General features: G+C 35.7%; 3 protein-coding genes, 1 non-coding gene and 1 pseudogene across 20 annotated transcripts; 2 read left to right on the top strand and 3 right to left on the bottom strand.

Annotated features, from left to right (window-relative positions):
* The first annotated feature begins 61,572 nt into the window (after positions 1–61,572).
* Positions 61,573–222,860, top strand: LCORL (ligand dependent nuclear receptor corepressor like). Of its 17 annotated transcripts, none has more exons than XM_032333945.1 (9): positions 61,573–62,014; positions 102,558–102,623; positions 113,890–113,969; positions 114,841–114,970; positions 162,677–162,928; positions 184,191–184,284; positions 192,297–197,116; positions 204,391–204,417; positions 218,918–219,003. In XM_032333945.1, exons 3-8 carry the CDS (start codon positions 113,922–113,924, stop codon positions 204,414–204,416), a joined length of 5,370 nt encoding a protein of 1,789 aa, XP_032189836.1. In that variant the 5' UTR covers positions 61,573–62,014; positions 102,558–102,623; positions 113,890–113,921; the 3' UTR covers position 204,417; positions 218,918–219,003. The 17 variants fall into 17 exon arrangements, with proteins under 17 accessions (XP_032189836.1, XP_032189831.1, XP_032189832.1 ...); XM_032333940.1 differs by lacking the exon at positions 61,573–62,014 and adding an exon at positions 62,061–62,455; XM_032333941.1 differs by lacking the exons at positions 61,573–62,014; positions 204,391–204,417 and adding exons at positions 62,061–62,455; positions 197,537–197,589 and having other exon boundaries at positions 218,918–218,950.
* LOC116584924 lies at positions 136,903–137,213 on the bottom strand (annotated as a pseudogene).
* LOC116585453 lies at positions 137,265–137,397 on the bottom strand. The gene has a single exon (XR_004283640.1). It is a non-coding gene; the product is annotated as a small nucleolar RNA SNORA70 (small nucleolar RNA).
* On the bottom strand, positions 221,562–272,395 carry NCAPG (non-SMC condensin I complex subunit G). Its single transcript, XM_032333961.1, has 21 exons — positions 272,133–272,395; positions 271,030–271,233; positions 270,131–270,359; positions 267,394–267,539; positions 267,031–267,115; positions 265,119–265,311; positions 264,548–264,697; positions 259,706–259,846; positions 258,020–258,143; positions 256,773–256,859; positions 256,272–256,451; positions 253,714–253,824; positions 250,953–251,072; positions 243,980–244,204; positions 227,578–227,759; positions 227,127–227,301; positions 225,047–225,208; positions 224,627–224,765; positions 224,155–224,241; positions 222,630–222,699; positions 221,562–221,706 (listed from the first exon to the last, which is right to left on the bottom strand). Exons 1-21 carry the CDS (start codon positions 272,241–272,243, stop codon positions 221,583–221,585), a joined length of 3,045 nt encoding a protein of 1,014 aa, XP_032189852.1. The 5' UTR covers positions 272,244–272,395; the 3' UTR covers positions 221,562–221,582.
* Positions 272,396–281,769: 9,374 nt separating this feature from the next.
* On the top strand, positions 281,770–285,542 carry DCAF16 (DDB1 and CUL4 associated factor 16). Its single transcript, XM_032333962.1, has one exon. The coding sequence runs from the start codon at positions 282,032–282,034 to the stop codon at positions 282,680–282,682; it is 651 nt and encodes a 216-aa protein (XP_032189853.1). The 5' UTR covers positions 281,770–282,031; the 3' UTR covers positions 282,683–285,542.
* Positions 285,543–288,358: the final 2,816 nt, after the last annotated feature.

The raw sequence follows: 288,358 nt of genomic DNA, 5'->3' as shown, positions 1-288,358 counted from the left end.
AACTATCATAGCCTCCTAATGATTTCCCTGCATCCACTCTGCACACTTTCTACACATTTCCCCCATGGTGCCTTCCACAATCAAATAAAAATCTCCTATACTGCAAATCTATTGAAAATGTTCAGATGGTCTCTATAACCCTTGAAGTAGATTCAAAGTTCTTCTGGTTGTCCATGTTTATTGAAATACAACCTAAGTGTCCATTGATGGATGAATGGATAAAGAAAATGTGGTATATAATACAATGGAATATTTTTCAGCCATAAAAAAGGAAGGGAATTGTGTCATTTGCCATAACATAGATGAACCCTGAAGACACTATGCTAAATGAAATAAGTAAAAATTCTCTACCATAGCCTACAAAGCACTGAATCATCAGCTCTCTAATGATCCCCCTCATCCCTCCCACTCTTGCTCACTGACAGGCACCAAATTCCCTTCACGGAGGTTATATCCTCTTCCTGAAATGTTTTTCCCTGAGTCTCCCTACCTCTCAGTATTACTCATCCTCAGGTCTTAGCTTACATGTCTCTTTCCCAAGGAAATCTTCCTTCCCAGACTCCACATTCCTGGTCAGGTTTCCTAAACTACATACGCCATTATAGCACCATGCCCCCCCCCCCATTTTTTACTTTGTAGCACTCATAACAACTGTAACTAAATAGCAATGTGTATTATTTTACATTATTTCCTTCCCTAGACTGTAATCTCCATGAAGGCAGGGGCAATGTCAGATTTACTTCATGGCTATACCCTTAGGAGCTGGCTCAGTGCCTGACATGTAGGAGGCACTCAGTAAATACCTATCCAAAGACTGCATGGTTTCATTTAGTCCTCAATGAAATCCTGAAAGGTAATAAAGAACATTCGCACTGCACTGGGAAAGAAACTAGGATTTAGAGAAGGTAGGCAACTCGCCCAAGATCAATTACAAAGGATTTTAGAAGCATAAATAGAATGTGTTGAGCAATTTAGAATACTTGCTTAATCAAAATGAGTAATGATTAATGATACTCATTTTCATTAATATTGTTCAGCTTTTAAACAAATGTCCCAGCCATAGAACAAAAGGAGTTAGTCAGCCTTAGGAAACAGAGTTATAACTACGTTTCTAATTTCTCTCAAAAAATGCTTGTGAGTTAAAAGTTAACGTATATTAAATCACTCCCTCCCAGGAAGGCCTAACCAATGGCTGGACTGTTATTTGTACACACCATATAAAGAATACTGATAAAAGGAATTCACAGCTTCTCGCATTTCTATACTCAACCACCACATACTGAATAAACTGCTACCAATCAAGGACTCACTGGATGCTGGATAGTACTAGATAGTATGGTAGACAGTACCTCACCTGTTAAGCACTTTATAAATATTTGTGGACTGGATATAGGAGTGAACTAAAACTTGAATCCCCAAATTTCTAATTCAAATCTTATGTGTAACTTATACCTCAATTTAAAAACAAAAACAAAAACAAAAAAAAACACCTTACACATAATTTCTTGAGCCTCCCTATGCGTGGGGCTTAAGTGAACTAGCTTTTAAATGGTATGCCACCACCAGTATCCAGCACATTAACACTGTCAGAAAGAACTCTGGAGAGAAAAGACAACACTTTGAAATAAGATATGAAAGTATAAGATTCAAGAAACTTTTCTAATAAAACAACCGACAAACCAGTAAAATCTAAGCAATAAAAGCAGTGGATATTATTCAACAAATACCTATTGAGTACCTGCTATGTGCCACACAATATCAATTATAATGCTAACCACATCTGTGCAATGTGTTTACAAATGTGTTTACAGAATCTTATTTACCCACCTTTCCTGGTACCTCTCAGCAATGAGCTCTAACACAAAAACTTGTGGTCTAATAGCCACTTAGTTTTTGAGCCAACCCCTCTAAGACCCAACAGCCACCACAGACAATAGATTAGTCCTTCAAGTGTAGGGTCCAGTATGCTAAAATAAGCTCTGGTCTCTCAAAAGGCCACCAAACCATGACATTCTCTTCACACGTCTGGAAGTAAGCCACAGGACTGGATAGGACTTCTTTCACTCGACTTGAAGTCTCATCCTGAATCCAATCCAAATAAAGCCTTGCTGATCACACTAAAACTCGCTGGTCCATTGTCAATGAGGCTGAGACCATATCTGTGAAATTTCCCCTTATAGCAGACCAGAGCAGGCCCAATCAACTCAACAGGCCAGCAGGTCAACTGCAGAAGTTGATGTCAGGCCCAGACAAGGCTTGACCAAGGCTCTGTTGACACCAACATCATCAGAAGCAAGAGACAGAAAAGCCAAGCGTCAACTCACAGAAGCCATATCTTAAACCTAGACTGAGGCTTTTACTTATAACCAACAACAGTAGATGACAGAGTAAGATCAGGAATACAGTAAATTAAGGAAAACAGTTTGAGTCAAGAATCACAGTATGTAAGAAGCAATTCCAAGGATTTAATTTTGAGACTCCATTCCTTTTCATACTGAGGTTAGGGAATGGCTGGGTTAAAGGCACAGGAATAAGGGGACACTGGAACTTGCAACCATAAGAAAACTAGGACAGGTCCTCATAACAGGATAAAGCATATTATCCCCATTTTACAGATAGGCAACAGAGGCTTGAAAGCTCAAGTGAGTCAAGGAGTAAGGTGCACCTAGCACCAAGCATCCTAATAAACACTGTAAATGTTTGTTGACTGGATATAGGAATGAACCAAAACTTGAACCTCTAATTTTATGATTCATATTTTACATTTCTGATTGAGTCTCACTATAGAGAGAGTTTTACATAAACTATCTCTTTAATGGTGTTTCCCACCACCACCCTGCCTCCATGAGTGCTAAAGGAAAGCCAAATAAAGCATGATTAGAGACAGGTGGGTCTAATGTGAGTCACTTTTTCAGAGGCAAGGTTTAAAAAAGAAACATGAATCTGCAGAAAGACCTGCCCTACAGTGGCAGTAAGTGAAAATATAAAAATGGAAGGCATCTATTTGCACGTCCCTGAGAGAAACCAAATTTGTCTGGCTGGAGAAGAATTACAGTTTATTTCTGCACCCCATAGGCAAAATCACAGTGGACACAACAGTGCTAACTTAAATGACATCCCTGAAATGACAACCTCTCCAGAAAATATTCTTCTCTCAACCTTCCTTCTATATGTTCTTATCAAAGCCAGGGTACCTGTATGTTAATGCACTGAATAGATTAATAATAAACATTTGTTTTGAATTCTATCTTAAATTAGTAATGAGACTTTCAGACAGAGAGCTCAGTGGAAGCCTGCATTTCTGAATAATGTTGGTTAATCATTGAACCACCCTGTGAACTCACCAGGCACTATATAGAATAAACATATGACTACCGTTTGTCCTTTATGCCCCCATGTTACTTAGCTAATAGCATAGGTCTGAGAGCACATTTTTGTAAATGATAGAATAAAATGTACAAAATAACAATGAGACAAGCCAAAAATCTCAACAGATGGAGACATGAAAGGTTAAGGCTGACATTCCCTCTTTAAAGTCACTGTGATAGGACGAGGGTAGAGAAATGTCAAACAGAAGGGAAGTAAAACAAATGAAACTCACCACAGTAGCTAGCTTATGTCAAAATCTCAAAGGTGACTAGAAAGGCCTTTCAAGTCTAAATAAAGATGGGAAAATACCAATAATTATGCCTTCTATTTATCACCTGTCAGTAGCAGGATACATTTTACAAACTTTAACTCATTAATCCTCACAACATAACTGTGAGTCAAGTGGTTGACAACTGGTCTACCTTGTTTCACAGAAAAAAGAGACCCAGGAAGTGGAATGAGTGGCAGAGTTTCTGCACATGCTTGTGGCGCAACCAAAGAAAAACTTTTTTAAATTCTAGCAATCCTAAAAATCTAGACACTAAACACACAGAAACTGGGTTCCTTCCCCCAAAGAAATTGACAATAATAGCACAATTTAAAGTCCTAAATTGGAAAGCTATTCTCTTCTAATTAGCTGCCAGGACTATAATTCTCTGATCTCTTCCTTCTAGGTGTTAATGAGAATTTTTCATTTTTGAAGAGAATCTTGATACTGTCTGTAATAATAAACATGGAACCGGAGCTTTAAGGTCATATGTCATTAGATGCTAAAGATGAGATCCATGTATTACCCTCTATCTATATTACTCTGTAGCTGTATATATTTGCTGTCACTCTCTGAAGAACCCTGTAATCAAGCTTGGTCTTGGGATCTGTGACGCCCCTCTTTCTGAGAAGATGGAAAAACACTACTGTGTTGATGTCAGGCTTGACCACGTATCTGCCTTTGGCCAATGAAATGTAGGCAAAGTCACTTCTCTCACTTTTGAAAAGAAGCTTTCAGAATTAACACATAGTTAGCCATGTGCATTTCCCCTCTGCTGTGAGACCTTAAAGTTGCAGAGAGAGATGGTGCCATCTATTCAGCCAAAGTCACACTAGAAATGGACAGAGCAGTGATTTGAACCCAGGCAACTGAGCTCCAAGACATGTCCTCCAAACCATTATTCTACACTTTCATCATGGTAACAGTGTCACCTCAAAGAGGTGTTCAGTAGAAACTTTGTAATCAGCAATTTCTTTGGGCATTGGTGAGAATCTGACTGAGGCTTAGAAAAGCAATGATCAAATGTTTTTATTTTTTGTAAGTATGTTTGAGATACTTATATTAAGGAGTATATTTTAATGTTAGGTGGAAACCTGCTTATACTTTAAAAAGGGATTGATTCTTTGTCTAATAGGCTAACACCTGCCCTCAAGGGTTTCGATCCCAAGTCTACACTTCCAACAAAAGCTGGCCAATCGACAAGAGTATTCTTAGTTCCACCCTCCTCTTTGTAAGATCTTTCAACAATGGTTACTCTTCCCAATCATGAATTCCTCTTTGTTTCTGTTTTTTCTACTCTGGAAACAGAGATCCACACTACAACTTTCAAAAATAAGTTCCTCCCCCAATCTGACACTTCCAGATCTTCCCCATGACAGTAATCAACACCTCCATTAAAACAGTTACTCAGAATCCAAATCTGGAGACACTCTTCAATTCCTCTCTTTCATTCACATTCTTCATTTAATTCTTCAGCATACACTATCACTCTATCTCCAAAATACATTCTACATCCCACTATTTCATGCATACCCTACCACTACTCCTAAACTCTGAGCATCAACACTCCCAGAACTAAAGCAATGGACTCCTAACTTGCTTTCACTCTTGATCTATAAACTGCTCTCCACAGAACAACCAGAGTGACCCTTCTAAAAGATAAATGGGACTGTGCCCCTTTGCTCCCCCTAACTCTCCAAGAGCTTCCCACATAGTGGTAAGCTGGTCAATGTTTAATAACCTGTGTAAAATCACGGAGCCCAGGTTGGGAAGAGATGTTAACAGTCTGATCTTAAGTAGTATAAAGGACTGCAAGATTTCATAGTCCCCCCCGACAAAGCTCAGAATCCATACTATGACTTCAAAGCCCTACATAGCCTGCCCCTGCCACCCCTCAGATCTCACTATTCTTGGATCACTGTCTTCCAGTCATCCTGGCCTCTCTGTTATATCTCCAACATCCCAAGCATATGCCCATCTCAGTGAACATTCCTCCCACAGATATTTACTGCCATTCTCACTTCATCCAAGTCTCTGCTGCAATGCTGCTTCCTCAATGCACTAAATTAGGACCCCTCCTTCTCCAAATCCATACCTCCAATAGTTTTAACACTGAGTAACATTCTACTAGAATTTTATTTATCTGTCTTTAAATCCACTGGGGATGTAAGCTCCTGCACCAAAGGATACTGCCTCGTTCACTGTCATCTCCCCAGCATCTAGAAAATTTCCTAGAACATCACAGATGCTCATTAAGTAATGATTCAATGACTATTCAAATGAATGAAGCAACTAATGAATGAATCAACTAATAATATTTCTCAAAATAAAAAGTATAGAAGTATGACTACTGGAAAGAAGTATGAGGCAAGATTAAGCATCTGTCCTGAGTCCCTGAACAGCAGTAAGATCCCAGTTGACTGCCTTGGTCTGTCAAGTGGGAAGAAAAACAAATGACGGAAATGAAGACCGAATGCAAAATAATGTGCTGAAGAAAATAGGCGAGGTTCAGTTACAAGGAACTGGAAACAGAGCTGTTTCCAAGAAAAAATAGAATAAGGGCAAATTAAGCATGATCCTGATCTAGTAAAGAAGGTCCATGAGTTGTGGTCAGGATAATCAGGCACTAATCCAAATACTGCCACTTACATGCTAAGTGATCTCAGCCAAGGGATTTCACCGAGTTTTCTAATCTATATATAAAAAAAAAAATCTATAAAAAGAGGGAATGCAATGTCATGGTTCCTCAGACCACTTGTTACTACTTGAGATTATATGGTTGCAAACAAGAGAAACCACCTCTGGTTACCTTAGGCAGTAAAGAACTTTAGAAAAAGGGTTATTGGGTAGCTCTCAGAATCAAAGGTAAGGTTGGAGAACCAGATCAGGGAATGACCACAACTAAGGCGGGACTTGGTATCTCGAGGTGAGAACAGCGTGATAGCATTACCCATAGGAGCTTCTGCAGTCATGCCCTTATGTTACTTCACCAGGATTCAAAAATCCCAGGAGAGAGAGCACAATTAAAATGGCTTGAGTCTCATACCCAGCCCTTGGCTAAAGCAGGACACATCAGTTTTACGATCTACTCCTGAGATGGGACAGAAAAGAGCAAGAACTCTCTTAAAGGGAATTTTGGGTGGCACCACCTAAAGCAAAGGGAATAGATCTTGTCCAGACAATACAAAAGTCTCTTGCACACCATTTCATTTAATTTTGTAATTCAGGTTTCTAAGATTTCCAAGATCCCTCTCACCCCACTAGGTGACTGATTTTCACAAAATCTCTTAGAGTCAAGCAGAAATGGGCAAGAAGAAACCAGCACAAGACACTAATGTACTTTACAGAAGGAAAAAAAAAGAGAAAGAAAGAATATTGAGGACTATTTCCTGACCTTTTAATGTGTATCAGAGTACTATGCTAACAGCTTTACATATAACCTCATTTCACTCTCTCAGTGTTATGAGATAGGTATTTCACATGAAGACACTGAAGGTTAGAAAGATCTAATGATTTGCCCACGGTCACACAGACAGTAGAAATGAGACTTAAACCCCAATTTGTCAGATTAGAATTTTAATTTACTTAATTTATAAGATATCAAGATATGCTAGGCTGTACAAAAATTCAAGTGTTCTTTTAGGTGATGGGAAAACAATCCTAAGCATACATAACATGCAAACTATTTTATAATAAAAGCCTGAGAAGATTAAATTAAACCATAAATGTGAAAATAGCTTTAAAGCTGAAAGCACTAATTAGACTGAATATATTACGTTATAATTAGTATTGGGATATTAAAGTCACATATTGATTATTGACCCAGTAAAGTAACAAAAAGGAATTTCTTTTACAACAAAAGCATCACAACCTTGAACTTTCCACATAATCAGGGATACTATGTGTTGACATCTCTGTTAGCTCTAGCCGGGGAAAGGAGAAAGGAGGGGAAAATGGAGAAAAGAATTGAGAAGGGAAAAAGGTTGACTGCTGATGATGCCTTTCAGTCAGCTTCAAATCAAGTGAATTAGCCATTCACTTCAACCTTCCATTTCCCCTGAAAGGAAAAAAATCAGTTTACTTGTAGAGAAATTTTTGCAGGCAATAACAGTTTACTGTTATTTCAAATAATTTTTTTAGTTGAGAGGAGAACAATGCAGGAAAATTTCTTTTCTTCTCAAAATATAGAGAGCAAACACCAAAAAAGATAAATGCAAATAAACAAATTAACAATTAGTCTTACAGGTCCACACATTTATCTATTTGTGAATAACTGGGGATGGGGGAGTGGCTCTATCTATATATACAGTATCTATACAACACAGAATAGAAATAAACATGCTAGAACTTTCAGCCACAGATAGAAACCACAGATAATGCAGGTTAAGTTATTAACCAATTACATGACTCTGGGCAAGTCACTTGATTTCCCTTTGCCCTTTGGTCCACCCCCCAGTTGGGCACTACACAGAAACTCCCTGAAAACCAGATGTTACATCAAAGCCAATATTTCCTGGAGGCCAGCCTTGCTGACTTCTTTGAAAAGCACTAAATTTAGAAGTAGCATGCAAATAACACTGCTCAGATTAAACTCGCTTATTAGTGGTCCAGATGATAATCAAAGGCAAACAGATGGTCGCTTAATGAATGTTATTGGAAGGAAGGCATCTTTAAATATAGGATTTGTGTGAAAAGTTTGCTTTTTCTTACAAGTTATTTTGATGATTATGTTAGAATATTGGCATCTCTTTTTAGAATATAACCTTGTGGAGCCTCACAGACATGTTGAGCAAGATCAAAGCTTTGGAGAGCTAACGAAAGGTTTCTCCAAGTCTAATAACCAAAATTATGCAGCTAAAATGGAGATCAAAAGCTTCAGAAGAAAGCATATAGTTACTGAAAGCCAGAGTGTATATATTAAGGAATCAGAGATATCAAGTATACCTAGCTTTTTAGAAACCTGACACGTGAAACCAAATCTATACCATTGTCAGAATAGGGAATGCTTATTTCTTTTACAAAAGATTATAATAGGATGCCTTATGACCCAGAGAACCCTCATGTGTTTAAAACAGGATTTGTTTCGGTTTTTTTTTTTTCCCCCAATAAATATGCCATCCTCCTTGCTCAGCAAAAATTCAGTGAGTGGCCATATCTCAATTCCTTCTATACAGAGGAAAGAATTACAAACTACATCCTAGAACAGGCAAGATAGCTTCCCATATTACATCTGGAGACATTAAACCAGCATCAATTTATGCTATTGATATAAAAAGTGTCAGGCACTTTTGCAAAAGAAATTAGTCAAAAAACAGAACAAAAAACTACACACTCACCAGTTTCCATGGGTACAACTGGGGTTGATAGAGGCACAACTCTACAGGTTACGTATCATTCACAGTCCATTCAGGATACAGAAACCACACTACCTGAATAAAGAAAATATTCAACTAATTGAACACTGAATATAAAGTATTAGGTAAATGTAAAGTTATTAACTAGCTAACCGAAGGAGTAAAAAGAACTCTAAGTAACAGTGGGCTTCTAAATGTCTACAACTAGCTCTCTCTTTGGGGAAACCTGGTTTGTAGCATTTGCCAATTTCTATGGTGTAAATACTCCCACTGTGGCTGACTGGCAGATTTCCAGTTACCAACGGTTTAACAACTGAGTCACAAAATTCCTGAAAATTTAACAGTGGGCTTTCACAAGCCAATATGGGCTGATTCCAGCACACAGGAAACAGCTAACACCCTTAGGGATGAAGAACAAAAAGAGGCTGGAGTTACTAAAATTTAGAAGCTTGCAGGGCCCTGCAGGGCTGAAATCGAGATCTAAGGAAGGAGAGCTGCACAGCAGGCACTGGTCAGAGAGCTGCTGGGAGGCCCAGGGACTTGAGAGCCTGAAAAGAAGAGGTTTCTAAAAAAGAGGTGTGGGGCAGCCTGCCTGAGACTTGTCATCCACCAGGAGACCGTTTCCACGTGCCAGCTCCTGCTCCATGGTAACCACAGTAACTACGTGCGACCAAAAGGCCAGGATCAAAAATAGGGATAGGGTGGAGATGCAACAGGAGGACTCTGTGGAGTGTGCTACTCAGAAACTAAAGAAATGTAACAGAGAAGGACTCCATTAAGATGTTGGACAAAAGGTACAATCCTGCATGACTCCGAATTGTAGATGAAACCAAACGCATCTATCTACTCCTTCTTGGGCCAAGTGGCACTCTTCCGTTCAAATCTGATTGAAAGCACGGACTATGCCACGCGCCCGGAGCTCCTCGGAAATACGAGGGCTGCAGCCTAAATTCCAAATACCAAAGATGGAGATCTTCAGCCTTGCCCAAGGGAACACTTCGATCTCTGAATCTTTATTGCGCTGTTTTGTGGAGGGCATTCTCTGTATTAATTTGTGGTGCTTGCCTGAAAATTAGCAAAGCAGGGGTGCCTTCGTGACTCAGGCGGCTGCGCATAGGACTCTTGATCTCCGCTCAGGTCATGATCTCAGCGTGGCTGTGTGTTCAGGAGGGAGGGAGTCAGCTGGAGATTCTCTCCCTCTCCCTACCCCCACCCCCCCAGGAACGCGCTCTCTCTGAATAAATAAATCTTTAAAAAAAAAAATGAGAATAAAACTTTAAAAATCAGCAAAACAGCTTACATGTGTGTTTATTTTCTATATCTGTCCGGCCCATGTTTTTTTCTCAAAGTCTCTTTCAAAAAAAAAAAAAAAAAAAAAAAATACACCAATAAAAGGAGGTACATCTGAAGCTGCTGACTCCCAAGTGAAGCGCAACGTTTGGAAGCATCGGAAAAACACACAAACTGGGTTCAACTTTGATTCGGGAAAGGCTGTGCGGCTGGACACAGAAGCGCATACCCAGAGCCCAGCTCACAGGAACAGGAAGCCGGGAGGAAGGGGACGCCCCTTCTGCCTCCCGCCACGCAGTCTCCCTCTAGCGCCCCCTAATGGAAGAGTAGCAGAGCCGCTCCAAAGAGAATTGTGGTTTGCGGAGCTCCAGAACCAATATTGCTGAGCTGAATGTAGAAAGGAGGGTTTGGAGTTGAAAGGCAATAGCTTTATAACTGGAACACTTATAATCGGAAAAATGATGTCTTGTACTTGTATAACTCTTTACAGTTTGAAAAGCTTTTTAAAAAAACTTACTTGAGGGGTGCCTGGGTGGCTCAGTCGTAAAGTGTCTGCCTTTTGTAGGTCATGATCCCAGGGTCCTCAGATGGAGCCCCACATGGGGCTCCCTGCTTGTCGCAAAGCCGGCTTCTCCCTCTCCCACTCCCCCTGCTTGTGTTCCCTCTCTCGCTGTGTCTCTCTGTCAAATATATATATGACTTACTTGAAATAATAACCACCATTTACTAGTGAGTATTTACAATGTGCCAGGAGCCAAGCTAAAGCTATACACGACATATCTCATTCCTATTTCACAATAACCTTATAAGATATCATTAACCTCATTTTGTGTACGAAGAAACAGTAGTACACAAAGATTAAGAGAGTGCCATACATTACACAGGTTGATGGCAATTAAATGGATCTCAAACAAAAGTCCTCTGACTTCATTTCATCAGGCTGCCTCTCAGTCACAGAGTATCATTTTCAGTTAGGAAAGAAACCAAAATGTCAGCACCAACTCCATTTAAGGTATATTCAGGAAGATTTATATTCAAAGATTTATATTCTTAATAGGGTAGAGCAGAGATCGCATTAGTCATAACAGTGCTTGCTCTCAGCCACTGCTTGGAAAGAATTTTATGGGATGCAACAAATACTCCAATTAAGAGGTCTATCTATTAAAGTTGGAGGTCCCCCTGGAAGTAACAGAAACCATAACAATAGTGACCTAAACAATTCAGAGTTTTCATTTTTCTTATGTAAAATGAGTCCAGAGTCCAGCAGTCCAAGAATGATACAGTAATACCATGATGCCTTCAAGGATCTGGGTCCTTTCTAATATTCTACTCCATCATTCTTCTGTGCAGGTGTCTTCCATTCGGTTGCATCACTGTGAGAAAACCATTCCTTCATATCTAATGTTGAGTCTGTGTCCGAGTTAAAAAGAGGGTAAAGACAAAGGGCAGCTAATTCTGTTCCTTTACAAGAGTTTTCTGAGCAGCCCCTCCCAGGAGCTTCTGCTAATATTTCATTGTCCAGAACCATGTCCCATGGCTGCTAACAACTGAAAGGGAGGTTGAGAATTGCCTTTTGTATCTAGGCATATTTCCACACAATAAAATAAGGGTTCATTGAGTTTGGAAAAAAAAGAAAAAAAGAAAAGAAAGAAAGGCTGGATATTGGTTTGGTCATTATGTACGTGAATCATGAAAGGTAAAGAGGACTGCTAGGATCAACAGCTTATCTCCCCTTTACCTATTTGTCCCTCTTCTTTTCTCCTAACCTCTTCACTTTTCATTGATTCTGTTAACCAGATTTCACAGAGCAGCCTCAGTTGAAGCTGTTCATCCCTTTGTCCCCATAAATTCCCTCATACTTGCCAGCCCTGTGTCCTGACTTTGGGTTGGAAAATGTGTCAATACAAACTACTTACGTTTTTCTGTTATATTCTTTTTTTCTTTCTTTCTTTCTTTTTTTTTTTTTTTTTTTAGTTTAAATTCAACTTAGTTAACAAAGTGTATTATTAGTTTCTGGAGTAGAATTTAGTGATTCATCAGTCAAATATAACACCCAGTTGTGCTCATAACATCATCAAGTGCCCTCTTTAATGCCCATCACCTGGGTCCCCATACCCATACCCACCTCCCCTCCAGCAACGCTCATTTTGTTTCCTAAAGTCTCTTATGATTTGCCTCACTCTTTGTTTTCATCTTGTTTTGTTTTTCCTTCCTTCCTCTTTGTTCCTCTGTTTTGTTTCTTAAATTCCACATATGGGTGAAATCAAATGGTGTTTGTCTTTTTCTGGATGACTTATTTTGCTTAGCATAATACCCTCTAACTCTATCCACATCATTGCAAATAGCAAGATTTCATTCTTTTTGATGGCTGAGTAATATTCTAATATATATATATATATATATATATATATATATATACCACTTCTTCTTTACCCATTCATCTGTCAATGGACATGTGGGCTCTTTCCATATATATATATACCACTTCTTCTTTACCCATTCATCTGTCAATGGACATGTGGGCTCTTTCCATATTTTGGCTATTGTGGACATTGCTGCTATGAACATTAGGGTGCATGTGCCCATTCCAATCACTATGTTTATATACTTGGATAAATACTAAATGGTGCAATGGTGGCAACTGTTTTTAACTTTTTGGGGGAACTTCCAAACTGTTTTTCCAGAGTGGTTGCACCAGTCTGCATTCCCACAAATAGTGTAAGATATTTGCCCTTTCTCCCATCCTTACAAACACCTTTATTTTTTTTTTTTTAAGATTTTATTTATTTATTTGACACAGAGAGAGAGAGATCACAAGTAGGCAGAGAGGCAGGCAGAGAGAGAGGAGGAAGCAGGATCCCTGCTGAGCAAAGAGCCTGATGTGGGGCTCTATCCCAGGACCCTGAGATATGACCTGAGCTGAAGGCAGAGGCCTTAACCCACTGAGCCACCTAGGCACCCCACCAAAACCTTTCCTGAGTTGTTAATTTTAGCCATTCTGACTGGTCTGAGATGGTATCTCTTTGTGGTTTTGATTTGTATTTCTCTGATGCAAAGTGATTTTGCTCCATTTTTTAGAAACCCTTCAGATTTTCTTATCTCTCAATTTAGGCACAACTGACCCTGAACATAAAGTCCCCAGTAGTCTTTCTTCATGTCTTTTCTTTCTTTTGTTCTTTTTTTGTTTTGTTCTGTTTTCGTTTACCATTTTGCCAACGTTTGTCCTTTTTAGTAATTCAGTTTAACATTCTTGAGGGTTTGGGACCATTGCTGAACCATACTGATACAACAAGAGGGCATATTACACATATCATACAGAATGCTATTTTCCTTCAACAGAGTATATGCTCTCCTTTCCATTTAAGAAAATCGTGAATTCAAAGAGTGATGGTTAGGGATCCTACGAGTTTGGCCTATAAGCTACTTACTCTCTCCCTCAGCTCTGTTCATAATACCCTGACCATAATAAACAAAACCTTAAACAATAGGTATTTTCAAGAAGATGAGAAGTATTCCAAATAGGCATGGCACCCAGCAGATCTTTTCCTTCTCTCCCTCTCTATCCAAGAAATCATGATCATGAGAACCAATGATGGCCAAAGACTTGCTGGGAAAAGATGTGAGGTAAAAGGCAGATGATACACTATAATTTCTTTGCAGTATCTTAGCCTTCATTTTACCAGATTGTCATAAGGTGTTGATCTCTGTGTGCATGTATGTGTATGTGTGTGTACACACACTTAATTCTACACACCTATACCACCACAGCAGACCCTTATGCCCCTTTTCCTCTTTTTCTCCTCTGTTTTTAATAGATTTTTTAGAACAATTTTAGATTTACAGGGAAATTGAGCGAATAGTAGAACATATATTAGTTACATATATATAATAGTACATAGTTATATATAATATATATAGTTATATATATAATAGTACAACATATATATTAGATATATTAGAATATATATATTCCTTAGTTTTTACTAAGTTTTGACTTCTGCTGTTACAGGATCCCATCCAGGCTACTGTACTCAATATATTTATTTGTCACGTCCCTTTAGCCTCTTCTTGGCTGTGACAGTTTCTCAGACTTGTTTTTATGACCTAGACAGTTTTGAGTAGTACGGGTTGGGTGTATTATAGGATGCCCCAAACATTTGTCTGATATTTCTCACATGTTTAGACTGGGGTTATGTGTTTGAGGGAGGAAGATTACAGAGGTGAAGTGTCCTTTTCACCACATCATACCATCAACATAACTAATTATTGTTGACGTCAACACTGATAAGCTGGCTGAAGTAGTGTTTGTCAGGTTTATCCTCTACAAAGTTATTTCCCACATTTCTATACTGTCTATATTTTGTAAAGAAGCTAATGCATGCAAGCCACACTTAAAGAGTGAAAAGTCATACTCCCTTTCTTTAGGGTGGAGTGTCTACACAACTTATTTGGATGTTTTCTGCATTGGAAATGTCTCTTATCCCTCATTTATTTATTTATTTGATCATTTTTCTGTGTCAGTTTAGACTCATGGATATTTATTGCATACTTTGGGTTATAATCCAATACAACTTTTATTTTTTATTAAATTATTTAATATTAAATTATTTTAAATTATTAAAAGACATTTTTTGATTTAAATTGTTCCAGCTTTGACTATTGGCATCTCTCTCCATTGTCTCTTGTGCCCCAATGACCTACATCTTTCACTGTGGGTTTTTTCTGGAGCGGGAGGTAGCTCTTCCTTACTTTTGGACACTAAAAGAGGCACCAGGCTCATCTTGTATTATTTCCTGCCTCAGTCCTAGAATTAGAAATTTCTTCTACTATATTTTCATTTTTACTGTCAATTCTGGTTCTTTCAACAATTGGGAGAAATGGCTTCTTACCAGCAATTAGCAGCTCTGGCGGACAACCCCAACGCAGCATGGGCAGTAGAAGGAATGATGAGAAGCAATCCTGTCCCCATCCTCATCCCTTGCCATAGAGTGGAGCCCTGGGCAACTATTCCAGAGGACTAGCTGTGAAGAAATAACCTTCAGCCCACAAAAACAGCCTGGCAAGGAAGATGACCTGTTGGGGGGGGGGGGCTCCCATATACCCAGAACCTGGCACAGGACACTGGATGTTATCATCAGCTCCCAGCCTGCTGGTTGAAGTTGAGTATTTATAATAGGAGTGAATATTTGAGTGACATATAAATGTACTAGCTCATCAGAAATTGGATATGTGGCAGCATTGCTATATTGAAAGAGCTGGACATGTCCTGGGCCAGAGGGTAAAGGGTGGGGAATTCTTTGTTCAATGAAGGAGCATGAGGTGGCTGTTTCCTTTTGCTTCCAACAAAGAGATGTGAAGCAGACAACAAAATAAGTTCAAAGAATTCAGATCCCTGAAGAATAGAAAAAAGAGGGGGTTTCACATCTCTTTTCCATGTAGTTCCCAGGAATTGAGTCATATTTTCAGACTGCCAAAGAGGAAATTCTGCAGGCAGAAGTCATTGCCTGGATTCTCTCAGAGCATCCCTAAAGTGGATGTTTCCTTCTAGAAGAACCTCTGTTCTCTTTCCTGCAGGGAAAAGCCTTTGCCTTTCACCTTGCAAAGAGAGAACACAAATGCAGCACATTTGTATCCTTTCAAGATGGTTCAAACACTGGTGCCAAAAAAGAAAAGGATGAAAGGAGCCCAGGAAAAATGTCTGGTGAAGATAGAAACACCCATAGGGTCCTCAAGATATCTAAATACCCTGTGATAGTTACCAGGGTGTTGCAAAATGGCTAGTGGGTCTTTCAGTGTAGGAGTACCCAGTAGGAAATACTGACTGCTGTTTCCCGGAGGTGCTAGGGACCATCTTGCAGAGAAAGGGACCCAACAAATTGTGTGCTCAATAAATGGATGAAAGGAAAAAGATCCAGAACAAATGGCTGGAGCTTCCCTTCTGATGGTTCTCAGAGGCTGCTTTTTCCAGAAGCTCTCCTTGGTCCATGGGCTGGCCTGGGCTGGGCATCTCTGAACCCCTAATGCTGTGAACTCTCTCGTTCACTTATCAACAAATGTGTACTCAGCTCCTAATATGACTCAAACACAGAGATATGTACTAGAGATAAAGCTAAGAATTACACTTTGAGTCTCAAAGTCATACCAGGGTATGGGAACGCAGGGTGGAGCATCACAGCATATCAGGATATAATTACAATGCCTTTGCCGTGATAGATGACAACAGGCAAGGTAAAATAAGACTAATTTCTCAGGTTAGGAGGCAAGGGAGGGCAGTGTGGATAATGAAGAACCTAAGCAGAATCTTAAGGGATGACAATTAATCCTCCAGTTCCACTCTTTGATCTTTTTTCATATTATTAATTATAATATTATCATATTCTTCTTTCCTTTACTCAGTTATTTTTCCTATTTAACTTAGCTTATAGTCACTCTTTTGACTTGCTCACTATATCAGTCAGGGTTCCACCAGAAAAACAGAACCAATAGACTATATAAAGAGAAATGGATATATAGAGACATAGAGAGAAAAAGGATAAAGGGAGACTTCTTGTGGGAAGTTGGCTTTCACAGTTGTAGGGCTGTCTAGGCAAGTCCAAAATCCTTGAGGCAAGCTATGAGCAAGGCCATGCTAGAAACTCTCCTCTAAGATCTGACACTGTAGCCCACAGGTGGAATTTCTTCTTCCTCCAGGAAACCTCGTGCTGTTCCTGGAGACTTTCAATGAGTTAGATCAGGCCCACCCAGATTTTTCAGGATAATCTCTTACTTAGAGTCAACTGATTATAGATGTTAACCATCTACAAAATACCTTCACAGCAACACTCAGAAGAGTATTTGATTGACTAAGTGGGGATCACAGCCTACCCAAGTTGACATACATACAACTGATCATCTACTCACCTCTCGCTTTCTATCATCTGCCCTGAGGGCACCATTCACAGAAGAACACAATGAGATGTATTCCTTTGGACTTCCACAATGTGGTAGACCTGCCTCTTCAATGATTTCCCAGCTCTCCTGCCCCACCACTCCTGTCTACCTGAGACTTTGCCTGGACACAGGTCTGGCCACAGCTGCCTGGCTAGGCCTACCTAGGGCAGAGATCCCTACTGAACATTTCCTGGATAAACAAACGGGACTATTATAATACATGGGAAAAGGGATGGGACACCTGGGTGGCTCAGTCGGTTGAGCCACTGCCTTCAGCTCAGGTCATGGTCCCAGGGTCCTGGGATCGAGTCCCACATCGGGATCCTTGCTTAGCGGGGAGCCTGCTTCTCTCTCTGCCTCTGTTTGCCACTTTGCCTACTTGTGTGCTCTCTCTCTCCCTCTCTCTCTCTCTCTCTCTCTCTCTGACTAAATAAATAAATAAGTAAATAAATCTTGGGGTGCCTGGGTGTCTCAGTGCATTAAAACCTCTGCTTTCAGCTCAGGTCATGATCCCGGGGTCCTGGGATCAAACCCCACATCGGGTTATCTGCTCGGCGGGGAGCCTGATTCCTCCTCTCTCTCTGTCTGCCTCTTGGCCTACTTGTAATCTCTATCTGTCAAATAAATAAATAAATAAAATCTTTAAAAAAAATAAATCTTTAAAAAAAAGACACACAGATTTAAAAAGAAAAATACATGTGAAAGGGGAAAGAATGCCACATAATCATCTAGAAAGATAATAAATGCAAGGCACATTGGTTTAGAAATTAAAGAAAGTTGAAAATATGGGAGCTTTGGACACCCCAAAAACAAAAAAGAACTTTCACTCCTAACTCTTCTTTCCTTTCTCCTTTATCAAAATGTGTAGAACAGAAATTAAGTGCTCAGTCCCTACAGTAGAGAGATTTGAAATCTAGGTTATGTAAACTTTGGCGATTTCATAACCTCTGTGAATCTCAGTTTCTTCACCTATAGCATGAGAAAATAATTGATCTTACCTCAGAGAGTTGTTGTGAGGATAATATGACAAAGTACATGCAAAAGCACTAATCACAAAGATAGGCATATCATAAAGGTTTTTTTTTTAAAGCTAGCTATCATTATTATTATTAAGTTCCTACTATGTGCCAGATAGCATAGGGAATACTGATATTAGTAAGATCCTTGACTGTGGAGACCATAAAATCCAGTGAGAAATGTCAGACATATAAACAATTCAATACACTATGAATATTCCATAGATAAGTAAGCAGAGAAAGAAATAAATACTCCAGCCTGGGAATCAGAAAGACTTCACAGTAGAAATTTCAAATGAGCTGATCTTCCAAGGACTTGTAACACCTCCCTGAACAGAAAAAGAGGGAAGGACATTGCAACCATAAGGCACAGTATGTGTGAAATGCAGCGCAGTGGGAAAGCACAGTGTGCCTAGAAAAAAGAATGAAATCTAATGTGAATGGAGCATGGGGTTATGTGGTAGGGCAAGGAGAAAAGGGGTAGGTAGAGGAGGTGGAAAAGAGGGAGGATGGCAAAAAATGAAGCCAGCTGATGAAGACTGATATGGTGTGCTGAAGAGTTTGGCCTCTCTCCTGGAGGCAGTTGGAGGCAGACTTCCAACTCTGCTTTTGGCCACGGAGCAATTGTACTGTAAATTGATAAAGCAGCATTTTTATGTCCTCGTCTACAAGCCAGACATAGCAAATGCACAGATCCCCATGGATATATTCCTCGCCAGGATCTTTAGTAATCAGGCCAGAGAAGGGACGGTGGGATTACACATACCAAAAACAAGTCAACTATGGCACTCAACCCAGCCCATCACCTTACATCACCACATGGCTGAACTTACAGAAGATTTGAGGAGGAAGAAAATTCTCTTAGCTGAAGCAAAGGGACACATATCCAAATATTTCTTTCTCTCTCTTCTTTCTTCCACATACACCAGTTCTGGGCCATTTTACTCAGTTGACATTTGCTCCTCTTTTCAGCACTTGCTCCTCTTGGCTTCTAGGACACCTCATTCTCCTGGTTATCTTCCTGCCTCCGGAGATGCTCCTTCTCAGTCTTTTTTGCTATTTCTTAATGTTGGAACCCCAGGTTTCAATCTTTGGACCTTTTCTCTTCTTCACTCATTCCCTAGGTGCTCTCATGCAATCTTATTACTTTAAATACCATCAATATGCTGACAATTTCTGAATTTATACCTCTAGCTCAGACCTCTCCCTTGGATTCCAGACTCTGTGTTTGCCTGAGCAATATTTCTACTTGAGATGTCAGGCATCTCAAACTTAAGATGGATAAAATCTAAACTTTTGGTCTTCCAAGCCACATCTGTTCAGTAAACGTAAATCACACTAATCCTTTCAACATATAAATCTTTTCACCTCATTCTTCTGCTCAAACCTGTCCAAAAGATCATCTGTTTATTCACACAGTAAATGCTAAAGTCCTTAAGTTCCCCTACAAAGTCTTTAACTATTTAATTCCCTCTTCTTAACCTGCCTCACATTGAGCTCCTACTACTCTCCACTTTAATTCTTCCACTCCAGCCACACTGGCTTCCTTGTTTTTTCTCAAATACATCAAACACAAGGTAGCTTCAAAGCCTTTACACTTGCTCTCCCCTCTGCTCAGGATGCTCTTTCCCCAGATGATCAAAGTTCAGATGTCATTTTCTCAGTTAAGGCTTTCCCAACCACATTATTTAAAACACTAACTCAGGGTACCTGGGTGGCTCAGTCAGTTAAGCATTCAACTCTTGATTTCAGCTCAAGTCATGATCTCAGGGTTGTGAGATCAAGCCCCACATCAGACTCAGTTCTGGGTATGAAGCCTGCTTGGGTTCTCTCTCTCCACTCAGTTCTGGGTATGAAGCCTGCTTGGGTTCTCTCTCTCCTCTCTAAAAAGTAAATAAATAAGTAAAATAAAATGCTGACTCCATCACCATCAATACAGGGCAACTAGAGACCACACCTAAAGCCCAAAGTATACCAGAATTATTCAAACTGGCCAATTCTAAACTGTTTATTCTGCTTTGCTTTGCCTTTCCTTCAGAAACTTCAATAAATGTTCCAGCGGAGGCCTTCCCCTTATTCCTACTTCTACCTAATCAACCCCGGTAGTTCCCCTATGGCTCTACATGGTGTGGTGGGTCCCCTTCTATCAAGAAACATAAGTAAAAACTTCTTCTTTCAGTGGCATTAGCCTCTGCATATTATCATTCAGTCATACCGCTATGAATTAAATCCCAGTTATAATCTTAAAACAGCTAGAAATCCCCACTCATAGGATTTATCTTCACTTGACCTGACTCAGGAGCTCAATCAATGTGAACAGTCTTTTCTACAGAGCATTTGCTGAAAAAAAAAATCTGTGGCAATTATTTAATATTACAGCTGCCTTAATTAGGATTAACAGCTGCAGCAAACAAGAAACTAACTAAAAAACTTCAAAAAAAAATTTTTTTAAGCTAAGTAATGAGATGTCCATAGGAGGCTTTGAAAGCCCTAACATATTCTTGGGAATCTAGAACGCAAAGTGCACGCACAGTACTCTGTACATGCTCAGGAACAACCTGAGAAGGCCCTTATCTCTGACCTTTGACTGAGCTTGAAACTCTGAGAAGTAGGAAGTGAAAGTCGAGGCAGAGCTGTAACTACCAGAATGTGGAAAATGTGCCAAATGTGCACCCAGTACTCTTTGGCAAAGGCAGGGAGAATTGTCATTTCAAATCGTTCACGGAAATGCCTAGTCTTTAGTTGACCACTAAGCTAACTGAGAAGAACTTCAGTGACCACACGTGACCAAAAAACAGTGACTTCAGAGAATTAGTTCCGAAAAATTACTACAACAGCAAACTTCAACAACAACAAAGATAAACAACATAAGCCACAGGGAAGGGGGAAATCTGGTTTTCAGAATTGCCACAATTTATTATTTTAAATGTCCAATTTTCAACAAAACATTGTGAGACATCAAAAGAAACAGGAAAGTATGTCCATACACACACACACACACAGTAGAAACCATTTCTGAGGAAGTCTGAACTGTGGACTTACCCAACAAAGATTTTAAAGCAGCTGTGTTGAAAGTCTCCAAGACCACTCTCTGGCTCATGATTCACTAGAGGGACTCAGAGAACTCAGATAAGCTGTTATACTCATGGTTACATCTTATTACAGAGAAAAGGAAACAGATTAAAATCAGGAATGGAGGGTGCCCGGGTGGCTCAGTTGTTTAAGTGACTGCCTTCAGCTCAGGTCATGATCCTGGAGTCTTGGGATCAAGTCCCGCATCTGGCTCCCTGCTCCGCAGGGAGTCTTCTTCTCCCTTCAACCCTCCCCCTTCTCATGCTCGCTCTCTCTCTCTCTCTCTCTCTCTCTTTCTCAAATAAATAAATTTAAAAATCTTAAAATCACGAGTGGAAAAAAACACATAGGACAGGTGCAGGAGAGACAAGCTTCTAATTGTCTTTCCCCAGTGGAATTACATGGACAATGCTTAGTTCTCCCAATAATGATTGTAACAACGTGTGCTGACTATTGTCCATCAGTGAAGCTCTCCCAAATTTTGGAATCCAAGGCTTTTATTGGGAGTCATTCATGTCATCTCAAAAGATATAGAAAGGACACTTGACAAAATTGGATCTCCAGTTAGGATAAAATACTCAACAAACCAGGAATAGAGAGGAACTCTTCAGTCTGATCATAGAACTCTGGGGGAAAAAAAAAAAAACAGAACTAGCATCATACTTAATAGTGAAAGACTGAATGTTTTCCCCCTAATGATCAGGAATAAGGCAAAGATGTCCACTCTCACCATTTATATTCAATATTGCATAGAGGTTCTAGCTAGGGACATTAGGCAAGAAAAACAAAAGGCATCAGATTGAAAAGAAAGAAGTAAAATGATCTTATTCACAGATGACATGGCCATGTATACAGAAAGTCCTAAGTAATACACACACACATACACACACACACACACACACACACACTGTTAGATCTAATAAATGGATTCCACAGGTTGCAGAATATAAGATCAGTTTATGAAAATCACTTATATTCCTGTATACTAGCAATGAACAATACAAATATAAAGTCAAGACTTACAATAGCATCTAAACAAACAAAATGCTTAGAAAAAATTTAGCAAAAGAGGTGCAAGACTTACACACTGAAAACTGCAAAACATTGTTCAAAGCAAATAAAGAAAATCTAACCAAATGGAAAGTCATGTTTATAAATTTGGAAGTCTTGCTATTATTTACATTTGTAATACTCCTCACATTGGTCCACACATTCAATGCAATCCCTATGAAAATCTCAGCAACTATTTTTGCAGAAATTAACAAGTTAATCTAAAATTCATATAGCAACACAAGGGACCTAGAAAAGCCAAATCAATCTTGACATAAAATAAAGTTGGAAACCTTACTGATTTCCAAACTTAATACAAAGCTACAGTAATCAAAATGGTGTGATACTGACATAAGAACAGACATATAGCAATGGAATAGAATTTAGAATCTAGAAAGAAACCCTTGCATTTATGGTCAACTGATTTTCAACAAGGGTGTCAAGAAAATTCAATGGGGAAAGAATAATCATTTTAACTAATAGTGCTAGAACAATTGGGTATCTATATGTGAAAGAATGAAGTTGTACCTTATCCCTCATATCATCTATAAAAATTAATGTAAAATGAATATATATGTGCAATTCTTTTAAAACTCAACACATGTACTGAGTAGTATAATGAACATAACTGAAGATAAATATGGGCCAAGTGGTGCTCCCAGAACACAGTATGAAAGGACAACATGTTAAATGTATAAAAGAAACTTCAAGAAATATGTCGACAGGATTCAGAAGTTTAGAACTCATTTAACAGGATTTCTAGAAATAATAGCAGAGAGTAATAGCAGACAGAATGTAGGAGAAAAAATAACCAGTGAAATAAAAGAAGAAAATTTCTCAGAAAAGAAAGATATCAATTTTCCCATCCAAAGACTCTAAATAAATATGAATTTTCAGAATTCCAAAGAAAAAAAAAATTCTAAAAGCTTCCAAAGGAGGGTGATGTAAGAAGAGGGGAAGATTAAAAGATCCGCTACAAAGGACTGAGAATTAGAATTTTATCAGAATTGTCAACAGTTTTAGATTCTAGAGATAAGGGAGCAGCATCTTCCCAGTTCTAAGGGGATGATTAAATAAGCAAGTACTCTTATTATTCTAAAATGTTCACTTTTACAAGCTTGGTATAACACAAACTTAAGTATAAAATAATACAATTAGGATTCATTGAAAAATTAAGGGACACTGTTCCATTTGTTCAACATATATGTGTTGATTCCCTACTATATGGCAGGCAACACTGCAGTTACCAGCAATGCAAAGGTGAACATGATACAATCCATTCTCATTTTTCTTGGGTTCTGTATTTGTAAATTTGACTCCTTGCTAAAATTTATTTGTAACCCTATTTATTTGATACTTATTCTCAGTTGCAGGCATGCACAGATTGAGATGACTTATATGAACATTTCCAGTGAGGGCAAACAAGAAGACACTTTTTTTTTTTTTAAGATTTTTTTATTTATTCATTTGAGAGACAGAGAGAGCAAGCAAAAGCATGAGCAGGGAAGAAGGTCAGAGGGAGAGGGGGGAAACAGACTCCCTGCTGTGCAGGGAGTCCAACATGGGGCTGGATCCCAGGATGGCAGGATCATGACCTGAGCCAAAGTCAGATGGCTAACTGAGTCACCGAGGCACCCCAAGACACTGCCTTCTCATTTTGTCTTCCGTACTGTAAACTAGAGTCTGTTTCATGGTTTATTTAGCAAGATATTTTTCTCATTCTTGTGCTTTTTTTTTAGGGGGTGGTGTTTAAAATGGCCACCAAGCATAACACTCTAGTGTTATTTAGTATTCCTCAGCACATGAAGGCTATGATGTGCCCTTATGGAGAAATTACAGCTGTTAGCTAAGTTTCATTCAGGCCTGACTTGTAGTGCTGTTGACTATGAGTTTAATGCTAATAAGTAATCAATATATATTATATAAGGTGTATTGAAACAGAAACAGAGCAAAAACAAGGTTATGGATTGATCAGTTGCTGAAAATATTGTGACCAGAGACTTACAGGAACTTGATCCTGTATTTCCCCTAGGAGCAAAGCTTTAGTATTCACTAATTCAGTGTTCACATGACCTTATAGAAATAATGACTATAAATTATGACAGTAGACTAAATATTGTTTGCCCTCAAGTACAGCACAAACTTCTAAAAATTTACATAATTTTGCATAAATAAGAAAACTACTTAAATCATCTAAAAGCCTGAAAAAAATTCCAACTACATTCTTTTTTTTTTTAATTTATTTATTTGACAGATGGAGATCACAAGTAGTCAGAGAGGCAGGCAGAGAGAGAGAGGAGGAAGCAGGCTCCCTGCCAAGCAGAGAGCCTGATGTGGGACTTGATCTCAGGACCCTGGGATCATGATCTGAGCTGAAGGCAGAGGCTTTAACCCACTGAGCCACCCAGGTGCCCCCCAACTATATTCTTGAAACTATCTCAGCTGCTTTGTCTCTTCTTTCAATATAAAAAATTGTTCAAAACACAATCTACCAGTTCTGGACTTTTTAAATTCCTAAAAAGATGCTAAGGTTTATGTATGAGATTGCATTAGTCATCTTTTAAAGCCCATTGTATTTCTTCTTTATTTAAAAATCATCAAATAAATAAATAATCATTACAAATTATTGTTTTGGATGTTTTTAGACTTTCTGTAGGAGTCTCACATCATCCATTTTATGAGGGAGGAAATTTCTATTTTTTTAATCTTTGATATAGTCAACCATTTTCATCTTTTTAAATAAATTAGCCAATAATTAACTAGTAAGAAGTGGCAACACACAAACAAATAAATTAATAGAACAAAAAGTGGAGGATAAGAAATGGTGGGTTTAATGAAGACAAACTGGGAAACTTTATCTTCATATTAATTTTTACAAAAAAATATTTTAATTAAATTTGGTTTTTACTCTCAAGAAATAGAACTGAATCATCAAGAAATAACCTTTTCTTGTAATTATTCTCCCTCATTTGCATATTTGAAAAGACTTGCTTTTGTCAACCACTGATCTGTACTACTAAGATTTATGAGAGAGCTAAAACACAAGGTTTAATGAGAATATCATTCTAACCTATTTTGAAGTCATCACTATTCTTACACTCTTTGAACAGTAAAACAACTAAGGGTGCAGACCATTTTGTTAATATAGGGAGTCAAGTTTTGTTAATATAGGGAGTCAAGTGTGAGAGAGTGAAAAAGGAATTCTAAAATACTTCAGCTGTCTTTAAATGTACCTAACTGTTGTGAGAAATAAGAGGATCATCATTCCCAGTTTGCTAGGGGCAATTGACCAGTATATATCAGCATAGTTCTTTTTTTTTTTTTTTAAGACTTTTATTTATTGGGCGCCTGGGTAGCTCAGTGTGTTAAGGCCTCTGCCTCCGATTCAATCCCAATCCTGGGATTGAGGCCCGCACCGGGCTCTCTGCTCAGCGGGGAGCCTGCTTCCCCCTCTCTCTGCCTGTCTCTCTGCCTACTTGTGATCTCTGACTATCAAATAAATAAATAAATAATCTTTAAAAAAATACTTTTATTTATTTATTTGACAGACAGAGAACACAAGTAGGCAGAGAGGCAGGCAGAGAAGGGGCAGGGGAAGCAGGCTCCCCGCTGAGCAGAGAGCCCGATGCGGGGCTCGATTCCAGGACCCTGGGATCATGACCTAACCCAAAGGCAGAGGCCTTAACCCACTGAGCCGCCCAGGCACCCTACCAGCACAGTTCTTAACATCACTTCCTTTCACTGGAAAAAGTGTCCTGGTAATGAGGGATATGCGGAGAAAAGGATGGAAAGAAGGGGGCGAATATGATTCTCTTTTGGGGGGGTTGGGCATTGAGAGAGGAAGAGAGAGCACCTGAGGCAGACTCCCCACTGAGTGCAGAGCCCAACATGGAGCTCAATCCTATGACCTGGAGATCCTGATCTGAGCGAAAATCAGGAGTCAGATGCTTAAATAACTGAGCCACCCAGGTGCTTCCATGATTCTCTTTTTTATTTCATCATTCTGTCATGTGATATTCCCAGTGGTTTACTGTTGTTCTGCTCTGGCCCAAGATAACAGATTTTTTAAAACCCAATTCAAAAGCTGCTTCTTTTTATTGAAGAGTTAAATGGAAAGATTTTTATCATCTCATGTAACAGTACCAGAACCAGTTTTTTTAATCTGATATAAAATTATAAAATAAATCTTTTGGTGGTTGGATCACCCAGTCATAAATATTATGATACCTCATAAGAGTAATTGCAAAAACAAGGGTAGAAACACACTTCTGTATCCGATCTCATCAACAGCTCAGTCAAAAGGAAAATTTGGTCCTCTGAGTCAATAGGAGAATTCCAGGCCTTATTCATTTCATGCTTTTCTTTTTTCTTTAAGTTTTATTCAAGTACTTACTACATACTGTGTGGGGCTCAAACACATGACCCTCCCATCAAGAGTTTCATGCTCTTCCGACTAAGTTGGGCAGATGCCCCCATTTTCTACTTTATATCATGAGTAAAAGTACGTATCTTATATCCCATTCGAATCATAAACTCTTTGAGTACCGAGTTCCTATTGGATTCTCCTTCATAACTTTTGCAGAGCCTTTGCACATAGCTGAAAATAGTAACTGTAAGTCATAGGCACCCCAAAGAAAATAAAGCAGTTTAGTTTCAAATCCAGGTCTAGACAGAGAACATCAAAAACTTTGTCCTTTTCTGATACCATCATAGAACCATAAACTAGTCACTCATTTTGTACAACCATATTGAGGGCTCTATGAGCAGGTCTTACACATGTAAGATTAAAGTTAATACTTGGCTTTAGGTTAGAAGTAAATTCAGCTCCCCAAGTTGTGTTCCTGCCTCATGTTTTTCTCCCACCCCATCCCATTCCATTGCTCTCACCATCTCAAACTTTTACCTTCTTGGTTCTTCTCCACAAAGAAAAATTACCCAGAGCCTTTTAATCATATGATATCAGAGTAGTCTCCTAGTGGTATCTCCCCACCTCCAGGAAGGAAAAAGATACTATACCCACAGAATCTCTCTGATTAGAATTCAAACTGATAATTTGTTTTTTTTTAATTAAATGTTTTCCATCAACATCCCTGTTGACATTAAACTACTGAAAATCTTCAATACTTCAAAGTACCTGTGTGACAGCTTGTCACTGTCTTCCTAGTGCTGATCTCACCATGGCCAGGTGCACTCAGACAACACTGGTATGTAAAGACATCTACTGGGTCATCCTGGCCTTGTTCTCCAGTATCTGGACCTCTTAGAGTAAAAGTAATATCCAAAGAATAAAAAAGTAATATCCAGAAAATTTATTAATAATTTATTATTAATAAATGTTGTCCCAATAAATGTATTCCCAAAGAATGTTCCTCAGAAAAATGGTCCCCACAGATGTTCCACAAAGAAGAAGAAGAAGAAGCAGAAGAAGAAGAAGAAGAAGAAGAAAAAGGAAGAGGCAGAGGAGGAGGAGAAGTAGAAGAAGAAAAAGAGGAAGAAGAAGGAGGAGGAGGAGAGGGGGGAGGAGGACGGGGAGGAGCATGAAGATGTGAAGAAGGTGAAGGGGAAGAAGAAGAAAGGGGGGAGAGAAGGAAGTAAAAAAGAAGAAAAGAAGGAGGAGGAGAAGGAAGGAAGGAAGAAGGGAGGGAAGGAAAAAGAAAGAAAGAAGAAAGATTCTTGGAGTAAAAAAAAAAAAAAAGTAAGAAAAATGGCATACCTTATATTAGTTTGCAGATTGACAAGAGATTTTCCCAGCCCTTATATTCCAAAGGGCAGGAATGAGGACTCTGTGATGCCCCAAGGGTTAGTACAGTGTCTGGCCCATGGAAAGTGCTTAACAAATATTTGTTGATAAAAAAAATTAAATGCATGTTCAATACTAAATAATCAGAAGAACTATAGTTTGAAACACATTTTTTTTTCAGCTTTGCTTCACTCAAGAGTTACCCAAATGTATCTGAACACAGAATCCTTTTTTTTTTTTTTTTTGAAGAAGAAGAAGAAGAAGAAAAATTAGTGTTTTGTGAATCATGTTCTGAGAAATGTTGATAGGCACAGTAAGTCAAACAAATGCAAATCTATTTTGCTCTAAATGTTAGGAAATATTTTGTTTGAATTCTCTGGAAATTTGACTAGCCCTGAAGGCACTTGTACTTTATCCAGTGGTCTGAGTAATTCCAGTTAGAGAGGGATGTTCAAGAGGGAAGTAGAAACCTTAAAATCTTTTAAATTTTGTTCAGTTTCCTGACATTATGGGAAAATTAATGAGCTCAATTATAGGAGATAGTTTCGCTCTGAGTTCTCTAATAGTCTATTTTCCTCAAACTGTGTAAGTACCAATTTGCCATTTTTAACAGATTTTTTTTAGATAAAAATACAACTCTTTATCCCAATGTCAATATAATTTCTTAAAGGTTAAGAACAACAACAACAAAATCTTGAACATTACTCAGTGACCTAGTTCTATAAGCATAGAAAGAACTAAGAATCTCCCCCAAAATTTTACAATTCAAAAATCTGAGTTTTCTATTTTTAAAAGCCTTTTGAAACCAAATGTTAAAAGAAATGGATTGCATTCTTTAAAAAATGTTGACAGTGATCTTGTGCATTTATCAGGATTTTTTTTTAATTTACCCAAAGTTTGCTTACCTCCAGTTCCTCAAAGGATCCTTAAATGCCATCAGTTTTCAAGTAGATGTATCATCAAGACTATTGGCCCTACTTGGGACAAGAATTATATTTTTTTTAAATATACAAATAAACAAAAAAAAAAGAGCATCAGTCTATATTCCAAGAAGTTCATCATCTTCCAGAATCCTTATAGATAGGAAAGTATGAATGCAAAGGTTGAACAGACCTGACTCAGCTGAAGCAAGTTGGTTATTAGTCTGAGCCTCAGTTGTCCCTTTGTGAAACAGGCATAATTATAAAGCTTACTTCATAGGTTATTGTAAAACTGATAGGAAAGGGCTTGGCATATAAAAATCACCCCTTAGATTTTATTCTTAGCCCAAGCCCCTACTTTTCGGAAGTTGAAAATAAGATCCAGACAAAATAAAGAATGTGTCAAAAGCCGCATAGCTAGTTAGTATCAGAGCAGGAATTGTAACTTACATTTCCCAACACTGATCCAGTTATCTCTCCACCATATCATAAAAACAAAAGATAGCAGTGGGAAAAATAACTTGCAAACACATAAAACTTGATGTACAAAGGAACTATAAATCGATACAACTGTGAGAAACAGTTGATTTAAGAGTAAAGGAAACACTTGAATGAGTGAAATGGTCATATCCTAAGATTGGTCAGGATGGCCACACAGGAATACTTCTAAGTCATATTTGGAGAAGGGGCGCTTGGTTAGCTCAATTGGTTAAACGACTGCCTTCGGCTCAGGTCATGATCCCAGGGTCCTGGGTTCGAGCCCGCTTCTCCCTCTCCTTCTGCCTGCTTCTCCCCCTGCTTTGGCTCACTCTCTCTCTCTGTGTGTGTCAAATAAATAAATAAAATATTTTTTAAAAAATTAAAAAAATAAATCATACTTTGATGAAAAGTGGGAAACACAGGGAAAGCCTAGGGGGCTCAGTTGGTTAAGTAGCTCGCTCCGGAATTCTGGTGAGATCATGATGTCAGGGTGGTGCAATTGAGCCCTGCATCAGGTTCTGCACTCAGTGGGGAGCTGGAGTGGCTTGAGATTCTGTCCCTCTTCTTCTGCCCCTGCCCCTGCTTGCATGCTCTCTCTCTCTCACTCTCTCTCTCTAAAATAAACAAATCCTTTTTTAAAAGTGGGAAATGTGGAAAGATGGAGTAATGGGTAGAAAGAAGAGATGTAACAGATATTTGAAAGCTGTAAATAATCTACATGCTAAGACCAGCAAACAAGTCCTCTAAATTGAGGCTAAGGCAACTTGGAGTAACGATGACCAATATTTAATGAAGACTCACCACGTGTCAGGCACTATTCTTACCTCCACCCAAACACAGGAAGCAAATAAAGTACATACTAGTATGATTTTCACTTCCAAGTAAAGAAATGGAGTTTGACTATCTCACCTACAGCCAAATATTTAATAAGTGTCACAGCCAAAACTTAACCCCTAGCAGTCTAACATTAGGCCCCAACCCAATTATTATACTAGAATGGAAAGGAGGGAGAGGAAAAAAGCAAGGAAAATGACGACTTCTAAATGTTTTTTTCTTTACTTTGAAGACAAAGTTAAAATGTATTGAAGATAGAGATGTATTTTTGCAAACATGTATTTATGTGTACATCCATGTAAATAATTGAATACACAATTTTTATCAATTTTCCAATATACTTTAGGGAAACTAAACACACACACACACACACACACACACATACACACACACACACAAACTTGCACATTACTTTCAAGTAAAAACAACCAAATTATGAAAGCAGAGCTTTCCATGTTTTACAAAAGTTGAATAAACTATCTGGTACAAGGAATCACGTGAATCCAAAGATTCCAAACATAATCACAATTGATTTTTAAAACTCAGCCCTACCTGATTGCATTTGTAAGTGGTAAAAATCCAATAGCACGAAATTATAAAATGGTGAAAGGTGCAAATGAATCAACAGCAAAGGGAACAAGAGTCTGCCTTCGGCTCAGGTCATGATCCCAGCATGCTAGGATCAAATCCCACATAGGGCTCCCTGCTCTACAGGGAGTCGTCTTCTCCCTCTGCCCCTCTTCTCACTCATTCTCTCAATCTCTCTCCTTCTCTCTCTAATAAATAAATAAAATCTTAAAAAAAAAAAAAACGGCAAATTCAGCTTGAAGGTGTTAAAGGTGTTAAAATATGGTCAACCTGCCATGTCGATTAACTAGAGTGGAGTAGTGAAGAAGACAGCCTCTGGGATCGTACAAACCCGTTTCTATTCCAGATCCGTAATTCACTGGCCACATGAGCACAGGCATATTACTTCATCTCACTAAGTCTCATTTTCTTTATATGCAGAGAGCAAAAATAATATCTATTTCACATACAATAATACACACAGAGTGCTTATCACAGGGAATGCCACACAGGAAGCATTCAAATTAATTTTAGCACTACATAGATTATATTTTGCTTTGATATTTAGAATTTTTCAAATACTACAACTGACAAATTGAATAAATTATATTTAGTTCTCATTCTCTTTGAACACTTCATGACCCATTTGACCCTTTGACTTCTCCTGGATCTTCCCCCTCCTTCCTTAACTCAACTTCTGTATTATGAGCTATATTGTCTTCTTCCCCATCGCTGTGGTTCCAGTTATTCATTTCTTTCTTCTCCTATTTTCTCAGATTAGCCCTTGGCATTCTTTTCTCTCTTCATATCCTCTCCCCCTACACAAACCCATCCACTGTCATAGTTGCCTTAATCACATCCAGGTAGATAACAACCAGCCCTGCCTCCATACTGACTCCTCACATGCACTCCTCGCATATATCCAGCTGACTCGAGACCTTTCTGTGTGATTGTCATGCTATATGCTTTCACTTGTCATGACTGAAATGTCACTCACAGCCAACCCCACTGTGGCCTCTATATATCATCATCCATCTTTCCAAACAAAAGGAACAAACTCTCACCTTAAGTAGGAAATGAATTGACTAGGAGGCTGTATGGGCTAGCTCACAGCATCTCTGGGAAGGTTGGAGAACCAGCCTCAGAAAATAGGCAGAAACCAAAGGGAGCAAATAAACACAGACACAACCCTACCACAGACCCAGGCTGCTGACAATGCTGCCCAACCACTCACTCCCATGCTACTGGGCTCACAAATCTGCTTCCCCACAAAATTGTCTCTAACCACTCATTGGCCCCTTCCATCACTTCCTCAAGAACCAAAGCTCCAGATGAGAGCATCCGATGTGCCCAGCCTAGATCACAAAGTCATGCTTCAGCTACTCAGTGTCGAAGCTTAGAGAGAGAATATCTGTTCCCACATAAAGTCTTCTGGCTCCCATGTCAAGGTAGGACCCTACCTTCCTAGTTAGGATCCTTTCAAAACTCAAAGAGCATTTGGGCACTGGACAGCCAAAAATAACATATATTTCTATAACTTTCTATAAAACTAGCTTTCCTATCTGACCACATTACTTTCGTTTTTGTCCCATGATGTGGGGACATGTGTATCCTCCCCCCATCATCAATCTCTTTTGGGGCTCTATAAAACTTCATGCTGTGCCTACCCTTGTCCACTATCGCATCACCTAATATGGTGCTTCTGAATGATCTTCTCCCTGGCCCCTGACTCTGGGTTCTTTTCTTGTATTGGCCATTTGCTCTTTCAGTAAGAGTGCTCTGATTATCTTCAGATAATTGCCTCTCCTTTGTCACATCTGAGAGTGTTAATCAAGGTAACCTGACCTCCAACCCAATAGCAATTCCATGCCCCAAGATATACTAGCACATGTTTCCCCTTGGAATATAGATAATGACCAGATATAATACAAAGACTGATATGGTCATATATCATTTACTTCAGGTAAAACATTATAACAGTTCTGTACCTTAATTCCTTTTACCTGGAGTGGGCAATAGTTTAAGCCACCCAAGTCTGTGGTACTTTATTTATATAGCCCTAGCAAATTATTTTTCTGGATTTAGCCTCCACATTCCCTTACAAAAATAATTTTCTCCAATAGAAATGGATAATTACACCACTATTTTTATTTTTATGTACACTTGAAATTTTTTGTAATAAGAAATTTTTCTCAATCCCAACAGATTTCTTCTAGGAACTTAAAAAGCAGATTCTAAATTTTGCATGGCCAAAGGCAAAAACAATCTGGAGAAGAAGAACAAAGTGTGGGAAATTGCCCTATCAAATATCAAGATTTATTTTGAAGTTATTTTAATTAAACAATGTCTTATGAACACAAAGATGAACAAATCTTTTTTTGTGTATGATCAATGGAACAGAATTAAAGTGCCAAAAACAGAACCATGCATGTATGGAATCTCAATATCTGGCAGAGACAACTCTCAGGTAACTGAAGGAACAATTTTTCACAAAAATGATACTGGGGTACCTGAGTGGTTCAGCCAGCTAAGCCTCTAACTCTAGTTTTGGCTCAGGTCATTATCTCAGGTTTGGGAGATGGAACCTGAATTAGACTCTGCACTCAGGGAGGAGTTGGGTTCAGACCCTCTCCTTCCCCTTCTGCTTCTCCCCCATTCTCTCTCTCTCTCACATACATCAGTTAATCCATCTATCTTCAAAATATCATGTTGAGACAGCTGGTATTCCACACGGAAAAAATAAAAGTAAAATCAAATCCCTACCTTATACCATATATAAAAATCAAATTCTAGTGGATTAAGAACATGTATGTGATGTAAAACTTTAAAAGCTTTTAGAGTAAAATATAGGAGACTATCATCTGATCTTGGGGATAGCAAGAGATTGCTTAAAAGAGATTAAGACTGTTAAGGAAAATACTTATAAATTCTACTATAAGATTAAGAACTTTCATCAAAAGACACCATAAAAAGTGTAACAAGAAAACCCACAAACTTTCGAGGTAACTGCAACACAAATAACTGACAGAGGATTAGTTACCAGAATACATCAAGAACGTCTCTGAATTGGTAAGAAAAAGTCAAAACAACTCAATAGAAATATTTCCAAAATATATGGGACAATCATTGCACTACAAAGGAAAGCTAACAGTCCAATAAATATGAAAATGCCTTCAACTCCAATAATAACAGAAAAATAAACTAAGACCATGATGAAGCATATGACATGCCCATTAGATTAAGAGAAATTATGGAAGATAATAATAAATATTGACAAGAATTCTGCTATGCGAGATTACAATTTGGTGCAATTACTTTAGAAAAGAATTTGGCATTATCTTGTAAAGTTGGTCATTCACATCCCTACAATCAAGCAATTTAACTCCTAGGTATACATGCTAGAGAAACCAAGAAACATGTTTAAAAATATTCATGGAAGTGTTGTTCCCTAGAGCAAAAATATTAGATCTAACAAAAAATATCCAATAACAAAAGGTTGGATAAATTGTAATATGTTGACACATTGGATTTTTATGTAGCAATAAAATAGAATGAACCACAGCTACATATAACCAATAGGAGTAAAATGTTAAAAACAATCTTGGGTGGGGAAAAAGGCAGACCACAGAAGGCTACATTGAGTATGATATTTTACAAAGGTCATAAGCAAGCAAAATTGAACAATATGTTGTCTAAGGAAACATACATATATGGAATTTATTGCTAATACAAATACAAGCAAAGGAAGGATAAACATAAACTTCAGGATAGAATTTATCTGGCTGGGATAGAGAAGGGGAGGCCCAGAATAAGAAGGAAAGTGTCCTAAAAGAATACAGTTTAAATGGCATTGTAATATTCCATTTCTTAAGTTATAGTGGTAGGTGCAATAGTGTTCATTCTATGGTTGTGCATTACACAGATAATGCATGAATCCTTTCTTTTGTACCTAATATTACATAACAAAAAAATTAAGGAAAATGTGTCCACATTCTGAGATGAGATAGGTTAGTTTTATGGTTACATTCTTTGTATTTAAGGCTCTAATACTTACAGAAACTTATCTGAGGTATTACAAGGAGGTGATTCTTTATATTCATTTTTTTTTTCAAGAAGCTACTACATTCGTTTGCTATTGCTGCATAACACATTACCACAAACATAGCAGCCTAAAGCAACATCCATTTGTTAGCTCATAGTTCTGGAGGTCCAAAATCTAATCGTGATGTGATAAATTTCTTTGTTCAGGATCTCTGGGAATGAACTAAAATCAAGGTGTTGGCTGAGCTAACTTTCATTCTGGTGGTTCTGGGGAAGAATCTGCTGCTAAATTTTTTCAGATTGTTGGCTAAATTCTGGTCATTTTTGTTGTAAGACTGAGGTTCACAATTACTGTCAGGTGGGGGCCACTCTTAGCTCTAGGAGGCTTCCCATGTATGTAGTCAGCAAAGAGAACCTAGCTCACATGGAATCCCTTTCACACTTCAAATCTTCCAGAAAGAGCTTATCCTTTTAAAGGGCTCATCTGATTAGATCAGGCCCACCTGGATCATTTCCCTATTTTTAAAGCCAACTGATTTGAGAACTTAATTACATCTGTCAAATTCCTTCACAGCACCTAGATTCATGCTCATTGAATAACTGGGAGAAGGTGTGTTCACACCAGGAGCAATGAATCTTGAAGATCATCTTTGGATTCTACTTACCACTATGTCTAATTATCAAGCTTAATTTATTTAATAATTCCTCTCATTGCCCCTTAGTTTTTTATGCCTTCATCATATTGCGTATGTTTGGATATACATCAATATCTTGTTTCTAGGCTGCCTATACTTTAATACTGATCAGCTTATCTAGTCTTGTAGTATTTCCATGCAATAATTTTAATTACAATATTTATAATGTATTTAGTATCTGATTGACAGGTTTTCCCCAGAACATTTTTTTCCATATTTTTTACTAATTTTATATTTTTTGTTCCCACAAAATTAAAAAATGAATTAATCCTTTTGGAATTTTTATTACACTTACTTTTTTTTAGACTTTGGAAATTAAATTTGACAAAACTTGAAATTTGATTGGAAGTGAATCTGGGAACGATTGATCTTTGTATTAATCTGAACTCTCTCTAATGCTGGTGAAAGAAATCCCATGCAAAATTATTGTTAATATTTGTAGATCATATTAAACAATATCTGACATATGGTCAAGATATATAATACATAAATAAATATTTTGGGGTTTGGCTTAAATATTTTCCTCATCAGAGAGGCCTCTGCTGACATTCCACACTTTCCATCCTATCACCTCTTTTAATATTAACCGCAGCCTTTATCTCTAGGAAATACCTAGTATTTCCTTATTTATTTACTTGTTTATAATCTTTCACCACCCATTAGAATGAATGTAAGTTCTATGAGCATAAGGAGACTTGTTGTGTATGTGCTAGATATTTAATAAGTGTTGCAAAAAAATTAAAACAAAGATGTGGATTTACTGGAAAGATACTGAACTAGGCACAGAATGAAAAAAATAGTAATAAAACAAGGAGTAAAATATCTCTGTAGAGTTCAGCAACTGGAACTGGGGACTTGACATCTCCAGGACATTGCTGACCTTAAGGCTTGTCACTGCTTTTCTCTCTCTCTCTCTCTCTCTCTCTCTCTCTCTCTCTCGACTCCATTTTCTGCTATCACACATGATTTTTCTCCAAGTGGTAGGAAACATGGCTGTCAGTAGTCCCAGATTTATTCCCTCAGCTTTAAGTCTTGAAAGTCAGTAGAATAACTCTACTAGATTCAACTTTTTAAATCCTAAGATAGTTTCTGGCCATCCCAGTTTGGTTTGAGCACTCAAGTTTTGGACCAGCTACCCTAACAAGGGAAATGAAGTATTATATTCAGCTCAGTCTTAATGAATCACTCATCTCTGCATGCCTCACAAAATTGTGTCTACTGCAGTCATCTCATCTATGAATACGGTATATCTCACTATGTCTTCCTTTTATTATCTCTCAACATTGTTCTGTAGCTTTCTAGATATTATACTTTTTTTAAAAGATTTTTATTTATTTGAGAAAGAGTAAGAGAGATTACAGAGTGAAAGGGAGAGGGAGAAACAAATTCGCTGTTGAGTAGAGAGCCCAATGAGGGACTTGAACCCAGGACATTCAGATCATGACATGAGCCAAAGACAGACATTTAACCAACCAAGCCACCCAGATGTCCCTCAAACTTCCTTGTTAACATTACTGTTATGTCTATTTTCTATGGCTTTGTGAAATGCATTTTTTTTCTTTTTCTCAATAACTATTTCTGGCAATATGGAAAAAACATTGATTAATTTTGTATCTTTTTAAATTGGTTACCTGGTTGAGCTTTCTTATTTGGAATGCCATCATAAAAATTCTCCTGTTTTTAATATTATAAAATAACAAATCTGCATTCAAGAAGTTATACTTTTCCATAGTGGCCATCTCCCCCAAGGTTGTCCTCTTGAAAGTTGTATAATTCTAAATCATATGCTCAGTTCCTGCCCCCTAATTCTCTGAGGACTTCTCCCAAGCCCATACCATTTCATCTAAAGTATTGAGCCTTTGTTCTGGGTCAACTCTGTTATCCAATCACAGTCAGTGAGACCAGGGTTGACACTGAAACAAGGTAGATTTCTGAGCTCTCCCTGTTCAGAATTTGTGATTGACAACTGGAGATAAGGAGCCCAATCAGTTATCCGCGGGTACTGAGCTTGCATACTGAAGGCAGGACTCCGGTTTTTAACCAGCCATCTTTCCCATTCCTCCCCATGTGCACAGAAAAGTAGAAAAACTAAAAAGGGAGTGGGAATGAGAATTAATAATGCAGGTATGGCAAATTATAATTGTGGCTATACAGAAAGAAAGAGAAAGAGCAAATTTTAATTATTTGTCAAATTCCACTTTGGGATTTACAAAACACAGTTCTACTTTGTGCATTTGGATTTCTTCACGATATTCTTGTTTATTTCAAATAAATTGCCCCTTATGTTAAGCTATTTTTGTGTGGGTTTCTGCTACTTGCAAATAAAGAAACTCTAAGAAAAGAAACCATATCCCATTCTAATCATTCTTTCATTGTGCAAGACATTTTTGAAATAATTACTCTAGAATTGTCTTCCAAGATTTGGTCATGATTTTACATTTAATGGCATAGCTTAATCCTTAAAAAAAATTTTAACAACAGAAGACTTTCAAAGATGTGTAACTTACACACATGAGATTTGAAGAACACTCACTAAATATTCATTGTGTTTTGAATAATTGGCTTAATTGTTTTATAGTAATGACTTGTTTCTCGAGCATATATACTTGGAATTAGTGTATAAATGAGGTTATGAATATAATTCCAGGAATTAGATTTTCTAGGTTCCAATTCTGGCTCTGTTGCTTATAAACGGAGTAACTGTGGACAAGTTATAGGGTTGTTGTGTGATATATATATATATATAAGATAATCTATTAACACACTTAAAACAGTGTCTTTCATGCAGTAAGTGCTCAATACTAGCTATACCAGTATTATTACTAATAACATTATTATTCTTGCTGTGTGCAATGTGCAAAGCAATGTGATCCACTACAAGGGAATGCCTACTGAATATTAGAAGGAATTTCTGTCTTCATGGATGCACAATCTGCAAATGATCATTTGGACTTGAGAGGAATGGAGAATCATGGTCTCCTTAATGGTATAATTATGTGAAATTATACACAGTAATATTTTAAATGAGTTAAATGTAAGTGGCTTGCATAACACAATAATTTTCTCAGAATAACCATTTAATATAGAAAACATTTGGCCACCTTTGAGTAAATACCCTTTTAGTGCTTGTCAGGAAGTGTATTTTATTCCCAAATTCCATTCTGTAGTATTTATTGAGCAGTTATTACATGCCACGTTCTAAGTGCTGTGGATACAGCTATAAAGACAAAAAAGGTTCTATCTGCATGTAGCTTGACTTATACTATATGAAATCAGGCAGTAAACAAATAAATAATGTAATTCCTCATTTTGTAATTGCTGATACTTCAAATCCATTTTTTGCTAGTATTTGAGCACAGAAAAAAAAAAATCTGAATGTAAAGCTTGTGGGCAGTTCATACTATTTTTTACAAAGTCTATTTTCCTTGCTAAATTTTAGACTGAACGAAATGTAACAAAACTAGGAGGAGATTCAGTAAATACAAATTTCATTTTAACTCTTTTTATATACAATACCCTGCCCAGGAATGACTGAGACCAGTTCTGGAGTATGAGGTATGGGGAAATTTGTGTAAGCACAAATCCATCCTTTTTTTTTTTTTTTAAATCCAAGTACAATTGACATATTATATTAGTTTCAGGTGTACAACATAACAATTCTACATTTTTATGCACTGTGAAATGATCACCACAATAAGCCTCCTTAACGTCCTTAGCAACTTTTAAATATGCAATCTAGTATTACTAACTATAGTGACCATGCTGTACCTACATCCTGATGACTTATTTTATAACTGGAGGTTTTTACCTTTAGACTCCTTTCACCCATTTCACCCACCCTTCACCATCCCCACCTCCTCCCCAACCTCCAGAAACCACTGATCTGTGTTCTATATCTTTGTGTGGGAGGTTTTTGTTTGCTTGTTTTCAGATTCCACATATGAGATGGTATAGTATTTGTCTTACTCCATCAGATTTATCTCATTTTGCATAATGCCTTCAAGACCCATCTGTGTTGTCCCAAATGGCAAGGTTTTCTTCTTTTTTTCATGATGAATAATGTTTCATTGCATACAACTTCAGTTTCTCATCAGAGATTTTGGCAACTGATTGTAGTTCTAGGAGAATCATTGGGCTTCAAAGGAAACCAGCTTGCTTTCTTTTATATATATATGATTTATTTATTTGAGAGAGACAGTGAGCTAGAGCACAAGCCAGGGGAGAGGCAGAGGGCAAGGTAGAAGGAGACTCCCCTCTGAGCAGGAAGCGCTATGTGGGACTTGATCACAGGAACCTGGGATCATGCCCTAAGCTGAGGGCACATGCTTAACTGACTGAGCCACCCAGGCACCCCAAGGCTCCAGCTTTCTGAGGAAATAAAATCTTTATGTGATAATGGGTATATTTCACAATTGCTACAGATTTTGAACAATTGGTAACCCTAAACTGGGCTATATTTATGAACTTATTTCCAATGAGTCTATTAAAAACTCTTAGCAAAACAATGAATTCTATGACTTATAGGAAATAAAAGTAATATAAAAAGGTTAAATTGAAAAAGATACAGGGAAATATAAAATCATTGAGCTCAGGAATTTTTTAGGTTAGGTATCTTACATCCCACCCCATCTAATCCAACTTTAACCAATGTCATCTCTAAGTCTTAGCCTTTAGGTGTCTATTTAAATGTCACTGAGGTATTATTCTGGCCACTCTCTCAAAAAAAAAAAAATCTAATCTATCCTCCTATTTTTTGCTCTCATTACATCCCCTTTGTTTCTTTGGAATGCTTTCCACAATTCGCAGTAAAGTGCTTGCTGTCTTCTCTCTACACTAGACCGTAATTCCTAAGGGTAGGAAAATGTCTATTCCCTTATTTTCTGGGTTGTATATCAGGTACCATCAGAGCAACTAATATGTAGCAGATATTCACCAAATATTGGTGGAATGAGTCAATGTATACCATCAACTCCTACTCAGCTCCATCTCCACAGATATTCCATTTCCATCAATTTGCCCTTGCCAACATTCTCATCTCCAGCACCTCGCCATCAGCATCTACTTCCAGTCTGTGAGTTTGGTCTCATTGTGCTCTACAGAAAGACACTCTGCGAACCGTTAAGGGGAGCTGAAATCCAGCTCTGTCTCCAGCTGTGAGTTCTGTCATGTACCGTGCCCACTCTAGAGGGAGGACCTTTCCCAGTTCTCAGTCTCCATATAGGCTAATGGAGGTCCCTTCCTGACAAGTCTCACTTCTGTGCTCAAGTCCATCCTCTGCTTCATGTTCTATTATGGATCGAATTGTTCACCCATCCTTCTCCTGCCACAAAAAGGACATGATGAAGCCCTAGCCACCAGCACTTTAGAATGTGACCTTATTTTTAAAAAGGGTCATTGCAGATGTAAATAGTTAAGATAGAGTCATATTAGATCAGCGTGAGCCTCTAATCCGAAATGACTGGTGTCTTTATAAGAAGGCAACCCCATGAAGACAGAGACACACAGGGACAATATAGGCTGAGATCAGAGTAACGCAGCTGCCGGTAAGGATATCCAAAGATTGCCAGCAAGTCACCGGAAGCTAGAAGAGGTGAGGAAGTATGCTCTTACAGATTTCAGAGAGAAAGACCTGCCTAAGACTTGCTTTTTGACTTCTGACCTCCAGATCTGCAAAGATAATATCCTTGTATTGTTTTAAGCCAGCCAGTTTTTGATACTTTGTTATAGCAGCCCTAGGAATCTAATACGCTTGTCTATAGCTTCTTGCTTTGTCAGGTAAGGTTAATAAACAGAGACAAAACAAAAACCAAAAAACCCAAAAGCAAAGGGGAAAAAAATGAGCAAAAAAACAAAAAACCCTGTCTACTGTCAACTTAGCAGATACCTTCCCCCTGCTTCATCATCCTCTCCATCCCCACCTCTGTTGGATAGAAGTCTTATTCCAAGGCAGAAGCTGTAGTGAATTCAAGGAAGTCCTCTTTATACAACCAGTGATATAGTTGACTTGGCACCTGAGTTTGCACAAAAAGCATATTGTGGAATCATTTCTTTATGCTTAGAAATTTGACTTTATGCAAAGTTTCCTTGCTGCCTACGACATAGAACTGCCTTTGCAAAATAAATACGGTGATTAGATACCGACTGTCACAAATACATTTTGCCAATGATTAACAAGCTTAATCCTGTGATCTAAACTCTCAAGAATAGACGTTTTCTTAACCTGAAACATTCTGTGACAACGAAAATTTTTTTCACCCCCCAAAATTTTGAAAATTAAAATATTAAAATTTTCTTTACCCAACTACGATCTTTCCAAGTCTCTATCATAGGCACTGTGGGAGAAAAAAATTAACTGGTTGAAGAGACAATGAGGTATATTCAGAACAAGAAATGAATATAGAACTTATTGGTCGTATAACATTAGTCTCCATCTGCAGATGGAACAGAGTATTTAAATAAAATAAGCAAGATAGTAAAGGCAAACTATGCATTTTAGAGTGGGTACTCTACAACTGCATTATAAACTCGCATTTCATTAACATCACAGAGATAACTGAAATACCAAATTCATCATTTTATCATAAGAACACTTTCAGAAAGAAATCAAACCAAGGTTATTAAAGCAGCCATTCAGTTGGCTTCATTACATGAAAGAAATCCATAGTGCCAGCCCAAGTGACTTTTTTGTTTTTCATCTTTGCTAAAAAGATTAATCAGGTAAGTTAGTTTTAATACAATTTACTAGTTACTAATTGTTTTTTAACTTTTTAGAAAACAAAATCATTATGCAAGTACATTCTCATTCTCGAATGTTTGCAAATCCAGGCTTAAAATTGAATCTTGTAAATGTAATCCTACAAAAAGATTAGGAGAGGATCCTGGGTGACTCAGTTGGTTAAGTGTTCAGCTCTTGGTTTCAGCTCAAGTCATGATCTGAGGGTTTTGAGAGGGAGTCCCATGTTGGAGCTCCATGCTCAGTGGGGAGTCTGCTAGAGATTCTCTCCCTCTCTCTTTGCCTCTACCCCTGCTTGGGCACATGCACCATCTCTCTCCATCTGTCCCTCCCTCTTAAATAAATAAATAAATCTAAAAAAAAGATTAGGAAAAGTCACCTTTTTTGCTTATTTTTTCCCATATATTTCAGGTCAGTCCTTTTTCATTTAAAATGAGATGGCTGATAAAAATTTATTTTTTGTGACTTTGACAATGTGAAATATTTCTCACTTGAATTCAAATGCTATACCATGAAATCCTAAATTTTTCAAACAAATTATCCTGTATGATAGTATATTTTTAGCGAAGTGAACAATTTTAAGCCAGTCTTCCATGTATTTTAAAAATAAAAATGAAACATTCACTGAACAGCTTCAGTTATTAGAAGAGTGAATACATTTAAGGCACATTTTCATGGATGACTCTGAAACTGTCTCAATTATCTGGGAGAGAAAAAGATAAATATTTTTTAAACTTCCCTATCTTTCCAAGTGCTCCTTTTTAAAATAAAGAAACTAGTTTCTTTTTGCTCACTCATTCATTCATTTACTTGTTCAAATATTTATTGAGGGCTTGCTTTATGTAAGGCACTATTAGATGTTATTACTTTATAATTCTACATGTGTGAACTTTTTTTTAATGTATATTATCTTTAACAAAAGCAGGGATTTACCTGGAAAAACAAAAACAGTATTGCTCCTTTCTAAAGGAATTAAGCAAATATTTTGGGGTAAACTATGGCAGTTGACCACAGCCATTGGTTCCTGTGGTATATTATATGATCGGCTCAAAATTCTTCCTTCCCTCCCACAATCTTGCCAAGGGTCACTGTTGGCAGAATATTCATCCCATCCCACTGACTTTGGACTTGATGGTATGACTTGATTTGACCAATGGCATGTTAGCCAATGTGGTATAAGGAGAGGATTTAAGTACTGTTTTCTCGTCTGCTATCATGCACTTCTGCCATCTTCATGATGAGACCATCCCCAAGCAGCCGCAGATCCCAGAATGAGACACGCAGAGTGCGTATAAACCTGACCTGCAATTCTACCTCATCTAAGGAAACCCATAGGTCTGTCAGTTTGAAAGAGACAGAGAGAGGGAAGCAGGGAAGGAGGCAGAGGAAGAGATAAGTAAAATTAGGAATATAAAAAAATAAACTTCTAGGCTATTAAGAGAATATAGTCATAACACGTAGACAAGTTTCTCTGATTATCGATTTTTAAGATCAACCTGTAAAGCACAGAAAATTTCAATATGGTCACCATGTAGACTGTAAATTTTATCAAACTTGATGTAAAAATACAAATGATGGAAAGTAGAAACTGAAAGGGACAGAAAGAGAAAATACAAAGGTAAGGGTGTTAAAAGCCTTCATCCTGAGAAATGGAGAATCAAACATACTATCTATAATGATGAAATAGCAATAAAATATATATATATGTACAAAATATATATATATATAAAATAAAAAACATATTTTAAAGTTTAATCATTATATGAATTTGCTAGGGCTACCATAACAAAATAGTACAGACTGAGTAATTTAAATAACAGATACTTATTTTCTCATATTTTCAGAGCTGGCAGTCTGAGATCAAGACATGGGCAAAATTGATTTCATTGTGAGTCATATCTCCTTGGTTTGCAGATGGCCACCTTCTTGCTATGTTCTCACATGGACTTTTCTTTTTGCACACATTGCCAGTGTCTCTTTGTGTCCAAATTTCCTCTTCTTCTAAGCACACCAGGCCCTGTCATTTTGACTTAGTCACCTCTTGAAGGACCCTGTCTGCAAATACAGTCACATTACACGTAAGGGAGGTTAGACTTCAACATATAAATTTTGGGAGAACACATTTCCACCCATAATAATCACAAATGTATTTAAAAACATATATTAAAATAGTGGTATAACTATAATGAAATATAGGAGGTGGGGGAAATGGGTAGTTTGATAATATCTAAAATTGAAATCAAGAAATAGTGGTAGATACATAGTACTTAGAGATGCTAGAGGTAATTGAGGGATGCCACATGGAGTCATGCAAATTCTACAAGATACAACTGTATCGCAGCCCTAACTGACTCCAAGAACAAATATTAACAGTTAAAAATTAAAAGTAGTTTGCTCTGGGAAACAGAACTGGGATTGAGGAAGGGCAAGGCAGACTATTGTGGGGGGTTTTTTCCCATTAAAAAAAATAGCACTAGTTTACTCTGAAATCATGTGTATATATTACTTGCACACACACACACACAATTCCAATTGAATAAAATAAATAAATAAGAATTTAATTTCCTCTTTGCCTTCTCCCTATCGTTGTCTATTTCCAAAACTTATTAGCTCCTGAATAGATTGTGGTGAAGTTTTCCAAATGTTTTCCTTGCCTGTAGTACCCTCCAATACATCCTGCAATGCCTCTACAGTGTTCTGTCCCAAATAAAAATATGACCATGTCAATGATCCTTGCACCCCCGTGCAATGTTCCTTAACATGGGAGCTAAGATGACTCTCTCTCCAGTGTCTTCTCTGATAACTCTCTTATTGTCACTTTATCTTTTCCGCAGACTAATTGTTTAATGTTTTCCCTATTCATCGTGCTCTGTCTGCCTTTAGTCTTACATTATCTGGCTGAAATGCTCTTTCCTTTTCTAAACTCCAACCTGCTCCCACCCTTCCCCAACTCCTTGCCTCCATTTGCATTACTCTTTTCTCATCCTTGTTGTCCCAGGCAATTGGCTTTAGACAGAGCTCATTACAGGACTCGGCTTCCCTCTCACCTTTTATGAACTTGTTCTTTTGTGTTGGCTTCACTCTTGAACCCAGAATAGTTGATTGCACATTTAGTGGAAAAGAGCAAGGGCCTTCCCAAACTTCACTGTGTCTCATTGGCCCTGCGCAGGTAATGTACCTATACTTAAGTCAATCACTATGCCAGGGGAATGCCATGTTCTGGTTGACCAGTCCTGGGTCTCCTACTCCCAGGAGATAAAGTCAACGCGATAGAAGGCAGATAAATTGAGAATAGGAGAGGGAATGGTCTTAAAGGGAAATTAAGATGTAACTTCTAAAAGGAAAGTGTGCAAATACTGCCATAATCCCAAGAGCACATTCTGTTGACTTATCACTGAAAACCCAGCACCTACTATGTTAGTATTTGACAAATGTTAAGTGCCCAAAATGTCTGTGGAGGGGCGCCTGGGTGGCTCAGTGAGTTAAGCCTTTGCCTTTGTCTCCGGTCATGAGACCAGGCTCCTGGGATAGAGCCTTGCATTGGGCTCTCTGCTCGGCGGGGAGCCTGCTTCCCTTCCTCTCTCTCCGCCTGCCTCTCTGCCTACTTGTGATCTCTCTCTCTCTCTCCCTCTGTCAAATAAATAAATAAAATCTTTTTTAAAAAAGTCTGTGGAATTTTAATGTGTGAGGTATTGCTTTCTGATGAAAAGATATATTTTATGATTAGGTGTGTATCAAATACTGACATTTGAAAATCAAATCACCCAGTTTGTATAAATGCAAGTTATTCAAGATAGTTCTGCAAAAAAATAAACAGTATTTTTGTAGCTGTATACATATTCCAATCACACTAAAAAAGCAAAGTTGAATTCTGTCACATTTTTTTGAGGTGAGGGCCATGGGAGATGGGCAGAGGGAGAGGGAGAGAGAGAATCCCAAGCAGGCTCCATTCCCAGCTTAAAGCCCAATGCCAGGCAGATCCCATGACCCTGCAACCATGACCTTAGCCAAAATCAAGAGTCAAACACTTAACTGAATGAGATATCCAGGTGCCCCTGTAATATATACATAGATATGGATATATATCTCTCTATATATAAATATAGATATAGATAGATAGATATGGATAGATATATCTATACATAGATCTATATAGATATATATCTATACATAGATCTATGTATAGATATATCTATCCATATCTATCTATCTATCTATATATTTTTTTGGATCCTTGAACAGCATGGGTCTAAACTGCATAGGTCTACTTAAACACGAATTTTAAAAATAAATACAGTACAGTACTTTGGATATAGTTTCTCTTCCTTATGGTTTTCTCTTTTTTCTTTTAACACACATTTTTTTAATTTTTTTTTTATTTCTTTTCAGTGTAACAGTATTCATTGTTTTTGCACCACACCCAGTGCTCCATGCAATCCATGCCCTCTATAATACCCACCACCTGGCTCCCCCAACCTCCCACACCCCACCCACCCAAAACCCTCAGATTGTTTTTCAGAGTCCATAGTCTCTCATGGTTCACCTCCCCTTCCAATTTCCCTCAACTCCCTTCTCCTCTCCATCTCCCCTTGTCCTCCATGCTATTTGTTATGCTCCACAAATAAGTGAAACCATATGATAATTGACTCTCTCTGCTTGACTTATTTTACTCAGCATAATCTCTTCCAGTCCTGTCCATGTTGCTACAAAAGTTGGGTATTCATCCTTTCTGGTGGAGGCATAATACTCCATAGTATATATGGACCACATCTTCCTTATCCATTCATCCGTTGAAGGGCATCTTGGTTCTTTCCACAGTTTGGTGACCGTGGCCATTGCTGCTATAAACATTGGGGTACAGATGGCCCTTTTTTCACTACATCTGTATCTTTGGGGTAAATACCCAGTAGTGCAATTGCAGGATCATAGAGAAGCTCTATTTTTAATTTCTTGAGGAATCTCTACACTGTTTTCCAAAGTGGCTGCACCAACTTGCATTCCCACCAACAGTGTCACAGGGTTCCCCTTTCCCCACATCCTCTCTAACACATGTTGTTTCCTGTCTTGCTAATTTTGGCCATTCTAACTGGTGGAAGGTGGTATCTCAATGTAGTTTTAATTTGAATCTCCCTGATGGCTAGTGATGATGAACATTTTTTCATGTGTCTGATAGCCATTTGTATGTCTTCATTGGAGAAGTGTCTGTTCATATCTTCTGCCCATTTTTTGATATGATTGTCTGCTTTGTGTGTGTTGAGTTTGAGAAGTTCTTTATAGATCCTGGATATCAACCTTTTGTCTGTACTGTCATTTGCAAATATCTTCTCCCATTCCGTGAGTTGCCTCTTTGTTTTGTTGACTGTTTCCTTTGCTGTGCAGAAGCTTTTGATCTTGATGAAGTCCCAAAAGTTCATCTTTGCTTTTGTTTCCTTTGCCTTTGGAGACATATCTTGAAAGAAGTTGCTGTGGCTGATTTCAAAGAGGTTACTGCCTATGTTCTCCTCTAGGATTCTGATGGATTCCTGTCTCACATTGAGGTCTTTTATCCATTTTGAGTTTATCTTTGTGTACAGTGTAAGAGAATGGTCGAGTTTCATTCTACTACATATAGTTGTCCAGTTTTCCCAGCACCATTTATTGAAGAGATTGTCTTTTTTCCACTGTATATTTTTTTCTGCTTTGTCGAAGATTATTTGACCATAGAGTTGAGGGTCCCTATCTGGGCTCTCTACTCTGTTCCACTGGTCTATGTGTCTGTTTTTATGCCAGTACCATGCTGTCTTGGTGAACACAGCTTTGTAGTAAAGCTTGAAATCAGGCAAAGTGATGCCCCCAGTTTTACTTTTGTTTTTCAACATTTCCTTAGCAATTCAGGGTCTCTTCTGATTCCATACAAATTTTTGGATTATTTGCTCCAGCTATTTGAAAAATACCAGTGGAATTTTGATCAGAATGGCATTAAAAGTATAGATTGCTCTAGGCAGTATAGACATTTTAACAATGTTTATTCTTCCGATCCAAGAGCATGGAATGGTCTTCCACCTTTTTGTGTCTTCTTCAATTTCTCTTATGAGTGTTCTGTAGTTCCTCGAGTACAGTTCCTTTACCTCTTTGGTTAGGTTTATTCCCAGGTGTCTTATGGTTCTTGGTGCTATAGTAATTGGAATTGATTCTCTAATTTCCCTTTCTGTATTTTCATTGTTAGTGTATAAAAAAGTCACTGATTTCTGTACATTGACTTTGTAACCTGCAACGTTGCTGAATTGCTGTATGAGTTCTAGTAGTTTGGGGGTGGAGTCTTTGGGGTTTTCCATATAAAGAATCATGTCATCTGTGAAGAGAGAGAGTTTGACTCCTTATGGTTTTCTTAACACGTTATTTTCTCTAGATTTCTTCATTGTAAAAATGCAATGTATTTTACATATATATATTCTTATGTGTATATATAAATATATATATATATATCATACAAAATACACATTCATCAACTGTTTGTGTTATCTATAAGGTTTCTGGTCAATAGTAGGCTATTAGTTAAGTTTTTGGGTAGCCAAATTTCCACTTGGGTTTTCAACTATGCAGGGGGTTGACATTCCTAACACCTGCATTGTTCAAGAGTAAACTGTATTATGGTTTTGTTTGAACTGAGAAAGTCATGAGAGATACATCCCAAAGAAGTTGACATTTTGGAGGGTTTTTTATTTTATTTCACTTTTTTAAATCTATCTTAACTTAGAGTGCTTTACAACCATAGCCTTAAAAGAAAATGCTGCTTCGGCATTACATTTTACATAATCTTTTAAGTGTCATAGAGAGCACATCCGAAGATTTATTCTCAAAAGTGAGTACGTACAAACCAGACCCCTTTGAGTCATAGAAGTGTGTAAACTGGCATTCTATCTTAGCAACTGAGCTTCCCCCAACACCATGATGCAACTGTTTCATTAGTTGCATGTGGGGCAACTTGATTCTTCTCTCTCCTTATTTCTTGTAGAACCTATCTGGGCAGCTACTTAATGCTACCAGGCCAAATTCTTTCTTCACTTCTTCCTGCCAAATGGAACCATAATCGTCATCAAGATGTGATCATCTTTTTCATATTGCTTTAACTCATGCTGAATGAAAGCACCAGTGTGATTTTCCATGTCATTTCAGCTCTTCTTCTTGAAAAATAAAAAACTATATGAACACTTGTCTTTATTCCCTTTTCCAAATCATAAGACTGTGAATTAATTAACATTGTCCTATTTGGGCATTGCACTATTTGATTAGAGAAAGAAAGATGGCTAGAGTGGAAAGAGGAAATTTTTAAGGGAGGAAATTTGCTGGGGGAGGGAGAGCATAAACTCTACTTAATAGAATATAAAAGTTTTCAAGGACCAGAAATGTCCTGCCCAGTATGGTAGCTTCTATCCACATGTAACTATGAAATGTGGCTAATCTGAATTGAAACATGCCATAAGTGTGAAACACATATAGGATTTCAAAAAATTAAGACAGAAAAAGAATGTAAAATACCACATTAATAACTTTTATGTTGATTATATGTTGAAATGATGATCTTTTAGATGTACTGGACTAAATAAAATATACCCTTAAAATTAATTTCATTATTACTTTTTCAATGTGGCTACTAGAAAATTTAAAGTTGTGCATGTAGCTTGCATTGTGTCTCACATCATATTTCCATTCAACAGAGCTGGCCCACAATTTACATGTCAAGAAATAAGAATGGTCACATGAGGTATAAGGAAAAATAAAGTCACATTTAACAAACATTCTCAAACACTATTTCTGTTCCAAAAGGCATATTTGGAGGCATATTTGCCTTTCCTATAGAGGTCAGGGTAAAGCAGGTAAATTTTTTTCAGTAAATGAGCTATTTGTTTTTGCCTGTCTGGATGTTTATATTCCCTTCTTCTGGTAATAGTGCCTTGGTATTCCCTTGAGGAGCCATCTCTCCCTCATTTTGAGTCCATGCGGTTTGGGTGAAGTTGATTCATGATGCTAGAATTCATCATGTGACCCAGTCCTAACCAATCAGGTTCATTACCTTGATCATAACAATTGGCTCAGGAAATTGATAAAAGTTGGTCAACTGTGAATCGGCTCTAGATTTTGGAGTAACTACTAAAAAAAGAGGTATTTGGTAATCTGGAGGATTAAGTCTATCACTGCTCATGGCCACCTTAGCCAGGGAAGAGCTGATCTAAAAATGAAAACATCCCAAAGGAAAGCAGTGGTAAGAGACAGAAGCAGATTATTTTTGAGTACATGGATCCATTCTATGACTAAAGCTATCATCTTGTATTTTTCAGAATTTTAATAAATTCCCTTCCTTCATTAAACAAATTTAAATTTAATTTCTCTCCTTCAAAACAAAGAAATCTGACTAATGCAAAGACCTTGTCTAATAAATAAACAATTTGCATTCATACAATTCAATGAATACTCATAAAGGTTTATCTATGTTCAAGCAACTATGCTGAGTGCTGATGGAGGAATGCACAAAGTTGTTTATTATTAGCAACCATCCATCCATCCATCTGTCCATCTATCGAGTAAGCACTCATTGAGATCCTCTTCCTTGCTGGGCACTATTTTAGACACTGGAGAAACAGAAATAAAAATTCAAAGTGACAGACACTGAGTATCTTTCTATTTTCTAAGTTATCTATGGGCCTATTATTACTTCTTTTTGCTCCCTCCAGTAGCACTCCAATTTCTAGTTTTCCATAAATCAAACCTGTTATAAAATTTCTGTTTCATTTTGTCCCAGGAAATTCCTCCTTGGATCCTTCCATCATTCTAAACACATCTGGACTTGCTTTCAGGGTCTGCTGCCAGCTGCCCTTCCTGTAACAGCCATTCTTCATCTTATGTTGGATTCCCTGTTTATTTGTTATGAAGAAGTACATTCCCCAGTAGCATCCTGAAAAGGAGTATATGAGAGGTAAATGTTTTGAGACCTTGTAAGCCTGAAAAATACCTAACTTATTCCCCTAATTGACTGAATTTAGAATTGTAAGTTGGAGGTCATTTTTAATTTTAATTTTGAAGACATTACTCCATCGTCTTCTATTGAAAAGTCCAAGAGTACTCTGTTCCTTCCATTATACATGGTCTACTTTTATTCTCTAGAAGTTTTTTAAAATTTTCTCATTATTCTTGGGATCCTAAAATCTCATGATTATGTGTTTTGGAGTGACACCTCTTAATCTAGAGGTTCCCTTTTATTATCTCTTTGATAATACCTTTCTTTGGTTTGGTTTGCTCTGTTCTCTCTTCTTAGAAGTCATATTAGTCAGATATTAGACTTCATGGATTGATCTTGAAATTTTCTTATCTCTTCTTCTCCATCTCCATATCTTTTTTTAATGTTACTTTGAAGAAATACTCTATTTCAACACTTCCTTTAAATTTCATCTAATTGCCTCTGGCATATTTTTAATTTCCAAGAGCTCTTTCTTGATTTCTCATTGTGCTTGGTCTCCATGGCATCTTGTTTCAAAGTAATTCTTGTTTTAATGATGAAATATCTCTCTTATCTCTTTGAGGATGTTAATTATAGTTAATTGGAAGTTTTCTTCTATTCCCAAATATTCTGCTTTTCTCTGAATTGCTTTTATCTGCTTATTTTGGTCTCTTTCACATTGGGTATTTTCCTCAAACGTCTAAGGGCTATTAGCAGCCAATGCATAAAACCCTTAAACATTTATTGGAGGCTCTGTGTACCTGGGTGGGCTGTATGGCTGGCGGACTTAACTCTGAGTTAAATGTGTTCATGCACGAGGCCAGTTTTTCACTGGGGACATTTTCAGATGTCAGCATCTGTAAGTCTTTCCTATGATACTTTTGAACTTCTCTTGAGAAGGATCTCCAGTTGCCTGCTAAAAGTACAAATCTGATTATGTGTATTGTAGGAGCAAACTAGGAGGAATTAGCAAATCTTTACTTAATAATCTGTGTTCAGTTTGCAACTTTAGCCCAACTCCTACTATACTTGGTGCCCTGAAATCCATAATCTCTCCAGTCCAATTTTTCCACAGAACAGGTTGCCTGTCTCTTGCAGGAGTTGGGATAAAGCCTAGCTGTACCTGGTGGGAGAGAGTCGTAGAGGAAGAAGTAGTTCTCACAGCTCTTTACACTATCTTTCAACCAATCCCAGGCTTTTAGCCCTATTTCCCATTTCAAACTTCTGCGATGTTAGTCTCTATTTCCTGGGAACAATGGAGAAGGAAATCACGGAGACCAGCAATATTCAAAATAGTTGCTGAGTTTTATATTTAGATTTCTTTTTCTTTCAAGTTTCTGATTTAGAGCTTAATGACTTTAGTGCATAAGAATAAGATCAGGCGACTTTGCCTATTAAATCTGAAAGCCTGTAACAGGATAATATTAGACTGTTCTTTACCTTCCATGGTTGCATAAGTGATTATTAATTACCATTTAAATCTTACATTATAATTTAAATCTTCAAATATGATATAATTTCAACATACTTACTACTAAGTTAAAAGGTGCTAAAGCTATACCAATTTCACATTTTTATTCCCATCTCTTCTTTATGAAGGTGAATTATAGTTTAATTTAATTGCTTCTTTCTTTTCTACTTTTATTTCACCTCTATTCTCTAGGTGGATATTGATATGGGCCACTATCATATTCACTGTGTTATAATATTTCAAAATAAACATCTTCAATCCATTGGAATTCACTTTGAAGGTTTACTGTTAGACCTCTTCATAATATACTGGTATTTTGTACTATTTTCATATCAAAATAAGTATATTCCGTATGTCAAAACTGAGAACCAAATTTTAGCTATTATTAACAGCATGGAAAAACAATTCCAAATTTGCAAATTGTTCATGTTTCTGTTTGTTATATCCTTTTAGGAAGTAAAGAATGAGATTTATTCATATAAGATATTATGCTTTATTCTGTACCAGGAGTTTAAACATGCAGAAATGCAAAATGGTGTTAATTTCTTGGTTTCAAATCTAACTTGTAAAATGCAACCATGCCATCTCCTTTTGTTACTGTCTTGATATTAAGGATGAAAAAGAAATTTGGATTTATGAGTAGGGCTTGAGTATGTTGGTGGGGTAGGGGTGAAAGAAGTCTTATCTTACTTATATTCTTCTAAAAATCCTGATTTCCTACCATTTCATTTCAACTCAACAAAAGTCTCTTTGGTACCAAGTAAGTGTAGAATGGGATACAGAATTGATGAAAACCCAGGCCTTGACTTCACAATCTGCAAGGTGATAGAGTGGAGCAATAAGATACATCCACAAATAATTATAATATGTGGAAGAATGTGATAACACCATGGGAAAAAGTATAAATAAAATGTTTCAAGAACATAGGAGGGAGTCATTATGATTTTGTTTGGAGGTATTGAACTAGCTTCTTGAGAGTAGAACAGCATGGAAGTGTGAGATAGGGGCCAGCAGAAAGCCTAGTTTGGCTGAATGATACTTTAAATACTGGGAGACCATACTTCTGTGTTTGTGTTACTATCCTCCTCCAAATCAACAGTAGTTTCTCATGAAAATCAGATAAAGTCTATGTTTCTCAACTTCTGATTCCTTACAAGACAGCTTTATCACCTTCTTCTCTGCTTTGCCAATGTAAAGTAATGGTTAAATTTGGAAAGGCAGAGATGGAAATTCCAGTTCCACCACTAACTAGCTAAGTGACACTAGACAAGTTAACTTCATTGGGCCAATTTATAATTCCTTCTCTTAGATATGGGAATAATAATAACAATACTTACTGCATAGGGTTATGGTAAAGGTTAAATGAATTAATAATGCAAAGAAGTGTTCAAAAGTGGTGGCTATCATTATAGTAAAAAGGGTCAAGATTAGGAAATAGGAAATCTGATCTTTAGTTTAAGTATTACTAGTTATAAACTGTATGACCTACACAAATTGCTTATCCTCTCTGGGCCTCAATGTCCTTATCTGCAAAAATAGAGAATTGACCTATAAGATCTGCACTCTCTCTGAACTATAATAGTCTAGGTGATATAGATGACATTTTTATTTGATTTTGATACTAAACCATTCAATTGGATTAAATTGGATCAAATTACCATCAATAAGCACATAATACATTGAAATTATTAAAGGGCTGAAAATGAAAGTGATAGTAATGAGTTAGGCTGGGGAGTTGTTTCAAGAGGACACAAAAAGAATAATGATAGATCAGCTCCTATTATCATCTGGTTGGATATAAGAGAAAATAGAGGGTAAATAGTATTAAATTCAGATGCCAAGCTCAAAGGTATATGATTTTGTTAAAAAAAATTAGAAAACATGTTTACTCTAATTTTATATTGGTTATCCTGTCAGTTTAGGGCCAAAATCTTTTTAATACAGTGAAAATGTGTCCAACAAGATGGTAACAGGGTACAATAGTAATGCTTAAAAAATTCCTAGTGGTATAACTAAACAAAGAACACCAAGAAAAAAATCTGAGATACCACACTGAGATGAGTGACAATATTGGATCAACTATCATGTTCATTTTTATGTATATTAAGAATAGTCTTAGGATAGGAAATAAGTAGACATTATAATGTAAAAATGAGGTGCATCACTATTTCTCCTTTCTCAATTTTTATTCCCTGCTGTGAAATTTTCTTTGTTCCCTATAAAATGTGCAAAAGAGATGTTGATGATATCTGGAAATGCATCAAGAAGACGAAATCATTCATCTATTTTAGATATCTCTAATTATTTAACCGAAGTATTGAAATTAAATGCACAGCATGTATATCTGAGATGATGGTGTCCTTGGAGTCCATTCTCTTATAAGAAAAAGAATGCTGAGAAATCTTTGGCTCATAAACCCGGATGAATCTAAGATGTTTGCATAAAATTTTGCATAATATGATTATGTGGTTGATTAGAAATTTTCTGGATGGGGACTATGTTTCATGCCTTAAATAATTGGTTGATCAAATTTGTCTTTGATTTTTAGATTTCTGATCAGTGCAGTGCATTATAGTTCAGAACTAAAGGAAATATAGGAAATTGTGATATTTTTAAAGCAGCTAATAAAACTTACTGAAAAATGAATTTTCAGGATTATGAATCATTTTATAGTTAATTAAGGCATTGAATATTTATGCCTTGTAATTATAAATATCAAATTCATACAAATATGTTTCAATTTTATTAAACTAGAAATGTACATTATGTTTATATATTACATGTTGGTAATTCTAGTTGAGTAGGTATTTTGCAATCCTACGAGTATATTGGGGGGTTTTGTGCCTAAGTAAAAGAACAGCTTTCATTTTTGTTTACGGTCTCAAAAAACATGACCCTAGTCATACCTTCTATAAATTTTATATTTTTCTACTATGAAAACATGAATATTTCAAACTACTCCAATTTATTTATATGTTTACATCATATTCTATTAAAGTATACTCCAGATTAAGAATTAACTGCCCATCAAGGACTTCATCAAGATAAAACGTGTTATCTTCATCAAGATAAAAACCTTTTGCACAGCAAAGGAAACAGTCAACAAAGCCAAAAGACAACAGACAGAATGGGAGAAGATATTCACAAATGACATATCAGATAAAGGGCTAGTATCCAAAAATCTATAAAGAACTTATCAAACACAACACCCAAAGAACAAATAATCCAATCAAGAAATGGGTAGAAGAGGGGCACCTGGGTGGCTCAGTGGGTTAAAGCCTCTGCCTTCGGCTCAGGTCATGATCCCAGGGTCCTAGGATCCAGCCCCTCATCGGGCTCTCTGTTCAGCAGAGAGCCTGATTCCTCCTCTTTCTCCACCTGCCTCTCTGACTACTTGTGATCTCTATCAAAAAAATAAATAAAATCTTAAAAAAAAAAAAAAAGAAATGGGCAGGAGACGTGAACAGACATTTCTGTAAAGAAGACATCAAAATGGCCAGCAGACACATGAAAAAATGCTCAAAATCTCTCAGCATCAGGGAAATACAAATCAAAACCACAGTGAGATATCATCTCATATCAGTCAGAATGGCTAGAATTAACCAGTCAGGAAATGATAGATGTTGGTAAGGATGCGGAGAAAGGGGAACCCTCCTACACAGCTGGTGGGAACGAAAGCAGATGCAGCCACTCTGGGAAACAGTATGAAGGTTCCTCAAAAAGTTGAAAATAGAGTTACCCTATGACCCAGCAATCACACTCCTGGGTATTTACCCTAAAGATACAAATGTAGTGATCCAAAGGGGCATGTACACCCGAATGTTTATAGCAGCAATGTCCACAATAGCCAAACTATGGAAAGAGCCTAGATGTCCATCAACAGATGAATGGATAAAGAAGATGTGGTATATATACACAATGGAATACTATGCAGCCATCAAAAAACCCCCAACATCTTGCCATTTACAACAATGTGGCTGGAACTAGAGACTATTATGCTGAGCAAAATAAGTCAATCAGAGAAAGACAATTATCATATGATCTCTCTGATATGAGGAATTTGAGAGGCAGGGCAGAGGGTTCATGGGGGAAAGGTAGGGAAAAATGAAACAAGATGGGGCCGAGGAGGGAGAGAAACCATAAGAAATTCTTAACCTTAGGAAACAAACTGAGGGCTGCTGGAGGGGTGGGACAGGGGGAGGAATAGGGTGGCTGGATGATGGACACTGGGGAGGGTATGTGCTATGGTGAGTGTTGTGAATCGTGTAAAACTCATGATTCACAGACCTGTATCCCTGAAACAAATAATACATTATATGCTAATTTTAAAAAAAGAATTAACTGCCCAGTGATCACATAAATCAAGAAACTATTAATTTTGCCAGTGGTTTATATCTACACTATAAAAACTATTGATGTGCTAGGGATCCTGGGTGGCTCAGTTAGTTAAGCACCCAGGTCTTGATTTTGATTCAGGTCACCATCTGGGGACCACAAGTTTGAGCCTGGCTCAGCCCTGTTGAGTGTGGAGACTGCTTAAGATTCTCTCTCTCTCACTCTCCCTCTGCCCCTTCCCCATATGCACCTCTGTCTCTAAAAACAACAAACAAAAAACAAAATTTATCAGTTTTGGATATTCATGGTGGTTTGATTATAGTATTGACCATAATTTGCTCACACGTTTCTATATCCATGCCATTTGTTAGTGTCCTCTTACTCACGTTTGGGGCTTGGGCAAGTGGTTTGCCCTGGCCAATGGAACAGTGGCAAGCAAACAATGCAAAGTCTTGAAAAGCACTTGCATATTACTTTTTTTTTTTTTTAAAGATTTTAAAAATGTATTTGAGAGAGAGAGAGAGCGCTGAGTGAGTGAGAGAGAGCACACGAGTCAGAGGGAAAAACAGAGGGAGAGGGAGAAGCAGATTCCCCATTGAGCAGGCAGCTCAACTTGGGGCATGATCCCAGGATTCTGGACCATGACCCAGACTGAAGGCAGACACTTAATTGACTGAGCCATCCAGCCACCCTGCATATTACTTTCTTGTTATACTTCACATGTTGCCACTATATAAATAAACTATAGTCAGCCTCTGGATGATAGGACATATGGTTCAGTAATTCTCTTTATCCCAGCAAACAGGGAGCCAAACTCCAGACCAGAGTGAGGCCACCTTGGATTCTGCAGCCCAGCCAAGATCAGAAGAGCCTCCTGAGATTAGCAGAACTGGCAATCTGACTTGTAGACTTTTGAACAATAACACACAGGTGCTCTCTTAAGCAGCTAAATTATGGATTGTTTTGTTACACAGCAATAAATAATTGATATATTATACGTAGGATCTACCAGAAAAAAAATCTTTCCAAAGAACATTGACATTTTCATATCATATATCTGTTGTTATAGGAAAATTCCTTTGTAAGTAACTAGATTTTCAGTGTAGGGGATCATCTTGGATATGACTCTTTTTCTATCGTTGGCTTTATAGATACCCTAAATATTTGTCAAATCAATAAAAAAAAATACTGGGAACCAATTAAATGCCTGGATCAGCACTAGCTGTTGAGAATACAGGAGTGAATCACCTAGACTCCTATCTCTATGTTTATTGAGCTTACACTAAAGTCAAGTTATTGGATTATTATAATATACTTTGTGGTACTTGCCATGGAAAATTCTTTGCTTCTTCTAAGTCAAGCTGAGTTCCAAAGTTGGCTCCATTTATGTATTTCATTATATATGGCCATGATCTTTCCCTTCTCAAGAAATTCTTCAGCAATAATACTCATTAGTTCTGTTCATTGATATTTCTATTTCTCATTCTTCAGGAGAACATGGTAGAATTGCACTTTCTCATATGCAGTAGACTGCAAAAGTGACCACAAATTATTTCTTTCCCCCATCTGTATCCATGCAATTCGTCTTCTTGCTCATTGTGTTAAGAGATATAATCTATTTGATCATCCTGATGTTGGGCTTGACTGTATGATTTGCTTTAGTCATTGGAACTGCAGTGAATGTAACTCAAGCTGAAACTTATAAAGTGCTTGCATACTGCAGTTTGCTCTCTTGCTGCTCTTAAAACACTGTGAATGCAACCCTGTGAACAAACCAGGGCTAGCCTCTTGATGATGAGGGACACCTGGCCTGATTGCTCTGTTGTTACAGCTGATAGTTCACTCTCAGAAACAGAGCTGCCTTGCTGACAGGCAGCTAATCACAGACACCTAAGTAAGCGCAGCCTAGGCCCAGCAGAAGTGTCTGGTTGAGCCTAATACAAATTGCCATTCCATAGACTCATGAGCTCAATGAATAGTTGATGTTTTAAGCTATTAAGTTTTTGGAATGGTTTGTTATGCCCTTAAAGCTATTTGATATATCACTCCTTTGAAGTTAGGCATGGCCACATGATTGCTTCACCCACTGAACTATGTCACTTCTGGCAAAAGCCTTTAAGAGCTGGACTGTGATTCAGCATCTTATTTTTCTTGTCATGGTGACTAGGGTGCTTCCAAATGGTGGGGCTTCGTAAACCTGGGTCCCTTAATGGACATGGGCATTCCTCCCCATCCTCCCTGACACTGATTTTCAAAGAATATGCAGTTTAAGTAAGAAATAAACCCTTGTTATTAGGAGCACTGGGTGTTATACGTGAGTGATAAATCACTAAATGCTACATTTGAAACCAAGTTTACCATATATGTTCACCAACTAGAATTTACATAAAAACTTAAAATAAAAAGAAATCTTCGTATAAAACTTCTGAGATTTGGGGTTGCTCTTAGTAAAGTATAACCTAGTCCATTTTGACTAAGGTAGAAATTGGTACTGAGGAAGTATGGTTGTGACAGAAAACCTAAAATATGTAGCTGTGGCTTAGAAACTCAGTGGGTGGTAGCAAGGAAACTATTGTTAGAGGCTGGAAAGTTGACAATCCATGCTTAGCTGTGGTAAAATATTTGCTAAAACCATTCATGTGTGTCTCCCATTCTTTCCCTTTCTAAATAGGAATGTTCACCACAGTTATTCTGTTCCTACTCAAGCACTTTACGTTGAGTGTACATATGTGTATATAAACAGGGAGGATAGATATTTTCTCTTTAACAAGAGCTTTATCCTATTCTAACATAGGGACCACCAAGCATCACCCAGAGATGCAGAACTTTGAAATTAGTGCCGTTACTAAACAAAATTTTTAGATTGTCTCATTTGTCAAGAGTGAAAGTATTTTTGTAGTATAAGTTGAATGAACTGTAAATTGATGACCAGAAGGAATAGCAGTACGCACTGGTGCAATTCACCTGTAAATTTGGGTTATCTTCCTTCTAGGTAAATAGAATTATATTTCCCTGACCCTTTGAAATTAGCAAACCCATATGATTTGCTTTTGTCAAAGAAATCTGAGTGAAATTGACTTGTGTAACTTTCAGAAGAACCAGTTTTGCCCTTCATGTTCCTTTTCTATATCATACAAGTGGGGAAATTCTAGAGATTGGAACCTTCTCAAGCCTTCTGGTTGCTGGGTGAGAACCATCTGTAGTGAAACTCAGCCTTCCCCCCTTCCCCAAGCTCCTCATGAACAAGCATATAAGCAGGATATACCATGTTTTGTTGTTTTAAGCCCCTAACATTTTTAGATTTTTTGTTAGTACACTATAACCTAGCTCATCCTACCTAATGCAGATACTGTAAAAGTGATCATGAAAACTATAAGGCTGATCAGCTTGGCAATTGAGTGGAATATGTAACTGAAATCATCCACTGATAATTCCAAAAGCACTTTCACTAGTGATTTCACTTGCTTCTTCAATTGTAACATTCTGGAAAAGGTAACTGTGACATTCAAATTTCATTCCTTTTTCTTTGTTAAAATGTAAAACCACATCTTCACTATTGAGAGGTAATGATGAACAATGAAATACTTTCTCATAGAAAAGTAAGTAAGCAAGCAAGCAGGCCAGTAAGGATAAGCGACAAAATAGGAAGGGTGGAACTGAATGCATAGGAGTTTCCAAGAAGAGTAAAGCATATTTTTGCATAAATTTCCAATAATACACAGTACTTCTCAGCAAACTTTGGGTGTCTTAGCTTTGGTTTTACCCCTGCACATATACAGAAAGCCACACACTTTGGTGCCAAAGCAAATAAATAAATTAAATATATATATATATATATATATATATATATATATATATATATAATTGGAGTTTATATCCAATCAAAAGTTTTGGAAGGAAGGGATGGAGGAAGGGTGAGGAGAGAGCGAGGAAGAGAAAGTTAGTTTTCCCTCTCTCTGAAGAAGCATTTTCTCTAGCATAGCGCAGAATTTATTCCGTAACATTTGTAAAGTGCCAAATCCCGTGTCACCCACTGTACGAAGGTCATGAAAGTGAGAGAAGCCAAGGTACAGAATTTCCATGAGTCGCTGACCTACAGGAGTTTACATTTTGCGGAGCATAACAGTTTCTCTTTTTGGAGTTCTCACCCAGCCACACCCCATCCCTCCGTAAAAAATTTTCAATGAGAAGCCCCTCATCTTTTCCCTAATCCTTTGCAAATATTCTTGCCTTTCGAGATCTCGTCGTCCTGAAAACTGAAATCACTGTGGGATCTCTGAATATATGGCAGTTATTTCTGATGCAGCCGAATGGCCGGCTTGATTTTCCCCGCGGTGGCGGGATGACAGTGACCAACCCCCCCCCCCCCACCCCGCGCCACGCTCCCCCCGCCCCTTCCCCTCCGCCAAAAGTTTCCAGAACTTAAAGCACAAAACGCCGCCTGAAACGTAAAGGGGCAGACAACTCCAGCGGTTTCCACCGCTCTTTACCAAGGAACCCAGGGAAGCTAAGACAACTGGGTCAGACTCGGCGACGCTGGCAGCGCAGTCCGGTGCTCAGCGAGTTGGAAATTAAGCCCACAAGCTGCAACAGCGCAAAGAAGTCAAGGACAGCCTGCAAGCCCACTGCGAGAGAACTGGTCAGCACCCATCACTGCTGGACTACAAGGACCGGCATGCATCGCGTAGCGGCGGCAAGCTCCGCTCCGGGACCCCGGCGCAACGGAGCCTGGGAAGTGAAGTCTCCAGGCGGCCCCAGTCGCGTCGCAAAGTCAGAAGGGAGGCGTTGCTAGTCCGCTCCATCAGCACGCCTGTTTCTGGACGAGCTCCGAGCCTCTTGCTCCCGCTCAGGATTTCGCGGGCGGCGGCGGGAGCAGTATGGCTTGCTTGAGTAAACTCCGGGGGGAGGAGGGAGATGGGAGTGGATGGGGAGGCGGGGTCAGCGGAAGCGGCAGGTTGCTTCCTTCTCCTCAAGCTTCCTCCCCGCCTCTCCCTGAGGGAGCGGTGGGAGGGGGAGGGAAGGGCAAAGGGAAGGTAGTGACACGTGTCAATCAACCCCCCCTCCGGGGGGCGCGCGCTCCGGGGCTCGCGCCGAGGGCTCGCGCCCCTGCCTCGTGCCTGCGCCGCTCGTATGTAAATGAGGGCGCGTGACGCGGGACGCAGATGGACAAGGGAAGAGAGAGAATGGCCGCTGCCGCCGCCGCTGCTGCCGCCGCCGCCGCCGCCGCTCAGTGCCGGAGCCCTAGGTGCGCGGCGGAGAGGAGAGGATTCCGGCGGGAACTCGACTCTTGGCGCCACCGCCTCATGCACTGTGTAGGTAAGAGAGACACGGGCCGGGGCCCCTGCTCCGCGCGGCGACGGCTGCCGCAGCCCGAGGAGTTTGTGGCTGAGGGGGTTAGTTGAATCTCCCGTTCGGGTCAGTTCAATGGGGGAGCGCGATGGGAGCGGCGGCGGCGCGGCGGCTCCGGCGCTCGCCTTTTGTCTGGGGGCTTCTCGCCCGGCGCGGTTCGCGCTCCTTTCCTTCATCAGCTCTTGCGCTCCTCAGGAACTGTTAGTTCGGACCCGCTCGCCGAGACCCCGAGGAAACCGCTCGCTCGCGCTTTCCCCGAAACTCCGCGGCGCCCCTCGCAGCCTGCCGTCCACCCTGTCGGGGGGCAGGCAGCGGCCCGGCGGGTCGGCCTCCGGGTGGAGGGGAGCCGACGGGCAGGGCCGGAGGGAGGAAGGCGGGCTGGTCCGCGCCCCCACCGGGCGCACACACACCCCCTTCTCACCGCGGGCGGCCGGGCCGGTCGATGCAGCCGAGTTCCCGGGGACTGGGACCGGGGCGACCCCCGGGCGCTCGCGGGGCGGGGGTCGCGGGTGGGCAGGCGGGGGGCTAGGGGCGGCGGGGGCGTCGCCCGAGGGGCGGGGGCACCCAACTCTGCCCTCTCGCGCTCGGCGGCGGCGGCGCTGTGTGTACCCCTTTAAGAAGGAGCTCCTCGAGCACTGACGGTTGGGATTTGAAGTTCTTCCTCCCTCTTTGGAAGTCTGGACGGATGGGGGGTGTTGCCATGGTGACAGCACCCTTTCCCCCTCCCCACCTTGCCCCCCCCCCTCCTTTTCCCCTCGCGGACGCCGGGACGGCTCGGGTCCTCTTGTACTGTCATGTGGTGGACCCTTCCCTGCACATTCACGCACATCGCCCTCCCCACCTCCCATCCCCGTTCTCTTGCAGTTCCATCTTCCCTTTCGGTGGGGTCGGAATCGTTTTGCTACAAACTTCTGGGCTCGGGGCTGTCATTCTGCGGGTTGCTCGGGGTGGCAGGAGATTATGGGAACTCCCCACCGTGCCGCGGTCGCTTTTTTGTCTGAGTGAGTGTGCGAGGAGCTGTTACCCAGCAAGCTGGTTTAGTGAGCATAAAAGGGACTATGAGGGGTATGGGATGGGGTGTGTTGTGCTTGTTTGTGTTGGAAGGGGGTGTGGGTTGGAGAGTGGGAGAAGAGTATAAAGGAAGGTTGCATTGTTTTAAGGAGTGGATGGGTAGTGATAGCAGCTTGCTCGACTGGCGATTAAATCTTGGCATTTGGAGTTGAGGAGTAGTAACCTTAGTGCCTTAAGAAAACAACTCTCTTACCTTATTTCCATCTGTTCTTGCGCCACCTCGCGCCCCTTTTCTTCCACCCCCACTCAGATTTGTTTGGTTAGTACCTGAAGATCTTTCTTGTTTTTCCCTAGTGAAAAGAAGACCGTGGTAGAATAAACTAGTGCAGCTTCAGCTTAGAAATGTGCCTGCAGAATACAGTGGATATGGGAAGATGTGCAAGAAGGAAGCTTACTCCGACTAGGAACATTTAAGTTCACTTTAAGCAATAAACTGTTTTATCCTTATAAAATATATTTTGGTCTCACTTTAGGAAACATTCTGGGAAATAGCTTTATCAAGTATTTATAAGTGATTTTAGTTCTTAGAAAAAGTTAAAAAAAAATTTTTTTAAACCCTCACGGTATTCTTTTATAAAAATGTTAAGCCAAATGTTGCTAGTGCTTCCTGAATACAAAACGGACCCATTTTTATAATTGCTTATGTAAAGATCTCTTCCAGTGACAACCTGTTTAGAAATTGTTGAGTTCATTCGGTGAGAATAAGGCAGGATGACAGCACTGAAGCACTGATTCAGGATAAAATTGTGTTAAGTTTTACCGAGGCACGCAGTGATCTGTAGATGTTTTCTGTCAGTTTTTATGTTTTGGAATACTTTGAGGTTTTCTCTTTTCTTCTTGTTGGATACATTATGTATGGCTCTGTATCACAAAAATATGTGTAGTTTTGAAAAATAGTCAAATTTTAAACATGACATTGGATTTGATGGAAAAGGGATTTATTTAGAATATCTTTCTGCCTTATCAACACACAAGTAGAACTCAATTGAAAATTGAGTTGATGTGGTATGTGTAACATGCAATCTCTATATTATATTTTTAATGTATAACTGTACTGTATTTGAAAAGACATTTTTTCCTGGGCTCTAACTATATTTGAGAATTGTTTCTCATAGTCAGTCAAGAGACCTAGTAAAACCCATCTCATCTTTTTTTTTCATTATTTTTCATAAACAATAAAACTTTTAAAATAGGATATACACTTGTTGATTGGTTTTTTCCAGTATCCTATATGTGAAGCACTTATTCATAGCGAGAATTAGGATTAAATATAGTTTGTGTCATTATTTTAAATTACCTTTTGCTATTAACGTGCTTATATTCAATACTTTGTAAATCTATTTACAAAAAAGCTCAAATCTTTTTCCTTTTTGCATGTGTGTGAATATTTATATGTATATATCTGTATTGAATATATTCAGTGCTCTTATTGCGTGAAATAATTTTCAGAAATTATACTTTCTATAATTTGGGAAAGAAAATTATCCCCAAATCCTATTTTTATGAGACAGAAATTGTAAGCAATATCCTGGGGTTATACAGCGAATTAGTATTGAGCCAGTAGTGAAGTTTTAAATCTCAATTCTTAGCCCAAGTTTTTAAACTAATCTGATTTTTTTAATAACTCATATAATATTCTAATTTCATAAGGGAAAAAGTTCATTTTAGTTGTCATGACTATTGGAAGTTAGCTAAGATGCTTAACTCTTGATATGGAAATTGATGTTTGCTTTTCTCTTTTTGTGGAACTAATGTCTTTAGGTTAGATTTGTAACTACTCTGAGATTTATTCCTGGTTTTTTTTTTTTACAATTTAATTGAAAAGTTCTACGAACTCTTATGTCCTAATTAATAGCTCTACTTACAATGTGGTGCTTTTTATAATTTTCCTATAATCCTATACAGTGCTATAATTTTGAGTATACTCAGCTAACAAATGTTTGAGTGCTTATTGGATATAGTAAATAGTATCCTAGTACTCAGTATGACATTGAGTGATAATGGTTAAAGTTTCGGGTCTTATGAAATATATAATACAATTAGTATCTGATTAGTCATTAAATTTAAAACAAAGTCAAGCATAAAAGAAATGTATTAGCATATTTTTAAATATTACCAGGTCTTATATAGTCTATTAGGATATTCAGTCTGGGAGATAGGCCTAGTTCTTTGTTTTTCTACTTTGGGCTAACTTTTAATTTTGATAAAATTTCAAATTTATAAGAAAAGTTGGAAGGCTAGTACAAGAAAAAGTAGGAAGGTAGCTATGTGTGCTTATTCACATTCACCAGTTGTATTACATTATGTTGCATTTATCATTCTTGCCTTATAGCTATTTTTTTCTGAACCATTTGAGGATAATCTAGTGATATCATTCCTCTATTCTTAAATTCTTTAGTGTGTATTTCCTAAAACCAAGGATATTATCTTATGTAACCACAGTGTAAATTATTAAAACCAGGAGATTTAAAAATGACGTAATACTATTTTCTATTTCATAATCCATGCTCAATTTTTATCTCGTTTATCTATAAGCTCCCCCTACCTCCCAGTCTTGGATCATGTATTGTATTTCCTTGAACTATCTGTTTTGTCTCTCTTGATCTGGGACACTTCCTCAGCCTTTCTTGTTTTTCTTGACCTTGACATTTTTTAAAAGTACAGGATGGTTATTTTGTGGAATGTCCCTAATATGAATTTGTCTGTTGCTTTCTCATGACTAGATTGCTTATACATATTTGGCAGGAATACCTCTCAAGAGATGTTCTTTCTTTATCAGTACATCATATCTTGAGGTTCATAATGTTGGTTTGTCCCAATGTTGGTGATGTTAGTTTTGAAAATTTGAGTAAGGTGGTATCTCCATATTTCTTCTTCAAAGTTATTATTTATCCTTTTACAATTAATAATGTAATTTGTAGGGAAGATATTTTGAGGAACAGAATATTAACATAGTCTCATCAGTATTTCACCCACAAGTTTTAACATCCATTCATGATTTTCTAACTTTGTCATTCCTTCTATAATTAGTACTTGGTAGTCTGTCATAAAGCAATCTTTCCTGTCTCCTCTATTATTTATTTATTTATCCAGTTATTTTTATCAACATGAACTCATAGATTTGGATGTTATTTAATGGTTAAATCCATTATAATCATTACTTTGATTCCCCGATTGTCTTGGATTGGTCTTTGGGAGCCTCATCAAGCTGGTTCCAGTGTTTTTTGGCAAGTCACACCTCTCACCCTCATCTCTCAAATGACTTTTTGAGCACTTCCTTCCTGCCCAAACAAGATATTCCAGGTTCATCTTGTACTTAACCTGTCCCAGCCCTGACATAAATTATTTCTCCAAAGAACCCTCCATTCTTTTTAGTGGAGAATAAATTTAGACACCAAAATCTGAACACTAGGTTTCAGGACTGTTTTTAAACCCTATTTTTTTCTCATCCAGAAGCTAATACTCTGTGTAACTGATTTGCCTAAGCTTGCAACAACAAAATAAAATGGCAAAGATCTGATTAGAATCATTCTTTAAACTCCAGTTCCTTTTGTACATACCATTGTTGTCCAGTAGAAATATAATGGGAGCCAAATATTTAATTTAAAATTTTCTAGTAACCACATTTGAAAAGCACATTTTTAAGTCACTAACCTCAAAATATTGTAACATTAATCCATACCAAATTATTAATGAGTTAGTTTACATTTTTTAATATTAAATTTTTGAAGTTAGGATTTTATACATCTAACACATCTTAATTTTGAACTAGCCACATTTCAAGTTAATAGCCACATGTGGCCAAGTGGCTACCTCATTGGACAGCACAGTTTTATAGTATAATAGCTCCAGCCAACACTTGATACTATGGTACCACTTATTTCAAATGTGTTAATATTAACCAAACCCACAACTTAATTTCTCTTTCTTCAGATCTTTTATTTGTATAGAAAATACAGCAAATAAATAGGCTCTGGAGCTAGAGTACCTGTGTTTGAAACATAGTGTTACCACTTAACAATGTGGACAAGTTACTTAACCGCTCTGTACTTTGGTTTCTTATCTGTAAATTGGAGATAATAAAGTGGTTTGAGAATTAATTATGTTGATATATGTTAATATGTGTCTACCATATAAAAACATTCCATAAATGTTAGGTATTATTATTAGTGATTTACAAGGTTATTAGCTTTGAGCTTTATGTTTTTGTCAATAGATTTTTTTTTCTGGTGGGAATGCTGATAAACTAATAAAAGGATCATGAGGCATATTAGAGGAAAAGATAGTGAGGGCTTGCATGATCTATATTCTAGGGTTATTTTGGAGTCACAGAGTCAGAGTTTTAGAATCACAGTATATCATGTGGCATAATACTGTCTTTTCATATATGGAGAGATCAAAAGAATGATGCCTTCCTACATTCTAAGGAATCTTTTGGCTTTGGAGTACCTGAATACAAGAAATTAGTTTAAATTCATTTTAATATATTTTTTAAGATTTTATTTATTTATTTGAGAGAGAGAATGAGAAGGGGGAGGGTCAGAGGGAGAAGCAGACTCCCTGCCAAGCAGGGAGCCTGATGTGGGACTAGATCCCTGGACTCCAGGATCATGACCTGAGCCGAAGGCAGTCACTTAGCCAACTGAGCCACACAGGTGCCCAGTTTAAATTCATTTAAAAAATTTGTATCATACTAGATCATCTTGAAGCTACTATGTGTCAGTACCTTCTCTTTTTTACTCTTCCTGTTAAACATATCACTGTCTTAGAGCTTTGCATACTGCATGTGTTTGTAGAGTGGACTTTCTTCCAAAATACCTGTGCCATTTATAATAGCGGTAGGGGTATCAGAGGCTAGTCTCTTCCTCTATTTTTAGCCCGTGAAGAAGTTATGGGAGCACTTTATGGAGCTGTGACTCTTTAAAGATAGGGACAGTCCAGGTAAATAAAATTCTATATAATCAACTTGACACTTCTTTCTTCTGGCTTCTTGCATTCTGCTCTTTTTTCTGTCCACTGACTTCTGCTTCATCTGTTCGTTATTGCCATGTAACTTCCAGAAGAGTAAATCTCCTTAGAAATCTGAATTTGATGGGGACTGGTATGGATGGGTCCACACAAAAACCTTGGCACTTGGCTGTACAACTATTTTTTCAAGCACTTGCTGTTGTTTTACCAGTTTAAAAAGGTGTAAATTATGGCACAAATTACATGCACAAGGCAGATGGGATCTATGATGATAATGAATAGTTGGGTGGTTAAGATGTGTATCCACATTTGTCTTTACATTTGGTCTATCAGTGGATTTCGCTTGTAAAATTTGAAATTCTGTGTACTCCTGGATTATTTTATACTTGGAAAATTAAAATTATGCCATCCTTAGAACGAAGCAGTCTATGAAACTTGTATTTTTGCAGATGTTAGATATAGACTACAAGCTGGTCTAAACATATCATAGCCTCCTGCATGGTGCTGTCTCTTCATGTCCATGCTGTTTCCTTTGGCTGGCTATCTGAGTGCATCCCTCGCTGCTTGGCTGTGCACCCTGATATGTTGTTATTATGTGTTCTCCATGTTCCCCTGACTTGTCTGACTTTCAGTTCTGGTCTTTAATTCTACCACAGTGCAGTCCTGGGAGGAGGAACAAAGGCATGTAGATTTTTGGATATGTAATTTTTTTTCTTTATTAGTAAATCCAGCCTTTCAATTATAATATTCTACATTTTTTTATGTGTGGATTTCCTATCTTTTTCTTTTTTCAATAGTATTCCTTCATATATATATATGTATATATGTATATATGTACACATGCATACATACATATATATGTGTATATATATATATCTCCAGCATTCATGTGTGATAGATAACAATTGGTTAGAGCACTAAATTCATACATTCAAAATTTGGAGGACCCATTTAACTTCATTAGACTCCATACTTAGGGCTGAATCTATCATTAAGCAATTCTTTCAGAAGTTTTTACTCCCCGCAGAAAGTAAAAGAATTTGAAACTTAATGAAGAATCACTTTTCTATATCTCATTTTATACAGTTTTCTAATGGTCGACAACAAACCTAACATGCTTATTTCATTCACTTCTTGTTTTTCTTTTTTCTTTATTTTTATTTGTTGCCAAGTTATTATTACTTTCTTTATGGTTTCTCACAGATTCAGTTTTTATAATGAAGTAAGCACGTTGGGCAGACAGATAAGATTTTAGTTTATATCTATGTGCATTGCTGGTTTTATTGTCTTTCAGTCTAGCTTATAATCTTTATTAAGTTATTATTTGGAATACCTGCTTTGGTTTTATAGTTTACAAAGCAGTAGCATCTTCCATTTGTTTTTCTTCATAAAAGTAAAACCTCATAATCATATTCAGTAGTTGATCATAGTTTACCAGACTGCTTTTTCCCCATTTGTTTGTCTAGCTTCTTCTTTACAGCCCATAGATTTTCATCTGCTTTTAATTCTCTTTTGTACACATTGCCCCAGATTCCCACTTGTTTTTTTAGTTGTATTTTCTACCATACATCCTCGGTCACTTTTAAAAATCAATTGCAACCTAGAGTCTATTCTAAGGTATTTATTGAAAAACAAATTTGAGACCTTTCTTCATTCGAATAGGCCAGTTCTTTTTACTCTTTATCATGCCTTAAGAAATCTTAACATTCCTTGGGCAGAAGAAGGGGACCCTCAAAATAATCCACTGAACTTTTATACTAAAAAGTAAGGCAGTTGGCTTTAAGTGGGAAAACGAGAAGACTGTAGTATCACCAAATCTAATGAGAGGACTGTTACAACAAGAAAGGATCCTTACATATTATTGAGATGTTAAGTACCTTCAAACAGGAAAGTATACATTGTTTTTGACACCATTTAGGTTCTAGGTGACATAACTGGTAATTTCAGCAGTGTGGTGGGGAGGGAAGCCATATTGTAATAAGCTAGAAAATAATTAAGATGTATATAAGAGGAGATAACATTTGTAGTAGACTACTAATTTGAGAAGCTGCATTTGAGGAAAAACAGATAAATGAAGCAGTAATTGGATGAACCTGGGGTCTAGGGATATTTAGGTGGGAGATAACCATTATGATGGGGATTGCTTTTTTGAATCAGTAATAATTGACAATTACTTGGTATATTATTTAATTTGACACTTGAATGCAACAAGATATTGAGACATATAAATAGAATGGGCTTGGTTTGACTCACTGAATGTGAACTATAAAAGTATCTCTTGGGGCGCCTGGATGACTCAGTTGGTTAAGCATACTTCTGCTTTTGGCTCAGGTCATGATCCCAGGGTCCTGGGATTGAGTCCCACATTGGGCTCTTTGCTCAGTGGGCAGCCTGCTTCTCCCCCTCCCTCTGCCTGCTACTCCCCCTGCTTGTGCGCACACACACACACACACTCTCTCTCTCTGGTGTGTGTATGTATCAAATAAATAAATAAAATCTTTTTAAAAAAATCAGGATTTTTTTTCTTCAAAAAATACTTTCCTAATTAAGTTCATCACTAAAATACATGCAGAATTAGTGTGTTACACAATTTAAAGGAATCATTTTTTTCTCCAATTAATTTACTTCTGTCAGTTAATCCTCAAATAACATGAGTCCTGCTGTGTGTGCCAGTTAATGGGGTGTAATTCTATGTTTCTTCCTTACTGGGTTCTGAACTGAAAATAGATTTAGGAATCAGAGATTAAAATATTAACTTTTTAAATGGTAGGTTATACAGAAGAACGTGGCTTGGAATTGAGGCCAAATCTCAGATTTTTTTTACTCCCTGTCCCCCTTAATTGAATTTACCACCTTATCAAAGATAGAGCAGCCAGCAGGAGGCTCTGTGCCTGATAGAGCTTGGTGAATTTACCATGTGATTTGCTTATTGGTAGGTATGACCATGTAGGCAGAGTGAGACTTAGGCTTGGCCATGCATGAAAATGACCTTTAAAACATTAATTCATCCCATTAGGAACAACTATCAGGATGTTGCCAATATTAGTCATTCCTCTTTCCTTTGGGAGGACTGAATAAAGGGTAGAGAAAAGGGCAGAAGCCTCTTTCAAAATACTTCCCCTAAGAATGTGAAAATTGTTGGGAGAGGTGGGGACTGTGGGTGGGTAAAAAGCTTATTGTATATACTAGGAATAAGGCTTAGATTTTGCTTTTATTAAAGCACTCACAGTTATCAGGGATATTAAGTATTAAAGTTTGTGTAATGTAATGGAAAGAGAGAAGCAGAAACAATTTTGATTCAAAGTGATGAGGCTTCCAAAGATTGAGTGAAAGCAGAAGTTGGCAAACTTTTTTTTTTTTTAAATATTCCTTATGCTGTACTTTTCATCTCCTGACTTACTTGTCTTATAACTAGAAGTTTATACTTCTTAATCCCCTTTATCTATTTTGCCCATCCTTGCACCCACCTCCCCTCTGGCAATAACCAGTTCCCTGTATTGAAGGGTCTGGGTGTTGTTTTGTTTTTTAGATACCTCATATAAGTGAAATCATGTGGTACTTGTCTTTCTCTGTCTGACTTATTTCATCTAGCATAATACCCTCTCGCTCATCACTGTTGCTGCAAATGGCAAGATCTCATTTTTGTTTTATGACAGAGTAATATTCTTTTGTGTGTGTGTGTGTGTGTGTCTGTGTGTGTGTGTGTGTATGTATCATGTCTTTATCCATCCATCAATGGATGTATTGATTGGCTGTAGTAAATAATGCTGCAATAAAAATATGGGTGCATATATCTTTTTGAATTAGTGTTTTTGTTTTCTTTGGGTAAATACCCAGTAGTAGAATTACTGGATCATATGGTGTTTCTATTTTTAGTTTTTTGAGGAACCTCCATATCGTTTTCCACAGTGGCTGGACTTTGTTACATTTCTACCAGTAGTGCATAAGCATTCCCTTACTCCACATCCTTTCCAGCACTTGTTATTTCTTGTCATTTTGATGTTAGCCATTCTTACTGGTGCGAGGTAATAACTCATTGTGGTTTGATTTGCATTCCCCTGATGATTAGTGATGTTAAACATATTTTCTTGTGTCTGTTGGCCATCTGTATGTCTTCTTTGGAAAAATGTTTATTCAGCCCATTTTTTGAATTGTTTTTGTGTGTGTGTGTGTGTGTGTGTGTTGAGTTGTATATGTTCTTTATATATTTTGGATTTTAACCCTTTATCAGATATATCATTTGCAAATATCTTCTCCCATTCAGTAGGTTGGCTTTTTGTTTTGTTGATGTGGTTTTCTGTGCTGTACAAAAGCTTTTTTGTAAAGTGCTGGATAGTAAATTTGGTCTCTGTTGCAGCTATTCAACTTTACTGTTAAAGTGCAAAAGCAATATATAAATGAATGGCCATGGCTGTATTCCAGTAAAAAGTTATTTACAAAAATAGCCAGATGTGGCCTACAGATTATAGTTCGCTGATCCCTATGTTAAATGATCTAGTGGGAGAGTAGGTCAGAGGCAACAGGCAGAAGGATAGTGTAAACAAAAGTATAGAAGTCTAAATAATGATATATTCTGAAAATATTCAGCATTCTAGTGTCATTGGAGTATAAGGTGGGAGTAGGGGGGAGGACTGGAAGTATAAATTACGTCCTCTATAAGGAAGAAATTATTAGTCTTAAAGTTTTGTTTTTTTTTTAACGGGTAATAAGCATGATCAGATAAGTTGGCTTATGTTCATTTTAAACATCTGCTGTTGGTTCAGGTTTGAGGGGGTTTTTTTTGGTCTGTAATAGTTTTAAGAAGCTCAAATTGAAGCTGCCCTTTTAAATCAAAACTGGAAAAACGGGCAATCTCCACATCAATATATTAATGAAGATGTTGGATTGCTGAAGTATTTGCAAATGGCACCCTTCTTTTCTGCCTGGGCTCTGAAGAACTTGAAAAATAAGGAAAAGGTTGGGAGCCAAAAAATCACTTCTTCTACTGATCAGACAAGGTTAAAGGAACAGCTTGGTGGGAGAGTCACATCATCTGCCACTGGCCAACTTACCCAACCAATCCTAGGCATACTAGGGAAGCAGAGCAAAATATGAGTTCTCTGCAGGTATGTTTTCCCAATAGCTCACTCCCAAGGGGAAAGGAAGCAGAACTGAACTCTGTCTACTCAGTTGTTCTTTACAAAATCACCAATCAGATCATGCAGTTGGTTCACTTCCCTAGGGGTGAAGAGATGCTCATATTGTGCTTGTGAAGCACCTTTCCTCATAGAAATGGGGAGCAAGGAAAAGTTGTTATTCCTCACCAGGCTACTTTTTTGCAGAGTTGTATCTGTAGATAAGTTCAGCTGTTATTATACTGAAAAGTCAAACTTACATATTCTGGATATTTAAAAAAATATTTAATTCTAGTGTTTGAAATAACCATATTTCTTAAACTCTTCTTTAATGAACTAGATTTTCTACAGACCTGTGCAAAATAATTGAATAAAGTCCATGTTTGGTGAGAAAAGAAAGATAATACTAACTTCTTTATCAAGTGACTTTTTAAATTTAGAAAGAATAGAGCACTATTTTTTTAGGTGAGAAAAGCAGATACTTTGATAAATTATGCTTTTAATCAGCTCTGATTATGGGTGCTTATGCAGTTTATTCACTGGTATCTCTTTCTTTAAAATGTTGTCAATTCTTCCTTATCCTCTTTCTCTTCTCTTTCTGAACAAGTCAGTACCAAAACCATCAGGTGGAACAAAGCAAGGGTAAGTGTCTACACTGAATGGTGTATGTGGGGGGAGAGAGCCACCTCTTCTCAGAGGAGTGGAATGTCAGAGCCTGATGGGGATAAGGAGGGTCCCCATGTAGGTTGATGGAGTTTCAAGAGGTGAAGAGTATTCTGCCTATAAGGGCATGCTGGTGCAAGTTGTCAGAGTCCCAGCAGGGTATCTGTGAAGCATAGTAGACCTGATATGAGGGAGGATTGGCTGTTCTAGTAAGGAGTGTTCAGACCTGAACAGGGTAGGAAGATAAAGAGGGCATCTGCTTGGAGAAAGGGTAGGAAAGAAAAGCATCCATGTAGGGGGTAACCTGGTGTCGATGTATTGAGGCTCAGTTGGATGAGGAGGAAGTTGATGCGTGGAAACATCCCAGTGTAAGATGTCAGAGTCTGAGGGTGGGGAGAGGAAGGCATCCCATGGAGGGTCACCTCAGCATAGGTAGGATGTTAGAGCCTGAGCAGCAGGAGGAGGATATTCTTGTAGGAGGGGTGCCAGGCATGAGAAATAGGGGCCTGAACAAAGTGAGTAAGTTGTATACATGAGGGAGGTGTGGGGGTATTAGTGCAGAGAAGGGTGAGGAAAGTATCCCTGTAGGGAAGGGGAGACAGCCACACATCGGTTAAATACAGGGAGACTGGTCAAAAAAATAAATATTAAAGGTAATCGGAGCCAGGCCTCTCACTGTTGAGAGGGGAGTTTCAAATGTGGAATTGGGGAAAACTAGAATGCTCTCTGTAGTGTTGGACTGGAAATGAGATATTGGTGTGAATTCATGGTTTTCATTATGTATAGATTAGAAATATAGAAGTTAATGTGTGTGTATGTATACATACTTATGCCCTATACTGTTCACTGAGGAGGGGCCCTAGTAGCAGTGACAGTCCAGTAACATTGTACATAATGTGTCATTATTAATTTCCTGATTTTAATAGTTGTATTACTAAAAGAATGCTTTGTAGGAATTACTTGTTAAAAGGATTCAAGGGTGGAGGAACATGATATAGGCCATTTACTCTCAAATAGCTGGAAAAATGATAATTTGTATCATACTTAAAACATTTTATATAAACTTAAAAATTGTTACAGGAGCACCTACATGGCTCAGTCAGTTAAGTGTCTGACTTTTCCATCTCTTTTGAACTTTTCCAAAGAATGGTGAATGATCAGATAGAAGAGTTCTGGGATCAAGCCCTGCATCAGGCTCCCCGTTCAGTGGGGAGTCTGCTTATCCCTTTGCCTCTCCCTCTGTTCTCTCTCTCTCTCTCTCTCAAATAAATAAATAAATTTTTAAAAATAAATACATATGTTATAAAGTAAAAATATTTAAAAGCAGTGTTGAGTCAAAATATTGCATTCTCTTGAATTAATCATTTTCAGGCCTTAAAAACACACAGTAGTATATAAATTGTAGGTTTTTCAACACTTTTGAAATAATGATAGCTAATATCTTTGAGTGCTTACCATGTATCGTACACTATGTGTATGTGTATTAATCACATTCAGTTTTCAGATGTGAAATAATACATTTTTTGTTTTCATTTTACTGATTAGAAAACTGAGGCTTAGAGAAACTGCCCAAGACTTTCCATAGAGGAAGGTCTTGTGAAGGTAGAATTCACATCCAGGTCTTTACTACTCTCTTGGTCAAACCTGGTTAAAAAATTAACAAGTCTGATCCTTCCTAATCAGATAGTTATGTCTAAAGCTTTAATAAAATAGTACTGTTCTCTGTTTCATTTCAGAACCCTGAGTTTGAAGAGTACGTAAAAGAGTTTTAGATTTAGACCACCTCAGTGCTTGGTTCTTGGTAAGAAATAAGAGAGAATAGGGTCTTCTGTTATTTAAAAATGCATATCTGAGTTAAGGATTCTATTTAGGTAGATTAATCAGAAATAATATACCCAGATTTCTTTCTTGGTCACTATTAGAAATAGTGGGTGGTAAGAGCATGGAGTTAGTGGGGCAAGGATTTTTGCCAGCACAGATTGTCAGTATTTTTAGTCTGAATATAAAGTTGCTCTCTATCCCAATTCCAAGAATGATGGCCATCTTCTGTCCATCTCTTCTGAATTTTTCCAAAGAATGGTAAATGATCAAATAGAGGGTAGCTAATGACAATTTATTATTTCATTTTAACTCCCTGTTTCTTCTGTTTCCCGATACCCATCTAGAGTCTAGGAAAATAGTGCCTGGTAAAATTTTTTTTAACACACCAGCATTAATGATCAGCCTAATCATACCTATCTTTTCTCCTTTGCCTTATTATTTGACCTTTTAATATTTCCATTCTGGCATCAGTATAACTTATAAATGGCTTAGAATATCCCTGTGAGTATACATTAGCTTACTTATCTAACTGATCCTACTACGTTATCTTCACTCTTCTCATCAGTCTGAACCCACAGATCCTTTCATCCTTGTTACAGAGTTTTTGCTGACCTCTCATTCTTTAGACCCATTCCAAAATTGCCCCTTTATTTTAAATCAGAAATAATAGGATTTTCAGTGTTGAAGGAAGCGCAGTTATCTGCTCTGATTTGTTGTGCATCTCTTCCTCATAGTTTTTTTCACTAAGTATTTACAGGGTCAGGCATTGTGTTAGGGAACTTAAATGCATTAGATTATTTTCCTGAAGCATGGTCTTGTAGATTACACAAGGTTTTCTTACTATAGTAAGTGCTGTAAAAGAAGCATATACAGTTATGATACAAAGGAGGATAGTGATCAGGTTTCCTTGTATAGGTCCAACCTTGTATGGTCGGTCATAGGATGATTGTGGGATATGGAAAAGAGAGAAAATGAGTCACAAAGAAACCTTTAAGTGGAATATAATAGTAATTATTGTTATTTTTAATTCTCTTACTTTGGATTAGGCATTAAATGCTTACACTTGTGTTCATTTGATTTTCACAATAGTTATATAAGTAGGAACTATTTTTATCATCCCCATTAAATAACTCACAGGTAATAGAAAACCATTGATGGGTTTGTTTGGGTTTTTTTAAGACTTTATTTATTTATTTGTCAGAGATCACAAGTAGGCAGAGAGTGGGGGCGGAGGTGGGGGGCAGGGAAGCAGGCTCTCAGCAGGGAGAGCAGAGAGCCCAATGGATGCGGGGCTGGATCCCAGGACCCTGAGATCATGACCTGAGCCAAAGTGAGGCTTAACCCACTGAACCACTCAGCTCCCCCCACCCTCTGCGCATTGATGGATTTTAAGCACAGGAGTGACATAGTTTCGTTTGTGGTTTTATAATGTTATTCTGCCAGTAGAGTAATAGGGGAATATGACATGCAAATCAACCAGGGGGGTGTCAAGATAGCGCAACTAAGAAATTACGAGGATCTGAAATAAGAGTAGTAGTAATGGAAAAGAAAGAAAAACTCAAAAGATATGATGCATTAGAATTAACAGATTTTAAGGGGTTTTTTTGTTTGTCTGTTTTAAAGATTTTATTTATTTGACAGAGATCACAAGTAGGAAGAGAGGCAGGCAAAGAGAGAGGGGGAAGCAGGCTCCCTGCTGAGCAGAGAGCCCGATGTGGGGTTCGATCCCATGACCTGAGCCGAAAGCAGAAGCTTTAACCCACTGAGCCACCCAGGCGCCCCCAGATTTTAGGTATTGACGAACTATGGGCACACAGAAAAAGGGGGAAGAATAGAGAAAATTATTTTTAGGCTTCTTTTAGAAGGCCTAGTTGGGTTGTGAGACAGTTATCCAGAATAGGATATAGAGCAGCATATTTTTCATATTTCATAGTTCAAATGTTCCTACTTCTGCAGGAATGATGTGGTGCCTGTGCATTTGTGTTTTCTTAACGTTTGAAGGCCGAGGGGTGACTTTAGAACTTGATTATTATTGTGTGTGTGGTTTGTTTTTTCCCTCCCAGATTTGATTCCTCATTATCTGTCAGGAAAATTTAGCCTAGATAGACTGAGTAATTTTATGTTGTAATTGTATGTTGTTATAATAATTTTATAATAATACAAAAATAATTTAATAATAAACATAAGTAATTTGGAAAGACTGTCTCAGCTCAGTTTTCCCTAATTTTGTTGAAGTTGCTAGAGAGTAACATGGTTCATTGTAGGTTTTAGAACTGCATAGCTTTGACATACAGTGATTCCATCTTTTAAACAAAATCCTAAACACTTCCTTTACCTTCATTTTGTCCATGTCCTCACAGTTACTAACCTATCTCATTTTTTATTTTTTTGAGCTTTCTTCACTTACTTGTATGTCTTTAAGATATCCTAAATATAGCATATCTAAAACTGAACTCTTTCTTTTCAGGATTTATTTATGAGGGCAAGAGAGAGAAAGAGAAAGAGAGAGCTCGAGCAAACATGCAGAAGCAGAGGGAAAGGAAGAGAGAACCTTAAGCAGACTCCCTGCCTAGTGCAGTTTCCAGTGCAGGGCTGGATCCCACAACCCTGAGATCATGATCTGAGCCAAAATCAACAGTCAGACACTCAACAGACTAAGCCACCCAGGCGCCCATAAAACTGAGCTCTTGATTTCCCTCTCTTTTTGTTTTTTTCTCCAAAAATAATTTTAGTATCCGTGAGAGTTGTAAGGTGGCAGAAACCATGGGAGTACAAAAATTGGCTTGAGAGCCAAATTGGGAATAGTTTTTTTTTTTTTTTAAGTAATTGTTCTAAAGAATTAGCCCTTATTCTGATATTTGAGATTCAATTGACATTATTTTTGGAAGGTCATAGGAATGCCACTTTTCTACATTCCATTCAATGAATATACTGTTACAGTTCTCTGTTTTAGACCAACCCTATGCAAACCATGATTACTCTTTGGAGAAACCAAAAGTAGCCTTCCCAGGAGAATATTTGAAAATTTGGGCATTTTATAAAATTTTTATAAATTTTTTAATATTTTATAAAAATCATTCTGGGAAATTTTAAGTATGTACAAAAGTAGAAGAGAGCATGATGAATTTCCATATTCCTGTGATCTAGCTTTAACAATATTACAAATTCTGGCCCAATTTTTAATATTGCAGACTCCACGTTGAATGCAGAGCCCTACATGGAGCTTGTTCCTACAAGCATGAGATCGCACCCGAGTTGAAAGAAGAGTCAGATGCTTAACCAACTGTGCCACCCAGGCGCCCCTAATATTAAAATTTTTAATCAGAACAAAGCATTTTATACATTGGTTGATGGATGCTGTAATCCTTTTTTTTTTTTTTTTTTTAAAGATTTTATTTATTTGAAAGAGAGAGAGAGAATGAGGTGGGGGGGGGGGGAGAGGGAGAAGCAGACTCCCACTGGAGCAGGGACCCGAGACGGGGCTTGATCCCAGGACCCTGGGATCATGACCTGAGCTGAAGGCAGATGCTTAAAGAACAGAGCCATCCAGGTGCCACCATTTCTTATTCTAATATGAATAAACCGGGCTTACACTTTTTGTTGCAAGTAATTGTGGATTTATGTAAGAGTTGTGGAAAATACGATGTATGTAACATCTTATTTGCTTTTAGGCTTAATAATAAACTATATTTGGTTGTATATGCCTTAGTTATGAGCCAAAAAAAATTGAGTTTAGAACCCAGAAGATTACTTTTTCCCTTTTTCTTGATTTTTCTTTCTCTCATACTTTTTCTCTCTTACCCTTTTTCTCTCTTCCTCCAATCTTTATCCTCTGTGTTTTGAATAACTCTAAGACCAGTAAGAAACCATTGCTGCTTATGTCTTGGATCTGTCTGACATTTTCTATTCCTCAAACATAACAAAGAAGGTACTGCTTATTAATAGACTCATTGAATATGCTGAAGAGCAGTTCATTGTTTTTTAATCTTGTAGAGCCACTGAATTGACAGTGATGTAACTAATGTGTCAGAATCCCTCAGAGCACTCATCTTACTTGGTTGTTGTTGAAATAACAATAACTTAATAAATTGCTTTCACATTAGTGTTAATAATATATGTCAGCACTTGTGATAATTTGGTACTTATGTCTTGAGTGTTTGTTAAAAGAACCACAGCAAATTAATTTATGGCTTAGAAAATCTGGACTTTATGAGATATAGATGGAGATAAAGATGAGCTTTATATGTAGCTTTATATAGATATATAGAGATACTCACCTTTGTGTATAATTTGTCGTTAGTAGTAATAATTGTGATGATTACAGGAGACTTAAAAAATGTGTTTTTAGTTTAATTTTAATGAACAGGATGTTCTGTTGCTATTTGTGTAAGTTACAATTTTATAAAAGATATTAAATGGAGATTTTTTTAGTAAATTGTAAATTTAGAGTACCTTTTATTCTAGATGTCACTTAACTGTGCTGTACAAATTGTTACATACTGTTTCTCAAATCAGTGATTTTTTTTTTCCTTCTTCCTTTCTGCGTAGTGGACCTCTCTGATATTTGTTGACAGTCTCTTTCTTCTTGATGTCTTTTTTTTTTTTTTAAGTTTCATATCTTCTTTCTATGCATAATTTTCTTAAACTCAAATGTGATCGCATGATTCTCTGTGTAAAAAGCTTCATTGGTTTCCTGCCAACCTTAGGATAAAGTCTAAATTCATAACACGGTTTGGGGAAGTCCAGCGTAACCTGCTGCCTCTATACCACCTTACCCTTTTTGTCATTCTACCTTGGGCACTACCATCAATCAGCTGCATTAGTAGCTCAGTAATAGTAGTATAGAAATAATGTCAGCTAACATTTATTGAACACCTATTAATACTTATACCAGATATGTGCTTTATATGTATTCTATCCCTTAATCCTTGTAATAACTTTGAGTATAGGTATGGTAGTTAGCATTTTACAGAGGAGTCACACTGAACTACTTTGGGGTTCTCAGACACTGTACCTCTGGGCTTTTGCATATTTATTTTCTCCTTTTGAATTACCAATAGCTGCTATTCACTGCTTTTTACAAACTTTTTAAAAAGGGTAACTGCAGGGGTGCCTGGGTGCTCGGTGGGTTAGGGCCTCTGCTTTCTGCTCGGGTTATGATCCCAGGGTCCTGGAATTGAGCCCCCCCCCCAATCAGCCTCAGCAGGGAGTCTGCTTCCTTCTCTTTATCTCTCTCTGCCTGCCTCTCTGCCTACTTGTGATCTCTGTCTGTCAAATAAATAAATAAAATCTTTTTAAAAAAAGAATTATAACTGCATAGAAAAAAGTATTTGTACTTTAAACTTCAGTGGACAAACTGAACATATTCGTGCATCCACCACCAGATCAAGAAATAGAACCCCTCCCGAAGAAGTCTCCTCATATCTTCTCCCTATCACTAATCTCACCTTCCTTCTAAAATGTCGATAATTTTCTGACAACACCATGGATTATTTTTGGCTGTTACTGGGGAACTGTGTAAATGGAATTGTATAGCACTTATTCTTGTGTGTAGCTTCTTAAACTCAACATTATATCTGTAAGATTCATTCATGTAGTTGCCTTCAGATACAGTTCATTCCTTTTCATTGCTCTGTAATATCTTGATACATAAGTATGTATGTATGTATCACCTTTTTTCTATATTGAAGGATAATTTAGTTATTTCCAGTTTACATTATTGCCAACCATACAGTTAACATTCTTATAATTATACATTTTTTAAAAAAAAGATTTCACTTATTTATTTGAGAGACAGTGATAGAGCATGAGCAGGGAGGAGGGTCAGAGGGTGACGGAGAAGCAGACTCCCTGCTGAGCAGGGAGCCTGATGCAGGGCTCAATCCCTGGACCCCAGGATTATGACCTGAGCCAAAGGCAGTCACTCAACCAACTGAGCCACCTAAGTGTTCCACATTACACATTTTTAATTTTGGTTCAACTCTTGGATTATTTTTCTACCACATTTTAGCTGACTAGATTTCACTTTCCCTAAGAAGGCTTTCTTAGCCTCTCCAAGTTCGGATTTGGTACCCTTTTCTGTGCACTAATAACACTCTCACCTTCCTCTATCATAAACATTTATATATGTTCCACCATATTCAAAGTATGTGTGTGTGTGCACTCAAAGTGTGTGTGTGTTTCATGCAAAAGAAAAACCGTGTTTTCTCTTTCCTTGTCTTTTTGTCACTCACTGAGTACGTAAATAATAATTGAGTGAATGAGTTTTTTCAGTATATTCACCCTTCCATTGCTTAAAAAAAATAAATAAATAAACATAAATCTAATGGAAATTGAATAATTTAGTTAACACTTTCTGCCATTTATTCTCTTTAGATATGTAGTTACTTTAAAATAATAAAGTTATGTTAAAATTTGTAATTTGTCAGGCATCGGTGCTGTCCCTTTTGTACTTTTTTCCTACCATACAGCAATTCGTATAAAGTATTTTTGGAAAATGTTTTGTTTTGTTTTTTTACCACTCATTGCATATTTAATAACCCCATTCGTAGCAAGTGATGTTATTTGTCCTTTGAGAGTGGTCTTGAGTTTTGTAAATAGCCGGAAGACATTGGAGCCCAGATGAGTCTTTTATGAATGATAACCTGGATCAAAAGTGAGTTAAGATTTCAAGGAATATAATATTGACTCTTTTCTCCTGTCTCCTTCCCCTTATGGGCTTAAAAACCTATCTCTTTTTACAGAATTAAGTCACTAAATTCAAGTAGAGTTAAGCCGCTGAGATAAGCTGGAGTTTATAGTATATTTTGCTTTTGAGTTTCTTGTCACTTAACTGGTTTCTTTTGCACATTACTTATGTTATACTTGAGTATCATTTATTTGTAAGAGTTTTTGCTTTTCATCTTGAATTTATCTTCGCTGATATTAAAATGGATGTTTTTGCTTTAACCACCATGCTCATTACTAACACTCATTTCTCCCCTCCCCTAATTAAATAATAATAGTATACCTTTAACTATTTTATTTCTCCCATTTCTGTTAGACTTCAGTTCTCTAGCTTGTTTATCGCACACATTTTATGTAATATTTATTGATCTTGTTTGTTGTTTTGCCTTTCTTCCCCACTAAACTCTGACTTTAAGTCAAGTGTTTATTAAGGGTTTAACAAAAATGTTTTTGGAAAAAATGAAGACTGTCACCTGTTTCAGTCTTCTCTAACATACTGTCATTTGCCACAAGTTTGTTTTTATATTAGTCACTTTATTATTTTAAACTTCTTCTTTTTATTGAAATACTATTAAGTATAGATGGTCTTTATCTCCCTGACAGCTCTCCTCTGTCACCCATGAAATTCAGCTACCTTATTATTATTTTTTTAAATGGGGCTTGAACTCATGACCCTGAGCTCAAGATCTGAGCTGAGATTAAAAGCCAGATGCTTAACCATTTGAGCCACCCAAGTGCCCCCCAACTAGACTTTCTTCTACTCCTCCTCCTCCTCCTCCTCCTCCTTCTTCTTCTTCTTCTTCTTCTCCTTCCTTCCTTCCTTCCTTCCTTTCTTATTAAATATTTTATTTACTTATTTGATAGAGGGAGAGAGAGCATAAGCAGGGAGAACATCAGAGGGAAAGGGAGAAGCAGACTGCCTGCTGAGCAGAGAGCCCAGTGCAGGATTCAACCAGGACTCTGGGATCATAACCTGAGTCGAAAGCAGATGCTTAACCAACTAAGTCATCCAGGTGCCCCTCAACTACATTTTATTAGACAAATCACTGTGACAGATCTCGGGGATAATACAACAAAGGCAATAATGTTGTTCCTATTGTCAAGGAGCTAAACATGAAATGTCTCAAATTGGGTTGTGAACATATTTGGAGAAGGTGGTGCTGATAACAATAAATTCTGACAAATAAGATTGGAAAAGACTTTGTGATATCATTTAGACAGTGCTTATATACCAACTCTATGTATTTTACACATGAACAAGCTGCTGCTTAATATGGATACTCAGCTAGCTGTAAAGCTGAAAGAAAGTATTTTAGGTTAGTTTGGAAGACAGGATACTTGACAGGTGAACAAAAATTATGGGGGGATGGGGATTTCAGATGTGTAAGCATAGTAAGTTGTTTCATGTAGGTGACATGTAATTTAATTATGATACATAAAATGAGGTAGACGAATATGCAGAGGTTAGTTCAGAGAAGGCCATGTATGCTATTTTAGAACATCTATAATTCATCCTGTAAGGAATAGGGACCAAAGAGTTTTAAGTAGAGTTAATAAAGCCTTTTACTCATTTAAATGGTGGAAGTTGATTAGAATAATGACCCTGATATCTGTTATAGGAGCCTTAGTAACAGAGAGTTACTCCAGCAGACTTCACATTTTCTGTGTTGGTGAGAATAATGTTTAATAGAGGTGCATCTTTAAGATAACAAAGTTTCACTCTTTGGAATTATAAAATTTTTTTTCAATTTGTGAACTCTCTCGGGCTTCCAGAAAATTTATGGAGTATACTATTATGTATATCCAAGTACCCTCCATCTTAAATAAAACATGACAGATGAAATTGAAATTCTCATCTATCATTTGCCTGTCCCATTCCTTTTCCCTCATCCTGGATGTATGTATTTTTCTCTTGCTGCTTTTTTAAAGCATTCATAGTCTGCCTTCTATAAAAGATTTCAAAGTGAGAGTCATATATACTTTATGTACTAAGGTATCTTTTGTAAAAGTTGTACATTGAATTTTTCTGTTCTGGATTATTTTAAATGTTCCACAAACCTTCTTATTTAAATTATTATAAATTTCTTCCTAGAGCACATTATTACACCATATTTTATGTTTTCATTTGTAAATAAATCTAGTTTCACCTATTAGTCTTGTTTAAAATCAGACATCGGTGCTATAAATTATGAATATTCTAGCATTTGAACTCTATAAAAATAATTTACAAACTTAGTAAAAGATAAGGGGAAATAACGTGGACACAGAATGGTCAGAATGTATTTCCTGGGTTTGTCCATATATACTAAAGTAAGGGTAAAGTCTATTTCAGATACCTGTGTGTTTTTCTAGTTTGTCAATAGTGTTTAGCTTTTGTTTATTGCTTTACATTTCACTAAAAATTCTGTACGGATTGACTCTGTACTTGGAATAAATGAATTTTATTAAATGTTTGATTACAATAAGTAAATCTTCAGCATATGAAGTGTTGATAATATTCCAAGTCTTACAGAAGAAAGATTACTGATTTGGGTAAGTTAGGTCATTTTTGCAAGTTCATTTAGCTGATACGATGGGAAATCTGGGACTCCAACCTGGATCTCGACTCCATATCCATTATCATCCTATATGTATGAGAGGGCAAAACAGACTCAGGTATAAAAGTCAGGGAATGCCAGTAGTTTCAATGAGAGGATGAGATCAGTTTCCCCAGCAATGACTAAAAAGCATTTAAATTCAGTGAAATAATTATTGTAGTATCAGATCAAATGTGTTTAAGCCTTGTACAGTGTAACCATTTATTTTGTACATGTGCTTATTGCTTGGTAATTCTTTATGACTAGTTTGATTTACACGTGTGTAAATGTAAATCAGAGAAAGAGGTGGATAATTAAGATAGTCTTTGGGTTTTTCTCTTTTAGTGTATATTCAGACGTAATTGACCCAGTTTTCCTAACCCTGAGTTTTGAACCAGCCCTGGCACTATTGACATTTTGGGCTGGACAATTCCTGTTCTGGAGTTTTGTCCTGTGCATTATAGGATATTTAGCATATTTATTGTAGGATATGTGATTTTAGTAGATACCAGTAGTTCCAATTATATGCTCATGTTTGGAAATTGGAGAAGACTTCAAGACCTTGTAATAGAGGCATGTTTATTAATAGAGGCACCACAATCCTTAAGTTATAGTAGAAAATATACTTGACATATGCTTGTAGAAAGAACAGAACAGTTAGACACAGGTTAAGAAAGAGGCAGTGGTGGGGCGCCTGGGTGGCTCAGTTGGTTAAAGCTTCTGCCTTCGGCTCAGGTCATGCATGATCTCAGGGTCCTGGGATTGAGCCCCGCGTCAGTCTCTCTGCTCAGCAGGGAGCCTGCTTCCTCCTCTCTCTCTCTCTGCCTGCCTCTCTACCTACTTATGATCTGTCTGTCAAATAAATAAATAATTTTTAAAAAGGCAGTGGTTACATTGAAACTAGTGTCTTAGGTTCTAAGAAATAGAAAAAACTAAGCAAGACATAAATATGAGTATTCTTAGAACAAGATAGGATATAAATAAATAAATGGCTGAATTTCAGAAAGAAACAATATGAAGAAAGGTAATGATTAAGAACAGGTATTTTTTTTTAAAGATTTTATTTATTTATTTGACAGAGATCACAAGTAGGCAGAGGCAGGCAGAGAGAGAGAGGAAGGGAAGTAGGCTCCCTGCCGAGCAGAGAGCCCGACTCAGGGCTCCATCCCAGGACCCCAGGATCATGACCTAAGCAGAAGGCAGAGGTTTTAACCCACTGAGCCACCCAGGTGCCCCAAGAACAGGTAGTTTTTAACTTACAGTTGGGCTGTGTTCTAAAAGTTCTTTTGAAAATAAATGTCTTTGGTCTCAGGGTTCAATTTTTTCCTCAAGCATTTATTCAACAAGTATTTAAGTGCCTTATGTGGGCCAGGTATTAGGGCTAAGCAAAACAAGCAAGATGACATGGTACAGTACTTCTTGGAGCTTCTAAAATTTCACGGCATTTACAAGTAAAAATATCAAAGATTTGTTTATGCGAATGTTTTCTGCTTTCTCTCCTTCTTCCAGTTTGAGTTGACGGCGAAATATTTGTCTTTTCTTACTTACCTATGTATCCCCAGCTTCTAGAACACCTGGTTCATTTGTAAATATTTGGTAAATGAATATTGATTACTTGGAAGGAGACATTTTAAAAATTATACATGGTTAATTAGAATTGTGAAAAGTACTCCAAAGCGAATAATACAGGTATATAACACAAATCATGAAACAATGCATCTAGTGTAGTCTAAAGCTAGATTAGATTAGACAGAACTTTAAATTGAGGCACTATTTTCCCCCAGCTTTACTGAGATATAATTGGCAAATAAAATTATATATTTTAAAGTACACAGTGTGATAATTTGACAAACGTATACTTTGAGTAGTGATTACCATAATGGAGTTAACACATTGTTACCTCACACAGTTCCCTTTTTGTGTGTGTATATGATGAAAAAGCTTAAAATCTACTCTTAGCAAATTTCCAGTATACAACATGGTATTACTAACTATGCTCTTGATTAGATCCCCAGAGCTTAATCAGACCTTTTAACTGAAGGCTTGTTCTCCTTGACCAGATCATCTCCATCTCCCCCACTTCACCCCCTATCCCAGCCCCTGGTAACCACCATTGTACTCTGTTTCTAGGAGTTTGATCTTTTTTTTGATGGTGATGTTCTTTTTTTGGTAAAGATTCCAAATAAAGGGGGGATGAAATCATACAGATTTGTCTTTCTCTGTTTGGCTAATTTTATTTAGTATGATGTCCTCTAGATTCATCCATGTTGTTGCAAATGGCAAAGTTTCTTTCTCATAGCTGAATGATACTGTTATCTATATATACCATATCTTCTTTATTTATTCATTCCTTGAGGGACACTTAGGTTTTTTCTATGTTTTAGCTATTGTAAATAATACTGCAGTGAAGTGGGGAGGGGCAGATGCCTCTTCAGCCTAGGGATTTTGTTTCCTTCATTTATATACCCAGAAGTGAAATTGCTGGATCATATGATAATTCCATTTTTAATGTTTTGAGGAACCTTTATACTGTTTTCTATAGTGGCTGCACCAATTCACATTTCTAGCAATAATACACAAGGGTTCACTTTTCTCTGCTTCCTCACCAGCACTTATCTCTAATCTTTTTGATTATAGCAGTCCGAACAGGTGTGAGGTGATAGCTCATTGTGGTTTTGATAGGCATATCCCTTATTAGTGATGTTGAGTACCTATTCATGTACCTATTGGCCATTCGTATGTCTTCTTTGGAAAAATGTTTATTCAGTTCCTCTGCCCATTTTTAATTGGATTGTTTCTTGCTGTTCAGTTTTGTGAGTTCTTTATATATTTTGGATGTTAACCCCTTATCATGTAAAACTAGACCACTTGGTTTGCAAATATTTTCTGTAGTTCACCTTTTCATTTTGTTTGTCATTTCTTTTGCTGTGCAGAAGCTTTTTAGTTTAAACTAATCCCACATGTTTACTTTTACTTTTATTGCCAGTGCTTTTGATATCATATAAAAAAAAATCATTACCGAGGCTAATGTCAAGGAGTATTTCCCTGTGTTTTCTTCTAGGAGTTTTATAGTTCTAGTTAGTGATCCTTTTTTTTTTTTTTTTTTAAGATTTTATTTATTTATTCGACAGAGTTCACAAGTAGGCAGAGAGGCAGGTGGGGCTGGGGGGTGGTGGGGGGGAGCAGGCTCCCTGCTGAGTAGAGAGCCCCGATGCGGAGGCTTGATCCCAGGACTCTGGGATCATGATCTGAGCAGAAGGCAGAGGCTTTAACCCACTGAGCCTCCCAGGCACGCCCCCCTTTTTGTTTTTTTTGTTTTTTTTGTTTTTTTTTTTTTGAGATTGTATTTATTTATTTGACAGACAGACACAGTGAGAGAGGGAACACAAGCAGAGGGAGTGGGAGAGGGAGAAGCAGTCTTTCCTCCAAGCGGGGAGCCTGATACGGAGGTCATTCCCCGGACCCTGGGATCATGACCTGAGCTGAAGGCAGACGTTTAACTGACTGAGCCTCCCAGTTTTAGGTTTCTTTCTTTCTTTCCTTTTTTTTTTTTTTTTTTTTTTTTAAGATTTATTTATTTGAGAGAGAGAGAATGAGAGAGAGAGCATGAGAGGGGACAGGTCAGAGGGGAGAAAAACAGACTTCCCGCCAGGAAGGGAGCCCGATGTGGAACTCGATCCCAAGACACCAGGATCATGACCTGAGACCAAGGCAGTAGCTTAACCCACTGAGCCACCCAGGTGCCCTTAGTGATTTTTAATACCAAGACTTTTTTAAGAATTAGTAGAAGTTATCCAGACATGTTTTGGTGATAAGATGGGGGCTTGGAATATATTGTAGGTTGACGAGCAACTGTGTGTGAATGCTGGAGGAGGAATATAATAGAGCATTTTTTAGGGCTTGAGAGTTGGCAGGGGTGGCTGGGAGAGGCCAGGGGTCTAGCCTGGTACCAGATGATAACATTGATTTTTCGTTTATGTGTACTGAAATACTGAACATTTGTAGTAAAAAACAGTAATAACATTACAGTATTAACAATTAAATAGAAAAAAGCTTTTAAGTGGTAATTTAAATGTTCTTTTATTTTGGTACTTGAAGAAAATCTGTTTTAATTAATTAGAAAATGGGACTCCCATCTTCTATCTGTGTACTGATGACCTCTAAGTCTATGTTTCTGCCTCTGGATGTTTTCGTTTGATTTATGCTCACATATCCAAAAGTGAACTCTTTTCATATCTACCATGTACATAAAACAAAACCAAAACAAAACTACTTCATGGATTTTCTGTCTCAGTGAATGTTCACTCAATTTCTTAAGCCAGAAATTTTAATTCCACTCAGCCTCACCTTAAAATAATGAAGCTATGTTCCCATTTAATTATTATTTCCACTTAATTGTATTATATCACTCAGAGCTATCTTCTTTCTCTTAAATAAAACTTCTGCCTAAACCTAGGTTTTTGGTTTTTTTTCTCTGTTGTATTGCTGCAAGTTTTCTAGCCATCTGTCTTTATTCTTTTCCCATTTAGTGTGTATGCCACTTGCAGCCTTAGTGATCTTTTCTGAATGTAAAGCTAATCCTATCTCTTGACGACCTAAAAACCTAGCATGGCTCATTCTGACTTTCAAGGTAAAAATTAACTACATGGCAAAATGTGCTAAAGCCTTTCAGGGTCTGTGTTATGCTCATCTCTCCAGCCTTTTGTATTTTCCTTTTCTTCACATCACATTCTTTATTTTTGCGATTATTTTTCAATTTCTAGGCATAGCTGTTTAAATTTAAATTAATTAAAACTAAATAAAAATTTTAAATCTGTTCCTCAACTCCTGTATTGGACAGCACAGATATAGAACATCTCTATCATTATATAACAGTTCTGTTGAATAGTGCTGTTCTTGAGTACATTCAGCTCTCTATTGCCCATGTCTTTATATATGCTAATCTTTTTTATATGTGTAATATGCCCTTCCTTGTTTTACCAGATAATTCTTTTTCCATGAAGACTCTTGGGTGTCATCCATTTCTGGAGAACTTAACCTGACACCGTCTTTTTCTATTTCCTCCAATGCTGAAGTCTGAATTCTTGCTTTTTGCCTGAATGCCTATTATATTTAAATCCATGAGTCTTTGTTTAGTAGCAAGATTGAGGAGATAGAATGTATTGAAATTTTGTGTAAACTATAATATTACTCAATATAGCTTTATGTTGAGAGTCGTGCATGGATTTACCACCATGGAAGTAAAGATACACTTAAATGGATTTTTCATCTGACTACTGACTAAAGAAGCATTTCATTAAATAATTGTGACCTTAGGAAAAGACAGCTATATAGGTCAGAGTTACTAGACTTGCTACATTTAATAAGATTTAAAACATAGAATAGAATCTAGCAACTCAAGAATCTGTCTAAAGTTTATTTACAGATAGAAAGCATTATAATCAGGTGTGTTTTCATTACAAAAATACAGTATTAGATTTGTAGCCCTTAGGTCAACTTTAATAATAGCATTATGATAAACAGAGTGTGGAATGAAGAAAGCATCAGTGTAGTACCTACCCTCAAATTTATAACATGGTTACTTATCATCAGCAAGTTTTATCTCTGTTCTATTTTAGTTACCCATTAATTCCTGTATCTCATCATCTCCTGGTATATTTCACTTCCATAATTTTAGGTTTTTTTTTTTTTAAGTAGTTTCTCTGAGTGTACTTTATTATGCTTTTGCTTCCAAATCATTATTCTACCCCATAGAGAAGGCTCTTTATTATTGAGGATCATGGGATTTTTGGTATGTCATGAACATGTGGGAAGATAAGTTACTTTTCCACATCACTGATGACTTTGACATCTAATTTTTAGTCTGCCATCTGTACTTTAAACCCTGACATCATTTGTGGTTGACTTTATTGTTCTTAAGGATAACGCATTAAACCATCTAACCTCACAGTTCATTTAATTCTCAGTAATGACCTTCACCTTTCTCTGCTTTAAATCTCTTAAGCTTTTTAAAAATTTAGCAAGGTTTATTATATATAATTTATAGAGAACAATTTTATGAATTCTGAAACACAAGCAGTTGAATAACCAATTCTTCTACTATCAAGATACAGAGCAATTCTGTCAACCCCAGAAGATCTTTTGTTTTAAAGATTTATTTATTTATTTTATAAAGAGAACACAAGCAGGAAGGGTAGAGGAAGAGAGAGAAAATCTTAAGCAGACTCTGCTCTCTGCTGAGTGAGGAGCCTGATATGGGGCTTGATCTAATGACCCTGACTATGCCACACACGTGCCCCATTCCCGGAAGTTGTTTTGTGCTCCTTGGTAGTCATCTCCTTACCTGAACTCTGACACTGGAAACCACTGGTCTGCTTTTTGACCTTACAGTTTTGCTTTTTTTCTGGAGTGTTATATAAATGGAATCACATAGTACGTACTTCTGAGTCTGGCGTCCTTCATTTAACAATATGCATTTGAGATATAGCCATATTGCTGCATGTATCAGTAGTTGTTCCTTTTGCTGAGCAGTAGTATTCCGTTGTACAATGGTTTATCCATTCAGCAGTTGAAGAACATTGTTTTTTTTTTTTTCAGGGTTAGGTAATTGTGAATGAAAGCCCATGAACATTTGCATACAGGTTTTTGTGTAAATGTTGTTTTCATTTCTCTTGGGTAAATGTCTAGGAGTGGGATTTGTGGATCATGTGGTAGTATATGTTTAACTTACTAGAAATTGTCAAACTATTTTCTAAAGTTGTGCCATTTTGCATTCCTACCAGTAATTTAGGAGAAATCTAGTTGCTGCACATCTTATCAGCATGTGGTATTAGCAGATTCTTTGTAACCATTCTAATAGATATCTTTTATTGGCATTTTGATTTGTGTGTCGGTGATAAATGATGTTGGACAATTTTTCATGTGCTTATTTGCCATCTATATGTCTTCTTTGGTGATCCTGTTTGAGTCTTCTATCCATTTTTTAAAAATGAGTGTTTTCTTGTGTTTGAGAGTTCTTTAGTCTAGATACAAGTCTCTTATCAGTTACATGATTTGCAAAAATTTTATATATGCTATTAACAAATGTCACTACTATTTTTAGATAGTTGATTATCTTTTAGTTATTGAAAATGGGAAAATTATCTTATATTTACCTTTATCTTAACAGTTTTGGGGGAACCTTTTTTTTTAAATAGATCCACGGATCTGTATTCTTCTGCTTGAATAATTTCATTTAATATTTCTTGTATTGGGGGTCTTCTAATGATTAATCTTTTTTTGAGGGGGCAGTCTAAAATGTCCTTATTTCACCTTCATTTTTTTTTTAATTTTTTATTTTTTATAAACATATATTTTTATCCCCAGGGGTACAGGTCTGTGAATCACCAGGTTTACACACTTCACAGCACTCACCAAAGCACATACCCTCCCCAATGTCCATAATCCCACCCCCTTCTCCCAATTCACCTTCATTTTTGAAAGGTACTTTTATTGAGTATAGAATTCTGGGTTGGTAGTTTCTTTTAGTACTTAAAAATGTCACTCCATTGTCTTCTGGCTTGCACAGTTTTGGATGGGAAATATGCTATAATTCTTAACCTTTGTTCTTGTGTATGTAATTTAGAGTATTACCAGTCCTGTTGAACATTAACTAGAGGCCTTAAGTGAAGCAATAGAATTAGGAGTAAAGAAAAGCACAGTGATTTGAAAGAGGAAATACATTTGTGGCTTTCCTCATGTATCTGTATGGAAAAATATAAGAGAGTCAGTAGATATATTATTAAAATGGGTAGAGGAGTTTAGCAAGTTTAGTGGTTATACATTGGCCATATACATTGGGCACACCAAAAAGAATTTTTTTTTTAAGTTGAAAATTTTTTTGTCCATGAAAACCATAAGGTAAGCAAGAATAATCTCAACAAATTATATGTTACACTTAAAAAAAAAAAACTGTCATGAAGAATACTTTTTAAAACCCTTGTGATGCTTAACACGTTGTGGTATTTGCTTATGAGTAGACAAACAGATTAATGGAGAGACTAAAAACAGATCCACAAAAAAAAGTTGATAAACTGGACTTAGTCAAAGTTACAAGCCTTTGTACTTAAAGACATCATCAAAAAAGTGAGAAGAGCCCACAGACTGGAGAAAATATTTGCAGATAAATTATGTGTCTGATAAGTGACCATACCCATAAGAACTTTTTTTCTTTAAAAGATTTTATTTATTTGACAGAGAGAGATCACAAGTAGCCAGAGGCAAGCAGAGAGAGAGAGGAAGAAGCAGGCTCCCTGCCAAGCAGAGAGCCTGATGCAGGACTTGATCCCAGGACCCTGAGATCATGACCTGAACCAAAGAGAGGCATAATCCACTGAGCCACCCAGGTGCCCCTAAGCTTGAGAATTTTTTTTTATTAATTTATTTATTTTCAGCATAACAGTATTCATTATTTTTTCACCACACCCAGTGCTCCATGCAATCCGTGCCCTCTATAATACCCACCACCAGGTACCCCAACCTCCTACCCCCCCATAAGAACTTTTATAACTCAGTGATGAAAAGACAAATAACCCAGTTACAATGTAAGCAAAGGATTTGAGATTTTTTTTTTTTTAATCTGAAGACTATACAAATTACCTGAAAATCTGGAGAATATACAAATTACCAGTAAGCACATAAAAAGATGTTCAACATTATTAGTCACTAGGAAAATGAGATATCACTTTATTCTTACTAGAGTAGCTATATTAAAAAAGACAAGTATGGGTAAGAATGTAGAGAAATCATGGGTGAGAGTATAAAATGGTCCAGCTACTTTGGAAGACAGTTTGGTAATTTCTTTCTTTTTTCTTTTTTCATTTTGGTAATTTCTTAAAATGTTAAACATAAAATTATCATATGATCTAGCAATTCCAATTCTATTTCTATGTACCAACCCAGAAATGAAAATGTATGTCTACACTTTGGACACAAATATTCATAGCAGCATTATAGACAGTGGCCAAAAAGTGGAAAAAACCCAAAGTTCTATCAACTGATAAATGGATATACAGTTGGAGTGATGTACTAATATATGCTACAACGTGGATGAATCTGAAAGACCTTATGCTCAATGAAAGAAGCCAGACACAAAAAATTTGGACAGATTACATGACTTTATTTATATGAAGTACCCAGAAGAGGCAAATCTGTAGAGACGAAAAGTTGATTAATAGGTACTTAAGGCTGGAGTAGGAAAGAGGTATCTCTTAAATGGGTATAATATTTCTTTTGGAAGTGATGGAATGTTTTAAAATTAGATTATGGTGATGATTATACAATGTCTATATTAAAATCACCAAATTGGGGACGCCTGGGTGGCTTCCCTTGGTTAAGTTGGTTAAGTGGCTACCTTCAGCTCAGGTCATGATCCCAGCATCCTAGGATTGAGTCCCACATCAGGCTCCTTGCTTGGCAGGGAGCCTGCTTATCCCTCTGCCTCTGCCTACCACTCTCTTTCCCTGTGCTCATGCTCTCTCTCTCTCTAACAAATAAATAAATAAAATCTTAAAAAAAAAATCACCAAATTATATATTTGTAATGAATAAATTTTATGATGGTAAATTATATCTCAATAAAGCTATTAATTAAAAACATACAGACTTACGTTTTGGGACTTTAGGGACATGAAGGTAGCCTTACTATTTGAGGTAATATTTTTAAAAATTTATTTGTTCTTAAATTTTATTTAAAAAAAATTTTTTTAGAGAGAAAGCCCAAGTAGAAGGAGGAGCAGAGGGAGAGGGAGAGAGAGAGAATCTTAAGCAGACTCCATGCTGAGCATGGAGCCTGATGTGGGGCTTGATCCTAGGACCCTGAGATCATGATCTGAGCTGAAATCAAGAGTGAGGCACTTAACTGACTGAGCCAGTTAGGTGCCTCTCATTTGAGGTAGTATAATGCTTAGCATACAGTTGGGTTCTATATTAGACTGTTGCTAAAAAATGAATTCTGATGGATTTAAGAACTATATATATAAAGCAAAACTATAGAATTTTATACACACACATATATATGTAAAATAATTATCTTTGTCAAAAAACTTTCTTACCCAAGAAAAAATTTATGTTATAAAACGAGATACAAAAAAAAAGTATTTGTGCTATATTAAAATAAAACAAACTTCTGTGTGAGAGAACAAAATGAAAAATCAAGCCATAGTTGGAGTATGGATGTGGTTCATGAAATTGGCAGTTGTCATTGTCAGTGCATCAAGAATGCATAAAACTGTGACTGAAGTTTGTTTTTTTTTTTTTTTTAAGATTTTATTTATTTATTTATTTATTTGTCAGAGAGAGAGAGAAGGAATAAAGCATGGAGAGTGTGAGAGGGAGAAACAGGCTTCTGACTGAGCAGGGAGCTCGATGTGGGTGGGGCTCAATCCCAGGACTCTGGGGTCATGACCTGAGCAAAGGCAGACGCTTAATGACTGAGCCACCCAGGTGCCCCGTGACTGAATTTTTTTTTAATATTCTTTTTTTTTTTTTTTAATTTTCAGCATAACAGTAGTCATTATTTTTTCACCACACCCAGTGTTCCATGCAATCCGTGCTCTCTATAATACCCACCACCTGGTACCCTAACCTTCCACCTCCCCCCCCCCCCGCCACTTCAAACCCCTCAGATTGTTTTTCAGAGTCCATAGTCTCTCATGGTTTCACCTCCCCTTCCAATTTCCCCCAACTCCCTTCTCCTCTCTAACTCCCCATGCCCTCCATACTATTTGTTATGCTCCACAAATAAGTGAAACCATTTGATAATTGACTCTCTCTGCTTGACTTCTTTCACTCAACATGATATCTTCCAGTCCCATCCATGTTGCTACAAAAGTTGGGTATTCATCCTTTCTGATGGAGGCATAATACTCCATAGTGTATATGGACCACATCTTCCTTATCCATTCGTCTGTTGAAGGGCATCTTGGTTCTTTCCACAGTTTGGCGACCATGGCCATTGCTGCTATAAACATTGGGGTACAGATGGCTCTTCTTTTCACAACATCTGTATCTTTGGGGTAAATACCCAGGAGTGCAATTGCAGGGTCATAGGGAAGCTCTATTTTTAATTTCTTGAGGAATCTCCACACTGTTCTCCAAAGAGGCTGCACCAACTTGCATTCCCACCAACAGTGTAAGAGGGTTCCCCTTTCTCCACATCCCCTCCAACACATGTTGTTTGCTGTCTTGTTGATTTTGGCCATTCTAACTGGTGTAAGGTGATATCTCAATGTGGTATTAATTTGAATCTCCCTGAGGGCTAGTGATGATGAACATTTTTTCATGTGCCTGATAGCCATTTGTATGTCTTCATTGGAGAAGTGTCTGTTCATATCTTCTGCCCATTTTTTGATATGATTGTCTGTTTTGTGTGTGTTGAGTTTGAGGAGTTCATTATAGATCCTGGATATCAACCTTTTGTCTGTACTGTCATTTGCAAATATCCTCTCCCATTCCGTGGGTTGCCTCTTTGTTTTTTTTGACTGTTTCCTTTGCTGTGCAGAAGCTTTTGATGACTGAATTTTTAAAAGGCAAACAGTCAGTTGAAAAGTGGCAAAAGGACAATGGGAATGGAGAATGTTTCAAAATATGCTAAAGCTCAGTAATAACTAAGAAACTGCAAATTAAAATAAATGATTTTATTTTAATGTGTTTGACAACTATAAAGTCTGATAATACCAAGTTTTGGTTATTTGGGGGACAATAGGAACTCTTAAGCATTGCTGATAGAGTTGCAAAATGATTTAATCATATAATGCATTATCTGGTAAAGTTGAAAATGTGCATACCTTGGGACCATGTAATTCCACTTACGGATTTCTGTCAGGAAGAAACTAACACTTGGACAGGATGACACATTTAACAAGATTTTTAATTCACTATTTTTCATAATAACAAAAAAGTGAAAAGTCATATAGCTCTCAATAGAGAACTGGATAAACTGCATGTATTTATATAAATAAACTCTGTGCTATAGTCAGACTGAATGCATAGGAATTTTGGCCTTTTGGTAGAATTGATCTCAGTTATATAGGTAAGTCTCTCTGCTGAAAGCAATGAAAAAAATGTTAGATTAAAAAAAAAAATAGAGCTGAAAAGACAGTTGGGAATCCCTAGGCTAATTTTAGAGGTAAGTAGAAAATAAGTGGCAAAGCTGCTTAAGCTTGAAGTCCCTTGTTAATATTGTTTATTTGTATTTTCCTGGCTAACTAGGCAAAGGATCAAAATTCAAGCCTTAGGGCCTGTCCAAGGTAGATATTCTTATAGGAGATCTTCAGCAAATTAAGCTAGACTTCAAAAGGCCATGCCTTCAGGGTAAAAGCACCCAGATCTAAAGTCATCCTTCCTCTCTGCAGTTCCAGAATGTTACCTGATGAGCAGAGCAGGAAAAGGAAGAAGTAAAAGGGGAAAAATGTCTGAGATTGAATTTGTCACAGGGTGGCCTTCTAGCAGATCTGTATCCTAACAATCAAGGAACCTCAGGCTGTAATACTGGATTGAAGTGTTGCTGTGGTCTGAATTTTTGTGTTGCCCCAAAATTTGTTTGTTGAAACCTTGATGCCCAGAGTAGTGTTACTAGGAGGGTGGGTCCTTCTGGAGGTGATTAGATCATGAGGATGGAGCTTTTACAGGATGGGAATTAGTGGGTTAGTACCCTTTTAAAGGTGATCCCAGAGAACTAGCTCACCCTTTCTACTATGTGAGGACACAGAGAAGTTGGCATTCTGTAACCCAGGTGAGAGCTTCACCTGAATCAGACCATGCTGGCACTCTGATCTTGAGTTTATAGCCTCTAGAACTGTGAGAAATAAATGTTTGTTGTTTCTAAGATACCCAGTTTCTGTTATTTTGTTATAACCACCTGAATGGACTAAGAAATGTATATAGTTTCCTACTGTTGTAACAAATTAACTCAGATTTAGTGGCTTAAGATAACACTAACTTACTATTATCTTACAATTCTTAGGGTCAGAAGTCTGAAGTGGGCCTCGGAGGACTAAAATCAAGTTGTTGGCAGTGCTGTGTTCCTTTATGAAAGCTTTGGGGCAGAGTTTATTTTTTTGTGTCTTCCAGCTTTTAAAAATTGCCAGCACTCTATGGCTTATGGCTTCTTTCTGTCTTCACAGCAAGCAATGACCTGTGTGAGTCTTTCTAATGATGCCATCTCATTCTGACTCTTTTTTGTCTCTGTCTTCCCATTTTAAAGATTTTTGTGATTATAGTGGGTCCATTAGTATGATCTTATTATAAGATCAACTAATTAGCAACCTTAATCCCATTTGTAACTTTAATGCCCTCTTGCCATGTAACATAATTTATTCATGGATAGTGGGTATTGGAACATGAATGTATCTGGGAGGCCATTCATTCTGACTACCACAAGATGGTTTCTAACTGATGGTGCCTTTAGCTGCCTTCTGGAAGCAAACAGTAAGCATCTTTGGAGGAGGGTACATCTGTCTTAGGCCTTGGAATTTTTAATCTTTTGAAAGCAGAAGCCAGTAAGTGCTGAATTAATAAGTGCACAAAGAAACAGGTAAGAGGAGCAAGAAACGATGAGACAGCAGAACACACTCATGCACAATAAGTTATTGGGATGATCAGATGCTGATTTTTAAAATTGTCATGCTTCCCATATTTAAAACAGACCTAAATATTTGTAAGGAATGGGGAGCTGTAAAAAAAGATGTTAAATATTTGAAAAAGAACATAATTGAGCTTATATAAATAAAATTATTAAACTAACAAGTCAGCAGATAAGCTTCCTGAAATAAGAGGGTTTGGATTTATCCTCTGGTGAAGACAGCTCAGAAACCGGAGTATATATTTAAAAGAAATTTGTTTCAGCATGGAAACAGGGTAGCATAAGACTGTGGTCCCAGAGAAAAATTAAATCAATGATGGAGGCTCTATGATCACTCCCACCATTTTTGCTTGGAGGTCATTTCCAGACTGTAGCACAGGCAAGATGATTCCAAAAAGAGCCCAGTGGTCTACAGACTTTGAGAAGACAAAGATCAGCATTCAGAGTATTTAAGTGGCTAGAATTTGTGGGGGCATAGTACCAGAAAAGCGGGAGCTATGTAGAAAAAGAGCTCAAGAAACCAGCACATGTTACCCTTGAATCTTTGGAAACCAGTTAATGCATATGTAGGACGGACATCCACAGAGCTGATAAATAACACTTTAAGGAAAGAATGATTACCAGTGAACCGTGATCTGAACAATTGCTAGAACCTGACGTAGGGCTGGGGAGTCATTCAGGTTCCCACCAACCAGAGTAAGAACAATAATGGAATATAAGAGTGACTCAGTGGAGATCCACAAAAGCTAAACATAGTAGTGGGAAGACTTTTGTGCTTTTATTCTAGAAACCTTTTTTAAAAAGCCCCCAAATGATCTTCAAGTATTTTAATGTTTTGAATAAACAAAGTATGATACTTGTTAAGAGAAAAAAAAATCCAGCGCTCACAATGTAAAATTCATAATGTCTGGCATCCACATAAAATTACCAAAGATGCAAAAACAGGAAATGTATCTCAACATCAGGAGAAATTAATGGATAAGAAAACATAAATATGAAACAGAAGATTAAGGAATCAAAAGAAGCATTTTTTAAAAGATTTTATTTATTTATTTGACAGAGATCACAAGTAGGCAGAGAGGCAGGCAGAGACAGAGAGAGAGGAGGAAGCAGGCTCCCTGCTGAGCAGAAAGTCCAATGCGGGACTCGATCCCAGGACCCTGGGTTCATGACCCAAGCCGAAGGCAAAATAACCCACTGAGCCACTCAGGCGCCCCAGAAGCCTTCTTTTTAAATTAAAAAAAAATGAGGAACTTTGAATGAACTTTACTGAGAAAAAAGAGAAAGCATAAATAACCAAAGTAAGGAATGAAAAGCAAAAGGGACATGACTGCTGATGTTGTTGATATTAGATAAATAAAAGCATACGGTGAAACATTTTATGCAAATAAATTGGGAAATGCAGTTGAAATGGATGGCTAACATGAGAAATAGAATATCTGAGTAGACCTATGACAGTTAAATAAATTTGATTGGTAATAAGCCTGTTCAGAAAGAGTTTATTTCCAGGTGGCATCCCTGGCATATTCTACCAGATAGTCAAGCAAGACATCCTACATTTTTTCATTTTTCCCAGGTGGCAAAAGAAAAGAACTTTACCATTCATTTTATGAGGGTAGCATAATATTAACATCAGAACTTGATAAGTACAAAAGAAATTTACAGACCAGTTTCTTTGGTGGCCATAGATCAGTAGCACCAATACTATATACTGTGAATAAATCTTAACACGATATGTGTAAGACCTTGGTCTTATGTAGGGAAGAGCTGAGAAGCCCAGTAGAACAAAGTAAGTCCTTGTTTATCATCTTTTCATACTTAAATGTAGGAAATGTGCAGCCTTTAACTTCAGTAGGCTTATATGCGGGGGGGGGGGGGCGGAGGGGGAAGGACGTGATATTTTGTCCAGTATAACACAGAATAACATCTTAAAATAGTTGTTTACAATATTTTTGGAGCACATTGATAAATAGAATATCTTAGTAATAGAGATTTGGGGCTCTTTGAGTCTGAATCGTTACCTAATATGAAAGTCTTATATAGCCTTCTTGAAAGCTCTGTCTGATGATGATTTATTCACTTTTCTGCCTGAAATTTCCATTCATAGGAACTAGTACTGAATCATTTCACAAAGCTTTTATTAACTACATATTTATTAAGTACCATGATAACTACATTATTTTATTAAATCTAAGACATCATTAATTTTAAGTTGCATCATTTCTTCCACATTCTAAATGAAAAAGTGTTTGCCTACTCTTTAATTATAGCACACCATTGATTTTTAAATGCATCTTGCTTTCAAGATGTTAAAATGTTTTTTTAAAGCATTTTTGTATTTATGAAACATTTCCTATAGAAGTATTTCCATTTTTCTATGATTTAGAAACACCACTGAAAAAAATCTGCTTTACCTTTCATTTTTCATACCTATCATTCTACCTTTTGTTTTTCTTCCCTAATTTAAGCACTCTTAAATGCATTAGTTTTTTGGTTTCCTTTTTTGCCATGCTGGTCATTTTTCTTGAAATGCCTTTTACTTTCTCAGTAAGCTGCTTAAAATTGAATAAGATACAGCCTTCACAGAAAATTATAAAATACTGAAGTCAGTATATCCAGAAGGTAGAATACTCTTGCAAATTCATGATACTTGTTAACTTGACAAGATTGTTGGTATTTTTTCCCAAATATTTGATATTTCCAAGGTAATACCTTAGAAAGGTATTACCTTTCCAAGGTAGTCTATAGCCACGAACAAATTGTTGTGTTTTAATTTTTATAAGTATGTAGGTTTAAATTTTTTATATCATACTTTGCACAGCCAGGATTTTCTCCCCATTGATAATCATTTACTCATTCTTGTAACTGAGGTTAAAGATGCTGCTTTCTGGGGTGCCTGGGTGGCTCAGTCCTTAAGCATCTGCCTTTGGCTCAGGTCATGATCCCAGGGTCTTGGTATCAAGCCCTGTAATGAAGCCCCGCATCGGGGCTCCCTGCTCAGCCGGAAGCCTGCTTCTGCTTCTCCCTCTCCCACTCTCCCTGCTTGTGTTCCCTCTCTCTCTGTCAAATAAATAAATCTATAAATAAAAAATAAAAATTTTTAAAAAGATGCTACTTTCTTTCATGTTAATGTTTTTTGTTACAGGTATAAACTGGAATGTAATAGATGTCTTTTTTCATTCTCCTCTACAAAACTATTATTAAAAAAAATCTGCCTGTAGTATTTCAACTTGGAATACTTCTAAATAACAAAGATTTTTATTTGTTTTAGTAGAGAATGTTTACGTTTGAATATTTTAAATTCTTCACAATCATGTAGTTTCTGATAGTCATTGTGTGATTGTTTATTGTTTTGTGTGTTGCCTAGTTCAGCTTAATTCACCTAAAGGAAAAATGACACCTCATAGTTAAATTTGTAATTTTCTAATTCATTTGGGTTTATGGTTTTTGATTATTGTAAAATTTAACTTTTCCAGTAGGTTATATACTTTTCTCTCTTTTATAACACAGGTTTTGAGAGTATTTTAGAAGGGCTTTATGGACCACGGCTACGAAGAGACCTCAGTTTATTTGAAGGTAATGCTTTTTAAGTTTTATTTTAAAATTGTGACTTTTTGTCCCATTTAACAAATGAAAAGTAGTTGTTCTGTGCTAACTTTACATTAAACATAAATTTGTGGTCTTGTTTAATTAGTATTTTTAAATAAATAAATAAGTGATCCAAATATTGTTTTTGTTATTATATAACATTATCATAATCTTTTGAAAAATTCATTATACTGATCAGAATGGAAAGTGAAGCTTGGTTTTGGCTTAGTGATGAAATTTAATTTTTATTATAACGTACCCTTGCTTATTCTTAAAGAGGATTTAAAAGCGTTCAATTAAGTAAATATTTTCTCTTGCTCATGAGACAGGCAGCCTGGAAATCAGATTGCTCCTCTGAGAAATCCCACTGTGTATGTTCAGAGTTTTATATTTACGTATAATACTGTTTGTTATTAGCCACTTCTTTCAAATGCTGTAGCATAAAGCCTAGTGGAAGATTTTGATTTGTGATATAATTGCTGCGATACCATAGTTTATAGTTGTTTTATTGCTTGCTTGGAAAGTAGAGCAGTAGGAGAACGCTTTTGTAGACCTTTGAGATTTTATAATACAGTTTATTCATAAAATGAGTAACACTAGTGTAGATTTTCTGCTTCGATTTTGATTGAATTATTTCTGCATCTTGTATCTGATCTGTTTTATGTCCTAACTCTTTTGCCGTCTACTATGGTATCTCTCATTCTACTGAGACTCCAGACATCTTTAAAGGTCCTTCTCTCTCTGCTGTTTAAGCCTGTTGTGGTGAGGGAATGATGGTGGAGTAGTCAAAACTTTTCTGCCCATTCTTTATTAGTGTTGAGCTGGGTAATTAAATTAGGAATCATAGATCTGAAGGTATCTATGAAAGATCTTTCGTCTCAACCACCTGTCTTCTCCGAGATGAATTCATATCCATTTAAAACATGACTTTAAGAGTAGAGACTCCGAAATGTGCTTGTACTAATGTTCTATTATTCTTCCAGCTAAAATCATTTTTTATTTCTCTTAACTTCAGTCATTTCTCATCTTAATCATAATTCAACACTGAATTAAGTATTTTACCTGATTTGTTTAGCAATGCTAATACTAGTTTCACCTATTTTTCTGAGCTTACAAATGAACGAAGGAAAAATCTAAAAAACCAAGAATTTAACCAAAGCCTGACATTTCCTCAGCCTTCCTTTCTTAACCTGTTGTCCTCATTCATATCAGAAGTCAGCATTATACTTAATTGCCTTCTGACAACCCAAATTACATCTTGTGATTCAGTCTGTTGCTTCCCCCACTTTCACTTGTTTATCTATATAGTTGTATGTATACGTATATATTTATGATCCTTCAGAAATTGTTTATTATACAAAGGGCAGAATGTTCTAAAGGAAATAAATGCTTTGTATTTTGATTTTAGACTAGTATTTCTTTAGTATACAAGTTGGACGTGTTTATTTTAGGAAATTAAAAAAAACAGATAAGACAGAAAGAAAAAATTACCCCTACCTCCATGATCTATAGATAACTTTTAAACATTTTTATATGAATGTAAAATATGTTTTTATGTGTTTATTCTTTAATTATAGCACTATTTACTATATGCACAGTATGTATAATTTCTGTGATAATTATTCAGATAATAATTATGTATAATTTTTGTGCCTATTGTGCTCACTGGGTGTATAACGTCTAGACCATCTTTTGTAATGGCTGCACAGTATTTCATTGTAGATTTATAATTAATTTACTTGTTTAATACCCATTGCTGTTATCTCAGTTTATTTAAATTCAGATAGATCTTGTACTTTATGTTCATTTTAGTGCTTTTCTTGGTGGGCGTATTTAACAAAATTAGCTAAGCTTTGGAACTTACATATAGACACATATTTGTTGCTTTTTTTCTTCCTCCAGGTTTCTTAGGTAAATTCTTCTACTTTTCTTTCCCTTTTTTGAATTAAAAAAAATCTAATTAAATTGTAGCCTTGAGAATGATGATATTAATTATTGCAATACATCTGTTTCTGTTCAAGAATGAAGACAGCCATATATTTTGAGGGAAATTCAATTAGTACTATCAAAAATGTAGAGCCTCTTGAAAAGGCATGTAGAAACTATACATTATAGATATCTCCAGCTTCTTTCTTATCCTCTTATAAATAAGTGATAAATAAGTGTGGTTTCTTTGTTGTCATTGTTTAAAATGGTTTAATATTTAGATGCGGGGACTACAGGTATAGGTATTTCTCACCTTGCAAATCTGTATATAGGAATCAAATAGATTAGTGTATGTTTTTAGTTAAATCGTTGGAAATCCAAACCTTTGTTAACTCACTTTCCAAAACTGAGAAACCAAATATATTGGCTAGCAAAGGATTCTTATATATTATATATTACTTTAAATTATTTTTGTTATACAATTAAATGCATAGTATTTTAACTTTATAATATATTGATTTAGATAGAATTGCATATCTGCTGCTGTTTCTGTGGAAAATCTACTCTGAATTTCATACTACTACCTTAAATCAACTGTGGCACAGAGCATATTTTTAAGTTTAAGACTTTTGTATTGTATATATGATGGTTTTAAGAGGTTTGTATTTTAATTCTTTTTTTTTTTAAAGATATTTATTTATTTATTTATTTGACAGAGCGAGAGAGAGAGATCACAAGTAGGCAGAGAGGCAGGCGGAGAGAGAGAGGAGGAAGCAGGCTCCCTGCTGAGCAGAGAGCCCAATGTGGGGCTCGATACCAGGACTCTGGGATCATGATCTGAGCCGAACGCAGAGGCTTTAACCCACTGAGCCACCCAGGCGCCCCTGTATTTTAATTCTTGAATTTTATTCGGAACCACCACCAGATTAAATGGTTTGGAGGAAACTTTTAAGTGGTGCTAATTTTTATTTTGTTGGAAACGAAACATAAGCCTTAGTTTTCTATCTTCTTTGGTATGTTTTGTGACTTTTTCTCCTTCTGGGGAAAATATTTTGGCAAAGACAAGGGGGACTCTACAAAGAAGGTTTGAATGTCATAAACTTCAGCTTTATGTATGCCCAGAAAAGTTCCTTATATTCTGTGCTTCTCTTCCTTCTCCATCTCTCCAAAACTTGTTTTTCCTGTGCCACAGAACTTTTAAGCAAAAATTCCCTCTTTTTTTCTGCTTTAGTCAGTCCTTACTCATGTCTTATTTGTGAACTGGTTTCTTTCACCTGTGGGAACATCTAATTTACATGCCGTGATTATGGATATTTACAAAAATTTGTAGAGTGTGGTTGACCTGTGTAAACTGATGGAGCCAAAGGGAGATTATGTCAGAGGTCTACAAACTATAGCATATTGGCCAAATCCAGCTTATTAATTATTTTTGAATGGCCTATGGGCTAAGAATAATTTTTACATTTTTAAATAGTTGAAAAAAATCAAAAGATTAATATTTCATGACATACGAGAATTATGTGACGTTCAAACGTAATTGTTCAGTTAATAAGTTTATATTGAGAACACGTCTCATTTGTCGAAATGTCAGTGACTGCTTTTGTACTACAAAAGTAATGTTGAATGGTGTGGCAGGTGGTCTGGCCTACGAAATCTGAAATACTTACTATTTGGCTGTTAATAGAAAAGGTTTGCTAACCCTTGAGTGTACCACTGACTGAAATTTAATATATTTCACTTAATATATTTTTCAACTGTAAACACTGTAAGGATAGAGACAACAAAACTAACTTTTAATGAGATTTATTAGGTAAAACATTAAAAAATTTTATATGAGGGGCACCTGGGTGGTTCAGTGGGTTAAAGTCTCTGCCTTCGGCTCTGGTCATGATCTCAGGGTCCTGGGATCGAGCCCCGCATCGGGTTCTCTGCTCAGCGGGGAGCCTGTTTCCTCCTCTCTCTCTCTCTCTCTCTCTCTCTCTCTTTGCCTGCCTCTCTGCCTGCTTGTGATCTCTGTCTGTCAAATGAGTAAATAAAAATATTTTTTAAAAAATTAAAAAAATTTTATATGAGTATAGTTGTTTTCATTGGTTTCAGGTTTTGCAGCATAGCAATTCAGCTTCTCTACATGCTATGCTGTCCTCACCAAAAATAGAGCTGTCATCTGTCACCTTCAAGGCTATTACAGCGTCATTAACTATATCCCTATGCTGTGCCTTTATTCCTGTGACTTATTCATTCCATAACTGGAAGCCCTCCCCTTAGACAGTATTGCCCATCCTCCCACCCACCCTCTATTCCCTCTGGCAACCATCAGTTTATTCTGTGTTTTTATAGGTCCAGTTCAGTTTTCAGTTTACTCATTTGAATTAGATTCAACATGAGTGAAATCATGTGGTATTTGTCTTCCTCATTCTCACTTATTTCAGTTATATAATATTCTCTGGATCCATCCATGCTCTTGCAAATGTCACAGTCTCATCCTTTTTTAAGGCTATGTAATATTCCTGTGGAGGGGGAGTCTTGCATCTTCCTTCTGTATTCATCTGTTGATGGACACTGGATTGCTTCCTATATCTTGGTTATTGTAAATAATGCAGCAAACATAGGGGTGCATATGTCTTTTGGAATTAGTGTTTTTGTTTTCTTTGGGTAAATACCCAGTGGTGCAATTATTGGATCATATGGTATTTCAAATTTAATTTTTTGAGGAACTGCCATACTGTTTTCCACACTCTACCAATTTGTTTTCTCACTAACGTCATACAAGGGTTTCTTTTTCTCCACATCCTCTCCAACTCTTGTTATTTCTTGCCCCCCCCTTTTTTTTTCAAATTTTTATTTAAATGCTTGTTATTTAACTTACAGTGTAATATTAGTTTCAGGTATAGAATTTTGTGACTTACCACTTGCATACAGCAACCAGTGCTCATCATGAGTGCCCTCCTTAATACCCATCTCTTATTTGCCCTTTAGATTTTAGCCATTCTGACAGATATAAGGTGATATCTGATTGTGGTTTTGATTTACATTTCCCTGATGATGAGTAATGTTGCAAATCTTTTCATGTGCCTGTTGGCCATCTGTATATCTTCTTTGGAAAAATGTCTCTTTCAGTCCTCTGCTCATTTTTTAGTTTTTTGTTTTGTTTTGTTTTTTGTGTTTTTGTTTTTTTTGATATTGAGTTGAGTAAGTTCTTTATATATTTTGGATGTTAACCTCTTAACCTTTTATTGGACATATTATTTGCAAATATCTTTTCCCATTCAGTAGGTTGCCTTTCTGCTTTGTTAGTGGTTTCCTTTGCTCTCCAGAAGCTTTTTATTTTGATGTAGTCCCAATAGTTTATTTTTGCTTTTGTTTCTTTGTCCTAGGAAATATATCTAGAAAAATATTGCTACCACTAATGTCAGAGTAATTGCTGTCTCTGTTCTCTTTTAGGATTTTTATGGTTTCAGATCTCACATTTAGGTCTTTAAGCCATTTTGGGTTTTTTGTGTGTATAATCTGAGAAAGTGGTCCAGTTTCATCTTTTACGTGTAGCTGTCTAGTTTTCCCAGCATTTATAGAAAAGACTATGTTTCCCTATTGTGTTTTCTTGCCTCTTTTGTTAGATGAAATATTTTGAATGCTTATTTTGTGTCAGGAACTGTAATGAGCAGTGGGGAAAAAAATGAGTAAGTGGGATCTCTTCTAGGAATTCATTGCCTAGTATTAAGTCAGTAGTTTTCCAATATGGATTATTTATTTTAAAACCAGAGAATCTAATACTGCTCTATTTTATAGTTACATAAATTATATTAGCTCTTATCATTATGCACACAAAAACTTATCTGAGTGTATTCATCATGTATTTATAATACCAAGCTTAGAGAAATAGACTAAATATCCAAAAATAGGATATTGATTAAATAAGTTATGATATATCTGTTTGATGGTCCATACTTATTTATTAAAAATGATTTAGAAGTATATTTGAGCATAGGAAATATTTGTGACAAGTATGTGTATAATATCCTAATTTTTAAAGGAAATATCATTCTTTAAAGCAGTTTAAGTTTACAGGAAAAACCAAGTCGAAAGTACAAAGATTTCCGATATACCCTACCCCCTCCAAGGTTTCTCTGTATTAATATCTTTCATTAGTGTTGTACATTTGTTAGAATTATTGACCCAATATTGATATCTTGTATTACTTAAATACTCCATAGTTTACATTAGCCAAGTCTGTGTGTGTTGTAATGTGTATTTTGGCAAATTCATAGTCACGTATTTACATTACAGTATCCTACACAATAGTTTCATTGCCCTAAAAATCACCTGTAGTCCACCTTTTAAGTTATTTCCCCTGTCCCCAACCTATGTCAAACACTGCTCTTTTTACTGTCTCTCCTTTTTTCTTCTTCATGTCATATAGTTGAAATCATACAGTAATTCGTTTTTTGTTTTTTTAAGATTTTTTTTATTTATTTGACAGAGATCACAAGTAGGCAGCGAGAGAGAGGAGGAAGCAGGCTCTTGAGCAGAGAGCGTGATGTGGGGCTTGATCCCAGGACTCTGGGATCATGACCCGAGCCGAAGGCAGAGGCTTTAACCCAGTGAGCCACCCAGGCACCCCCAGTATTTCGTTTTTTCAGACTCATCATTTCCCTGAATAATATCCATGTAAGGTGCTTCTGTGTCTTTTCATGGCATCTTAGGTAATTTCTTTTTATTAACTGAGTAATACTACATTGGGTGCATGTAGCATAGATTGCTTATCCATTGATGTACTTGGAAGACATCTGGGTTGCTTCCAAGTTTTGGTAACTACTAATAAAGCTGCTATAAACATTTGTGTGCAAGGTTTTGTATAGACATAACTTTTCAACTCATTTGCCTAAATACCTAGGAGCACCCTTACTAGACAGTGTAGAAAGATTATGTTAAGCTTTGAAGAAACTGTAAGACTATCTTCAGTGGCCGTACCATTTTGTGTTCTCACCAGCAATGAAACGAAGTTCCTTTTGCTCTGCATTTACACCAGCATATGATGTTGTCCATGTTTCAGACTTAAACTGTTCTAGTAGGTGTGTAGTGGTAGCTCATCTTAATTTTCAGTTCTCTAATGGAATATAGTATTGAGCATCTTGTCATAACCTTATTTGCTATCTACATATCTTCTTGGGTGAGGCGTTCAGACCATTTTTGGTACTTGGTAATGATGACAGATAATAAAAATGATAGAATGAGGAAATACTTCTGCTTTTATTTTCTGAAACAGATTGTAGAGAAATCATCTGGGTTGGTGCTTTCTGTTTTGGAAAGTTGTTAATTTTTTATTTAAATTTTTTTAAGATTTTACTCGTGTCAGATAGAGGGAGAGAGAGAGAGCACACAAGTAGGGGAGGTAAAGGCAGAGGAAGAAGCAGGCTCACCACTGAGCAAGGAGCCCAATTCAGGACTCAATCCCAGGACCCTGGGAACAAGACCTTAGCTGAAGGCAGATGCTTAACCAGCTGAGCCACCCAGGAGTCCCTGATTTAATTTCTTGTAGATATAGTCCTATTGAGATGATCTATTATTTCTTATTTGAGATTTGGTAGAGAATGTCTTTCAAGGAATTTGTCCATTTCATCTGGTGTTACCAAATTTGTGGGCAACTCATATGCATAATATTTTATTATCTTTTTATTATTCATAAAATCAACAGTGATGACCCCATCTTTAATTTCTGATATTTTCGCTTTTTTTACTTGGTTAGTCTGCATAAGGTTTATCAATTTTATTGATATTTTCAAAGAATCCGCTAATGCTGATTTTTAAAAAGGCATAGAATATAAACTAGAAGGATATATTGCAAAATGTTAATCATTATGTCTGGATAACGGGATTACAAATAGCTTTTTCTTTTCTCTTTTGTAGTTTTCAGTGCAGTTAAGAGGTAGTTTTATAATGAAAAATTATTTTTTAGTAACATTGCCCACTGTTCAGTATCTTTCCTCAAAATCAACATAGTTACAACCACTTTTTCATGACCTTCATGAGAAATCTAGTTCAGTATTCTCTTTTTTCACTTTTCATTGGGCTTTGTCTTTAGGAACTTTAAATTTATTTCTTATGGTGAAAGGGTACAAAAGAGAATAAAAAATGTTCAAAGGAAGTACAATTATCTGAAAGAAAATGAAAGTAATGCCTATTGAACTTGTTAGGTGTTCTGTGTATGTTCTTACTTAATTTTGACTATACTCTTAAGATGCAGTCATTATCCTCATTTTAAAAGATGAGGAAATGAAGCCCAGAGAAAGTAACTTGCAAAGGCCACATCTAGTATTTGGAAGATATCTCAGTACCAAGGCTCTCTAATTTCAAAGTCTGTTATCTTTCCAGGACAGATTAGGTAAAAAGATTGGAACCAGACTTTGCCCACGAATATATATCCATGGTGAAAAGGTTGATCTTTTGTTAGTCATTTACTATTAGTTTTCTCTTTTTTTTTTTTAAGATTTTATTTATTCATTTGACAGAGAGCATAAGCAACAGGAGTGACAGGCAGAGGGAGAGGGAGAAGCAGGCTCCCACTGACCAGGGAACATGTAATGCAGGGCTCCATCTCAGGACCCTGAGATTGTGACCTGAGCTGAAGGCAGATGGTTAATTGACTGAGCCACCGAGGCACCCTACTATTAGTTTTCATTATGACATTACCTTTTATTAATAAGACTATTCTGGAAGGTACATAATTTGACCCTTTTGAGCTCATACAACTTCATGTATTAAAATTGCAAAATGAGAGACAATTTATTTTATGGATATCTGATTTATTGTCGTATTTTGCTTGAGAAATAATCTGTTTTATTATAGCATTTACTTAACTTTTACGGCATGAAAAGATAACCTGGACAGAGAAATCTGGCCTTGAGTTGATTTTTTAAAATTTATTTTCCAATAAAAAAATAATATATCTCACCATCATTTATTTGGACTCAAAATCAAAAGTTCCATAGAAGTATTATTAAATATTGGTAAGTAAAGTTGTAGATTTTTTACCCACAAAATTTAAGAGCATTTATATAATTGTTGATTATTCAGGGCCATTTATTTAATCACACAGGCATTTATTTTAATTAATGTTTCTTTGAAGAACTTCTAAATAACTAAAATAAATGAGATAATCTCAGCATACCCCGTTTTATCTTACAACTGGTAATTGTTTTAATTATTCCAAACTTGTTGTTCTTCGATTCAGCATATTTATCACTAAAGCTTCATGAAACCCTACAGTGATTTTTCAAAAATACCTCTTCTCCAGGACTACCAGCTATTTTTAAAAAATTCTAATGCTGGATTCCCTTCATATCTTTTATTCATGAAGCCATAATAAAAAAGGAGTAAGATTTCCTTGATCTATCAAAATTGTTATGCTTAGCATATGAGTCAAGTTTTTGCACAATAATACTGCCTAACAAATAGCTCTAAAATCTATTGCATCCTTATGGCAGTCTGATTCACTGGGCTTCAGGGATCACTTCTGATGACTGCCGGTCCAAGTCTGAAAGAGTAATGGCTACGTGGGGCAAGTTCTTTTCCATGTTGGGTGGTTGAAACTCAAGATAACTGGGGCAACTTGCCATACCTTTTAAAGCCTCAGCTTGGAATATATATTGTCACTTTTCCCACATTCATTCTACTGATGAGAAAGTTCTGCCTTCCTAGTAAGAGACATTGCAAAATTCCATGTTTAAGAGTGTGAATGTATTATTCTATTATAGTGATAGGTCAAAGGATTGAAGAAAATTATAAACCTAGGTAACTACAATTCTGGGTTTTTAATTGTATAGATTCCTTAAACTTTCTGATTTATCAAATCATTTGCAAAATAGTGGTCAGCTTTCTTAAATTGGTATATTAAAATTATCTGTTTTCTGCAAATGACCCATATTAAATACATTTGTGATTGTGCAGGATTTAAAAATAATGACTGATGACCCTGCTTTGTTAGTAACTAGCCTTTGGATGGTGTTTTATAGTTTATAAAATATTTTCACATTTTTTCATTTGATCCACGAATAAGGTGGTGGGATCATTATTTTACAGATAGGAAAATTAAAACAAAAACTTAATAACTTGACAGGGTAACAACTAGTACGTTCTATTCCAGTTGGAGACTTTAAACCCAGTTATCTTTCCACTACCCTTTGCTGGGTCCCATTGGTCCCATTTCCTACCATTTCTAAGTTTGGATAATATTGGGAATATTTCTAGACCAGGGCCCAAACCGAAGGGAGCTATTACTACACTCTTTATACTCCAGCAGATTACATTATCTTCTATTTTGACTTGTATATATCTCAATTGATGTAAGAATTTCTTGGGGGCTGATCCTAACTGGTATTTATTTATTACCATTCCAAGAAAAGGTAAGCTTATTTCCTGCTTAGTTTAACAGAAACATGTATTCAACTTATTTATTTTGAAAGTATGAGAGAAAATTACTGTGGTATACCAGTGCTTTTCACATTAGTACCCATGTAACTGCCTCAGATGATAATTGTTTCATATATTGGAGGTTCTATATAGGATTTATTTGGGAAAGGAACTTGAGGGGAGTTTTACTGCAAGCAGTAAGTTTGAAAAATCATTGTACCAAGTATAGTTAGGTTGACAGTGTTGTTATATTGTCATAAAATTTCCTCATCATAAAATGTTTGTTTTACACAAACTTTCTAATATAATAGTTGGATTATATGAAACATTCTTGTGAAAAAAAATTCAGGTTTTGTGTGGAATAATATAGCTTGTTTACCTCCCTTTTATTTGAACTCTTGGGACACCATCTTTAAACAATGTAATAAAAGTTTGATTTGACTTCTTAGCTATGGATTTCTACTTTTTTTTGAGGAGCATTTCATTTTCTCAAATCTGTGGGGTTTTCTGGTGTTGTACTCCATTTGTCTGTTTTATGTTGCTTTCGTGATGTGTAAAATTTATTTTTCCCCATGCTTCCCTATTTTGATTTCTTTCATAGTGTATATTAAAAATTAGTAGGTAATTATAAGTTAAATCTTTTAGAAGACTAGATGATACTTAAAACCCTATTGTTAGAAAATAAATTTATAATCAGCTCATTGTTCTTGCTTCTTTGTCCCATAATAATGCAAAATTACTCTCCTTACAGTCTTCTCTGTTTATTTCTTTCTAGATGTCATCACTTTAATTTTAAAGTTAGGCCTTCTCCCCTTACTATTAGTAGTTAGTTTTTTTTATGAGTCTTTGCTGTGGAGAGTGGTAATTTTATTTGTTTTAATAAAGTTAGTGTATTTAATGAGTATTTTTCCCTCTTTTAAAGACTGTGAACCAGAAGAGCTGACTGACTGGTCTATGGATGAAAAATGTTCATTTTGTAACCTACAGAGAGAAGCAGTCAGTGTAAGTTTTAGTGCTATGAAATTATTTCTGAACTAATTGCACAATTGTAACAGTTTTTTTAATTTGTTCTGAAAATTGGTGACTTACAATGGAAATTTAAATACTTGATTTTGGTAATGAGAAGAATATTTTAAAGTCTTATGTTAGAAGGCTAACATTTAGCTTAACTTGCAGGTGAAATCACAAAACACTCATCCTTTTTGCTTATTTCACATTTCTTCCTTACAGCTCCCTGACTCATGAAGTTCATTTTAGATCTGTTTTGTATTTAGGTAGGCAGTGTTGAGCTCAGAGTCCTAGCTTGGTTTGAGACCACTCTATAGTCTGATTTCTTAGGAATCTATAGTTGGGAGGATAACGTGGTACTACTTTTTAGCCTTTTACTTTCTTGAAGTCTTCTGGATATCAGAATTATTTCTTGTGTAAATGTTTGAATTGTGTCTACTATAAACGGGCATAAACTAGACAAGCAGCATCTTCTTGTATGGCGTGAAATCCTAATTCTTTACTATTGTGAGAAAGGCTGAGAAGAAATGAGAACTGGACCCATTTGGTCAGATTAGTGGGTAAACATACCTACTTCGTTGTTAAAACTCTAATTACTGGCATGCTGTATAGTGAATTTATTTAGCAATGTATTTTATCTATACTCCTCCCCCCTTTTTTGGGCTATAGTTTGCTGACAAATAAAGCTAATTTGATATCAGCTAAATTTCTTTTCTCCTGACTCCTGTCCCAAATTTTATGTTCTGTCTTTCTAATTTGTTAAATAGAATAAATGAGCATTTAGATAATATTTTTTGGCTGTTTTTAATGGAATCACATGTGTAATTAAAATGGATTGTTTTATGTTGCTTTTTTATAATTTTAGGATTGTATACCATCTCTTGATTCTTCACAGTCAACCCCAACGGAGGAACTATCATCTCAGGGCCAGTCCAACACTGAAAAGATTGAATGCCAAGCAGAAAATTACCTAAATGCACTCTTTCGAAAGAAAGGTAATATTGGTATACCTTTTCATTTAATATTAGCAGTAAAGATCTAGACTGTTTGTATTTTTCTCACAAGTCTTTTTTATATGCCAGTCTTTATTCTATTTTTTATTATTTTTTTATCTTTAATTTTTCTTCACATTTTTAGGGACATTAGGATTCTCAGTTACTGTAGTGCTAATCTTCTCTTAGCCATTCCTTTTCACCACTCTTTTCTCAGATCTCTTCCTGACTTTATCAGACATTTTTCTCATCTACTATAGGCAGACAGGAAATTTTTTTATGCTTCTGGTCTTCCTTATTTTGTTGCTGTTCTTAAGACTTCAAAAGTTCTTTCATGTTGAATAAGTGATAGATATATACAAAGCTGTCTTTAGAAATATAACAGTTAAATCCTTTATCAGCCAGGTTGAAGTATATTTGCTGGCTTGGGCTATCAGTGTTTCTTTGGTAGCTTGAGTATGCTTACTTAACATTAAATGTCAAATGTTCTTTTTTGCTTCCTGTCTGTCTAAATTATTTAAACCAAATGAGGCTTGTTTCACTTGTTCCCTTACTTCATACACATGTATCAGAGAGAAGTAGTTTTTATATCTTAGTTACTTGAGAAAAACTTTAGAAATATAGAACCTTCCATTTTTTGTTCTTGGCAATTTCTTTGTTAGTAGAGTGTCTTAATTTTCACCATATAGATCCTTGGAGTGAGTCATGGTGTAGGGTGAATGCAGGTTGGGAGCAGTTACCATTCTGCCTCCCACTTTCCAGAGATCAAGAAAAACATTACTGTATTTCATCTAGATATTGACTTTGCCTTACCCGTCTTTGAAATTATGTTAATATTGGATATTTTTCTCTTAAATTGCTAGCTTTCGGATTTTAATTAATAATGTGGAAAAGAATTTTCATCTTTGAGCAAGGAGGCTTTTGTTTAGTCCTCAGTGTTAAGAGTTCTTTTCTGTGTTGAAATATAAGAATCTGTGATTACATTCATTACATTAAAAAAACCTAAAGTTAAAGGGCGCCTGAGTGGCTCAGTCAGTTGAGTGTCCCAACTGTTGAGTTCAGCTCAGGTCATGATTTCAGGGTTATGAGACAGAGCCCTTTGTCAGGCTCAATGCTCAGTGCAGAGTTGGCTTGAGAGTCCCTCTCTCTCTCTGCCCCTCCCCCCAATATGTGTATGTTCTCTATCTCTTTCTCTCCAATAAATCTTAAAAACAAAAAACAATAACAACAACAACAAAAAAAAAAAAAACAAGAAAAACCCTAAAGCTAAGAACTGTATTTTTTAAAGTACAGGAGACTGAAAATCTCTTTCTATATGTTACTGAAGTGCTTAGTGTTGAGAAATTGGCATTTCTCTTGAAAAAAATTTGAGAGGGAGAGAGTGGAGGCAGGGGGAAGGACAGAGGAAGAGGAAAAGAGAGTATCTTAAATTGACTCCTCATTCAGCAGAGAGCTTGTTGTGTGGCTCAGTTTTTTGACCCTGAGATCATGACCTGAGCCGAAATTGAGTCAGTTGCTCAACCAACTGAACCACCCACGCATCCCTAGAAATCTTTTTTATCTGAACCAATATTAAAAATATTTTGCATTCTTTCTTTAAGAACTTTATAACATTAATTTAGAAAATTTTATTTTGCCAGTGTATTTACATTTATAAGAAGAATTTTGTTACAGACTTCTATCACTAAGAGAAGTAGAAGAAATGTACACATTTATATATGCACACAATAAGTTTCACTCACCTTAGAACTCATTACTCAGTCTCCTTTTTCTTGAGTGATTTATAATGGTAGTAGCTAGAATTATCAATAATAATGACCTATAATTTTTGATAGTATGGAGTAACCTGTGCTCCATTGCCCTGTTAAGAGTAATCAGAAAACACTTGGTACTATTTCAGCTGATTCAAGCATCTGGGTCTTCAAGAGGTCTCCTACCAAAGGTTGGGTGAGTGTTCATGGATATTTAGTGACCTCTCCATTTGAAGATAATCTTGGTTTTCTTCAAGATCTTTGAAGGATTTCAGAGTTTTTAAATGAAAGATTCAGAGTTTTTTTGCTTTACTTCGCGTCTTACCTTTGTTAATTCCTTTATTTGTAGTCCAATGTGATTTTCCAGATTTAATTAAACAAGGATTTTTCTACTCATTTACTTGGTTTTGTTTTTTTTCCTTATTTTCAAATTTTCTTTGAATAAAATCATTTTAGAGATTTCCAGTATGGTCCAACTAGGATAAGGCCAGAAGGTCATACCAGTATCTTTAACTGATGATAACTCTGTCATTTATTTAGATAATTCTGCTGTTAACTTGACATGGAAATAAAAGGCATAAACACTTCTGGGTGTTTTGAGTAACAAATAAAATGTTGATAAAAGATATTGTTGGTGAAGCTTTTATTTGATTCCTGAAAAGTTCCCAAATTCAGCCATTTTCAGGAATTCTGGTTATTAGTAATGTTAGTTTTATTGATAAGTACAGATACTGATCTTTTGCTCAGTTTGAGGAACATATTATGTTAATCATCTTGCCAAAACATAAAGAAATCTCTTTGTAGCTTTATTGTAGCTTGTTTATTATTTCTCCTAACTATGGTTTTAGGATGATGATAATGATAAATGTAAGCTGTTATTAAGAACCCACTACACAGGATAATGATGATGATTGATGTCATCCGTTCTGATTGAGCACTAAGAATTTTTTACACCTTTTCATTTAATCTGAAAACAATGTTAAGAGATAGGTACTATTGTTATCATTTTAACAGGTAGAGACAGTGAAACAGAGAAGTTAAATAATCTGTCTTTTGGTTCTGTTACGAACATTTGAGTCCTCAAGAAGTTTTAAAAAAAGTTGAGAAGTGTTCTGTGTGAGAAGCACCTATATTCTTTTATGTACTAAGTAGGAAAATCTTCCTATTCTCTACTACTTAGCCCCTGGGATTAGAATTATTTTAATTGAATTAGGCAGACTAGAGAGGACTTGTGAAAAATGCTGTATTTCTCATACATTTCCATTCTTCCTTTAAATGAACTAGAAACAGTTTTAGTGATTAGTTTCCTTATAGAGTTTAATAATAGGTTGGAGGAAACTTAAATACTAAATACAGTTTGCCAACCCCTTGTAATTAAAAGCTTGTCAAAAATACTTTTTCAGGGTTAAATAAATAAAATGGGGGAGGGTGGTATTTTAGTACAGAGCTGAACTTTTAACTAGTTTTGAATATTCCTGAGAAATTTTTTAGAATTGAATTCCTTCTAGAGTTTAACCTTAAAATTCTCTAGAGTATAAAATAGAATGAAAATTCCATGATAATAGGCACTTTGTTTTAATTGCAGTATCCTCAGTATTTAGAAGTGCTTGTCATATCTGTCTTGAGTAAATATTTCTTGAACATATGAGAGTGCTAATAAACTGTCCAGGTATCTTCCAGTTTCTCTATATACTCTGGTATTAGTACTTACTTGTTTTATTTGGAGAAAGAAATTAAGTTAGCATGTACATATGGTTTACCTTTCCCTACTTTGTACTAAAGTTTATTGCTGTGTATAGTTTGAATATCAGTCAGTTTGTTTTGAAGTGTATAGAAACATACACTTATAGATATAAAATGCTTTTCCAAAGTATCCCCATCATATGTAAACTAAATTATTTTGACTTTTAGCTTCACCTTCTCTGATTACTTGAAGCGGTATAAGTTACTGGTTTATGAGTCAGGAAGATGTCTCATCTTTTATTTTTAAATTAAAGAAGGCTACTTGACTAAATTGGAAAGATAGTATACACATAGTAGTTGAATGAATCATACCGCTAAGTATATAATAAAATGAAATCTTTCTTCATCAAAATATATGTTTTCCCTGCTTTATCTTTTTTCTCCACACACATTTAGCATTCTTGTAACTCCTGTTCTGTTTTTTTGTTTTCAAAGAGCTTTCCTGATATATTTGATGCAGTTCGTTGAAAGCTGCTATTAACCAACCCTTTCCCCTTAAATTAATTGGTAGCCAGGTTTTATATAAAGTGTTTCAACCTTTTCTGAACACAAATCCTTTTCCTTTTATTTTAAACTCTTAATTTTTAAGTTTTATACTGTATCAAGATATAAATATTAATATTGCTAAGTAACCAATTGGTTATCACCAGTAAATAATAAAGCCTAGATTTCTTAGAAACGGGAGTGTTGATCTTTTAGATTGCTTTTCTCTAAATGTAGGTATCCTTGAGCAGCTATGTAGATTTGACCTGACTCATTCAGACCCTGAGTTTTTCTTACACAGATGTGTCTTTATGAGACCATTGTGGGTCATACATTGAATTTCTGGGCTGCCTTTTGGAACTCTCAGGAAACCGTACGTTAGTGCCATAAAATAATTCACATACTGTTATGGACCATATTCAGAGGTGTTTATGAAAAGATTTGTCATATACCTGGAAGCTATTAATGAAATTCTAAGAAAATACACTTAAAATTATAACTGGATTTAAAAGATTTTTGCATTTCTGGTAAAATCACCTTGCTACTTGCAATATACTATCCATAACAGGAATTAGAGGCCAACTAGCAGGTCACTCATTATCATTTAGATTTTTATCTCCTTTATCTTCTTTATTCTTGAATTTGAGTCAGCTGTCCTTTTACAAGCACCCATATTTCTACTTTGTCTTCTAAAACTCGTGGTCTTTCATCAGCAAAATCTCCTATATCCTCAATCTTTTCCTCTTAATGTTCCCTTTATTTTATTTCTGTAACTCAGCTCTGCATATTCTTTTTTTTTTTTTTTTAAGATTTTATTTATTTATTTGACAGAGAGAAATCACAAGTAGACGGAGAGGCAGGCAGAGAGAGAGAGAGAGGGAAGCAGGCTCCCTGCTGAGCAGAGAGCCCGATGCGGGACTCGATCCCAGGACCCTGAGATCATGACCTGAGCCGAAGGCAGCGGCTTAACCCACTGAGCCACCCAGGCGCCCAGCTCTGCATATTCTTAAAAGATGTTTTTGTAGCCCTCTCTCTTTCAGACTTTTTAATTCTTTGCTTTATGTAATATAGGGTGATACCATAGGCAGGCAAACTCTAATAATTTTATAGTTGCTTTCCCATCATTTATTTGCCTTCATCAAAACCCTGAGCTGCTTCGAAGCATATGACATCGAACTATTCTATCTGCATTATCATGTGGACCTCTACCAGCTTTTTCACTTTCTTCCTCCCAAATATTGTTCCCATCAAGTTCTTAGTGACTTCAGATTCTCTGAATCTGCTAGAGTGTAGCCTCTCAGTTATATGATCTCTTCATTTCCAATGATCTTTTCCTCCATTCCCTTCCAGCCATCTTTATCCGTGATTATTCCTAGACTTTTGCCACCTCTCAAATCTTTCTCTGATTATAATTTTATTCCATTACTCTTTCCCCCTCCCCCTTCCCCCTTTTTAACCTCATTGCAATTTCCAGTCTGTTGATCACGCCAATTTTCACTCTTCAGTGTCTCCTGGACATGAACTATGACTTCACTTCTCTCCTTACTCAGATACTATGGTTGATCACTATGATAATCTTTCATATAAAATCTTAACTCTGTTTCCTCTCGTTTCTTTTGTCATATTTGCTTGTTAGAACCTTACCTGTCCAGTTCCTCATTTATTACACACTTTGCCTGGACCAGCTGAATTTGGCTAGAGTAAAACACCCAATTATGCTCACCTGAGTCTCATTTAGTCAGTTTCCTCTCTTTCAGGTAGTTGTATCTTTTTTAGCTCTCCAATAACTAAAAATCACCCTTTTCTTTTTGTAGCACAATTAACCTTCTAACATATATAATTTACTTATTTCTTTTATTTATTGTTCATTGTCTTTCTTCTTCTGCTAGAATATAACCACCATGAAGAATTGGATTTTGTATTTTTGTTGACTAACATATCTCAGGCTTCTGACACACAGTAGATAAATGTTTAGTAAACATTTACCCTCTGTACTTTTACTGTCTTCATTTCTGAATTCTCCTTCTCTTTTTAACCCGTCCCAATTAGCCTTTCTTTCCACTTCACTAATTGTTTTATCAATTGCATTGGTAATTCCATCTTGTACTATTCAAAGGGAAGTTACCAGTTCTCATCTTAACCTTTCAGCATCATTTGATAGAGTTGATCACTTCCTTATTTTGATTTCTAGGAAATCATATTCTTTTAATTTTTTTCCCTCTTTTCTCACATTTTTTTTTTTTTAATGCTCCTTGCTGGTTCTCATCCTCTTGACTTCTAAATGTTGAATAGCCCTAGTAATCCTCAGCTGTCTTCTGTTACAGATATATTTTAACTTACTTGATACCCTCATTTTATCCTATGGCATTAATTATGATGTGTGTGCTGATGACACCTAAATATATCTAATCCTAGTCTTTCCTCTAGTTTTACCCACTTTATCTAATTGCCTACTTGATATATTCTTCATACGAATACTAATAGGCGTTTCAGAATTACCTAAAACAGAACACTTGATTTTACTCCCCTAAAATCTTCCCCTGCTGCAAACTTTCTCATCTTAGTAAAATATATCATTCTTGGGACACTTGGGTGGCTCAGTTGGTTAAGTGACTGCCTTCAGCTCAGGTCATGATCCTGGAGTCCCAGGATCGAGTCCTGCATCGGGCTCCCAGCTCCACGGGTAGTCTGCTTCTCCCTCTGACCTTTTCCTCTCTCATGCTCTCTCACTCTCTCTCTCAAATAAATAAATAAAATCTTAAATATATATATATTTAATATTTATTAAATATATATTATATATAAATATATCTATATATAAATATATAATTAATAAATTATATATATATATAGATATATTTATATATCTATATATATATATATATATATATGACCAGTTGGTCCGCTTCAAAAACTAGGAGCCTTTCTTGAGTTCTCTGTGTCCTTCATATCCACAGCTAACCTTCTCATCAAGTTCATTGGCTCTGCCTTCAAAATCTGTTCTAAATCTGGCCACATTTTGTCATTTCCATTATACCACCCTAATCCAAGGCGCATCATCTTTGGCATATACTACTTATAGAGCCTCCTAACTGGTGTCTCTGCTTCTACGCTTCCCTTCCCTACCAATTCATTTTTATACAGAGAAGGCTAATTGATGTATTTAAAGCCTAAGCCATGGGGTGCCTGGGTAGCTCAGGCAGTTAAGGGTCTGACTATTCATTTTGGCCCAGGTCTCGATCTCAGGGTTATGAGATCGAGCCCCAAGTTGGGCTCTGCACTTAGTGGGGGGGTCTGCTGAAGATTTTCTCTTTCTCTCTCTTTCCCTCTCTCTCCCTCTGCCCCTTCCCCTGCTTGCTCTCTCTCTTTTTCTCAAGTAAATAAATAAATCTTAAGAAGAACAAAGAAAGCCTAAACTAGATCATCAATTTCTCTTTCTAAAAGCTTACAATGACTTTGAATGTCACTTAGAATAAAATATATCAAGGACTCTAGTTGTGCTTCCTTCTTGATCACATTTCTTGTTGCTCATTCTTTTGCACACTCATGGCTTTTTGCTTTTCTTCCAATGTGCTAACCTTATTCCTTTCTCAGGGTCTTAATATTTGCTGTTACCTTTATCTAGAATCCCATTTCCATAGTGAACATTGCTCAGTCCTTCATAACACCAAAATGCCCCAGCCATCTTATTTATGGTAATTCATCTCAGTCATTCTCTTTTCAATTATTCTGCTTTTTTGTTTGTTTCATCAGACTTTCTTTTAAAGTCTGTTATCTGCTATTTCTAGAATATAAAAACCAATGAAACAGGGATTTTGTCTGTTTTGGTATATCCCCACCACCTAGAATAGTACCTCGTACAGTTAATGCCAATAACTTGATGTAGTGCATGTAAATCATTTAGAAAAGGAATGTTTTGACGAACAAAGCAATACTTTAATATCATGATTGTCTATCCACAGTGTTATAAAATGTGATTCACAGCCATAGTATGTGGAACTTTGCAAAATTTTTAGTGAGTCCTTGTAGGTAACAAGCAAGTGCCAATATTCTAAGATGTTCTAGGAATCAGCCAAAAATACTAAATATATAAGTGCTTCTAAATTCCTCTCAGAAATGTTTAGTCATTGAATTGTTCTTTCAGTGGTTTTGCACAATCCTAATAACATTGTGAGAACATGATTTAAATTTTGGAGAAGCAATGGTTCTTCCCTTTATCTACATATAATTCTTTAGAAGTTTGTCTAAATTATTTCTTTGTACATTCTCCTTCAGCTGAGAAAATATGGTCTGCTAGGTGAGAAGGAAGACCTATTCTCAGGAGAGGTATAACTCTACTTGGGGTCCAGTTTTTTGAATTATCATCTGTCCTTGGATAATATTTCTTCCCTATACATTCTCTAATATGTCAGATAAACTAGCCTGTATCCAAATACATTATATTTAGTGATCTATGTGTGCTATTCACAACACTTTATAACCAAAGTACTGAATAAGAAAAAGCACTTTTATGTGGAAGTAACAGAAGAACCAATATGTGCTGTAAAACTGTTGAGGATTAATTCATTATTTTTTAGATCTTTTTATAATATTTTTCTGATTTTCTTGAGTAACTCATAAACTCACCAACTGGACTATCACCTCTATGTTCTTTTGTAGAATACTACTAATTTAGTTATTTTTCCCCCCGAGTATGACTTTTTCCAAAGCAAGACCAGCATGTTGGGCTTTGTAAAACATATTTCTGGTCCATGATTAGGGAAGTTCATTTATTTAGCAAAGATCTGCTAAGCTTCTTTCTACATCCCTGTACATACCAGTTAACAGAACACCAGACACATCCCAGTCATCATGGACTTTTATATTCTGGTGAGGGAAAACAAACAATAAGTAAATTGTACTTGTGGTTGAATGTGCATGTATGTGTACACATACACACATATCTCTAACACACATGCTGAGTTTGTGTGTGTGTAATGCTGTGGAGACGAAGCAGATAGAGGAGTTTAGGGAATACCAGGATAGAGGTAATGGTCATAATTTTATAAAGGGCAGTCAGGTGACATTTGAGGAGATGTAAAAAACAAAAAAACAGGGTAGCAAACTACTGAAATCCTAGGGGAAATACATTTCAAAAGTTAAAGATAATAATTATGAAAAATTATATAGCGATTGCCACTCCCATTCCTCAGTTTTATAGATTATTTTCCTTTTAAACACAAATCTAAAAGTGATGGCATTTTAAAACAGGCAGAGGATTTAGAGATTATTTGTTTCTGTTCCTATATCTACAGAAAAAGGAAAAGTTAAATAGTTGACCAAAGGACATGTACTAAGTAAATAAGGAAATAATGTAAGATAATAATTACTAGTAGCACTTAGTAAAATTTTTAAAAAGGCATTTAAAAAAATCTTCAGTTAATGGATTATAGAGTTGCCTGGGTGAGGTTTGTTGGTTAAGAAAAGAGATGGAAGCTTTAGTTCCTGTTGCTGCTTATTGGTGAGTAGTATAAGCCAGAGCGAGCTGTGAAGTGGTAAATAGGCAAATTAAATGCCTGAGGTTCATCAATGTCTGAATCCTTGGAAAAGCAATGATTCTTTTTTTTTAAAAAATAACAAAAAAATAAACTACTATAAATGGATGAACTGTTTAAGTTCTCTTCACTTGCAGTTTTTCAACTCCTGGTCACCTAAGATTTTCCCTTGCAGTTTCATTTTTTTAATGTTAGGAGTCTTCTCATATCAATCTAACTCACTTTTAGCCAGAAACATTTTACCTGTATGATTAAAAATTTCTTAAAGATTACCCAATCTTCAAGTATTTGTGGCTCCTTTATCTTTGAAAGATTTTCTCAATCATAAATTCTTTGTTAGCAGTTCTTTAACATTTTCCCTGTCTACTTCATTAAATCTAGCCTCCTTAGCAAAATGTAAAACCTTTTGTTTTATATTGAACATTTCCTTTAACTTCTGCAGGTTAACCAAAAAAATGCTGGTCTCTTTCATACTTCATTCGTTGTTTGTTGTGATACTTTTTCTGAAGCCTGATTCACTTAGACTATCTTTTTATCAAAACTCTTTCATAAATCCTACATCTAGAAATGTTGAATGCATCAGCACCCCACATTTTATATAATCATACCAGGTATGAAAAATAGAAATCTATATCATGTGGGCATTTATCCACTGTTCTAGTTGGTCAGAATATAGCTCCCCATAAGGGACCATGAGATGGGAGATAAATTAATTTACTGTCTTTTAGTAGTTTCTAGTTTCTACACACCTCCTGTACTTCAGAGCATCTCTTCAAATAGAGCGTGATTCTCATAGTCAAAAAGATGTGTGATTCATAATATTTAATATATGAGATTATAGACCTTAATTGATGTATATACTGTACCTATTGGCTGTTTAAGAGATTTTAAAGGATAATTTTGATTCTGCAAAATGATTTTTTATCTTTGTCAATTTTAAATATTCTATCATATTCCCTAAGAGTATTGATTTTAGTATATTTAGAACTTTGGAGGCAAAGAGTATCTTAATTTTTTTTACTCTTTTAGTTCCTTATAAATACTGTTTTTTAAATAGTTTTGTCAAAGACATAAAAAACACAGAAGACACTCTTTAACACATAATAAATACATTTACCACTCAAATTTATGAACAGTTAGATTATGTATTTAGGTATAAAATGATGAAAACACAGTATCTTTTAAAGAAATGCACGTTCATGCATTCATGTGTATGGTGGAAGAACATGGCTCAGCTGCCTAATGAGTTTTTAAGATACCATATAGCAGTATGGTTCAGGAATATTGCCACATGTCTAGGCAAATATAAGAGGAGCCCACTCAGAAGATGATGCAAGAGTAGTTTCCTGGTCAGTTTTCACCTTCTCAGGTGCTATATTTGAGGTGTCTTTAAGATTTTGCTCTGTGAAATAATATGTGTAAGGTCTTTTTAAAATAAGAACTGATATGTATAAATCATTCAGTTCTTCTGCCATAAATTTTGTTTGTGTGTGTTAGATGCTGTGAAAATAAAGGTTTGCTTTTTTTAAAACTTTTCACAGAAATCTGCATGTCTTGGAGGTCTACTTTTCTCTGATTTTTTTTTCTTTTTAAATTTTGTCTCTTTGGGGCACCTGGGTGGCTCAGTGGGTTAAAGCCTCTGCCTTCAGCTCAGGTCATGGTCCCAGGGTCCTGGGATTGATCCCCATGTTGGCCCCATGTTGGGGTCTCTGCTCGGCTGCTTCCTCCTCTCTCTGCCTGCCTCTCTGCCTACTTGTGATCTCTGTCTGTCAAATAAATAAATAAAATCTTTAAAAAACAAACAAAAAAAATTTTGTCTCTTTAAGTTTTCAAGTTCTTCTTGGTATTTTAACTTTTTAAAACTAAGCCATAACATTATTAGTTTTTTGTTGTTTTTTTTTTAATTTTAAAAGATTTTATTTATTTGAGAGAGAGTGAATGGGCACAAGCAGAGGGAGAAGGAGAAGCAGACTTCCCACTGAGCAAGGAGCCTGACACTTAGTCTTAGGACCCTGGGATCCTGACATGAGCTGAAGGCAGACACTTAATTGTCTGAGCCACCCAGGTGCCCCAGCTTACACAATTTTAAAACAGTGATTATCTCTGTCATTGTGTACCCAAAGATAGCAGGTTGTTAGATGAGTTTAGAGTAAAATCTACTATGGCAATTTTTTGTCCCGTTTTTTATTTTAATTTTTTATTTATTTATTTTTCTAAGATTTTATTTATTTGAGAGAGAGAGAGAATGGGGGAGAGAGTGAGAGGAAGAGGATGAGTGGGGGAGGGCCAGAGGGAGAACCAGACTCCCCTATGAGCAGGGAGCCTGGGACTCTAGGATCATGACCCGAGCCAAAGGCAGTTGCTCAACCAACTGAGCCATGCAGGCACCCAACTTTTTAAAAAAGGATGTCATTTTACAGCATAAATATAGCAAATTGTCATTACCCTTGGAAGTAACATGTCTAAAACTCTTAATCTAAAATACTTATATATTTCTTCTTGATATCTTAGCTGTAGAATCTTAAACCTGATTGCAGTCTGCCTGCAAATTTAAGACATCCCAACATTCTAAATTGTATGGTATTAGAATCTCAGGATTGGGGCCTTTTAAGGGAAAAAAGTAACCTTTTAATGGCCAAAGAAATTAGCCAAGGACTGAAGTATTTCATGTGTACTGAACTGAAATAAAAAGGAAGAGGAGTCTGTTGTTAGCTAAATTTTTCCAGATAATTTTATTCATATACTGTAGTTTTATGAATGAAAAAATCTAGTGTAAAAACCACCTGAATTATAGGTCAGGCACTGAATCAGTCTACAATCTCACTGTTTTATAAAAGGCTGAAGTTCTGTCTTCTTATAATTTTGAGACTGATATTTAAATGTAATTTTTGTAGAAATAACACTTTATTAAACATTCTCTAACACATGAGCTTTCCTCTCTATCTCATTTAATATGGTATGTAATTCTGTTTTAAAGAATTACCTGTTCCCTATGGTACTTTGGAACTCATTTTTTTCTGAATTTTTCTTACTCACCAACATACGAGAAGTCTAGGATTCTAGCAGAGGGTTTTTTCAAATACAGTATTTGTGAAGTGTGGTAAATTACATTATAAATTGCCATCTTGCCATTTTTAGCTTACATATAATTTGAACTGTCAGTTACAGATTACAGTTTGCTCTTGGCTAGTTGTGCATTATATCCACAACATGCTCAGACTGTTTTATAAGGTTTATTAATTTGAAATATTGATTTGTTAGTAATAACTAGCTGTTTCCCTCTGACTTTTCCATATGGATTTATATTTTTATGGGCATGTATGAATTTTCCGCTTTAAAATGTTTTGAGTGAAGTCTTCTAAAATGTTTCTGTCCTCAATAGAAGGAGCAAAACACAAGCTTTGCAATTGAACAGATATGGATTCAAATCTGTTCACACAGAAACAAAGAATATATTATGTGATTCTGACAAACTACATACCCTTTTTGTGACTTGTCTTTCTCATCTGCAGAAGAGATACAATAATTATAGATATTTATTCTTTGTTGTCTACCCTCACCTACCAAAAACATAGTTTTATTAAAATAGAAGACAGTAGTTTAGATTTTAATGCTTTAGTCATTGATACATACATTTTGGGTTCACTAGTAACCTCTGGTGGAAAAAGACTGTGGAGATAAACCACAATGATAGAGTTAAATAATTTGCCCAACATCACAGCTAATTTAATGGGAAAAAACTGCAAGCAACAAACTAAGCTGAATATTTCATTTACATTATATTAATCTTCACAATGATAGGGCATTTAACCTGGTAGTACTCTATCATTGTGAAGATTAATATAATGTAAATGAAACATTCAGCTTAGTGCCATATTTATAATGAACATCCAGTGAAAAGTATTAGTTTCATAGGTAGAATTTAGTTATTCATCAGTTGCATAAAACACCAAGTTCTCTTTACATCACTTGCCCTCCTTAATGCCCATCACCCAGTTATATCCCATCCCTCCTACCCTTCTCCCCTCCATTAACCCTCAGTTTGTTTCCTATAGGTAAGAGACTCTTATGGTTTGTTTCTCTTTCTGATTTTATCTTGGTTTCTTTTTTTCTTTTCAGTGTTCCAGCATTCATTGTTTACACACCACACCCAGTGCTCCATGCAATACGTGCCTTTCTCAGAATCCACAGTCTCTCATGGTTTGTCTCCCCCTCCAATTTCCACCAACTCACTTCTCCTCTCCATCTTCCAATGTCCTCCATGTTACTCCTTATGTTCCACAAATAAGTGAAACCATATGATAATTGACTCTCTCTGCTTGACTTATTTTACTTGGCATAATCTCTTCCAGTCCTGTCCATGTTGCTACAAAAGTTGGGTATTCATCCTTTCTGATGGAGGCGTAATAATCCATTATATATATGGACCACATCTTCCTTATCCATTCATCCGTTGAAGGGCATCTTGGTTCTTTCCACAGTTTGGCAACTGTGGCCATTGCTGCTATGAATGTTGGGGTACAGATGGCCCTTCTTTTTACTACATCAATATCTTTGGGGTAAATACCCAGTAATGCAATTTCAGGGTCATAGAAAAGCTCTATTTTTAATTTCTTAAAAGCAGTGCTAAAGAAAAGCACTGTTTTCCAAAGTGGCTGCACCAACTATCTTGTTTTTCTTTCCCTTCCCCTGTGTTCATCTGTTTTGTTTCTTAAATTCCACATTCTAATTTTTCTATGTCCTGTAATTTAAAAAAAAAAAAAGATTAGCTTATTGATGAATTTTTCATGCAGTCCTTACTCCCTTTAAGGAGTGAAGTCTTTTATATATGAAATTGATTTAATTATCTTGTATGTGGTACCATGTTAGATCACTGAATAGATAAGTAAGATATAGTGCTTAATTTCAAGGAGACACTTGCATGTTATAGGAGAATAAAAGGAGATAAAACAGAGTAGTTCATGTGCTCTTAATTCACATGTCATCCTTCAACTCCTGTTCTCTATTCAGGAATGTTGAAAGTGAAGACCAAATGAGCCTCCAGGTGCTCCTCCAAGAAATACATGATCTTTATGTTGTACCTTTCCATACTAGATTGTTAACACCTAGAAAACCAAAAATCTATGTGCTTTCTCAATGTCTCTTTTATTACCCTGAGCAAGTAATCATAGTTCTATTAGTCTTGATAACTGATTTCTAATAACTTTGCTTCTAACAAAGAAAAGTATTCTTCAGTTAAACATGGCTCTGTGCCCCTATAGCTATCCCATTATTTTATAGTGTTTTTAAAATACTTTTTTTAAATACTTCTTAATAGTAATTTATTTACATTTTGTTTAGAGTCTCATTCCATTTAAAATGAAAAATAATAAAGTAAAAAAACAACATTTGGGAGGGTCTTTTATAGCTCATATTCAGTAGATAAGAAAGAGCAATAATAGTAGTTTTACTAGTTAAGTATTAAGCCTCACACCTCAGTTTAATTTTCTGCTTGTTACTAAACATTAGATATTCTTCATGATCTTATCATGTCCAGAGTATAGTACATTTAAATTCTACTATAGGATTAAAAGATGGGACTATACTATATACTATATACTATATTACCACAGTAGTCCTTATCAAACTTCACTGTTTTAGGATAGTTTTTACAACCTTATTTTGACTTCACTCTGTTGTAAAGTATTGGATTTTCTTTGGTAGGGAGCCTGCTTTATAATACTTTTACTTTCCTAGTTGTTTCTGTTTGTTCCCAGGAATGCCCCAGCCTCTAGTAGATCTAAAAGCTTGTCTGGAGGGACACCTGGCTGGCTAAGTCAGTAGAGCATGTGACTCTTAATCTTGGGGTCATGAGTTTGAGCTTCATGTTAGGCATAGAGATTACTTAATAAAAAACAACAACAACAAGTAAATAAGAAATAGCTTGTCTGGAGATGTTGTTATCTCTCTGGGTGTCACAGCAGAGAATTCACATTTGGTGTATTCTACAAACACTGTGCCATAGTTCCCCCATAGTAGACTCTGGACCGGAACTTCTAAGTTCTGTTGAAGATGGCTGTGGGAGGTATAAAGGTATTAATCTAAACAACTACTTTGTTGGGTCAGAGACTGATAATACTTAATTGCAAGTGCCCTAGCTGCTGAGAAGCAGAAAAAACTAGCCTGTCATGTGAAATGACTCAGCATTCGAAATAATTTCTACTCAGATTTTTACAACATTATAGACTGTTATGTAGAGAAATATGAGCAGTAGGATAATGTACCTGGAGTAACATGTTTCACTGCATCTCTGTAAGAAGAAAATGGTTTGCCTTTCCTGTTCAGTGTCATAATAAACTATTTCATATCTCTAGGGTAGCAGTTAGGTCAGCTGAAAAGACCTATGCCATTACTATTCATCTGTTCTGACTCTGGCTTGCATAGCAGAATGTATCAGTAGCTTTTGGTAAGAAGTAGAAGCTGGATGAAGCAGGATGGGAGTGGAATGTCTGGTAGGTAGAATGATTATTGTATTGGCGGTGTGTGGTTATGGAGGTTTATCTAGTGATTCCTAATGGAGATAACATTTTAAAATCAGTTTAAATACAGTTGTGATTTATTTTAAGGGAAATAACTGAGAAACCTCTGAATCTTTTCTGTCTTACTTTGCTTAATGTACTGTTCTCTGATCTTCCTTACTCTGCTTCACAGTTGTAAAAAATGAAGCAGAAACAGTGAATATAGGATTTTATCATGGCAGTTTAAAAATTGCTATTTTGCTGCTATAATTTCCATGATACTGTTTCACTGAGGCTTTATGTCTCTTTTAATTCTACTTCCTAATTCAGGGATTCTTAACCTGAGGTATTCCTCCAAAAGTTCATGGATAGGATTTCATGGGGGAAAAAATGACATCTTTATTTTCACTAACCCCTACCTGAAATTTAATATTCCCTTCAAATATAAATATTGACAATAAACAACAGTAGTAATAATACCTGTCCCAGCAGTAAAAATCATAGCTCTTTCCTGGCAATATCTTATTGTTTACAATTTTTCACTACTTTGGAATTATGTAGATATTAGACTTAACTACTGAATCTTATATTTTAAGGAATTAAGAAAAAAACATATATAGCAGTATCTCACTTTAAAAATTTTTTGACAGTTTTATTTCAGTATGGTTGGTTTCTCTTCTAATCCTATACTATATATTTGTGCCTTTTTTATATAAAGATTATATTTATTTATTTGATAGACATCACAAATAGGCAGAGAGGCAGGCAGGGAGAGAGAGGGGGAAGCAGGCTTGCCGTGAGCAGAGAGCCCAATGTGGGGCCTGATCCCAGGACCCTGGGATCATGACCCAAGCCAAAGGCAGAGGCTTTAACCCACTGAGCCACCCAGGTGCTCCTATATTTGTGCTTTTAAAATATGACTGAGTACGATCCCAAAGTTTTGGCCACACTGCTGAAGGGGTCCTCTCACAAAAAGATTTAAGAATTCTGTCTACCTCTTTTACTATTTGATCTTCATGCTGTCCCAGAATGTTATACTTTAAGAACCATATCCTTATAATTTATATATACCTAAATATGTATATTTATGAACATATACATAATCCTTTTCCCCCCTCCAGATATCATCCGCCTTCCCAGCTTCAACATTTAACCTCTGTTTAGATGAGCCATAGCACCTCTGCAAATTCCATTCTATTTTCTAAACTTCTTCACATATATATTATGGGAGGAATTTAAGTTCAGTGAATCTAAACTAAACTTATTTTCCTTTTTAAACCTTCTCATTTTCCTCCTATGTTCCCCATTAATTAGTGCCATTGATAACTTCCCACTCACTCAGATTAAAGTGTAAGAATCATTTTTGATTCTTTGTTCTTTCTTACTACCTCCTCTGAAAGGGGTTATTAATAAGCTAGGGATTATTAATAAGGCCGCTATGAACATTTTTATAATTTTTGGACATCTGTTTTCTTTCTCTTGAGAAAATCCATAAGAGTAGAATTGCTGGGTCATAATGTCAATGAATATTTATAAATATATTAGAAACTGTTATACCATTCTCCAAAATTAATCATTTTGCTGATTAGAAATGCATCAGAATTCTAGTTACTCCGGGTCCCTGTTAGAACCCAACTACTGTTATCGGTCTTTATTACTATTTGATGTAGTAGGTATGAAATGATACCTCATTTTGCTTTAAATTGCATTTCCCTGATAATTAATAATGTTGAGTGCATTTTCAGGTTCATATAGGCGGTTTATATCCCTTCTCTTCTAAGGGATCTGTTCAAGTCATTTGCCCCTTTTTCATAGGGTTGTTTGCTTTCTAGTGTTGACTTGTACATATTCTTTATAAATTCTGGATACAAATCATTTGTCAGAATGATTAGTCATCATTCATAATGTTTGAATAGTGCTTTAATCTTGTTGAAGTGCCTTTTTATCTCCTAATTCATTAAGCCTTGTGAGATTGAAAACAGTTTTAATATCCTCCATGTGGGAGCTAAAGAAACTAGAAGAAACTAAGAAACTAAGCTAAGACTAAGAAAATAGGGAATCTCTGAAAAGTTGAGAGAGGTTTAGCGACTTTCCTTTTTGAGGTAGGCAAATTATCATGTATCTTAAAAGTTTTATGTAACAAATAAAGCCTTAAACACATTTACAAAATGTAATAAAATTATATTTATAAATTCATTATTAGGTTTATAAAATGTATTAATTTGTAATTTTGCAGGAGTGGAAATATGAAGCTGTAAGGTTAAAGCCTTTTTTTTTTTTAAGTCTTGTCATATATAAACACATAACCTCATTTGAGGCTGGTGTTAAATTCTACATGTGTAGCACACGCTACTTACATGCTTTATATAAGACTTTGTTTCACTTTATTACTCTAGTTCTTTTTCTTGTTTGAGGAGTATGTTGCTAGGTTTATCAACGGATAAGTTGACAATTAATATAATGACTTAGAAATTTCCTTTTTATCTTAGTTGTGCCTTTTAATTGTGTGGGCAGGAGTGTGTGCTGCTGTTTGTCTTCTGGTGTACTAAGTGTCATACTTGTTAACATCTTTTCTTGGAGAATAATTAGGAAAGAGAGAGGAAATCTAAATGTAAGATTTTCCTATTTATTGCTTCTATCATAAGAGACTTTTGGTAAAGTAAGGATGAAATCATTAGTGAAAATCAGGTTTGTTTGTTTTTTTCAGAGATTCAGTTAGCCATATTCTTCTTAAATTCACTTACAGATACTTAAAATAAGTTAGATATTAATACTACTCTTCATATTGAGGAATTATCTTTTCTTGATAATATAGTCCAGTGATTCCAGATGATAACATTTTTTTATTAGTAAATACTTCTTTAAAATTTTTTTTTCTAGTTTAGTACAATATGGATGCTAGAGCTTGTTGAGATGTATATAGCATAGAAATATGTTACAGTATGCTAGGAAAACAGTTGCAACCAGTGTTGGGAAAATTTGTCTGAAAAAACTTTAAAATGATTAGGATATTATCCAGAGCAATGTTAATTTGGCATTAAGGAATATGTGGGAGGAATAGAGACCCAACCTAAAATAAGAATAAATACCTCTGAATTGTTTAAGGTGATTAAAAGGGCATATTTAGAATTTTTTAACTCTATATGTATATAATGAATTATGAGATTATTACAAAATAATGTAAACTGAACAATGTATACCGAGCTTATTGATTTGTAACATATTTGTTCAGTTTAATCTATTTAATTTACTATCTACACTTCTGCTGGTGGTAATTGGGAACCTTCTGTAATATTGTATGTGAAGGAAGGTTTGGAGTTGAAGGAAACCTATAATCTTCTTCTCTAATTAAACTAAAATATTACCCTAAGAAAAACAGAGACATTTCAGTGACTATGAGACTTGGTAGAGTAGGATTAGAAACACATGCACAAAAAGAAAAGAAATGGATCAAGTTTTTCTTCCCCATCTTCTTACAAAATAGGTCTTTTTCTTTATTTGAACTCTCATTATCTGAACTCAGAAATGGAATAAATTCAGCTAATTTTCAAATAAATTTCTCTCTATTGAAAATTGAGAATCAAATGGGTTCTAAAAATTGTAAACATCCCTTGCTACCTGAACTTGCTCTTCAGACTGTGAATTCAAGAACCAAATAAATTTGAATAAGGAGTGATACTTGCGTTACTGTTTTTTTAATGAGACTACATGGTCAAGTAAAGACTACTATTTGGGAGATTAGAAAACTGATATTCTAAACTGCGCTGCTTGATGTTTCTGGATTTTTGTTTCCTTCTTTGTAAAATTGTGAGGTTGAATTAGATTTTGTCTCCCAGCCTGGTGGAGCCTGAGGTCTAATAGTCCTAAAAGTTGGTAAAAGTTGTATATTTACTGGTAATGACTGTACGTTAAAGAAAAGTTTCCTTTATTTGGTTCAGATTCATACTACTGTTTTTTCATAAAATTTGTCAGACAAAACAACTTATTAATATGGCTTTGAATTGAACTAAATAGGGAATTAGCTTACAAAAGATTGGAAATCACTATGCCATACATTGTCCAGAGTTTATTTTCCAAGGTGTAGGGACCATAGTTTTATCATATAAATTAAGATTAATACACTTATTTTGAACAAATCAGAGATCCATCAGTGTTCATAATTTTGTATTAACTAGTGTATGTAGTAGACTTGAAGGGGATTCACTTCCAAAATTGGTTTCAATTACTGTGTACTTAGATTTGATCTCATTCTATTTCTGTTCCACAACTGCAGTTAAACTGTGTTCTAAAAATTTATTGATTAATTTGATTGGAAATCTGAGTAAAATCTTTTCTTGGAAATAAATGTTAAATAGTAATTCTCAAGTATAGAGAAGACCATAATGGTAACTAATATACCTCTTTATATTACTATTATTACTATTACTATTACTATATTACTATTTTAGCCACATGCTGCCATTGTGGATTATTTGTTTTCTGAGAGTTGAATTCTACATTTGGAAAAATAAGAATACATTTTACTCTTCTCTCCTATTTCCACCAAAGTTGCAGTATATAATATTTGGCTCCATTAATGGGTACAGTACATAATAGCCAGGTACCTGTATAATATCACTTTAGGGTGATATAAATTAAGATAGGAGAATGGATTGTATAGATCTTATAAATTTTATAAATCAGGGCTACTTCATTTGTTCTCTACAAAACTGCATATTATGTCAGCTTGAATGTCAGGGGGTGGTTAGACGATGGTTGCTTGGTGGGTAATTAACATGTTTTCACCCTCTGCTTTTTAGAAAGACATAATACTTGTTTTCTGTCCCAGTTTGAGGAGAAAATGAATTTTTAAATGCCTTGATGCCACATTTAGTGAATGCTTTTAGTCTATGGAGAAAGACAATTTACTAATGAGATACTTGCTCACTAGTAGTCAAGAAGTGTCAAATGGATGTGCTATATAATTGTCAAATGTGAGTTGGAATTTGGTTTTTAAATAGCTTAATGTCGCACCTTTTTTATTTACCCATAATGTAGAATTACTGTTGCTCCATAATTTTTCAGATCTGTATTCCTAGATGTCCATGATTATTTACTTACTTATGGGATGATATAATTTATATCTAAATTTAGCTGTCTCTAACACATCTTTTTTTAAGTCAATTATATTATTCAGTGAATAAATACAATCTCAAAGCATGTATCAACAACATCAAAACTAAGCCTTATGAATAGTACATCTTATAATTCCTTATTCTAAAGGATCTCTGGTGCCATCTACTGCATACTTTGTTAGTGGAAAAAAAGTATGTGACATCAAGTAGATGTTTCAGTTAATCTGGCATTTTTTTAAATTAATAGACTATTTTTAGAGCAGTTTTAGGTGTACAGAAAAATTGAGCAGAAATATGGTGTTTCCGTATTTCTCCTCCACTCGGTTTCCCTGTTACCATCTTTTATTGTGGCACACTTATTACAGTTGATAACATTGAGACATTATTATTAAATAAAGCCCATAGTTTATGTAAGGTTCACTCTGTGTATGTTGTTGTATGGGTCTTGCTAAATGTACAATTTCATGTAGCCACCATTATAGTGTCATACAAAATAGTTTCATTGCCCTCAGAATCCCCTGTACTCCACCTATTATTCATCCCGCCACCCCATGCCCCCAGCCTGTGTCAAACATGGATCTTTTTACTGTCTCCAAAGTTTTCTTATCCAAAATGCCATATAGTAGGAATCATATAGTATGTAGTCTTTTTGGATACACTTTTTGGATTCATTTAGCAATATGCAAGTAAGGTTCCTCTTTGTCTTTTTGTAGCTTGATAGCCTATTTTATTTTATTTTATTTTTATTTTACTTTTTGACAGGAAGTAGGATTTATTATTGGACAAGGTAGGAAGGGGGAAGTGCCAAGGTTCTTATGAGTGCAGAACGCTCCATTTGTCCAAGGGGCCATGATTAGGGATGTATTTGACCCCATAGCCATCTGGGATAAGCTGTTTTTCAGCCACCATGTCTTCAAATTTGACTGCATTAAACTTAGTAAAAACCACTTCTTGGCCATGCAGATCTTCTGGCAGCCAGTGAAATTGAACTTGGCCCTGTGTAGGCCCTCAGTCACATGCTCCTTGTTCTGCAGCTTGGTGTGGATGGACATGATGACTTGGCCAATGCAGACCCTGGCTACTTTGCCCTGGGGCTTTCCAAAGGCACTCCACATACCTATCTGTAGCCTAGATTGGAGATAGCATGAGGTCAGACCTCAGTGTCCATTGGAGAGGGCTGTCTCTAAGGTCCCTTAGGGCAACCCATGCAATTAACAGGCTGCTTAAACACCAAGGAGGCTACCATTCGCAGCTTTGGCATACTGGGCCCCCATGAACAAAGAGCACAGTTGGCTTAATTGGCTGCAGACACATTTCATTTTATTACTGAATAATATTCCATGCTTTTGATGTATGAGTTTGTTTACCTTCACCTATTGAAGGACATCTTGGTTCCAGTTTTTTAGCAATTATAAATAAAGGTGTTGTTGAAATTCATAGGTTTATATATGGATATAAGTTTTCAACTCATTTGTATAAATACCCAGGACTTTAATTCCTAGAGCTTATGGTAAAACTGTTAGCTTTGGAAGAAACTGCTAGTCTACCAATGTGGCCATACCATTATGCATTACCAACAGCAATAAATAAGAATTCCTATTGTACACATATCCTCACCAGCATTTGTTGTGAGTGTTTTGGTAGATTGTGTATTTTAGGAAGTTGGTCTGTTTCATGTAAGTTATCATATTTCTGGGTACAAAGTTGTTTATAGTATTCCTTTGATACCCTTTTAATGTCTATAGGATAAATAATGATGGCTATTTTTTATTTGGTATTTTAAATATGTGTTTTTCCTTTTCTATCTTGGTATCCTGGCTAGTGGTTATCAATTTTATTGATCTTTTTAAAGAACCAGTTGATTTTAACTTTTAAAAAGGCATAGAATATAAGCTGAACTCTTTTATTCTGAAATTTCTCTGATATGATCTACTGAATGGCTTTTTTAGGGAAGGAAAATTTCTGAAAGCATGTCATAGATTCTTTTCCTTAATTTGATTTTTAGTTTAATTGCTGCCATAAAATTTTAGACCTCGTTTAGCATTAGAACATAGAGACATACCAGAAATGAAGCAGAGTTGCTTTTTATCAAGGTGAGTAACTGCCCCAAGAAGAGTTACCTATAAGGATTTAGCTACCTTTCCCCTTTCCTATGAGTTTTCAACATTGAATCTCCAGGAATTATCATAGGATCATGGCAACATTGAAAATCGTTAGCTCTTTTGCTTATTATTCTACATTTAGACTTTAAAAATTTTCCCACAAGGCTTGAGCTGCTCATAGTGGTCCCATAGGAAGTTTAAATGTCTCACTATCATTAAACTTCAGTCATTGAAAGAAAATTTTATAAGTTACTTTAATATATTTATTTTGTCTGAAAAGATAATTCTGAATCTTTAAATGAGTTATGTCTTTTAAAAATAAGGCATATGAATAATTTGGCTTTTAAATGAATTAATTAGCTTAATTTAGTTTAATTTTAATTGTTAGTATTTATTTTGAAAAAGTATTTATTTTGAAAATGTATAGAAGTTACAATTGGCATTTGATATGGATGGAAATTTATAGGCAAGGGAGATCTGATTTCTTGTGTCTAGAAATAGAGAAGACTGGAAATATGAAACTCTCATTAAAGAAACAATGAAAAATGCTAGATTGAAAAAACAAAATTTAAAGTAAATAGAAAATTAGAATCTTTGTCTATACCCAAAAGAAGAAAATCTCCTCTAATTTTTAGCCAGTGGCTGTGTGACACAGGCTTTAGGAATCTAATTTTATACTAATTCATAATTCTAGAATTTAATTTAAAATCATCGTGGGGGGCGCCTGGGTGGCTCAGTGGGTTAAAGCCTCTGCCTTCGGCTCAGGTAATGATCTCAGGGTCCTGGGATCAAGCCCCACATTGGGCTTTCTGCTCAGCGGGGAGCCTGCTTCCCCCTCTCTCTGCCTGCCTCTCTACCTACTTGTGATCTCTCTGTCAAATAAATAAATAAAATCTAAAAAAAAAAAACAAAACATTAAATCATCTTGGGTTGGAAACAACTCAAGTGTCCTTGGACAGATGAATGGATAAGTAAAATGTGGTATATATATATAAGGGAATTTTTATTTTTAGACCCAAAAGGAAGGAAATTCTGACACATGGTACAACATGAAGGAACCTTGAGGACATTACACTAAGTAAAATAACCCAGTCACAAAAAGGCATATAGTATATGCTTCTGCTTATATGAGGTACTTGGAGTAGTTAAAATCATAGTGACAGAAAATAGACCTGTGGTTTCCAAGGATGAAGGGGAATTAGGACTGGTTATTTAATGGGTATGGAGTTTCAGTTTTAAAGATGAAAAGAGATACGGAGATGGTTGGTAATGATTGTTGCACAACATTATGAATGTATGTAATACCATTTACTATTCACTTAAAATGGTTAAGATGGTAAATTTTATGTTATGTGTATTTTACCATGATAAAAACATTTTTTTAATCATCTTGGTTTGGTAGCTCCTCCAGGCACCTAGAAGAATGAAAGGCACAAACTCTCTAACAACATATCCAAAACTTTTATCTCAAAACAGTCTCAAATATGAAGTTCTTTTAAAAATGAACATATTCCCCTCAAAATAAGATAAATCATCAAAATACACATGCAAACAAGCACTGTTTGCAGTAATCAGCAAAAATAAAAATAGGACCCTGCCTTCAAAGACTGTGGATTTTATAGTTAAAAGATAAGAATATAAAAAGAATATATTTTAATATTTTAAATGGAAATACAATGTTGGTAATTAAAAACATGAGTAAAAGCTAGAGACTGTAAAAAACTAGCATGTATAAATAATAACCAAATACTGTCTAAGAATGAAAAAGAAAATGGAAATTAAAAACTTAAAGTTTAAATAGTTATAGTGTGGGTAATTGATAATTGGAAAGATCTGGAGAAGCCACAAAAAATGCAGCAAAGATATTAAAAATGTGAAAGATGCTAAGAGACATGGAGGATATATTGAAATGATTGTGTCTAATCAGAGTTTTAAATGGAGATTATAAATGAACTTTAATAGGGTCAGTATTCAAAGAGATACTGCCTAAGAATTTTTTAGAATTTATGAAAGTTAGGAATCATTGTATTCAGAGATGCTAGTGTTACCCAACAGGATAAAAGAAAATAAATTCACATCAGACTTAGTTAAAGAATAAATACCAGGGTGGGGAGGGAGAGGGACGGGACCCGAGAGATAGAGAAAATCTTGAAAACCGCCAGAACTAAAGGACTGATTACTTATGGTCAAATAATTGTCTGGTAGTTGACTTCTAAGCAAAATGGACCCCTACAAAAGAAAAATTACAGTCAACTTAGAATTTTATATTCCGGTTAAATGTCTTTCAAGGAACAGATTTATTTGCAGATTAAAAAGAAAACAGGGGCTTTACTTCCAACAGACTTTTTTCTTTTCTCTTTAAAAACCAAACCAAACAAAACAATCTTTGTGGTTTATACCTGAGGAAGAAAACAAAACAGTCCTGGGAAGAAGGTCTGAGATGCCAAGGAGAAGTAAAAATAAAAACTGATAATCATTGGGGTAAATCTAAAAAAAAACTTACTGCGTAAAATTATAAAAGTAGTATCTTGTGAGTTTAAGGATTCTGGAATACCTGACAGTAAGAACATGTAAGCCTCGAGTGGTGTGACTAGAAATAAAGCATTGTACAGTACTTTTAATAGGGCATATATATTAATTGACTTTGGACTTTGACAGGGAAAAATATGCATGTGAAAATTTCTGGGCCAAGTAATAATAGATCTAGACATACTATTTCAAACCAGTAGAAAAGGAGAAATTGTGTGGAAAAAAATAATTTCAAAAGAAAAACTGGGACTTATAAAAGCAAAAAATAGGAGTAAATAGAAATATCAGTTATCTAAATAGAGTATGAGCTCTCCAATTAAAACATGATCAGAGGGGCACTTGGGTGGGTGAGTGGGTTGAAGCTTCTGCCTTCGGCTCGGGTCATGATCTCAGGATCCTGGGAATGAGCCCCCACATTGGGCTCTCTGCTCGGCAGGGAGCCTGCTTCCCTTCCTCTCTCTACCTGCTTGTGATCTCTGTCTGTCTAATAAATAAAGAAAATCTTTAAAAAAACAAAACATCAGATAGAATAAAAATTCAGATTCACTATATGCTTTTCCTAAAAGATCCTTGAAAAGGTAAAACCCTGGGAAGAAATATATGCCAGTGAAAACTTGACCAGATACATGTAACAACATATTAACATCAAATATAATGACTTTATTTATTTTTGAAGATTTTATTTATTTATTTGACAGTGATAGGGAAAGAACACAACTAGACAGAGCAGCAGGGAGAGGGAGAAACAGACGCCCTCCCGAGCAGGGAGCCTGACATGGGGCTTGATCCCGGGACCCTGGAACCATGACCTGAGCCGAAGGCAGACATTCAACAAATTGAGCCACCCAGGCACTCCATATAATGACTTTATAAAGTCAAAGAGAAGTATTAAAAATTAATGGGATTTTAATATCATGATAAAAAGTAGATTTGTTTGTTTGGTTTTTTTTTTTTTTTAAGATTTTATTTGACAGAGAGAGACACAATGAGAGAGGGACCACAAACTGGGGGAGTGGAAGAGCGAGAAGCAGACTTCCCACTGAGCAGGGAGCCCGATTCGGGACTCGATCCCAGGACCATGGGATCATGACCTGAGCCGAAGGCAGATGCGTAAAGCTTAACAACTGAGCGACCCAGGCACCCCGATAAAAAGTACTATTAAGCAGGAAACCGTGACAGTTATGAATATATATACCAGAGTATCATAGCTTGAACATATGAAGTGCAAGTTATTAAATGTATAAGTAGAACATCATAGAGGGAGGGTTTGTCTTGGTTATATCATACAGACTTAAAATTAACGAGAAGAAAGAATATTTGAACAACATATTAGCAAGTTTGAGTTACTGGACATATATAGAACCCTGAACCCAACCATCATCAAGTTGGTAAACATTGTAAACATTTTTTCAAGTTTACTTGAAAATTTTATAAAAATTGACTATATTCTGCGCATTGAATCATCAACAAGTAAAAACATATACACACCATGTTCCTTGATACCATTCAATTAAGATTATCATAACAAAAAAGATAAATTTTAAATAAATAAATATATGGAAATTTAAAGACATTTCTAAGTAATTCAGGGAATGAAGAACTAACATTTATGAGAATATATTTAGCTCTGGGTGTTATTAAAAGGAATCTTTAAAATTTATTGGACAAGCTGATTTGGTAAAAGGAAATTTATAAACTTAAATTCTTACATTAGAAAGAGAAAGCAATTTAATGAGTGAACCATATATTTTAAACTGAAGGAGTTAAAAAAAAAGTGACCCCTAAGTAAGTTGGAGAAAGACAAATGAAGATATGAATGAAATTAGTGAAATAGAATGCAAAAGTAAAATAAAGATAGGGAGCATCTGGGTGGCACATTTGGTTGAGCATCTGACTCTTGGCTTCCACTCAGGTCCTGATGTCAGAGTTGAGAGATCAAGTCCCAGGTCGGGCTCCATGCTCAGCGCAGACTGCTTCAGATTCTCTCTCCTTCTCCCTCTGCCCCTCCCACTCATGCTCTCTCTCTCCCTCTAAAATAAATATTAAAAAAAAAATAATAAAATGGAGAAGATAGACAAGATTAAACGGTCAATTTTTTTGAAAAGGCTTTAAAATATCACAATATGCCCAATATCTGAAATTTTATATTCTAAAATTTTAGGAATTTAATACTTAAAGGGTTTTGCTCATTTTATAAGCTTTTGATTTAGAGAAACTACTCAAATTACTGTCTTTGATTTTTCTTTTCCTGATAGGGATTATAGAAGATAGTTATACTGTATAAAAATTAAATAATTAGGCTAATGCTTTCTGAGGTCTATGTAATAGGTACTGGATACACACTCTATATATTTTTGTTCATTTACTCCTCAAAGCAACTCCTTTAGATACTATTAGTAGAAACACATTACAGATAAACAAATTATGGCTTACTAAGTTACTTGCCTGAAGTTACAAAGCCTAATCAACAGAGCTGAAACATCATTTCAGGTATATCTGACCACAGGATGTACCTCCAACCATTCTTCTATATTGCCTTCCAGTGTACTATTATGGGATAAAGATACATTAGGTTTTCATAGGATGGTGGTGTGATACATGGAACCCTGGGATCCCTGAGACTCATTCAAGGAATCTGCAAGGTTCAAACAATTTTTTAAAAAAGTAATCCTAAGATGTTATTTGCCACTTTTGCCATGTTGACATTTGCACTGATGGTACAAAAGCAACGCTGGTTAAAATTGCTGGCACCTTAGCATGAATCAAGTCAGTGGCGATAGATTATACCTAGTAGTGTTCTTGAGCACCATACATATTGTAGCAAAAAAGGACCAGCAAAAAAGAATAACCTTGATGAAGGAATAAATTTTTATTAATTTGTGAAATTTTAACCCTTTGGTTAGACATTTTTAAAAATATTCTATACAATTAAATATGAGTACTCAAAATATTTCTGTTACATACCAAATTATATTGATTGTCTTGAGGATTTAAGGACTTTGTCTTGAAGACAAAAGACTTTGTTAAAGGTCATAACTCAATGTAGATAGGACATTTACTAGCATCTATGTACCAAATAAGACAGCAACCACCTTCATAAAGCAAAAGCAGAAAATTCAGGGGAAAGAACAGACACATAGCAGTATTATTAATATGTAACCTTGAGTCCAAGATAGGTGAAATGAATTTAAAATAAAAAATCTAGAGAACTTAATAGTAAGGGATAGTTTATGGGTATATATTGAACTCTATCCTCAGGTAATTTAGGTACACTTTCTTCTCAAGTGTAGAGGGAACATTCACCAAAAAAACTGATATACTAAGTCAAAAGGAATCCTAAGAAAGTTCCATAAAGTAGAAACAAACATAAAAACAATTTTCAACCATGATACAATAAAGATAGAAATGTGAATAACAAAAAATTCAAAGTCCTGTCTACCTACAATGTAAACATTCTTTGAAATGACTTAAGGTGAGAAGGAAGAAAACAAAATTGTTGTTTCTATTTTCTACAACTTAGATGAAATGGTTAATTACATAGGAAAATCCCCTTTACCAGAATTATTATCACAGAAGAGATAGACTTCTATCTATGAGAGGAGATAGCTTAAACAAGGCCCCCCCTTTTTTTTTATGTAGGAAAAAGTACGAAAAAGCTCAACAAAACACCAGCCCAGAAAATTTAAGTGATATTTCACCAAACCTAAGGTTAGCCAGTTTTAATGCTCCATAAATTTTTCCAGAACATAACAAAGAAAGTGTCGTTATTTTAACATGAGTATGAAACTAGATACCTAGTTAAAAATCTCATTAAAGATAGTTAACACATACAAGAGTCTCCTATCAATTCAAAAATGTCAAAGTTCTGTGCTACAGTAAGAAAATAAAATGTCAGAATTCTGTGCTACGATAAGAAAATGATTGATGTCATGTTCAAATGAGGTTGTTCCAGTAATGCAAGAATGGTTCTGTTTTAGGATATCCATTAATATAATTCACCTTTTAATCCAAAGAGGAACAAAAAAGTTCATCTCCACTGATGCTGAAAAGACCTTTGGCAAAATTCAGCATGCGTTCATGATAAAAAAAATAATAACGAAGGAATTGATGCGAGGTGCCTTGGTGGCTCAGTCTTAAGCGTCTGCCTTTGGCTCAGGTCATGATTCCAGAGTCCTGGAATCAAGCCCATCATCAGGCTCCCTACTCGGCAGGAAACCTGCTTCTCCCTCTCCCACTCCCCCTGCTTGTGATCCTCTCTTGCTGCATCTATCTTCTGCCAAATAAATAAATAAAATTAAAAAAAAAAAGAATTGATGCATATTTCTTTAATAAAACACATATACCCCCTTTTTTTTTTCAGTACAGAATAACATTTAATGTGGAAACACTGGCCACATTCCCATTAAAATTGGAACAAGACAGGACTGTTCTCAGTTCCCACTATTTAACATTGTGTTAGAAGTTCAGACAATTAGATGAGAGAACTGCTTTAGATTCATACAAATTGGAAAAGAAAAAAATACAACTAGTTCTCTTTGCAGATGATAATAGAAAACCAAGAGTATTGATAATAGTACCAACTTAAATAGTAAAAGAATTCAGCACAGTGTCAAGATGTTGTGGGGTTTTTTGCTACTGTAAATGCTGTTATATCATCTCATTATGTGTAAATGAACAATCAATGACTTTCATATACACATAATGAGATGATATAATAGCATTTACAGTAGCAAAAAAACCCACAACATTTTGGAATAAACATACAGATAACTTCAGTTTTCCCTAAATTAATATGTAAATTTCATATGATCCCTTATAGTTCTTCCCCCCCCCACCATTTTTCCTTGGAGATAAAATATGGAATACAAATATGAAGAATAGATTTTTTTTTAAAGTCCTGACACTGGGTCTTCCAGGTATTAAAACCTCTGTAATTAAAATTGTAGTACTGTCACCCAAATGGACAAGCAGTCATCGAGAAATAGATTCAGATACCCAGGGATATTGTCATATGATGTAAGCAGGTGGCATTACAAATAGTGGGGAAAATGATGGATTTTTAATAAGTTGTCTTAGGACAACTGGAAAATCAATTGGAAAAAGATAAAATTAGATTTGTACTTCATGTGTACTTGAATAAATTTCAAACTGGATAAGAGATTTAAATACAAAATAAGGTAACCATGTACATACTCTGGAAGAAAGTATCAGTGAATTCTTTTGTAAGTCAGATGTAGGGTAAAGGCTTTCTCTGTTATTTAAAATCTGGATGAGATAAAATATTGACTACTTTTAAGAGTCATTTATATAAAAAAATAATAATAATAATTTTCCCAGTAAGAAAACTCCATAGTCAAAGTTGGGAGACAAAAGACAAACTGGGAGGAAATATTTGCGAGCTGTATCACAGAGTTAATCTCTATAATGTAAGATTTTAAATTAAGAGGGGGAGAAAAGATCAGACATACAATAAAAAAAATTGACAAAAGGCATGAACAGAGTAGTACACACAGGAAAATAAGACATCTAAATGGCCCTCGAACTGGAAATTAAAGCAATAGTGAGTTATCATTTCTCTTCTCTTAAATTGGCCAAAATTCAAAAGCCTTACAGCACTCTGTTAGGGTACCTATAAAACAATTACTTTCATCCATTGCTGTGAGAAGTACAAAATGATACACTTCCTACAAGGATTATAAAGCAAGGATTATAAAGCAATATCTATTAGAACTATGTATGTATTTACCCTTTCATCCAGTAATCTCACTTTTTGGAATTTACCTGAAGGTCTTTGTTTAACAACATGCACAAAATTAGTCATTTCAGCATTACTTATAACAGCAAAATATTAGAAATCATTTGCAAGCTCATCCATTGGAGACATATATACAATTTTGTGGTAGAAACATACAGTGGACAGACATGGAACTAGAGAATGAAGAACAAAGAACATCTCTGTGAACTGAGAATGATTAAAATTCCTGAGTGTGTGTGTGTGTGTGTGTTTCTTTTTAAGATTTATTTTTTGAGAGAGCAGGGGGAAGAGCAAAGGGAAAGGAAGAGGTTATCTCAAGCAGACACCCCACTGAATGGAACCGGTTGTGGGTCTTGATTGAGATCAAGACCCTGAGATCATGACCTGAATTGAAATAAAAAATTTGGACGCTTAACCAACTGAGCCACCCAGGCACCCCCTGGGTATATATTTTTAAGTAGAAAAAGCAAGAGGAAAAATTATACTGCATATTGTATATAGTATGTTCACTGTTAAGAAGGAAGAGGGAAAATATGTATGAATCTATTTTTACACACAAGGATAAACTAGAAACTAATGATTGGTTACTTTGGGAGTGGTGGAAAATAAGTGAAACTTATTTGAGTCTTATATAGTTTTGACTTTTGAAACATGTCAACTTTTTACTATTTTTTTTTTTGGAGGGGTTTGTGCAGAGGGAGAGGGAGAGCGAGAATCTTAAGCATTAAAAATTAATAAAATCAGCAAGGATGGGGGAGTGAACCCTGTGATTGAGTACAAACAACAACAACAACAAAAACCTAATTGTACATCATATTGATACTACAGAACACAGGAAAAAATTACATAATTAACCTACTGCTCTGACCCACTCTCAATGGGACATATTTTAAGAATTAGGGGTGCCTGGGTGGCTCAGTGGGTTAAGCCTCTGCCTTCGGCTCAGGTCATGATCTCGGGATCCTGGGATCGAGCCCCACATCGGGCTCTCTGCTGAGCAGGGAGTCTGCTTCTCCCTCTCCCTCTGTCTGTCTCTCCGCCTACTTGTGATATCTCTCTCTGTCAAATAAATAAATAAAATCTTAAAAAAAAAAGAATTAACATTTTTCGGCAGCAGTATTGGTGTAGTAATTCTGAGAGTTTTTTCTGTTGGATAAAGGTTAAAAACTATGGACTGGGGGAAGACAAAGAACAATGTTATGTTATTAGAGCTATATGTGAATTCATGATTTAAATATATACACACATATGTGTGTGTAAAATGCTTACATGTATGGTATTTATTAGCTTTGCCTACTGTAAGATTCTAGGTGCAGTGACACCACAGTAGCAATGACCACACTTAGCATCCAGACGTTGATGTCTCAGTAGCACTCCCTACCACAAAAAGGAAAAATAGGACATTTGTGGTATTGGTTGATTCTAAGTTAGGGACAGGAAAAATAGAAGGTGGACATGGAGTATACTCTTATATGCTAAAAAATAAGGAAGTCCCCACAAACGGGAGATACATCAAAAGGATACAAGGACCAACTTGAAGGGGTTTCCACTGGCTAAATTTGGGAAAAATTGTACATTAAAATGAATAACGATGGCATGGACAATAACATTGGATAACAAGAAACAATCCATGAGTCCATAGTGATAAAAAGAAAAGGGTCTTCTCTTCGTAGAAGAGAAGGCACTTTTTAAAAGAATGCTACATAAAAATAGAGAATGAATAATAGAATTTAAAAATTACTATTTTGCAGTCCCTAGTATAACAATTGATTCTGGCAGGAATCATCAGTCATGCTAAAACCATTGAGGAATGCTTAATGTTGGCAAACAGGATAATTCCGTTAAAGTATTACTCCACAGATTATTATTACAAAGGAGAAAAGGTAACTTCACAATGGAGAGATTTGTTGGGTATCACCTTAAAGCAAATGATGGATGACATCACTGATGATGAAGGATCAGGCAGCTAACTAAAGACAAAGCATAAACTGATTCCCTGCATACACCCCGCGGCACGCGCGCGCGCGCGCGCACACACACACACACACACACACACACACACACACTCCTGTGTCGGATACCTGTGACATTCATCCAGGAAGCTCCCAACTGTCTTCATACTAATGCCTTGCTAGAAGGAAAAGCAACCTTAACTTGACAGTGGCATCTGGTATCCTGGGAGTCTTCTTTAACATATGAAAATCCTTTTGAAAATCTCTCTTTTCCTTACCTCCCCCAACTCCCAAGTATATAATCAGCCAACCCTTCAACCCTGGTGCGGCAGCTCTTTCTGTCCATGGGTCTCATCCCGTGCTTTAATAAAACCACCATTTTGTTTTGTTTTGTTTTTGATACTTATTCATTCACTTTATTTACTTTTACAAGTCAAAGGCAAGCAGATGTTCTGAAAACAAAACTAAAACCAGCATACCATTGAAACAGTGGATGGAGAATTCCACAGGAATGGATATTAATATGAAATTGTTGGGTTTTAAGTGGTCAGACTATGTGGAACTGAGCATGGGGTCGGTGAAAAATAGCTCTTTTTCAGGAAGATTTTACTTACTCTGACTATGAAAAAAATCAGCGTACTTATTGGAGGAAGTAGAATAATGACTGCTGAAAACCACCATTTTGCACCAAAGATGTCTCAAGAATTCTTTTTTGGTCATTGGCTCTGGACTTCACCCCACCGAACCTTACCTATATTCCAAAACCCCACCGATACTGGGACCAACTGATACTCCGAGGAAGCATATCACCTATGATTCTATTCCTGTAAAAAATTTTTAATCTGAATTTAAGTGATAAGGAATGTAACCCAAATTGTGGAGCATGCTAGAAACTAAATGGCATGAAAGGAAAAAAAAAGACAGAGCTGGAGACATGTGATAGTCAAATACAACATGTGATTCTTGACTGCATCCTGACATTGGGGAGAAAAAAAAACTATAAAGGACGTAATTGGGAAAGTTAAAGGCATTATTGTTTGTGTTAAATTTCTTGAAAGGGATAATGACATTATAGTTATACATGGTAATATTCTTTATTATCCAGGTATTTCAGGTTAAGGATTCGTGACATCTGCAAATGCTTTACCCTTAAATAACTTGTGTGTATGTAAAGCAAATGATAAAAAAATGTCAACATTAGTTGAATGTATAGAGGTAAAATTTTGTGGAAGTACATTGTACTCTTCTTTAAATTTTTCTATAGATCGATATGCTTTGAAGTAAAATACTTGGGAAAAATAAAAGGCAAGGGCAAAAACTATGTTCCGTAAATGGTTCTATAGGACTTTGCTTCCCTTTTTACCTTTCATTATACCATTATCTGTAGTAATATGATTCTTGACATTAGATGATACCAGTGTACATGAGTTCTAAAGTACTAAACCAGTGTTAATTGTTGTTAATGTAGCTATCAAACATGGAGAGAAGGGAAATGGGGTTGGGAAAAGATTACCAAAATGTCACCATCCTGTCCTTTAAAACATTTTATTGTATTAGTGACTTACATATTCCACATTGGTGATCTCATAATTGAGACAACCCAGTCAGTATTCTTAGAATGATTTCAGGAGCAACTATTCCTTTTCGGTAAACAATGGCATTATATGCTATCAGTGTGGGAGAATACTGAACAAAGGCGTGAATACAAGGAAGTTGGAATCAGTCTGTCCCCTTTGATTAACATCTCTCTTTATATGCAAAATATGCTCATCTTTGTCCAAGACCTTCAAAGTTCTTACTGTTATTATAGTGTTATCTCACAGTACTCACTTAGTAACAGGTGCAAACAAGGTTCTTTGGGTGCAACTCTATAAGGACAGCATTTCAAGTACAGTTCATCCTGATCTGTAGACCTTTGAAAATAAAAAGACAAGCTACCTGCCCACACACCCCACCCCACATAGAGTGGTAGGACAGGCGTAGGGTATTCAGAATTGGGGAAAGGGGTATACACAGAAGTCACCATTCATAGCTAATCTGAAATCCAGCTGAGCACAAGTTGATAATTCCTTGATTAGATCTTAAGGTCTAAGAATAATTATTTATGGATCTTGGATCTGTCATGTTCTGTTCTCTGAGTTATCCCTCCTTTCTGTTTTAATTGAGATGTAATTCACATATTATGAAATTAATTTTTTAAAAAATATACGATTTAGTGGGTTTTAGTGTACTCATTCACCAAGTTTTACAACCACCGCTGCTATCTGATTCCGGAACATTTTCATCATCCTAAAAAAGAAACCTGTTAGCAGATAAGCAAGCACTCACTCCTCATTTTTTTCCTATCCTCCCCCGGGTTCTGGCAACTACTAAATCTACTGTCTGTCTTTATATATTTGCCTGTTTTAGACATTTCATAAATGGAATCATACAATGTGTAGCCTTCAGTTAGCATAATATTTTCAAGGTTCATTCTCATAGTGTGTGTCAGTTCTTCATTCCTTTTTATAATTGAATAATACTCTATTGTATGGATATATGACATTTATCTCTATATTCGCCAGTTCATTTCTGTTGTTTCTACTTGTTGGTTGTTAATGAATAATGCTACCATGAACATTCTTGCACTCATTTTTGCTTGGACATATGTTTTCATTTTCTTGGTTATATGACTTGGAGTAGAATTTGCTGGATCATATGTTTACATTTTTGAAAAATTGCCAGTGTGTTTTCCAAAGTGGCTGCACCATTTTGCATTCTCACTAGCAGTGTTTGAGGGTTCAGATTTCTTTACATCCTCATGAGCACTTTATCTGCATTTTTATCATAATGCTCTTTTTGGGTATGAAATGGTATCTCATTGTGGTTTTGATTTTCATTTCCCTCATGAGCAATGATGTTAAACATCTTTTTCATGTGTTTATTGGCTATTAGTAATCTATTTGCAAAAATATCTACTAAAATCATTCACCAATTTTTATTTGGGGATTTTTTTTTAATTGTTGATTTGTAAGAAGTGGTCTTTCTATACTGTGGCACTGGACTTTTATCAGACATGATTTATAAATATTAATACCCATTGTTTGGACTGTCTTCTCACTTCTTGATAGTGTACTTTGAAATACAAAGGTTTTTAATTTTGATCAAATCCAGTAGATCTATCTTTTTTCTTTTGTTGCTTGTGCTTTTGGTGTCATATGTAAGGAATTGTCACCTTAATCCAAGGTTATGAAGATTTACACATATGTTTTCTTCTAAGATTTTTATGGATTTAGCTCCTGTATTTAGGTCTTTGATCCATTTTCAGTTAATTATTATATATTGTATGAGGTAGAGATCCAGCTTCATTTTGTATCTAAATATCCAGTTGTCCCAGCACTGTTGTTGAAAAGACTATTCTTTCTGCCATTGAATGGTCTAGGTACTCATATCAAAAATAAATTGACTATCAATGTAAAGGTTTATTTTGGGGCTCAGTTCTACTACATTCATCTATATGTCTAACTTTATGCCGATAACACTTGTCTTGATTATTGCACTTTATAGTAATTTTAAAAATCAGGATGTGCCAACCCTTCAGTTTAGTTCTTTTTCAAGTTTTTTTTTTTTTTTCTCTTCTGGATTCCTTATATTCCCATCTGAATTTTAGATCAACTTGCCAGTTTCTACAAAAATGCCAGCTAGGATTTTGATGGGGATTGTGCTGAATCTCTTTGGGGAGTATTAACCATCTTAACAATATTACATCTTCCAGTTCATGAACACTAGATGTATTTCTATTTGTTTGGGTTGTTTTTAAGTTTTATCATTTTTAGCATACAGTTTTTTTCATTGTTTTGTTTCATTGTGATCCTGTTGTAAATGGAATTTTTTTCTTTTATCATTTTGGAATTGTTTAGTACCATTATATAGAAGTAAAATGGATATTTGTTTATTGATATTTGATCTGTACCCTTCCTAAACTTAATCATTAGCTCAAAAATTTTGTTTGGATTCCTTAGAAATTTCTATATGTAAGATTGTTATGATTCACTGTTTTGTACACCTGCAACTAATATAACACTGTATGTTAATTATAGTGGAATTAAAGTAAAAAAAAAATTTTTAAGATTGTTACATACAAACAGAGCCTTAATTGTATCTTTCCAATCTAAATGCCTTTTATTTCTTTTTATTGCCTAATTGCTTTGCCTAGAACCTCCAGTATATGTTGGCTAGAGGTGGTGAGAACATATATTCTTGTCTTGTTCCTGATCTTAGGTGGAAAGTTTTCTTTCACTATTAAATGTGATGTTATGTGTGAATTTTTCATTGGCCCTCTTTCTTAAATTGAGGTGGTTTTCTTCTATTCCTGACTTGTTCAGTGTTTTTAGCATGAAAGCTTGCAGGATTTTCTCAAGTGCTTTTCTACATCTATGAAGATTTGGCTTTTGTCTTTTATTAACGTTTTATTATAATGATTGATTGGTCTTTATATGTTGAACTGACCTTATATTCTTGGGGTAGATTCTTGGTGTATAATTATTTTTATGTGTTGCTAGATTCTGTTTGATAGTATTTTATTTAGGATTTTTGTGTCTCTTTATAATGGTTAGTTTTCATTTGGCATGGTAGTTTTCTTTTCATGTGATTTCCTCGTCTAGTTTGATATAATGCTAATATTGCTATCATAGAATGAATTGGGAAGTGTTCCTTCCTCATCTCTTTCTTAGAGTTTATAAAGGATTTGGTGTTAATTTTTTAAAAATCTAATAGAATTTCCTCAGAAATCTGTCCCTGAGCTTTTCATTGTGACAAGTATTTTAGTCATTATTTTAGTTTTTTTATAGGTCTATTTACATTTTCTGTTACATCTTTCAGTCAGTTTGGTAGTTTATCTTTCTAGAATTTAGCCATTTCATCTAGGATATGGAATTTGGGTTTTTTTTTCTTTTTTAAAATTTTGTTATTTTTATTTTAATTCCAGTATAGTTAATATACAATGTTACATGAGTTAGGATAACTAATTTGTTGGCATATGATTTTTTATAGTATTTTTTGGTTCTGTTTTGTGTTTCTTTAAGGTTAGTGGTAATGTCTCTTTCATTTCTGATTGTAGCAACTTAAATCTTCTCTAGCTTTTTTCTTGGCCAGTCTAGCTAAAGGTTTGTGAATTTGTTGATTTTTTTCAAACCAACTTTTAGTTTCATTGAGCTTCTCTGTTTTTCTCTTCTTTATGTTGTGGGTTTTTTTTTTCTTTTCTGCTACAACATTTTATTTATTTCCTCCTTTTTGCTTGTTTTGGGTTTAGTTTTCAATTCATTTTCCCTTAATGGGTTGTTGGTTTGAATTTCTTAAAAAAAAAAATGTGTGTTTACAGCTACAAATTGCCCTCTAAGTACTGCTGTAGCTGCATCTTATACCATTTGGTATGTTCTGTTTTCCTTTTTATTAAACTTCTAGTATTTTCTAATGTTCTTTGTGACACAGTCTTTTACTCAATAGGTGTTTGGGAATATGTGGGGGTTTTTTGTTTCTGTTTTTGTTTTTACATTTGTATATTTTCCATATTTCCTTTTATTACTTGTTTTATTCCTTTGATTTTGGAGACCGTACCTTTTATGTTTTTCACCTTTTTGTGTGTGTGGCCTGCCATATGGTCTGTCTTGGAGAATTTCTACATGCATTTTTTTAAAAATTACTAATACATAATGTATTATTTGTTTCAGGGGTACAGGTCTGTGATTCATCAGTCTTATACAATACACAGTGCTCACCATAACATATACCCTCCCCAGTGTCCATCACCCAGCCACCCCATTCGTCCTAGCCCCCTCCCCTCCAGCAACCCTCAGTTTGTTTCTTAAGATTAAGAGTCTTTTATGGTTTATCTCCCTATCTGGTTTTGCCTTATCTCATTTTTTTCCTCTCTTCCCCTATGATTCTCTGCCTTGTTCCTCAAATTCCACTTATCAGTGAGATCATATGATAATTGTCTTTCTGTCATTGATTTATTTCACTTAGCTTAATACCCTCTCGTTCTATCCATGCCATTGCAAATGGCGAGATTTCATTTTTTGATGGCTGAGTAATATTCCATTGTATATACATACCACATTTTCTTTATCCATTCAAATGTCAGTGGACATCTGGGCTCTTTCCATAGTTTAGCTATTATGGACATTGATGCTATAAACATTGGGGTGCACGTGCCACTTTGAATTACTACATTTGTATCTTTGGGGTAAATACCTAGTAGTGTAATTCCTGGGTCATAGGGTTCTACATGCATTTGACAAAACTATGTATTCTGCTGTTTTGAGATGGAATGCTGCATATGTTTGTTAGTGTTGTTGAAGTCTTCTGTTTGTTGATCTTCTTTCTGGATTTTCTATCCATTATTGCAAGTGGTTTAGGGATGCCTGGGTGGCTCAGTCAGTGAAGTGTACCACTCTTGATTTTGGCTAAGGTCATGTTCTCGATGTTGTGAGATTGAGCTTTGAGTAGGTATCTGCTCAGTGTAGAGTCTACTTGGGATTTTCTCTCTCCCTCTCCCACTCCCCCCACTTGTGCAAGCTCTCTAAATAAGTAGATAGATAGATAGATAGATAGATTTTAAAGTGGCTTTTTTTTTAATAGTTTCCAACTGTTAATATTGAATGTTTTCTTTCTCCTTTAATTCTGTGATTTCTTCATGTATTTGGGGGCTCTGTTCTTAGGTCCATATATGTTTATAAATATTAGATCTTCTTAGAGATTGAACCTTTATTATTATAAAGTGACCTTCTCTGTTTTTATTGACATTTTTGTCTTAGATTAGATTTTGCCTGATATTAGTAGAATCACCCCAGCTTCCTTTTGGTTATATTTTCATAATGTCTTTTTTTTCCCTTATCCTGTTTCTTTCAACATATGTGAACCTTTGAATTTAAAGTGTCTCTTTATATTGTATGTAGCAATACAAACCTTTCTCAAGAAACAAGAAAGATCTCAAATACACTACTTAAACTTAGACCTAAAGGACCTGGAGAAAGAACAGCAAATAAAGCCTAAACCTAGAATAGAATAAAGATGCAGAAATCAGTGAAATAGAAACCAAAAGAACAGTAGAAAGCATCAACGAAACTAGGAGCTGGTTCCTTGAAAGAATTAATTAAATTGATAAATCCTCTGGCCAGACTTATCAAAAAAAAGGGGGGGGGACCCAAATAAATAAAATCATCAATGGAAGATGGGTGATCACAACCAACACCTAAGAAGTACACCTATAAGATCATACTAGGAGCAACTATATGCCAATAAATTACACAATCTGGAAGAAATAGATGCATTACTAGAGATGTATAAACTACCAAAACTGAAACAGAAAAAAATAGAAAACCTGAACAGACCCATAGCCAGCAAGGAAATTAAAGCAGTAATCAAAAATCCCCCAACAAACAAGAGCCCAGGGCTGGATGGCTTCGCAGGGGAATTCTGTCAAACACTTAAAGAATTAATACCTGTTCTTTTAAAGCTGTTTCAAAAAAGCAAAGTGGAAGGAAAACTTCCAAACTTTATGAGGCCTGCATTACCTTGATCCTGAAAGCAGACAAAGACCCCACCAAAAAGGAGAACGTGGATGAACATGGATGCAAGAATTCTCACCAAGATACTGGCCAGTAGGATCCAACAGTACATTAAAAGGAGTATTTACCACGACCAAATGGGATTTATTCCTGGGGTGCAAGGGTGGTTCAACATTCACAAATCAATCAACGTGATATATCACATCAGTAAAAGAAAGGACAAGAATCATATGATCATCTTAATTGATGCAGGAAAAAAATTTGACAAAGTATATCATCCTTTCTTGATTAAAACTCTTCACAGTGTAGGGATAGAAGGAACATACCTCAGCTATCATAATATCCATATACGAAAAGCCCACAGCAAATATCATTCTGAATGGAGAAAACTGAGAGCTTTCCCCCTAAGGTCAGGAACAACACCGCTGTTGTTCCACATAGTATTGGAAGTCCTAGCCTCAGTAATCAGACAGTGAAAGGAAATAAAAGGCATCTGAATCAGCAAAGAAGTCGTCAAACTCTCACTCTTGATAGATTACATGATACTCTATGTGGAATACCCCAAAGATTCCACCCCAAAATTGCTAGAACTCATGCAGGAATTCAGAAAAGTGGGAAGATACAAAATCAGTGCACGGAAATCAGCTGCATTTCTATACACTAACAATGAGACCGAAGAAAGAGCTATCTTTTGTGCTTCTTGTCTCTTTCTCTCCTCTCCTTCTGGGACTACCATTGTGAATGTTAGTGCACTTGATGGTATTCCACAGGTTTCTGAGACTCTGTTTATTTTCTTTCTTCCTCCCTTCCCATACCTTCTCCTCCCCTACCTACCTTCTTTGCCCTGGGACAGGCTTCCTCAACAGTAGGGAAGGAGGATGGGAATAAAGCAATTTAAAACAGTATACAGCTTACTATTCTTACTGAGATTTAACCAATATTCTTGAATAGACACTTCCTGAAATGATTTGGTTAACTACAGAGTCTTTCAGTATAAAGGAATGACACCCCCCCACACACATACACACAAATAAAATTAAAAATCCACATGAGGGGTGCCTGGGTGGCTCAGTGGGTTAAAGCCTCTGCCTTTGGCTCCGGTCATGATCCCAGGGTCCTGGGATCGAGCCCCGCATCTGGCTCTCTGCTCAGCAGGGAGCCTGCTTCCTCCTCTCTCTGCCTGCCTCTCTGCCTACTTGTAATCTCTGTCTGTCAAATAAATAAATAAAATCTTAAAAAAAAAATCCACATGAGTCCCATGACATTATTAAGAAAGTCAAATCTGGAAAAAAATCATTTTTTTTAAGCTGTTTTCCTGGCTATTTCCCTGATTTGGTCTTAATTTAACCTTTCTTAATTTTAGCCTCACTTCCTATCTGTGCATCTGAAAAATTTCAAAATAAAGACCTAATTTCTTTTTGCTTAACAGTTCTTCCTTTAGTCTGTCTCCTTTCTTACATTTTACTATAATTAGCGCAAAGAAACCAGAGGGCACTTTGCTTTGCTTAGAAATTTCCCTAGATAGATTACCCCATTTATTAGGCACATTTTCTGCTTTCCAAGTTACTGCACACAGCAGGAAAACTTTACTGCACACAACACAAAACTTTCTGTCTCTACAAAATAAGTATATTCTTTCCTCCACTTTCCAGTAACATTTACCTCATTGTCTTACAATCCTCACCCTACACATCTTATCAAAAACCATGAAGCTCCTATTAACAACTTAAGGTACTTTTTGGTACCTTAATTTTCTCCAAAGCCCACTGCTTGGTTCTAAAGCCAATCCTACATTTTAGATTTTTATTACAATAACATCCCACTAACATGTAACAAAATCTTTATTATTTATTATTACTATTTAGTAAATTGTCCCCCAAACTTAGCGGTTTAAAACAAACATTTATTATCTCATATTTTCTCTGAGTTGGGAATCTCACAGAGTAGCATAGCTGTATATTTGGCTGCTCTGATGGGATCAGCTAGGATTACAGTCATCTGGGATTTCATTGATCTGGAATATCTTCTTTCAAGTTCACTCACTGGTTGTTTGCAGGGGACTTCAGTTCCTCTCCATGTTAGCCTCTCCATAGAGCTTCTAACAGTGTGGCCTCCTCCAGAATGAGTGATAAGAGATATTGACGGACAGAGGAGGGGATGGCGGAGGGAGGTAACAGCAAATAGTAACAGTCAAGAGTATCCAGGATAGAACCCACATTCTTTTATAATTTGATCTTAGAAGTGACAGACTTCTTTAGTGTGCTGTCAATCACCCATGCCACCGCAGATATAACATGGAAGGGGCTACACAACAGAATGAAGCCAGAAAGTTAAAATCATTGAGGACTATCTTGAAACTGACTATTACAAAAAGCTTGTTAAAACTTTTGAATTAATTAGGTTTGAAAAATTAAGAAGGCAAAAAAATAAGTTATTTCTGTCTTCTTGGGGACAGTAGACACTATTTCCACGTGGCAGCATTCTCTCTTCCAGCCAAATACTTATACTTGCTTTGACCTTTGGAAACATTACAATTTCTGTTCTGTATCTCTAGTTAACTCCTTTGCTTTTTTATGGTTATGACAGCTTGTAGACATAATCTAGAAGGCTCATTAGCTAATCAGCAGCATTTTTTGTCTCTTTGTCTCTTTTCTTAATTAATAAACATACACTTATTCCCCAATATAAAGGGCTAAAAACTGAGTACATGAAAAAACAAAAAATAGAGTGGCACAATATATTCTGCTTTAAACTTTTTAAACTTAGCTCTAAACTCAACCCTAAAGTTGTAGCCCCAGTCTAATGATATGAATCCAAGTATGTTTCTGTTCTTTTTTGGTAAATTTAATTATTTTTAATTTATAAGTTGACATTCAATAAATTATAGCACAGTTAAACAAAATACCTAGAAGTAAATCTAATATCTCCTTTTAACACATAATACAAAGCAAAATTAGGTTGAGAAATAGATGGAGAAGAATGTTCATAGAAGCCTTCAAAGATGCCTGGAGGTAATAATCAAGAAATTATTTTTTTAAATGGGAGTTTTTATATACAACATGGAAATTTCTTGTTTTGATAATCTGCATCATTTAGGGTACTTGTGCTAATACTATCTATTCTGGACCAAAAAGTATCAAAATACTTAGAAGTTAGGTCCTTTGTATTTTCCCAATTAGCTTGTAATTTTATATTAATCTAGTTAATATCTTTACTTATTTGGCATTTTGTGACTTAAATAAAATATAACTGCTCAATCTACATCTTAATGGCGAATGTTTCCTAGACTGTTAAAATGCCAAGTACAGGAATTTAGTATTTTATCTACATTCTTACATAACCTTAAAATATCCTGTGAGCAGACCCTATTATGATTTTGAATGTTCTATTATCATTTCCATTTTTATGAACAGAGAAACTAAAACTTGGGATATGTAACTACCCCAAGTTCATAAGGGTGGCTAAGATTCCAGCATATAGCTAAATCCTTTTCCAGTACATAAGAACAACAGCAACTTCTTTCAAGGTATGTCTCCAAAGGCAAAGGAAACAAAAGCGAAAATAAACTTTTGGGACTTCATCAAAATCAAAAGCTTCTGCACAGCAAAGGAAACAGTCAAGAAAACAAAGAGGCAACCCACGGAATGGGAGAAGATATTTGCAAATGACAGTACAGACAAAAGGTTGATATCCAGGATCTATAAAGAACTCCTCAAACTCAACACACACAAAACAGACAATCATATCAAAAAATGGGCAGAAGATATGAACAGACACTTCTCCAATGAAGACAAATGGCTATCAGGCACATGAAAAAATGTTCATCATCACTAGCCATCAGGGAGATTCAAATTAAAACCACATTGAGATATCACCTTACACCAGTTAGAATGGCCAAAATTAGCAAGACAGGAAACAACATGTATTGGAGGGGATGTGGAGAAAGGGGAACCCTCTTACTCTGTTGGTGGGAATGCAAGTTGGTGCAGCCTCTTTGGAGAACAGTGTGGAGATTCCTCAAGAAATTAAAAACAGAGCTTCCCTATGAGCCTGCCATTGCACTACTGGGTATTTACCCCGAAGATACAGATGTAGTGAAAAGAAGGGCCATCTGTACCCCAATGTTTATAGCAGCAATGGCCACAGTCGCCAAACTGGGGAAAGAACCAAGATGCCTTTCAATGGACGAATGGATAAGGAAGATGTGGTCCATATACACTATGGAGTATTATGCCTCCATCAGAAAGGATGAATACCCAACTTTTGTAGCAACATGGACGGGACTGGAGGAGATTATGCTGAGTGAAATAAGCCAAGCAGAGAGAGTCAAATATCATATGGTTTCACTTATTTGTGGAGCATAACAAATAGCATGGAGGACATGGGGAGTTAGGAGAAGGGAGTTGGGGGAAATTGGAAGGGGAGGTGAACCATGAGAGACTCTGGACTCTGAAAAACAATCTGAGGGGTTTGAAGTGGCGGGGGTGGTGGTGGGAGGTTGGGGTACCAGGTTGGTGGGTATTATAGAGGGCACGGATTGCATGGAGCACTAGGTGTTGTGCAAAAATAATGAATACTGTTATGCTGAAAATAAATAAAAAATAAATTTAAAAAAAAAAAAAAGAACAATAGTGCCTCTCTTCCCTACGGGATTCTAAAGGAAGAATAAATGTGAAGGCTAAAATACTACATTTTTTTTGCCCATAGTTTCTTCTCTCAGATGTTTTTTCAGAATTCAAAATTTTTTGCTTTTGAAAGAGGTCATATAAGGATATTTATTTTGTAACATCTCCAAAACAACATCCTGAGATCAAATATATTGATATTTCTGCAGAATCATAAATAGATTCATTTTAGCCCAGATCACATTTTGCTACCAAATTTGGAGATAGTCATGGTGGAAGTCGTTTGTTGCCTCTCCTCACCTCCACATAGTATATGTTTTCAAACCATCTTGCATTTTAGAATCATGTATCTGTAACTGTAGATGTTAGTTGGGGAACTTGGCTGCAGATTTCTTAGACATGTGCTCCAGCTAATATTGAACTCCAGAACTAAAAAGACTTACTCCTTCAGTCTTCCTGGATCAAAGCAGGCCTATTTACATAACACTGATCTGCATGGATAAGAGTTAAGATATTTAAGGAGCAAAGAATTAGTATCTCTAGTTTCACTTCTAAAAGGAAGAGGTATGGAGCCTAATCACATCTGCATAGTCATCCTTCCCAATTTACCAATAGTTCTGCCTCTGAAGGAGCAGAGTAAATAAAAGGATTGAAGTGAGGCCAGAAGTGTGTGTGTGAAGAAGCCACCACCACCCACCTTCCTCAAATACCAAACCTCCTATCACTATTATTGTTTATAAGTTGTCTGTCCTTATTCTACACTTCTTATATAAAATCATTAATTGTTGTAGCTTTTGTACAAGTTACAAGCAGAAGTGTGTATCACTATTGACCTTCATTATAGTTGCAGCTGATCAAGATGTTTTGGGGTCAAGGATTGATTAAGACCCTCAAAAATGGTATTGCTGTTTTTATAGGAGAGTCTTAGTAGATGCATGCTGAAATATTAAGGAGTGAAATAACATAATTCTCCACTGTACCTTCAGTGGTTCTACAAATAAAATAAGTTTAAAAAGTGAATGTGAAAGAATACTAACAATTCTTGAATCTTGGTGGAGGCTGTCTGTATCACTATTTTTTCTTATTTTTTCTTTATGATTGAAATTTCTCAATATAATTTGAAGAAAGGGAAATTTTTGATTGACATTTGGGTTATATATGGAATACAGATTTGACAGAATGGAACAATTTAATGGTAATAAATAGTTATAAGAGTATATGTTTTATAAAGAGTTACAAGATTTTATAAGAGTTTTGTTTAATAGCTAATGCATATAATTACTTTGTATATTAAGTTACAAATTGCTCAGTTACAATTTATGTTCACATTCTAAGTGTTTTAAACCCTGAAAATAAGCTGTTTTGCTTCTATGTCTAATTCTTTGTCTGTATTTTAATTTGAGACTGAAAATATTTGGTCTTTTTTATTGTTGTTGTCTTTCGAAGATTTTGTTTATTTAATTATTTGAGAGGATGTGGGTGCCTGTGGTGGGAGGGGCAAAGGGGGAGAAAGACTGAGAATCTCAAGTGGACTCCACGTTTAGCAGGGAGCCCTTCTTGGGGATTCATCTCACAACCCTGAGATCATGACTTGAGTCAAAATCAAGAGTGGGATGCTCAACTGACTGAGCCATGCAGGGGCCCTGGAAAACATTTTTGTTTTTGTTTTTGTTTTTAAAGATATTTTTTATTTATTTGACAGAGAGAGAGAGAGAGATCACAAGTAGGCAGAGAGAGAGGGGGAAACAGGCTCCCTGCTGAGCAGAGAGCCCCATGTGGGGCTCAATCCCAGGACCCTGGGATCATGACCTGAACCAAAGGCAGAGACTTTAACCCACTGAGCCACCCAGGTGCCCCAAAAACATTTGTTTTTAAGAAATCATTAAATATACCAAGTTCCAGTTGATGTAATACTAATTAAATCTACAAGGTTTCTGTTACTAAGTCCTAGAAGTCATTAGCAATTGTGGACTGAACTGAAGACTTCTGAAACCATTAATTTTTAATAAAATAAGTTTAAGTATTGATATTTTCCATTTCTCTTTTTTAATGCCTATCATGTTTATTTCTTCCCTAGATCTTCCTCAGAACTGTGATCCTAACATTCCCTTAGTTGCTCAGGAATTAATGAAAAAGATGATACGTCAGTTTGCAATTGAGTATATTTCAAAAAGTGGTAAAATTCAAGAAAATAGAAATGGTTCAATTGGACCAAGTCTAATATGTAAAAGTATCCAAATGAATCAAGCAGAAAACTCCCTTCAGGAAGAGCAGGAAGGCCCCTTAGACCTCACTGTGAATCGAATGCAAGAACAAAATACTCAGCAAGGTAAGATTTTGTGTGTGTGTAATTCATAATTTTATGTTTTAATATTTAATATACATAAAACCTTACATTCATAAAAATTTTATTTTAGAAATAATTTTACTTGCAATTAGCTTATGTGATATGAACTAGAGAGAAGTGCTGAATTTTGTATTTGACTTTGTTTACAGAAGAGGAAATTTGGGTTGCCCTTGGTTTCTTTTCACAATAAAATGTATGGCGAGAGAATCTTCACTAGCAGCTTAAAAGCAAAGAATACAAATAAGGAGATGTATAAATTATTTTTAAAATGTTACAGCTAAGAACACTAAGCACTTACTGTTCAGTTTTTTACACCTAAGTGAAAAATTTTTAAAAAATGATTTTTCTTCAATTATTTATGATGTAACTGAGGAAAAAGAAAAGTTAATATATATGATAAATAATCATGCAATTAAATATATAGAGATACATTTATCATAAGAATTCTGAATGACGAAGGCTATGTTGGTCTTATCTGATAGTTGATTAAAAAAGAGCCATGATTCTAGAGGAAAGGAAGGAAAGGCCTTATAAGTGTTTGTGGGGGATGCCAAATAAGTGTTTGCCTAGAGAACAGAGAACAGATACCTTTTGTTAACACAGGTTAGGGATAGTGTTGTCAGTCCGTGAAGCCAGGAAAATATCAGCATTAGATTTGATCACAGAAGGCAGTGTGTGTTTGGGCTCTAATGAAGTATCTAGTCAATGTTTAAAGAAGGTAATTTTTTCATTGTATAAAACATTAAAATTAAGGAATGAAATATGGAAATGATTTTCTCTTCTTGCTTGCCTAATTTTAGTTCATGGGAGTTTAGTTATGTGGAAAGATCTGAGAAATATTAAAATAATAATTAGTTTATTAGAAATGTCAAAGATGACTGTGATATGAGGCTTAAGGGAAAAATATATCAACACATAGAATTTTGGAAAATAGAAAGCATAGGATATTTAGAATTTTGCATGCTTTTTGCTTTTTTTTTTTTTTTTTTTTTTGCTTTTCCGTGTTTCATATCCTCTTATAGCTCCTTGTCAAAGGCAGTTCAGTGTTCTAAAGAGAGTAAAACATAGGTTTTTGTATCTGACATACTTGTGGTTGACCAGCTCTGCTACTAATTACTTGAACGAATAACTTTACCTGTTGGAGCCTTAAGTTTCCTCATTGTTATTTGGCATTAATAATAATAGCAAACTCATTAGAGCAATGGGAAAATTAAATTTGAGCTAACAGACTCATAAAAGATAAACACTGGCCTCCATACTCTGTACCTCCTTTTTCTTACTACCTCAGAAGAGAGGTCTTAGCAGTAACATTATAGTGATCTGTAAATATTTGTGTGCTCATTATATTAAAGTAGGGCAGAACTTTATTTGAATAGCCCAGGGAGTAGAATTAGGATCTAGAAATTAAATGGAAACAGATTTCAGGTCCATATACAAAAGAATATTTCTGAGGATCAGACATTTCTCCAAGTGGAAAGTGGTTGCCTTATCATTAGAGGTATTTAGAAGCATCAGATGAGTTGTTGGAATAAATGACATTTTAAAAGTAAATTTCCATTCCTTACATTCTTTGGTTCTATGAACTTAACTGATAAGACAAACCCAAGTAATTATATTCTCGGCAAAAGTGCACAGATATGTATGTGAACATCCTTTTCTCTGAAGGTTGAAAAGAGTAATGATAGTGGATAAATCTGTACCTTAAATAAATAGTTTCTTGATGATTTTGGTGGATTACCTCATATCTTACATGATTATAGGAATCATTTAGTCTAGTGTGGCTTGTAGTATAGAGGGCAAGGGAGAGAATGTTAATAGAATGAGCCAAAGAAATAGAGACCAAATAATGAGAAAGTTACACAAGAATTATTAAAGATTTTGACTTTCTTAGGGCCACAGAAAGCTACTAGATTGCTTCAAGCAGTGAGTAATAAAATTAGGTTTTTTTTCTTTTTTTTTTTTTTTTGTAAAGCCATTCTGTGGTGTAGATTGGTAGGCTCTAAGTTTGCATACTTGCACATGAAATCTTAAAACAAAACCAAAAAAAAAGGAGCACATATCCTTTGATGCATTTGTATATGCATGTGTGTTTATGTATGTACACCAATATCTGTACTAATCTTTCCATAAATTAAAATTTTTAAGGTTGAAATAAAGATATTATAAACAATTTTTAAATAACTTGCTAATCATGACTTCACTACCAATATGTTACTACACAGTATGGACTTTGGGAGAATTTTATTAGTGATGATAGAAGATATAAATCCATAGTTCAAATGGTTTTCTTAAGAATTAAAATTTGGGGGTTGGGGGCACCTGGGTGGCCTAGTTGGTTAAGCATCTGACTTCAGCTCAGTCAGATCATGATCTCAGAATCCTGGGATCAAGCTCCTGCGTCACGTCTCAGGGCTCCCTGCTCAGCAGGGATTCTGCTTGTCCTCCTCCCTCCGTCCCTCCCCACACTGGTTCTTGCTTATTCTGACTCTCTCTCTCTCAGATAATAGTTAATAATAAATAAATAAAATCTTAAAAAGAAAAGGAATTAAATTTTTTGGCCTGATTTCACTGTTCTTACCTATAATCAATTAAGTGCTTATACTAGCAGTAGCAGTGTTCCACTTTTATTTGCTGGTGCTTACATTTTTCGTAGTATTCTAACCACATACATTTAAGCTCATTGTTCATTCTATGAGTTACTTTATTCAAATCAGATAATGTAATCCATAAATCTATTGGCTAATCTACATGAATATTTTTGGGTGGTCTAACTTACAAATCTTTAAATTATCAATCAGATGGTTTTGTAGGTAAACTTCATATAACCTTAAAGCAATAGATAATTTCTGTCTTTTACAGACTGTTTTAAAGAAAAGAGAAATATTGTTTTAATCTCTATACCAAAAAAAGACAAAAATAACAAAAGAAAGAAAAGGTGCAAACCAGTCTTACTTACAGACATAGGTACAAAAATCCTAAATAAATATTAGCAAATTGAATATAGTGAAGTATAAAAACATAATAAATAATGACAGGGAAGCACAGATGATTCCACAATTGAAAAACCTCTATGATTTTCCACATTGCCAAAAAGAAAAGAGACGAGACATATCATCTTAATAGATAAGAAAAATTCTACAAAAGCTGACAAATTTATAATAAAATTGTTTATCAAATTAAGAGTAAATGTATACTGTGACTACCAAAAATATCATATTCTAATTATTTAAAGTAATAGATAACAATGCACACGATCACCAGTTTTCACCATTTTCCAGACCAAAGAGGTCCTGACTTAAATAGCACAGTGAGGGAAAAAAAAATAGAATTATGAAAATTAGCAATAATAAATATAAGGAAAGAATGAACAAAATTGTGGTTGCTTTATAAACAGCATGGTTGTGTATGTAGAAAGTATGAAAGAAAAGGTTAAACTTTTAGAACTGATAAAAAGTTCAGAAAATATACTGCTCACAAGATCAGTATATATTACATCAAATCAGCAACCATCCTGTTAGACAACACAGTTTTTTAAAAATCTCATTTACAATAGCAACAAAAGCAGGAAATGCACCAGAACACCAAAGAATGAAGCTAATACAATGTTTTAAACCTTATGGATGAAAAATAAGGCTCCCAAAATAAGTGATTATATTTTAAATGAATGGACAGACTCTAAAAGATGGCATTTCATCCTTAATATGCTTATAGATTCAGTGTCACTCCAGTCAAATTTCATTGGGTTTATTGTGGAAAATGACTTGCCAGTCTTAAAATTTATGGGTAGTACTTAAAGAGCTAAGCATAACTAAGTCAAGGTGGTTGAGGAAGTCCCTCTAAAGCATATTACTTAATATGTTTAACAGTTAAAACATGGTGCTGTTGGCCATATACAAATCAGTAGAACAGTTTAGCAATCTGGAAACTCTCCAGACATTAGTAGAATCTGGTACAAGACAGAGATGTATTATAAATCACTGGGAAGGATGGCCTGTTGAATAAATGGTTCTGGGGCAACTGGTTACCCATGTAGGACCAAAAAAAAAAAAAAAAAAGATGATTCCTACCTCACACAACTCACAAAAGTAATTCCAGTGGGCTAATGGGCTAAAATGTGAAAAGAAACACAAAAAGAAAGGATACAGGATTAAATCCTGATAAACTCAAAGAAGACTTTTTTAAGTACAAGAATAACAATTCATACAACAATTTTGTAAATTCGACTGTATTAAAATAAACTTAACTCTTACAAAGGTCACTGTGAACAGAGTGAAAATGCAAGACTCAAATGGAGAGAGTATTTATAACTATTCTAACTGGCAACCCCTTCAACTAACAGAACAAAACTAGAGTGAATGAGAAAAACACAACTATGTAGAAAAATAGGCAAAAACACTGTCAGAACAGAATTAGTCATATAAGCAAAGAAAAAGATATTCAAAAGAATATCCTACCTAGCCTCTGCGCCAATATAGCATTCTTAAGATAGAATAACTATCATATGAGAGATAGTAATTCAACTGCTGGTCAATAAGTACTTTCAAAAAACCTTTGATAGCTCTGATAATTAAGCTTGTATCTCTGAAATATCCATCCTTTGTTTTGTATTTTTTCTATCTGCAACAATATTTTGCTTAACAGTACTATAAATACTTGTAGAAATTACTGTAACTCTAGGACTTCTCTTTTCCATGCTAATCTTCAGGGGTGTTTTCCCCTGTCTGCAGCAATAGGAGAAAATTTACTTCTTCTACTAGTGCTGTAAATATTTATTGAAACTATTATGTCTCTCTAAACTTCTGTTTTCCATGCAGATCTTTTCATCTTGTTCTTCCTGTTTCTTTCAGTTGTTCTTCACAAGTCAGTTTCCATATTCCTCATTTTCCTTTCCCTCTCTTCTACAAACTCTAGACTAGTTTAAAATGCAATTACCCAGCTTAAAATTGCCATTTACTTCTCCATAGTACTTTCTAACCAGGTGTTTGAAATATTAGAGATATTTCTTTGTGCACTTTCATTTCTACAGATTTGTGGAAATACTCAGCTTTAGAAACTGGGAGGAAGTAAGACACCCACTGCTTATACCAATGATTCTTTTTTGCCCTGGCACACTAAGTTAAAAAACAGGTCGAAATAACATCGTATATCATTTTTTTTAAATTTCAGTCTTAATCTGGGGCCAAACTGAAAACTTCTAAAGTGCAGGAAGAAATTTGCAATTAAGAACTTTATCATTATTGTGATACTCATGAAGAACTTATCAGTCCTATACAAACAAGATCAGATGTGGGGCAGAGATGAAGTAGCATGTAGCATGTCATTGGCCCTGTTGGTGTAGATTCCCGCCATGAGGTCCGGTGATACTTTCATAGAACTTTCTTTATAGTAAATTTCTTACTGCATTGCAATTGTTTCCATGTTTATCTTTCCACTATAATATACCTTTGGAAGTAGGAATCCGTCTCTTCATTTTTATATTCCCAGTACATGTATGATATATGATATGTTGGATTTATTGGATTAAAAACCTTCATTGTTTTCAAATGCTGTTGACAACTAAAATGAGAATTGAGACTTGATCATTGGATTTATGATTTTTTAGCAATGAAATTTTTTATTTTAATCATTTTAAATGGAAAATACCTTAATGCTTTCTTAAACAACATGTAAAACATTAAACGTCATAATGAACATTAGTTATTGCACTGCATTGTAGTATCGACATTTTAGAATTTTTTTCCCTCAAGTTATTTGACAACAGATAAGTAAAAAAAAAATAAAAATTTTCAGAAATTACCACTACACATTGCTACCAGTAGATTAACCTTTGGAAATCATATTTCCTAGTTTGAATAAGATTAAAAAAGAAATTATGTATGAGATTAATATCAGCTAGGCTTCAAGTGACCATTTGGAGACTGCACTGAATACCTTACATGACTTTCAGTGATATGTTTATTAAGTATCCTTTGCTGCTGCTGCTGCCATCACTACTAGTCTGGTTTCTTGTCTGAGATTAAGGTAGGTGAAGTTGTCAGCTGAGATGTTAAACTGTAATTAAGAGAGCCATGTGGTTTTATGATGTTGTGTTTATGCTGTTTATAAATGGAGTCTGTTGTTATTCTATTAGGAAAATACTGAACAGTTTTTATAGTTCAGTTCAGAAGGTATTTCTCTGTCTGCTAATGAAGGCAATAAAATTACCCATCTTGTTTTTCAGTGCTGAGCCTTTGTTTTCCGAGGCTAAAGACAGAAGAAAAATGTTATGTTCTGTTTAAGATGGATACCATATTTTATTAATCCTGAAGAATAAAAATATATATCTAGATTATTCATGTTGCTTTCATTCTAATACTCTTGACTCTAGGCATGGAAGAGACAGGTGATACTTCAAAATTCCAAATTGAGGCATCCCATTCATCTGCTTTAAAATCTTTTAATGGCTTCTGATTGTCCTTAGGATAAAAATTAAAATCCTGAAACTGCCAAAATCCAGCTCCTGTCTACCAAGTCTCATCTGGTGTGTGTCTTTCGTTTGGTCCTCATTCTGGTTATCTCTCATTTTCTTCAATATGTCATACACTCTGGCCTCAGAACATTCACACATGCTAGTGCCTCGCTGTAGAAGCCACTCTCTACCCCTACCAATTTATTCTAAATAAAACTTACTCTTCTTTTTTTCAGGTCTTTTAAACATCACGTCTCTAAGGAAACCTCTCTATACCTCCTAAATTTCATGTGTACACACACACATACACACACACACTCACTGATGTGTGTGTGTGCACATTCTGTTAATTTCCCACCAAAATTTAGTTTGGGTCTCTTATTTACTCATAGCATCATGTGTTCTTTTGTAGCACTATTACCCCTATAATTATTTGTTTCCATCATCTTATTTTGTGGTTTCTGTTTGTTAAGCTTTTTCCCCCATCCTTTATTTTCTTTTAGGTTGCGTTTTCCCCCTTATTTCACTTTTTTTTTCTTTTGCTGACCATTCCTTCCTATATCTCAGATTTTCCTCTGGGAACAAAAATTCTTATAGTAAACAGAATTCTCTTAATTCCATTGATAGCAAATTTCCAGGTTTTTTTCAGTTTCTTACTCTTTTTTTTTTTTTTTTTTAATGTACTTAAAGGGATAATTTTTCTCGGTATACAACTTTAGGCTGACAATTACTTTTTTTGTCAGTATCGCTACTCTGAGAGTGTCCTGACTTCCTTTGTTGCTATAACTACAATTAATCAGCTTTCCTTTATAAGTAATCTTCATACTCTGTAACTCTTAACAACTCTTTCTCTGTACGCATGTTTTGTTTATGGATTCTGTAGGTTGTCTTGGATATGTTTGGGTATAGATTAATTTTATTTATTCTGATTGGTAATCATATGGTTTCTATAACTTAGGACAAATGTCTTTCATCATTTGTGATTTTTTTTAGCCATTATCTTTTTTTTAACTTAATTTTATTTTTTTTCAGTGTTCCAAAATTCATTGTTTATGCACTATACTCACTGCTCCATGCAATACATACCCTCCATAATACCCACCACCAGGCTCACCCCCCACCAAACCCTCAGTTTGTTTCTCAGAGTCCTCAGTCTCTCATGGTTTATCTCCCCTTCCAGTTTCCCCCAACTCATTTCTTTTCTCCATCTCCCAATGTCTTCCGTGCCATTATCTTTTCAAATGTATTGTAACTCTCACTTTATCACCTGTCAGAATCTACTGAGACATATTTTGGATCCTCTCATTCTATCCTCTATATCACTTATCTTCTTTTATATCTTCCATTTCTTCGTTTCCTTTTGTTGCATCTTGATTGGTGTATTTAGAACAATCTCCAAATTCACTTATTCTCCCCTGAACTGTTCTGATTACTGCTTAACCTGTATCTTGAATTTCTGTTTTGTTACTACATTTTTCATTTCCAGAATTATTTGTAACATTTTTTAAAATGCCAGTCAGTGTGCCTGTAATTTTACAAAAGAATCAATAAGCGAGATACCAGAAGTGATTTAGGAGGATTATTTTAGGTAAGGTGGTCAGAAACGTCTCCCTGAGGAGAGGCTTGAATAATGAGAAGTCCTCCACATGAAGGTTTGAGGACAAGGCAGAAGAAATATCAAAAACAAAGACAAAAATTTCAGATAGCAAAAAAGGGCAGGAACAAATCAGTTATATTTGAGGAACCGTATGAAGATTTCCTCAGTTACTTAAAAATCAGGAGACTACTCAAAGCTTTTTCTATAAAGTCAGATTATAAAGTATGAAGAAATATAATTGTCACAGAAAGTATGAACTTGATGTTTCACTTTTTTGTCTTGTAAAGAATATCACAAGCAAATACCAATACACTCTACAATCAGATGTTCCTTAAATGTTGCCATGTAAACAAACCAACACTTGACTAACCTACTAAGCTATATGAAGCATAAAAAGAAAGAAGGAGAGGAAGAGGGGAGAGAAAGAAGAGCAGAAGGAAAAGATAAACTTCCTTATAGCCATTACATTTTTCCTGAATATTTGTTGCAGTTGGCCACTGTAGCAACACGTGGTTTTTAAGTGACAATACTTTGGATTCTAGTATTTATTCTTCGTAATTTTTTTCATCTATTTTCCCTCTAAAGTGATAACTTTCATAATGTGTATCTTAATATAACTTTGAAATTATCAGTTTGCCAAAATTGTGTTCTTGTGCTTAGATTGAAAAAAAAAAAATTCTGTTTAAAATCTTCCTCACCGGCACCTAGGTGGCTCAGTCATTAAGTGGCTGCCTTTGGCCCAGGTCATGATCCCAGGGTTCTGGGATCGAGCCCAGGCATTGGGCTTCGTGCTCAGTGGGAAGCCTGTTTCTCCCTCTCCCCCTTCCCCTGCTTGTGTTCCCTCTCTCGCTGTGTCTCTCTCTGTCAAATAAATAAATAAAATCTTTTAAAAAATAATAAAATCTTTTCTTAATTTTCTGTTACATGAAGAACAAAATTTAAATTTATTTCCATGACTTTGCTAAGATCTTGCCCCTGCCCACCTCTCCATTTTATATATAAAATACGTGTGTGTGTGTGTGTGTGTGTGTGTGTGTGTGCGTTATTCATTGAGGGCATTATTTATAATAGCAAAGGGTTGGAAATATATTCTCATTTGCAAAAAAAAGCATGGTTACTTATAAGGGGATGCAGTAGGTGAGGCAGAGGAGACAGGATGAAAGTGCTGTGAAGGGATTTTGTTATATAGTTTTATGTAAATATTCTGTGTATTCCAAAGAATATACATTTTTTTTTAAATAGAGCAATCCCTAAAATTTCAGAAAGAATGTTACAATCAATTTGGCTGCATTATTTTAGTAACGTAGTGACACTAAGGAAAGAATTATGTCAGGTAACTTTAGCCAGTATTTTGGCTACATTCTTAGTAGAATGTATTTTAAGGACAAAGAGTGCTTCAAAGAGGTCCTTTAGGTAATATTAGTAATAATATTGCCATTGTTTTTTCTTTTGAATCTAGATGATAAATATGTAATCATGTAACATTGTTAGGGAACCAAGACTTCCAGGGTAAGAGAAGAAGCACAGGAGTAAAATCAAAGAAGTAAAAGTCCTGTAATATTACATGTGGATTGGAAATGTCAGGAAAATTCACATTTTTTTCTATTCAAAAATATGGATTTCTTAGACTGCTGAAGTACCCTAAAAGCAATGACAGTTCAGTTGAACCTAGACCCACATTATGATCTCTAAACATTATTTTCCTTTAAAAGGAAGCTGGCCTTCTTGTAATCCTGGTGCAGATCAGAAAGTGTAAGAAATAAGCCTAGGACGTCTTGTGCCAGCAAGCAAGGAAGCTCCAAAGTAATTTGTCAGCAGAATACAGAAGCCAATGTTAAGAGTTCCCCATTGGCCATATGAGAACATTTGAGCATCAAAACGAACAGTTGCAGCTGAAGCATGCTGAATGTTTTAAAATCCATTCATTTATGATAATCAGAAAATGGAAGTGTCCCTCGAAGTCTTTAGTCCACACTGGGGGTACACAGTGTACCATAATGTACAAATGAGCAATTAAAGGGAAAAGTTAAGCATTTGTCTTCCTTCCTTCCTTCCTTCCTTCCTTCCTTCCTCATTCATTCATTCATTCATTCATTCATTTCAGGACCAAATAGCCATCATTTAAGAAAGATTCTTAAAGGGGCACCTGGGTGGCTCAGAGGGTTAAGCATCTGACTTTGACTCAGGTCATGATCTCAGGGTCCTGGGATCAGAGCCAGGCCTCAGTCTCCCTTTCCCTCTGCTGCTCCCCCTACTTGTGCTCTCTCTCTCTCTCACACACATAAATAAAATCTTAAAAAAAAAAAAAAAGATTCTTAAAGAATTTCAGCTAATAAATATGGGAAACATGATAAAACTGTTAGAGGAAAGTCTGTTTGGGGAACCGAAACTGTACAGTGGAGGGCGTCGTCAGATTATCACCATCATAACACACTGATCACTAGAGCTTCATAGAAATGCCGACTTTATGTGCCTCATGATATGTTGCATTGCTTTTGAAGTATTCTTGCCCAAAACACTGAATATGAATCTAGGTAGTTATTTAGGCCAGTGGTTCTCAAATATGGTTCAGGAAATTCTTGGAGCATCTGAAACTTTTTTGGGGGATACCCCAGGTCAAAACGAATAATATGTTATTTGTCCTTTTCACTCTCTTTCTTTCCCAAGTATGTAATGAAGTCCGCCAGAGACTACTAGTATATCTAAAGAAGCGTGTATGATGACAATCTGGCTATCTTCTATTAAGCTAGACATTAAAGAGATTTGCAAAATTATTTTAAAATCACAGTTTTACTTTGAAAATGTCATTTTTTGTTAAAATGTTTTTAAAAACATTAACATTTGTAGAGTTATTGTTATCAATTAGGAATTTTTTTGAACTTAATCAGTTTAACTTATAATATGGTAAATATAGATTGAGGTAACTCACCTAAACAAAAGCTCTTTGAAGTTCACAGTATTTTTTTTTAAGATTTTATATATTTATTTATTAGAGAGAACAAGCAGGGGGAGTGGCAAGCAGAGGGAGAGGGAGAAACACTCCCACTGAGCAGGCAGCCTGATGCCTGGGCTCAGTCCCAGGACCCTGGGATTATGACATGGGCCAAAGGCAGCCACTTAACAAACTGAGCTACCCAGGCGCCCACAGTTGTTTTTTGTTTTGTTTTGTTTTTTTAATTTTATTTTTTCAGTGTTCCAAAATTCATTGTTTATGTACCACAGCCAGTGCTTTTTAAGAGTTAAAAAAAAATTATGAGATCCGAAGTTTGAGAAGCATTTGCTTCATTTATTTATCATTAACATGTAATTATTATTTGCCCCAGGGGTACAGATCTGTGAATCAACAGGCTTACACATTTCACAGCACTCACCATAGTACATAGCACCCCCAATGTCCATAACCCAGCCACCCTATCCCTACTCCCCACCCCCACAGAGCAACCCTCAGTTTGTTTTGTGAGATAAGGACTCTTATGCTTTATCTCCCTCCCGAATCCCATCTTGTTTCATTTTTTCCTTCCCTAACCCCCACAACCCCCTACCCTGCCTTTCAAATTCCTCATACCAGAGAGATCATATGATAATTGTCTTTCTCTGGTTGGGTTATTTCACTTAGCATAATACCCTCTAGTTCCATCATATCATTGCAAATGGCAAGATTTCGTTTCTTTTGATGGCTGCATAGAATTCCATTGTATATATGTACCACATCTTCTTTATTCATTCATCTGTTGATGGACATCTAGGGAGAACCATTTGCTTTAGAGTTAATTCCAAGTTTATCAGAATTATTGATAAAAAGAACAAAGGAAGTGACACCACAGGAGACAGAACAAACCATAATGTAAAATGTTCTCTAGTAGTCTCAATTACCTAGCTGCTTCTGGCTGGCTCAGTTGGAAGAGCATGTGACTTTTGATCTCAGGGTTGTGAGTTTGAGCCCCATGGTGGGTGTAGAGATTACTAAAATAAACTTTAAAAAAGAAGTATCATGACTCATTAGAGAAAATTTCAGTACAAACCAGGTGTTAGACAATAGCAAGGAATTGATATAATTGTGTATGAAAATGTTTGTATGTTTTAAAGATTCATGATAATAGAAATGATGTAACACTGGAATTAGCTTTAAAATAATTAAAGGGGCGCTTGGATGGCTCAGTGGGTTAAGGACTCCACCTTTGACTCAGGTCATGATCCCAAGGTTCTGGGATCGAGCCCCGCATCAGGCTCTCTGCTCATCGGGGAGCCTGCTTCCCTTCCTCTCTCTCTGCCTGCCTCTCTGCCTACTTGTGATCTCTATCTGTCAAATAAATAAATAAAATCTTTAAAAATAAAATACTTAAGTAAATAGGGATAAATGGAGTGAGTATAGCAAAAATCTAGTTAATTATTAAACTGAAGAGAGGATGTAAAGGAGAATCATGCTATATTTTTGTATGTTTGAATTTTATCTTAATAAAATTTATTTTTTAAAAAAGGAGATGACCTCAGAGGCTTTGCCTGATTATTTATTCCAGCATAGTAACCCTTTTCCACCTGCCACTGTGTCCTGTCACTCTGTTTTATTTTCATTATAAGTTTTATCACCTTGGGAAAAATATTTTTTAATGATTTGTCTTTTCTTTGTCTTCCCCTCTAGAATGTAAGTTCCATGAAAGCAAGAGTCTTGTTCCCTTACTGTTTCTTGTGTGCCTAAAAAATGACTGGCATATTGTATCCATTCAATAAGTCTTAACTGAATAATTGAACTATAAAAGCTATGTATTTATAGGAAAACTAGAAAATAAACCAATAAAGAAAATAAAAATTATTCTTTTCTTACCTATCAAGCGGTGACTGCTCCTGTTGAGTTTTCAATCCTTCCAAATCACTTTCTGGGAAAAAATACACACACTCACTCTCTCTGTCTTCCCAGAACTCACTCCCACAAATTGTACATTATATAATCTTTTGCAACTTGTGTTATAGAAAATAATATTTTTAAATATCCTTATATTACTAAATATTTTTCTACAGAATCATTTAGTTGAATAGTGTTCTGTTTTGTGGTAGTATCACATATTTAATTCTGTCTCTAGATATGTAAGTAAACATGCTCAAGCTAAGACTTTGCACTTGATCTTAACTTTTACCTTAGGAAGCATTCCTAGAAGTAAAATTGCTGCATCAAGATTCACATGCATAAAGCTGTTATAAGTCAAGATATTGGGTGTGGGAGTAAGTTAATGGTCAGAGGGGAGATAGGATGGGGGCTATCTCTTAGTTGATGGTGGTAATCTAGGTACTGTTTACATAGGACTGTTTCGTTTGTGAAAATTCATTATACTTCTGTGCGTTTTTATTATGAATGTCATATTTCATTAAAAAGTTTTTCAAAACATAAATCGTTTTGGGTAAGCATGACAGAGTCTATCAAGTGTATGATCAACAAATGGAAAGTCTTTCAGTGTGGCATTGTTGTATTGAGCATATGTCCCACATTTTAAGTGAAATGTTTGGTTAAAACTTGAACTTCTAGAATAAGGTAATGTAATACATGGGATAAAAAAGAGAACTTGTTTTTAAGAATATTTTTTAAGTGTGGACTTGAAGATTTTTGAAATTTTGTTTCAATTCATTTCTTGTAGGGGTAATTGAAGAAAGAAAAAACTGTAATGAAATTCTAAAATGGTATTGGGTGGAAGTGCTTAGATAATTTTTACATCCTAAATTCACTATAAGTACTTGATTTATATTGTCTTTTATTGACAAATAGTAGATAAATGAATTATATGGGTTTCAGATATATATGCACTAAATAAAACATCGGAAAGGCTATAACTTTCCCTTTTAAGAACTTGTTTGCTTGTCGAGGGAGGCAAATAAGGAAAGGAAAACCAATGTTAAAACTTAATTGATGTGCTGCTCTTATATTTTATTGGTTATTCCCCCCATGACTCTGAAACTTTAACCCGTTGGTTAAACCAGTAACAATAAAAATAATTTAAAAATAAATTTGGATAAACATAAGGGAATGCTTTTATGCTTTGGTATTATTGTGTTAACAAGTCTTGTTAACAAGTTTGTGTTAATAAGTTTTAGTATATGTATGCAAGTATGTGCCCACACATTTCTTTTAACTGCTCAGATCCTCATGAAAGATCAGCATTGTTGTCATGTGGTATATTTATTTCCAGGTTTGTTCTATATCTGATTTTTTTTTTTGGCTTTCTATATGTTTAGTTGTCTATTATCTCTATTCAAGTTTATATCCTACCTCTTAAAAACACTGTAATAGCAATTGCAGTGTTCAGTGTTTTATTAATTACCTTAATGGATATGCTAGACCTAAATATTCAGGTTTGTAAAAAAATTGTATTGATCAGTAATATTGAAATCTTTGGTATATCTTTGTACATAAAGGCATTTTCGTGTTAAATATTTTCTTAAAATAGATACCCAGAAAAGTGTGAACATTTTTAAGATTTTTGATGACGTATTGCTATAATGTTTCCAAAAGCGTTATGTTCTTGAACTAGCAATGTTTAACCATGTCAAGTTTATTACACCATTACCAACATTGTAATTTGATTTTCAAAATATCATAGATTAGAATTATAGTTAAATGCAGACTCTGGAACATGGCTGCCTGAGTTTGAATGACATTCTCACTATTTAGAACTCTGTCACTGTGGGTAGGATAATAAACCTCTCTATCACTTTCAGTTTTATCATCAAAATTTCCACATTAGTAAAACCTTTAGTGCATACTTTATGTGCACTGTAGAAAAATATTAGTTGTATATATTTAGATTTTTTGTGAGTTACTAATGTTTTCTAGAAATCAGTTGAATATAAATGAATTAGTAATCCATAGGAATCTATGAGTCTAGGCATCTCCTAGAGAGTACAGTTAAGACCAGAAAGAACGAGGATGACTAAGATAATAAATTGAGGGGCTAAAATAAAGACAAGACCCAGGCACCTAGGTAGTACAGTCAGCTGAGCATTTGTCCTTTAGTTTCGGCTCAGGTCATGGTCTTGGGTCATGGATCAAGCCCCACATGGGGCCCCACACTCAGCACAGAGTCTGCTTGGGATTTCACTCCCTTTTCCTCTGCCCCTCCCCCCTCCTCCCCATCCACACCTATGCTCTCTCGCTCGTGCTCTCTCTCTCATAAATAAATCTTTTTTTTAAAAAAGATAGGACCCATATAAGGAGATAAGAAGTGATCCAAGACGTAAGGTAGAAATAGCTTAAAGGTATTCATTAAAACTGTAATATAAATTTGCAGCTTGCATCAAACATTAATGTTAAGTAGCAGTGATTTTGATGAACATTTTATTGCTAGTAATTGCCATTTTTGTGAAATTTAATTTGGAATATTCTCCCCCTTCTAGACAACATAAAATTTATGTGATATTTTCCTCTCACTAAAATTCACTTGCTTTCATATACTGAATCTTACTAATATTTACATATTTAATATTGATGAGAGATTATGTGGTTTCAGAGAACTTTTATCTCATATTCCCTCCTATATGGACTGAGCTTCATGTTTTCAGGCTCTGGCTTAAGGTGGGGGGGGGGAGTCTTGTGAGAAAATCAGCCAGGTAATGATACTTAATTGCATGTAAATCTTAAATAGATTCTAAAAATAGTTACTAACTCCCCTATTAGACTTGAGGTGCTAAACTAAGCAAATTATTATAACACATCGTAAATACAGTATAGAAGAATATAAAGGGTATTAGGAGGAAATTCAGAAAACATTTGAGGGGATGGATGATCCTGAAGGATGTGTAGAAATTAACTTGTCAGGCCAAGAGAACACAGAACGTACTTTGAAGAATGGACAAAGGCTGTAAGATGAGAGATTTAAAAAAAAAATGGTATCCTTGGAGGGGTGAAAAACAATTTTGTATTATGACAGTTGCACTTGTCTTCTTTGAATAGATCCTTGATTAGGAATTTGCATGAAAATAGAACTGAAAACAATTTATAAATGAAAAAATCAAATCTTGATTTTAACAGAAGGTGAATTCTAAAAAAAAAATTAACCCCATAATGTTTTGATATCAAGAAATTTCCCAGGGGCACCTGGGTGGCTCAGTTGTTAAGTGTCTGCCTTCCGCTCTGGTCATGATCCCATGGTCCTGGGATCAAGCCCCTCATTGGGCTCCTGTTTGTTGGGGAGCCTGTTTTTTCCTTTCCCACTCCCCCTGCTTGTGTTCCCTCTCTCGCTGTGTCTCTCTCTGTCAAATGAATAAATAAAATCTTAGGAAAAAAAAAAAGAAAGAAATAGCCCAGCTTGGTCATGGTTTCAGTTTTTCAAGAATCAGTCCGTTTTAAAAGTTGTATCTGATAGTACAATATCTACAATTACCTGACCCTGTTGAAAGAAACTGGCCTCTAATTCTATACATTGTACATTAGTGGTTGATCAAAAATAAGTAAATTGTAGTGTTAAGACCCAGTCTATAATCAGCAAATGGGAATAATTTGTATTTATTATTAGGTAACTTTCAAATATAGAGAAATATACTGCTTAATAATCATGCTTCTGTCATCCAGAACTAATAAATGTGTTATTTGATCATGTTTGCTTCTGATATGCTTTCTCTTAAGGAACTGTCACATCCTTTTGTTTACTCTTAGAAGCAACATCTGATAATGCCTATTTATGCATTTTTTTTAAAGATTTTATTTACTTATTTGACAGAGAGAGATCACAAGTAGGCAGAGAGGCAGGCAGAGAGGGAGGAAGGGAAGCGGGCCCCCTGCTGAGCAGAGAGCCCGATGTGGGACTCGATCCCAGGACCCTGAGATCATGACCTGAGCCGAAGGCAGCGGCTTAACCCACTGAGCCACCCAGGCACCCCTATTTATGCATTTATAAGTAAAATAATTTTGTGTTCTTTAAAAATTCACAGTGATGCATACTAAATGCACTTTTGTTAATTTATTCCTATAACTTGCTTTCTTATCAAGTTAGCAAAAATTAAAAATCTCTACAACACCAAATGTCATCAAGGATATGGTAAAAAAATTGGTGATATCTACTAAATTCCAAAATGTTAATTAAGTCCAGCACTTATACCTCTAGGTGTATATCTTATAAAAATTCTTATACATGAATGCAAGAAAGCATTTAGGGTTTTCATTTCAGTATTGTTTGTTAAGTGTAAAACAAAACAACCTAGGTACCTACCAATAGTTGAATGGCAAATAAATCTCAGTCCTTGTCTTCTATTTATTTTATATTGCCCTAGAGCATAATAAGTGCTTAGTTTTGGGGGTTGCCTGGATGGCTCAGTTGGCTAAGCATCTGTCTTCTGCTCAGGTCATGATCTCAGGGTACTGGGATCAAGTCCCGTGTTGGGCTCCCTACTTAGTGGGAGTTTGCTTCTCCCTCTCCCCCTCACCCCTGCTAGTTCTCGCTCTCTGTCTCAAAAAAATGAATAAAATATTTTAAAAAGGGGTGCCTGCCTGCATGGCTCAGTAAGTTAAGCATTTGCCTTCAGCTCAGGTCATGATCCCTGGGTCCTGGGTTTGAGCTCCATGTGAGGTTCCCTGCAGCTGGGAGCCTGCTGCTCTCTCTCCCTCTGCCATTCCTCCACCCCTCACCCCCAAGTTGTGCTCAGATGAATAAATAAAATCTTTTTTTAAAAAAGACATAGTTTAGTTTCTATCCATCAAGTTAATCATTAGAACTTTGGAAATATATACACAAAACAACCTAGTTATGATGTGCTATCTCCATTGTGAAGGAGTGATACTTATAGATGTAATCGCTTCAGCTAGATCTAAATCAGCAGCAGGAGCAAGAAAATGCCCTTTCTCCCCATTCCTGATTTTTTTTTCTTTTCTCTGAATCCTTCTTCCCAAGCTATTTCTCCCCTTCTCTTACTGTTTTTTGCTTTTCTAATTTGGATAAACCTAGAAATAACGCTCTGATTTTTCTAGCTCTTGAGTTACAGCTTTTATTATGTATAAAGAAGTAATGATATCAGCAAAATACTTTAGTGTAGGTCAAAGCGCTACTAATAAAAAGTGAGATTTTCTATGATAACTAAAATTTCTCTAAAAGTTCTTTACTTACACATTTATGTATTTTGTATTTAGTACATAAATGCTCATTGATTATGTAGTTTTCCTGTGTGGCAGAAATATGTTGGAGTATATTTTGTTTTCACTGGATAACAGACTATAATGTGTTACTTCTAGAGCAAAACTTTTAACATATGTACTGCATATCAAGAGAAGGCTATGGGGGAAAAAAATAAAGCATCTCTCACCTTGGTCACTGTTTAGAGTTTCGAAAGAAGAAGAATCAGGAGTATAAGCTTGATTTGGGTAGCTTCTTAAAGGTGGAACAGGACTTAGGTCTAGTTCATCCTTCAGATTTAGATTATCCCTAACCAGGGCCATGTGTCTAGGAATAGCCCAAAAAGGACAAGAATGCCTTTATTGTCCTAGCTGGAGAGCTATAGCTTAATTTGCATAGTTAATGTAAAGGAGAGAGAGGCGTTCCTGTACCTCCTTTTCTTATTTCTGGTGTGAAATAATTAACTTTAAATTGACTATATCAAACGTCTAAAAGTTTAGAATAGGAAAAATTTCATTCATTCATTTTGTAACATTGACTAGGAATAACACATTTATGGAGAGTGTGTTTTGTGTGCTGCATACTATGTAAAACTTGAGCAGAATCAAAACTGGTGCATTCGGAGGTAAATCTGAATATGGATTAGGTAGTAATGATTTTTTGAAGAAGATGATCTTATGAGACCTTGAAATAATAAAATCCTAATTGCTGAAGGAGAGAAATGAGATAGTAAAAGAGAAGACTAGTATTCAATTCTTTCTTCTTTTAGTAGGTTACAGCACTCTACTATTTATGAAATACAAATGAATAAGATTCCTGACCTGAGGAATTCAGTCTTGTGGGATAAATATGTACATATATATGTGTTTATTATATAGATAATTGCAAGACAGTCTCATAAGTGTCATTAAGTATAAATTATAAGTGTTGATTCAAGGGAAACAGTAATTGGGTTCTACTTGGGGGCATATGGATGAATTTTGGAACACTGAAAAAAAAAAAATTAAACTGAGTAGGAGTTTGACAAGTTGAAAAGGTAGAACCTTCTTGGCAGAGTACTGGAATTTGAGAGACCTGACACCATGTAGCATTTGTGAGGAACTGCAAGGAAGAATGAGGGTTGAGTTGAGTTGGAGACAAAGCACAAAAAATTGAGCCAGGCAGATAACCTGGGGCAGGGTGCTTCACTTAACAGTTTTTCAAGGTACTATGTACCATATGTTTTGTTTACCTATCCAGTCTTCTCTTTTGCTTCTTCAGAGTTCTACTCAGCAGATATTTACTGAATACCAGGCACTATTCTAGGCAGTGGGGTGGGGGTATGTGGGTGAATAAAATAGACATGGTCTTTGTCTTCACGTAGCTTATGGTCTGCATGGCTAACGCCGGTAAGTATGTAAGCAACTAGAATATAGTGTGCTAAATGCTAAATAATATAGGTAAGTGTGGCAGGTATAGGAACCTAAAATAATGACAACCAAATTCAAGTTGTGGCCTGAATGACTGAATGATGAGTAAGATTTGATGAGAACTAGGATGAGTGTGGGGATAGAAGGAAAGGATTAGGAGTCTTCTAACAGAGGAATCTAATGAAGTGTGAAAGCTCAGAGTTGAGAAATACAATAGTGTTTTCCGAACAGGTTTCCCTATTCCACTTTAGCCCTTGTGGTCCATTCTCCCCACAGCAGATTGATCCTTTAAAAGTACAAATTAAAACCTTGTTGGTCCTACACTCAGAAACCTGTTTCCTTTCTCTCTCAAAATAAAATTCAGATTTCTTACCATGGCCAACAAGTCCCAATATGATCTGCCTTTGTACATTTCTGAGCTCATTTCACTCAGCCTGGCTTCCAGCTGAGACTTTGCTCTTTGCTATTCCTCAGACATTTCAAAAATGATTCCGTAACACAGCCTTTGTATAAACTGATCCTTACAGAAGCTTTTCCCTGATAATATATTTGGTTGGTCATGGTTCGCACCATGACAATAGGTACTGTTTATGCCTTTGTTACTGCTGTTTCTAAATTCCTCAAATAGTGCTTTGAACACAGTAGGCACTCAATGAAATTATTGAATTACACATAGGTTATGAGTGAGACATTTTATTTTTCTGTGTTTGTGTCTTGCCAGAGCACCTAAGTGTTAGGTAAATTTATATGGTAACAATAAAACCCAGATGAATTTTTTTTAGACCAACTTAAATTTTTAAGTATATTTTTTAAACATGTGTTTTCTTATAGTGATTCTTTATAACTTAACTTTTCAATTTTTTAGCTGTCAGTAAAGAAATAGTTACACTGTTGCTTAGTGTTTTGTTTTAAATTCATAGTTTATTTTTACTCTTTTCAATCCTTGTCAGATTAACGTGTCTGAATCATTGTTTTTATTTATGTAAATTCAGTGTTGTAATAAAAACAACTACATTTTAATAAATACTTAGGCAGTTGTTTTCTAACAGGCTCTATTTCCTAAAATGTTAATATTGTAGGTTATGTCTTCATCCAGTCACAGATATAAACATATTACATAGCAATGATTCAACTGCTATACATTTCAGTTATTTAAAATAGTAAAATTTTACACTGAGTTGTAAAAAATACCTCGATTATATATAGTCACAGTTTACTTAAAGCATATGTTCCGCATATTGCTAGTCGTAGTAAATGCTAGTTATTGTTCTCTTATTCATCGTCATTTTTTCTGTGGTCTCTGTTTTGTACAACTTACATCATTCCTACTTTCTTGAAGCATCATCTGGGCAGCCTTGATTAGAAAAAAGTCACGGATAAGCAGTTAATGGCTGTTCACAGCAGAACAAGGGGAAAAGTAACCAAAGGTTGATTTTAAACAGATATTATATCATAGCCTTCATATGTTTCTTCATATCATTTGGCTATGCCAGCTCCTTCTCTGTTCTTTTTTCCTATGTAGTGCCTTCCCAGTCATGTACTGTTCTTAAACCCACAAGATGAGTTGTTAATAGCCACATGTCAAATACAAGTTTTAATTTTTAGGTTATGAATTAGTAGATCAGCAAAATATGAAATGTTAAAATGTAAGGATTACCTATCTGTCACAAATATAAAGTTTTTTCTCTTGCAAAAATTATAGGGGATGGAGTGTTAGATCTCTCTACAAAGAAAACCAGCATAAAATCTGAAGAGTCATCCATATGTGATCCTTCTTCTGAAAATTCAATGGCTGGGTAAGCAATATCTAGGAAATATAATTTAATATTAATATGAAATTATCTCTTCAGAGAACTCTTAATGCTACTTTGAGTAGATTGACATATTTAGCTTTCCTCCAGAATTTTTGTCACTCATAAGTGTGTGTCTCTCATACCTTTCATTTGTCCTTTCTCTTTCTTTTTTATTCTTTCTGTTAAAGAAAAGTTATCAGAACAATCACCAAACTTTAGTTCATGTTACTAAAATGAACTACCAACTTAATCATAGGCTGCAAACTAAGAAGCAGGACGAATACAAAGAAAATTTAAAATTCAGTATTCAGGAGGCAATTTTAAGGAAAATATGTGATTTCACTATTTAATTTTTTTAAACAATCAACAAATTTTAAAAGTACCATACTTACTAATTCTAACAGCTAGCTTATAGTGTTTACGTTTTTTCACTGTGCTTTAGGTGTGGTGGCAAACTTTACATAATATATATAATAATATATGTCTAGTAAACACCACAGAAAGCCCTTTCATGCTTTGAAAGTTCTCATTAAATAAAATAAATAAATTAATAACAGTGAGATGCTCTTCTGTTGGATTTTTGGATTTTTATTTAGTAACTTTGCATCTTCCCATTAACAAACTGTATAGGAAGCTTTTTTACTACGTTTAAATATTAGAGTGTAACTTGTTTCAACTAAGACTATAGTAGCTTTTGAGTCACAAGGTATAGTTAGCCTCTGTTTGAGAAACTGAAAATTACAATGATATATTTGAAATAGAAAGAACAATTTATAGTATCAAATTATTTTACCCAAATATAACTTACCTACTTATTTCAAATTTTAAGTTTTATCTAGAGAAAAATTAGTCTTGTGGAAATATGGGATGTTTGTGTTTGGAAATATTCTTGCTGCTACAAATTTCCTTTAAAGGGGTTGACTCTTTTATTACTTGTTTAGCGGTAACGTCACGTTTCTACTAACAAAAACTCCTTTAGGATTTGGGTATTTTTTATAATGGAACGCTAATTGTACAAATAAATTATAAGTGTTGCTCTGCAAGCATCTGTCAGAGGAATAGCAACATCATGAGAATATTTTTACAAATACCGAGTTAGGATTTTATGTTCTTGGAAGGTCTGCCCGTTGAGGCCACCGTATGATTGACACATTGTCCTACCAGGACTGTAGCGTTTGCTTTGATAAGGAGTAACTACTACATCTCACAGACTTAAAAAGAGTCATAAGCAGTGATGTTACCTAAGCAAGGAGTATAATAAAGGAGTGGACCCTCCCCTTCCATAGCTGTGTGAGAGTCTCTCATGCATCAGTTTACCATCGTTTCATTCCATCCATCCAGGAGACTACACAGAAACAGAGAGGACTATGTGGAAAGAAGTGCTGAGTTTGCAGATGGTTTGCTCTCAAAAGCTTTGAAAGACATTCAGTCTGGAGCACTGGACATAAATAAAGCAGGCATACTTTATGGCATACCTCAAAAAACTTTACTTCTCCACTTAGAAGCCTTACCAGCAGGGAAGCCTGCATCTTTTAAAAACAAAACTCGAGATTTCAATGATAGTTACTCATATAAAGACAGTAAAGAAACTTGTGCAGTGCTGCAAAAAGTAGCCTTGTGGGCAAGAGCTCAAGCAGAGCGCACAGAAAAAAGTAAACTCAATCTACTTGAAACCTCAGAATTAAAATTCCCAACAGCTTCCAGTTACCTCCATCAGTTAACTCTACAGAAAATGGTTACTCAATTTAAAGAAAAAAATGAAAGCCTACAATATGAAACTTCACACCCTACTGTACAGTTAAAAATTCCTCAGCTCCGAGTAAGTTCTGTTTCAAAACCACAACCTGATGGTCCTGGTCTGCTGGATGTTATGTATCAAGTTTCCAAAACCTCTCCAGTCCTAGAAGGATCAGCTCTCCAAAAACTGAAAAATATACTCCCTAAACAGAACAAAATAGAATGTTCTGGGCCTGTAACTCACTCAAGTGTTGACTCTTATTTTCTACATGGGGACCTCTCTCCTTTGTGTCTTAATTCTAAAAATGGAACAGTTGATGGAACCTCTGAAAATACTGAAGATGGATTGGATCGAAAAGATAGCAAGCAGCCCAGGAAAAAACGTGGCCGTTATCGCCAATATGATCATGAAATAATGGAAGAGGCTATTGCAATGGTAATGAGCGGAAAAATGAGTGTTTCCAAAGCACAAGGAATTTATGGGGTACCTCACAGCACTTTAGAATACAAGGTAAAAGAAAGATCTGGAACACTGAAGACTCCTCCGAAGAAGAAACTCCGATTACCAGACACTGGGTTATATAATATGACAGATTCAGGGACTGGCAGCTGCAAAAACAGCAAGCCTGTGTAGATTACTTGTTAGGAAAATGTTTGTATGTGTGTATGTGTGTGTGTGTATGTGTGTTTGCGTGTGTGTGTGTATGTGCACAGGTGTGTATTTGTGTGTCTATATACACACATGTGGGAATTACAGACGCTCACTCTGACAGGAGACATGAAATTTTACAGTTCAAAAACCACTTACATGCCTTTTGAAAAAAAAAGTTTTATTCAGGGTTTTCACTGTGGACAGATTTATATAGTTGCTTACTTAATTCTGATAGTTTGTATTTAATCCTTGTATAAATAGGTGAAAAAGATTCAGGTTTTCTTTAGTAGTCAATAGCATAAAGCGTTGTGGGAAAACAAGTAATTGTCAAGTGAAACACTTTTATTGGTGAAAGACCACTCCAGCCATTCAGTTGAACCATCTTATAAGGGAAATATGATATTAATAGTTTGTAAACATTTTTACAATACTGCACTTACAGCTATTGTAAGTACATCAAACAACCAATCAAAGTTTAAATAACTATCTCCATATGAAGAAAAATTAATATATACAGTATTAGTACACTACAGTGTATTCTATGAAATATGAAATGCACTCAAGTGCATCCACCAGGAATAGAAAACCTTAAATGATATGTATAATGAAATTTAATATTTATCATTTAATAGTTGATTTACAGGAAGTTGGGGTTTAGAAGGTATATACTTTTTAAAAAAACTGACACATAGTTAACCCCAGCAGCTATAGAATCCTTTAATATAAGATGGAATACTAAGAACAAAAAGTAATTTAAATTTAATTATTAAAATAATTTAATTTTGTTTTTCATTTGAAAAATAAGCTAATGTGTAAGGTTAGAAAAGAAAGTTGGAATGCAACTTAGAGCATGTTTATAATGTGCACAGAAAAAGCTTGAGAATGATATTTGGTTTAAATGTGCTGGTTAGTTGATGTTATGACTACTTTAAATTTTAAGGATTGTGACACACTCCTACTATTGAAAAACCTCAGTGTAACTTTAATATATTTGCTGCTGTGACATTTCAAAACATTTTCAGTTTATCAAAATGAATTACAGATTTCATTTTGGTGGGCGATACATTATCATTTTGCTAATAACCAAATTTGCAGTTTGTTCAGGGTCTTGAATAGATTTACAGATATTTAACACTGAAGCTGTTTTGAACTTTCAGTAATGTAAACTCTCTACTAATTGGGTAGTTAGAAGCTGGGCAGTGCATTTTAACTTTTACTAGACTCATAAAAGAGACCAATAATTTTTATATAGCAGTTTTAAAATGTGGTTCAGAGTATCCATGTTGGATTTATGGAGTATGCAGTTTTAGTGGTAAAATGTTATAAGCATGTGCCTCCATATAAAGAATGGGGATTTGCTTCGTATATTCAGAATTCTCCGAGTGCCCCTTTTCTCTGTTAAAATTCAGGTTCTGATCATTTTTCTAAGCCAATTTTCCTAAGTCCAAAAGGAATACTTAAAGCTGAATTTAAAAAAAATAAGTGCACCTTGTCAAATACTTGTGTTTTTACACTTGTGTTTGTGTGTATCTAATAATCACATATACATGTAATACTAAAGAGATTTTCAGCTATTACATTTAAAAACTGCTTACATATGATTTAAAAAAAACTGAAGAGTGGGAAGCTATACAACCAAGTAGTTATTTGGCCTCCTAGATCTATACTGAACCCTCTTCAGCTTAATGTTACCTGCATACTAGGGTATGAATCCTCTTGCTTTTTTGTTTTTCCAAGTAAGAATACATAATAGATTGCAAAACAGCAGATGTCAGGGTCATCTTTCTTTTTAAAGAATTAAGCCATATTTTGTGAGGGCCAGAACTTGGATTATTTAATATATTTCCCCTCCTCCCCCATTGAAAAACAAATTTAAAAAATAAAGTAAATGTTTCAACACAATTTTATTGACCTCTTTATACAGAATTTTACTTGCAAAAATTTGGGGGCCTGAATGCATTACATAATATTTATATTGAGCTTTTTTATTCCTCACACTATATTTACATTAATAAATTGATTGAGAAGTTTATAGTAAAGGGATACTTACAGAACACTTTTATATCATTTAAAAGATGACCTGACCAAAAACTTTACAGGATTCATAAAATCAGGGATCATTTTGCTATTGACTTCACAGTGATCAGTAGTTTTATAGGTAATATTATAGTTAATTTGCAGCATTTAGTATTTGTATTATTTATTTTTGGTCAGATATAGTAAATTAAATATTTTTTGATAGTTTATAGGTAATGATCAACCCATAACTTTTAAAAGAAACAAAATGTTTCTAATTATTGAGTTAACTTTTGATTATACAAACTAGGAAAGGCAGGGAAATTTATGGGTTCCCCTTCTCCCCAGTGATTCTATTAAGATGTTCTTTATGTTAAACTTTCAAAGTACTTTATAAATTTAGTTACCAGTTACTACTTATTAATTGACAGTTTTCTGAAAAATCCAGTTTCAGCAGACTTTTAATGAAGGTGAAAGCAACCCTTATATGCTTTCTACTTATTTGAATGTTCCTCAAGTATTTTATATTTAAAAAAAAAAAAAAGAAGGAAAAGAAAAAACAGTGCCTCTGTTTTTAGAAAACTACTGCTCAGTAAAGTTGTTTAAACCATTTCTGGTAGCTAATGACAATTTTATATTAAATTGTATACTAACTTTAGTGAGACTGATTTTTTTAGTTGTTTACAGTACAAATACTTGTATTTGTTTTTTAATTGCAGTATTTCCATTGTCGCAGTAATTTAGTAAAACTCTGTGGCTGCCTTGATTTTGACAGATTTTGTTAATATAAACTGATTGTTAGGCAATTAGTTCTATTTATGCATAAATCAATTGCACTATAATTCATGAATTATTTATTACAATATTTTCTAATGAATTCATGTATCTGTCTTGTGTTGTAAATGTACTGTAATTCTGTTCCTACTTTGTGTTGTTATATATCTAAATCTGATTGTATGAATTTTAATTGTTCAGTTAACGTGTTTCTAGGTTGTAATTTGTAGTAAAGCACTTCAATGCTTTTGCACTTAAATTTACAACACTGTTGGTGTGTGATTGATTTACTCAGTAAAAGAAAAGAAAAGAAAAGAAAAGAAAAAAAACTGACTACACTGACTTTTTTGATTCACTGTAGGAATGAGTTTTATTTATATTAATATGAAAAATTGACTTCTCCAAAGAACTATTTCAACAACAAAACTTGTAATAAGCAAAACCGATAGTAACATATAAAAAATAGGCAGGATGTTTTGGTTTAGAAATCGAACTGAAAAGAGTTAGAAAAAAATTTAACATTAAAAACAAGGGAGCTATGACAGATATAATTTTAGAATCTTTACATAATCTTTTCAGAATAAATTCTAGATTGGAGACATCTGTGTATTCAACTATTATTTACTCATATTGTTTTTCTTTGAGACTCTAACATGCAAGAAATATGAAAAAGAAAAAATTTGGAGCCAAATAAACATTATGAAATTCTATAATTTGAGAATTTAGTTAGCTAATATCTGATATATGTGTATTAAATATAATCTAATACCTGAATATCCAATTAGTAACTTTATGGAGCTATTCTTTATATACCATTACATGGAAATTATTGACCACTGTGGTATTTTGGAATGGAAGTTCCATTATTAAAAGTAATAAAATGGGGGGGGGAGTAATTAACTGAATAAGAAACTTTTTTAAAGTATAGACTCCCTTGAAATCTCAGAGGACAACTGTAAAAATCTTGGGATGGTTTTCAGAATAGTTAGTTTTAGTTTTAGTTTTAGTTATTTCTACTTTCTATTTGACTTTGCTAATGGAAAAAACATTTAAGCATTTTAGAAACTTAGGAAGGCAAATTAATCTTTAAAATATGGTGCAATTAATTTTTCTAAGAAATAAAATCTCTGTTTATTTAATCACAGATATGTTTAATAGGCCATAACATAACTTTAAAAAAAAACTGTTGAAGTGCATCTATCAGAACTCTTTGGGATTTCTTTGCTTATATAAAAATTATAATTTTAATTTGCTGGAAAAGAGTATAATACCACATATCTTCATATTTGATAGTTAACATTTCCTCATGTCTTTTTTCTCCCTGTATTTTTTGAGTTATAGTGAATCTTGGGAATCAGTTCCATTATTTACTCCCAATCATGATAAAATTTACCAAAAAAATATATATATATATTTTCAGAAAGGAAATGGTATTGGGGTTATGTCTGTGGACTTAAAGCACTTTATTGTTAATTTCATATCTTTTCTCACTCTGATAACTGCTTTTTGTCAAATCACATGTTAATTTTGGTGAACTATTAGTTGAATCTAGTAAAGTTATCATTTTTCTAGAAAATTTTTGATCTAATGTTCAGAATTTGCCTTCATGTTTTTGCTACTCAAATAACATAATATTTATAAAATGTACATAAAATATTGCATATTTACGTGTGAAACAGATTAAGCCAGTTTTAGGGAGCAAAATAAAATTAATTTTACTTTTCATTTTAAAATAAAAATCTTTTACTTTTTAATATACATAAATATAATAACCCTTTAAACAAATACAGTCTTCTATAGCAATTCATAATCAGTATATCCTAATTCCAACACTAAATAAAATTTCTACAAACCAGGAACTACTAACAATAATAGCAAATAAAAGAAATCATGAATGGGAGGCTATTTTCATGTACAGAGTTTGGTGATATGTTTAAATAGATACTTTTCTGAAACAGAATTCTTTTAATATATTTTACTCTTCTTGCTGCTGGTATTGGATTAAAAAAATTTTTTTGTAGACTTCTGCCTTGGTTACTAAGTAATCCTCGGTGTTAGTTAAAATTAGTTGTATGTTAGTCTTCAGTAGGACATTTTCCAGCATTTGAAATTAAATAATTAGGTAAGTAATGCCTTTAGTCTTCATGTAGTTACTTTAGTATTTAAAATCAATTAAAAATAGATTTTATTTTTAAATAGCTTAAATTTTTTATTATTAGGTTAAAATGCCTGCAGCTTAATCTTAGAAAAGATACTCTGTTATTTATATGAAGTCTAAATTCCTTAATTTTCCTTGTGAGTATACAAAACTTTCTTTTATTAATAATTTTTATTTTCACTTCCTTGAAAAAATATCTATCTTAAAGATAAGATTTTCTCCTATATCTTATTTTTCTTATTTGCACTAATATGGATTGATAATTATCAAAATAACTTATAAAATATCTACTTTCAAAAATAACTTTCTGAAGCACTTTCCATTAAATATTCTTAATACATCCAAAGCACTAAACATTAGCAATCTATAAATATAATCATATTTATATTTGATATAAGTATAATCTATATTATTATTATAATTATCTATAACCAGGTTTTATATCACAAAACTAGGGCTTTTCTTTGACTATTCTACTTGCCATAGGAAATTAGTGATCACCAGTGCTTCATTATATTTTTGCTGAACAATAATCAAGATGTCATTATTGCAGCTCTATAGGAGTTAGGAGTCCAGCAATACCAAAACTTCTTTTGTTCAAACTCTGTTAAAATTATAACTCCTTATAATACTGGTATTTTTGCTGTAATTCATTTTTTGTTTGATTTTTATTTTTAGTTCAACTGTTGATGCAAAATCAGAGGAAGCTACTAAAATGGAAAAAGGAAAATCAGCATTAAGCAAAGTTTTGGAATCTTTGTGCATACATCACCAGCAACAAGTTTTGGCCATGTTGAAATTTCTAGTCCAAGAGCAGAATACTGCTTCTCTTTGCTATTGTAATACATCATATACTGTGTCTTCAGAATCTCAAAAGCCCCTAATTGAAGATGACTTACATGGTCTATTCTGTAGTTGTGAATATAGGCTGGCAGAAAGAGGGTATTTACAAAATGAAAGACAAAGCCCTGGTTTTGTGCCTCTGCCAGTCTGTATTAAAGATTTGCATTGTTTATCTTGCCAAACTGTAACTATTGAACACATTAAGACAGTAGTGAATAGAGGAATTGCAAAAAGTTATAATTCTCACAGGTGCTGTTCTGGACTATTACCAAACATTCACTCTACAAAATCAACCTTTCATGCTCCTCTTTCATCAAGGGAAGTATGCGATGTTTCAGTCAGTCTTAAGGATGTTTGTAGATCTCGAAGTCCGTCACCTCCACCGTTATCGCCTGTACAGACTGAAGGATTTGAAAAGTTGAAAGATGCCGTCCCAGAGCTTTCAGCCTTAGAAAATAACAGACTTGAAATAAACATTAACCAGCCTCCATCTCTCACACCAGCAGAAATAAACAGTGACAAGGGCGATCACGAAGGTAAAGTACATAAAACTAAAAAATCCAGTAACTCCGATTATTTGCTCCTGGAAGACAGTGATAATTGTACTGCAAATCATGAAAAAGATGAAACTACTGTAATATTTCAAGATTTAATGGATCGTATTAATGAAAAATTAAAATCAATAGAAGCTACAGATGTGACAAACCTTATAAAATTATCTAGCAGTGATTGTAATACAGATAATGATTTAAAATTGAGGGATTTAATATCCTCACTCTTGCATAATGCCAAGGCCAGTGATTACAGTTTCATGGAACTGCTGAGTCAACATGATAAAAAGGTAGAAAATAAAATTATTCAGACAAGATTTCGAAAGCGTCAAGAAACCTTATTTTCAATGCACAGCTCTCCTGATTCCCCCATGTTTAGAAGGCAGTCTTTACAAATAAAAAGAGAACTTGCTAGTCTTGATGAAAATTTTGTAAGAAAAAAATACACTGAAAAAAATTCAAGGAAGTTAACACGCAATGATGAGATATTTTCCACGGACAAAGAAGAATTCTATCATTGCCAAGGGTCTTTACAAAATTCTAAAAACCGGCAAGATAATAATCATACAGAAACATCATTTTCACCAGATTGTGCATTACAGTCATTAAAACTACCTCTTCATAGTTTAGAAACTAACTTGGCTTTTGATGCATTTTCAGAAAGCTTTAAAACAACTTTCCCTGAGAAAATGAGCATAAGAAAATCACAGGAGAAATCTGCAGGTGGAAAAAAACTTTTGCAAAATCACAAGGAGAACCCCAACCTGGAGAATACTCAAGCTCCTTTGAAAAGTGATGTTTCTCCACTTTTGAGCAGAACTAAACGAAATATTGTGCCCCCAGGGTGGTATTCTATATATGTAACAAATAATTATGTTTTCAAAAAATCCCCTAAGGCCAAAAAAGCTGCTGAATCTACAAAAAAAAAAGATCCTATGAAAACAATTCAACTCGAAAGCTCACACAATATAGATCTAAACAAAATTGCAATGAATTCTAATTTACAAGTTGTTGTGGAGCGTTTGGAAGACACAATAAATATGGCCCAGAAGTCTTTGAATAATCACTCATTATCTGAAGGATGCAAGGCATCCAAGAAATTGATAGAAGTTAATGGTAAAGATCAAACTACAGGTAGAAATGTGACTCTTACTGTAAGCAGAATGGCATGCAAAGAGCAGAGTTTGTCAAAATCTGTGGTAAAAGCCAGCAATATCAAAAGCAATCATATTCCTACAATAGATTTAAATAGCAAAAGACTTGATAATCTGGAAAAGACATCTGTTTTGGATACAAGTAGCTTGATTTCCAATGTTCAAAGTGTGTCAACAAAATATGAAGCCATTGAAAGCTCTCCTTTTTCCAGCTATTCTAGTCCTATCAAACTCATGTTTTTATCTGAGGTTAAAAGCAGTGAAGGAGTCAAATATACTTTAACTTCAGTTGGTACTTCCAAGTCAAATATTGAACTTTCTTCTGAAAAATATCTAACTCATCATGTAATTGAAAAAAAAACAATGACAAATAAGAATGTCCCAAATGCTAACTTTGAAAAGGATAGTTCTAATCTTAATGATAGTGACACTCTACAGGGAGAACTAAACAAATTTAATTGTGCAAAAGAAACTACAGAATCCCCTGCAATGTTCATAGATGGTATGAATAGTGATAAGCCACAAGATGAATCTAAGGAAAATCTAAGCAATGGTATTGATTCATCTTTTAAACGGAAACCAGGTAGACCTAAAAAAATAGGTCCCCAGGTTGTGAAACAAATTAAGCGGCCAATTGGAAGACCACCAAAACCTAAAACTAATCAAACAGACATCACCATTTGCCAAAATGAGTCTTCTAGTGCTGGAAAGAAAAGTCCAGAGTCTCTCCTATCAGAAGTAGGAGAAGGTATTTATAAAAAGAGTATTACCGTAACTGTTATTTATGGAAGGTCAAGAAGAACTAGAAGGCATGTTTCTGAAGGAACGGTAGACATAAGCAATGTGTTATCTTTCAGCAATAATGTTGCTGATATTCCAACTGAAAGTAACAGTCTCCGAAATATTAAAGAATACAAAATTGATGCAGGTGAAAGAAGGGCTGTTTCAAGTTTAACTACTGAAAGTGAGGTCTTGGGGTCTGGCTTTGAATATGTTAGGCCTATCAAGAACAAGTCTGTGATACCTCAACCTTCCAAGAACATTATTCGACCAACTCAGAAGCCTTTTGCTATAATTAGGAAGCCTGGTAGACCTGCAAAAGTGAAAATCTCTGGCATATCTGTGACTATTAATAGAGTTTCACCTCAGGAGAGAGAAGTAAGTATTAGCAGCTGCTTACCTCCTTTAGAACAAGAAAATATATTAGAAAGAAATCTGGCTGAAGAAAAGTATGATCACCAATGCAATAAGATGGATACAGGGCACACCAAAGCTGACACATTTAAGAATGGATCAAAAAGTATGGTTGCTACTATACCTTTGAGACATTCTATTACAGATAGAAAACCATCTCTCCATTTCTTACATCCATTAGCATCTTCTAGCTCACTTATTTATAGAAATGCTCTGTTCCGTAAATCGTATAAACTCCATTTGCAGAAGGGTAAAAGTCAGAAGGAAAAACCTAAGCAGTCAAGGATAAAAATAGCTTCGAAAGGTACCCCAGCAACCAGAAATTCAAGGAATGAAAAAATGTGTTTGGAAGATAACAAAGTAATACCCATTTCTGAAGTATCCTTGGACCCAATAATTTCATCAAATCCTTTGCTCAGGTGGTGGGCTGCTTCTACATCAAACGATTCCTTAATAGAGGAATTAAACAATAGATTTGAGCAAATAACAAATGCTTGGGTGCAAGTGAGTGGAGATGAAGCTGGAAATTGTGCTCATAAAAAGAGAGAACACATTGAAAATGATAATTTCAAAATAGCAAACCCTTTGGAAACCTGTCTTTTAGAACTTGAAGTTTCACCTGTAAAAATGCTTTTTCGGAAAAAGTATGATTTGAATGAACTCTGTATCTGGTTTATGCAAACAACAGAAACACAGTCTCTTTCACTAGTTAGAAAAGCAAATGCTCGAAACCCTTTGGAAGTAATAAATACTAGAGGAATTAAGTTAGGGACCAAATATTCTAATTTTAATACCAGCCCCTTCAGAAAGCACTTTAAAAAATTTGCACTATCTTCTCCTTCAAAATCAGCAGGGAAGTTGCATATACTGCATAAAATGGTTAGCTCTCCACTGTTAAATGTGAAAAATAATTTAACGTTAGCTAGATTAAAAAGAACTGAATTTAAGAGGTTGCAACATGAAAGGTGGAAAAGAGAGGGAAAGCTGCACAACCATGGAACAATTGATTGGATCTCTAAAAGGAAAAACTTAAGATTTTTCTGCCATAACCAATTTTTAAGTAAGACTGAGAGGGGAACAAAAGCTGATATCCCACTCCGAGGAAAAAACACAATAGCTAGTCAGTTTATTTTGCCACCTGAGATCAGGGATGACTCCTTGCAACAGAAGGTGGCAATGTCTGACTTGAAAACACATGCTAGTTTAGAGAATAATTTTAAGTCAGAAGCAAAAGAGAATGGAACAAATTGCAGCCAAAAAGATTTTGAAAAGGGACCAAGACTAGGAAATGTGTGTCCAAATAATTGGAAGTCAAAAACCTTAAAAGATTGTAGAATATTTTTGAGGAAGATCAACTATCTTGAACACAAAAATACTTTTAAGCTAAATACAATCATTTACTCTCCTGAATCTATTGGCAGTGGAAGTAATCCTCAGACTCACAGAGAAGAATCAAAGCGCTTTACCTTAAGATCCCATTCTGCTAGGCAAAATTCTTTTATAAAGCAGTCTAAAGAAATGGAAAATGCTAAAACAAATAGTCCTTCAATCGATAAATTTCCCAGCCAACTTGACAATAGTAAATTAAATAAATGTGTTAACTATGACAAGAATCCTGATAGTTCTGATGTTCTTAGCAAATTGAACAAAAGAAAAAGACCACCATGGAAGACCACAGAAATGTCAACAAAAAGGCATAAACGACAGTCCTGCAACAGTGGACAAATGGCAAACTATTATTCAAAATCCCAACTAGGTAAGTTTTTCTCTACTTAATTTTAAAGTTTCATTTTAGGTGCCTTGAGTAAAGTATGAGACAATGGGTAGAAAAGGAACAGCTGATTTATTTTCAATTTATTTCCAAAATATTTGGACAACCTAATTTCTTGGCACCTAGTATGAAACTCATGATATTAGGTCCTACTAAATATACCCATGCACTTCCCTACATCTTAATGTGTCCAGGATTTGAAGCAAATTAAAATATATTTAGTAGAGACATAGAAAGCTCCTAAACATACATCATTAATGTATAAGTTATATTATCTGTTTTTGTATTTGACCTCATATAAAATATAGAAAACAGTGTGAATGATAAATATACCCAAGGAGCTATCTAAAAATTAACTGCTACACTACAGGATAATATGTATTCATTGTCTTGTTAAATTAATAGCTTTGAGACCACGTGGAAAGATGTAAAGACTGTCTCATTGCTAAGTTGATGAGGTCTGTAACATATATAGTAATTCTAGTATACAAGTCTCACATTCACCATCAAATTGTTATGCCCTCTGGTACTGCTTTGGGAACCATTTTAAGACTCTGCTTATTTAAATAGTGTCAGGGAACAAGGTATTTTCTTCAGTAAATAAGGAAACTTGTTGAATAGGTTTTTTTCAGATGAGTCATTGGACTAGATTCCACATATATAAAGATGAGGGTTTCTTTCCAGAGATAGCAAGGGAGAAAGTTATATACAAGTAATGTTAAGGTAATGCTAAATTTAGAATGTAAACTGAAATTACTTTAGTAATTATGAGCTTTACTCAGTTATGCGGGCCTGACATTGGTGCCTCAGGGAGACTGTTACCCTCAGACCCTAGCAAAATAGTATATGAACAGTGTAGTTGACACTGTAGCCAGTTCCTTCTCACTTATTGATAGGTGCTAGACAGTCCAGGATTTGTAGAAATATGGTAGTGCTTATTTCATTACTTCCCAGATGGGAGAGAGTACCAGGTTACATTTGTAAATTTAAGGACATTTATTGTATGGTTGCATTGTTACATTGTGTATTTTAGGGGCTTATGGAAGTATCGATGGCTTTATTTTTGTTACCTTTTAAAACCTTTTCAAAAGCTAAAAAACAACTATTAAGTCTAATATTAAAATATTAAAAGCAATAAACTCAAGTTTTAATAGGTTAGATGATTATGATGGCCTCCAACATTTGGTTAATTGAATGACTTTAAAATAATCTATTTCAGTAGTATTTAACATGCATTAATTAAAAAATTTTAACTTTGTAACATGTGATGGTTAAAACTTTAATGTTAGTCAAATTAGAGTTTCCATTATGAAAGATGAATCAAATTGAAAAAACAATGTTCTTTGTTTCTTATCCTTAGGATAATTAAACATAACAAATAGCATGTCAGGAAAAAAGAAAGAAGAAGCCTGATAGTGATTAAAAAAAAAAAATTATAATTCACCTAAAAATATATACACATCTGTATAAAGTGCAGTGTTTCATTTTGAATTCTTACTACCATTCTCATTTCATGCTGTTTGAGTTTACCAAAGGTAGTTTACAGCAGAACCATATTTTGTCCTTTTAGCTTCTTAAACATTGTATCTTCCTAAGGTATGAATATAAAATTTATATTAATATAATTTTTTACCTCACTAAATATGAGATCACCCTGGAAAAATAAGATGGAAGATGCCTCATTATTACTTTTTCAAATTAGTCTCAAATCCTTTTGTGATATTTTTAAAAAATGTAGTATCAGAGTAAGAGTTGTTTTTCACCTTTTCTCATTTTAAAAATTACTAGTACTATGTCCTGTTCTGCTTAAAGTTTTATTTATCTTTTACTGATAACTTTCCTTCTTTATTTAACATTCTTTTTTTTAATCAAGGACATTATTTTTACAAAGTTGTATTTATAGCAGCATTTGTTATATTTATCTGATTTTAAAATGTTTCTTAAGGTGTTGTTGTTGTTGTTGTTGTTTTCTCATTATTCTTGGTATTCCATACTTCTTAATGCCTTTTTGGAAGTGAAACTAAAATTCATTATTAGTTTTATATGTGTTTTTCTTCATTGTAGAACAATTAGTGACTGGAGATTTGAGAGAGATTTTTAGCAACAAGGACTTTTCTAGAAAAATTCATAAAGCAATGTATATAATGAATTAGAGAATATTTCTATTGATGAAAATTTTTCTTCTGCCATAAATATCTTGTTTTGTACATTTCAAGATTAACAGTAAAGATACAGTTTAACACATAGAGGAGTTTTAAAATTTATGCTTTACTACATATCTGCTGCTGTGTATCAACTGTAGACATGGAAAGGAAAGAAGAAATGTAATTCTATCCTATTCTTAATTCCATATGTAGTTAATGAATGCCTACAATATGCTCTTTGATACTACAGAAAGTTGCCTTTCCATCTGAGTAAGAAAACAAGCCCTGCATTGTGTATATATTCAATAAATAGAGTATATTTTATGTTTTAAGTGAGATATTATTAATTACATTAATTAAGGGAGTAGAATGGCTAAAGTCATGGTTTGTGTTTTCATGGAGCTTATCATTTCATAGGGGACAGTGACTAGGCAATTCCAATACAAAGTAGAGTGCTATGATTGGGGAACAAGGTGGCTTGTTGAAGCACCTAGGAGGATAATTGAACCCAGGTTTAGAAAATTAGGCAAGAATTCTTACATAGTCACATCTAAGATTTGAAGAATGCCAAAGTATTAGAAGTCAGGAAATATTTCAGGCAGAGCAAAATGCATGTGGAAAATTTGGGTGACAGAACAGGATTATAGAACACTGAGTAATTTAATTCATGTAGCTAAGGCATAAAGAGGAATTAAGAAAGTAGCAAGGGGTGGACAGAAAAATGGCAAAAGATAAAGCTACTGAGGTAAGCATAGCCCAAATTGTGAGCCAGCATCAGTTAATGAAAAAAATGTTTGGAGCCCTAATAATAGCAGTAATGGAGGAGGACAGATACATTTGACAGAGGTCTAAGAGGGTCAGTGTATTTTAGAGAGTAGAGGAATAAAGGGTAATGTCAGGTTTGAGCTTGAACATCTAAGTGATAGATGATAGTAACGTTCACTGAGATAAAAGAGAACTTTCAAAGTGTGCAGTTTTAGACATTGGAAGTTTGAGTGGGATATCCAAGAAAAGATGTTTAGGAAGCAATCACAGTTGACCCTTGACAATGCAGAGGTTAAGGGTGTTAATATCCTGTGCATTTAAAAAACCTACATTTAACTTCTGACTCCACAAAAAACTTAACTAGCAGTAACTTGTTGACTGGAAGCCTTACAGATAACATGAACAGTCAATGAACACGTATTTTCTGTTATATGTATTATATGCAGTATTCTTATAATAAAGCAAGCTAGAGAAAATTCTATTAAGAAAATCATAAGGAGGAGAAAATACATTTGCAATACTGTATGTATATTTATGGGGGAAAAATCTGCCTGTAAGTGGACTCATGCAGTTTAAACCTGTCTTGTTAAGAGGTCAAGCTTTGGCTAATATGGGTTTGTTGCTCAGAAAAGAGGTCTGAGCTAGATACAAAGATTTTGGAGTCCATAAATAATTGAAACCATGAGAGTGGAATGGATTGTTCACTGTAAAATGGAAAGAACCTAGGATCTCACAGCCCAGGATAGAGAGAAGAAAAAATGATGCATAGGGGCACATGAGTGGCATAGGTGGTGAAGTGTCCAGTTCTTGATTTTTGGCTCAGGTCATGATCGCAGGGTTGTGAGATAGAGCTCTGCCTCAGACTCCATGCTCAACTGGGAGTCTGCTTGAGATTCTTTTCCCCCTGCCTCATCCCTCACTCAAGTGTGTGTCCGCTCACTCTCTCTCTAAAATAAATAAAATCTTTTTTTTTAATGTTCACAAAAGGAGACTGTTGAGGGTAGTCAGGAAGTAAGAGGAAAGGCAGAAGAGTATGGTAGAAAGGAAGTGTGTTTTAAGAAGGGACAGAACAACAGTGTAAACTATTGAAAAGAGGTTCATTAAGCTTTGAAATGTTTCCACTGAAGATAGGGCAAAAGGTTATTGTAATGACTTTGGAGAGAGTAGTTTTGGTAGGGCAATGTAGTTAATGCAGGAAGAGGAGATGAAGAAAATTAGCACAGAAAACAAATGACTCTGACTGGAGAGGAGATAGGGAGATAGTGAGAGGAAAGCCTAATGAAGACTGGTTTTTAAAAAAAATGTAGATGCCAGTAGAGAATGAAAGGTTGAAGATACAAAGGAGATGGCAAGCAGTGAAAATGGAATGAAGACCCAGAGTTGATTATTGGACGTTATGGCCATCTTTAAATGGTTTCAGCCAGAAGAAAACTTCTCTCTTAAAACATAAGAGTGGGAACAATATATGGGAATGCACTTCACTTTACAAATTCATGGGCAGAATACTGAGGATATTAGATATATTTTCTATAAGTCTAGAGGTAATTTAAGGGTAATATGGTGGGTATTGTGCAATATAGATAACATTTGAAGTACTATCTCAAGAAATAACAGGGTTGAACAGTTTTGTGATTTTTATCTCCACTGCCAGAACGTAAACTTGGAGAAGAGTGGGCCCATAGATGTAATTGGGTTAATTGGGTTCACCAAGTGGGTATAAAAGAAGGACAAAGAGATCAGGCCAAGAATTCATTCCATTAATAGTGAGAAACTAAATAAAGTGTAATTCTAAAGAATCTTTTCAAATAATAGCGCACAGTATAGATTTTTGAGGGGAAGGACAAAATGGAGTGTGTGAAAGACTGCAAGAGTTGATTTTTGAGGTGATCATGGCCTATAATGGAGTGACCATTGAAAAATAATAATATAGAACTTTTGAGTATCTTTTGAGAACTTTTGAGTATCTTTTCAGTTATGGAAGTAAATGTGTGCCTTTCCTAGTTGATAAATATCTGGATGTAAAAACTTACTTTGGACACATCTAAGGATGTTTTAAAACTAGAATAACTAATGTGGACTTAAAGTTGCTATACTCATTGTACTCATTCTAAAACATTAAATTTTGCCATAAAAATTTGGAATTCAAATTGATACTTTGAATTAGATTCTGAGCTGACTGAAAAAAGTTCAGTTTGTCCGCTTCTTTTGTTTTGTCATCTGTCTTCAAAAAAGTCTGAGTATAATTTTTCCATTCAGAATTCTTGTTTTCACACAGGTATGTAACTGATGGGTGACTTTTAATTAATAGTATGCTCCTTCAGCTACCTGCAACTGAAACCAACCATGCATCCTCCTTTGGTCCTGCTCATAAATGGTTTACTGCATTTTTTTGCATCCTAACTGAAAATTTCCTTTTAAATTTGTTGGCACAGAATATCCCTCGACGTTTTTAAATAAAATTTAGAGTTAGCATTTCTTCATGTGCTATTATTCAGCTTCATAATTATCACTTAATAGAAGAACTATGAAGCACAGAGTAGATGATTTTCTAAATTTCATTTTGATAAAAAAACATTTCTAGATGACTCATTATCACCTTCATCTAGTTGCCACACAAGCATTCCAGAGGTATAGTCCACAAAGCACTAGTCCTCCAAGATGTTCTGTGGGCAAAGGGTTCTCCGGTCTAATAACTTTGGGAAATGCTCAGTCCTGTGCTTGTTGAATCACTGTGCCACATTAACATGTTAAACAGCATTCTTCAAAGTTTAAATATATATAAAATCTCACAGCTTTTTATATCCCACAGTTTGGGGAACATAACTGGAAAACACTGCTCTGTATAGTTTCCTGCTAGGTTTTCTTTATATTTACTGTGATATTCCCAGAAAGAATGCAATGACTATAAAAACACATTATATAGTTGATTTGTTCTTGGACATAAATTAGAGTAATCAGAATTAAGTTGTAATTGCTTTATTAACATTCACCATTAAAAAGAACACTATGGGAAATACCTATAAGTCAAAAATGATCACATTCTGATGAGTCCATTTTGTAAATTTCATTTTTGTATATTAGTTTTTCATTTCATGTTAAGAAAGGAGGAGTGGCTCAATTCAGGTAGCTTTACCATACATATTATAAACCATGAGAAAATATCTTAAGAATTTAGGAAAACATATGAGATCTATGTCTTGCCAAGTCTTAATTTCCCACTTATATGACATCAGTATCTCCTGATGTTAATCTTAGTTAATCCACCATCTTAATTTGGTCAGAATTGGATGAAGATAGATATTTTAATGTAAAAGTGAAAAAACTCATAGGCATATTCTTTTTTATTTGGACTTCATATTACCACTTTGCTAATTGATAGTGCCATAAGCAAAACTGTTAAAACTTTTATTTCAAGTATTCTAATGAAATCAGGAATTTTAAATAAAAATCTGTTTTATTTATAATTCATTTTCTTCCCTATCAGCATAACTTTCATAGGAACTGAGTAAGGAGAAGAGTTTTAGGTTTTGAAGCATTTCTAGCTCTTGCTGTAATGCTTGATTAAAATATAGAAGAGCTACTTTGGTAATCTCCTGTCTCAATGTTTTTTTCTTTAAATTTTTCTTGGATATTTTATATCCTATTGCTTTTCAACCATTACTGAGTTTTTCACAGTATTCTACTTCACTAATTGCTCCACATCTTTCATGGAAAACCACCCAATTTATTCAACAAATTGGATACTTTTTCTTTTGATCTACTAGGCTTTGTGTTAGACATTATAGTCACAGAGGAACTCAGGGAACTCATAAAAAATATGTCAAATTTTTCTTACTTTGGCAGTACAGTATAATTTGAAGAAAGATGAATTGGTTGATTCCATACTAGAGGATATGGAGTACAGACTCTCAATTGGTGCACCTGGCCCATGACCTGTTTTAAGTAAAGTTTTATTGTAACACTCTATGTTCATTAACTTATGTATTGTCTATTGCTGTTTGTACCACTGAAGCTGAACTGAATAATTGCATAAAGCCCACAAGGTTTAAAATACTTATTATCTGGCCTTTAGTGGAAAAAAATTTGCTGACCTGTTTGTATCAGTAGAATTTTGGTATGTGGCTAGAAAGTCATTGGGGGTTTTAAAAGTAGATTAAAGTTGTTATATCTGGTTTATTCCCAACACCCCGTCCTCTCCCTCTTCCCACACAATACAATATATTTCTGACTTGTAGTTGTTTTGTTTTCTCTCTGTGGGACAAGACCAATCTTTATCCAGCAGAGTGGTGCTGGAGGAGCCATGAGTGGCAGTTTTATTCTGTTTTGTAAATATTTATTCTCTCCCCGCAGCCTCCAGACCTGCTTTGTCTATCTGAGGTAAGTCCAAGGGTCACCCTTCTCTTCCTTCACCAGTGGCTACCACCTGTTAGGAAGATTGATTTCGGTGCTTTACATCTAAAATTCCTTCCTCAAGTGTTCTCTTTTCTCTTTTTCTACTCTTTTTTTCTTCTCAATTTCTTCACTTAGGGATTTAGAATTCTTGGTTCATCCTTCCTGACTACATTCCCCCCCACCCCGCTCATTTTTCCTGGGTAGTGAACAGTTTGCAGTGGAGCTGAGCATTCTGTGATTATAATGTTAAGTCTATTGAATTCACCTTTTGTTTAATTACTGGGAGAAAAAAAAAGAACTGAGTAGGTGTCTGAATTATTTCATCCTAGCTGGTTTTTTCTTGGTTGTTTTTGTTTAATTTTAATAAGACCTTGGCTTCTTTTTCCAACCCCACTCCCATTCCAATTCCAGACAACCTAGAAATTCATGTGTTTGCTACTTTGTTTCTGTACTTAGAAAGAGAAAGCTAGATAGACCCCGTTAATTTATTCTTTAAAAAAAACCTCTTGTATGCCAGGCAATATGTTAGACCTACAGGATATGATGAGGGACAAACCAGGTATTGTTCTGCCCTCATGGTTCAAGTTTATTAAGATAAGCAGACATTGAGTAAATAGTTACACAAATCTTACAAGTTCTTAATTAGTGTGTGGTATTATAAGAATTCCTTATAGGGAGATCTTATCAAGTCAGAGAAATGGGAGAAGACTTCTCTAAGGAAATGGCCATTGAACTGAGCTGTGAAGAGTAGGAATTACCTAGGCCAAGTAGCAGAGAACTGGGAGGGGAGAACTGACTTCTAGAAAGAAAGACTTGCTTGTGGAAAAACTGCAGCATGGTATTCTTTGCAGGTAAGACAATGACTGGTGTGTCTTGAGTCAAAAAAGAAAGGAGGAACATGGTATCAGGTGTGAGGACTGAGAGGTAAATGAAGGATAGACCATGTAGATTCCCATAAGCCAGGTTTATGTATCTTCAGTGGCTTCCTACATTCTTAGAGTAGAGATTGGAGGGAAAGATATATGACATCATCAGATTCTCCTTCCTAAAGGATCTCTCTGACTGCCTTGTAGAAGAGGAATGGTAGGGGGCAAGAGTGAAGGCATAGACCATTATGGTGGCCCAAATGAGAACTGTACTGCTTTAAAGCAATGCTTTACAAACTTCAGTGTGCATCAGAATCACCAGGAGGGCTTATTTAAAAAGAGATGGTTGGGCTCCAAGCACTTTCTGTTTCAATAGGTTACAGAGTGGGACCCAAGTGATGTTTATGTTGCTCACCCAAGGACCACACTTTGAGAACTGATGGTATAGAGTGTAGAGGGTTGTAGTGGAAAGAAGATTAATTCCTTACCTATATGATCATTATGTTATAAATTTCTCTCTGAACACTACTTTAACTATATCCCACAAATTTTGCTCTTCTGTGTTTTCACTCATTAAATTAGAAATATGTTCATATTTCCCTTGTGACTTCTTGTTTAATCCATGGATTACTTAGAGATATATTGGTCAGTTTCCAAATTTTGAGCATTTTCCAGATACTGTTACTGATTTCTATTTTAATTCTGTTATGGTTATAAAATATACTTTATATGATTTTAATTCTTTTGAATTTATTGAGTTTTTTTCAATGCTCGAGTCCATCTAGATCTACTTTAATGAATGTTCTCTGTGTTATTGAAAATACTGTGTAGTCTGCAGCTGTTGGGTGTCAGTTAAGCAAGTTGATAGTGCTATTCAGCTTTTACATTCTTCTTGAGTTTCAGTCTACTTATTCTATTTATCCTTGAGAGAGAGGTTTTAGAATCTGCAACTTTGATTCTAGATTTTCCTATTTATCCTTTCAGTTGTATCAGGTTTTGTTTCATGTATCTTGAAGCTCTGTGATTAGGTTCATATACATTTAGAAATTTTATTTACTTCTGGGGAATTTACTCCTTTATCATATGAAATGTACCTCTTTATCTCTGGAAATATTCTTTGATCTGAAATCATTTTTTTTGTCTGATAATACTGTAGTCATCCCAGCCTACTTTTCACTAGTTTTAGCATGGTATATCTTTACTCACACTTTCATTCTTAAGATATATGTCTCTGTTTTTGAAGTAAGTGTCTTTTAGGCAGCATACAGTTGAGACTTGCTTTCTCACCCAATCTTTAAATATTAAGACCATTTTCATTTCATTTGACTTGAGGTGGTTGAGTTTCAGTCAGCCAACATTTTTTTTAATTGAAGTGTAATTGACATATTGCATTCCTCCCTCTAATTGACATATAACATCTTAGTTTCAGGTGTACAACATAATGATTTGGTATTTGTACGTATGTACAAATGGGATGTGATCACCACAATAAGTCTACTTGACATTTGTCACCATAGTGAGAATTTTTTCTTGTGATGAAAACTTTTTGATCTATTCTTTTAGCAACCTTCAAATAAGTAATATGTATTATTTCATTATAGTCAGCTACTGTGCTGTACATCACAACCCCATGACTTCTTTATTTTATAACTACAAGTTTGTATTATTGAGCCACTTTACTCATTTTGCCCCCACCTCTAGCATCCACCAATCTGCTTTTTGTATTGGTGAGCTTGGTTGGTTTTTGTTACTTTTAAATTCCACATATAAGTGAAGTCACCCGGTATTTGTCTTTCTGTGACTTAGCATAAGGCCCTCAAGGTCCATTCATGTTATTGCAAATGGCAAGATTTCCTTTTTATGGCTGGATGTGTGTCTGTGTGTGTGTGATGGAGAGAGATTCTCTTCAGCCATTCATCCATTGATAGACACTTAAGTTGTTTCCATATCTTGGTTATTGTAAATAATGCTACAGTGAACATGTGGCAAGGGTACGTATATCTTTTCAAGTTACCATTTTCACTTTTTTAATAAATAGCCAGAACTGGAATTGCTGGATCATATAGTAGTTCTATTTCTAATTTTTTTAGGAATATCCATACTATTTTCTATAGGGGGTATACCAATTTATATTCCCACTAATAGTACACAAGATTTGCCTTTTCTCATATCTTCACCAACACTTGTTATTTCTTATCTTTTTGATAATAGCCATCCAACTTTCTATTTATATTTGTCCCATCTATTATTTACTCCTTTATTTTTCTCTTTTTCTGCTTTCTTTTGGATGAGTGCATTTTATTATTCTATTTAATCTCTTAATTGTTTTTTTAAGAAATACTTGCTGTCAAGTTTATCCAACATATCATTAACTTACCAGAAACTACCTTCAAATAATGTTACACCACTTCTTATGTAGTCTAAGAACTGTACAGTACATTTGCATTCCTCCCTCTAAGCCTTTGTGCTATTATTATTGTCATACATTTTGCATCCGTAAATGTTAGAATCTTCCCAATGTGTTCTTAGTATCTTTCCTTTGCACAGTTGTTCAAAAAGATTTTTAAAATGGGAAAGATTTTAAAATTCTTTTCCCCATGAATTTTCCATTTCTGGTACTTTTCACTCTTTTGTATAAGTCCGGGCTTCTATCTGATATTGTTTTACTTCTGCCTGAATAACTTCCTTTAGCATTTCTTGTAGTATGGGTTTGCTGTTTATTAATTCATTTGGCCCTGACTTTTTGTCTGAAAAACCCTTATTTCACTCCCCCCCCCTTCTATTTTTGAAAGATATTTTAGCTGGATATGAAATTCAGATTTGACATATGTTTCTTTTAGTACTTTGAAGCTCTTGCTCTACTGCCTTCTAGCTTCTGAAGATAAGTCTGCTGTCGTTCTTCTTTTGGCTGCTCTGTATGTACTGGGCTTTTTTTTTTTCCCCAGTTCCTTATAAGATTTTACCATTTGTTACCAGCAATTTGATTATAAATTTGATTATAAATGGATTTGGCATTGTTGCCTTCATAATTTTTCTATTTGGAGTTTTTTGAACTATGTGGATATGGGGGGTTAGTTTTTATCACATTTGGAAACTTTTAGCTGTATTTTCTTAAAATATGTTCCTATCTCTCCTGTCTCTACTCTCTTTTTGGAATTCCAATCACATTTATTTTGCCACATAGATCACTGATACCTGTTCATTTTTTTCTGTTTCGTTTTGGATTATGCTATTTCTATGTTTTTAAGTTTGGTAACATTTTCTTTGTATTGTCTAATCTGCTGTTAGTAACAGCCAGGATATTTTCATTTCAGAAATTTTATTTTCATCTCCAGAGACTTATATTTACTCTTTTGGGGCACCTGGGTGGCTCAGCTGGTTAAGCGTCTGCCTTCAGACAGGTCATGAGCCCAGAGTCCTAGGACCAAGCCCCACATTGGTCCCTGCTCAGCAGGGAACCTGCTTCTCCCTCTCCTCCCTGCTTATGCTCTCTCTCTCTCAAATAAATAAATAAAATCTTTAAAAATAAATAAATTTAGTCTTCTTTGTATCTACTATATTTCTTCTCCTCATGCTCATGCTTTCCTCAACTTCTTGAAAGTAACTACATTAACATTCTTGTGTGCTAATTTTACAATCTGTGTTATTTATCAGTTCCTATTGATTGGTTTTTCTCCTCATTTTGGAACAGATTTTCCTATTTTTTGCATGCCTGGTAATTTTGGATTGGATGCTAGATGTTGTCAGTTTTGCCTTGTATGCTGAGGTTTTTTTGTTCTGTGTGTTTTTGCAATGCCTTCAATGTTTTGTGGCTCTGTTCTGAGACACTATTAACTTAATGAGAAAACTTTTTATTCTTTCAAATCTTGCTTTTGGACATTGGTAGGCAGAGTTGGAAAAGCCTTTCATCTAGGACAGTCGTTCTCAACTGGAAGTGTCCTAAAGAGGATATTTCATGATGTATAGAGACATTTGGATTGTCACACTTAGTGGGTAGAGGCCAGAGATGCTGCTAAACATTCTATAGAGCCTTGTAAGACAGCTACCCACAATAAAGAATCACTTGGCCCCAAATGTCAGTGGTGCTGAGGATGAAAAATCTTGCCATAGGGCTAATTTTACCCCAGTAGTGAGATACTACCAATAATTACTTACTGTCATATGTGTTAGGGGGGTCTTTCCATTTTTACTGGTGGGAACACACACAAATCATACCCAGTCCTTTATGGCCTCTAGCAATTTTCCACCTGATCCTTTTCAGTGGTCTTTTTCAAAGCTTTGGAAAATATTTAAGCACTGATCAGTATTTATCTACAGATTCGAGGGAAACCAATTTAGATCTCTAGAGTTCTTTATCTATGCAACTGTGTCTCCTGTGCTCTGCCCCACAGATTCTAGCTGCTTTGGTCTTCCTCACCAACAAACTGTCCTCTCATCTCAGGAAGATTTCCAAGCTCCTTTGGGTCTCTTTTTCTATACTGCAGCCTGGAAACTCTTCAGGCAGTAAGCCAGAGCAATTTTTATGACTTCCTTCTTTTGTTCCCTTCTTTCAGGGATCAATGCCATCCTGTACTTTCTTTTATCCGTTGTCTTAAAAATATTTCAGGGGTGAATGGATGGCCCCGTTGGTTAAGCATCTGACTCTTCGATATCAACTCAGGTCTTGACCGCAGGGTCGTGAGTTCAAGCCCCACACTGGGGTCCAAGTGGATGTGGATACATTTTTGTCTATTTTTTAAGTTGTTTAAAGTGAGTGGGTAAATCTGGTTCCTGTTACTTCATGGCCAAAAGGAGAAGTCCTAGATTTACTCTTTTGACAGATATTTATCCAGTTTCTATATGCAGGGTGCGGGAAATAATACATTGAACAAGACCAATATGTTGTACTCTCATCAAGCTTGTATTTTAATGGGAGCCAGGAAAAATATAAGCAATTATAAGTTCCATATCAATGATATTAGATGATCTTAAGAGTTTCTCTTGATAGTTACTTTAGGTTGAGTACTCAGGGAAATCCTTTCTGAGTAGTTGGAGGATTGGAGATGTCTGAGATATCATTGATAACTGAAACTGAGCACCTAAAGAAAGGTTATAGAAGAAGAAAAGGAAGTCTGGGACTTAGCCTTGAGAAATTCTAAGAGGAGGATGACTTGCAGTAAAGGGAAGAAGAAGAAAGCCAGTAGAATGTTATGTCTGAAAAGCAAAAAAACGTGAGTTTCAAGAAAGAGGTTTACTCTTCTCAGGCTGCCATCACAAAACACTGATAACTGCATGAGTTAATGACAGAGATTTGTTTTCTCACAGTTCTGGCGGCTGGAAAGTCCAAGACCCAGGTCTGGGGGGTTCAGTTTCTGGTGAGGTTTCTATTGCCGGTTTGCAAATGGCTACCCTCCCACTCTCTGGTGACTTCTCTTTTTATGGGGACAACAAGACCATCAGATTACGGCTCTACCCTGTAACCTTATTTAAGTTCATTACCTCTTAAAGGCCCTATATCTCTTGGCAATAGGGGGTTAGGAACTTGACATAATGAAACAGAGAGGTACACAGTTCAGTCTATAGCAAAGGAAATGACCAATAGTGTTTAATGTTCTTAGGAAGGCAAAAAAGTTGAAAATTAAATATCATTCATTAGACTTATCAATTCATTGGTGACTTTAGTAAGTGCTGTTTTCATTGAATGAAAGACCTGGAAACCAGATTTGGAGTAGGTTAAGAGATAAAAAAATGGTGATAACTCATTAAAGTAATCTAGCTCTAAAAATGTTATTTTGAGGAGAATAAAAGATTGAGTGAAGTTCTGTTTAAGGCATGAGAGACCTTGCACTTGTTTAAACATCATGGTGAGGAGAAGACATGTTCTAGTATTTACCTATTGTCACAACAGTGCTACATTACAGACCACTCCAAAACTTACTCCCTTAAGTAAATAAGCACTTGTTTCAATCATGTATCCTGACTGGCAAATAAGGCTAAGAGGTTCTTTTGACTTTGGTTGGGTTCCCTCACATGTCTTGTATTAGCTGGCTATCAGGTGGGACAGCTTAGCCTCACTCCACATCTCACATCCATCCAGCAGGCCAGCCCAGGCTTTGTTCTCATGGCAAAAGCAGAGATATATGAGGGGACATAAATGCCCAAGTAGTTTCTCAAGCTTCAGCTTACACTGGCCTCCACCAATTTACAGTTCATACTTACTCACATCCTGTTGGCCAAAGCAAGTCACATAGGTGAGGCCAGAATGCGAGGACATTGCAAAATAATAGGGAAGGCGATTATAGGGAGGGATGAAGAATTTGGACTGTGAATCCAATTACTCTTCCACAGATGGCAAATTTAAAAAAAAAAAAGGAAGGGATCATTGATTATGATCATTGTTAAGTTCCTCAGAAGGCAGATGGGAACAGGATCCAAGGTTCTGCAGTCTTTCAAAGTCAGTTGGTTGACACTATTTCAGATCAACAACTTACTAAGTGCTTTTAATTAATTCAGTACTAAAATTTCCCATTTTATTTTTATAAATGTATGTGAGTCACATTTGTGTTTATAGAATATCTGAATATCTATTATATTTAAGATACTGCTTTAGGCACAGTTGTGTTATACTAATTTAATATATAAGTTAATTAAGAAATTCAGGTAAATTCTTTTTGTCCCTACATGGCCAACAATCACTTCTAAATTACATAGTGGTACAAACTGTGTTCATTGATTTCTGAAGAGAATCGGTTTTGTTCCTTTAATCAGACTGTAATTTCCTTCATTCTATTCAACTAAAAATTCAGGTAGATATCCTACTTCTTAGGGGAAGCTAGTCTTTTTCTTCTAGATGTTTTCTTTTGAATCTCCAATTATGGTTTGCTCTAATAATCATGATAGCACTTACTAGTTAAGCACATACTATGCAATCTTTATATTAAAAAAGTAGTTCTCCTAAAATCATTTGGAGTAAACTACAAATCTGAGATTCTAATCCAAGAATATGAGATTTCAAAGTCTTACTCTTAAACACCGGGTTCTTCTGTTCCTTCAAATAACCACATCAAATGATCAAAAGCAAGTCAGAAAAAAATGTCTGATTTAAAATCTACCACTTGGGCACCTGGGTGGCTCAATGGGTTAAAGCCTCTGCCTTCGGCTCAGGTCATGATCTCAGGGTCCTGGGATAGAGCCCCGCATCGGGCTCTCTGCTCAGCAGGGAGCCTGCTTCCACCTCTTTCTCTCTGCCTGCCTCTCTGCCTACTTGTGATCTCTGTCTGTCAAATAACTAAATAAATAAAATCTTTTAAAATAAATAAATAAATAAAGTCTACCACTTAATCTGCCAGGGATCTTAAAGTCACCAGTATCTTACCAAAGAGAAATTTTTCTCTTGAGATAAATTGTTTCAAAACAAAAAACAAAAAACCTGTACAGCCTAACTCTTACAGGGTTTGCCAGGAAGAGAAAAGATTTATGTTAGACTTCATGTTCTCCTAATAAAACATGTTTAACTGGCTATATCCGTATGGCTCTTTCATTTGAACCTGCCTCCCCTTTAAGCCCAAAGATTTAAAATTAAATGGTTGTACTATTAGAAAAACAAAGCATACACATATCTGTGATCCTTTATCCCCACATATGTACCTTTTGACTTTTTGTTAGTAGTACTGGTATTAACATTTGTTGAGTCCAGTGTCCAGCCAGGCATTTTACATGTATTCTCTATACCAACTGCTTTGTTTACATAACTCATGTAATAATCACATTGCCCTTAAGAGGTGGATATTCTCATTATCTTCATTTTCCAGTTAAATTGAAGGCTAGAGGGGCGCCTGGGTGGCTCAGTGGGTTAAAGCCACTGCCTTCGGCTCAGGTCATGGTCTCAGGGTCCTGGGATCGAGTCCCACATCTGGCTCTCTGCTCAGCAGGAAGCCTGCTTCCCTCTACCTCTCTCTCTCTCTCTCTGCCTGCCTCTCCATCTACTTGTGATCTCTCTCTGTCAAATAAATAAATAAAATCTTAAAAAAAAAAATTGAAGGCTAGAGATTAAGGTTAGAGATTGGATATTCTCGTTATCTTATGCTCTAGTTAAACTGAAGGCTAGAGGTTAAGGAATGTACACGTAGCAGGTGAGTGATTTAATCTTAGGTTCTACGAAGCTTCGCTCTGTCCCAGTTTACTAAAATCCTTTAGTAAATGATTTACTTTAGTCCTATTTCAGTATTTTTTTCCCAGCTTCCCAACTGCTGGGATTAATTTCCCTTTTCTGTAATCCCTTAGTCTTACCTCTTCTATATCTCTTCAAAATAAAATAAATGTATTTATTTTGGTAATTTATGAAAACTTTCCTTTCTGCCTCCTTATAAGCTGCAAAACCCTTGAAGACAGACACCATCACAGTATTTTGTATTCTAAATATATTAGGTAGGTATTGGTTAAGGGTTTGAGGGAAGAAAACTACCTTCAGTAACCAGCAGACCTGGCTGATGGACACATACTAGCTTCTCATAAAACTGAAACACTTTGATGGGCGGCAAAGTCCTTGGTATTGGCCTCTGAGAACCCTGGAATTAGCCAGTTTAGAATCCAGTGGAACAAGAATTTCATTTTTTATAACTTCTCACTATATCAGAACCATGAGAATACCACTTGTTGCCTTCGTAAATGTTCTTTGATCTAGTTTACACATTTAACAACCCTCATGGTATTTGGATAGACTTGTGGAGAATCACACTCAAGGGTATAGCTATAATAGCTATTCAGTAAATTTTCACAACATAAGATGACACTGTTGCCAGAAGAAATAAACCAGTCATTCAGAATTTGAGTTAAATAGATTAGTTCAAATTCGTTAGTTTTGGTTACTTTATAGTAAATATTCACATTCTAAATCCTATACCAGATTTCAGTTTATCCACATATAAAGCTGACTCTTCTTCTTTTGAAAAGATAACCTTATGTTTCTTAAAACCTTTAACCTAAATACTACTCTTATGGTAGACGCGCTGGGTGACTCAGTCGGTTGGGCATCCAACTCTTGATTTCAGCTCAGGTCATGATCTCAGGATCGTGGGATTGAGCCCTTGCACGGCGCTCCATGATCAGTGGGGAGTCTGCTTGAGATTCTATCTACCCCTCCCTCTCCCTCCAGCCCTCCCCACTGCTCTCTCACTCTCTCTAAAATAAATCTTAAGAAAAAAAAAAAAAAAAACGCTATGGTAGCTCTCAAAAACATGTCTGTGCCCTAACATACTTTCTTCCTTTATCTTGAGAAATTGAAAGGTATGACTGACTACTACTTATTTAGCTAAATATGAGGAAACTTCATGCTCTACATATATAACTTCCTTGATACAGTTATGACTGTAGTCTTTCAGAATGTCTGTCTGAAATCTGTAGACCAGACACTTATCATATGTTAAGTATTCTGAAGAAATAAATGGGTATTAACAAAGGGAGAATCATGACAGAATTATAACCCAAGAACTAGTATGCAGGATAGAGTAATAGATCTTAGACGCTAAGCTTGCACTTAGTTGAATGAACCTGAATGCATCATTTTACTTCTTTGAGCCTCAGTGGTAGTTTTTGGAATTGAATGCAATATTGTCAGGTTTTTAGCGTTTTTACCTGGCATGTAGTAACTGCTCTAGAAATGATATTTTCAGACCTATCTTGTTCACACTAAAATTTATTTCCTGTGATTTGGCTGGCTTACATTAAAGTTTATTGTCTGTATAACAGAAATGAACTATCCCATATCTCTAGTAATAAGTAAAACAAGTGTGAATTATTACAGCTACATATATTAAAATTTTTTTGTTAGCATTATCAGTAATCATTTTTTAAAATATTTTTAAAAGATTTTATGTATTAGAGAGCTCACACATGAGCTGCAGAGAGGGGGAGAGAGAATCTTAAGCAGACTCGGTGCCAAGCACTGAGCCTGATGGGGTTTGGGCCTTGATCTCAAGACCCTGAGATCATGACCTAAGCCAAAATCAAGAGTTGGCCATGTAACTGTCTAAGCTACCCAGGCGCCCCAGTATTCATTAATTTAAATCACACAGTATAACTGTTTGAATTTCCATGACCTACAAAAGATTTTCATTTTTTATGCTTCCCAAATGTACATATTCTTTTTTTTAAAATTTATTTATTTGACAGACAGAAATCACAAGTAGGCAGAGAGGCAGGCAGAGAGTGGGGGGAGGCAGGCTCCCCGCTAAGCAGAGAGCCCTATGTGGGGCTCGATCCCAGGACCCTGAGATCATGACCTGAGCCGAAGGCAGAGGCTTTAACCCACTGAGCCACCCAGGCGCCCCACCAAATGTACATATTCTTGTAAACCTCCATTCACATGCTGGAGAGAGGTTCTACCTTAGGGTGAATGAAATTACAGAAGTACTGAAAACAGACTATGTCTAGATGATCATTTCAGGTGCCCCTTCCTTGTCCTCATTCACTCCTCAACTACCATCTGTCTAGGTGGCTAGTTTGATAGAAGAGGGCTTAGGGTGAGTACCTCTCTTACAGTTTTGTCCCCCATTCACCAAAAGACATGGTGTTAAATTAAACCTTTGCATTTGTCTATAGCTCCATATGGTTTTTAACTTCTGTTAAGTGGCTCTCATGAGATCATTTAGAAATACAGTGGTAAACAGGATGATATTTCATTTTTTTAAGAGAGAGAGAATCTCAAGCAGGCTCCACGCCTAGCACAGAATCCAACGCAGGGCTCAGTCTTATGACCCTGAGATCATGACCTGAGTCAAAAATCAAGAGTCAGATGCTTAACTCACTGAGTCCTCCAGACGCCCCTCAACTTCTTTTTTTTAAAGATGAGAAAATGAGAATGAAAGAAGCTACGTTTACTTGTCCGAGGTCATAAGGCTAATGAATGATATTCTCAGAACTAAGACCCAGGTATTTCTGTTCCTTTCCCCAGTTCTTTATAAACTGTCATTGAGATTTCAGTAGAATCCTTGGTATGGATATCTAAATCCACTTGATCTGATGGTTTAAATGTGCTGCTTCAACTTTCTAATCATATGTAAGGCAAAGAAGCCATGGAACAAAAGACTGATAAATTTGATTATCTAAAATTTAGAATGGATTCATGACAAAATCACCATAAGCAGATATAAAGACTAATGAACTAGGCCATGTAGGGAGGGGTGTGAGATTGTAAATCACATAGAACAGAGGACCAATCTTAACTACATATCAGTATGAAAATAAGTTGAACAGTCCTTATAAGAGAAACGCAAATTAAACAATGACATACCATTTTTTAACCTATCATTTTCCTCAAAGATCTTTAAGTTTTATTATACATCATTGGTAAGTAAATGAGGAAAGATAGACAGCTCATACACTGTTGGCAAGAGTGTAAAATGGTACATAGTCTGTGAAGGATATTTTGGTAATATCTATCAAAATTTTAAAAGCACCCTGTGACTCAGTTTATCTTACTCCTAGATATCAACCCTATAGATTACCAGCCCTATAGATAGTTAAATATATAGACACATACAAGAATATTCAACTTTCATTTTTAAAACATACAAAACAAAAAGTTTAAAAAGTACATCAAAAAAATTTGAAGGGGCACCTGGCTAGCTTTGTCAGTAGAGGATGGGACTCTTCATCTTGTGATCATGAGTTCGAGTCCCATACTGTGTGTAGAGATTAAATTTAAAAAAAAAAAGTATTGAGGCGTATTTATTAATCTTTCACTTGGTACAAATATGTATGATTGTACCACAAATTCCTGACATTAAACCTAACTAGTCAATTTTGAAACTTCTAAATATAAAGGATTATTTGTTAAATCCAGATTGCAAATTCTTTGAAAGCATGCACTGTGTACACTTCCTCATCTTTGTACCTCTGAGGTGCTTTCTAGTGGATACTCAATGTTAAATAATTTGGTACAGAAAATGGAATTGAAAAGTGCTTTGGTTATTACTAGATTACTAAGAGATCCAGATTCTTATATTAGTCCACATACATCTGGTTAGAACACTGTGAAAAAGAGAAGTTTATTTTTCTATTTTCCTATACTCTAGTTTCCTCATCTTAAAAAAGGGGTGGTTAGGTGGTGTCTGGAAAAGTCCCTTCTAGCTCTGTCATTCTAACGCTTCTGTTTCTAGCACTTGAAGATAGCTATATTCTTCTACTCTTAGTATTTCATAGATCAGTAGACCCAAACTTTGCATACCAACAACTTTTAAGTGTGTATTTATGAATTAAGTATATCAATCTGTGTATTGGTCCTAACATACAGTTCTTTTAAAACTGAAATTTTCTTCCCATGCATGTGTATAGTTCCGTGTACTCCTGGAGTTTGTGTACCCAAATTTGGAGAAAACTCTAGAAAAGCAACTTTAATTTTTTAAAGATCTTAAAAAGAACAATGTAGTTATTAAAGTATTATTCTGATGAATATACCTTTGTCAAACAGCAAAAATTGGGGTCTCTCAGTTTTTTTAGCAAAAATTGTTTTTATCACTATTTGTTGCTTCATGCCATCATCTTCTTTTGGCATTAATACTTGATAAGCTATCTTAATAAATATATTTGTATTCTTATAGCTTGCCTTAGAGTTTCTCAATTATACATGGAATATCATGGCAACATGATAGCCATTGATATATGCCATAATAGGTTAAATCTCTGGTTTATTGAATGGCACATGAGTCTGTTTTTGAGGTTGCAAGGAAAGATCAGGAAAATGCTACTGAGGTCTGGAGGTGGCTGCCACTTGTAACAAGTTACTTAAATACTACACAGCTATTTCCTCTTCACTAATAGAAAGAATCCTAGACCTGTGGTTGGAGATAGGTTAGGAATGATGTAGTCCAACCAAACTAATCAGTTAAGCATCAAATGAGCTACCATATAGCAAGCTATTAGTTTATAAACATAAGGATTCATATCTGAAAATGTGAATGGGCTCTCATAAATATTAAGATTCGGGACTACATGTCCATTACATGTGGACTAGCTACCCTTTGGATTCTCAAGTTTCTGTTCCTAAAGACTCCCATCAGAGAGCTAGTAGACAAGCATAAGGGGAAGAGGAAGGACCATATTTGGATTCATTGGTTGACTGTGTAACTTCAGACATATTTGTCCTTGAGTCTGAGACTCACTTTTATTATTTATCATGAGGATAAATTTACCAACTTTGCTTGGTTGTTAGGAAATTTAAGTGAGATAATACAAGTGAATGTGCCTAGAACATGGTAGACTTTCAAACAAAGCTTAATTCCTTCTTGTCTCAGAGTGGCTCTGATCCTGGTGCGTTAAAGGACAAATGAAAAGGTTTGAATCCTGCCAAGTTCAGTAGGTTAAATGTCATGAGTATACTAATTTTTTTTTAGTATACTAGTTTTTTTCCATCGCTATCTGGGTGATATCTTAAGTACCTGGCTATGTGTAATGTATTCAGTTCAGTAAGGAGGCTGGAGCTGAGAAACAGAATAAAACTCCTGTACTTTCTGGGTACTAAAATGCCCTATCTACTCTGGTTAGAGGTCCAAACAATAAAAATGACTGAATTTTCTTTTACAAGGTTGATAATTTCTTTGAAGTTAAAGTAAAACTAAAATGGATTTACACTTTTTTTCCAGCATGCTACAAATGAAAACTGATGAGAAACTGAATTTGTCCGATGGGAATACAGCAAGTTGCCCTTTGAGCCCCATTAAGATGTGCCTTAATCGTCCCATTGAATGGAATCTGAATTTGACAGCAGCATCTCTAGCGAGCTGTACAGTTCATAACCAAAATCTCAAAAGTGAAGAGAAATAGATTGCGGTTCTTCTTGCACTATCCTTATTTTGTACATCAATATTCTTTCTGCATTTATCATTTGATCTTGAAATATTTCTAGTCCTGTGATATCTTTATATCAATTCATTAGCATTAATCATTTTGATTATAATTCTTTGTATGTTTTTTCACGTTTTACACCAGACCATTGTGGAATTTTACAGTACAAATGGATTTTGATGTTTCTCTTTTTAATGGTATTTTGTGAATCTTTTATGCCCTAAGTTTAAATACGTAATTGTCCCTGGTTTTATTTCTGTACACAAAAAAGTTTTAATATATACTGCATTATGTGATTTAGAAGGCTAGTATTGTAAAGATTTGTGATGACCTGACCATGAACAGTTGTACAATAGGTGGATACCAACTACCTCGAAGTGAACTGGTAAAAGGCAAAGGTATCTCTTAGAAGTATATCTCTTTCAAAGTTATATATGTATAGGAAAATGGATCATAATTTATCATCAAGTAGCATGTTTTCATTCATAGAATTCGAGCTGATCAGTTCTTTCTCTGTACTTTTAAACCTATAAAATCTGTGGGCTGTAAGATCAGTGGCACAATTGCATGTTTACTCTTCAGCAAAGCTGTGCCTCTTGCAGACAAGAATACTATTTGGTGTAAGTTACCAGTTTTGAATGAGAAATGGTAAATGGATTTACATCTATTGATTTTATTGTATTTTAACCATTTAAGTGTAAAATGTTTTTGAAAATCAGGATAATATTCCTTACCTTTAACAATAATAGTGCAAAAGCATAGCTTCAGCAATGGCTACGTGATTGTGTCTAAAACTTGAATAGTAAGAATACTAAAGGTTTGGTGCTTAAATTTATTTTTCCCATGCCAGAGAAAAAAAGCTTTGGTATGGTGATCCATGGAAGTATATAAGAACATGGCTTCTTCCCTTTGGATAGCCTGACTGTGGGATAAATGGGATTTAGTCTATGGTGTTTCTAAACACTTTTCCTTATAGCACATTCTGTGTAAACTTTAAGTCCTATTTCTCCCTATCCCTCACCCCCGAAAATTATTTTTAAAGTGACAGGGATTTAACAAAATAAGACTTACGTAAGGAATTTGAAGCACAGGAAGACACAGAGCCAACAGAATGAAAAATAATCATCTGTTTTTTATTGTTTTATACCACCACCATATCTGCCTTTTCCTTTTGCTTAATAAGCATTCTTACTTTGTAACTTTCAGGCTCCTTTTATATTTCTGAGTTTTATAAAGCACATATATGTATGTAATATAGCAGTTTGGTTCTAAAAAGCACAATGATCTTAATTTAGCTCTATCTTAGAACACTATCTTAAATAAATGGCCTAAATCTTAAAAAGCACAATTATTATTAAAACAGATCCAATGTTAGGGCATTTCTATTCTGGATAATAAAGAGAAAAGGTAATCAGAGGGATAAGAAAACATGTTTTGCTGGGTGTTGCAGACGGAAAGAGGACTGAGTTCATACTCAGTTCCATAAGAGAGGCAAGTGCCAATTTGGGAAGAAAAATAAAATTGACAGTGAAGAAACAGTGCTCATAAACTAGTATGTAAAAGACTTCCTGTCATGTTTTTCCCACTAGAATTGTCTTTTATTATCCACAATATTTATTTTGTTATGCCAAAAATGTAGAAAGCAACTCCATAGTTAATATGTGTAAGTGGGGATGCCTGGCTGGCTCAGTCAGTAGAGAGCATGTGACTCTTGATTTGGGGCATATGTTCGAGCCCCATGTCGGGTGTAAAGATTACTTAAAAAAAAAAAAAATAAAAAAAAAAAAACATGTATATATGAACATCTAACCCAAGAAACACCATCAGAAACATAAGCAAACTAGGACTCTCATATGCAAATATTATAAGAAGAGAAATGATCCATTCGGATAGCATTACCAAAATGTTTTTAGTATAAGAATCACAAAATTATCAAAATAACTGTTCAACTTAGATGCTGGAAACTTTGGATTCACTGTAGCAGTCCTCCTCCCCAAAGGTAAGCTCTTTCCTAGCTAGTTTGTGGTACTTCATTTGCCCTTAAGATGTCCCTTTTTAAATGTTCTAAAGTGTTTTCATCTATGTTGGATGTGCCCCATCTAAATCATAAGCTTCTCAAATGCAAGCTACTAGCTAGTTACACTGAGAAGCTGTCCAGAACACCATGATACTAAGTGTGAGAGTTCATACGCATCACCTGAGAAGCCCAATTTCGAAGCCGGTTCCTAGGCCCTCCTTAGACCTAGCTGGTTACACCCAGGGGACCGCTGCAGGCTTCTGGGGAGCACTCGGACAGTCCTAATGTTTCAGTATAGGCCAAAGTAATGTGGAGTCATGTTGCACAAAATCCTACAAAACATCAGGCATTTTCTAATTTTGATACAAGCGTAACTTTATTAAAGCAGAGAACTGAACATAATTTTAAAGGACATGGTTAAAAGGACTTCACCTCCATCATCTCTTCTAACTTATATCTTCATTGAGAAACTGTGCAAGGTTAAGTTTACTTTTTTCTAGTGCTGCTGTTTTGGCTCGTCTTGGAAATCTCATCTTCATTTCTGATTCTGGCTCTGGAATTTCAGGATCACTAAATAGATGTTGAAAATACACCAATTTAAATACAAGCTTTAAAACAAGTTTATTTATCAATAAAACTCTGTTTCTGTCATTTTATTAGTGTGTAATTGATATCCTGACTTTACTAAGTTTAAAACTAAAACCAAAAAAAGACTAACTGGCTGTCTGGCCAGACAGATCATAAAAAACCTAGCTAATTGCTTTTTATTTCTATATGGAACCTGGTATTACAAGGAAAAACAAAATTTTGCGATGAAATGATTAAATAGGAACTGCCCAAAATAATTTTGGAGGACAACACAAAGTGAGGAAACATTTTAAGTTCTCTTAATTTAGGCAATAAATTCTTAAAACACTCTGTAAAAAGCAAGTTTCCTCAAAACATTTTAATCAAAACTTAAAGTTATATACTGAAAATACACACATTACGATTTTACCAATAGATAAACTCGGGCAACTATAAAGTTTCAGCTTACAACAGTGGCTTAATTGGTAGAATCTAAAAGTAAACACTATGCCACAAGTATATGCAATTTACCATAATAGATTAATCCTGCTTATAAATGTCAAAAACCCAAATCTAAATCCTCAGAGTTTGCTAATTCAAGATCGAAGGAGTCCTACACCCAATCTTAGAGTTAGAGGCATACATGGAAATATAAACTGAAAGAACATATTAAAGATGATCACCTAGGACTAAGGGCCGTCCCAGTAAGAAAAGCATACAAGCCATAGGAGGTCAAATACTCTTGAAAATGGAATTCTAGAAAATATATATATCCAAGACCTTGCTATTTGCAGTTATCACTGAGTATCTTGTTACATATTGAGATTCTCTCTTTCACAGTGGAAGCAAACTACAATTTCTTTTCTACTCCTAGACAAAAAAAAAACCAAAAAACAAAAAACATTTTCTAGATGTATATGGCATACCTTTCAGAGTCAACCTCCACAGTCTGACGCCTCCTGTTCATCCTAGCTGAAGCTGTCACTTTTCTCCGTCCTTCAAGACAGTATAAAATTCATTATCAAAATTTATTCTCAGTTGCTTAGTGTTTCTATTTTCTGGGCTACCCAAATCCTTCATTTTCCCTCTGCAACACATTTCTTCCTAGTTTCCAGCCATTTATTAATTTCTTTTGTAAACTTGGATAATAGGCAAAGGAAAATATGGAAATCAAATTATAGGGAGGCAAATTTTAGTTAAATATGTATGGGAGAAAGGAGAATATGAAAAACATGCTATGTAAAGAGTATTACTTCTATTATGGCCATAGCACATAACCTACAGAGAAACTAATCAAAATTAAGGGGAGAAAAGTAGGGTAAGCCCATCAGCAGGTCCGGGAGAGAGAGAACTTTAATGTAAGGTAATGGCTTCTTATAAAATATTCTATCGTATATATGGCCAATTCAAATGTGTTATAAAACATTTTTCAATATAAAAACTAGATCTAACAAAATGCTGAAGATTGCAAAAATTCTACTTGCTAGAGATTTCCAAAGTTAAGAAGACAAAGTTAGCAAACCATGATGCTCCTCATTTATGTATAAGAATCGGATCAAATTTTTCCATATGAACATTGGGTTGAAATTTATATATCCTATTTATTATTCATGTGAAACTTACTGTTTTTCTCCAAAACCTTACATAATTGCTTATAATGCAGCTAGCCCCAAGAAAACATCCAACAATATGGGATGGAACAATACCCAACAATAAGCATGTAAATAAGTGATTGGCTATAAAAATATTATGGCCAGATTCCATTCAGAAAAAAATTAAATCTGCATAGAAAAGGGCCTCAAAATTCTTTTTTAAGAATTAAAATAATGGTTGGCTCGTGGGTGGGATGATTTGCGTTCTTTATATTAGTTTGCTTGCATGTATTTTCTGATTCTTCTGTAATAAGCATGAACTGCTTTTGTAATAATAATAAAACAATAAAAAGTTGTTGAATTTCAGATTTTTTTCCAAGTGATCCCCTAATAGTCAACATTTACTTTATTCCAACAAATCCCTTATTGTTGGATACTCCTTGGGAAAGAAATGATGTTGAGAAATTATAAAATAAAATGGGAAAAAGGAAAACAGAAGCCCCGATAAGTACTACAGGGATAAGGTTTTCAAAAGTGCTTAATCATACAAAGGACAGAATACAATAACTGATAATATAAAATCATCATTGATCTTCTAATAAAAGAATCTTAATTTAATCCAAATAGTCCTTAGCAATATGATACATTGCATCATATCTCTTTCAATCAAAAGCACTTGGAGCAACACTGGTATTAGAATCTGAGACACAAAGCAAAACCTAATATCAGCTGAAAGAACTGAAAATAAAGGATACCTGACACATTTAAAATCTTTACAACAAGGAAACTTGTTGTAAATAGTGAATATTTCATTGGAAAACAGAACTGAAAAGTTTGATTATAAAGATTCATACACTACCTCTGCTGGTCTTTTGCTGAGTGGATTTTGATGCTCGGGTTGCTTTTACATCCCTGAGAGGAGTTTTATATGCTTCTTTACTTTTTTCTGTTAAAGGAAATAATACAGTTCTTCATTAAATATTTTAAATGGTCTTTCCAAGTCAATTTTTCATAAAACAGATATGACAAACCAGTACCATTAGCAGCTACTGAAAATGATCATAAATCAGCATTTCAAAAAATGTGAATATTGGAAAGCAAAGGAAACCTAAGACAGTATGCATGGTGAAAAACATACACATTAAAAAAATTTTTTAAAAAAGCTATGAAAGTAGAATAAACACTTATCAGTAATATACTTCCTAATGGAATTAATAAGAAACATTTTTCCTTCATTTCTGAAATCCAACCACATGTTAGAGGAGAAAAAAAGTGGCTCTAGGGATGAAAAGGACAGAACCTTACAAATACTCAGGTTAATATGTTATTACCATCTTCAATTTGAAAAGCAGTCATAGCCATGTTGGCATCCTGTGCCTCTATCACTTGGTCATCACATTCTTTATTTCCTTTTTCTAACTGAATCTTGATTTTCTCCAGAGCTCTCAGACACGTCCTATCTTTTACTTGCTATAACAAAAAACATAATTAATGGTTTTTAATTAATTTAATTTAATCCTAAACTTTTTTCAAAAAAGCTGCATATGGATATCAAGATGTTTAAAAACATTTTAAAAATCCTATTGAATTTACGAAGAAAATATTTACTTCAAATGAGCAGACAAAATTTGCCAACAAATGTATAATTTACTACAACCACATAATGTATTTAATACAGCCACATAAATTCTACTTTAATAAAAAATTTGTACACAATAATTTACACACAGAGTAATTAGAAACTACTTTACCTCCAGAATTTCATTCAATAAAACCAAAAGATCTTGAGCAAGGTTGCTACTGAGTTCTAAAGAACCCAAGGCTTTCGTATAGACCCGAATTTCTGGTGAACATGGACATGTTAAGATCTCATTGCAAATTTTTATAGCCAGATTGTCATGAACTGATAAGGCCTAGAAAATCAAGAGAAAAAAGTTTTATAAACTGGAAATGGTATTACAATATAGTTCCTACACATCTAACAAATATTTCCAACTAATTATCTTGCAATAATCCCAAATGCAAAATGTCTAAAACCAAATTTAACATATTCCTCCCAAACTGAACTCTCCCTCTTCTTATAGAGGATGCTCTGGTACAGAGTCCAGAACCACCCCCTTCATGAATGAAGCATTCATCCACCAGCTACTTTGAGATCTGGAGGCTAAAGGTTCTCAGGTGCAGAACTGATCCAGGCTGAAGACTGGGGGGCCTGCCACTTTAGTCCACGTTCGATGCCTGGAAGATACGCAGGTACAACAGGCCAGCCTTGTCTCCATCTGGACAACTTAAAGGACTATCCCAGTTCTGGAACTTCCTGTGGCATGAGCTGGGGGTTTAAAACTGCATGACAGCTCAAGTTCTTCCTCTGTTCCAGCCTACTTCCCTCACTCCTCCAGGATGACAATCAGGAGAAAACTGCAATTAAAAGATGTCAACAGCTCCTTTGAAGTCTTCTGTAACCCATACTCAGGACCTTGGTTGGACTCCATCTTCCTGCCTCCCTAAGTTCCTTCTTCATGTCTTTAACACCCATATTTTTCTTTTCCACATCACCATCTCCTATTCTTTTCTTTCTACTTTCTATTGCTCTTATCCTTTTTCTACAAGTTTTTCTCTTAATTATATAGGTTTCCAACTGCCCTCTTAATATTCACTCTCTATTCTTCTCACCAGTTCACCTCATACAGAGATACTGGCCACCAAACTGAGCTTCTTCATAGAGAACTTTCATCCCATTAAGCCTTTCAGTATATACCCTATTACAGCAAATACAGCCAACTCCAAATTCCCTACCTTAATGTTCTGCCCTCAACAGGGCCATTCTGGCTCTTTACCTCTTTAGGTAAAGAGCCAGAATGGCTTCTTCCATAGTCCCCTGTATGACTTGGATAGCCAGCTACTTTTTTTAATCACTTTTACCTAAAGTCTTCTTCTCTACCCAAACCACTGTACAAATCCCAACAAGACCAAACTGAATTTTACCAGTAATGCTATACTCATCGCCCCTGCTACATGAACCCTGCCTTCTTAAGTCCTGAAGCACTTAGTAGCTATCACCTATCCTTACTATATTTTGCCTTAATATCCTTTGTAATCTTCTCTCCAACAACATATAACTTAACGACAAACCAAATTAATAATATTAAATAAAATTAAAAAGCTATCCTTTCAACTTAATTAGCTGGCATCTGAAATCACATTAATTTTCAATATGGTTACAAATAATATTAAAGGATCCAAAATTCAGTTTAAGTTTAATTTATGAGACAGTTTGCAGTTAACTTATCTTCTTTGAATTAAAAACAAAGATGAGCTTGAGGTGACCTTCATTCTTTTTTTTTTTTCTTTTTTTTTTTTTTAATTTTTTCAGTGTTCCAAGATTCATTGTTTATGTACCACACCCAGTGCTCCATGCAATACCTGCCCTCCTTAATACCTTCATTCTTTGAATTCTCCTTCCTTATCTCAGAAACATAGCAGATAAGCCAACCATTGAAGACTCAATGAGTCCTAGATAAACATAGGACATTTTTCAGAATGTTTAATAGCCAGCTCTAGGTTGGGAAGGGGTAGTAAGAGAGATGAGTTTTTGGCAAGTTCTGAATTTCAATAGCAAACTGCTTTTGTCTTTTTATGATCGATTATCACCATATTTTCCAAAAGATCTTTTACTTCCTTGTGGTATGTGCCACCATAAAGACCAGAAATCTCAAGATCAAACCATGGCCTCTCTTTCTAAGAACCTATGAAAAGGATTGTTTTATCAAAAACAGTGACTTGTATGATAGTCATCATCCTTATCATCCATGGGCTAATATACTCACCCACCTGATAATCTTGTGAATTCTTGGCCTGAGGATTTAATCCACTTGGTCTTGTCAAATCTACAAGTAACTCAGCAACATTAGTGATATCTACTTCAGCTAAAGGAGAAGATGCAGGAGCACTGGCCAATGTTTGCAGAGTTGGAAGAAAGGCTTCTTCAAAACATTCCTGATTAGTCCTATCGAAAAACAATTTGAAAAGTACGTGAGCAAAGAAAAGGCATATGATTCTCAAAAAAAAAAAGGTATAAAATTCACCCCATCAAGATACAGTATATTTTCATCTAAGAAAGAGACAAATAATTCAGGTAAATAAAATCTAGGTAAGTTCTCATTTTCATTACTAACCACTGAAAAACAAGGAAGAGAGACAAAATTATATTTATAGATATGACTCATGGGGAACCTGGATTTAACTTCAAGTCAGATCCTGATTTATCAATATAATTAAATACCTGCTCGCATAAGCAAACATGGGGAAGAACACGCCTAGGCAATGTCGAAGTCGAACATCCTCTTCAGTCACAGGATTGTACCATAACAAGACAAGACGAGAAAGAATCCTGCTGCTGACCAAGAGCCCTGAGAACATCAGTTTGGCTAGACCTTCTGCAGCTCCTGTCCTGAGTTCAGACACCTAAGAAAAATGAGTTTCATTAAAAGAATTTCTTTAATTTGTATTTCGTTTTTAAGCCTTACAATGCAGCCGGTCCTACAATATTTTTCTATGAACTATCAAAAAATCACGCATACTATGAATTTCTTAAAGATGCATAAAAAGATTTTAGGGTAAGGCTATATGACAAATTACTAGTCTAGCTAAGAAAACCTCAATTTCCTCCAAATTTTTTAGAAGAACCAAAAGGCCTTTTAAATATTGTGAAACCAGAAGTCAAAACAGTAAAGTATTACATGCTGCTCATGAGATAAGATAGAAAACACTCAGTAACATCCCTGCCATCAGAGGAAGGTGACCTATAAATGGAACCTCCAGAGGGAGTAACAATGTGTTATGAATAAAGGGGAAATGGGAATAGAAAGTGTACATGTGGAAAAAGGAATTCCTAGAGAGACCAACCAAAGCAAACCTTAGAGAAGAAAATAGAAAAGATACAGTGATATTCAAATGGAGGTACAGACATAAAAGACAGGTAACTAAAATTAGTTACTGATACTGAATTATTAAAGTCAAGCCTCTGACACTTCCTAGCTACATGATCCTGTGCATATTAACTCTGTACCCCACTTAAAAAAAAAAGATTGATATACTTATTTTAAAGAGGGAGCACAAGTGAGGGCAGTAAGGGACACTGGAAGAGAATCTCAAGCAGACTCCCTGCTAAGTGTAGTGCCCTCATTTGGGGCTGGATCCCATGACCCTAGATCATGACCTGAGCGAAAAAGCAAGAGCCGGACGCTCAACTGAGCCCCCGAGGTGCCCCATGTACCCCACTTTTTTCATATTAAAATAGAAAGAATAATAAAATTACAGTTACAAAGAAAAAGAAATACTACGAATAAAACTCTTAGAAGTGCTATCCACATAGGGGTGCCTGGGTGGCTCAGTCAGGTAAGCGTCTGACTCTTGGTTTCAGCTCAAGTTATGATATCTCAGGCTCTTGAGATCCAAACCTGGGTCAGGTTCAGAGCTCAGTGGGGAGTCTGTACCTCTCCCTCTGCTCCTCTCCCACTCTTTCACTCTCTCTCAAATAAATTTTTTTAAAAGTGCTATCCACATAGTAAATCTTCAACAGATACTAGTTATTATTTATTATTACTGATGAACAGTAAATATCCTCAGTGATCACACTAGAGAGCCTCAAAACCAGGCAAAAAAATTGAGCTATAGTGAGGCAGGATGTGGAACCACGTAAGGTTTTGAAATGGTGGAAAAATAAAGACTTAAATGAGATTTTAGGGAAGTTATCTTTGCAGATTATAATCTACGAGTATAAATCAAGTCTAAACTAGAGAGACACAAGTAATAACAATGGATTGAGCAAATACAAAAACTATTACAAAAGTTTTCCCAAAACTCAAAAATAAAGATTTAGAGACCAATAAGATAAGTAAGTGCTAGGGCACTAGCACGTGCTTTCAACACACTAACTCATTTAGGGGTCACAATAACCAGGAGGACAGAAACTTTGTTCCACTCAGCACTTGTACCCTCAAGAACATATAGTGACTGGCACATAATTTGCTCTCCAATATTTGTTGACTTAATTGAAGAAGCATCCAGTGAATAGGCCTCATAACCCCCGTTTGGCAGATGAGGAAAAAAGCCAGAGACAGTAAACACCTTATTGAAGATTAACACAAATGTGACCAGAACACAAATGTACAAGTCTACAACTCCAAAGGCTACAAGCTCCCCATCTTTTTAAAATGTTTAACTGTGACATACTTTCCTGATAGCAATAGAGCAATAGTGCTCTGAAGTTGAATGTCAGAAATTTGAAACGAAACAAACTGCAAGTCTTTAAAACATGTAAAAAAAAAAAAAAAAAAAAAAAAACTCTTATTATGGCCCAGAGGGCAGTGAAGTAAGTCAGATTTTGTTTAGTGGTGATGACAAAAAAAAGTCAAAATCATAGAATGTAGTATTGCCAGAAAGAGATTATGGTACCAGTACTATTAAAACAAAAAACAAAACCCCTCATTCCTTTGTCACACACTTTTACTGTTCAGTCATTTCCTACCAGTGCAATGTCAGCAAACCCAAAGCACTAGGTAATTCCCATTAGGAAATTAGTATATCAATGAAATATTAACTCAAAATTTAAAACCAACATCTGCCTTTTGACTGGTAAGTTTAATTTACTAATCTCCGAATATGTGCTAGAGGAACAGGATCTTTAGAAGCCTTCTCCAAGAACAGAGCTGGCAGGTGGGAACCAGCCCAGGATGAACACTTTCCACCTACCTTGCTAATAGCACCCCCCACTCCTGAATTCTCCAGACCTACCCCTTCCAACCCCTTCCACTGCTGAATTCTCCAGACCTACCCCTTCCTACCCCTACCCACTCCTGAATTCTCCAGACCTACCCCTTCCAACTCCTGAATTCTCCAGACCTACCCCTTCCAACTCCTGAATTCTCCAGACCTACCCCTTCTCCAGTCCTGTGAAGGCAGGACACAACAGGAACTCTTCTTCATACAGCCACTCTTTCAAGAGCGGAAGACAAAGCTGACTTTCCTAACACATAGAAATAGACACAGAGTTAAAGAAAATAAGACAGAGGAGTATATCCTAAATAAAAGAACAATAAAAAAAGCTGAAGAAAGAGAGCTAAATGAAAAAGAGATAAGTAATATGCCTGACAGATCATTTAAAGTAATGGTCACTAGAGAAGGGCCATAAATACCCCAGTGTTCATAGCAGCAATGACCAGTCACCAAACTGTGGAAAGAGCCAAGATGCCCTTCAACAGATGAATGGATAAAGAAGATATGGTCCATATATACAATGGAGTATTATGCCTCCATCAGAAAGAATGAATACCTAACTTTTGTATCAACATGGATGGGACTGGAGGAGATGATGCTGAGTGAAATAAGTCAAGCAGAGAGAGACAACTATCATATGGTGCATATGTGGTACATAAGGAATAACATGGAGGACACTGGGCGAAGGAAAGGAGAAGTGAGTTGGGGGAAATTAGATGGGGAGACGAACCATGAGAGACTGTGGACTCTGAGAAACAGGCTTTTGGAGGGGAGTGGGGTGGGGGTTTGGGAGAGCCTGGTGGTGGGTATTAAGGAGGGCACGTATTACATGAAGCACTGGGTGTGGTGCATAAACAATGAATCTTGGAACACTAAAAAAATAAAATTTAAAAATAAACAATTTAAAAAAATAAAGTAATAGTGCCTAAGATACTGGACTTGAGAAAAGAATGGAGGATCTCAGTGAGACCGACAACCAAGGGATAGAAAAAATAAAGAACAAATCAGAAATGAAGAATTCAGTAACTGAAATTAAAAACACACTAGAGGGACTAAACAGTAGATTGGAGGAAGTAGAACAGAGCAGTAATCTGGAAGACAGAGTAATAGCAATCAAGCTGAACAAAAGAAAAAAATAATAAAAAATGAGAATAGATTAAGGGAACTCAGCAACACCATCAAACACAGTAACACAGGGATCCCAGAAAGAGAAGAGATAGTAGAGAGGAAATAAAATTCATTTGAAGAAATAAGGGGTGAAAACTGTTTGAAACTGGGGAAGGAAACAGAAACACAGACCAAGGAGGCACAGAAAGCCCCCTACAAAATCATCCCAAGAAGGTCCACACCAAAACACATAGTAATTAAATTGACAAAAAGTAGTGGGGCGCCTGGGTGGCTGAGTTGGTTGAGTGGCCAACTCTTGGTTTTCAGCTCAACTCATGATCTCAGGGTCACGGAATCAAGCCCTGCATTGGTCTCCACACACAGCATGGAGTCTGCTTGAGATTCTCTGCCTCTCCCTCTGCCCCTCCCCTCACTCACATGCTCTCTAAAATAAATTAAGTCTTTTAAAAATAGGCAAAAAGTGGTGATAAAGAGAGAATTTGAAAAGCAGAAAGAGAAGACCGTTACATACAAGGGAAACCCCATAAGAATATCAGCTGACTGTTCAGCAGAAATTTTGCAGCTAAGAAAGAAGTGACATGATATATTCAAACTGCTAAAAGAAAAAACCTGCAACCAAGAATACTCATTCAGCAAGACTATCATTCAGGGGGCACCAGAGTGGCTCAGTTGTTAAGCCTCTGCCTTCAGCTTGGGTCATGATCCCAGGGTCCTGAGATCAAGCCCTGTATTGGACTCCGTTCTCAGCGGGAAGCCTGCTTCTCCCTCTCCTGCTCCCTTTGCTTGTGTTCCCTCTCTGTCAAATAAATAAATAAAATCTTAAAAAACAAAAAACAACTATCATTCAGGATCAGAGAGATAAAGAGATTTTCAGACAAACAGAACTTAAAGGAATTCATCACCATAAATCCAACTTATGAGAAATACTACAGGGGATTAGTGGAAAAGAAACACCATAACCAGGAGTAAGAAAACTAGGAAGCACAAAAAGAGTAAAATTAAGAATACCTATGAAAATCAGTCAAGGAATTCACAAAAGGAAAAGAAATGAAGTATAATATCTTATATCTAAAATGTGGGGGAAGAGAAGTAGAAATTTAGTACTTTTAAAATGGTTCAAACTTAAGCAACCATCAACTTAATATAAACTGCTATATCCATGTTTTATGTAAACCTGATGGTAACCCAAATAAAAAATCGGTAATAGGTATGCAAAAAGTAGAGAGGAATCCATGTATTTCACTAAATAAAGCCAACAAACTGTGAATGAAGAGACCAAGAAAGAAACGGAAAAGTAAAAACACAAAACAAGTAACAGAAAAGCAGTAAGTACCTACCTATCAATAATTACTTTGAATATAAATGGGACTAAATGCTCCAATCAAAAGATACAGAGTGACAGAATGGATTTTTTTAAAAGTGCTGCTTAAAAGACTCTTTTCAGACCTAAAGACACATGCAAATTGAAATGGTGGTATAGAAAAACATTTATCTGCATATGGAAGTGAAAAGAAACTTGGGGCAGAAACAATTATATCGGAAAAAACAGACTTTAAAACAAAGTCTGTAACTACAAAGGACAGCATATAATCAAAAGGGAACAATGCAACAAGAAGATATAACAACTGTAAATATTTATTCCCCCAAATGACAATACCCAAATACATTAAGCAGGTAACAACAACAACAACAAAAAAGTAAATAATCGATAGCAATATAATTATAGTAGGGGACTTCAACATCCCACTTACAGAAATGGATATATCATCCAAACAGAAAATAAAGAAGGAAACAATGACTTTCAATGACACATTAAACAAGACGGATCTAATAGATATATTCAAAACATTCCACCCCAAAAGGGCAGAATATACATTGTTTTTAAGTGCACACGAACATTCTCAAGAATAGATCCCATGTTAGCCAACAAAACAAATCTCAACAAAAGGACTGAAATCACACCATGCATCTTTTCCAACCACAACGCAATGGAACTATATACCACAAGAAAAGACCTGGAAAGAACACGAACAAATGGAGGTTAAATAATATGCTACTAAACAATTAAGGAAGCAACCAAGAAATTAAACAAAAAGTAAAACCGAGACACATGAAAATGAATAAAATCTTCAGGATGCAGCAAAAGCTCTACTAAGAGGGAAGTTTATCACAACACAGGCCTATCTCAAGAAGGCAGAAAAATCTCAAATAAACAACCTAAACTTACACATAAAGGATCTAGAAAAGGAAGAATAAACAAAACCCTAAACCAAAAGAAGGGAGAAAATAACAAAAATTAGAGGAAAAATAAATGAAATAAAAACTAATAGAACACATAAATGAAGCCAGGAGCTTGTTCTTGAAATGATCAATAAAACTGACAAACTTTAGCAAGATTCATCAAAAAGGAAGGGCAGGGGGAGAAAAAGAAAAAGAAAAGGACTCCTAATCAGAAATAAAAGAAGAAAAATAACAACCAAAATCACAGAAATATGGAAGACTAAAGCAAATATTATGAAACATTATATGCCAACAAATTAGAAAACCAAGAAGAAATGGATAAATTCCTAGAAATATGTAACCTCCCAAAATTGAATCAGGAATAAATAGAAAATTTGAATGGTTCAATTACCAAGCAATGAAATGAGTCAATAATTTAAAAAAAAATTCTCAACAAACAAAAGTTCAGGGCCACTTGCCACTAGGCTTCACAGGTGAATTTTATCAAACATTTAAAGAAAAGTTATTACCTATTTTTCTCAAACTAATCAAAAAAAAAAAAAAAAAAAGGAAAGGAAAGCTTCCAAATTCATTCTATGAGGTTAGCATCACTCTGATACCAAACCACATAAAGACACTACACACCAATATATCTAATGAACATAGAGGCAAAAGTCCTCTAACAAAATATTAGCAAATGGAAACAGTACATTTTTTTTTTAAATTTTCAAAAATTAAAAAAAAAAAATCATTCACCATGATCAAGTGGGATTTATTTCTGGGTTGCAAGGGTGGTTCAATATCTGCAAATCAATGTGATATATCACATCAGTAAGACAAAGGATAAAAACCATATGATCATTTCAGTAGATGTAGAAAGTGTACAACAAGTACAACAACCATTTATAATAAAAACCCTCAACAAAGTAGGTTTAGAGGGAACACACCTCAACATACTAAAGGCCGTATATGAAAAACCCACAGCTAACATCGTAGTCAATGGTAAAAAAAAAAAAACCACTGGGAGCTGTTCCCTTAAGAACAGAAACAAGACAAAAATATCCACTCTCATTACTCTTACTCAACTTTTTTTCTGGAAATTCTAGCCACAGCAGACGACAAAAAGAAATAAAAGGTATCTAAATCAGTAAGGGAGAAGTAAAATTCACTATTTACAGATGACATGATACCCTATAGAGAAAACCCTAAAGACCACCAAAACACTACTAGCACTGATAAATGAATTCAGGAAGTTCGCATACAAAATCAATATACAGATATCGTTTGCCTTCCTATACACAAAAAATGAAGTAACAAAAAGAGAAATTGAGAGAACAATCCCATTTACATTTGTACCAAAAAGAATAAAATACCTAGAAATGAACTCAACCAAGGTGAAAAACCCATACTCTGGAAACTATCAAACACTGATAAAAGCAACTGAAGGTGACACAAACAAATGGAAAGACAGTCCATGTTCACTGATTGGGAGAACAAATATTGTTAAAATGTCCATACTATCCAAAGCAATCTACGCATTTAATACAATCCCTATAAATATACCAAGAACATTTTCACAAAACTACAATAACCCTTAAAATTTGTACGGAACCACGAAAGACCCAAATAGCCAAAGTACTCTTGAAAAAGAAAAAAAGTGGATGTTTCACAATTCTAGATTTCAAGATACACTACAAAGCTGTAGTAATTAAAACAGTAAGGTACTGGCACAATAAACAGACATAAAAATCAAAAGAATAGAATAGAGAGCCCAGAAATAAACACACAATTATATGGTCAATTAATCTACAAGAAAGGAGGCAAAAATATACAAACGGGAAAAACAATAACATAAATGATGTTGGGAAAACTGAACAGCTACATGCAAAACAATGAAACTGGACCATTTTCTTACACCATACACAAAAATAAACTCAAAACGCTTTAAAAACCTAAATGTGAGACCTGAAACCATAAATATCCTAGAAGAGAACAGAGGCAATAATTTCTTTGACATCAACAGTAGCAACACTTTCCTAGATAAGTCTCCTGAGGCAAGGGAAACAAAAACAAAAATAAACAAACTACTGGTATTAATAAAAACAAAAAGCTACTGCAAGCAAAGGAAATAGTCAACAAAACCAAAAAACAACCTACTGAATGGAAGAAGATATGAGCAAATGACACATCTGATAAAGGATTAGTAGCCAAAATATATAACTCATACAACTCAACACCAAAAAATAATCCAATTAAAAAATGGATAGAAGATATGAACAGACATTTCTCTAAAGAAGACATACAGATGGCCAATAGACACATGAAAAGATGCTCAGTATCACTTATCATCAGGGAAATGCAAATCAATACCCTAATGATATCATCTCGTACCTGTAAGAACGGCTAAAATCAAAAACACAAGAGACAACAAGTTTGGCAAGAGTGTGGAGGAAAGGAACCCTCATGTGTTGTTGGTGGTAATGCAAACTGGTGCAGTCACTTTGGAAAACAGTGTGGAGATGCCTCAAAAATGTAAAAATAGAATTATCATATGATCCAGTAATTCCACTACTGGATATTTACCCAAAGAATATAAAATCATCAATTCCGAAAAAATATATACAGGTTTACTGTAGTACTGTTAACAATAGTTAAAATATGAAAACAATCTAAGTGTCCATCAATAGATGAATGAATAAAGATGATGTATATATATATATATATATACACTCTTTATATGATATATATAATGGAATATTACTCAGCGAATAAAAGAGAGAGAATGTGAAATCTTGCCATTTGCAACAACATGAATGGATCTGCAGGATATAATGCTAAATAAAATCAGTCAGTCAGTGTGGTGCCTCGGTGGCTCAGTGGGTTAAGTATTCAACTCTTTTTTTTTTTTTTTAAGATTTTATTTATTTATTTGACAATGAGAGACACAGCTAGGAAGCACAAGCAGGGGTAGTGGGAGAAAGAGAAGCAGGCTTCCTGCAGAACAGGAAGCCCAATGAGGGCCTCAATCCCAGGACCCTGGGATCATGACCTGAGCTGAAGGCAGACACTTATCAACTGAGCCACCCAGCCACGCCAAGTGTCCGACTCCTGATCTTGGTTCAGGTCTTAATCTCACGGTCGTGAGTTCAAGCGCCACATTAAAAAAAGAAAGAAAGAAAAAAGAAATAGGTGAATCAGAGAAAGACAATCCCCATATGTTTCATTCATATGTGAAATTTAAGAAACAAAACAAAGAAAAAATATACAAACCAAAAAACAGACCTTAAATATAGAGAACTCGTGGTTACCAAAGGAAAGAGGGAAGAGGTGGGGATGGGTGAAATAGATGAAAGGGATTAAAAGTACACTTATCATAATAAGCACTGAGTAATTCACAGAACTGTTGAATCACCAAATTGTACACCTGAAACTAATATAACAGTGTACACTAAATACATTGGAATTTTTTTTTAAAGCTCTCAATAACATAACTTTATGCTTTAAGGAACTAAAAAAAGAACAAACTAAACCTAAAGAAGGAAGGAGAAAGACAATACTAGAGATTAGAGAAGAGAACCAAAACAGAGAGAAAAAACAAGAAAAATCAATGAAACCAAAAACTGGTTCTTTGAAAATATGAACACAATTGACAAACCTTAATTAGAATGACAAAGATAAAAGAAAAGATGCAAATAACTGAAATCAGAACTGAAAGCAAGAATGTTACATTTGACCTTACAGTAATAAAAAGAACTGTAAGAAAATACTAAATTCCAACCAACAAAAAATTAAGTAACTTAGATAAAATAGAAAATTTCCTAGAAAGACAAATTACAAAACTAACTCAGTAAAAAAAAAAAAAAAAAATAGAAAGTCCAAATAGACCTATAATAATACTCCAATTGAGTAAGTAATCAGAAACACCTCCAAGAGAAAAGTCCAACCCCAAATTGTCTTTACTGGTAAATCCCCATCAAGCAATAAAAGAATTCACAGAAATCTTCTCAAAGCCTTCCAATAAACAGAAGAGGAACAAACAATTCCTAACGCAGTATATGAAGTCAGAATTAACCTGATACCAAAGGCAGCTAAAAACAGTGTGCAAGACAACTACAGCCCAATTTCCCTTATGAATACAGACATAAAAATCTTCAACAAAATGGCACCAAACCAAATCCAACCACATATTTGAAAGATTATACACCATATAAACCATAATCAAGTAGAACTTATACCAAGAATGTGAGGGTGGTTCAACAGAAGAAAACAAAGCAAAGTAATGGAGATCAATAGAACAAAGCAATAAAAACCCATATGAGCATCTCAAGTGATGCAGAAGAAGCATCTGACATATTAAACATGCTTTTGTGACAAAAGCAAAACAAAGCCAAAACCAAGAAAAAAAAAAAACCCAGAGAAGAACAGAAGGAAACTTTCTCAAAATGATAGTCATTTATGAAGAACCTACATCATACTCAATAGTTAAAACACTGAAAAGTTTCCCCCTTAAGATTAGAGACAAAACAATGTTGCTTGTTTTAACCACTGCTGCTCAACAGTGTACTGGAAGTTCCAGTTAGAGCAATTAGGCAGGAGAAAGAAAATAAAATAGAGAGGTGGAGAGTCCAAGATGATGGAGGAGTAGGCGACCTAAATTTTGTCTGATCCCAGGAATTCAGCTAGATATTTAGCAAGCCGTTCTGAACACCTACAAACTCAATAGGAGATTGAAGAAAAGACTAGCAGCAATTCTATGCACAGAAAAGCAACCACTTTCTGGAAGGAAGGACATTTGGAGAAATCAATCTGAAGCAATATATAGGAAGATAGACCACAGGGTAAGGGGGCCTCCATCAGCTGGCTACTGGCACAAAATCAGAACTTTTAGAAGTCTGCTCTGGAAAGAGATGTCACTCTGGTGGCTAAGCAGGGGGAGAAAATGTTGCTGGGACAGTGCTGTCTCAGGACTCTTGCGGTCACAAAAAGACAGGATGCCTGAGTGCAGCAAAGCTCCCAGGCATCAAAGCAGGGAAGCCAGCTGCAAAAAGTGAGCCCAGGAGTGGGCTCTCTGCTTGGGGTTGCCATAAACTGTGATCCATGCCACAGATCCACTGCAGGGGCCCAACAAATGGCAGATCTGGGCATACTCACCTTCCTCCCATAGAAGAAGCAGTATGGAAGTGCACCGCAAGAATCTGCTAGGTTTGGAAACTCCAAACGGGGCCATATGCCAGAGACAGAAATGCCTGGTCGCAGGCTGGGTGAGCACGGAGTGCAGTGGGTCGCAGGCTGGGTGAGCACGGAGTGCAGTGGGAGACCAAGGAGACAGGAATGATTAACTGTCTCTGAGGGCTCACTGATGAGCAGGGCCCCAAGCTCTAGGCTCCTCTGGGGCCAGAGATTGGGAGGCCGCCATTTTCATTCTCGTCCCTGAAAGCTTTCAGGGAATAAAAGCTATCAAGAGCAAGCAAGAGCAGATTACTCAGCCTGGCCCCTGGCAAGGCCAGTGCAATTTCATCTAGGGCAAAGATATTTGAGAATCACTGGGAGGTCCCTCCCTGAGAAGATCAGCAAGAACATCCAGCCAAGACCAAGTTTACCAATCAATGAGAATTGCAAAACTCCAACGCTAGGGGAATACAACACACAGAATTCATGGTCTTTTTTCCCCATGATTCTTTAGTCTTTCAAAGTTAAATTTTTAAATTTTTCTTTGTTTTTTTACTTATTTCCTTTCTTTTGACTTATTATTTCCTTTTTCAAGCAAATTTTTATCTTGTCAATTCTTTTAAAAATCTTTAATTTTCATTTTTATAGTCACATTCTATCCTTTCATTGTATTTAACCTTATTTTTTGTACATATATAAGTTTTTCTTTCATTAAAATTTTGGGATGCAGTTTCTTCTAAAAGACCAAAACAAACCCAAAATCCAGTGTACCACTCTGCTCTATTCACTTGCCTGATCACATTCTCTCTCTCACTTTTAAAAATCTTTCCTTTTTCAACCAACTTCCTATCAATTCCTTTTTTAAAATCTTTTAAAATTCTCACCTTTACAATAATATTCTATCCTTTCATTGTATTTAACCTTATTTTTCATAAATCTATGTTTTTCTTTCTTTAAAATTTTGGGATTCAGTTTCTTCTAACAGACCAAAATACACCTGAAATCCAGTGTATGGCTCTGTTCTATTCACCACCTGACCATATTCTTTTTTTTCCTTCCCCCCCCCCCCCCCCCCAGTTTTGGGTCTCCTCTGATTTATTTAATCTACATTTCTCTGGGGTTGTTATTACCCTTTTACCATTTTTTCTCTCATTCATCTATTCTTCTTTCAAAAAAATGACAAAACAGAAAAACTCACCTCAAAAAAATAGAACAAGAGGCAGTACCAACTGCCAGGTCATTAGTAAGAAGTTGGAACTAGAATTCAGAATAACAATTATAAAGATACTAGCTGGGCTTGAAAAGAGCACAGAAGACACTACAGAATCCCTTTCTGGATAAATTAAATCTAACCAAGTCAAAATAAAAAAGACTATTAATGAGATGTAATAAAAAATGGAGGCTCTAATGTCTAGGATATATTAGGCAGGAGAGAATTCGTGATAAAGAAGACCAAATGATGGAGCATAAAGAAGCTGAGTAAAAGAGATAAACACTACTGGATCACAAAGGGAGAATTTGAGAGATAAGGGACACCATGAAGCAAAACAATATTAGAATAATTGGAATCCCAGAAGAAGAAAGAGAGGAGTAGAAGGCATACTGGAGCAAATTACAGCAAAGAACTTCCCTAATTTGGGGAAGGAAACAGGTGTCACAATCCAGGAAGCTAAGAGAACCCTTCTCAAAAATGAATAAAAATAGGTCAACACCCCAACATCTAATAATAAAACTTACAAATCTCAGAGACAAGGAGAAAATCCTGACAGCAGCTTGGGATGAGAGGACTGTAACCTACAACAGTCGAAACATTACATTGGCAGCAGACCAATCCACAGAGACCTAGCAGGCCAGAAAGGACTGGCAGGATATATTCAGGAACCAAATGAGAAAAATATGCAGCCAAGAATAATTTATCCAGCTAAGTTCTCATTGAAAATAGAAGGAAAGATAAAAAGCTTCCAGGACAAACAGAAACTAAAAGAATTTGTTATCATCAAACCAACCCTACAAAAAAATACTGAAAGGGGTCCTCTAAGCAAAGAGAAAGAGCCCAGATATAAATAGACCAGAATGGAACAGAGACAATATACAGTAATAGTCACCTTACAGGCAATTTAATGCCACTAAATTCATATCTTTCAATAGTTACCCTGAATGGAAATGGGCTAAATGCTCCAATCAAAAGACAGAGTGTATCATATTGGATAAAAAAGCAAGACCCATTGATATGCTGTCTCAAAGAGACTCATTTTAGACCCAAAGACACCTCCAGATTTAAAGTGTGGAGATATAAAACCATTTACCATGCTAATGGACATCAAAAGAAAGCTGGGGTGGCAATCATTATATCAGACAAATTAGATTTTAAACCAAGCACTATAATGAGATGAGGAAAGACACTACATCACACTTACAGGGTCTATCCAATAAGATCTAATGGCTGTAAATATTTATGCCCCTATCATAGGAGCAGCCAGTTATATAAGCCAGTTAGTAACAAAATCAAAGAAACACCTCAACAATACAATAATAGTAGGGAACTTTAACACCCCCCTTACTGAAATGGACAGATCATCTAAGCAAAAGACCAAAAAGGAAATTAGGGCTTTAAATGACACATTGGACTAGATGGACTTCACAGATATATTCAGAACATTCCACCCAAAGCTACAGAATACACATTCTTCTCAAGTGCACATGGAACATACTCCAGAATATATCACATTCTGGATCACAAATCAGGTCTCAAATGGTACCGAAAGACTGGGATCATTCCCTGCATATTTTCAGAGCTTTAAAACTTGAACTCCATCACAACAGGAAAGTTGGAAAGAACTCAAATACTTGGAGACTAAAGAGAATCCTACTAAAGAATGAATGGGTCAATGAGTAAATTAAAAATTTTTAAAAATTCATGGAAACAAATGAAAATGAAAACACAACCAGTTAAATTTGGGGGGATGCTGCAAAGGCAGTCTAAGAAAAAAGAAAGGTCTCAAATATGCAAGATAACACTATACCTAAAGGAGCTGGAGAAAGAACAGCAAATAAAGCCTAAACCCATCAGAAGAAGACAAATAATAAAGATAAGAACAGAAATCAGTAAAATAGAAACCAAAAGAACAGTAGAACAGATCAACAAAACTAGGAGAAAGGACCCAAATAAAATCAGGAATGAAAGAGGTGAGATTACAACCAATACCAAAGAAATAAAAACAATTATAAGAACATATTATGAGCAACTACAGGCAAAAATAATAATAATAATAATAATAATAATAATAATAATTAGACATTCTGGAAGAAATGAATGCATTCCTAGAGACATATAAACTACAAAACTGAACCAGGAAGAAATAGAAAACCTGAACAGACCCACAACCAGCAAGGAAATTGAAGCAGTTATCAAAAATCTCCCAACAAACAAGAGCTCGGGGGCCAGACAGCTTCCTTTAAAGAAGAATCAACACCTATTCCTTTGAGACTGTTCCAAAAAATAGAAACAGAAAGAAAACTTCCAAACTCATTTTATAAGGCCAGCATTACCTTGATCCCAAAACCAGAAAGAGACCCCATCAAAAAGGAGAATTACAGACCAATATCCTTGATGAACACAGATGTGAAAATTCTCACCAAAACACTAGCCAATAGGATCCAACAGTACAGTAAAAGGATTATTCACCACAACCAAGTGAGATTTATTCCTGGGCTGCAAGGTTGGTTCAACATTCACAAATCAATCGATGTGATACGCTACACTAATAAAAGAAAGGACAAGAACCATATGATAGTCTCAATAGATGCTGAAAAAGCATTTGACAAAGTACATTGTTTCTTGATTAAAACTCTTCACAGTGTAGGGAGAGAGGGGCCATACCTCAAAATCATGAAAGCCATCTATGTAAAACCCATAGCGAATATCATTCTCAATGGGGAAAAACTGAGAGCTTTCCCCCTAAGGTCAGGAACATGGCAGGGTTGTCACTATCACCACTGTTATTCAACATAGTACTAGAAGTCTTAGCCTCAGCAGACAGACAACAAAAAAGAAATAAAAGATATCCAAATCAGCAAAGAAGAAGTCAAAATCTCATTCTTTGCAAGATATGATACTTTATGTGGAAAAACCCAAAAGACTTCACCCCAAGACTGCTAGAACTCATACAGGAATTCACTAAATTGGCAGGATATAAAATCAATGCATAGAAATCAGTTGCATGGGGTAACAGGATGATGGGAATTAAAGGAGGCATGTGATATGATGAGCCCTGGGTGTTATATTTAACTAATGAACCACTGAACACTATATCAAAAAGTAATGATGTATTATACCTTGGATATTTAAATAACAAACAAAAACCCAAAAAACATGCAAATATAGTCCCCTCCGCCATGGGACTTATAGATAAAGCAAATAAATAAATATATCAAAAAGAAAAAAGAAGCTAAGTGAAAGAAAGCAGACATAAAGTCACATACTGTATGATTCCATTTGTAAGAAACACCCAGAATAGTTAAATCCATAGAGATAAAAGGTACACTGGTGGCTTTAAGGAGCAGGTGGCATGGGAAATAAGGAGCAACTGCTCAAGGATACAAAGGATGCTCAAAGGTTATTCCTTTCGGGATAACAAAAATTTTTAAAAATTAAATAGAGGTGTTGGCAGTTGCATGACATCGTGAATGCCAATCAACTGTCCACTTTAAAACTGTTTATATCAATTTCACCTTAATAAAAAAATATAAAAAAATTTTTAAAAGATTTTTACTTATTTATTTGAGAGATGGAGAGCACAGGTAGGCAGAGCTGCAGGTAGAGGGGGAGGAAGAAACAGGCTCTCCACTGAGGAGAGAGCCCCATGTGGACCTCCATTCCAGGGCCTGGTATCATGACCTAAGCCAAAGGCAGCCACTTTAAATGACTGAGCCACCCAGGTATCCCAGCACAAAAATTTTTTGATTAATTATTTATATATGCTATAACAGTGTAGTTCAAGAGTACCTTAAGGAAAAAAATTTAAACCCATATCCTGTCTCAGACCTTCCACCAACCCAATGTAAAATTAAATTATTTCTTCAGACTTCAGAGGAAAAACTTCGAATCATAAATCACAAAGACATAAGGAAAAAAAATTTTAAAACTCCCTCTAATAGTCATTTTTGTTTACATTTCAATTCTCTGCACGTACAATATAACAGTAAGAAATGAGATATATTAGGAATGAAAGTAGAATTTAATTATACTTAAAAGCCAAAATTTTTAAATGTCAAATTTAAAGCTTTAGTCTTTATTGGTCAAATTTAAGCTTTAGTCTAAAAAAATAAAGAGCATAAACATACACAATAAAAAGAAATTTCATAATAACAGGGCTGTAATTATTTCTTACCTCACTATCTAGGAAATCAGAAAGGAGTTTAAGAACATTCTTGGCTGTAGCAGTCTCTTCTTTAGCATCTTTGATATCTTGGTCTCCATCAGTGTTTATTTCTGCATTTTCACCTTGAAGGGCTTTGTTTTTAGTTTTAAATGTCTCAATCCCAAACATCATCAGTTGGTCGAAGATTGCTTTTAAAGCACTTATTTTTATCGTCACATCATCAATTTGCAAAACCTAAATTGAAACAGCCCCAGCCAAAAACTAAATTCAGTAAACTTTTCATTGTCTATGATGTACAAAATTAACATGTACCTTATTTTCTCAGTCTATGAATCTACCACATGAAACATAATTCAAAAATCAAAAATTCCTCTTTTAAGTTACTACTTTTTTTTTTTTAAGATTTTTATTTCTTTATTTGACAGACAGAGATCACATGTAGGCAGAGAGGCAGGCAGAGAGAGAGGAGGAAGCAGACTCCCCGCCGAGCAGAAAGCCCGATGCGGGGCTCGATCCCAGTACCCTTGGATCATGATCTGAGCTGAAAGCAGAGGCCACTAAGCCACCCAGGCGCCCCTTAAGTTATTACTTTTATTTATAGCATAACATTTAGACTTCTAGTTCATTCAGAAAAAGCTTACCTTAAGTACAAGAAAACTCCTAGAATTAGAATCAGGCTGATTTATCTGTTCCTTTTATTTGAAAAAGAATGAATATATTGGATATAATTTTTTTTTTAAATCCAGAAAATTACACTGAAAATTGTTTCAGCCATCTATCAGGTCAAAAACATTACATGCTAACCAATAAAAATAACACGTTAGATTATCAGTACTCTCCCAGGTTATCAAGCTTCACTAAAGATAAAATTTTATTAGTTCAATAAATTTAGATATCATTAAAAGTAAATTCAGTTCTCAATGAACTGGACTCCTTTATAAAAGGAGGTAAACTATAAAATCCAGCAGGTTCTAGGAGTTTGTCCTAGGTTAAGAACACTGAATTCCTATATACCAAATATCAAAGCCATGAAAGAAAAAAAAAGCTGTGTATGTCTATTATGAAGAGCTTTATTATATTCTTTATTGCACTTAAATTTTGGACATTGATACATTACATGGTTATATGGCCTAACCTTTAGAATGAATAAAAATCACCTGTAAGTTGGTCAAGTATGAATTGAGAAAAATAGCTCAAATCTCTGAAATTTCAAAACATATCTATTACGGTACGACCTGCAAATTTGCCAAAGTGAAATGCAGTGTCAAGACTGTTCTCTAAGATTTCTAAACGTGCTAACCCTTTCAGCAGCAGATTTTCCTTGTCATTCTTCATCCCTTACTGGTTAGCAATAGCTCTCGATACTGTATTTATCTAAGCAAGACTTTAAAATAAAATAATTTGGGGCCCCTTGGTGGCTCAGTGGGTTAAAGCCTTTGCCTTCGGCTCAGGTCATGATCCCAGGGTCCTGGGATCGAGCCCCTCATGGGGCGCTCTCTGCTCAGCAGGGAGCCTGCTTCCTCCTCTCTCTCTGCCTGCTTCTCTGCCTACTTGTGATCTCTGTCAAATAAATAAATAAAATCTTTAAAAAAAATAAAATAAAATAAAATAATTTCTGGGGCACCCGGCTAGTCAAGTCAGTAGAGCATGTGACTCTGGATCCTGCAGTTGTTGAGTTTGAGCCCCATGTTGGGCTTGGAGCCAAGGGAAGGAAAGAAGGATTTCTCTCTCCTGCCTTTCTAGCAAGTATGTATACGTGTATTAAATCAAATTTTATTACTAAAACTTGATTTAAAAAAGAACGAATTTCTTACTCCTCCAAAAGAGAGTTATTTTCCCTTAATCTAAAATCTTCTAATGATAGTCCTAAAAATAACTTTATAAACAAATGAATTTATTCAGTGGTTAACTTCTTTTGATCATGAACACTTTTAAGGATGTAAGAAGAGATGAAAACCCCAATGTAGGATGACATACAAAAAAAAGAGACAACATTTTACATATAACTTATTTTACTGCATTTAAACCTGATATTCACAAACAACATTTTTAATTTATAAAAAATATCTCAGTGTCTGACTCTTTATCTCATCAGGGTCATGAGTTTGAGCCCCACACTGGGCTCACACTGGGCATGGAGCATATTTTAAAAAATAAAACAAAAAAAAAACCAAAAAACTGTATCTAGTTATATTTTCAGGCAAATATTAATAGCTCATCCTTAAAAAAAAGTTTAGAGATCTCAGTTGTTTATTGTACCAAAAGCAGGGGGGCAAACTTCAATTCTTCAAAACTTTAATTCCATGACAAGGCTGCTTTTTATTGACTAGTTTGATTTGGAGGAGGGTAAAATTGTGGTCTGGGTAAGAAAAATCATTTCTCTTTCACACCTGTTTGATTTTGACAATTCCTTTCCATAAAAGAAAAGTATAAATATAAAAACAAATAGTATCAAGGCTCCTATAAGCTCTGTCAAGTGGAGTATGAGTTAGTATTAAATACTTCAGAATACTCCAGGACACACTTAAGCATTACAATCACACTGCATTTCTTCTGGCTTAAATGACCACAGCATTTACTACTGATGTTATGACCAGTAAAAATTAAAAGGGTCAAAATTCACATTTCATCTTTAAAGGCTAAGTGAACTTGATTGTTTTTGGGAAAAGTTCTATGGTATTTACTGCAATACTAGAAATTTTATATAACTATCTACCTTTAATCTCCTCTATTATAAACTTGACTACAACTCACAGTTCTTCAGAACCATTCTTAGTGGTATATAGAACATCTTAATGAATGATTTATCCCATTTTTAGAGCCCCCCCAAAAAATATTTAAGCTAGATATAAATGAATTCTTTACTATTAAATGCTCTAAAAAGAATTTTCTCCCACTTTAAAGTAATAACCAGAGATCAATCTAGCATAGCAAGACCCATCTTTCAGGAAGCCAGGAAATAGAAGTAAAGAGGTTACTGTTCATTAAGTTCTTAGCAAAACCTCTTTGAAAATATAGGATTTTATTCTCTGGGCACCTATATTAAGCCAAAAAATTTCACAATACTAAAAAAAACTTCCTTTCGAATTACTAACAGAATCATTGATGCCAAATGATTGAAAAGGAATGACTTTCTGTAACACATGCAGATTCATTCTGTATCTTGGGAGTAAAACCTGATGGAGGGCCAAGTACTACAAATGATTCACCCAGACAAAGTACCAAAATTTTTCTTTCCATTTGAGAAAGGAACTTCACATCAATTTTTTTCCCTAAAGATTTTATTTATTTGACAGACAGAGACCACAAGTAGGCAAAGAGGCAGAGAGAGAGGGGGAAGCAGGCTCCCTGCTGAGCAGAGAGCCTGATGCAGGGCTCGATCCCAGGACCCTAGGATCATGACCTGAGCCAAAGGCAGAGCCTAACCCACTAAGCCACTCAGGCACCCCAGAACTTCACATCATTTTGAAGATACTACTGACATTTCAAGTTTCCAAAAGGATCTAACAATAATAGAAATCTTTCTGTCACAACAGCAGCATAGCATGATAACTATAAATAAAGCATCAACAGGAATTTCATCACTGTACAGTAAACAAATTGATGAGATGCCAAATGATACAAAAAAGGAAGTTAGAACAAAACCCTGAAATTCCTAATGACTATCTTTTGACGTAAGTATGATTTTAATTTTCTTCCTCTGATAAGCCATTAGCAGTTTGACCATTTCTAGAACACATAATTTCCCCAAGTTCTAACTGTATGCTTTCTTTCTCTTGGTAATGTGATTGCAACATTAAAGGATGCTCCAAGGGGCACCTGGGTGGCTCAGTGGGTTAAGCCTCTGCCTTCAGCTCAGGTCATGATCTCAGGGTCCTGGGATCAAGACCCACAGCATCGGGCTCTCTGCTTGGCAGGGAGCCTGCTTTGCCCACCCCTCCCTCTCTCTGCCTGCCCCTCTGCCTACTTGTGATCTCTATCAAATAAATAAATAATATCTTTAAAATAAATAAATAAATAAAAGGATGCTCCAAAATAAGGGTTTCAGGCCTTTTTTTTTTTAGATTTTATTTATTTATTTGACAGAGAGAGATCACAAGTAGGCAGAGAGGCAGGCAGAGAGAGAGGAGGAAGCAGGCTCCCTGCTGAGCACAGAGCCCGATGCGGGACTCAATCCCAGGACCCTGAGATCATGACTTGAGCAGAAGGCAGCGGCTTAACCCACTGAGCCACCCAGGCGCACCCCCCCCCTTTTTTTTTAAAGATTTGTTTAGTTATTTATTTGAGGTGGGCAATGGGAGAGAGAATCTCTAGCAGATTCCTGCTGAGACCAATACTGCCAGATTTCAGGACCCTAAGAGATCATGACCTGAGCTAAGAGTGAGATGCTTAACCAACTGAGCCACCCAGACACCCAAGATTTCAGTCTTTTAAAATAATCTTTTCATTGAAATCTTTTCATGAAAATGATGATCTGTGTTGTCACATGTTGTTTTCAAATTGAGCAAAGTACTCTCATATACCTGCTGGCAACCAATTTGCACTAAAATTCCTTGCAGCTTTTTTATACCATTACATTTTGCAACACCAGATGCTACATGAGTCATATTGTCTTTTCATATAGGGAAATGGAACAAGGTATATTTCTGAAATTAAGCCAGGCCTAAATGTTAAAGACAGATGTCTAAAGGAGTTAAAAAGTCAAATATATCCCACTAATACACTAGATTTCATCCTTCTTGTCTATTCAACAGCACTCTAGCAAGTGCCTTCTCTTCCTATATTATCAATTTTTTTCCTTTCAACAGGGCCATTGTCCTTAGCATTCATTATAAACATGGTATAATCTTCTCCATCTTAAAAAAAAAAATTAAAACCAAAAAGCTTTTAATTTTATTCCAAACCCTTCTCGTGCTACCTCCCATTTCCGTTTCTCCTAACAAAAATGAAATCTTGAAATAGTATAGTCTACACTGGCTATCTCCACTTCTTCTCTCATAATTCTCTCTTCAGCCCACTCCAATAAAGCTTTGTCCTCCACATAAGCTATTTTCAAGAACATCACCAAACATTTCCTTATTTGCCCCAGTCAATTATAAATCCTTATCAACCTATCACCAGCATCGAACAGTCAGGGGATACTAGCCCCTATAAAATATCATCTTCCCTTGCTTCTAGGAAGTGCTCTTACTGCCCTCTTACTGTCTATTTCACCTTAGTCTGTACTGGTTCTTCTTGATCTCTCCTTTAAATGTGGCCTAAGCCCTCGGGAACTACAAAGTAAAGATCTCCAATGAATCTACATCCATCGCTCATGTAAAATCCAGTCTCTAAGCACTGGATACTATTACAAAGACTTAGATTCATCTCTCCAGCTTGCACTTCCCTCCTATCTCCAAATTCAAATACAAATGTCTATTTGATATATCCACTTGGAACTCAAACTTCAAACTTACCATGCCCAAAATTGAATTTCTTATCTCATCCACCTGCCCTACAACCTGTTCCCTCTGTTTCCCCCCATCATCAGAAAGGGCAAGTCTGTCTTTCCAATTATTTTGTCTAAAATTCTCAGCTATCTTCAACCTCGTTCTCTCACATGTCCCATCAGATTCCTCACCAAATTCTAAAGATGTTGTCTTCCAAACTTAGATTACCAACCCTTTTTGTAACCCTAGTAACCACTCGAATACTGGTCCAAGCCATTATCAACTTTTTCCTGGATTACTGCATACCTTCCTTATGAGTATCTCTGCTTCCATACTTGTACCCCTACAGTTAATATTAGGGACCTGCAAACTATGGCTAAGGGGCTAAATCTAGTCTGCTGCCTCTTTTTACAGAGCCTTAAAGTTAAGAAGAGTTACATCTTTAAATGGTTAAAAAAATAACTTCATTGCACCACAGAATAATACTGGAGACATACCATACGGTCTGCAAAGTCCAAAATATTTACTCTGTAGCTCTTTACAGAAGTTTGCTAACGCCTGGTCTATATCTACACTATACCCCAGTCAGATCCTAATAATTCTCTACTCAAAATCCTTCAGTTCTTTCCCATTTCATTCACTGTGAAATCTATTAATTCCATAGAAGATCCTGTTGCCTGCTAATCCTTTCTCCTACTCTTCTCTTTGTTGTTGGCCCTAGCGATAGTTACCCTGTTCCTTGAGCATGTGAAACAAAGTCCTACTTCAGGGGCCCTTCCCTTGTTCTTCCCTCTCCTCAGAAACATCTTACTCAGATATCTAACATAATTCATTCATCCACTTTCCTCTAGTAGTGACCCAAATTTCAACTTATTAGTGAGGCCTTTCCTATTAAACAGATCCCTCTATTTCTACTCCTTACCCCTCTTCATTCTTTTGTTTTATTTTTTGGTACTAAGTCTTCTTTGCCTTTCTCAATCTGACACACTATATATTATCTTTCATTATGTGTTTACCCTTCTAAAATGTAAACTCCATTAGGACAGCAACTTTTATCTTGTTTTTTTTCATTACCTATCTTATTTTCTTTTTTAAAAAAAGATTTTATTTATTTATTAGAGTGCACACATGAGACAGAGTGTCAGAGAGGGAGAAAAGAAGCAGGGGCAGAGGGAGAAGCAGACTCCACACTGAGCAGGGAGCCCAACACGGGGCTTGATCATGACCTGAACTGAAAGCAGATGCTTAATTGATTGAGCCACCCAGGCACCCCCATCTTAGTATTTTCTAAGCCTAGAATAATGCTGGGTATAGAATAAGCTATATGTTTAATTTTAAAAATACCTTAAATAACTGACATTTCATTTTTCTACTTTAATAAGAAAGAAATAAAAAGGTAGAAATCATCCTGTCCCTAAAAGTCATCTATAATAGTCATCATCATTAATAAGCCCTGGAATAAATTAAATTTAGAACACTCATAGGATCTCCACAGATTCTGAGTACTTATTTCAGGAAATACAACCCAGATTTTGTCATAGGATAAATCCTACCTGCAACAGTAATACGAAGTGTTTACTTGCAAAATCCTGATTCTGTAGTCCACAGCATCCCAAGCATAAAACAGCCAGATTTCTTATTACAGGATGAACACTTATTATTCCAGGAAGAATCTAAATTAAATAAATTTAATTAAAATAATTTTGACCAGGACAAGAAATTTATAACAGTATATTAAAAACATGGTCAAATAGATAATTTCTGTATGATGTTATAGATCTATTTCTTATCCACACTGTCTAACTCAATTTTCAATTTAAAAAAAAGGGTAAATATTAAATTGCTGAAACAGAAGAATGTAGCCAGAATGAAATACAGTCTGATCATGAGACACCTGCCCTTCCACCTGCTAAAAGTGACTCAATGGCTTCCCAGTGTTGACAGGGCAAAGATAAAACTCCCTTACATGACATATATCTCATTGCATAGTCTTTATTAATACCATCTTATATCATGCTACCCCTTGCTCTTTGTTTATACTGATTTTGATGTCTTTTATTCAGTGCTATTCAAAAGAAATATAAAGTAAGTCATAGGTTATTTTAAATTTTATACTATGCACATTAAAAAGAAACATATGAAGCTAATTTTAATACATTATACCCAATATAATGAAAATATTAACATTACAACATGTAATCAATATTTTAAAAAATTGAGATAATCTACATTGTATTGTTTGTACTAAGTCTTCAAAACCCAATGTATTTTGACTCTTGAAGCACATCTCAGTTTGAATGGTTAATAGCCACAGGTTCTTTTTTAAAGATTTTATTTATTTATTTGAGTAAGAGAGAGCACAGAGGGAGAGTGAGAATCAGACTCTCAGCTGAACAGGGAGCCTAACATGGGTCTCAAACCCAGGACCCTGATATCATGATCTGAGCGAAAGGAAGAGGCTTAACCAACTGAGCCACCCAGGCGCCATCGACACAGGTTTCTAACAGCCACACATGGCTAGTTGTAGCTCTACTGGAAAGAGCAAATCTAGAATATTCTTCTTTCCCCTTTTCACATAGTTGATGTCCCTTCAAACATCAGATCAAAGTCATCTTCCCTGAATAGAGCAAATTCCACTATTACAAGTTCACATATGGCCATATAGCTCTTCTTCCTAGCAATTACCAATGGCATAACCTTCCACTTGTTTATTTGATTGATGTCCCTTCTCATTTGACCAGAAGATCTACAAGGGCAGTCTACATGCTTTGTATCCCATGTACACTATCACTGACAATTAGTATACAGTAGATGTTCAATAAATATTTGTTCAATTAGTAACTTAACTATTTTTATTTAGAAACTTCATTAAAATACTATAACTCCTCTATCTAAATACTCTACTCATTTACATCCCTCTAGTTTCTTTCAATCTTTAGACATAATTGTCTTTGTATACTTAAAACCATTACGACCATTCAATTTTGTGTTTTTTCTTCACTCAGAGTATCTTTTCCAACATATATAAGTCTTCATACATACTACTTCAATTGTGTAATTATATGATAGTTTAACATTCTCTTACAATAGAACCAGACATAAAGTATGCAAACAGAACTTTAAAAGTACTACTTTTACTAAAGACATTTGCTTCACTAAGGATAAAGCTAAATTATAATGGTTTAGTAAAATCTTTTAATCAGAAGCTCTACATTGTTATAAACAATAACTGGTCTTCTTTACTGACTTTAGAAACTCATACAATCCAAGGAACCTGATTTTAGATTATATTAATTGGCTGTTTTTCAATAATCCCAAGTAAAAACAATTGGGGGACAATCCTGGAAGAGTCTGGACACATTCAAATTTGCTTTGGATAAGTAGCACTTGTAAAAACAATACCCTAGAGTTGCACTAAGTGATACTGTAGCCACTGAGCACATGTAGCTATTGAACACTGGAAATATGACTACACCAGACTGAGATGTGCTATTAAGACTTTGTATGCGGGAGCATGGGTGACTCAATTGGTCAAGTGTCTAACTCTTGATTTCAGCTCAAGCTCTGATCTCAGGGTCGGAAATTCAAGCAAGCCCCACATGGGGCTCCACACTGCACACAGAGCCTACTTAAAAAGAAAAAAAAAAGATCTGAATGTAAAATATCTCAATAGTTTATTATTGAGTAAATGAAGCCATTAAAACATTTTGGATATATTGGGTTAAATATATTAAAATTAATTTCATCTGTTTCTTTTTAATTTTTAAATGTGACTACAGAAAATGAAAAGTTACATGTGTTTGAATTATATTGCTTTCAGACAATGTTTTACTATAGTCTTGCAGTATTTATGTCTCTATGGTCACTAATACGGGAACTACCTTTGAAAAGCTACTTAAGTATAAAGTCCTTTAAATATATAGGAAAAAAATTCCTTTCACAGGACTCAAAATATTAACAGTCTCATAGTCTTTCTAGATAGCAAGATTCCAGTACTTAAATATTCCTAATGTTTTTCATTATTTCCTCTTACTATCAAAAAATGAAGATACTCTACATCTTTTTCTAGCATAATTTTTTCATACTTCTTAAAGGAATAAATATCACTTATATACCAGGACTTTTATATGCATTATCTTAATTTAATATCCACAATATGAAGTACTCACTATATAATTTTTCTTTTTACCACTCATATTTATCAGATGTTTAAGATGGTCATCTTTTTCTTCTTTGGAACTTCAAGGAACATATTACTTATGAAACAAGGAAGAAGTGGGCTAAAACATAAAGCCTCAAAGGCCACAAACATACCAAAGATTCAATGATGCCATTCATGGTTGCACCTATTCCTGCTGAAGTGGACATCTGCTTCAACAGTTCATAGCACAAAATAAGACACTTCTGTAGTGTTTCAACATCATTCTAAAATGAAACACAAAATACTCTGCATTAGTAAGTATATCTTCTGCCCATCCCTTAAATGTTAGCTTTTCCAGGGTAAACATACTGTCTCTACACACACTCCCTAGGGAATCTTATCCAGATCTCCAACTCCATTTACCATCCATGAGCTGACCCAGCTATTTTTTAAGTTTCAGATTCATATATACAATTGCTACAAGACATTTCCTCATATATGTTCCATAGACTTCCCAAACCCAAATGTCCAAAAGAGAACCAAATCATCATTATCCCAATCCCTCCTCTTGTGTTATTTCCATAAATAACACTGCCATCTATCCAAATGTCCAAACCAAAAGACCTATGATACATTTTTAACTCACTCTTCTCCCTGTTACTAATTTCTAAATACTTCTCAAATCCATTACTTCTTTCCACATCCACCATCATTATCTTGTTCAGGCTGAAATCATATCAAGTCCACATTATAACATAGTAGTCTTCAACGACTATACCTGTGTAAGCTCTTATCACATTTTATGATGAAGATATATATCTCATTCTACCACTTAAAACATTTAGTGGTTCACCATGATCCTTGGCTAAGGCAGAAAGTTTTCAATATTGCTTATGCAAGGCCTTACAAGACCTGGCCCTTAATTTTTCCACCAGATTTATCTCTTACCTCTCCCCCCTCAATTCTCTAGTCATGTGGACCTGAAGTTTTCAAACATAGAAAATACTCTTTAATTTCTGGGCCTTCCACATGCCTTCCATCTGCTGCATTCTAACAATTCATCAGGCAGAGACAACAGAGTGCACTAAAGGCACAAATCTAAAGCCACTTGCCTGACTTGCCTGGATATGACTCCTGCCTCTACAACTTACTATCTGTGTGACTTTGGGCAAGTTACTTTCCCTCTATAAAATGAAAATAGCACCATCCCATAAGTTTATAGTGAGAATCAAACACTTGCGAAGTGCCTGAAGCAGTGACTACCACAGAAAAAGCAACCTGTAAATGTTAGCTTACATTATTAATTTTTACTCAGACATCAAGTGAAAACATTTCTTCCCCTAGGGAAGCCAACAACACCACACCTGAGTTGGATACCTCGCCATAAAACCCCTATAACTTCCCTGCGTATACCATTTATTACGCCATTCTGTAATTATACTATAATAAATTTATAACCCTTGAGTAGGACAAATGAACACACTAAAGATCAAGGGAAGTCAAGTTAAACAGATATTAATCATGATAAACCATATTTGTTCATATTATCCCATTTCAGACCTGCAGTTTATATTGTTTTTCAGTTTATATTTTCATTTTTCACTTTAAATCCACTCCTCAAATTAAGAACCTGTAATGATCCATAGACTTTGCCAAACAAAATAAGATACTAGTTATGAAAATAAAATTCAGGCATACTCAAAGTGGAGTGTTGGAGCAGGGATGTCTATGGCTAGAGAGCGCCAAGGACATAGCACAACTTAAAAAACGCCCCTGTATAGTAAATTCTTCCCTATTCAGTATTCCCCTTATGAACATACTCCAATCAGTACTTCCTAAACTGAAGTAAAATAATAATGTTTACTACAAAAGCAGAATTCTAAAAGACCTCCTGAAAATTAACATCAAATTTTATAGTAATTGATGCCATTCTATCTTATGTTAAAATATGACTAGTTCATCACACCAATGAAGTTAAAAAAAATAAATAACTGCTGAAACTCAGCTTTAAGTGTTACTAGATAAAATGCTTAGTATTTCATTTAAAATAACAAAACTACTTAGCTTTTTCTAAAAACAAAAAGTGTAGTTAAGCTTTAAAAATTACCTGTATATGCTGGGGGGAGGGGGGTTGGGAGAAGGGGGGTGGGGTTATGGACATTGGGGAGGGTATGTGCTTTGGTGAGTGCTGTGAAGTGTGTAAACCTGGCGATTCACATATCTGTACCCCTGGGGATAAAAATATATGTTTATAAAAAATAAAAAATTAAAAAAAAAAATTACCTGTATAATGGTATAGTTACCATACTTACCACAGAAATTCTTTTCCTAGCTCAGAAAGGTCAGGAGTTTTCCACAAAGAAAAAGATGGATAGATGGATGCATTTTCCTCCTCTAAAGCATTCAAAATACACACACACACAAAGAAGGAAAACACTGGAAGGTTAAGTTTCCCTAGCAAGGAAGAAAGACTACAGACTACAGAGATTAGCATGACAGGAGAGCAAATAAAGTCCTAGTTATAAAAATTAAAGCTAATCAAGGCCTTCCTTTCAAAGTCTAAAATAAAAAGGAACAAGAGAAAAAAATTATTTTCATCTTAATTCATGATACTGCTAAAAAGCCCTCCATAGTAAACATATTCTGGCAGCTTTCTGAGTTAAGAAAGAAAAAAAGTGTAGTTGAGATGATTAATAACAGCTGAAACTTAGTATGATAAAGTTATCTATACCTTCTCTATATGGACTTCTTTTATTTCAAGTTGCTCTGTCTCTTTCAATAGGTTTATTCTGGCATCTTCTAATGCTTTTATTTCTTCTTTTAATTCTGATGCTCGATTAAAGTCCTGTAAGTTAATGCAATTTTCCAAAGCTTCTTTTGCCTCAATAAGCTTAACTTTTATTTCTGCCATCTAAGGAAAGATATAAATCGCTTCAGCAAAAGCTATTATTATGAACATCTATAGCAAACTAAAGAGTAATATTTAACATTATGACAACCCGAAGTTAAGCAGAATCAGGCATATACAAAAAGTTGTGGTCTTCCTGATCCAAAGAAGGGCAAATCTTTCAGACTGCATAATCTGGTAACATTTTAGATACTCTTATAGTTTAACTGTTAATTAATAATTTGACTCTGTGAGAACAATTCTGAAAATATACAGCAAGAGGAAATAAAAGACTTGCACAGTTATGTTATACTCAAGCATTTATTTAATTCAGAAGAAATTTACCTTGACTTCTTTCTTTCTTGCATCAGCTGGATCATCAGCACCAACAGTAACAATAGGCGCCCGAATCTCTGAGATAATTTCTGTAACCTGATAAATTATAAGTCGGAGCACATCCTTTAATATATGTTCTGTATCATAAAATGAAACCAAATTGCTACACAGAACTCCAAATAGTATCCATAATCTCTTGCAAAATAGAGTAAAGCACACATTCTACTTGCTAGACAATCTGGGGCGGGGTGGGGGTATGACCAAACAATATATTTGACTAAAAACTCTAAGATTATAAGAAGGTAAACAGGTACATAGACACTGAAGATAAATTCCCTCATACAATGCTTGAAAAACAAAGAAAAATAAATATAGTATCTAATCTTAGGCACCAAAATCTAAAATTCTCTGTCTACAATCCTCAACTCCCTCTCTAGTTTAGCTCCACAGGAGTTAAATATAGAAAAACAGAACACGCTTTTATTCTTCCTTTGGGTATAGAATGCATAAATAATGCCAGCATGACTAAAGACTTTCCTTTCAGAGCCACTGGGACACAAGAGTTGGCTGATTCAGGAAAAGGTTACATCCATATGAAGGTACTTAAGCAGACATTGGATAACCACTAACTGGGAATGTTGTAGAAAGGATTTATGTATAATAAGGGGTTGGAAAAGACAACCCCTCAATTAATTTGCAATGCAAAGATTACATGAATTTATGAAAAGCACTGATACAGGTCTTTTTGGCTACCCCTGAAAAAATGATACTTGGCAATAGTATAATAATAGATAACACTTAATTCTGTATTTACCGAGTACTGGATGAATACTATTTCATTGAACAAGGTAGGTCTTATTGTTATTCTCGTTTTACAGACAAGTAAAAAGGCTAAATTAAATAACTTGCTGAAAGTCACAAAGCCAGAAAGTAGAAGGGATCTGAACCTAAGTGTGTCTAATTTAAGCCAGCTCTCAAACACTCAAACACTCTAGTGATCAAGACACCTGTACCCTCTACCCTAACTTGTACTATTCAAACTGATTCAACAAAATGACAGGAAGAGAAGATGATTTTTCAAATGCATGTGTGGGAGAGAGATTCAGTTTTAAAAACTAAAAATTTAATAGACAAGACTAAGACAAAAAGCAATTGTGAAGATACAGCAAAAAATACTGAAAAGAAAACAAAGACAATCCTTAATCTCACTGACCAAAACCTTTCAACCTTTATCAACACTTAAGAAAATTACTTACAATTTGTGTTCTCTTATTATCATCTGTAATGATGCAGAGCAATCTCTCAACAAGAAAAGAAAGTAGGGATACCGGGGTTGTGGGTAGCGTAAGAATCTCCTGTAAAATAGCCAGTAGTCCTTTCCTACATTCAAAAAGAACTGTTTTCATTTAACCATGACAGAAACACATTTTATCTCTAACATTTATTCTGCAGACTTAATTATATTTGTATCAGTTCTTTTTTATCACTATAGGTACAAAATATATGTACAGATTAGGTCAAAAATTCATGTTCTACAAAAAAGTATTTTTTTATAAATGGCCCTACAATCTGTCATAAATCAACATGGTGAAATGACAAAATATCAGAAGTGAATCAAATTTTCAGATAGTGGGCACCTGGGTGGCTCAGTGGGTTAAAAAGCCTCTGCCTTCAGCTCAGGTCATGGTCCTGGGATCGAGCCCCATATGTTGGGCTCTCTGCTCAGCAGGGAGCCTGCTTCTCCTCTCTCTCTCTGCCTGCCTCTCTGCCTACTTGTGATCTCTCTCTGTCAAATAAAAATAAATAAAATCTTTAAAAAAAATTTTTTCAGATAGTATCACTAGCCCTCTCTGTAATAGAGATTTCTTTTTTGACGGACAGAGATCCTAAGTAGGAAGGGAGGCAGGCAGAGAGGGAGAGGGAAGCATGCTCCCCGTTGAGCAGAAAGCCCAACACAGGGCTCAATCCCAGGACCCCGAGATCATTACCTGAGCCGAAGGCAGAGGCTCAACCCCCTGAGCCACCTAGGCACCCCTGTAATAGAAATCTTTAAGCAAAGTCTGCAATTTTATTGATTTATTCTGAAAAAATTGAATGTATTTCCATATATATGAACAAAATGGATACAAACTGCACAGGTAACACCTATATGCATATTTTTGCCCATATATATATGGGCAAATATATATATATGTAAATATATACATATATAGTACATATATAGTACAGTACAATTCCAGAAATACAGTACAGTACTTTATTTTCTCTTCCTTATGATTTTCTTAGTAACATTTTTTCTAGCTTACTTGATTATAAGAATATGATATATAATACATATAATATAGAAAATCATGTTAATCAACTGTTTACATCAATTTTTATGTTATGCTTACTGGTAAAGCATTTAGTCAATAGGCTATTAATAGTTTTGGTTTTTTTTAAAGATTTTATTTATTTATTTGACAGAGAGAGAGATCACAAGTAGGCAGAGAGGCAGGCAGAGAAAGAGAGGGAAGTACGCTCCCTGCTGGGCACAGAGGGCTCTATCTCAGGATCCTGAGATCATGACTTGAGCTGAAGGCAGAACCCACTGAGCTACCCAGCCACCCCAATAATTAGGTTTTTGAGAGGTCAACAGTTTTATGTGGATTTCTGACTCCATAGAGGTGAGATGGGGGATCAGGGAGTCAATTATATTTATGTATAAGTATATACGTATGCGTGTGCATACACATACACACACACAAACACGTATGTATACACAGAGAGAAAGGGTGTATTTCCTGCTAGATATTACATGTATAAGAGGAAAAAGAAAACTCTATTGCACTATAGAGAGCTAGGTTAAATGTAAATATATTTAATCATACTATAACAAGAATATATTTCAATACAGGATATTAAAAGAGCAAATTAGGATGAGGATTAATATTTAGACATACCTTCCTCCTTCTTCACTTGTATCCAAAGACTTGATAATTAGAATCAACTGTTGACCTATAAATTCTTTTGACATCAAATTTCCAATATAGGAAAAATCATTTTTCTTTTCATCTTTCACAACTGGGATACTCTGAATATAACTAAAACAAGCAGAATAAATAAAATGTAAAATCTGTTTAAAAAAAACATTAAACAGGTCCCCCATGAGGTCAGAAAAGGGTCTTTTTCAATTCATATAACTTCAACCAAATGGATGTTTATACCATGTTATACTAATTTGGCCTAAAGAATAAACTCTATGCGGTTGTTATGAACTGCTGCAAACTTATGGGCTTGAATCAGAAAGAATTTGGAAAATATACTTATTAAAGATTCAAATTTCTTATGGGAAATTTTCAAAAAGCACATATTTATGTCTCTCAAGTTGGTGACATTATTTCAATGTAACCAGTATTCTCAATTAGAGTCTTGGATCCCTTTAATAAAAACTCAATTTTTCTTTTTTTTCTTTTAAAGATTTTTATTTATTGAGAGAGAGAGATAGCACAGAGGAAGAGTGAAAAGGAGAAGTAAAGTCCCCGCTGAGCAGAGAGCCCAATGTAGGACTCTACCCCAGGACCCTGAGATCACCACTTAAACCAAAGACAAATGCTTAACCAACTCGGCTACCCAGGTATCCCCGCCTTTTTTTTTTTTTTCCTAAGATTTTTTTTATTTGACAGAGCAAGGGGGGCAGCAGGCAGAGGCAGAAGGAGAAGCAGGCTCCCACTGAGCAAGGAGCCCAACATGGGGGTAGATCGCTGGATCCCAGGATCCTGGGATCATGACCTGGGCCAAAGACAGACGCTCAACCAACTGAGCCACCCAGGCGCCCCTAAAAACTCAATTTTTCATAAAGAGCTAGTCTTCACTCATCATCCCTAACTGACCATTATTCTTTTGCTTAAAAGTAATAATTAATACTAATTATACAAGTTATCCAGGAATGCAATGACCTTTTAAAAAATCAGATAAATAGAGCCTCATGAATTTGTATTATCCTTACTTAGAGGCACTACTAATATCTGTATTGTTCTTATTTTAGTGTAGATATTCCTAAACAAGTATCATCAACTACCCTTTTATTCTTACTATCCCTGCTCAAATTAAGGTCTTTAATAAGCCTCACCTAGATAAAATTCAACAGCCTACCAAAAGATGTCTCTTTTTGTGTGAACAAAAGGCTACTTAAAGGTAGAATTAAGAGTTTAAGCTTACACAATTTGGTGCCTTTAGGCTGAAAGTAATATGAAAAACAATCCTGATGAAAAATGTCATTTTTAGAATGTCAACTGGGACGCCTGGGTGGCTCAGTGGGTTAGGCCTCTGTCTTCAGCTCAGGTCATGATCTCAGGGTCCTGGGATGGAGTCCCACATAGGGCTCTCTGCTCAGAGGGGAGTATGTTTCCCCTCTCTCTCTGCCAGCCTCTCTGCCTACTTGTGATCTCTCTGTCAAATAAATAAATACAAATCTTTAAAAAATAAATAAATAAATAAATAAAATGTCAATAAAAATCAAGTTATAAAAACTGCAGAACTATGTATGATGAATAAACTGACTCGCCTATAAAATGATACCCAAGAGTAAATAAAAGGTCACAAATCTCTGGCCATGAGATTAGGACTTTCAGTGGTATCAGCACTCTTTGGGTTCTAGGATAAAACTAAAGGAAAGAAGCTAATAATTATCAAAATCATTAGCTTAGAGTTCCTGGTTTCTGACAGGCTATAAAACCTTCACTCATCTTTGAATCCTTCCCTCCCATTTGAGTACCTTACCACTCCAGCTTTAGCACAATGCATAGCATCCATAAGTTTTTTAAAAATAATTTTTTAAATAAGTTCAGAGTAGTTGTTTCATTAATAGAGTACAAATCTCAAACTGCATAAATACAACTTAAAATGGACCCACCAATTTTTAATTACCATGATATAATTTTTTTAACCATTTTAAAACACATTCATTACAATGAAGAGCACTCAAGAATTAGAAAGCCTTTCCCTAAAGCTCTCTTCAAGAATTTATACTTAAGGTCACTTTCTAAAACTTGTGTTGGTGTCTCTTTTTCTTCCTCATATTTGGCAAGCCTAATTTAATATCCCTGATTTCTTCCTTTACAAGAATACCTCAGGTAACCCGAAATTGTTTCATATCAGAATTCTGAATACCTCTTTCTGCTACAATATGTCTGAAAATACTTCTCTCAGATTATGAGGAAGTAATTTTTCCATTTAATTTTGTTTCTGTACCTGAATAAGCTAATCCTATCTAGTGATGTTGCTCCAAAAAGAAAGCCATTCTATTTCTAAGGTATTCTTTCAATAATAATTAAAATATAATTTTCAAAGTTTTCTTCTTTATAAATGAAAAAAAGTTGATTAAAAAGTTACCTATTTCAAAACTCACAGATTAAGTGACAGAGGAATTATAAGAATCCCTGACTTCTCAGAGCCAGGGGAAGCAAGCTCCTTAACTACGGATTTCAGCAATCCTGTGAAGCAATCCTTGAGGAGAGGCTCTCCCTCTGTTACTTAAATATTTACTTCCTCATATTTTCTTTTACTTTCTATAAGCATTTACTACTTTTATATTAATTCATATTATTGAGCATTGCATCAAACTCATTTTGGACATACTGCAACATGGCCCAAACAGCATTATAATGAACACTCTAATTAAATAGTGATATCTGAAACAATTATTATTGAAACAGTAGATTCACACATATTTTTTATGATGTTACTATCAACTCAAGCTGTAAGTTTCCATTTTGGCTCACATTTAAGATCTTTATCTTTGATTCAATATTTTGCCTACAAATTAAAATGCATTTATAGTTTTGCCTCCTAACTTATGTGGAATCATTATAAGCAAAAGCAGAATACTACATTCCACATAAAGAGAATTCAGGTCTATAATTCCTATTATATGGAAAAAGCTTTTTAAAAAATGCATCAAGGGGCGCCTGGGTGGCTCAGTGGGTTAAGCCTCTGCCTTCAGCTCAGGTCATGATCCCGGGGTCCTAGGATCGAGCCCTGTTCTCTGCTCGCAGGGAGCCTGCTTCCTCCTCTCTCTCTGCCTGCCTCTCTGCCTACTTGTGATCTCTGTCTATCAAATAAATAAATAAAATCTTTAATTAAAATAAAAAATAAAAAATGCACCCAAAGCACAAAGTTAAAAATCTACACACCAAAATCTACCAAAATATACGTAACTTTTGGCCCAGCAATTTCACTTCTGGGAATCAACCCCATAAAAATCCCAAACATACATAAAATGTAGAGTTAACACAACTTTATCAGTGAAAACTGGAATCACAGTAAACATCCATTAACCAGAGAAGTAAATTAAGCACTGCCATCATACTATGGGATAATATGTTGTTAAGAGTGTGGTAAATTTATGTGCACCAACATATAATGATCAGATATAAGAGGTTGGGAAAAAAATCAAAAATATGTATTGTGTGCTGTGTTTAAAAAAATTTACATAAATTTTTTAAAAATTATGTATTTTAATATATGTGTAAATAAATGTAAAGAAAGAGGTCTGAAAGTGTATATCCTAAATTGATAACTCAGATAAATGGGATTAGGAGATGAAAAAAATTCCATATTTTTCTTCTACATATTTGAATTTTGACAAGAATTGCATTCATGTTTGACTTAGTAATTTTAAAGTGAAATGAGGATAATAATCTTGGAAAAGCTTTATAAAACAAAAAGCTAAATAGTGAAAGTTTTAATTGATATTAAACTAGCCACCAAGGTTCACCTTGTCAGTTGGAAAAGTATGGCCCATGCACCAGATACGACCTGCTGCTCGTTTTCATACAGCTTGTAAGCTAAGAGTTTTACATTTCTATTTTTTTAAAGATTTATTTATTTATTTATTTGACAGATATTGATCAGTAGGCAGAGAGGCAGGCAGAGAGAGAGGGGGGAAGCATGCTTCCCGCTGAGCAGAGGTCCCGATGTGGGGCTCTATCCCAGGACCCTGAGATCATGACCTGAGCGGAAGGCAGAGGCTTAACCCACTGAGCCACCCAGGTGCTCCAAGTTTTACATTTTTAAATGGAAGCTTGTTTACACATGGATGTATACACAAATACACTTGAAAATATATACAGATGTGGGGCGCATGGGTGGCTCAGTGGGTTAAACCTCTGCCTTTGTGTTAGGTCATGATCTCAGGGTCCTGGGACAGAGCCCCGCATCGGACTCTCTGCTCAGCAGGGAGCCTGCTTCCCTCTCTCTCTGGGCCTACTTCTGATCTCTCTGTCAAATAAATAAATAAAATCTTTTTTTAAAAAAAATATATATATACAGATGAAAATTATATGAAATTAAAATTTAATGTCCTTATAAGTAGAAAAAAGTTTTATTGGAAAACAGTTACAATCATTCATCATATATTCTCTGTTTTTGAACCCCCACAGAACTGTCATTACGACACAGGTCTACAGACGAAAATAGTTACTATCTACCCTCAGAAAAGGTTTGCCAACCAATTTCAAAGAGTTAACACATCCTCATTATCAACTTTATGGAGAAATGTTCATAATCACATCCTAACGGTTTTAAGGAATGTCCCTAAACATACTGACTTTTTACTCTTTCAGTGTACTGTCCAGCACAGAATATTCTTCAGAAAGATTCAATGTACATTCCTATTTATCCCTACCTAGCCAAAAAATGATTTTTAATTGACCCCCAATCAAGCATGACTTTGAAAGAGAGGGCTAGAGGGTTGACACAGGCAGGAACAAAAGTACAATTCAAACAAAAAGAAAAACTTTTACCTTAGTAAATACTCTGCATATACTATGGGCTCTGGCAGAATCTGCTCCAAAAATTCTTCACCCTCATCTCCTTTCGATTTCATGTATTCACAAAGGACACGCCAATACAAAGCATTTTCAGGAGTCAACGTTTCTGTTGGAATCAGTTTCCTTCATTTAAAAGGGAGAGAATAAAAAATGGGAAATAAAAAGCAGACCTGATTTAAAACTAGCATCCTTTTAATTTGCAAAGTCATTATCTTATCTACCCACACACAAATGAAAATATTTAGAGAAAAAGAATCAAACAAGCAAACATACAAGAGGGAAGCATGTTGTTGGACTTTCCATGGTAAGCTAATGCAAAAATGGGGAAAAAAAAAGAATGCAGCTCAAGTAGTCTATGATAAGGTAGTGAGTTCTTACACAAGGAGGATAAAAGAGAAAAGTCATCAACTAGAGCAAAGAAAACACAAGTGAGGTAGACAAAAGCTTTTGAAACAGTCTGAAGTAATCAAAAAAGTACTAGAAAAGAACTAATTTTAATTGTAGAAATTCCTGAGCATCACATTACAAGTAATGAATAATATACCTGCCATCGTTATTTTTACAGATTTCTGCCAGTTCATTAAGAGGAGTCACTGAAAATAAGGCATTAAGAACAGAGACTGCCACTTCAGACGAATTTTCCACATCTAACCGATGAAGTAACTCTAATATATTTCCTTCAGTGAAACGTAGCCAGCCTTGGAGAAGATGCTTCTGCACTGCTTGTTTCACAGCATCTGTTAAGTCATTTGAAATATAAGTGAACAGAGGCTCCCTCTAGCTTCCATTTCCTATATTTTGTCTGTATTAATTACCTTTTATCAGATTAATGTTAACATAAAACCAACATTTATAATAAAAATGAGAAGAGACTAAGAACAAAGAAAAATACTGAAGAAAAAAATAAAGGTACAATAATATTGCAAAAGTCACAATGCTGCTCACTTCTAATGAAAATGGAAAAGGCCCAAACCCAAATGCTCAACCACTATCACAGCCTACAAAAATTTCTGCATTCCTTCTCCACAGGGTTCACGGACTACAGTGTTAGTCCTAACATTATGATAGCGATTTTATTACCCGATGCCTGACTTCTTCTATTACATGACTGCTATTTGCAGAAGTGAATCATACAAGCATGTATCACTGAACAAACTTTATTCTTAGTTTTTAGTCATCCTCCCAGTCATTAGTCTGCTGACAATGTTTTAAAACTCAAGTTTTCTTGCTACGGCAAAATTAAGCTATCTTAGTCTTCTCATGGAGTTTGGAAATTTAAAATATATGATTCCTCGGGGCGCCTGGGTGGCTCAGTGGGTTAAGCCTCTGCCTTTGGCTCAGGACATGATCCCAGGGTGCTGGGATCGAGCCCCACATCAGATTCTCTGCTCAGCAGGGGGCCTGCTTCCTCCTCTCTCTCTCTCTGCCTGCTTCTCTGCCTACTTGTGATCTCTGTCTGTCAAATAAATAAATAAAATCCTTAAAAAAAAAAAAAAAAAATATATATATATATATATATATATATATATATATATATATATGATTCCTCATCATTCCTGTAAGCAGAGTCTCTAGTTTTATATATATATATATATATGATTCCTCATCATTCCTGTAAGCAGAGTCTCTAGTTTTAACAGAGAGAAAAAGGAAAAAAAGGGTGCCTGGGTGGCTCAGTGGGTTAAGCCTCTGCCTTCCACTCAGGTCATGATCTCAGCATCCTGGGATCGAGCCCCGCATCGGGCTCTCTATTCGGCAGGGAACCTGCTTCCCTCCCCGCTTTCTCTGCCTGACTCTTTGCCTACTTATGATCTCTCTGTCAAATAAATAGATAAAATCTTTAAAAAAAAAAAAAAGGAAAATTATGCTACTCTGATCATTCCTAATTTCTGTTTCCATAGCATGGCATACATTCCTATCAAGATATACACAAAGGGTAGAGTGCCTGGGTGGCTCAGTCCATTAAGTGTCTGCCTTCAGGTTAGGTCATATTCCAGGGATTCCTGGGATTACACCCAGTGTCAGGCCTTCCTCCTCAACCTAAGTGGGAGGTCATCTGCTTCTTTCTCTCTCAAATACCAAAAAAAAAAAAAAGAAAGAAAGAAAAAGAAAAGAAATACACAAAGGGAATAAGGGAATAGATAGCACTTTTTTATATGAGAGAGAGTTGAAAAGAGTTTCTGCCCTACCTCTGATATAAATTAGCTATATAGCCTTCAGACATAGTTTCTTCATCTGTAAAACACAGGAAAATTTTTAAAAAAACACCGCTCCTTTAACTACCAGGATCTTTAACCCTTTGAAATGTTTTCTACATGATGTAACCAGCTAAACTTTGACAGGCCAAGTCAATGACAAGCTTACTTGACATAATTAAGGACACATGCTTTCTAAATCTTCAAAATCTACTACAGCAAAACCTAGTGATGTTTTGTATATACAGAAGTCTATCTTACCTGATCTGTCATTAAGACCTTGTTGAAGGAGCATTACTCTCTGAGCAATGGACATAGCTCTCATATGAACCTTTTCAGCTAAAACCTTAAAGAGATAGTAATGATAATAAGGTGGTCATTAAACTCAACAGTCTACATATTTCATAACTCGTAATATTTCCATCTAATAACCCAGAATTTCCAAAACAATTTAATATCTGGTAACACATTCAATGTAATAAGAATCTACCTAAATTATCTATACTCTCCATCCATAAAAATCTCATAAAAATACATAAAAATTGAAGAAATCATTATTACATGCCAAATATTTTTCAAAAATATTTTGAGAATATGTCTACACAAGTTACTAGGCCTATTTACCTGATAAGCCAGCTTTCTGACAGCCTCCTTTACATCCTTGGTGCGCTCCACAATTTTTGCCAAAGTCTTTGCTGATGGTGCAATACATGATAACACAGCACGCCTAACTTCTGGATTTGAATCATTTTCAATCAAAGTAACATATGCTAAAAATAGAGCAATACATTTTAGTACACTAAAGAAATATTATCTATTTAACCACAGTCATAAGATAGCCCACATTTTGATATCGGACAACATGTTTTATAAAAATATTCATTTTGGGGGCACCTGGGTGGCTCAGTTGTTAAGTGTCTGCCTCCAGCTCAGGTCATGATCCCAGAGTCCTGGGATGGAGCCCCACACCAGGCTCCCTGCTCAGCAGGAAGCCTGCTTCTCCTTCTCCCACCCCCCCCCACTTGTGTTCCCTCTCTTGCGTGGTCTCTCTGTCAAATAAATAAATAAAATCTTTAAAAAATATTCATTTTTTAGTCTTACACATTTAATTTTAGCGAAAGATTTTTCTCTGCCAACTTCCTCTAAAAAATAGAATAAGAGGGGCGCCTGAGTGGCTCAGTGGGTTAAAGCCTCTGCCTTCGGCTCAGGTCATGATCTCAGGGTCCTGAGATCGAGTCCCACATCGGGTTCTCTGCCCAGTGGGGAGCCTGCTTCCTCCTCTCTCTCTCTGCCTGCCTCTCTGCTTACTTGTGATCTCTCTCTGTCAAATAAATAAATAAAATCTTTAAAAAAAAAAAATAGAATAAGAAATTTGTCAATAGACTAGGCACAAAGGCTAAAACTAAAAACAAAGAGCCCTAAAGATTATGGAAAATCCATCAATAAGATTATGTCTTTGCTAATCAAGATCTAGAAGAAAGGCTAGCATAGCAGGCAATATATTTTTAAAATAATAAGGCTTTAGGGGCGCCTGGGTGGCTCAGTGGGTTAAAGCCTCTGCCTTCGGCTCAGGTCATGATCCCGGGGTCCTGGGATCGAGCCCCTCTCTCTGCTCCTCTCTCTCTCTGCCTGCCTCTCTGCCTACTTGTGATTTCTCTCTCTGTGTCAAATAAATAAAATCTTAAAAAAAAAAAAAAAAGTAAAATAATAAGACTTTATAAAAAAAAAGTTCCGTTTTACTCCCTGAAACCAAATCCATTCCCTGTATGTAAATGTTTATTCACCCTTACTTTTCCAATTTTCCCCAGTTTTTTTTTTTTAAGATTTTTATTTATTTATTTGACAGAGAAAGAGAGAAAGAGAGATCACAAGTAGGCAGAGAGGCAGCCAGAGAGAGAGGGGGGAAAGCAGGCTCCCTGCTGAGCAGAGAGCCCGATGCGGGGCTTGATCCCAGAACCCTGAGATCATGACCTGAGCTGAAGGCAGAGGCTTAACCCACTGAGCCACTCAAGCACCCCTTTCCCCAGTTTTATACTTAAGTACATGTTGACTATTAAACATTTATTTTATACAATATTATGTGTACCATTTAACACCAAAAAATATTAATCAAAACTGACTATAAAGCTAGTAACAAGGACAAAGAGAAAAATGAAAATGTGCCCGAAACGTCGTAGATAGGCATATATGGAAAGGTGGAATATGGTATCTTTACAAGCCCAGAGGCAGAGAAAAATTTCTTAAACAAAAGAAAGTGCAAATCAAAAAAAAGAAAAGAAAAAAAGCACAAGTCATAAAGTCAGAGACTGATTAATTTTGACATTAGTAAATTTCTAACAGAAGATATCCCAAAGAGGTTGAAACAAAGAGCCATCTAAAATTTAAAAAGATCTACAATTCATACAACTCCAGAATTTCTTTCCAAAAAAGAGAACACATTAATAGGCATTATATAGAAGAAATACAGCTGACTGTTAAATATATGAAAAGATGCATAAAAAGGATATATATCACACACACAAACAGATAAACAAAAATTTTAAAATCTGACAATATCTAACACTGGAGAGAATATGGATCAATGAATGTTTTTATGTACTGTTACTGGGGTTATTAATTGGTAAACTGTTTTGTAGAACACTTGTATCTTATCTAATAAAGCTGAATGTGCACATATGCTAATAAGTCCACCCTAGGTATATATCCCAGAAAACACTCTTTAACCTGTGCACCAGAAGCCATGATAAGAAGTTCATAGCAACAACACCATTTTTGCAGAGCAAAATAACTGGAAACCAGATGGTCTGTCATTATTAGAAATAATTAACTGTGTTACAATTTATACAACAGAATGCTCTAAGACAGTAAATATATCAACATGGATGAATGTTATAATTATAAATATATTATTGGAAAGTACAGAAAAGTATGACTCATATAGCATACAAAAATGACAGGTAAAACTTTTTAAAGGTACACACATGTGGTTAATTGTTTAAACAGAAAGACAAGAGAATAATTAACCCAAAATTCAGGATAATCATTAACTCTGAGGGAGACTGGGTGGGACATAAGGTAGACTTCAAAGGCACTGATGATGCTCTAGTTTTTTAATTTGGGTGGTGGCTACCTGGGTATTTTAAAAAATCATACATATATTAATATAAATTATATATATAACTTGGTTACATATATAAACTATAAATACATATATAAATTAAATATATATACATATATACATATGTATATATATTTGACCTATACGATTCTACATAGAGAGAGAGATGGGGAAAAAAAAGCTCTCTACAGAGAATTTAACAAAGTCAAGGAAATGAAAAAGAATTTAGGAAGTTACACCTACCATTAACAACAGGACATTCATCATCTTTGGGATCCTGAAGTCGTGAAAGGGCCAGAACTGCCTGTATCCTCACATTTGGAATTTTATCTTTCAATCTAATAAGCATGGCTTCATTAATTTTATCAAACAAATCATCATCAATCTGGGCATTTTCTGGCATACTTCCCAACAGCTTGTTTATGAGCTGGCACACTCTAAACCTAACTGCATTGCTGTTGGCTTCATGAGACTGAAATGGGAACAAATCACAATTTATTTACAATCACATATCATTTGAATTTGTTTAGAATTCAGAAACTTACTAAAGTTCTTCATTACTAAAATAATTCATTACTCGCAGAGAAACTACAATGCTACCTTTATCCATATGCAGACTAAAAGTCTCACAATACACACAGTATAAGCTAAATTCCAAGAGCATACTTCTCTTTGTAGTAATTCTTACTTTACTTCTAAAACAGAAAACTCATTTAAAATGCTCTGAGAACTGGCTAAGAGAGATCATTAAAAACTTAATACTGCAGTTACTTTAAGTCCATTTTTTAATCTCAATGACAGTTCTAGTATTTCCTACAAAAGCCAGAGACTCATTCACAGACATTTTCTCAGTTAATAAATATTTCATTCTTGGGGCACCTGGGTGGCTCAGTGGACTAAGCCGCTGTCTTCAGCTCAGGTCATGATCTCAGGGTCCTGGGATAGAGCCCCACTCCCTCTCTGCAGGGAGCCTGCTTCCCCCTCTCTCTCTGCCTGCCTCTCTACCTACTTGTGATCTCTCTCTCTCTGTAAAAAATAAATAAATAAATAAATATTTCATTCTCTAAGACATATAAACTCCCATGGCCCTTTTAATATGCAAAATTTTCTACAATACTTCCCCAAAGCTCCAGTTTTCATACCTTTAAAAGAAAGGTAAACAAATAATTTAAAATGCCACCATCTTCCTCTTCCTCATCATCTTCCGTATCTGACTGGTGAAATGAAGTAACAAACTTGGCTGCAAAGTCTATTACTCTCTCCACGGCTGGTTCACGTTTATAGACCACCATAGCATATTTAAGATAATGAACAAACTCCTCATGAAAAACTGTTTTAACATCCACCTGAAAGACAAAGAGAAACCCTTCACAAACTGCACTGATAACAATCCCTTTTTCCCAACAGTACCAGAAGACTGCTGAAAGCCCTAGTCATAACTCAGAAAAACTAAAATCATTATTTAGTGAACTCTCAGTTCAGTTTCCAAACGATCAAAGGGAAAACAAAAACAAACAAACAAAAAAACCCTGCACAAATTTCTCTCCAGAAAAATGTACTTTTCCAAGGAAAACAAATGTGAATAGTGACAGTGAAAGGATTCCTTTGACTCTTAATACCCTTGAATTCTCAATATGCTTGGTGCCAGATTAGTAAAAATAAGCTTCCTCATGAAACAACCCAAAATCGACAATGGCTTTCATATTTTACCTTTAGCCTTAATTTTACACAGCAATTACCTTTTCACATCCTATCTCACATCCTTAAACCCGAGTATATTAACTTAGTTTTTCTTGGACCTCAAAATAATTTATTTTCCCGAAAGTCATTGTCCTATTCTTCTCAAGGCACCACTCCAAACAGTAGTTACATAAATAGAAAGATCCGGGCCTTAAGGGTTAATTTGTTATTCGGTGATTCCATTCAATTTAACTGTGAAGACTCTGGCGTTCCTGATGTGGGCGGTGACCTGAGGGACAACAACCGCTGAACCTCCCCGTTCGGTTCCACCCAGCGGCGCGGTCCGCCAGGTGCTCGTAAACGTTGCTTTCCAAATTCACAAAGATTTAACGGTCCGCGCCGGAGGCTGCTGGGGAGAGGGGGTGCCCGGGCGACGTCGGGCAGGCCTCCAGGCCTCTCCGAACTGGTTCAGAAGGTTGGAGTCCGGAGGGTCATGGGAGGCTCCTGGGGGAAGCTGGTCCCAGGGGGGCGAGGGGCGGCGGCCGAGCCCCCGGGCCGCGCTTACCGTGCGGTAGGTGCGGCTCAGCGCCACCACTAGCTTCGCCTGGTTTTGGTGCGGCTGCTGCGCCAGCTGAAAGGCCTCCTTAACCGGCAGCAGCTTCTTCTCCGCCCCCATGGCAGCGGGACCCGGCCGGGACGAGCCTCGTCCGCTGCGGGCTGCAGGAGCCCTACAGAGCTAAGGTCAAGGATACAAAATCGCCTCAGGTCCGGGTTCGGCCCGCGGCTGAGCACCCAGGGTGGAGTTACCGCCTGAGCATTCAAATAACTCCCGCGGGAGAAGGAAATACCGCGAGACTGCCGCGGGAGCGGGAAGAGAGAGGGCCACCTCCCTCAAGTGCGGCACTTTGGACGCATGCGCTTAGGATCTGCGCGGCGGTTTTGCGAGTGGGAAGTGGCGTTTGTAAGAGGATCGTCGGCTTGCCCGGAAGTGGTATCGGACACCTGCCGGAGGGCGGTTTTGCCGTCCAGGCAGAGGTAGTGGTGCCAGGCCTATCCGGGTCGTGCCCCTGGGCGTGGGGCGAGAAAGAAGAAAGGATCTTCTATGGGTGAGAACAGGGAATCAGCTGAGGGGAACAGTTTCTGCTCCGGCTAAATAGGGGAGCTGGGGATGCCAAGCGTAGGGGTTCGTTTAGAGATCCGTCGAGAAGGGGAGAGGGCGTGCTGGAGGCTGGGCAGCGGCCCGGCCTCCGCTGAGAAAGCAGACGTTCCCGATCTGCTGAGGGGGGCGTTACGAGGTCTGCTGAGCGAAGCGCGCCTCCGTCATTTTCAACTTTCGGACGGCGGCTGGTGGAGGGTCTGCAAAAGGGAGGCAGTCTGGGAAGAGCTGTGAAGAGAGGCATGATTTAATTTAGACCCAGCTTATTCTAGATGCACCAGCTCCCGAGGCCTAGTTTACCGAGGTGCATAACGACAGTGTATTCAACAAAGGAGAACACGGGATGGTGTTTAGGGTAGTGGTAAAGAAAAAGAAATTTGGAATGCCTTCCAGCAGGAACTAGGTCTTTAAACGTAAAAAAAAAAAAAAAAAAATGGAATTATATCAGACAAAAACATCTCAATACTCACAGCCAGCTAAAGAAATAGATTATTAAGCCGCCTGCCTACCTTTTTCCAATTGAATTACCTTCTCTCTCCATCATTAACAGCTCTTCTGAAGTCAACTGTTTTATGTATTAATGACATATGAATAAGTCTCTGAAAAATACACTGTATTGTTTTCATGTTCCAACATTATATAAATCGTCATTTGCAAACAAAATAGTCCTTTGCAACTTGCTTTTTTCAATTAGTATTGTTGTTGAGGTTTATTCATATGAATACTTTCATAATAATAACTTACACCTTATTTGCCAGACACTTATTCTAAGCACTTTAGTTCATTCAGCCCTTACCAACAACCCCAATAACGTAACTTCTCGCTCCTTTTAAGATGAAGAAACAGAGGCACAGATAGGTTGCTGTAGTATTCTGTTCTATGGATATTTGATCATTTATTCACCCATTTTCTTGCTTCGTATTATACATACAACACTGTAAGTATTCAAATGCTAAAGTAATGAAATGGTTGCATTTAGGCTGCCTATAATTTCAGATTATCAAGAGGTCTAATTCAGGGGTGCCTGGATGGTTCAGTGGGTTAAAGCCTCTGCCTTCGGCTCAGGTCATGGTCCCAGGGTCCTGGGATCGAGCCCCACATCGGGCTCCCTGCTCCGCGGGGAACCTGCTTCCTCCTCTCTCTCTCTCTCTCTCTCTCTCTGCCTACCTGGGATCTCTATCTGTCAAACAAATAAATTAAAAAAAAAATCTTTTAAGAGGTCTAATTCAGAAAAAGCAAAGAAGTATGAGTATTTTAGGTTAATCAGCTGGAGCAAAAGCGTAGAGGCTGAAAAACATGGGATATACTGCTAACACAAGTAGCTAAATGTAAAATGCCTGGAAAGCCATGGAGAAAGAAAGCTGGAAATGGCATTAAGTTATTAGCCAAGTATATCCAAGATATTATTTCAACATGTAATCAACAAATTATTAATGGAATGATTTACATTCTCTTTTTTTTGTCTACTTAGTCTTTGAAGTTAAGTGTTTTTTTACACTAACCACATTTTGGGTGCTCCATAGACATATGGGGCCAGTGACTACATTATTTGATAGTGTGAAACTGTTATTATTTTGAGAACCATTGTGTATGCCATTTGTTTTTCATGTAAAATTGGCGAACTAGAAATTAGAACAAACTGACATTTAGAGACATTTTTCTTACTTTGTGGCCTTTAATTGCTCAGCTTTTTTATTCTTTGGGTCCTTAATACCTGTTCCTCTGACTCTGAAGTTTCTAACAATATTATTTCCTTTACTGTATTTTATTGGGTGATCTCTCCACTAATCAGAGAGGACTTGTATCATTTTGTCAGATACTGAAGGATGAGGCATCTGGCCACCAGAGGTCAGCCTAACTATATTGATTAACTTTTTTTAGGCTTTAGTAACAAGGTTTTATTTAGTATTTTTTGACCATTATAATCTGAAACATAAAAAAGAAAGGTGGATCATAAAATGAAAAGGCAACCTGTGCAAAGTATATTTCCCATAAGGAGTTAATATCCAAAATATATAAGAAAATCCTACAATTTAATAAGTAAAAAGCAAAAACCTAATTAAAAAATAAGCAAAAGACCTGAATAGACATTTTTCCACAGAAGACATACAGCCAACAAGTATATGAAGAGGTGCTCAACAACACTAATTACCAGAGAAATGCAAATCAAAATCTCAGTGAGATATCACCTCACACCTGTTGGGATGACTATTAGCAAAAAATCGAAAGATAACAAGTGTTAGTGAGGATGTGGAGAAAAGAGAACCCTTATACATTTTGGTGGGACTGTAAATTGTCATAGCCATTATATAGAAAACAGTCTGGAGTTTCTTCAAAAAATTAAAAACAGAAATACCAATGTGATCCAGCAGTCCTATCTAGGTATATAGCCAAAGGAAATGAAATAACTTTCTCAAAAGATGTATCTGCACTCCCATGTTCATTGCAGCATTAGTCACCATAGCCAAGATACGGAAACAACGTAAGTGCCCATGAATGGATGAATGGATAAAGGTGTGATTTATATATAATGGAATATGCTTTAGTCTTTAAAAGGAAGGAAATCGTGCTATTTGCTACAATATGGGTCAGCCTGGAGGATATTCTGTTAAGTGAAATAAGCCAGACCCAGAAAGGCAACTACTGTATAATCGTACTTATATGCAGAATCAAAAAAAGTCAAACTCATCGTAACAAAGAGTAGAATGGAAGTTATCAGTGGCTTGGGGGATGGAGGAAATTGGGAGACATTGGACAAAGTACAAACTTTGAGTTATAAATTCTGGAAACCTAGTGTACAGCCTAGTGACTATAGTTAGTAATAATGTATGTATACCTGAAATTTGCTGAGACTAGATCTCAGGTGTTCACACCACATGCCAGAAAATGGTAACTGGGGTGTTGGATGTATTAGTAACTTGTTTGCGGTAATCATTTCATGGTATATACATAAAACATCACATTGCACATGTTAAATATATGTAATGTACCTCAATAAAGCTGAAAAAAAAGATGCTAATTAAACATCCTAGTCTCACTGCCTTAAAGCTTACCTGTTTCTTCAGTTTTGCTTTTAGTTTTGTGGGAAAAAACAAGTGATACCAACTATGGGAATAAATTTCTTCCTGTTCTGGGTAAACTTAATTTCGTTGGAGAAATGACAAAAGTGAAGATTTTGTAAGGTAAGGCTATGTAGTTCCGAAATTATGGTAGTCACTCTTTAAAGGTAAATTATAGGTAGGAGTAAATGCAATAGATCTGGTTAATTCAGTTTTGATGTGGGAAAATGATACACATGGAATGTAAAGGAGTCCAGTGATGGGTTCACTCTAGAATTACATATGCCTCCAAAGAGTCTTTGTCAAAGTACAGTGGGCATTTTAAAGAGTGCTTTGAGTAACACAGTAACAAGAATAGCTCAATAATAATCTTGCAGGTGGAATCAGGTAAAGATGTAGCAATATTGATTCTGCTTTAAAAATTTCTTTCATTTGTCTTTGTGCAACATATTACCCAATCACCTGAATATAATTTGAGAATTTTTGTCTTCATAGAATAAAAATAGAACATGCTTGTATAGTTACTTAGAACAGACCTTTGTCATCTCTCATTTTCTTTCAAAAGACTTACTAAACTGTAATATATGCCAGACATTTTGGGGAACAGAGTTAAGTAAAGAGAATGTGTAAAAACCAGAGAAATGTTCTTTAGGGGAATATTGACCTGAACCCATTCCATATGTTATTAGCACAGCTTAGTATGTATTTCAAACTAGAGATTTTACTAACTCATTTTGAAAATCAGTCCTACAGAATGGCACAAATGGGATATTGATATTTTGGTTTTTGCTTTTTACATTTAGAGTTCTGCCTTTAGTACATGTATGTTTCTCTGTATACTTCTAGTGTGCTTTTACCACATTTTGCTTATCCATTCCTCCAGTGATGGAAACCTAGGATGCTTCTTACCACCAAAAATGAAGCTTCAGAATACACGTTGGTCTTAATGGAGAATTTCTTTACTGTATACACACACACACACACACACACGTATGTATATATGTATACACACACACACACACACAAGTAGAATTGCTGAATCATGAGATGTGCAAAGAGTTTGGCTAAATGGTGCAGCCAGATTTCTCTTCAGAAAAATTACCCCAGGCTATAATATTACCAGCAGTACTGGTTCCTACAGGTGTTGTTCCTTTGTCTCCTCTCTAACACTTAGCATTGTCTCCAGCTTTCTAATTTTTACCAAGTAGAATAGTGTGATAACTCTTAACTAATCATATGGCTAATGACCAGTTGTTTTTTCTCTTCTGTAAATTGAATATTTTTGTCCTTTGCCCTTTGTTGAGGTTGCTATCTTTTTATTGTGAATTTGTAGTCAAGTTGGTTCTTGTTATCTTCAATCCAGAAATAATTAATTTTGATGTAATTGAAAACCCCATTTTTTGGTCATGTGCTTTATGTTTTTTCATTTTAAAGTCTCCCTGCGGGATGTCTGGGTGGCTCAGTCAGTTGGGCATCCAACTCTTGATTTCGGCTCAGGTCATGATCTCAAGGTGATGGGATCAAGCCACACATGGGGCTCTGTACTCAGTATGGAGTCTGCTTGTCCCTCGCCCTCTGCTTCTCCCCCACACACACATTCACACTCTCTTTCTCTCTCTCTCTCTCCCTATCTCTAAAATAAATAAATAAAATCTTAAAATAATAATAAAAATAAGTCTTCCTGGCTTCAAGTCATAATGATATTCTATATTCTTGTATTATATTCTTTTAATGTCATAGTTTACCATTCTCACTTAGGTCTTTCATCCAACATGAGTCCTCCTTTGTATGTAAAATTATATAGGTATATATACAGTTTGGTTTTTCTTTATGTAATAAGCCAGCTTTACCAATATTTTTTTAAAGGATTTATTTATTTGACAGAGAGAGAGAGATCACAGGGAGGCAGGGAGGCAGGCAGAGAGAGAGGAGGAAGCAGGCTCCCTGCTGAGCAGAGAGCCGGATGCTGGAATCTCTGCTCAGCAGGACCCTGAGATCACGACCTGAGCTGAAGGCAGAGGCTTAACTCAGATCTCTCAGGACCCTGAGATCACGACCTGAGCTGAAGGCAGAGGCTTAACTCACTGAGCCACCCAGGCGCCCCAGCTTTACCAATATTATGTACTAAATACTTCCATTCCCCCTTGATTTATATGCTAACTTTATTTTGTACTACATTCCAAAACTTTATATGGCTGAGTTTCTGAGTTTTGTTCTGTTTGATTGGACTGTTTTGTTCCAATACACTGACTACCCTATTTTAATGTCTGTGATTTTTGTAATATGTGTTAATGTCTTGTAGGCCAAGAACCCCTTTAATATTCATTTGTTCCAAGATTTTTAAATCACCTTCTATGTTTTTTATTAGAATTTTACATTTTTCAGAGGTCTTATATATTATTAAGTAGTTCCTAGATCCATGAGAAGTTTGGGGCTGGGTTTTTTTTCTCACTTGAATATGTAATACATATTTTTAGTATTGCTTGTGTAGAAGTTAAAAGTTCCTCTGTTCAAATCCACATCCTGTCACTTAGTAGAGGTATGGCCTTGAGCAGGTAACTTAAACCTCATGTTTAAAATGAGGGAATAAAAGCACCTGTCTAATAGGGTTGTTAGGAGAACTTTAAAGGAGTTAACATTTGCAGTTCCTAGAACAGTAAGTGGTATATACTATATAATAAGTAATGAATATCCATAGATTAATCTCAAATCCAGAAACTTTGTTGAGCCTTTTTATTAGCTCTAATTGTTGATATGTTAGTTTTTTTTAATTTGATGACCATATCATTTGTAAATTGTTGCATCTCTTTTCTTCCAGTTCTTACACCTGTCATTTATTCTTTTTTATATTATTCTTATTTTTATAGCATTGATTAGGACTTTTGGTACTATATTAGGCAATATCAGTTATCATGGTTATCCTTATCTCATTGTATTTTTAGAGGGAATATATCTAAATTTTCTCCTGTAGGTTATATTTGCTGAAAGTTTTTGGTGATAACATTTACCAAATCGAGAGGATAACTTTTCTTCCTAGTTTGGTAAGAATATTTTGTTGTTGTTTTTTTGTTTGTTTGTTTTTAAGTTTTTAATTATTTGACAGAGAGAGAGAAAGAGATCACAGGTAGGCAGAGAGGGAGAGGGCTGAGCAGAGAGCACAATGCAGGGCTTGATCCCAGGACCCTGAGGCCACGACCTGAGCCAAAGGCAGAGGCTTAACCCACTGAGACACCCCTTTTGTTTTGTTTTTGAAGACCCCCAGACACCCCTTTTGTTTTGTTTTTAAAGGAACTAAGAAAGGTTAAATATATACACTTGATGAAAATAAATATTTTTATTGCTTTATTTTCTTATAATGGTGAAATAAATTTATAAATTTGGGGGGGGAGTTTTCTCTTTTTTTAATTTATTTTTTATTTTCAGCATAACAGTATTCATTATTTTTGCACCACACCCAAAAAATTTTTTTAAGTTGAGATATTCTTCCTTTCCCTGGGATAAGTTCTATGGAATGGCATATTCTTTTTTTTTTTTAATTTTTTTCCTTTAATCTACTATTAGGTTTTGTTAGATATTATTTGGAATTTTTGCAGGTGAAATGAGCCTGTACTTTTTTCATTTGGTTCATCTTTAGGTTTAGAATTAATATTTTGTTATCTTCATAAAAGGATTTGTCAGTTTTTATGCTTTTTTCCTTTTTTCTGAAACAACTTAAATAAGTTAACTTCCTTGGAAGTTTAGTAGAACTCACTTATAAAACCATATAGGCCTAGTGCTTTAAAAAGGAGGTTGGTGCCTTTTCATTTTCTTAAACACTTACTGGTTTGGTCTTTTCAAGTTATCTACTTCTTCCTATATGAATTTTAGAATTCTCTTCCAGAATTAAGCCATTTCATCTTGATTTTCCAATTTAGTATATATTTGTCTTCTTTTTTTTTTTTTTAAGATTTATTTATTTGTCAGAGAGAGAACACAAGCAGTGGGGAGCAGCAGGCAGAGGGAGAAGTAGCTCCCCGTTGAGCAAGGAGCCCAGTGCAGGGCTTGATCCCATAACCCTGGTATCATGACCTAAGCCAAAGGCAGACAACACTTAACCAACTTAGCCACCCAGGCATCCTGTGTTTTTTAATTTTTAATCTATTTTTTGTCTTTTTGTATTAAGTTTCTCGATAAGTTTCACTTTTCTTACTCATATTTTCAAAAAACCATCTTTTAGTTTTATCAGTCTTATGTATTATTCCTGTATGCTATTTCATTTCTGCCTTTATTTCCTTCCTGCTTATTTTGCTCTTGATCTTTTCCATTATTTTGAATTGAATGGTTAACTTGTAGATATTTAAACCTCCTCATTTCCTCATCATAGTATTCAAAGCTATAATTTTCTTTTAGGTACATGTTTCCCCGTGTCCCACAAATTTTGCCTTGTGTGGTTTATATTATTTGGTTTTAGTATTTGATATCCTTTATAATTTCCATTTTAACCCATGAGTTACTTAACTTCCCAACATAGAATTACTTTTAACTAACCTTTAATATTACTTTTACTCATTTTGGTCAGAGAATTTAGTCTGAATGAAATAGACCGTTCAGAATCTAGTTTTACTTTATAACCTAATACATTATCTGTTTTCATGTGTGTGAGTGTGCACTCTCAAATATCTGTTCTGTTTGGTATAGAGTTCTGACTACTGACATAACATCTAAAGTGTATTAATATTTTGACTGTTATTCTGTCTCCTGCTTATATAGTTCTGTCCATTGTTGCTTGAGTAATTTTGAGGATGTGCTTTCAGGATCGTAAATGTTTATGATGAGTACTATATAATTTTATTCTGTTCCTTTTACTGGTGTTATTGTCCTTTGTCCCTTAGATCTTTTGACTTGAAATCTTTTTTGTTGGGTATTAACATTGCTTCTCAGCTTTATTTTGGTCCACAGTTGCCTGATAACATCTTTTTCCGTTCTTTTACTTTTTACCTTTCTGTGTCTTTTTGCTTTGAAGTATCTTCTGTTGGTTGCATATTATTGAATCTTGTTTTGTTTCTTTTAATCCAATCAGAGTGTCTATCTTTTAACCATGAGCTTAACCTGTTTACATTCATTGTAATTGTAATTTCTGCTATATTAAGAATTATTTTTTAAAAAAGGAATTATACCTGGTGAGGAAAAAAAGAGATTTAAATTTCTCTCTCATATCTATAGAATATGGTTATATGACCACAACCTTTGGGTGCCAGCAAGAGTCCTAAGCAGCTCTATAGCCAGGACAGGTCCTCTAAAACTAATCCCAACAAACTCATCTAAAGGGTAAAAAGTACCTTTTACAGCTCTCTGTCTGGAGTTTGGGGCATAAAGGAACTGCTTTTGCAGAAATAATTTTGGGGGCTAGAACAGTATACTAAAAAATAAACTGACCCAGATAGGTACCAATAAACAATTAGAATGACCCCAGGCTCTCCTTCCCAGGATTCATTCCCAGTAGAAAAATCTGCCTAAGAGTAAGACAGAGAGATGGAAAAGCCCAGTAAGTATTCATGTTCAGCACCTGTGTTCTTAAATACTCCATATAAAGTTAGATGGACAGTAATGTTACCCATTGCTTTCAGGCTTTAATATCATTTCTCTAGTCTTTTCATTCACAGGTTAAAGCTACCTTTCCAGATAGTTCAACAACTAAGTCACCAGTTTCCAAGGGCATTTGCACCATCTCTGGAAAACATCGGATCCATGTACACCAGATGTCCCTGACAACTCATCCACCGTCTCCCTGCACAAAATTTGCACCACCAGCGGACAACAAAGGCAACCATTGTTTCTTTTTGTTACCAAGTAGATATAATATCCCTACCAACAAAACAGAATACACAAAGTGTCTCCACAGTATCACGACCAATTGAGAACAGGCTAAGAAAATCAGCTTGCGAGGACCCCTTCTCTTCTTGGGTAGCCAGGATTTGAAGGAGAGACTCTGACCTGTACCACACCGCTGGTAAGTGACTTAACACTTTTACACACTGAACTGGTCCTGAGAACTGAGATGTCTTCTTTGTAAGTGAAGAATATACAACATAATCTTGAAGAACTGCACAGTGTGATAATGAGCCAAAGGCATACTGTGTGTGTGTAATGGACTGACAAGATTAATCTTGCTGAAGGATTTTTCCACCTTTTGTTTCTATTTGCTAGTTTTAGTCAATATTTTGCTGGCTTAGATTGTTACCTTTTTCTAGTTTCTTCTGTTCTAATCTAATGGGTCCCAGAAATCCCTCTCCTGACCCCTTATCAGAATCAGAAAGTGAGGGAGAAGAAAACGCTAACTACCTAAATGAGAGTTCTGGGCAAGAGTGGGATTCCTCTGAAGAAGAAGACCCTGTGGTGCCCAACCTCACACCTCTCGAGAGTCTTGCCTGGCAGGTTAAGTGCCTTTTAAAATACTCTACAACTTGGAAACCTTTAAATCCTAATTCCTGGTTATATCATGCTAAACTCTTGGATCCAAGCACACCGGTCCATATACTTCGAGAAATAGGTCTAAGACTCTCCCATTGCTCCCATTGTGTACCCAAACTGGAACCCATTCCTGAATGGCCTCCTCTGGCTTCTTGTGGAGTCCCACCTTTTCAAAAGCCCCTTACAAATGCCAGTCGGCTTTCTAGAGATCATGCCACTCTTAATGGAGCGCTGCAGTTTGCTACCAAACAGCTAAGCCGAACATTGAGTAGGGCCACTCCTATACCTGAATACCTAAAACAGATCCCTAATTCATGTGTTTCTGGTTGTTGCTGTGGCTGGTTAACTAAAACAGTTAAGGAAACAACCCGCACTGAGCCCATAAACACTACATACTCGTACACTGACTTCCAGAAGGCAGTTAACAAACTCTTAACCACATCACTCTAAAGACCCACCATTTGTTCTGATCTCTCTTGTATTGCTGATTGAGGAAGGAAGTACAAAGTCACACATACCACAGTTGAGAAACAAATGCCTTTTCAACCAAACCATGCCCTGTCCTAACAAGCCTGTAAGTACTACCAAGTATAGTGGTCCCATAACTCAGCTATAGAAAATGCATGGTGAGCATGCCCTTTGACGGACCCTGTGGATAAAAAGAACTTCAGTAGAAAATTAGACCAAAGGGACCATATTACAAAAGTTAGGTAGACTCTTGTCCACACTCAGTTCCCCCACCAATTTGTTCTGCCTCACTGAATGGACTCTTGACCAGATGTCTCATTGTGAACAGGAAGGAAGAAGTAGTAGCTCCCTATCCCTTTTGTTACCTAACCTTCAGACTAGCCAGTGGGGAAAGAAGGAACTTAGCTACTCCCAATAACACCTCTCTGAGCATACTCTTTTCTAACATTAGTGTCTGTGAGACAGTTGCATGAATTTGAATTCCCTAGACAAAAGAAAATGGTGGGGCTATGGATTTATTTCCCAGCTTTTATACAGATAGGCTATATATGGCACCCTTTAGGGTTCCTATTTTGGGGGAGGGAGTGCAGTTTCAAACCTAGGCTGCATTTCTTCGGGCCTGTTATATAGTACCTGCAGTTATAGTATAAACCTTTATATCATAGGTTCCCACCACACTATCTCTAGCTACATTGGCCTAAAAATTGCAACCAGGGGTTAAACAGACACCTGTTCTGCAGGGAATAGGTTTCCCGCATCTTGGCATTCAGACTTTAGTCAATAGCACATCACATTTTAAAAGATCAATGGGAAAAGGATTAAGGGCATTTATGCTTTCAATATTAACTGCTAGTGAATTAAAATATTTCATCTGTATAATGTTCTCAGCAGTACTTTATGCACTGTTTACGTCCATAGAAATTTCAGGAAGTCTTCTAACTTTAAAGAACTTACCACTATAGTATATCTATCAGAAGTTGGAGTTTTAGCTTTATTGTCTTTCTACATAGATCAGCTTCAGATTTTCTTCTAGCTCAATAAGGAAGAGAAATGTACCCCTGTAAATGAATCTTGGTGCATTTATTTAAATGAATCAAAACATAGAAATTATACATAAAAGAAGATGTATGAGACCAATAAATCTTTTCACACGTCTACCATAGAATAAAACCTGTGTGTATGATCCTGGTTGACTGGGCATCTAAAAGGAATCAGAAAATAGATTGTTAAAGATCCTAAATCCTTTCATTTTACTTTTATTTTTTCCTATTCTCCATAATTAAGTGCTGTATATGATGTGGCATGAAAAAAAATGGAAGCATTATGAAATCACAAATTCTATACATGTATGGCAACTTTAAGGAGAGAGGAGAATGTTTATAATCCAATGACTATTTCTACTGAGCCTTAGTTCTCATGTCTTAAGAAAAAAAGAGGGACTTGTAGTAGGTAGAAAAGATATTTGTTAATGGAAAATTACTGAAAAACCGTATCATACTGTTAGTGTAACTGAATGTATCAGAAACTGTTCCTATGTATAGATGTTCTGTGAAATTGGGTTTTTAAAGTGTTATAAGAACCTGTTCCCTTTTTTTTTAAGGGGGAGGGGGGAAGAGGTAGGGAGGTCTGAAAATTAAAATATATTGATGTTTATGTAACCATAATATGTTCCTTTTTCTGTGTGTGTATATAAAAGTGCCTTGCCATGAAGCGTTTTTGCTATTCACTCTGAAAGGAAGCCTTTCCCCAGCTCTGCAGCTGAATAAACCAACAGCTTTGTACATGCTGAACAGAGTATAATCATTTGTTCCCAACAAATGAGGTAGACCTTGCTTTCCTTAAAGCATATTCAGTATTCACTAAGTGCTGAATAGAGTTAACTGATTAGATAGATAGATAGGTAGATAAAGAAAGAAAGAGAGAAAGAAAGAAAAAGAATATAGTGTCTCTGATAGGAGGTGACTTGGCAGCTCTAGAAAATGAAACATACTTGTAAAAGAAAATATTCAGTCAAGACCTGGATTTGAACCCATTTGTTTGTATATGTTAAATAACTACAGGTTACACAAAATGAGAGATACCTGAAAAAGCCTTTAGCCTTTACTTCTTTTTGTGTGTCCTGGACCTGGGGTTAGGGGTGCATTTACCACTTTCACCCTCCCCCCACAAGGGATTAGGAGAAATGACAAATTTACTATGTTTTCATAGAAATATTTATCAAAGGAAACAGGATTTCTAAAACAACAGACATTAATATTCTTTAAAGGTATTCTCACAGTGCAGATAGGCAGCCTCTGAAGCAGTCCAGATACTTAGAGCACAGAAGACCATAGTCATGTCTTTTAAACCCATCAGCTTTCCTAAGAGAAGGAAAAAATTGGTACGTATCTGATGAGGGACAGATTTAAGTCGCCTTTTGGGGATTATCCTGATGGGACTCCTATCATAAGTATCCATTTAAAAAAAATTTTCTATGATGAAAATATTCTGGTATTAAAGTAGATTAGTAAAGCTGTTAGGGAATTTAAAAATCACTTGGGTTATTTGCTTACTGATTCATAAATTCTCTCTTCTGTCTCTGTTTTCTACTTTTGCCTTCAGTATTAGAAAAATTAATGCCTTTTGGAGCAGGCCATTATGTTTACATGTCTCTTGTTAGAAATTTACATGTCATTCATCTAATAACAGTATGGAGTACCTACTATCCAGACCCTGGGAGTGCAAAATAAAATAAGGTACTATACATAAGAAGTTTTAAAATATACTGAACTGAGGTATCTGGATGGCTGAGTCGGTTGTGCCTCCGACCTCTGCTCAGGCCATGATCTCAGAGTCCTAGGATAGAGCCTGAGCCCCACATCTGGCTCCTTGCTCAGTGGGGAGTCTGCTTCTCCCTCTCCCTCTGCTCTTCCACTGCTTTGCTCTCTCTCTTTCTCAAATAAAATCTTTTTTAAAATAATAAAATATATACATTGAGCCAATATAAGATACCCCAAAGCTTTTGGCCATTGATGTTGTTTTTGCTTCCTAGGGTCACATTAACTTAGCCTAACCCTTATACAGACCCTTAGATATTTGTAAATGTGTGGCCATCCAAGTGTAGTGGAAAGTTGCATGGAGGCCACACTTCAACAATGAAACCCCAAAAGGGATAGTCAGATTAGGAATAGATAAAGAGATCTTTCAGACACAGATTTAAGCTGTATTTGATAAGTTCACAAGGCAATGGCACATAAAGATCAGGGACAGGAGTGTTTTGCTCATATGGTTAGGGTGCATTGAAAAGCCCAGAAAGTTTGGATGCCTTGTCAGACTTCATGATACAAGTCTATGCAAGCTCCTGGCATATGAGTCCACCAATGAACAATATCCACTAGACTGAGGGAAATTGAGGGAGCTGTACTAGCTGACACCAACCACCAGGTATTTCTCCTGTGTCGAGTTATGTTATCAAAAAGAAAATCTCTGGCATACCTTTGCCAGTTTTAAAGCTTAGTTAACAGTTACATGTTTGAGTCTGATCATTGTGAACAGTCCTCTATAAATTCTTCCTTTCAATTGGTGGCAACAGTGTGATGATACAATCGTTTTGGACATAAAACCAAAAAAATGGGGAGGAGGATAAAGGTAACACAACGACCTGACACTTGCTGGCTATGCAACTCCTCTTCGCTGTGAGAACTATAACCAGCTCTTCTCAGATGTGGAAAGGAATGCTTGATTTTAAAAATAATTTTAATAGAGCAGGCAGAGAGTCCCAGAGTTGTTGCTTCCAAATAACATGGAGTCAATTTAAAATGGTAGTGACAGTTTAGGATTGGATCTTTAAACAAATTGGAGTTTGGACAATTAAAATTAAGTTCCTAGTATACACAGAAACCAAGTTGGTGTGGTATCAAGTTAGATTTCAGCAGAAACCAGATGAAACAGTCAGAATCAGTGTTGTAGTTTGTAAATTCAGGAGCTGCTCTTACTTCGGGGAAAATACGTTTGGGTTAACTGCCAAAGTTATGCTTATTTAACACTAACATTCCATCCATAGTGTCAAGTATCAGGTGGGACCTGACACCCCAATACATCAACTGGTGTTTCTCAATGTTTTAATTAGGCAATAGTCTGGAAGGGATAGCTTCCTTTGGGAGGCACCCAAATATCTGGAACAGTCCAAGGGTATGGCCACTTTTCATGAAAGAATACCCTAGATTGGCTTTATGATTGCACCCTGAACAACTAGAAAGACTTGATCCTGCACCAGTGGCAGAGTTCCGGTGACACAAGGGGCCTACACCTAGAGAACTAAATTCTGTGTTAATTGAAAGCATTAACGTTAGCCACAACCAATGCATTCTATAGGACTTTATCACACAATGGGTTATATAGTGTCAGCCCCTAGCTACCTGCCTGGTAGTAATGTAGACTCCCAGTGACTTGAATGCTTTGGTCCAGATCCCACTTTCCCTCCTTATACTCCACTTGTTTATGTTGGTCACTTTCCTACACATTGTTTCTTTAAATATGTTGGGTTACTGATTCAGCAAATAAAAATACAGGATGCCCAAATAAATTTGAATTTCTGATAAAATATTATACCGGAAAAAATTACTTATCTGAAATTCACATTTAATCCATTTTTTAATCTGGCAGCTCTATAAATTTGTTAATAGCATTTAGTGGGTTGTAGTCATGGAGTTCCTGGAGCGCAGTCTGGTTCTGCCATTATATGTTGCCTACTTACCTCCAGCTACTTGATGTGGATTAGGGGAGAGGGAGACAAACACATAGTTGATCCAAGATTAGAGAGGTGAGGTAGAAGGGAAACCCAGTTGCTGCTATGAGAGTTTTATAGGAGACACATTGTATTTGGCTAAAATAATCACATAGCCAGTAAAACATTTACAGACACACATTTTAAAAATCCTGTCGCAATAATAGGTAGGTTAAGTTTGTCGTTGTCTGTGTTCTGTTTGGATTAACTGCTAAATTTTAAGCCATGTTTTAAGCAGTTAATTTCTCACCTTGCTTTACCATGAAGGGAATAAGTATTACTTAAAAAAAAAAAAAAAAAAAAACTTGATAGGTAGCACAGTTGTGGCAACCATTCTGCATTGCAGGAAAGATCTACACATTTGGAACACTTATCTTTTCCTTCCAGATCCCCCCAAAGACTCAAGGATTTGAAGCAGGTTACTTATTCTTCTTTCTAGCCAAAGATGGGAGGCTTATTCTCTGGACAAATCAAACGGATTAGAACTGGGACTTGAGAAGAGTAGTGGTGTTAGTGAGGTGTTACTCTGAAAACAGGAGAGGGAGAAAATGTCGGTATGCTGAATATGGGCCCTCAGTTCCCTTCTCCAACTGGCTAATTGGCAGTTAATTAGCTAGCTCCAAATCTGGCAGCTAGGTTTATACCCAGTCCTACCCACCCCAGCCAGAGGGGTGAACAATTATAAAAACAACTTGCCACTTGGTTATCTGTTACAATAAAACGCAGAGTCCACTCGTACATAGCTTCCAGGCTCTTATAATCATGATAAACTGATAGCCAAGGATCAATAGACGTTGGCTATTTAAATGAAACATGAAGATCAAAAGAACCAAAAACCCGGAAATAATGCAAAGAACATAAAACTCCCAGAAGAACCTATCATACCGTCAGAA

Source organism: Mustela erminea, chromosome 2 (assembly GCF_009829155.1).
Source record: "Mustela erminea isolate mMusErm1 chromosome 2, mMusErm1.Pri, whole genome shotgun sequence".
Taxonomy (NCBI): Eukaryota; Metazoa; Chordata; class Mammalia; order Carnivora; family Mustelidae; genus Mustela; species Mustela erminea.
This window is presented reverse-complemented; position numbering and strand designations above follow the sequence as displayed.

Bases quoted from the DNA above. Each gene is read 5' to 3' on its own strand.
- LCORL (XM_032333940.1), top strand. From the start codon at position 62,302: ATGGACAAGGGAAGAGAGAGAATGGCCGCTGCCGCCGCCGCTGCTGCC. The intron at 102,624-113,889 runs GTAATGCTTTTT...CCTCTTTTAAAG, and splicing joins AGACCTCAGTTTATTTGAAG to ACTGTGAACCAGAAGAGCTG. The intron at 114,971-162,676 runs GTAATATTGGTA...TTTCTTCCCTAG, and splicing joins TGCACTCTTTCGAAAGAAAG to ATCTTCCTCAGAACTGTGAT.
- NCAPG (XM_032333961.1), bottom strand. From the start codon at position 272,243: ATGGGGGCGGAGAAGAAGCTGCTGCCGGTTAAGGAGGCCTTTCAGCTG. The intron at 256,860-258,019 runs GTAAGTAATTTT...ATAATTTATCAG, and splicing joins ATAATAAGAGAACACAAATT to GTTACAGAAATTATCTCAGA. The intron at 244,205-250,952 runs GTAGGATTTATC...GTTTCAATTTAG, and splicing joins ACTTCGTATTACTGTTGCAG to GTTTTGCAAATTGATGATGT.
- DCAF16 (XM_032333962.1), top strand. From the start codon at position 282,032: ATGGGTCCCAGAAATCCCTCTCCTGACCCCTTATCAGAATCAGAAAGT.